Raw genomic sequence first — 288,358 nt, 5'->3', positions numbered from 1 at the left:
TAAATTAACAGCATGACATCAAATCAACAGCTCTAAAGCTTCTCATGAATTATGGCCAAACGCCCTGTAAAAGGTTGACCTTCTTTGCTTTCTTCATCACTATGGATTTAATAATTTCTCTGCCTGCAACACAGGGTTTAATCTTGCAAGACCTTAAAATTAAATGAAAACATTTAGGTCCTTACATTTAGTTTGTATTTTGGCAGGTTCATTTCACAGAAACTGCTTTTTCTGCACATACCTAAAACTCATCCCCTGCTTCCCCTTATCTCAGTCTGACTAGGAACAGCCTTTTTCCTGTCCTTGATGAATGCAGCCTTGCCATGCTCACTGTCTGCTTGGCATGATATTTCAAAGGCCATTTTCCATCCTGCCATGGGGTTATTTTTTGCATGCAGTCGGCTACCGCACAATCCTTCTTCAGATACTTCCTTTGTCCTCATGCACTTCACAAACACAGCATGGTTTATAACAAAAGGCATAGGGCTTACTGACACACAGATCCTAAAATTAAGACTTGGAGTCTTACAGGAAGCTGGACTCTAATATAAATATGGTGCAAAATTCTGCCATCTGCCTTTTGGGAAGGGCTGAGTTAAATAGGTATGGTGAACCGTTTCTCACAGATCAGAGGGTTGCACATCTTCCCAACTTTCTTCCTTCCTAAGCCACAGAAAACACAAGAGTAACCCACTTTGTCCTCATGGCAGTCTTTACCCTAAGAAATCTATGTCACATGGGTTATAGTCACACTTCAAGCTTGGTCACACTACCTTGGAAGCCTTTCCTTCCAAGGAAAATTTCTATTTTGCAGGACATGGGAAAACATCTGAATTTCTTGGTAAATAGGAGACAGGTAGAGTAAGAATTCTCTTTTAGACATCTGGAAAACAAAAGAGGGAAACTAAAGAGAAAAAAAATAATTTTAAAAATATCTTGAATTATGTTCAAAGCAAAAAAAGTGCAGTAATATAACACACCATTTTCTTTTAGTACCAAGTATAACCAAAGCCTGCCATTTCCAGGCATGTTGGTTTAGTCTAAACTTTAGTAAGCATGCATCAGGAGATCAGGTTTCCACATTACTGGAAAAAGCTACGAAGGTCTATTGTTTCTGGTGAGGTAACAAGTCCTAGATACAGAGTCCTAATGCTCCACTGTCTCCTTTAAAATAATTTTGAGCATTGATTGCTGGAGAGTGGAAATAAGTAGTGTTTTTTTTTTAATATAAAAAACACAGTTACTGTTGTAATAAAGTCTTTCCATATCCAATGGAGGAGAGCAGGACAAATGAATGGATGTTCTCCCCATGGAATTTTCCAGGATAGCAAAGCTTGTGTTGATCTGCAGTCAACACTTCCTACCATTTTACTCAAACATTGAATCAAACAAGGATGGAATTAAATCATACATTTTCACTTCTTCACCCACTGAATATACTTTCACATACAGAATCCTTCCAAGTATATCACTGTGAGCCAGACACCATCTACACCACACTGAGTCTATGTAATCAAGTCTCCATTGAAAACACAAATATAGAGCTGGCTGAGTGACTGATAGGCAAATTACTTCCTGCCAGATAGGTTTAGCAAAGTAAGAGAGTATGTGATGTCTTCTAGAAAACCAAAGAAAAGAAAAATACAGAAAAAGAAAAAATACAGAAAGCTTTCAGTTCAGGAATTACAGCTTCATTCTTCTTCAGTAAATACAGATGTTAGAAATAGAAGGTTGCGTTGCTGTGTTTGCCAGAGAAGGCGAGAAGACATATTCAGTTTTTTGAAATAGAAAAATTACAGCTTTTTTGCACAGAGACTCTTCATTGTGCTTTCACAGCGCTAAGGCATGTTCCAAACTATTTGGCTTCCTGAAGGTGTACTGCTGTTAGAAATGTCCAAGAACCAGATCTCCAAGAAAGTCAGACCCATAGTTATAACCTAACCTTCAGATATGCACAGGTGTCATCAGCTCTGATTGAATTCATCCTCAGTACCTTTGTCTCACTGCAAAGCCTGAAAAAAATATTTCAGAGCCTGTTCCTGAAAGTGTATTGAATATAGAGCTGTGGTTCATACATCACCAGTTTGAAAGCCATAAAGAATCAAGCAACACCTCCACCAGATACTTTTTACAAACAGCTATGTCACTGTTAACGATTCAATGAAGTAAAGTAGGAAGGAAGGAAAGTAACACAAATTTACTATTTGATTGGACACCTGGGTGGCACAGTTGATGTATTGGTTTATTCAATTCAGTAGACACTTGAATGATTCAGTAGCTTCCCGTAGATTTGAAGTATCACCAATCTTAACCACTTAATTATCAAAGTACTTTCTTCCTTTGGATATAATTGAGAGGAGGAGACAAATTTGCTCATGGTGTATCCAGCTCCTGGATCCAGATTGTTGATAAATGTATTTAACAGGACTGGCCCTAGAACTGAACTCAGAGAAACACCTCTGGTAACTGGTTACCAGTCAGATTCACTACAACACTTTGAGCTCTGCCCTTCAGCCAGTTCTTCACCCAGTGCACCCTGTACCCACTCATCCCACAGCTGGACCACTTGACCAGAAAATGCTGTGAGTGACAGTATGAAAAGCCTTCCTAAAACCCAAAAACTCTGCATCCACCACCTTCCCCTCATCCCCTCGGAAAATGACTCTAACATAGAAGGAAATCAGTTTTGGAGATGCTGATTTTGTTTCAGTCTGTTTGATTACTTGATTCTTTCCTTGATGACTCACTGAGATAATAATCTCTTCCACTGGAATCAAGTTCTTCAGCCAAAAGAGCCATGGAGCTGATCAGATCTCAGCAATACCTCCTTCTCACTCATAATATTTGTAGTTTATTTTTTGTTTTGTTTTGTTTTTTTTTTAATGTTCTCTATGTGTCAGAATAGCTAGTGCATTCCCAGTTAAATGTATGTGGGAAGTTAGCACAGACCTACAACTTTGTTAGGGGCCCCCTGGTTGTCTAGTGGTTAGGATGCAGCACTCTCACCGTCGTGGCCTGGGTTCGATTCCCGGTCAGGGAAACTCCCCTGGGCAGATGGAGCTCGTCAGCCCTGTAAGACCATCCATCTAAGAGAAGGTCACTCTAAACAAACCTACATCCTGAGGACCTCACTGCCACTGTCCAAGCTCACTCGACCCCGGCAGATGAACCTTAGGATTAAAGGGTGGGCTCAGTTCAGTGCACACTGTGTCTCACCTAAAAAATTCATTACACAGGCTCAAAGGGTAAAGACCTTTCCCAAATCTTCGCTCACGAAGACTGGCCATACAAGTTTGCTAAGGAACTGTCAAATTATTAAAACTTGACAGAAAGGTACAATTCCATCTGATCCCACAAAAAGTAATCTACTACTGCCACAGTTACATACCAGTGAAGAAAGTTTATCCCATCTTCCTTGGTATCTTTGGCCATGTAAGACATTAAAGGGGAAGCAAAAAGACAAAGTTTCACCAATCCTTGTTCTCTTGGCATGGATCAGAGTGGTGCTAGAGCCTCTTCTGTGCTCTCTCTGAAATGGAAAAGATTTGTTACTTCATACTCTTTGTTATTTTCAAAAACAACTCAATGGGGAGAGCTAAGTGAATGTCTCCCTTCTCTGTCTGGCCACCAACTGTCCCTCAGTTCCAAGAAACAAGGCAGGGGGAAACACAGCATCAGCAGACATTTCGTAATATGTCACTTCCTACCCTTTCAGTACACAGTTCCTGGAAGTTGCCAAGGTGTCGATTTTAAACACCTATAGCTCTAAAGATTTCTTTTTCCATGAAAAACCCTCCTGGGTTGCAACAATTCGAAGTTTTAATAGACTTCATTTAGGAAAAGTTGCTTGACTTTGTCTGTGCCAAGAGTTGTGGGTTTGTGTTTTTTGTTTGTTGTTTTCTGAGGGGAGTTTGTCTGAGGATTTGTTTGGGGGTTTTTTGTTGGTTTTTTTTTTTGCTTTTTTGCCTTTTTTTTTTTTTTTTTTTAATTTGTGGGATGGCATTGAATTAGGACTGGGCACAGCATTGGGCACAGCATTGGGCACAGTAAAAAAAGAAAGAATAATTTTGAGCCCACAAAGTCTGCATGATGTCAAAGTGAGACAAGTTTATCAAAAAGAAATGCACTGAAGAGACATAGTAAAGTATTGCATAGACTTCAGGAAGACTCTGAAGGTGAGAATAGTAGAAGGTTGGGTGAGATACCTCAGGGAAAAACACCATGAGGACAATCAGCCCTGTTTACTCCCCCTTGGATATCCACTTCAAACCCAGGGCCAGCAAGACCTTTAGTTTTGTATTTTGGGATATGAGTGTCTAGTGAACGTTGATACTTCAACATGTGGAATGAAAAAACAGGGCTGCTGGATGTCATCTGGCACCTACTGGAAAACAGTTGGTTCTGAATGAACCATTCACAAAAGAGGGTCGAACACTGAAGGTGGATCTGAACTTTCTCGTGAATCAACTGGTAGCACAAGAAGGCCTTTGGGAATAAAGGGACACTGCCCTTTTTGCTCTGTGTCAGTCTTCACAGATTTGATCCTCTGGGACTTACAGTATTATTGCCAACGAGGAGGTACCACTTTTGCTCTGTCAAAGGTGAGCAGGTTGCACAGTGCATTGTGTGCCAGAGACACACTCCAGCAAGGCAAGGTTCCCCCTGTGGAACAACAGTCTCTGTAATAGTTCCAAAAGAAAACTTCATGTGCTCAGGAAAAACAAGTCCTGGTATGTTCCACCAACTGCCGACATTTCACTTCACAAACTGTCAAGCAAAGATCCTTTATAAGATGAGCTTCCTATCAGAGCAGAATTAAAGCCAGGCTATGGATAACTAGAATTATAAAATAAAGAAAGTCAGACTAGATATACACTGTGTTTTCTGCATTAGAAAAAGGTAATTAAGTTGGAGTAACTGATCATTGCAGATCTCTTCCAACTGGAACTATTCTGTTTTATCCCTGATGACAATGAGGACTGAAGATGACAGCTCAAAAACAGGTGTAACAGAATGCAATCTATGATAACATGATGGCTAGAGATCGGGAGAGTTTGTCTTAACTCAGTCTATGTAGAACTGCAGCACTTTCTATCAGGGTGGCTTTTCCTACAAAAGTAACTGGAAAATTTAAATATACAAATGTGTAGGGGAGAGGGACATGGAATGCTTCACAGGGACATGGAGTTGGAGCAGGTTGATGAAAAGCCAGTTTAGAAAGAAAGAGCCGTGAAAGTAATTTCATTTGGATTTGATTTTGGCGACCATCTACTGAGCAGGAAAAACTATGTAAATGCAAATTAACATCAAACCCATACTTAGAGGAATTAAACCCTAGGCTTCAACAAGTACTTGAACGAACCTTACTGAAAGATGCTAAAACTTACTTTGTAAAATGAACGACAAAGAGGAATTCAGTGTCCAGGGAATCTTTTAAGTTATCCATTAACTATGTGGCTGTGTCAGACCTAGGAACTAATTCTGCAGTGTCTGGAAGCAGAAGAAAAGTAGAGAAGGAAAATCAGAGCAGCTGGAGAAAGACAAATTAATTGCAAGAACACAGACAGTGGTAGCCTAAAAATATGACAGAGGATAAAAAAAAAAAAAAGTAAATAATTTGAACAATTATTCCAGAAGGAAAATGGTTGTCAGATTGACCACATCAAAATCCAAAAGGAAACCTAAGTATCCATGGTTATTAACCTCAGGTCTCTTACATTCAGACATTACAGAAAGGTCTCACTGCTGTGAATGAAAAATGGGACCCAGAAAAAGGTAAATGACTTTCAGGAGTCAGAACAGACTCTGATACACAGGAGATCTAAGATGATGGGAAGGAGGGTTCCTTTTTCATGGAATATAGAGTGATAGTCCAGGCAGCCTGGTCCTAAACAGTCAAGTCCAGTCTGAAAGCAAGTAGGCACAATGATATACTGATCTCCTTCAGTGTTACCAGCAGGGCAGTAACACAATATTTGTGCGGGAGAGGCAGCTGAATTGCTTAAAAGTAGCACAGTTCCCTATTTCCTGCATCCCTCATTGTCCTTCAAACACTTCACTGGTGGAGCTTTCACTGCCAGTTCCTTCACAGGAGACCAAAAACTAGGCAGCCATGAGGTAAAGTGGGAGCAATGGGGATGTGAAAAGCAAGAGCAGGAAGGCAGGACACCACAGTTCTCTACCATTCTCATCACACCAGGAACATTAAACACAAAATGAGACCAGTGTTGTAAGTGTTATTACAATTCACAGAAAGGCATGGACCTCTTTTCCCAGGGGGGTGGGTGATGCCCTAAAGACATTCCTAAGAGTCCTTGCTTAGCCATAAAATAGCCTCAACTTTATGTTGAGTCCATTGTCCCATTCCACTTCATCTATCCACTTGTACCCTCACAGCTCTGCAGGAAACTCTTTGGCATGAGTATATGTTTAGTCATTTTTTAACAGGATTTCTGTGCCTGGAGGGTTGTCTCTCTTGGTAAGTCTATTAAGAGACACTACCTCTACTTCACCTTACAGACCTTGCTTTACATAAATGCTTAGGCCCACAGAATGTAACAGTAATACTAATTCATTCCTCTCTCTTTATATAAAATATTTTTCAACCTTAGAGAGGAGTTTCCATAGCAGAACCATAATATAAATTAATAACCTCATTATAAAGGTCATTCTCAGAATCACAGAATCATTTAGGTTGGAAAAGACCTTTAAGATCATTGGGTCCCAGTGTTAACCCAGAACCACCAAGACCACCATTAAACCATGTCCCTAATGTCTTTTTAGACGAACACAGCTCATTCCTAGCTATGAAGTAGGACTATCATTCTCTGTTCTGGCACTAGAAATTTCTGGGTTTTGTAAATGTTGCTTCATATTTGGCTTCTGGATGGGAAGCAAAACCATCCTCCATGGAATCAGGCCCCTGAAGTTGAGTTTGAACAAGCCCTTGACAGTGGTTTTAGCTCCGAGTACTTTTAATATGAACACTTCAATATAATCTCTTTCTGTTGTTACCTGGCTGAGCTTCAAGAGTGGGGCAGCCACTTAGCAAATGAGATATTTCTAAAGAGAAAGAGAGAGGGAACAAGAAATCATTTATCAGAGACAGCTCTGCATTGCCTTGGCAATTAAAAAACTAATGACCCCATAGCTGGAGCCAAAATACTTTATTGTCTTCTCCTATTATAAATCAGCCAAGCCGAATTCAGTCTAACTAATTATTATGCCAACAACCTACAGCAGAGAGTGCCTTATGAAATTACTGGCCATGGAAAGTCACTCTTTGGAGCCTCACACTGGAGCTCAGAAATGGACTTTGCAAAGCTTCCTTTCAACCATGTCAGATTTTGAACCCGTAGATCTAGTCTTGGTCAAAGTCTGGTGTCATCATGGAAGGGTTATGAAGTAGGAGGAGGTTCAACAGGGAATGTGAGCTGCAAAATTATGTTAAGGATGCAGACAGTAACAAGCAGAGGAGTCAGAGGAATCTTTGCTGATACTGTCCCTACAGACTCACCTAAGCCTTCATCCTGAACTGTTCGCTCTTTACCAACATTTCTAACTACTGGTATTACTTGACCAATTTATTCTCAGCCACCTATTTAGCCATTCTGCAGTGCTGCTGTCATTTTCCATTCAGTGATACGTGCCAGCTGAAACTACCCTCCACAATCTTGCATCAGTGTAAGGTAAAGCATACACAGGTATTCTTCCCAAGAATGCCAAGGCAGTAGAAGGATTAAAAAGAGGTTTACTTCAGAGGAAAGGACCACTTCTTAATGATGCTGCATTCCCCAGACCCCCAGGGGAAAAAGGGCAATGCCCTTTTTGTATCTTCTCTCCCTCCTCCCCCATCCTCTCTGGCCAGAGGAGGCCTTGTACATGTCTGCAGACATGTTGTCTCTCTGCATACCAGGGAAAGAGAGAGCTTGCTCACAACTTCTCCCTGCAACTTTCTCTGAAATGCAGAAGGAAGGGGGAAAAAAATTCTAACCCATTTGAGAAGGTATTTTACAGTCTTCCAAATTGAAATCGAGTTCTAGTTTTCCATCTCAAATTCTCTCAAAATTGTACCTATCCCTACAATCAGCCAAAAAGATGTTTGAAAGGTTCACCCCCTTTTGAGAAAGCCCAGCTACTTCTGTGTCAGCCTTTCTGACAGCCCTTCTGACAGAGATTCTTTGCCATAGATATCAGACACTGACCCTGTAGGAACGGCATTCAAATAAAAATGCTTATTCCAGTCTCACTTTACACTCCAACCCTTCCTATAGAATGAACTTTTCCATTAAAATCTTTTGCAATCCCATTCGACAGACATATGTCTATCTGTCAAAATAAGAATCTTCATATCTTTCTAAAAATTTACTTCCTAATCCCACAAAATTTGCCAAACCAGATCTTAGCATTTTCCCCCAGGATCCTAACTTTTCGGTATTTTTTTTAAAATCACATTTATAGAAGCCAATTGTGGCAGCTTTGTCAAAATGTCTGCAAGAGGCAAAGGGGATATATATAGTAAAAAAGGAGACCTTTCCTTCTCACACCACCCCTTCAATCCATTCCTGTGAGATCTCTTTGCTATCAGAGAGCACTCTTTTGGGGAACACCTCTTGAGGAAATGGACTTCAGTGGGTTCAGAAAAGGGAAGATGAGTGGAAAACAAATATTGTAGTGACCTACACAGCCATGCAAATGTACCAGTCAGGAGCTTAACAAGCTACTGTAAAAGTCCCTCAATGACTGTTCTGGTCACAGTGTCCAGAGCTCCAATTTCAGGAAAAAAACCAACCATGTCTCACTCCTACCCTTGAGCTCAACTTCAGTCGAGGGATGGTGGTGAGAGGTAGCAATTGCTGCTTCCTCCAGCCCACAACCTCCAGGACTGACCCTACTGTCTCCTCTTACTCCACTTGAATTTGTAGGCAAGTCCCCATACACACTCTTGCCCTCCATTTGAGGTTTCAGAGTGACCCAGAGAGAGAAATAAGCTGCACATTAATTAAATCCACATCAGCTACAGCAAATATTGCTGCTGCTAGCACTGCAAAGAGATGACATAAAAGGACCCCAAGCCATTACAGAGACATTCACTTGATTTCCTTCCAGTGCTGCTGACTCAGAGCTGTCTCCCCTGCCCTTGATCTCTCTATGTCTTTGGCCTGTCCCCTTGACCCCATCACTCCAGGGTTTCTGACTGGTTCATTTTTAGCCTAATTCTCTCCTCTCTGTTCAATGCCTGTCATATTCATGCCTGTCTCCCAAGTAGAGCAGGAACATAGCCTTCATCCCCCATCTTTGAATGTATGAGCCCTTCTTTCTGCATTCAAACTTTGATGGCACATTCTGTTTTGCATATTTAATGGCCTCAACACCCTGTATCATTGAGTGAGATGCATTAGTACAAACAAACAGGGTCATGACAAACATTAACTGCAATTGTTCCTGGCTTTTAACTGTTAGCACAAACTTGCTCTGGTGTGTTTAGAATGTCAATTGTAGCCCTTCAGGCAGGTTCAGGGAAAGCACTTGCCTGGGACCATTCCCTGAAGGCAGTGTGAGTTGAGGGAAAGGGAGGAGGAGTTGTGTGGATACAAGCAATCCCTTGCCATTTAAACTCTGGGTTGGGGATCAATGCCTATCCTGTTTTATTTAGCAATGGAGCAGCACCCTGGCAGTCTAATTTCTTCTGTTGCCATCGAAAACCACCTTGATGTGTCCATTTGCTGGTGGATGGGTCTTATTTGTCTGTCATGACAAAGTGTCCTCTTTTCCTTCAGTGATTTCACTGAGCCCTCATTATGTTGTTTTGTGTCGTAACTGCTGTGTCTTCTTGAACACATGTCATATCCCTCCAGGAGCTGTCCTCATTTCACCCCTTTGACATGTCTGGGCTTTTATTTGATGACAAGCAATCACTCAGTGTTCATTTCTGTCTCCCAAACCTGGTAGTGCCCAAAAGCTGAACTGACCTCTGACCAGTTTTCCTGTCACATCTCCATGTGGCCATCCAGAAGCCGAATCTAACAAGAGGTGCCCTTTTCATTTATGTCTGGCATATTCATTTACAACAATGTGTGGCAAGATCAGAGAAATCAAATACAACTGTCAGTAGGATTTTCCAACAAGGTTGCGTAAAAAATAAATAAAAAACATCACCACTGTTTTCTCCAACCTTCTTTCATCATCGGTTGACATCTCCATCTAAGGTGTGTCTGCAGCTCAGACAGGAACTGGGTACAACAGTTGTTGATTAGGATCAAGGGCAGTTCTATGCATGAAATATACATTGGGACATGAATGGCCTTTTCCTGACTTAAAAATATCTGTTAATTGATTATCCTTTTTCTTCCTCTGTGCATTCAAAGTATCTAAGGCATATCTAAATTCTCTGATTTCTTCTTTTCCAGCACTAGCAACAGGGACCATCCACCTCAAGCATTTGGCCACCAGTTCTCCATCAATACAGCTACGGTAGTCTTTGCTTTCTTCTGAGGTCTTCATTCTCAGCTCATTAGGTTTGGAATAATCATTTAGGTAAGAAACATCTCTCCTGCCCAAACCTTAATATTTGTCATCCAAACTCTTTAATTAATTTTAATGTCTTCCTTTTGCCTGCATCACCTTTTTATCTTCTTCCACAAACTTTTGCTCCCACAGAATTGAGCCTGCCTTTCTTTCTTCACTGTTCTTTCCTGAATCATTCTAACCATATCACTCTGTTTTCCCACAGGGAACTTTCTGGCAGTGTATACCCATCTATCTTCCTCATCAAAAACACAAGACATTTCAGGAAAACACATTTGATAAACATTGTTATATTGTAAACTGAACCTGATTCAATTGAAAATCAAATCCAGACACACAGCAGACTTGACGACTTTGTGTCAAAGGAAGCCCATGTTTTATTTTAAAATAAATACATGTTTATGTTTCTAAATAAACAACCTGAAACTCACAGTATTTCGACCTTCAGAGGGGTGTCTCTTCTGCATTAGCAAAAAACTTACATAGAAGCATTTCCTAGGCTCCTAAAAATGAAAACACAGGTTTTTATTTTTCCTATATCGCTACTTATATCTCTCAAACTGCACACCCTAACTTTTGATGTTTTGTGCCTATTGGTTTTCGTTACATGTTATACTGGCAATTCATATGACACTACACGGATTGTTTGTGAAGATATGGAGTGATTGAGATAAAGCTACTTTATTATTTGCATTGAACTATTTAACGATGCTCAATGTATTAAGGGACAGAAAGAAAAACCACCTTCTGGTGCTGTTGTTTTGGAGAAGGAGGTATGTGAGGCATTATTCAGATTAATACACTCACATCATCTCAGAGGGCTCATGTATTTTTTATTCTTCCTAACGTTGGTCTTGTTCTTCATGGAAATGAAAGTTTCTTCAATGATAAAATCACCACTAGGTTTACACTGTGCTGTTGCTTAATTATATTCAAACATTAATTAAAGAAGAGGTTAGTTATATTGGCACTGGTAACTGCTGAAGGTGTGTTAGTCTTAATATTGCAGTAATTTCAGTTTCCTGAGTACACCTCACACAAAGGGATTCTTCAATCCTAATACATATGTATAAGTCTCATTTTTAGAAAAGGTAAGGAATTATTCTATCGAAATTCAACTGTTCAATCTTTGCAAAGCCTCTGCTCTTCTGTTCACATTTACTTCACCATAGAAATCCTACCTTTGAAGCAATATCCACAATAATAGCAGAAAAATATGCCTTCTTTACCTGTTTAAGCAGCAATCAGCATCCTTACTACAATCATTCTTGGTATGTACTCTAAAAAATGCTATGGTGCCATGCAGCAACACTGCTTTAGGGAGCTCAGCTAAAACGAGCATGGATCTATGCATCAAGGTTAGTTTCATTCCTGGGAACTGCAGGAACTGCTCGTACCAAAACTAAATGTTTAAATAGCTCGTAGGACACTGGAGGATAGAGCATGCATTAGAGTACACAATGGTCTGCAACTGGAGGTATGTCTACACGGACCTCTGCAAAATTTCAACAGAGGAATCACCCTTTGAAAGCGCCAGCAAATTTGGATGCCTGAAGCCCATGATACCACATGACCAGAGTGGTCTTCTCCTAGCCTTTAAGACATTCTAGCCATCTCTTAAAAATTCTCCAGGTTTTCTACCTATTTTCAGTCTTCGTGGATGACAGTGGTGCAGTAACATCTTCAGCAGGGACAACCTGTCAGGCACACACCCACAACCATTCTAATTTGGGTGTCATGAAGAGTTGCATCAAATGCTGTGCCTATTTTAGGGATGCACAGTCCCCTCCACCGCTCTACCCCTCCTAGATGCATCCATTCGCCATGCCCAATTTCCTGCTGTGATCCAGACTTTTAATAGCTATACAGCACAAGTCAGTGATGTCTGTCTGACACCGTGCTGCTTCTCTCCTCCGAATCACTGCTGCTCAATAAGTACATCGTCCTGATTTAAAGGTTGCTTATAAAACTTTAAATAAATAGATACATAAATATAAATCATCAGGTGTCCCTGCTCTCCAGTGAGTGAGCCCTCTCCTCAGACAATGACCCATGGGCAAGCACAGCCAGCCTGCAATGCTGCAGACAGGCTAACAGTAATGCAGTTGGATGTTCCCTCTGAACAAAACGTGGCTTCTGGCGTGCATTCTGTTTTTGAGACAGTACCAAGGGGACAGCTCTGACAAATGCCTTGAAATTCAGTGCCCATGGCCCTGCCCTTGCCATGCTGCAGCACTGTAGCAGAGAGTGGTGACAGTTCAAATGGCTGGCTGGCAGATACATTCACAATACATGAACATTTTGTTAGAATACTGCCAAGTGTGTCTCTGGTCTCAGTGGGAACCAACCAACTGCTTCAGCTACATTTGGATGGGACAGCTGTTTCATCAAAATATCCCATCTGTGAATGCTTTTGCAGGGTGCACTACATAGTAATAGCCTTTTTCACCCCTTTCAAAATGTATCTTTCACGTTAGAAAAGTCTAGCTTAGTCTGCATTTGTCCAGTCTTTAAGCATCTTGTGTCCAGTCCAGAGGAAACAAAAAATTCTCAATTTACCAAAATCCAACACAGAGATCATAAACTGTTCATGAGTCTTAGGGCAGTTCCACCAGGCCCTGGCTCATGCCTTCATTCTGCCTCTAGGAGTATGTAGGGACTTCATTAATGGCAGGTCAAATTACCTTGACATATCTAAAGGTACTAGTCCAGCTACCTCTATGCACTCTAGCAGGACTTGCAGGCAGCCCCTGAATCACCCAGAAGTTGAATTATCTCACCTTGATTAGTATCACAGAAGGTCTCTCTCTGCAGAGAAGCTCTTGCTTGCTTTCAGGGAGTTCCTGACACGACCTCAGACGTGTGTGATGTCAAACCAGGGCACAAACAGGAAAGTCAGCAAGAGCTCCAATGATAAAGTGCATCTTCCTCACTCCCTCGGTAAAACAGTGCAATATGGATGTATTTTAAATCATCAGCTCCCTACTCTGTTATGTAGAAACTCTGCTTCCCATTTCACAGTTCTGGGTCCTCCACTCCTGTTAAGACCTTGTTGACTCAGGGCAGCAATGAAAAAGATTTGAGTTTTAGCCCAACTTGGTAGTTCTAAACCCCTTGCCAATTGACCAGATTCATGCAAAGCCACAAAATTTGGTTTTCAACTCTGACATGCAGAGATAGGATTACAGATATTGAAACATCTGTTTCCCACTGTGCAAATAGTGTTCTTTGTCTGGTTTTGGAGTTGATACAAGCTGCTCTCTGGAAGCCAAGGGTCCCACTGTTATACTACTATAGCAACTCTAGTTCCATGACATGGGTAGTGGAAGGTGTCCCTGCCCAAGACAAGGGGGTTGGAATCACAACCTTTGAAGTCCCTTCCAGTCCAAACTGTTATATGACACTATTTTTCTGATGACCCTGTTCTCCCTCAAACTTACACTTTCTGGGCATAGCTTTCTAGACTAAAATAGCCATAGGAACGACAGAATCAGGCAGTAAATTGCTGTTTATGTTAGGACTCAGGGGTCAGAAGTGAAGGTAAATGAAGAAAAAAGAAGATCGGGGTGAAATTGGACCTGTTGTTTTGCCAGGTATTACATTTGCATGGTTGCTTAACACATTACAGTGTGAGCCCATTCCTACTCAACGCAAAACATTGAACTGAAAACACAGACAGGAAGAGGAGAGAGGCACAGAATCAGAGATCAGCCTTTGGTTGGAGACAAGTTCTGTTTGGTTTTGCACAGTATAATTTCAGAGAACCCATGAAGTGTCATCTCAGACAATCCATACAGTAATTCCTAGTATAAATCCAAGTCAGCAAAGCAGCAGTGATTTATGCACACAGCCATCAGATCCATACTATTTGCTCCAAGTGTAACACAAAGAACATTTTAGCTTTCTGTCCAGAAGACAGACAGTGTAGGAGAAAGGAGCAAGTTGAACATTACCTTTCCCACTGGAAACCAATCTTCAGCCCTGTCCAATTTCAAAGAGCACTGGAAGAACAGAAGTAGCTCAAAATGGATCACAGAGTATTACAGATACAACCATGAAGGGAGTCTATTAGCAAATTGATCATGGCAAGAATGGACCATAAAGCAGTTTACACACACGAAAGGTTAAAATAAATTTGACTTCACTGACCAGACATTGTCTTCTCCATCTCCAGTAGTAGCAGGTTATAAATTTGTCCATAAAAAATTACTGTAAAATAAAATCATAGAATCATAGAATAATAGAATAGCTTGGGTTGGAAATGACCTTAAAGAGTATCCAGTTCCAACTCTCCTGCCAAGGGCAGGAACTCCTTCCACTAGACCAGGTTTCTCAGAGCCCCATCCAGCCTGGTCTTGAACACTTCCAGGGATGGGGCAGCCACAGCTTCTCTGGGCAACCTGTTTGAGTGCCTCACCACCCTTACAGTAATATCTACTCTAAATCTCATCTCTTTCAATTATCCAAAATCTGCTACAGCCTGGAGGGCTAGCAGAAGATTTTGTAGACACTTACCCATTATAGTTTATAAGTGCCCAGTTTTTCCTTATTTTCCTATTACCCTTGGTTGAAGGACTCAGCTGTTTGTGAACCAAGACCCAGTTTGGTGCAGAACAGCTGTGTAATCCTGGTTCTGTTTTTTCTAAATAAGCTGTTGTTGGGAGGTGGTGGTGAGTATGTCCATCCTCATGGTAAGAATACCCAAGAGTTAAAACCGTGCAAGACCAGAAAGGTGAAAACAAAGACAGAAAGGTAATAGCAGAGCCGTATTAGTGAGCATTCAAGAGAGAAAATGTATTGAACACAAAAAAGTATTAGACCATAATTAAAAAAACAGGCACTCAGAAGATAGCAGCATCAGGGCTAAGGCTGTTCCAGGGAGCAATGGAAATGAGCTCTTCCCCATCTGATTGATGAGAACAACAGAAGCACTGTGGTGAGCATATAAATGCTTATCCTGTTGGCTCATTAAACTTAGGTAACAACTGTGTATATGAGCCAACAAAAAATTGCTGTGCACTCTTTAAGTTGCCTACAGCCTGCTTGGAGAATCTCTGTGTGCATACTAAACTTGTCAGAATCAAATGTGCTGAAAAGAGAGAGTTGCAGTCCACCCAGAAAATCATCCACACAACCAAGTCTTTGCAGTAGGTCAAGAATCCTCCTGTCTGTCTTCTCCCACTTGCAATCACCCTTTTCTGTGCTCTGACCAAGAGGTCAGATAAGTAAAATTCTGTCTCTGAAGTAAACCAATGGAGGAGGAATGGTCAAGGCAGAAATGATTTCTGGATCACTGCTGCTGTATTTCCTCCTCCCATCACAGCTCTCATACTGCTGCTCAGGTAAAGTTTAAAAGGGGCAGATGTTCCTTTGGCCCAAAGGATCACTGAGCAGTAAATATTATTCCTCAGTTATGACACAACTGGACACCCTCAAGCACCTTGCAGAAGAATTTAATATTTTCTATTGGGATCAGATCTAGTCATTTGCTGCTGTACCTCTCAAAAATCTGAAGAAAAAGAAAAAAAAACACAAGCCAGGTAGTTTCAGGAAACCAATCATTGTGATGAAAATTGAAAGCATATATAGCAACATCCAGAAATTTCAAAGTCAGAAAAAAAAAATCTAAAAAGATACTATGACTAAATAAGAGGCATTGAGGTGTAAGATGGTTAAAACACTATTGTGACATTAGTAGCATTGAAACTTGGCTGTCAAAAATTATAAAACTGTGGTGGAGAAAAAAAGTTTTCCCCCTGGGGTTATAAAATGGTAACCCCCAAGGGGGTGGTGACCCTTGGGGTTGAACCAATGAGCGCTCCTGCAAAATATAAACATATCACTACCAGACCGGTAGTAGTTGCTGTTGAAGAAGAGAGTAGCCATGTTGTAAAGCCACGAGGAGAGGGGCTAGGAGCCCCGTTGGGGACTATGCACCCCCGCCCCGGCTGGGGGGCTGCAGGAACTTGGAACAGTGTTAGACTGGGCCAAGTATCTGTAGCTGAGAAGCTGGGAGTTTTTCTCCACCATGAGTGGGCAGAAGGAGCAGCGGCAGAAACAGCACTGAATGGAGAGACTGTGGCAGAAAGATAAGAGAATAAGAAAACAAGCAGCAAAGACAAGCATGCAGCAACACAGAGAGAACTCCTGCAAGGAGAGAGAGAGAGCCAGTAGTAGAGAGAGAGAACTAAACTCTACAGAGACAGAGTTTGGGGTAAGAACTGAAACAAATTCCCCAAATCCCTCTGAGACCTCCTAGAGAGGAGGAGGAGATGGACTCCTACTTGAGAGGAGTCGTGGAGTGCTACAGCACCGGAGAGAGAGGAGCTGAGAACCTCAAGTGTCCCGAAGCTGGACTGGGACAACCAGATGGAATGCAGAGGGGGTGACCTTGGCCCCCCTTGCTGCTGCTGCCAAGCAACAGCCTGAGACAGAGCACAGGAGCTCTGATAGAACTCTTGAGGCAAAGGCCTTCAACTGAAAGCTGCCCGAGGCATTCTGATTCAGGGGTGAATCCCCTGAGAAAGGGACCTTCATGGGATGTCTTACACCCCATGATATGACGTGGTGAAGCAAGTTTTGTCCCTGCTACTCAGCCCACGGAAGAGAGGGGGAAGAGGAGACCCCCTTGTGTGTATTGGAGAGAGATCCAGCTACAACCATCCAGCTACAGCTGCTGCATGGAAGAAGAGAGACTGCTGCCCTTGAGAGGCTGCTACCCTGAGAGTGGAAAGAATCTTTCCTTTTCCCTTCTGGACTTTTATTTGGAGGGAGAAGAGATTGATCCATTGTAAATATGATTTATCATAGGAGAGATAGTTAAGATTATGTATATGATGTATTGTAATATTTATTTGTACAATGCTTGTAATATAATTCCCTTTCCCCCCACATTGAGTCTCATGTGGTGTCTGGAAAACCCATCTTACACTGGGTTGAGATGTGGGAGGGGGTCTTCGACTTGAGAATTGGATTTTAGGGGTCTCAAACCACCACATTATACACATTAGAAATCCAAAATCCAATTACCAGGCTTCCCCCACCCCTTCCCACAATTTATCTCAACACTGAAGAGAAAACTTTCAGGCAAGAGGCTTCTATAGGGGAAGGCGGAAGTATTTACATTTACTTACACAAAGAAATATACTCTACAAACTAAAAGCAACTATATATATATTATTATTAAACTTCTATCAGTCACTTTGAAGCTTCTCCTTTTAACTTTAGTCCAGGAAAAGCCTTTCAAGGCTGATAGGTAACCGGAGACCCGAACGCTCCCCCCTCACCAAGCTCCAGCTGTTTGTGGAAGTCCTTCCTTCCTCACGAAGTCCAAGAAGGTAGCTCTGAGTCCTTTCTACTTGGTCCTGTGTAATTTCTGCTGTGTGATCTCTCTCTCTCGGTCTCATACCTCGGTTCTGTAGGCTGCTGTAGTGTAGCTTATCAACGTACACGTCCTCCAAGTCAGTTTTCAGCTGCCCCCAGTCAAACCTCGGCAGGGCAACTCCCGAACCTCTCTCTCTGGCCCGTCTCCAATTTTGCCTGGGATTCTTTGCCCTAGCACTGAGCTGCTTCGTTATCAGACCATCCACTTGGCTCTGCTTCAATGCTGAGCCTCTCCTCCACTTTACAGCGGAGGGAAAGAAAAGGCCCCCCTCCACAGCTTAACTGCAAAAGGGTGAGGGGGGGAAAGGCTTGGCTGCAAGGCCTGCTTTCTCTCTCCCGCTTACCAGTTGTTTGTGAGTTGCGTCCCTCACAAATATACACTCACTCCAATGCTGTCTCTAACTCTGGCCTAGGCAGAGTTGGGGGGCCGCAGGGCTCCCCCTCCCCCCCGAAGGGGAGAGAAGGAGCCCAGCCACCCCCTGGCCTTCTACACCTACACTCAGCAGACACCAACAGAAAACTGCTAACAGCTTCTGGTGGCTGTGTATATATGATTTTTCAGCAGAAGCAAACAAAACGAGTGGTGATTGACTCTCCAGGGAACACTGCCCTGGCACCCAATCACCTCTGAGCCCCCGACTCTCGGGGGGGGACCAATCTTAACCCATGACAAAAACCCACCCCCCATATTTCTTTTTATTTTTGTACTGAAATAAAACTTGTTTAAGCCTTATACAAAGCAAATAATCTTTTTAAATCAAGATCTATTGATTTCCACCTGGCTTTGAATTTATCTCCTTTCTCTAATTAACAGGCTGTGTCACTGGAAGGAAAGAACATTAATGGCACAAGACAACAGTGTCATCTCCTACTAAAGAGTAAATCTTGAAGGAAAAAAATCAAAGCAGTTGTTTAAAATAAATCACCAGCCTTGGCCGAGTTGGCTGTCTGCATGGCAGGTATTTATTACCTCTCACAATATCTGGCACCAACTGGATAAAATAAATTAAGAAAGGTACTTCCAGTAAAAAAAAACAAATAATGTTGTTCAGAATTTTCTTTCTGGTTAATGTAGAAATAGCCTCTTGAGCAGAGGGAGCACAGCACATATATGTGTTTAAATCACAGCCCTCAGCCCTGAATTCCACCCTCAGTCAATTCGAGTGTCCATTTAACAATATGTATTGCTATTTTGTTTTTATTTCATGTCATATTTCATTTTATTCAGGAAACACACTGTATAATTTAAAAGGGTCAGTCATCCTGGAATCCTCCTTTTCCAGACACAGAGTGCCCAGCTTTGTCTGGGCATCAGTTAGAGGCACTTCAATATAATTCCACAGTCACCATGACCACTGCAAAACATATGGCAGGGAAGCTTTTCTGCCATGAGGATCAAAACCATGGAGCCAAGCAGCACTCTGGGATATTTCCTAGCTCCTGCTCTTCCCAGAGGAGGCACTGTGCTCCCAGGAAGCTCAGATGTTTTCCAGTTTAGGCAGAAGTGTCTCCTGTTGCAGGTACCATCTCCAACGTCATCAGTGGGCACACAACCTGACAGACAGTCCAAAGTCAAACACCACCCAAACATTCACACCTACTTTTAAAGTTTAGTGTCCTTGGATTATCAAAGACTTCATTTTTAACCTTTACATCAGTAAACACAGAGATCCTGCAATCTGTTCTGCTAAAAATATATTTTCCATTGACACAGACTTAGTTTTTTGATGGGAATTGAGTTCAATACTAACAAATATGACAGTGTAGCTACTCTCAGGCTAAATCTAAGAGAGGATTGTAAAGTTTAGCAAAGGTCACAGATCTCCTGCTGTAGGCATTTGTGGTTTCCAAGATAAGACCATAGGGAACAATGAAGTCATCTATTCTTAGCTACTCCATGACCTTAGACCCTTTCACTCGCTGCAGCAGGGAAACCCCTTTTCCTTTAGTGTGTTCCTATCTTTGAATTCTTTAAACTGTCATTGAACTAGGTCAAATATTTTCTAAGTGATATTGTACTGACCCTGTTTAGGGTTGCATCTGGGACAGCTGAGTCTGGTTTTTCATATAAAGAGCTTTCTAAAATAAATGTTCATGATCCTTTCTTCTCAGTTTGTGTGACAGTTTTCAGGAACAATAAAGATCAGCACCTTAAGGAAATGGTACAAAAATTCAGCTTTGTTGTCACAAGATCTTGCCCTGTCTTTGACCAAAATGCCCTCTGCTATCTTAAAGAAGAATGAGGCTTCTTATTTTTCAAATCTCAGTGCCAAGCGTCTCTCACAACACTCAGAACAATTCCTGATGCCTGTGGTGACTCTTTCAATGCACACTGTACAGAGTCTGGAAGACTGAAACAAAGGATTACAGTCTCAGAAATCAGATTTCATGTAAGAGGAAAATGTACTTTCGGGGTCCTTTTGCTTTATTTTTGCTTTCCTAAGAGCTTTTCAGATAAGCTTTACACACACACACACACACACGCACACAACATACAGGGGTGTTTAAGGCAGTTGCATCTCACAGTGTCCTGGTTAACCATGGATACACAGAATTGTTATTTGCTGAATAAAGAAACCTGTGTCACAAGTCTGCTGTTGAAATCTTATTCCGTGGTTGAAGGTAGTTAAGCCAGTGGCTTCAGCAAGAGGGCCCAAGTGACAAGCCAGAGGTCATGACAGAAACCCATGACACAGAAATGAGTCAGACTCCTGTTTTTCCACCCAGCACTGGACTGTCTTTCCTGTGAAACTCTCCAGAAGATAGAAAAACAGCAGTGGACATGAGAACAGAGAAGGTTTAATTTGCTCATGAACCTGGCATGCAGTATTACAACTGAAATGTCTGCATTTTTATTTTTCTTCTGGCTTTGTATGTCTTTTGTTCACCTGTTTTTTCATGTGCATTATTGCAGAGGAACTGCTGACAGTCACTACTTCAGATGTGGGACTTTATCACAGCAGGATTAACTAAAGCACAAAGGCAACGCCCATACAGCATCAACCCCCTTCCTTTTCACATCCCAGAAGCAGATGGCAATAAGAAATGAATTTTCTCATATTATTAAAGCTTATGGTTTTTCACCTGCAAGAAGGATTTTTGCTTTGGTTCAAGGAGGGAACCGACTTTGCAATCACAATAGAAAATATTAATAGGCTCTACAACAAGGTGACTAATATGTTCTGTAAGTTTGTGAAAGGCAGGGATTGAAAGGTAGGGTGTTTTTTCTTTTTTTTTTTTTTCTTTTTTTTTAAAAAAAGAAAAAGAGTTGGCTTTGCTTTGTGTATAGCCTTGTGCTAAGATACTTGTAGATTACAGTATGAATTCTTGCAACACAAACGTATAATGATACAATTCCATGATGGATCTGCTCTTTATCCCACACACAGACTGGGAACTCCCATGATATTGGGATATGTTAGGCTGGTGCATGACAGATTTATGAATTTCAGGCTATCACAGGATTATCGCCTGTGGCAAGGCACTGAACATGATACAATCAGCACTAGGTTTCTCAAGATCTTTGAGATACAGGAGAAAAAGAACCCCTGCCAGAATAATGCAATGAAAGAATTGTGCAAAAAGATTTCTCCCTGCAAAAATCCTTCTTTAGAGCGAAAGATATATAACATGCAAACTATTAGTCTGAGGATGAGGTTAAACCCACTGCTTCACTAAGGATACATCCTACAGCTGAATGATTTCAAATAGTCTCAAAAAATATAGAAAATCCATTTTTAGTTCTGATGAATATAGAAACAAATGAGGCTTTTTACTATCTTCAGATAAAATGCAATGAATCAGAATGGGGCTTTGACCAGCCTGGTCTAGTAGAATGTTTCCCTGCCCACGACAGGAGGGTTGGAATTAGATGATCTTTCAGGTTCCTTCCAACTCAAACCATTTGATGATTCTATGAATAGACATGGAAAACCATGTTCTGCAATCGTAAAAGCAAACTGCTCCCTGACAACCTACTTTTGTCCACAGTCAGATCTTGGGCTGTACAGGCAAGGTGAAACCCAGCATGGACAGCCAGTACATCACTCCCAACCTCCTCCACTGATACTCATCCTGCTCCAAGTGATCTTTTGAGGCTGCTCCAAGTTCAGTCCCAAACAGACACATGTTGACTAACACAAAAACACTGTTTTGAAGAAATTCCATGGGCAAAAGACATTCCAGACAACTTCCTGAGACAGATAAGCTCTAAAAAAGCTATTTAGTCAGCATTTTCCTTAGTCTTTGAGCTTTGCATAATAATATTGCTAAGGGGAATGTTGTGGGTGTACTAATGACTTCTTCCCTACAAACTATTTAGCAGTGATCAAGATTTTGGGGCTCTATGTCCTAGAACTGAATCACAATCGAAACCCTTCTTCCTAAAAAATATAAGACAATAACACTTTTTCCTCACTCAAAATTGAGAATTGGTTTGAATTATGAATGACTGACTATAGACTACTAAGTCTCCCAAGTTATATACAAGTCTTCCAGCTCTCTATATTCAAGGGATTCTTCCAGCTCTCTATATTCAAGGGATTCTTTCTTTTTTTCCTATCGATTTTTCCCTAGAACTCTGAAGGACACTCCACGTGATACATTGGAATTTGATCACACAAAATAAATGGCCAAGTGCAATCTCCATCTTTCTAGCTGATTTTTTCCATTAACATATTCATTAATAAATGGCTTTCTTTTACTGCACATCATATTGGTTATATATTAGATATTCATAGCAGTAATGGGAATGTGGAAATCATCTTCCATTATTGAGACATTTAATATAAAAGGATATCTGGAACAGATTAGATAGCCATGTCAAACTAGTATGAAGGTGTAGCTATTAAAAGAAGCACTATTGTTTAAGTTGCCTTTTTTTTTTTAATTCTTAATTTCTTAAATTCTCTACTGATGCCTTTATAACAAGGACAAATTTCATGTAGAAGACTGTCTACCTCGTCACATACTTGTTCACATAGCCATATGTAGAACCAAGCTCTAAGCTTTTGACTTGCTTTTCTGCCATGATAAATTGGTGGTAATTATTGCTATTTAAATGCAGGTTGAGCTCACCACAGGCACAACGTGTGTTGGTCATTACTACAAAACAGCTGGTCCTGAAGGCACGTGGCTCATAGTCCTTTTGAGAGCTATTCCTCTACATCACTAACAGTCAGCATTGATGAAACATATACTTTAGCTTTATTTAGCAATTGTTTTCTTGAAATTCAAACAAACATTGCAGTGCTACTATTCTTTTTGGACCTGACAATATTTACTGTTTTTCTTAAAATACCCCCCCGCAGAAACAGAAATCCCAAGTGAAAATTCAGTTTTCACTTAGCATATTTAATGCTTATTGTTAGAGAAAAATCTTTCAAATACAATCCCTAAAAAATTAGAGTTAAAATAGAAAAAGAACGCAGGGTAATTTATCTCTGTGAATTTTTAACACTTCAGATTGACAACTCTGAAATTAGAGCGTTTGATTGTAGCTGCTTCTAAAATAAAATCTCCCCAGACAAACATAGGTATATCTGATTTCTGTCCCTTTTCAATGTATCTATCTTCATCTTTACTAATTGATCTGTTACTAATGAACTCTCAAGTTATTCTTAAAATGGTTTGAGTTCAGTTGCAAATTCAGGATTCACAGCACACCATGGAAAGCATTTTTATAAAATCCATCTCTTTACAAAACATTTTTCAGTTAGTGTATTAGCAGGCTGAATTGAACACAAAGACAAACAGGAAAGAGATTTAGAAATAAATATTTGAAGTAAAGGACTCAAAGAGCTTAAAAATTTGGTTTACTTCACCTGTCAAAAAAAGATTGCTTTCTACAAATACTCAGACCAGAAGAAAAATAACTCTACTCAGGCATTTCTCACAAAAAGATTCATCTATGGTGCACACCACTGTAATATGTCTGTGTTTCCAGATGGGAAAAAGAAACTCCCAGTCAAGTGGTTCCTGGTTTGTTTTGTTTTAGAGCAAACCTTCCTGACAGTGCATTATTCCCATCAGTCTGAGGTCCATCCATCCCAGTTCCTCCCATCATCTCTGTCTCTGCAGGTTCATCTCCTGATCTACATCCTCTCCCCAGAGCACCAATTCTCCTCACACTTTGCTCTCTTCTCACCTCCAAAATGTGTAGGTGAGACTGGAAATCAGTGCAGATCAGGGGAGAAGAACAGAAAGCACAGAACTGCAGGTACCACCAACTCACCTGATTGACTGGGCGATGAGTAACTTCAGATCAATTTGGGCTGACTCCTACTGTGGACTGAGTAATTGGCTAAGTAGAAGTGGGAGGCTGTGTGAGGACACATGGCATAGCTAACATTTCAAGATTATTTCCAGTCCCACCTCCTTCCTGGAGAAATGAAGGCAACAGGGGTGGTACAACAGGAAGCAGGAAGCAAGCAGAGCTATTGAGCCACCCCACCCTACGTCTTACCTGCAGGATTTCTTGCTTTAATGGTTTGGTACTCTGCATTAGACCACACACATTAGTGAAGAGAGAGGAAAATTAAGACCAGGGTAGAAGAACAAATCACCACAATTCAAAATGTTTCCAGAAGCACAGATGCTTTTAACACCTATTTGCATGAATTATAAACATCTTCTCGGAGTAAAAGCAAGAGCAACGCTGTAAGTGTTATTTAAGATACTTGGACTGCACTGAAAATATTTACAGCTTCTGCATTAGTGCATATATTAACTGCTCTGGTAACTTTACTGTCCTATAAAAGTATTCAGTACTGAATAGAGCAGATTGTTTTGAAGTTCTAATAAAACATAAACAGAATTAATTTAATAAGCTCAATTTTCAGTAAACATCAGGAAGCTTCCTCATTTAAATTAAATCTCCTTCAAGAAGGTTATGCTGGACAAACAGGAGCTACAACATCACTGATAACAGATCTTAATGCTCATCTGCCTCTACCAGCTAGGTCAAGTCTACTTCTCTCTACAAACCCCACCATTTAGCCATTACCTCTTCCCACTACTGCTTTAACAACTCCAGTCTTCCAACATCACTTTTACCTTCTCCACTGCCATCTGCTAGTTCTGCAATAACTTCCCAAAAATGTACACCATATAGCTTCTTGTGGACAGGAAAAAAGGGAGCATTTTCCCAGTAAAATATTTCACACACTAGTGTTTCATTTAATGCCTTCTGAGCTACGTGAACCTGCTGGCTTCTATACCTGAGAGTTATTAAGATCAAAGCAAGCTTTACTGTCCCAGCGTGAGAACATGAGATATGCCTCAAATGATCCTCACTTTATCTGTCCCAGTGTCCCATCGTGATGTTTGTAATCTGTTCTGAGACAGCACTGTGACAAATAGTGCCTCATGCAGTGCTAATTCCAGATTGGTGCTAATAAAGACAGGAGTGGTAATAATATCTAGAGTTTTCCCACTGGTTGCAGTTGTGCTGGAGTACAAATGATGCCTGGAGACTGTGCAAAAGGAGATGGGAATTTTATTTTCTCTTATGATTCACACTATCTTCTTTTGCCTTTAGGACTGCTCCCCTCTGGTGATAGCAGAGACAAGCGTAGCTGATTTTCTTTATGGCTACCACTTAGTGACACATAAGTGCTAGTTGCTTTACCCAGAGAAGGATATCAAATGCAAAACAAGTCACAGCATGGAAAGTGAATGAACAAGCAGGATCCTTGGGTTTCATCCTTAGCAAGCTGAGTAGTTTGCTGATATGATATATCAACACCCTCTGAGCAGCATACTGATGTCCATCTCATGTTCTGAGTGACAGGTTCTGTGAAAGTCATTTTCAGACTCAGTGGCTGAGATAAGGATAGCTTCATGGTCTCAGCATGAGGCAGATTTCACCTTTGTTCGAGATATTTTGACATACTGAAGCACTTCAGATATACTGCAGAATGATAGACCCATCATGATTATATACATTCTACAAAAATCCTTCCACAGAATGTTGGCTGACTGGATCCACATTTAAAAGTTATCTAAATAGTTCTAGATATATACAATATAGATATACAAATACAATTAAAAGCCCAAATTTTTCTAGTTACAATCTATGTGAAAACTCATATTTCTCTGAAAAAAGAGCCAAAACCATCCAGAGGGATTGTGGCAGATCTTGAGCACAAGGTAAGAATTCAAAACAAAACAAGAAAGAAACACAAACAAACAAACAAACAAAATTAAGATTATTCCCAGTTTCAGGCTCTGTATCTAACACTCATCATTTATTTGCTTTGTGTGAGACAGCATCTTGCGTCAGAGGGACCTGCCTTTGAGGAGAATCTCTCAGAGTTCATGACTTACACTGTGCTTGCATAATACAACAGAAAGGGACTGTAATAGACACTTTATTAATTTTTTTTAACATAGACACCCACTCTCCCAGATCGTGATAGACTTTTATTTGTAACAATATTTTGCCCTCTGCAGCACCATGCATCTCAGTGTGACAGAATACACTGCAAGCATTTAATTAACCCCTATGACGTCCCACTGAGGTTGGCAGGGAGGTGTTTCATAATGGCATCATGAATTTAGAATGACTTACCCCCACAGGCACACGAAAACTGATCATTACATTAGGGGTATCAGTGGGACCGCAGAAATGTCACTGCCACCTCTTCAGCGTGGCTGCCTGAGCACTGTCTGACTTTGAAGTGTCTTGTGTGCTATGTCAGGCAGCAGTAAAGCTGACAGGTAGAAGGGAAGTTGAAGCAGAGTGTGTTATGGCAATCTTCCCAGGATTTCAGGTGACAGAAGTCAGTGTGTCTAGCCTTTGGCTCCGTTCACTGAAGGACAGAAGGGTATGAGATTATTCTCCATCTCGGAAGAGGCTGTGGACAACCGCAGTGCCCAAGTGAAATGTGTTCTGTTCTGGAATCCAGAATGGCATCCCAAAACAGCAGGTCAAACCCTCGCCCACACAAGCTGACAGAGCTGGCTGTGGAGCTATAAACTGGTATATTACACGCAATTCAAAGACATTCCCATGACTGTCATAATCTCTGGCAGCACAGCATCTGTCTCACTAAATTACAGAGACATGGGCCTCCTCAGACAACAGAAAGAAGGAAAGAAAAGGAAGGAAGTCAACACTGAGATCTTACATATACTCTGTAGTGAAGTCTCAGCCCACTGGCTAATAAAATCAAAACTCATCTGGGGTTTTATCCACACGTTCCACTCGTCATAGTCTTTGTGTCTAAAGCTGACTCTTAAAATCCTGCCTGAATCTGTCCCTTTTCTTTTGCTCCAGATTTCTGGTAACTCACTGGTTTGCAGAGGTGGTTTAAGAAAGCCACAGGACTGTTGTCTGCTCACAGTGGGTATCCAAGCATCTTTGGCTGATATCTTTAGTTTTGTTTGTCATATTCCAGTGACATGAAGTCAGAGTTGGCAATCTGGTAGGTGGCAGTTTCCTGTTCACTGCTCAAGAGGCAGCTCTGAATCCCAGCCCAGGCGAGACTTTTTCACTCATATGAACCAAGCCACTTCTTTGTCACATTCTATGGCACCCAATCTTTAACAAAAGGCAACAGAAATTCCCTGCCTTGTAAACTTGCTCTGAAGTAGAGTATACATCAAATTAATGAGGTTTTGCATAAGTACTGATGAACTAAATGTTACCTAAATTCTGCATTTAGATAAACAAAGAACTCTGAGTGTGAGGAAATACTTTAATTGCTGTGGTCTTAACTCCTCTGCCTCAGCTTTCCTATCTAACAAGGCCTGCAGTAGCTTCTGAAGGAGAGGTCAGATGTTCAGGGATCCTTGTGTACCTTCCACACTGCTGTGCTGGTACAGACTGCTTAAGCATCTTACTCATTTCTTTTATTTATTCCTTTTTTCCATAAGCCTTGATTGAGTAACAGCACAGGGAACAACAAGTCCAAAGGACAGAGAGGAAAGGAACACCTGCCAGATAAATATAACTGGTACATATACACCCATCTGAGCCAAGCAGGGTGGGTAATTAGCAAAAGCATTTAATCCATCCCTCCCAAGCTCTTTGCAGGCAAAAGCAATTGGGACATTCTAGTTAATCACTGCATACAAGAGATTTGATGATCTCTTGAAGAAATAGATTACTGCAGGATTTCATACATTTTAAGGGGATTTTATCTCTGATGGTAGAGGAATGTTGAAATATCTCTGCCCATTCCACAAGCACACTTTGCATCAGTAGGATAATTTGGCTAATGTGCTACATTTGAAGACCAACCAGGGCCAGGTAGAGAGCCACAAGAGATATCTTTTCTGCCACTTTTTAAAAGCTGCAGTCTCCTTCATCGTGTCCATATTTTACAAATGTGTATGCTGGCATTTCTAAGTAAGATTTATGGTGGCTGGCTACATGCAGAAGATTGCTTTAAATAACCATCAAGCACTTAGTCTAGCCTAGCTTTCCTGAGATCTAGAAGCATCTTAGTGGGACTAAGCACCCGCAACACATTTTAAATTCGAAGCATTTAAAATAAGGATACCTTTTTCTACTGTATTATGTCAAAAGGTTTTAAATAACCTGTCTAAGATCTTACACTGAGACCATAACCAGTCCTCTTTTGTTGCTGCATACCTGGTTCTTTGGGTTTGGGAAAACCACTGCCTTAGACATGTCACAGCAAAGCAGCAACTGAAACACTTTCTGCTGAAAAAGCATAAAAGTTTTTGCATCATACTACTGAAAGAACACATAGTACTTTGGTTACTCCTTGATTACTCTTGAGAAGGAATGCAGGGATCCGTCCTCTGTACGAGCTCTCACTACTGCAGAGCACAACATGCAGGTCAGGACAGATATCAAATATTTCCCTTCCTACCTCATTGTATTTCTTGAAGTCAAATACCGATTAAAGGATGCATGGGATGGGGCTGTTCAACATTCTCTGGGAATTATTCCCAGGTAGTGTAAGTTAGCAGGTGTCCACTGACCTAAACTGGGAGAAGCCAAGATGATCTACAAAAACAATCAGCATGAGAGTTTAGACCTGACTCTCCTTCCCATGGATATAAGCTTCTCTAGGAATTTGGTGCCATTTCAGACTTGTGGGAAACTTTGTGTGGGAACACCAGCACCAGATCCCAGAAGACTTAATATCAATTTGTTAATTCCTGGGAGATTTTCAAGTCAAGATTCAAGAATGACAGGGTCTTCCTAGACCCTTATGTCAAGAATGATGTTTCTCTCAGAATTTCCAGCACCATGATGAAGCTAAGAAGGAATCACAGGGAGACTAATGAAATTTATCATCCCTTTAGCAGGAAAATTTGGCCTTATTTCCAACAGCAGTTCTAGCTAGTGAAGATTTGGGTGTTGCTCCAACCACAGCAATCACAAACAACACCCATACCCAGCCTCCCTCTGCATTATGGTGTGTCTGGGGCACTGGGGCGACCAAAAGGAGGACTGAAACCTGGGGGGGAGATGTTGAAAGAGAAGACTAGAAAGCAAAAAAGGAAGGGAGGAGCCTGTGACAGTTGAGGAATCTTTTGCGTCCCTACAATCAGTTGGGGTTTTATTGTTTACCCCTCAATCTTTTAACGTGGAAGAAAGCATCATTCAGAAGGAGAAAGTAAAGTTCTTTTTCACCAAGTAGACAAAATCCAAAGTGTAACCTCCTTGCTCCCTGAAACACGGGGTGTGGAGGGTGTCTTATCTCAGAGTCCTGAGATGAATTGACTTGGAAAGAGACAATGAGGAGGATAAGCACTGACAATCTACAACAACCCAGAAACATTTTGATTTCCCTCTAGGTGAGGAGGACAGAAAAAAAAAAAAGAAAAAAGAAGCACTCATAAGGACAAACAGTCCTCTCAGGACATCAGCCTGAAATAGGTTTCACGTAATCTTCATGCCCTGTAAAGGTGAAATAAGTCTGAGGGACAGCAGACAGGACACAGCAACTCAGACAACCAGAGGGCCATTTTCTTCCCACGTTGTCTGTCTGAAATAGCCTTGTGAGGGCTTCATGCCATTTGTCACCTTCACCTACACATACCTCCTGGGGAGGGGTTACGGATAGAGATTGGCTTCCCTGAAAATTCTTCATAACTGTCTAATACCAGCAGCGTCTGATAACCTCCATGGTTTCAGCCAGAAGGGAGATGACAGGCAAAACAAAGAGAGAGAAGAGCATCATGGAGGTCTGAGGGCATATGAGGCTGGAGCAGGGAAAGCAACGGATTGAGAAAGGATTTATGAATTCCCAAAAGTAAAGGTTACAGTGGATGTCCGGACAACCTTGAGCTGAGGGAGGTTGGAAAGTGGAAAGGCAAGAGAGAGAAAAGTCATGTTTGGAAGCTGCTTGCAACAGTTAGATGTTAATTATCTCTTAAACCCTTTTAGGTGGGCAGCTGCCTGAGACCAACCCTGTAGACATCAGGAGTAATCCCCATTTTGCCATGTAACTGCAGGGCAAATCCCATTTGAAGAAGAGGTATAAGCAGAGAGCAGAGAAAGCCCAGTGCACACAAACCATTTTGCAACAAAATGCATTCAAATTCGTCATTTCCAATGTCAGCTGGGGATCCTTTGGACACAGTTCTGAATGTGGAATCCTCACAGACAGAAACAATGGCACTATTCAGGTTTTATTTTAGACATCACATATACAGTGTCTAGATGTTTTTTCCCCAGGCTCTGGGCAGTCAGTGCCACACGACAGACCAAACAGTCAACCAGGTTTCTGGTGATGGCAGCTCAGATTTCTTCCTTTCTCAAACTGAAGCCTCTCTTCAGGCTTTTCTCAGCTTGGCCATAAATCTCTCTTCACACTAATTTATTGCTCTGTGCTCTGTGGATTCACATGAAGACAGCTTCATAAAAGAACATGCAACCACTCTTATGCCTGCAATGGCATAAACAAGATTTAGTGTAAACAAGGATGAGACTGAAGGGAGAGCACCAGTGGGAAGTCTGGTCTCGTGACTAAATTAGTACAATGACAGCCGCTCTGAAATTTGTCTTTTCTAGCAAAATGATGAGGTAACCCAAAAGTCTCCATGACAACACAGCCCAGCCTTGTGTTACAAGATGGTTATACAAGAAAGCATCTAAAGGTACAGTGCCTGGGAAAAGCCTTCCAACAAACAAACCTCACAGGGGTTCAGCTGCTTCCCCTTCACCTACCTTATTACTATTATTTCCATATGTGTTTTAATTTTCTGAAAGTTCAGATAAAAAAGGAATTTTACATAGTCTCTTGACTATATGGCTGCTTGCTATTTTAAATTACAGAGGCATGCACAGCAATTTCGACTAACATAGAATCATGGAATCATCATAGAATGGTTTGATTGGAGAGGACCTTAAATATCTAGTTCCATGCCCCTGCCATGGGCAGGGATGCCACTCGCTAGATCAGGTTGCTCAGGGCCCCGTCCAACTTGGCCTTGAACACTTTCAGGGATGGGGTATCCACAACTTCTCTGGGCAACCTATTCCAGTGCCTCGCCACTCTCACAGCAAAGAACTTCCTAATACCTAATTTAAATCTCTCCTCTTTTAGTTTAAAACTATTGCCCCTTGCCCTCCTATGTAAAAAGTTGCTCTCCTTCCTTTTTATAAGCCCCCTTTAAGTACTGGAACATAGCATATTTTACTTGGGTCAAAGTACTGAACCCTCATGGCTTAATACATTTTTATGTTTCCAGAAGAGCTGTGTTGGTTGTTAATCACCGTAGCAGTGCCAAACCTCAGAAGCACTGTTCTCCACAGTGTGTGCTATCTTAAATATAAACGGTCAAATTTAATTAGAATATGCTGTAATATAAGATTCTTCTATAGCAAAAGAGGAGACTTTTACATCAGTCAGGTTCTCGCCCATGGCAGAATACAGCTGCCTGCATGAAGAAGTCTGATGCTACTGGAGATGCCCCAGGTTTCCTTCTGGCCTCCAGCTGTTACTCCAGAGGAGACCAGGGCTCCTACAGGTCTGGTGTCACATCCAGCTCTGTGTGAATAACTCAGACACCAGAAAAATTAACACCCAAGTTAGGGACCTGAGAGCTAGCGGTATCTGCCACTACCAGAGTCAATAAATAGTCTTTAGAAGTCAGGAATTCATCCCATAAATCTAATCTAGTGTATATCCACAGTAAAAATAAGTAATAAATAGAGTAATCAAGTGCTTAAGCTTAGATCCCATCTCTAGAAAGCACTCAGATCTTTGCAATTTTGGGGTCCATTCCACTGATTTCAGTTTTATTAGGAAACTGCAGAAGGTCTAAAAAAAAAATGCAAAAACTGGGGGCTTGAGGCAGTCCCTTTGCCTACATGTTGGCCGAGTTTTCCAGCAAAGTTTTCCACTAGGATCACAGAAACACAGGTGGAGCGGAATATTAAAAGAGGTCTTATTAAATTAACATGACTGGAGAATTAGTCTGCAAACAAATAAGCCAGGCAGGGATTATGTAGGCTTTAATACAATCTTTTATCAGAGCTGAGAAGTCCCTAATTAAACTAACTACGGAAAATAGTACTTAATGAATCTGTAAATAAATACCAGTAGGAGAGATGGCAGGGCTAAAGAATACCTTATCAGGGAAGGTCTGATCTCCAGAGGAGAGTTAAAAGGAGCAAGGCAAGATTAGAACTCCTAGAGCATCCCAGCTCACTAATGGACATCCCAAATGCCCACGAGGACACCCACAATCTTCTACCTTTCCCTCACTAGCTCTTACCATGCACCTTCATCTCTGGTAATTTCTGTGAAGTGTGACATCACTAAACATTCAAAACATTCATCTGTTCAAACGTCCTTTGAAGTCTCTCCTTTTTCTCATTACATTTCACTGTGTTTAAACCACCACAGACTCTCCAGCAAGCTCTACCTGACACTGTTTGATTAGTGGCTGTGTGCCAAGTCCGAGAAGTAACAACTACTGAAGGGTCTGTGGAAAAGGTTACCTGAGTTCACAATAACAAGGAGGTCACTCAGAGTGAGTGAACCAGTAAACTCCAGCCAAGTCAGCTGAAGGGCATGGAGAAGCTCCACAGGGGTCAAGATTTCAGGTGAGTCAAACAGGATGTATAATTTAGTCATTCTGCTCCAGGGGAAAGTAAGTAGATGCTTTCCGTGGGAACAGGGTTGATCGTCTTTCTCTTGTGGGACACTCCTCCACAATCAAAACACTCTAATGGTCTGTTATGGATACCACCCATCCCTCTGCTCTGTTACTTTACAAGCACTGTTGCCACAACCAGGCTGTACAACTGTCCAAGTAGCTTCCCACAACTTCCATTCCTTCTGAAAATGATTCTGCTATCATTGTCCCAACATCATTCCAGGAAATTCAAATGATACAGAAAAAACCCCCAACAAAACAAACCCAATCACCAAAACAAACAACCCACATTTCCACAGACACCCATGACTGTATCTTTTTTCCTCTCTTAGCTCTTCAGTAGTTCTCCTCGTTCTCCTTGTTTAAAGCAAATACCGTGCTTGGAAGATTTCCTTTCCTTCAGCCATCCTCAGTCATGTCCAACAAACAGATTGTTGGTTAACAGCAAATTTAAATTCATCTTACATACTCTGCAATGCTGTTTCCACAAATATCTGCAGTTGGACCATGCATTGGAGTTGCACCTTGCAGGAAAGGTACAATGTCCCATATTGCTCACAGCTTTTCAAATAGACTTCTCCTTCCCTGACCATCCCTTCCCAAAGGGTTGGAGCTCAACAGTAAGTTTATCATGGATCTTTTATCTGAGCTTACTCTCAATTCTTGTTTTTTTCTCATTTTTAAAAGAAAATGACAATTTTTGGATTTTCTCATCCCTGACAGTCAAGCCCATCTGAGCAGCTGAATCTATTAACTGACCCAAACCAATCAATCCTAAGTGCAGAAAACTGTATTGTATCTTATGAGCAGTGTCACTACAACAATCTACCGCTACAGCAATCCTTTCCCAGCTACTGTCTGGAATAATTCCTGCTACTTCAGAAGCAGCAGACACATGAAGATTTTACCCAGGAAGAGAAAAAAAAAAAAACAAAACAAAACAAAGAAAACCAACAAAACAAGTCAGAATAGTCTCATATTAAAAAGTCTAATTCCATTTCTGTGATTAGCATAATACAACTGTGTACAAGCCCATAACTTACAGGACAACTTTACACAAGCCACTGAGCTGGAAAGTCAAGCAGGGGATCAGCAAATAAACAAATAGATTATTCTTTTCATTCCATTTGAATAATTTGTTTCAACAAGGTTTTATTGCATCACGCCTCATTATGGATACTAATATGCCAAGATCCTGAAGGAAAGCTTAGAGACTAGCATCCCAATTTCCACATGCAGCACAAGAGAAATAGTATTTTGGAAGCTCCATACAACATACAACATACATGGATTTCTCTTATTTATCAGTAAATATCTTTAAATGTTACTTTTGTCTCAACCAGATAACTAAAAATATACCATGGTAAGAACAGAATGCCATCATCATGGAGAAGACCATACATTAATGAAGTAACAGATTATCTGGTATTTCACCTCCTTTTTGTCAGTTTTTGACAGCTGATCTTGCCACCTCATTCAAACAGGAGTTCTTCAAAGCATTTCAATTATAGGAAGACAATAACTAAAATTTTGCACAATAATGAGCTAATGTCAAAACTGACAGCTAGGAGATTTGAGATGTCTCCTTGCACAGAGAACAATATTGATCTGCAACATCTATTTCCAACTCTTACTTCATCCCTTTATCCTATTCTAATGCAAAATAACTTTCTTTCTTTCTAAATCTGTTTCTCTCTATCTTCATCCTTTCTTAGTTCAAATGACTTACCAGTTTCAGCGAGCTTGCTCTTCTGGGTGGCGTCTTTTAAAAAAAAGGATACGTGCCTTAGGAGGCAGAGTGTTTATAGGAGAAGCTCACCACAATCTAGATTATGTTAAGTGGTGGGAAGGACTAAGATCCCAAACATGTGCATACATATTCATCTACACCCACAGAATCACTGACAGCCTTAGGTGAGCTCCTCTTGCTGCAGCTGCTGGCTCACGTCAAAGCATTTTGTTTATATGTATAATATTGAAGCTTGGGTGTGTTTTGTTTCTTCTTCTGAAAGCAGAGTGATGGGGATAGCAGCTGAATAAAATTTTATTTGAGATAACTACATTTTGCAATAATGAGATTCTGGTAGAACATACAACTGACCATGGTGACTGTCAGCTTGAGTTAGACCTGGAAAAATGGCATTCAAATGGGCTTTTTTTTCTTCTTTCTTTTATATTTCAGTCCTGATGTTTGAAAAATCGAGAGTCTAACATCTGAAGTTGGAGTTATAAGTAAAGTAAAAAAAAACCCACACCAAAACCCTACAAACAAACAATACAGTGGTCTTTTGCTGTGTTTTACAATATTTTGTGCATCTTCACCACTGTGAAGCTGTTTTGGGGAATCAAACAAGCATAAGGGCTGGTTGTTGCACCTGCATCTGGAGAGCTGCTGTGAGCCTTTCCTGAAATCAAAGGGATGTGCTACTTTTTGCCAGCTGATGTCCTTTCTAATTCAGAAATCTTCTGTTTATGCATAAAAATAGCACTGTGGTGACAGGGCTGTGCCCAGCCCTTCTCTCCAGCCCTGAAACAAGACAGCACCTGGCAAGAACCCGCTGGTGTTAATGAGGTGATGTGCAAACACCGATGGTATCAGCTGCTCTGCTCCTGTGCAATGTGACTTTTCCTCTTGCCCTCTCTGCACAGAACCACATAAGTGCCACATGTAAGGACTTGCCATTTGTTGTGTTTCTCCTGCATTTTCCAATCTCAGCTGCTGAGCTTTTCCTTTCTGCTCTCTGCTGTGAGGGCAGGTCATATTTCCAAAGAAACGAATTTAAAACTTTTTTTTTTTATTTATTTTAACCTTTAGTTCTTTCTGTTTTTACTCCTGAAATGGTTTGCAAATGTTCCTGTCCCCTCCTCATTATCCCTCTCCTAGCTTTCCAAGTTTCAGTCACATAGAAGCAGATTGGGTTTGGTTTATTTTTTTTCACAAGCAGAAGGACAGAGAACATGAGTCCATCAATTTTTATCTGCCTACAGGGTTTAATTTCTTCCTTACTATCATTTCATTTTCTGGGTCATTTCAGAGGGAGTTACCTGTGTGGACTTTCACTGTTTAAACACCCCCCCCCCCAAAAATCATTCTAACCTTTAACATTTATTTACTGATGTCTGTTACTACTTAGCTTAAATACCTCTGTTCCCTTTGTTTCCTTTGTGGTGTTACCTTTTTTCCCAAGTGTATTTGGAGGTAATTATCTCTACCCTAATTTCAATAAGCAAGGTCTCAGAGTCCCAGTTGTCTTAGCCTATCCCCGCATCCTGTTCTTCATAGCTGCATAATTGAGGGCTGAAGCATCGCTCTTCATCTAAAATGAGACCTGGGAAGACTGTGGAAGAGCTCTCCCTTTTTAAGAGAGAGCAGCAATGAACGTCTCCCTCTCCCATTTTTGATCCCTAAGCAGGTACAGCTCAGATGTACAATATCTGCTTTCAAAGGAAAGCACATCACTGATGCTCTGTATCCCATAGTTGCAGGACCACAGTAATTCCCCCAACAGTCCCAAAGTAGCTGGTGACAGTTCACCGCTCCTGCACAGAGCAGCATCTTTTTATTGGGAATACACCTACAGAGTTTCAAACCTTCCCCTACATTAAAGAACTTGAGTCATAGAATCATAGAATGATTTGTATTTGAAGGGACCTTAAAGGTCATCAAGTTCCAACCCTCCTGTTGTGGGCAGGGACACCTTCCACTAGACTAGTTTGCTCAAAGCCCCATCCAGCCTGGCCTTGAACACTTCCAAGTGTATGTGTGTGAATGAAGTGATGGATCTTACACTTGCTTTAAAAGTAATTCCTGGCTTTAATTAAGGTTTTATCAGTCATATGGGAGCAGAGTTATGAAGGAGGGAAGCAGTTAAATCATTGATCTATTTAATATTTGTTTTTTTCCAGTTGGTTTTGGTGAGGCACTGGTATGGAATGGAGGTCTGTGTCAGAGAAGATCACTACATGTATAAACAAATAACTAAGACATTCACATTTCTGCTCTTGGAGAAGCCTGAGGTAAAAAAAAATCACAGTGAGCAGATTAAGCAGAATGAACCAGGCAATGAGAGCCGACATCTAAATCAGAGAGAATCTTAGCCCTAGTGATGCTTCAAGTCAGCATCCCTATATCCCTTCCAATTAAATGATCCAGATGAGTGAGAAACATGAAGATTAAAGTAAAGTAGCATTCAAGTACATGTAGTAGCTGAATGTAGCATAACAGGAGTTGCTGCTCATGGCAAAAAGATTCCGAGTCTGAGTGATCCATTTTTTTCAAAGGACATTGCAGAGTACTCTAAATTCTAACCTCAGAAAGGCTGCAATTATGTATTTAAGAAAGCAGATGGCTAGAACGGGATGTGGTAAAAGAATATAGGATAATGAATGCTCTGGAGAAGGTTCTTCCTTTCTCATAAGTCCAGACAGTTGTTCAAAGAAATTAAGAGGTGAGGAATGAAAGGCAGATCAAAGGAATGTCATTTTTAACTCACCATGTGATTAAACTGTAATTAATTGCTATAGGATGAGGATGAGGCCAAAAAATAGAAGAATTCTAAATGGGACAGAACATCTACATAGATATCAGGAGCATCCACAGTTATTTTTATTGATGATTAAAATTTTTAATTAAAATAATTCACCCTGTCAAAATATTAAGAAAGGATGCTAAATCTCATGCTGTAGGGCTTAAGAGAATCTCCAAATATTAAGGGCTCTGGATGAGTCCCAGCTCGCAGAGCCGATTATTCACATCTTTCCATCGTTAATTCTGACATTTCAATCCTACCCCAATGGTTTCAAATGAATGGAGTTGGGCCTCTGCTTCTCTTGGGCTAATTGGAATTTCTGAGCCCTAAACCATACTGTCCTTGTGCCTGGAGTATCTGAGAAATGCAGCTGTAGAAGGACACTTTGCTACGCATTACTTCAAAATATATCTCCATGAGCAATTGTATATGACTATTTGTCAACCCAAAGCCCAGAGTAGAAGATAAATTATATCCAATTATCTCCTGTTGGCCTCTCTGATATAAGAATTTCTAACTTCTCTTTAAAATAACTTCTCTTTAAAACTTCTCACCTTCCTGGTTTCCCATTAGTTTGCTACTGACTCGGTAAAAAAAAAAAAAAAAAAAAAAAATTCAGAGCAGTTTACCATGGAGACATGACTGTATATAGAAATAGTGTGACGTGTGGGAACCAAGGACTCAATGCAGAGATATTATCTTTTTTTGGATCAACTCCTGGGAACTCCAGAAATGGTTTCCATCTCACATGCGTCTTTGACCTAGTGGTGTTAACTTCCATGTACTTCATACGCTCAGTTAAATGCTGAGGCTAATGACTTTAGCATTCAGATCAATAATCCCTTGAAACAGATTGGAATGAATTTAGGGCGGGGCAACTGTAATATACTGAAGCCCTGTGGACCCACACTGTAGCTCTTCCAAACAGGTACAGCACAGGCATCATAGAACCTGCCTAGATCATACCACTCTGCCAGCATGGTCTGGTCTAATTGTGGGGAAACTGCTTCCAGGCATGACAGAATAAACCTCCTCCCTCTTTAATTTGCCTCCTTAGGGTGCCAATTAGCACAGGTTGATAGGAACTCCAGTATGGTGAGAAATCAATTGTATGCCCAAAGGTAGAGCTAAAAACTCATTTCCTGTCAGGACAAAAAAATTCATGCAACTGTGTTATTGCAAAAATTAGAAACCCCAGCGAAATGCACTAACTTGGACGCAGTTAACTTTAGTTCTTGAACTTTAAGTAGATTAATTTTCTAGCTGCTATTAAATTACACTTTATAAAGATAAAACTTTATTTTAAAGTTGCATGTTTTGTTACTAGGTCTGGTTAGTAAGTTCTGTCAGATTTTCTCCTGCAGATCTGGTGATTTTTGAACCTGCAGAAGAAGGAAGTAAAAGTTAAAAGCATATTGATCACTGACACACTGCTGAAGGGTAGTGCAGGAGGTTACACTGCAGCAGTAGAGATTACCCCAGAATTACTTTTGGACCACAGATGGTTTCCTTTTGTTTACATTTTCCTTTTTTTTCTCTTTAAAATTGTCCCCTGCAGTTGATTCACCCATCATTAGTTAGATAGGATCCATCTTAGCATCTGCTTTGCAGGGTGGGACATCAGAAATCTTTTGACTTTGTTCTCAGAAGAAAGAAATACCTCACATCTCAAGCAGGCCAGTGTACCTCCAGGTGTCCTGCAGTTGTGGTCTGTAGCTCTCAGAGAAGAGCAGACCCTTCATTCACATCTATTGACTGCTTTGTGGATCTGAGCTAGAGACCTCATGGCTGTAGATCAGAGATGCTGATCTGTGATGATCTCTTTGATGGCTCAGGTTTGCCTAACCAGACCCATAATTAACGAAAAGCTGTTGTTAGGCTCACCCACTTGTATTTTTCAATAGCTAATTCCTTCCTCCGGCAGGAACTCAAGATACCAAAACCATCTCTGATTCCTTCTTTTGCACACAAAGTCTTCAGGCACTGGTACCTTTGTATTGCAAATACAGCCACATTTACACACACAGGTATCAGAGCAACTACATCTGTGCAGCAAACCTTCTGCAGACTCATCTAAAGGCAATGTTGATTTGATCTTTCCTGCTATTCACAGAGTGCTGGGTTGAACCGAATGGGCTGTTTCCTTCCAACTGCCTACACATTCCTGTACTTTGCTGGACATAAGATACATATAACTCCCAGCAGTATGCTCTGTGCATGCATATGCTCTACTGTGAGTCAACAGGATTTCAGGATGAGAGCCCTCAAAAGCTGGAGCTGCAAAATCCTTCTTTCATTCCTGTTTTATCCATGATGCCTCAGAAAAAACAGTAGTTACTCCAGGCACTTAATTCGAAGCTGTGTACAGATTTTTAGTTTGAAGGGTCAGAGCACCTGAGGGTCTAGATCATATCTTACCCAGGAAGGACCCAAAGGTCAGCAATTCCTCTTTCGGTGTTACCAAAGAGGTTTTCACAGGGAAAGCATAAGGAAATATGAGCACTCCATAACTGTATTTTCTGTATCCTGGTTCCTCACAAAGCACAGCTACAGCAGCCACAGTGATGTCTTTTATTCAAAAAGTCAGTGAATAAACTATTCACAGTCATATGGTAGACTCTCAAGATCAGTTCCCTTACTCTCCTTGTGTTGATCTTAAACCACATGTCCTCAACTTCGTTCTGCCCAAAGGGTTTTGTTCCGTGAAATGGAAAGAGCAGTTTTGGAACTAGTGTGGACCTCACATTGAAGTTACACTATTTGGGGTTTGAGAGTCTAAAAAATGTTATGTGAACCCAGTGACTGTGCAGAACTCCTCACTACCTGCCTCCAACATTTCATTAATTTGTGTTTCTCCCCTTAGGTGCTCAGTGAAACAAAGGTTAGAAAGATTTCCCCTTATACATCCCAAGGGCAGATTTACCATTAAGTGAAATCACACTCTCTCTCTTAAGCTAATGAATTTGTCACTATTTAAATCGATGTGAAACTGCCTCAATAAATTAGAGGAAGGGAACTACTCTAGAGTACTTTCGAGAACATCCTCATACCAAAATCCTAAGCTCTTTACCTCAGATTTGGAGTTCTGGTTGGTTCTATATTTCCTTTAGGCAGAAGAAGGAGTTGAATCTCCCAAACCTCCATGAGTGCTTTAACTACTGATCTGTTGGATGAAATTTTGTCATAACATCTTTCCGTATACTGCTCCAGGCCAGATTTGTGAGTCTTTCTACCAAACTGAGAGACACAGCTAGATAATCACTGTGAGAGACTGTTTATTTGGTTAAACATATGAGTAAATCAGGATTTACAAAGCTAAGGCTCTTCTAAACACATTCAAGAGAAGAGTAGTGACTACCTGAGGAATTTACCTCCCGAAACTCAATGTCTGCAATCTTAGTACTTCCAGAGTTAGGCAGCTGAGCAGAGATTTACTGAGCAGCCCCACCAAAGCAAGCAGTTAGCAAGGTTTACTTACTGAAGTCCTTCTGTTCACTTGTTCTATTCATCACTGGTTTTCCAGAGCTGGTCCCTCCACCTTTGTGATTTATTTCAAGCAGCCATATGCTGTTAACAGAAATAGGTCTCTGTACTGGTTGACTAATATCTGAGGAGGGTAAAAATATTATTCTATCATGAAGAGCAACTTGTGCTACTCTCCATTTGATGTGGTGTTTACTGGCTAGTTTTTACATGTGACTGTCTTGTGAAAGTGGGAATGAAAGCAGCTTCTCAACTGTGCACCAGAAAAGCTGGATATGGTGTTAAGAAGCATGCTTTACAGAGGTTTTATCCCACAAGGCTGATTATCATTCATTTTTCAGAATGATCCCAGCTAAACTTATGATCTTATGTTGATCAGATCATTCTTTCCATCCTGCCTCTGACGCAGAACTGTACTCAGCTGGTTGCTACTTAGGGTTGTTGCCTTTTAATTTTAGCCAGGATAGAAATTTCTTCTTCTATATATGTTCTCTTTTTAACAAAATCCTCTCAAATGATATTTCCATGACTTTGACTGTGAACACAGGTAAAATCCTCCCTCTCTTCATCTCATTCTCTTCATTCTTTGGCTACCACAGGTTTCCTTTTCCACATTCACTTGGCTACAGTTAAGCTGGGCACATTGCTCCCTTTGATCATTTAATCTTCCTCTACACACCAGAAACAAGTTCCTTTAAGCAGACTTATAATTTATGCTCCATCCCATTCAACTGCCTCATTAGTATCTTAAAACAAAACCAATTTCTGCTGCCCTTCCACCAGACTTAACACTAAGGGATTAAGTGAAACACAGTATTGCTCCCAGCTTTCCTTCAAGTGATGACATCCACCTCTTGCTCTGACATGATAATCAGGAAGTTGCCACAGCAGGGATCCAGCTCTACAGTGTGCCTACTGGGAACACACTGGGGCCCTGCTGCTCCTCACTGGTGCTATGCCCAGGTGCCATCACATTCCCCCACAATGTTCCATTCAAACATTAGTCCTTGACCCACAGACATCTGCAGAGTTGTAATAACACAGGGGTTTTTAATCACTACTTCTCTAACTCACCTGTTATTACAAAGCTAAATGTTTTATTTGAAAAATTGCCAATCTCATTATCAAAATTACTTTTTTTCTTCCTTTATAAATTGCATTAGAAAATGTGTGACAATATACATGTGTACTATTTGAGTAACTTTTATGTCAAGGCTTGAAATGAACAAACAACCTTCTTTATCAGATTGATGTTTTCAGTTCACAGACAGTGTTCTTATATCTAGGATTACTATGTGAACTCTTAAAAACCATCATCCAGAGTAATACTGAGGATCAGACTCTATCCAACAAGTAGAAAAACATATATCCATCCTCTCTCTAAGGAGCCTGTGCAACCAGTGAGTTGAGCCAGGGTCCTACAGACAGGGACTCAGACCTCAGGGTGGGTTAAATTACTCTGGATACGGTTCTGTCTTTCTATAGTAAAAACATTTACCAAACAGACATGTTCAGTGGTTTCAGGTAAGTATCTGAAATCTAGCAGTATGAATCTAGACTTTTAAGCAAGTAAAAAATTTTCACAGTTGAATGTTAAGGATATAAACTTCTGCAAATTCAAGAACAATAATAAAATTCTATTTTTGTGGATATAACCATTTCTAATGGTCTCCTTTTCTCCACAACAGTAAGTTTTTACACTAGAATGCCTTCATAACCTTTTTTCTTCCACTTTTTCTTCCTTTATGTATTTCTGTTTCAAGTATCACAAGCAAACTTTGAATTAATTATTCTTTCCATCCTTTTACTTTAAAATCCATTTGCTATGCAGTGCACATCCTTTAAAAGGCACTTCAGGGATATCTTCTTGCTTTGCTGTTATGCCTTTACAATGTTGTATAAATCAATAAGAATTTCCTTTGTTGTTTTTATGTTAAACTTCCTGCGTGATTACACCTAAAAGGGAAAGAAATGCTTCCAGAGGAAGCAATGTACTGTGGCCCCACAAGACTCAGATTTACAGCTGGGGTTTCTTTCTGGGTCTAATAATTTTTGTTTGTAGGCTGATAGTTTTAATGGAAAAAGATGATAGCAGATATAAACAAGTGATGTGAAGAAAAAGCACATGGATAATTTTCTTCATTCCAGTGCATCCTGTTGAGGTAAAAGTTACTGAATAAGTGAGGTAATGGTTTAAATATTGTTCAGATTAGTCACGAAGTAAATCTGTTCCTAATAAAAACTTCCCAGTGACCTGTGTACAAGATAACAATGTTCACCCAGACCTCCTAAATAGACTTAATTATCACCTTTCTTGGTTTTGTTTTTGGGGCTTTTTTTAAATGCAAGGTAGTAAGAGGGACTTCTGCTCCTCAGCATAAATTCCCTCAGTTGTGACAGCTGACATGCTACAATTGCCCTATAGCAGAGAAGCATCACATCTAAGGCTTGTCATCGCCTCTCAGGAACATGAAATCACTACAAAATTAATGCAAAAGACCACAAAATGTAGGTGTCATCTTTGACTAAACCTGAAATAACACCATCTTTCCACTGTAGGTACTCCTGAAATGTTTTGGTCAGAGTTGCCATCCTGGAAAAAGCAAAAATCATTACTTCATTGGATTGTTGTTTTCCTTTTTATCCTTTTTCCTCCTTGTTAACCTCCTCGATCTGTGTGTAGTTTTGAGAGGAGAGTTGGAGCTGAGGAGAGAATAAATGGACTCCTGTTTTCTCAGATCAACTCTCTTTGTTTGATACAGCCTTATTCCCTGGCCTGGGCAACGTTCTCTACTGCATCCTGCATACTTCAGCATTCTGGTTTTCCACGTTACAGAAAGATTCAAAGCAGGAGAAGTGAAGGCAGTGCAGCTGATTTGGTTAGGAGAAGGTGTGTCCTACAACAGCCAAGCCCAGGGGAGGGTGAGGAGAGAGAAGATGACAGGATTAGGAAAGAGCTCCTGGCACCAAACAAGGGCAACAGAGCCGGAGGAGGGTCTGGAGCACAAGTCTGATGAAGATCAGCTGAGGGAGCTGGGGGTCTCAGCCTGGAGAAAAGGAGGCTCAGGGAGGACTTTCTTGCTTTCTACAACTACCTGAAAGGAGGTTGTAGTTGGTGGGGATCAGTCTCTTCTCCCAGGTAAGAGTCAATATGACAACAGGAAGTGGCCTCAGGTTGCAGCAGGGGAGGTTTAGATTGGATATTAGGGAAAATATCTTCACCAAAAAGGTTGTCAAGCACTGGAACAAGCTGCCTGAGGAAATGGTGGAATCACCAACCCTTGAGATATTTAGAGGATGTGTGGGTGTGGGGCTTAGGGACACGGTTTAGTGTTGGACTTGGCAGTGCTGGGTCAACAGTTGGACTCAATGATCATAAAAGTCCTTTCTGACCTAAATGATTCAGTGATTCTCTGTACATTAAATTCAATGGAGCTACTCCAGATCAACCCAGAGATTTTAATTGGGTTGCCACCCTGTGTCCTATTGAGCACAGTTTCCCATTTATAGCCAGATGTACACCTCAGCTGTCCCACTGATGCTGAGAGCTGATGTTTGAGCATGGTCCATCTTCATCTTAATTCTGCTCACGGCTGTCATTAACACATCTCCACAGCAGACTTGTAGTCCCAGGCTCTTCCTGTGAAACTGATGACATGCTAATCAATAATGTTCTGTGCATGTTGTTCAGAATGCCTGGCAGGGACCTGTATTTGAAAAAGGAACATGTTGGAGAAAGAAACCATCTTATATAACTTCCTGTTATGATGCTCAAGTAGTACCTGTTGTGAAGAATACGGGGTGCTGGATATCTCTGTCTGCAAGACCCCCTTATGAAAGAATAGTTTTGGTATAATCTTGCTAATGATATCTGTCATGCTCAGACTCATAGAAATTGAAGTAGTGATGTTTTAAAATAGCTTGAAACAAAGCGGCATCCATAGCACAGGTGGTAAAAGGCTTTCAAGGGATGAAATGTGGAAGAAGCATAAAGAAACTTAGCTCACCCACTTTAAATGAAAGGAAGGAGAGGTAAAGGCAAAATGAAAACCTGTGACTATTTTTCAAGTGAAAATTAGATAAGGGCAAGAGCAATCTGTTCCAGGTCACCCTGAAATATATTCTAAAAAACTTTTGCCTTACATTTGAGATGAGGAAAACTTGGATAAAAAGGATGATTTTCCACTGAAAACCATTTAATCATCAAAAGGTACCCAACAACATTCCCAAGCTACCCTTGGTCCTGAGTGAGCTGCTCTTACTGTTGAGCATTCAAAGGGTTTTAGCAAATGTGATCAACAGAATTGCATAGGATCAAAAATACCTTCAAGAAGGCAAGTCTTTATGGTACAAATGAAAAACACAAGGTGATTTTCACCCTCTTAGCCAATACCAGGAATATCCTTGGCTTTCCACAGCTGGAGGTATGGAAACCTTATCAACTTGAAGATGAAGGTTTTGGACAAGTAACAAATCCATGTCGTCCATTATGAAGACCAAAGCAATACATAAGAAATACAGGATGTCATCTGCAGACATGATGACCCATGTGAGAAGGAGATCAGGGTGAAACACCTTCAGAGGAGAAAAATGAAGTTTTAGGAGCCTGTACTTGATGAGATGGAAGAGGTCCTCCAGTTTTGGCTGCTAACACTGTTGATGGGATATCCTTTGGAAAATCTTACATATATTTACAGGAAACAGTAAACTCAAATGACTTAATGAGGCCTAAAGCTGGCACAGGTGCTGCCTCTTGCTATTGAGACAGATCAAAGGGAAAGGCTTAGCACCTGGCAGTGGAAGTGGCTGAGAGATGCCAATCTCCTGTTCCCAGATTTCTTATGTTTGTATTTTCCCCAAACTGCTCTGCACAGCAGAGGCCTTAAACAATTAGTCAGAAATAGGAAAGAAATAACAACGTGAAGCCCAGCCCCTGCACTGATGGTTGTAGCTCAGCTGTAGCACGGGGAGGAGAGACCTCCATGTTCTCAAGGAGAAAACAGTATATGCTTCCTCTGTAAACTGTTCTAATTATACTCTAATTACTGTACCTAGAGGAAATCCTTCAGATGCTCTGTACCAAAGTCTCACCTTTAAATGTTGATGAACAGCTGCAAATTGCTGTCAGAGTCATTAAGCTACTGTGAGAAGGTCACCAGCCAGCTCAGTATCAAAGCTTTAACACTCCCTCAGTCTCCTTCATTCACTTCTTTGTTCTGCAGCTCACATACAACCCCGACACAGGATTATATCACCATCTCCCTCTGACAGGAGAGGCTGAGGTAAACTAAGGTGCTTCATATAGGACTCTTCAAAACAGGTGAGAGTGGTGAAGCACTGGAACAGGTTGTCCAGGGAAGCTGTGGCTGCCCCATCCCTGGAAGTGTTCAAGGCCAGGCTGGATGGGGCTTGGAGCAACCTGGGATAGTGGAAGTTGTCCCTGCCCCTGGCAGAGGGGTTGGAACCAGATGATCTTTAACATCCCTTCCAACCCAAACCATTCTATGATTCTGTGATGAAATACTGTGATGAAATGCTGAGCTCAATTTAGTGGGCTCAGCAAGGACATTGGCTGCTCTGTCACTTTTTCCACAGAGGTGGTCATTGGGTTAAGATGAAGAGGAGACGAGTACAAACTGCAAAGCTCTGGTGTTTATCATGAACCCTGAGTCCTCTGATTCTCTGCCGTATGAATTTTGTTGTTTAGTTTTCACTCCCATTAACAAGACTACAAGATTCTACATATGTAAAACACATATCAGTTCTAGGCAGGACATTCTCTTGAGAATTCTTAATGTTTGATGAAAATGCTGAATCAGGTAGTTCCTCACCCATTTTGTTGCCCTGTGTATGAAAGATATGAAATCACAACAGGGTCTATTGCATCAGTGCAGTATATATAAACTACTTTAATCTAGGAAAAAAAAGGGGTTAGAATGAAGACATATCCTGAGGTCATGCTGTAGTGCTGATGGTAATTAGAACCAGTTCTAAAACAAGACTCCAGTCCTTGATCTAACCACTGGATAATATCTGATAAAATCATTTGGCTGTGAAAAAATAATAATAAGTTTTAAGAAGTGTCAAATGTCAGTTCTCATGCTTCTGTGAGATCTGTGTATGGCATGAGCCCTCAGTTTTCTATTTGCATGGCAAAGAGACATAGCACATGTGTGGGTGGAATATTCATGCGTGTTCTGGTTTTTCAGGAAAATGTTTTTGCTTCTGGAAGACCTGGCACAGCTCATGTTAAATCAGAAGGATTCGTCAATACTAAAATACTCCATTTGGCAGTAGCCAGGAAGTTCTCATGGTGGAAAGCTGAAGGAGTAGCCTTCCTGGTCTTCTCAGCTAAATGTACCTACAAACTTGACTGGACCTATTTACTGGAGGCCTAAGAATATCAGATCTGTGTAGCACTGATAAATGCATTAATACTCTCTAGTTCAGCCACAGGTTATGTAGCTGAATACTTACAGAATAGATGCCTTGAAGATAGAAAATTAAGATAATAGTGGAACACTGGATCTTATTTTGTATAAACTGGTTATGCACAATCCAGTGCAAAAACGTTCATCCATCTAGTAAAAGCAAAGCACAATCTGGCATCATTGCAGTTCTTTCATTTGTGAAAGGAACAGGGCCCCAGTACCATTCAGTGGAAGTTAGCATACAAAACAGGTAACTTTTCAGGATTCAGAACACTTCTGTCAGCTTTGTTTTTGTTCAGCTGTTAAAATCTTTAAACCATTTAAAGGTGTTACCTGGAAGATTTTTCTGCCCAGTGTTGATCTACAGTGACTGGATCGTGAGGATGAGGGTGAGGCTGTCCAGTGCTCTGCACATACCATGGCAGACTGTGTTGCCCTCACCAGTCTCTCACTAGGAAACACCCCTTTTTCCCCCTTTTCTGCTCCGCAGGTGGAAAGAAGACCTAAAGCATTCACAGAAATCAACCTCTTTTTAAGCCTCCACACACCCATTCAGCAGCACCACAGTGGAATTGACCCTGGCAACACCCAGAGAGGCAGGAGCATCCAAATGAGGATAATCTGAGTTTATAGGTCTCCTTGAGAGACATTGTTTAAAGTATTGGGTTGTCCTCCTCATGCATAGACACCCCTCTAAAATACTGGGTGGTTCAGCCTCCAAAACCAGAGAAGCAACCTACCGTCACAATCAGGTTTTGAAAGAGGAAGGGAGGCACAAAGTCATATATACGGCATCTTCCAAATGTCTCCTGTGCACCAGAACCTCCGTCTGGTCTGTCTGCACAACAGTGACAGTGCTGAGCATCCCCAGGCCTCTCTTTTACACCGAGACAACATAACTTTTCAGCATCCATATAAAATCACGTGCAAAACCAGAAAGATCTGGGAAGTCAGGGGAGAGCACGAAGCAGAAAGACGGAGAACAGTAATAATTGGTTTAATCCACTCAAGGACTGGGCTGCCAGTTGGCACTGCTGGCATTTAGAGTATTAACTGTCAGCGCCTGACGGATTAAGCAGCAGAGCTCAGTGATATGTTTCTGCTGTAGGAGGCAATTTTACACTGGTGAAGGGCATTTAATTTGAAGGAAAAAAACTTGCTCTGTACCCCGTGTTTTCGTTGAAATAACAACAAAGTGGCTTTAGATACACACCAGGGTAGCTGACAACAGAATTTGACCTGACTTCAACAAAGCTACATCCTATTAGAGGGGAAGGGATGCTATCCACAAGGATGGAGAGTTCATTGTGCCTGTATTTGTACAGCTGCTACGGCAAGAGGGTTCCTGATCCATGACCAGGGCTCCTAGGCATTACGAAATACTAATTATAAAATCCATCTATGTGACAACACAAGGCTAAAAACACAAGCTGAAGCACTTCTCAGTAACTTTCTTACATTTAGAATGAAACACAGACAATCTGAAATGTAAGGATTCTGCAAAGCTATCTGCAGTCAAATTTTGGATAAGCACAACAAAGCTTGCAGAAATATTAGATGAGATTTGCTGTAATTCAGCAAAATAATTGCTTAAACCTCGTTGTGTTGGAACAGCTAGGCAAGGAAATTAATTGACTTCTTTTCAAAAGATTTGAAAGGAAATGTAGGTGGGTCAAAAGCCATATCAGACCCCTGCACAAGATTATTTCCAGCTGGGAGAACCATGTGTTGGGTGGCTATGGAGACTGTGCAAGAGGTCTCTCTTTTTTTTTTTTTTATGAAAACCACAACAATTCTAAAAGTTATTGTCTTCCCATCCATCCCTCATTTTCTAAATAAATGAGGTTATGACATAGATATTCTCGAGCCTTGGAATTTGACTCTGCTACGTGTTACACAAGGGCATGCTTTGAGCCTTATTTTGCATTCCTTGTGGAAAAAAGCTGCTCACGTCCTTCTAACAAAGAAATAGTTTCCTGCAACCAAAAAAAGAAATCCTCTCTCACTGGCCCTGTTTTAATCTGATTTGTCCCCTGTCTGCTTCAGCTGACTTTCATTTCCACCCTTCTTTCCCTAGGTCATTCTGGACTTCTTGGACTTTGCTCTCAGGTTTGTTGGCTTGCAACCCCCCACTGTCAGATTTAGCCAGAATCTCTTCTCCTTCATCATGGTGCCTACACAAAAAATGACAATGAACAGAGATGATGGGATTTCTGTCATTAGCAATCCTTCTTTCTCAACACCCTCTGCTGTAAACACCCTTTACCTCCAGTTGTCCAGAGGTGGGAGGGATGGGATACAATTTCAAATCCAAGTAGCTCCATATAGATGTCTACATGTAGGTTTCCAACTTTTCCTTAAGTCAACAGAGCTTTGGCCAATCAGTCAATAAAGCCTAGAGAACAGTTCATCTCTCCTTGCTGTTGGACAGCCTCTCTATCCCCTAGGTCTGTCTGGAGGCTACTGTGCACCTTCACAGAACCCGTGTGGCCACTGACACTTGGAAAGACCTCAGGTCCTGTGATAACCCTGTGATAGAGTCAATGAAGAGAAGGTCCTGCTCAATGTATGGGAGCTGCAGGTGCTACCACTGTTTATGGGGATGCTGTGAGATGCTGGGACATCTGTAAGAGTGCCTGTGTCTTGAGAGCTATTTGCTTCTACCATGTTTTCCAAGATGTACAAACCTGGATATTCCTTGCCAGCCAGGCAAAAGACACATCTCTATCATTAATATTATCAACAACTGGACTTTCAACTACCCTCTTTGTGTATTAGAGCCTCTTGAGGAAAAAAAAAAGTCTGATATCTTTTCTTTCACAGGGAAAAATTTCTTCTTTTGGTTCTCAGTTTTCAGAATGACTGAAATAGTAAAACACACAGACACACACATGCACCCTTCAGTTTTAGGCACACACCCAGCAAGAAAAAATTCAGCCAGGATAATTAAAGTTTGGCAAAGTTACAAGTAACAGAAATGAGGGCAAGTCTTGTATAATCTTAACCCTATCTGGCTCTACTAGCTCAGTTAGGATAATAAAAGCTTTCCTTCACTTGACAACACACAGGTCTTTTTCCTCCTCTATTTTCACTGACTTCTCAAGGAGAGAAAGTCCTATTCTCTGTTGTTATGCTTTACTGGTAGAAGCAAAAAATTGCTTCTCTTACCTAAATAAATGAAAAATCAGTCTTCTCTCAGCTCTGCCAGTGTAATTCCACTCATTCCATCTGACCTCCTCTCAGGTTACCCTTGTGTGACCCAATGGTTGCTTCTCAAATCCTTACCTCTTTCAGAGATTTCCATGTGATCTGTGTTGGTTTCTTTTCTACCTTGTGCTTCCCCGTCACCTGTACATACTTAGTTACCTAGATTTTTTTCTTGCTGTACATTGACAGTAACTTTAGGTCAGAGACCATTGTTCTGTTCTGTTTCTGTGGCTTTCCCATACACAAGACTCTTCCTGTAAATACCAGTACACAGACACAAATGAAAGACATGAGAGACATGTACAGATAATGGTTACAAGCAGATCTTAGCAAAAGTTTCAGCTAAGACATTCCAGTCATCAAAAATGTGTTATTTTCCTTATTAATCCCTGGGTCAAAACACAGTTTTCTAACCTTTGCAATTAAAATTCAGCAAGACCTGATAATGAATCACTGAGTCTCTCTCCAGAAATTAATCACCTTTCACAGTGCATCTCTTCTTATTGACATTCCCCTTGGCTCAGGAGTGACTCACCAGCTGCTGAGCTATGAACTTTGAAATGTTTACTTTCACACCACACAATTTGGCCTCTGTTGCTAATGAAGAGTGAGGACAAGACAGGGAGTCCAACCTCTCTGTGCCAGAGAGGTCTTACCCTCAAACATCACAACAACCTGGCAGTTAAAAAAATTCTTAACTTTTTACACTGTATGTTGAAAACCATTATTAATTAATCATTTTCAAGAGTCCTATACATGGAAATAAGAGATGTTACTCTGCTCTGCCTACAGGACCTTATAGTCAAAATCAGCAAAGATTTCTGCTTTTGCCTCTGTTTTCTGCCCTCCAACTGTGTGTGGGACAGGACCTATTCTGGGCTCAACCGTCTAGCAACAAGTGAGAGAGTTATGGTCAGGGACCTGAGGTCTGTAGGTGAAAACACAGAGCATTGGGCAAAACAGTAACTGTCATAATTTGTGTCTCCAACAATTAAGATGAGAACAAGGGAGAAAAATATTCTGGAGTTAAGAAGAGTAAGGGCTGTTTGCTTTTTAAGGATCTCCAAGGGACTTATGAAAATTTCAAATTTAAGCAGTTTTTGAGATGAGAGATAGAAGTGTACGCTCTTCTCAGGCACATGGTGTGACTCCTGGGAATGGTCCTGTGCAGGGCTAAGGGTTGGATTCAATGATCCTTGTGGATCCCTTCCAACTCAGAGTATTCTGTGATCCTGTGATTATTAAGCCATAGACAGAAATTTTATAAATGGGAACATCAAACTCCAGTGATGCTTTCTGGAGACAGCAGGTTAAGACTACTTAACTATCCTAAGTGACCACACTTCTCATCTAGTGATTCATACTTTTTTTTCATATTATGAACCTGTTGTAGGCAAAAAATAAAACCTTAAATTGTAAAAGCTGGATGGCAGATAGTTGGGTGCATGTATGCTTGCCCCATATCTGTGTTCAAGGCCAGGTTGGATGGGGCTCTGGGCAAGCTGGTCTAGTGGAAGGTGTCCCTGGCCCCCTGGCAGAGGGGTTGGAACTAGATGAACTTTAAGGTTAGTTCCAATCCAAACCATTCCATGATTCTATGTTTGTGGGAGAAGTCTGAAATCAAACTGAACTCTGAAAGCAGAAGCCTGTTACTTGCTAACTGCAATGGTAGAGGCTGGCTGTAAGTTTTTATCAGTTCTAGTGTAAACAGAAATGGCACATCCTGAATCTTTCTATAAGTAAAGGGATATGAAAAGGGACCACCAGAGAGGAGGCTGAGCACTTACTGTGGTTCTCTACCTAGACCATTCAAACTGAGAAAACTGAGAGCTCTTAGCCTGGGAAGAAGAGAAGAATCATACTTGAAAAGAGTATGTGATTTTGAGAATAAATTGGGGGCTTGGAAAGAAGAAGGTGAAGATCCTGACTGGAGAAAAGTCCCTGAAAATGGAGGGAAGTCTTGGAGGTGGGACAGATGCACAAGGACAAGTCCAGGGGGACAGCCAGGGACCTCACCAGTAACACCCAAGGGTTGTACATGTGAGCACCAACACAGAGAAGACTGATGTGATTTCTTCCCAAATATCCCAGACCAACAGCAACCTCCCTAAGGGAAGGGAAATGATTCCTGATGAATGCAAACACTGTGTGACAAAACATGTGCATGAGTCTGAGAGAATCAGTAGGGTAAAAATGTACATCTCCTCGGTTCTTAAATAAACCCCACATCGAGATACACTACAGGTTGTGGTACACTCTGTCTTGCCTTTGACAAACCCCTATGGGCTTTACACATCTGTCCTTAAAAAAAGTTTCCTCCAATTATTACTATGCCTCTAAAATTTGGGTTTATTTCAACTCGAATAAATAGCCCCCTGTTTCCCAAAAAAGTGGGCACATTAGAGAGAGTGCAAGGCATGTGGAAGATAGGCATTTCAAATACTGGCATGATTTTCCTTATTTTCCCTTATTCTCTACTCTGAAAAGATCTTGTCATCCATCTCAGACAGATCTAGACTCCCATAGGACGTCAATGACACTCTGGGTGGTTGATTGTTCAACTTCCCTCCTGTGTGTGCTATGCCTTGGGGTATGAGGCATAAGTCTGACAGTTCCCATGTAGTAAATGATGGACTGATCTAAATGACAGAAGATGTTGACACAGCATAACCTGTTTGGGAAAAGATATTCACTGCACTACTAAGGATAGAGTGCAAACCCCTGCAATTCTGAATGAGACACATTGAAAGCTCACATTAATCTTGTCCCAGCTTTGAAAAAGATCTCTTCCACGTTGCCTAAGTTTTAGGGCACTTTGTGGTTTTTTCCCCTAGAAGTCTGACTGTTACACAAGTGTAGTACAGCTTTGCATCCAAGGATGAACACAACGTTATAGTGTCAATTGTGCTCCAGATCTGTTCAACAGTATATTGGTACTCTGGATAATGTACCCCATGAGACAGAGCACAAAGATCTTAATCAAATATTAAAATCAGCAAGGGCCCACAGTTTTAGATGCAGATTGTTGACTTTCTGCATGGGATCTGTTTCCTCATTGTTATAGTAGAATATATCGAAGCAAAGGAATACGCAGCTTTCCGATACCTTACTTCTATAGTTTTTATTATTCATTGACACACCAAATCATTAAGCTTGAATTTTTAAGGCATTACACAATTTTTTGTTCATTATTGGACTTTGTAGTCAGCATCTCTGAATTTTTAAAATGAATATAAGTGCTGCACCCTGTATTGCTTCTCCCAGCAAAAAAAGCCTCACGTACAACCCACTGCATGGCTATAACTGGCTTAAGCTTAAGTCATGATACCAGAGCCTACAGTGTGCTCATAAACCTGAACCACAGAAATATTTGCCAACTATAAATAGAAGACTGTCAGCCAGATAAAAGCAATCTTTTCTGAAAACACTTTCTGTTGCTCCCGGACAAAACTCCACAGTCATTACATAAAAAATGGATAGAAACTATTGCTGCTAACCTGAAGGATTTAAGCTTATGACTTGCACGCAATTTTATTGACTTTGCTCTTTTTTGTTGTTTTTCTAGAGATGTTGATAAAAACAGTCAGCAGCCAGAAAAATCTATATGGAATGAGATGCTACTGAGGGCCAGCATAGAGAACCTCATCTAGCCTGAGACATCTTTGATAGGTGAGTGAGCAGCAACTAAATCAAGCAATCAGGCAGCCTGTTAATATCATTGCCTTGCCTTCCTCTGTATCTAATTCAGCACGTCACTCCACTCCCTTAGTAAAGACAAGCATCTTGTGACCCTTGCTGTGCTGGTCTTGTTCTTCACCACGTTACCTGATGACTTTTCAAGCCTTGGTCCAGTAAGCAGAGACTTAACAGCAATTCCATCTCTGCAATCTGCTGTCTTCTCTCCTCTTACTGTTTTATCAAATCCCTTGGCATTAGCCCAGGCAGACAAGTGTGAATGTGAATGCTCATTCACCACGGTCTTGTACTAAGTTGATTTTAATTTCTGGAGGCCAGGGTGTGTTTATCTCTTCAGTTATTGAAACATTGATCCAGAATACTTACTGTTGTGATAATTCACCATAAAGGCAGGAAAAAGTACTTCTGTATGCAATTTATTTTTCTCATGTGAATGACTGAACGAAATCTGGACCAAAGGAGTTTATCAGTCACTCTACTCCATGTCTTCCTTCTGTTCTGTTAACATGGCATGAAGAAAGCGTGTGACTGATGTAATTACATTTACTGAGACCTTTGACAGCTCTGAAAGCTGAGGAGGCTGCAATGTATTCATGCCTTGCATTTTCATGGCACTTCTTCATTTATAGAATTTCTCCACACAAAAATGCCGTAGCTCTTGATCCCTGCTGCTAACTCAAGCATTGTTATCTGTGGTGAGTTTATGCATCAAGAATATAATATGTGCTGAACACTGCATAAAATTCACTTGCATCAGGAGCAGAAAAAAAGGCAGTAATACAGAAGCACAAGGACACCTGATGTTGTGAAATCTCATTTTCATTTTGGACACCATTTTGGAAAGGTATTTGTGTACAAAAGTTAGCACCTTTCAATAGGTGCAACAGAATCCAGTCTGAAACTCCACTGCCTGGGTTAGAACTGGTTTCCCTTTGCCTCATGGGCTCCCTTAGTAGGAAAGTAGGCAAGGAATGGAAAAACAAGACCCAAAATAATAATGAAAAAAAGAAGTGCTCTTGTGCTTTATTCAGTAAATATCACTCAACAGGAAGTGAGTGGAAGGGTTAGAAAGAAAGCCTGTGTTCTTCATTAATATTGAGAGATGTTATTCTGTGGGAAAGATCAGTATAGACCATACAAAGTGGCCAGTACCATAAAGTGGGTTCTGGAATTACACACTTAACTGCATGAATGCAACTCAACTTGCTACGCTCAAAAGGTTCCTTCCCAAAAAAACATTCCTATCCCCTCAGTGTTCATCATCATACCCTAGTTCTGAGCCATTGCCTAAAACATTGTGTGTGCAGGTTTGCAGCACTCTCCTAGTTCAGGAGCTTCATCCAATGGTTTATGGATAGATATTGTGTAGATATTTTATAGTGCTCTGCTATAGTGATGGTCCTGCAAAGCTCAGGGCTTAAAGCTTGGTGATACAATTCCCATTCTGTCTTTAAAAAGACAGAAATCATGCTGGAAGGTTCTATGCAGATATCTAGATGTGCATATTGAAATTCTAGAGTAAAATGAGCATGGTAAGAATAAAAGCAATGTCCTTCTCATCCATTATTGAAAGAAGTCTGGGTGCCAGAATAACCAGTGGAAATTACTCTGTGATGACTTCATATATAGCCAGCACTGCTTACAAGTGAACAGGGCAGAAAAGGTCCAATTCTTTGCTGCAGACACTGTGGCTGGTTTATGATGGGACTCCTGAGATGTAATTTCATGTGAAATTTAGAGCTGATTCCCAAGTCGTACAAACCAGAGAGGAAACAAAGCCTAAAGAATGCTAACCCCCAGGGTGGGCAGATTTCCACCTATTTTAATAAGCTTCATAGATTTTTCACTAAAAAATAAATTTGTGCTGACTCTCAGAATACTTCTTAAATGTCTTTTAGAAAGAATTTTAAAACAGGAATCTGTGGGCTTGTGATGGCAAGATTCAGTGTGTTCAGAGGCAGGTTCCCACTTCCTAAGAGACTGTTGAGCAAGAAATCAAGGTCTCTGAATTCTGACCATGTATTAAGGAAATTATTCAGGGAACAATCTGGAAAAGGCAGCAGTATTACTTATCTGTCTCCTAGGTTTCCTGAAAATAGAATAGAATATCAAACATTTCCTTTCTAAATCTCATGGTAAAGGTCAAGTGCAGTAAATTGCTGCAGTTGTACAGAATCAAGTGGGACTAAAGTAGACTTCACTATAGATCAAGCTTGCACTTTCATAGTCGATGACTCTGCATCTTTCCTCTTTAGCATTACTGAAGCATCCTGTATCCTACAGAGACTTGTAATTCAGCCCCAAACATGTTTAGTTTTAATTAACATATTAGCTCAAAAATTATTTGACTTTAATTGAAAAATAAATGGTATTTTAGAGCAAAGAAAAACTGCTGGAGTGGGAGGTCTGTAAAAAAAAGAAAGCATTTGGGATTTCTCACTGAGACAAAAATCAGCATGACCAATCATATGTGCTTCACATGTTGTTCACGTGTTTTCCTTTCGAAGGCTGTAGTGAGGAGTAAGAAGGCAGCCCATTTGATTTTCTTTTGCTGTGGATGCAAAAGGAAGATGCAGGTAAAAGCATCAAGAAGCTTGAAGAAGCTTGAGCCTTCCTTAGAATAACTAAAGATGACTGGAAGAGAAAAGCTTTCAAGATGAGGTGTGGAATGGGCAGAGAAGAAACATGGGCAGGAGCAGGAGGGTGACTGCAGCATGGACAGGAGATAGAAGGTGCCCATATAGAATCATAGAATTGCAAAATGGTTTGTGTTGGAAGGAACCTTAAAAATCATCTAGTTCCAAATCCTCTGCCATAGGCAGGACACCTTTCATAAGACCAGGTTGCTCAAAGCCTCATCCAGCCTAGCCTTGAACACTTCCAGGCATGGGCCAGCCACAGCTTCTCTGGGCAGCCTGTTCCAGTGCCTCATCACTCTCTGAGTAAAGAATTTTTTCCTAACATCTGATCTAAACCTGTTCTCTGTCAGCTTAAAACCATTTCCCCTGCCCATGTAGAAAGTCCTTCTCCCTCCTTTTTATAAGCCCCCTTAACATCTCGCAAGCAGCAAAAGGAGGGAGTAGATAGGACTGACTGTCCAGAGTACCATTATGTGAGGGCACTGGAGACCTCAGATGGGGATGATTCTTTATGGAATAGGCTGTAGACCTAGCAAACTCCTTGCCAGAGGTGGTGTGGATGCAAGAAGTTTCTGTGGCCTCAAAGCACACTGGACTGATACTTGGAAGACAGATCCTGGGACTATCTGTTAAGCAGTCAAGCTCCATAAGCTTAAGGTCTCTCCTGAACTGTAAATACTCAAGAATTGGAAAAGCATTAGAGGACAGTATTGAATGTTTTAACCTGTTCTTATTTTTCATAAGGTTACTTTTTACAACCCTAATTAGGGACTGAATACTGCACAGATTTTCCAAGGTAACCCTTGGTCTCAACCAACACGGCTTTTCTTCCAGAGACAAGAAGCCAGGGCCATTAAGGGATGAAAAGAAACTCCTCCAGAGGGTACCATGTATGGTATGTTGTGATCCCAGAAGCTACTGAAAGGTTACTGGAGAGACAACAAATCTCACGTAAAGGACTGGATTACCAGTATGGAACCATGTTTATAAACCAGTTTGAATTTGTTCTCCTCCACTCTGAGATTTCTTGTGTTTAAAATTATTATTGCCTTAGTTCCTCTTGTAATACAGCCCAGATTTTGAGGTTTTAAGCTCTGTTTGGAATCTTGAGGGTAGGAGAGTCTCTTTTTCCAGAAAACGTGTAGGCAAATCCATCTGTAAACTCTGACCTTCATACTCAGGGTGTATCCCACAGATTAGTGCTACAGGAATGGTGCTTCCAAGTACCGCTTCCATCAGGTTAAACCCTCCAAGGTTTTTTTCCCAGGTGTATAGCCAGGAGAAACCAACTAGTTCAGCCATATTCACCAAACAGAGGATCACAGGCATGGACCATCATATACAGAAATTGCAAAAGTGAGCAATGCAGAGTGCAGTTAATACAGCCATAACACCTCCAGAACTTTAGCCTCGAAGTTTGAAAATTATTTTAGACCTGCAGATTGAAGTGAAGGGCAGGAATACATAGCTGAGAAGTCAATGTTGTTGTGGTAGATAGAAAATATGATGAAATTTAAATACAGCTTACTGCAGTCCATCCCCGTAACAGTTGCCCAGTTGTACCTTAGAGCACCCTCTTCAAGGAAACACCCATCAGCTCTAAATCAGTGGACCTGCTGGGAATCCTTCTGGAGACGAGCTTTGTTCTAGAGTCCCTCTGCTCCTTGTTTCTTCTCCAAGAAGCACCAACAAGGCTGGTAATGTGCAGCACTACTGTCACATGGAGGGGTCCTCAGTGGGAATGGTTTGAGATCATTTGCCTAAGGAGATCTTTGCAACCAGTGCTAGAGAACAATGTCTGCAATCAGTCCTGGAGATAAGTCTTTGCAGATTCCTGAATGAAGTTGCAGCACAAAAGCTCCAGCTCTGAAAACATCCACATAAATTTATGTCTGTAGCCACCCTCTTTTTATTCAGGGGACTAGATAATAAAAAATCTGCATCTTTTTCTGCAACAACAATCTCTAAATTTTACCAACATACGAAACATGCAGTGTTCACAGCAAAAAAAGATGCAGATTTGTTGCTACTGTTTACAATAAGAAAAGTTACAGGCAAACTTTTGATAATTATGAAATAAAGCACTATTCTTATTTAAATTTATTTGGGATGGGGCAATGGAAGACTTTTACAACAAAAAAGAACATTTGATTTTGAAAATTAATTGTAGAATATCCTGTTTCCTGTTCTCTGGACACAAGGATCATTTTAACTTAGGCTCTTTCTGAAATGCAAGACATTTCCAGTGACAATCTACCTAATTCAAATAAAGCAATCTTAAGTTTTCCTGTATAGTGTCAGACCATTATTATCTTTTCTCTCTGAAGAAACATCTGAAGGTCTGGCTCGGACACAATGACACCCACAAGAGTCTGCAAAGTGCTCTGAATATTAAAACAGGGCAAGGAACTGGGATCTGTACAGGGCATCTGCCTAGTGGCTCTGCTGCATGAGGATGCAGAATCCATATGCACACATACCCATGGAATTGTATAACTTCTTTTATTTTCTTTTCTAGTTTCATTCAGTCAAATCATCAAAAGTTTTTTAGGAAACAAACAAAAAAATTCCAGTATGTATGACAGTGCAGAATGTGTCAGAACTGTGCAGAACTGGTGTCAGACTCTACAATACAAACAACAGAACAAAAAGCTAAAGAAAAATAACATTTCAAACAGAAATGTTCTTTATATACAGAGCATCAGTTTAGCTTGTTCCCAATGAGCAACGCAGTCTAATAAGCAAAGAGACAACTAAGAGCACAGAACTGGAAGGAACAAGCAGGGTCATCAAGTCTAATTCCTTGGAAGGGCAGGCAGCCTTTGATAGACATCAGCTCAAAAAGAGTCTACAGAGAAGCTCTGCCTCTCAGTCCCATATACTTTTTCTAGTTGTGCAAACCCTGACACTGTCAAACACTAGAAGAGGAATTAAGGGCATGACCAAAGTGCTTGAACTTTACAGTTGAAAAAAAAAAAAGGAATAAGGGATAAGTTTAGTTTCATTGGTGCTCTAGGAACAAATCACAGTGATTCAGTCTGGGTAAGGCCTGCTTTACACCTGAAAAGGAAACTTTGCAAAAAGTAACCAGACACAAAACCATGGCGTTATCAATATGTGGATGTTTAGAAACAGCTGAAGTGCAACAGTATTTTATGTGTGAAAATGATGCAAGAGCAATCAGCCTGGCAGATATTTAGCCCCTGTGAGCTGACTGGTTTTTTCCCTATTCTTTCTGTGAGCACACAGACCCAATGCAAAGGGACATCCTCCTAACAGGCAGCACTAGCATTGAGAACAAAAAGGAATCCTCCTTTCATCTAGATCAAAAGAAGATGTCTGAACTGATCTGATCCACCCTTCTTACAAGTGGAAGGGTGCAAATATTCTCCAGATGACACAGCTGCCCAGGGAACACACACACACTCATGCTGTGAGCTACTGAAGCTCGTTATTGCAGGATCAAAACTCTCAGTCTCCTGCTGCCTTCTTAGAAATTTCATGCTGCTCAGGCCATTCTGAGTCTGAAAAATAGGATTAAGGACATCCATTTGAAAACAGAATGCAGAAACAAAAGTCAAGGAGAGCTCCCAGCTGGCAGGACAAGACCAAAATAGGTTAGGTAACTTGAGACTTGTGTTTTTTCCCCCTTCCAGTGTCTGCCTTCTCCCTGAGACATGACCAGACTGAAGTCCTTGGCACAGCAACAAAGTAGGGAAATGGAAGTTAATGTTATCCCACATTTCTGAGCTACATTTCCTAAACTGCAAGAGGAGCTGTAGCCCTCCACTCTCATCATGGGGCCCCCCAGAGCACATCAGGGCTGGCCATGACATGGAACTGGCCCTACCAAATCCTTCCAGCCCGGCTATACTTGTGTTCTACAGAGCTCTGTTGGAGTCCTTGTTACTGCCAAGGCTGAAGCAGCAAGTGGCTGTTGCAGTAAAGATAGTTTCTTGCTGGGAGAGAGAGATGGGAAATGATCCTCACCTGCCTTTGAGCCTTGCACAGATTCTGGAACAAATGCACATTTCATGAGCACTTGGAACATAATAAGTCACAGCTTGAAACATGAAGCAGCTGCTTCATGTAGCAGCAAGGACAAGTAGCCTGTGTGGATTTGTCAAGAATAAATTGTGTTGAACTGATCTAATCTCCACTTTTAGCAATGTAACAGGCTTTAAGAATAAAGGAGAAGTAGTTGTCACAAATCTTACCCTCACTAAGGTTTTCAAAAGGGTTGCATGTGACATTCTCATAAGTGAGCCCCAGCAGCCTGGTCTAGATGAGACTGTGATTGATTGGGTGCAAAACTGGTTTGATAACATCTCAGAAAGTTTATTGGTGGTGCTTTGTCAGGGTGGAAGGATGTAGAAATGGAGTTCAGCCAGTCGTCTTCTGGATCCAATCCTGGTGTATGTTTTTGTTAATGAATTAGATAATAGAAAAGAGAGTACAATGATTACATTTTGAGATGGCATAAAGCTCATTGTAAGCACAGGAGGACAGGATTTGAATTCAGAACAATTTGGAGAATACTATAACCTGTTTGGGGTGGGAAAGAGGAAGCTGAAATTCACCAGGGACAAGTGCAAAGCCACAAACTTCAGCTTCTACAATACACCAATACCAAAATTTGCCAATAGCAGCTCTGTAGTATAGTGTGGTATCACAGTAGACGACAAGGTGAATTCCATGTAAAAAAGAGTAACCACCACCATACAGGAGTGAACAAACAGGGGTATAATTTTCAAATGTACAATAGCCCTTCCTTTGTCACTAGAAAGACTTCAGATGCCATGTTGTATTCAGTTTTGAATGTGACTGCTCAGGAAAGGTGTGCAGCAACCGTCTAGAGGAGAATAGGACTCCCTGAGATGTGGAAAACATGGCCAGAGCAGAAAGACCTGCAGGTTCAGTGTTTATTTAACTTTAGCAAGTCTCAGGAGAAACTCTTCAACAAGCTTCATGTATGTAAAAGACTTGTTGCAAACAGGAATACAATAATCTGTTTTCTAAGTCTCAGGGGAATGAGAAACAAAACCAATCAAACCAAAAAAGCAGATTTCATTACAAGAAGAAGCTTCAATTTGAAATTTCAACAGTGAGACTTGCAAAGCACTTGGAAGATTTCTTTTTAGACATAACTCGGTGCTAATAACCTGACCTCAGCTGTACCAATACCTCTGATGTGAGAGTCACTGTATCCTGATAAATGCAAGTCCTCATAAATTTCACATACCAAATGACTGGATGTGGGATTGCTTTGGGAATCTTGACAGTGGTGAGCTCCAGACTGGCTGTCTGAAGTCTGGCAAAACTCAGTGAGTTCCAGTACAAAGTGTGGGTTATTCTATCTGGGCTTTGCTTGTGGCATCAGTCTTTCCCCCTCTTGCTATTCTCTTGCTGCCTGAACTGTTCAAAGAAAGTTGTTTGTTAGGCAGTGAGAATGGTGACACATTTTGTAGTTTCCCTAGGGTGGCAGAAAAATAGAAAGCTTCTCGATGACTGCTGAGATCTTTATCAAAAAAAGGAAATCCATGGCTTGGATGCAGTATTTATTTAAGCACCATTTAAACACCTATCTCTTGGTTCCTGGACAGAACACTCTGGGGAGCTAAAAACCTTTCTTCATATGGCTGAAAGTGATGTTAATTAGATATGCTGCTTAGGCTTTCATTGCAATTTATTATGCTGAATGATAAGGCACTTGCCCATGATAGATCACTTTGTTCCTCCTGTGGTACTGCTGCCCAAGTGTGGGGAATCATGTTCCATTGAATTGGGTACCTCTGATAGTCACCGAACATGTACAGTCAATGCTTATTAAACCTATTGATTCCATGGATTCACAGAGTCACAGAACCACAGAATATGCTGAGCTGGAAGGGAGCCACAAGGATCATTGAGTCCAACTCCTGGCCCTGCACAGGACCATCCCCAAGAGTCACACCATGTGCCTGAGAGTATCATCCAAATATTTCTTGAGCTCTGTCAGGCTTGGTGCTGTCACCACTGCCCTGGGGAGCCTGTTCCAGTGCCCAACCACCCTCTGTGTGAGGAACTTTTTCCTAATTTCCAACCTAAACCTCCCCTGACATAACTTCAGGTCATTCCCTCAGGTCCTATCACTAGTCACCACAGAGAGGAGATCAGTGCCTGCCCCTCTTCTTCCCCTCAGGAGGAGGTTGTAACTGCAATGAGGTCTCCCCTCAATCTCCTCTTCTCCAGGCTGAACAAACCAAGTGCCCTCAGCCACTCCTCACACAGCTTCCCATCAAGGCCCTTCCCCCTCCTCTGTAATGTCTTAATGTCTTTCTTATATTGTGGTGACCAAAACTGTCACGATATTCAATATTCATGTCAGACCTCAGCTTTTTGTGCTGACTCAGTGTTGGATCACCTGAAAATTGTCATTACTGAAGTTGGACTGTCAAGTTCTGAGGTGAGGCTTCAGAGCCCAGAGGAAGACAGAAAGGTAGGTGGCATTGTGGTCCATCCAGCTGGCAGGAATAGTGGCCTCACTCGATAGCAATGGCCTTTTCCCCAACAGTGGCACATTCACAAGTGGACACTCTCCTTTCAGATATCAAATATGTTTGTAGTTTATGTAGGACGACACCTGCAGTGCCTTTTGTTTCCTGGCGGTCTGCAAAGTTGTGTTTTCTTTGATGTCCTCTAATATGCAATATGTTTGACCGATTAACCACAAGACTTTTCAAATACTTGTAAAACTGGTTGGTGCTTAAGTCCACTTAAACTAAATTCACAATCAGTCTTTCCTTTGTGAGCCTAGAAATTTTCTGTTGACTCCAGCAGGCATGAGGAGAACAGCATCTGCCTCTACATTTTTGTTTTTCCAACTCCATCACTGGCCACAAGAGACCTCTGATTTGTGAAACTTGGGGACCTGCAATTTTTTAAGCATTGCTCGTGACAACTGAAAACCAAAAAGCTGAATTTCATGTAAAGATAAATCAAGGCAGAAGTAAATAAAAAGGTGGCATCTAATCTTTTATTTTTACAGTAGCCGTAGATTGTAGATATATACTTTAAAGACAAGTTTGACTTTGCATAAAACAAGGTGAAGTGTTACAGTCATACCTTCAGTACAGTGAGACCATGGGTTTTACAGACTTTAGGTGATAGAGAATCTGCCATATCCTCAGGTGAACTCTCCAGCATTAAAAATATGCAGCTTATCTGTAGTCAGAACTTGTCCAGCTCGAGCTACCAGCCTGTGAAGTGTTATGCATTTGTATGTTAAATTAAGGAGCCCTCTGCCCTTATATATATTATTTCCCAGAATTTCTATTTGCAGCTTTTTTCACTCCCTGCTTTTACATTTCATTACTGCTCTGCTGCAAGAGTTCAAAGTTTCCAAATGAAAGTCCTGTGTGATTCCAGGGCACGATGCTCTCCTAGTCCAGGCTGTTTGCAGTATGGGACAGGGAAAGGCAAATGCAAGCAAAACTGCCATCAATACTGGATGGCAGCTTTAACAATTCCCTCCTCCCCCTCACCTCCAAGTATGGTTTATATCCATGTCTTTTCACCAGGGCCCTATATCCAAGCAGTTTGCCATTCTCTGATATTAACACTTGAAGTTTTAATGAGCACAGGCAAAGGAGGATGCTTAGCAACAATGCAGACAGTACAACAAATACAGGATAAGCAGTCTGAGATTAGGTTTTAATGCCATCTTAATGACAACACCAGGATCTACTTATTGCTCTGTGTAACTATGCCACTAACACAGATGCTGCAGTGAATATGCACTATTGGGGGTTTCCACCTTGGGAAGTGGGATTTTGGAAGCAATTAGGACAAAGGGAAAGGAAGAGATGACAGATTACATGGTGTCAGGACCTAATTTCTTCTGAGCAACATGTTCAGTCTGCTCAAGCAGTTTGAAGGTAAGGTCAAAGCACCCTCACTTGCATTAATTTTACAGAATTTCTCTTGTTGCCAACAGACTGGAGAATTACAGCAGAGGTACTGGCACTGTTCATTGAAGATTACATTTTTGTGCATTCTTTAACCCCCTTTTTAGCTTCATTCACTCTCAGGAATTACAGGTATATTATTAAAAGATATGACTAGGTTTCAGAAATGGTGTTTCTGGTTTTTCAAGAGAGGATTAGTTAAGCAAAGCATGTGAAACCTGATCAACCAAAACCAAAAGTGAAAGCTTTGAGATGCCATAAACTCCCCAAACAAGCTAAAGTCAGCTTGCCTTTCAGGAATCACTGGTCAAGAAGCAGAAGAGAAACGTATCCAAAATTGGAAATGGAACCTCAAGCCCAAACCCTGTGCAACGCAGAAGAAAACCAGCAAGATGGGATCTGAAGAGTCTGACATGGGACACGAGAAATTGTCCTTCTTACCACTTGTCTAAGGTGATGCCCTGGAAGGATTCAGTGTATTAGACAAAAGCCACTAAAAAGACCATAGTTACTAGAATTTAATTCCCACATGTGTCCAAAACCAGGGTGATAACCCTGTCTTTGCTTGTGCTGTTGGCACTGCCTTTAACCTCATGTCCATTACTAGGCAAGTTTTAGAAAAGCAGAATGACTGTACATATTGAAAGGGATGAGAGAAATGGAGAAACAACAGAAATAATGGGGAAATAAGACCTGTTGGAGTCCAGAGAATCAACAAGAATAATGTTGCCACCTTGATACAGCTTTTGCCTCATGCACAGTCCTAAATCTCCTCTGAAAAAAGCCAAACTGCAAAGGACTTGTGGTTCATTGTCCTGCTCCTTTATCTCCAATCCTTCATGCTGCCATAGAAAGAGCCAAGAGAGCAAGGCACCAGGGTCCCTTTACTCCTTTCTTTCCTATGTCACACATCTTAGAAATAATCAGCTGCAGGAAAACTGAACAAACTGGTGTGATGTAAGTGTGTGACCATTATTGCATGCACTGATTTATCTCTGTGTGATATCCTAATGATATACTGAATCTGGTTACTATGACACCAAAAAGTCACAGCTGGTTTGACAAATTCACAGAGGTCAGGGGCAGACACAGGGGCAGAGCAATCTGAAAATCACTTTGTTGTAAGCATATCTGGTGTTGTGCTTCTGTTATCCAGAAAAATTTCAGCATTGATTCAGATCCTGTGCTGATCTTTGCTATAAGGAGAAGCAAATAGACTGAACAAGAGAATTAATGGTCATGTATCAATGTCTCAAACCTTTTCTCTCTTCCTTTTTCTGCAAAGCCTATAAGAACACATTCAGCTCCCACCACGCCTGACTCAATCCTTCTTCTTTCCAGGAAACATAAAAGTGCAGCTTTCTGTATATTGGCCAAAAGAGAACTAGGAAATGAAGGAGACAGAGGGCAAAGGGAATGAGAAGGTTTTGATGAGAAAATAATGAAACCCAAATGTCAGAGGGAGTAGCGACAGAGAAAACACCCACGAAGAGGAGAGGAGTTGAGGAGAGGTGGGAGGAAAATGTTGATGATAAGAGGAAGAGAGAGCAAAATGAAACAGAAAGGAGTCTCAGCAAATTTCCATAATGTAACACTGATGAAGCCTTTTATGATTATAGACAGGGATTCTCAGAATGTTCCCTTGCAGGAAGTTTGCATACTTATATTTTAATAACTCTGAACACTTTCTCAGACTCAGTAAAAGTGGAAACTTTTCCTGTTAGTGCTGCATGCTCTAAATCTGGGCTACCCCTGTGCATCACCAAGCTCCAAGGAGCTGTATCACTGAGGTCTGCTCTGGGTGGACTGGCACATCAACTCCAGGTCCCTGCTGCCTCCAGAGAGTGTGACAGTCCTGTGCTGACACTGTTCTTCAGGAGAAACAGGCTAAGAAATGCACTGTGTCCTGCCAAAGAAATGGAGACACCGCTTTCATGATACCTTGTGGGACCTGGACACAGGTTGTTTTTTATCCAGCACCAGGTGGAAGCCTGAGATGATTCAACATGTGTGTGATGTAAAACTCCTGGGAAAATTGTGAGATTCTGGGCTATCTGAAGCAAAGCCAAATCTACAAGTCAGTATGACCTTAAACACTTCCAGAAATCTCAGCTTGCACTTACTTTGAGTCCAGACTCAAGCACCAAGCCAGTGTGCAAACAGAGTAGGGATTATTGCTATTTGCATACCACCAGTTGTTTACCTGACTCTGTCCTCTCAGACTTTCTCGTTTTCTCAGACTGGATGTTTGGCTGCAACATTTCCTGAGATAAGTCTACCATAAATAACAAAAAAGATTACAGTTGTCCCTGGATGAGTTTTTGAAAGGTGTACACCACCGTGCAATACCAGTGTCAAAAAAAAAAAAAAAAAAGACTACCAGAGAAATCACCTCAGAGCAGAAGGGAAACTTTTGAGCTCCACAGAGTGATTTCACCAGAGCTTTCTGTCTGAAATACATTTTGCTTGTGCAGAATAAATCCATCTCAGCGACGTCAAGAGAACTGACACCAATGGTTTAGTCTCTCCGAATCCTATGAAGTGACAAGAAGTAGTCTCTGATCCCTTCAGGGCCTCTGCTGCAGACTTCAGGGGGAGGACTCTCCAGTGGATTCCCCTCAAAATTACATGAACAGTGGTTGTATCCCCAGTCCAGGTTCACCAGCTCCCCAAAGGCTGCTGGAAGGGACTGTAGCTGGTTGTTTCCCAACCAAAGTGTGCGCAGATTCCTTAAAACACAGACATCCTCAGGAAGGCTCTCCAGTGAGTTGAAAAGCAATAGCAATGTTTCCAGTTTCTCCAGATACCGAATGCTCGAGGGGATTGTAACTATTTTGTTGTCACTCACATCCAGAAAGGTGAGGCTCCTCAGCTGGCAGAGGGGTGCAGGCAGCTCAGTCAGGCTGTTGTTGACCAGGTGGAGGCTGTGCAGCCTTTGAAGTGCCCCTATTTCTGCAGGCAGGGAGCTCAGGTGGTTGTTGCTCAGAGTGAGCCTCTCCAAGCAACTCAAAGTGCCAATTTCAGCAGGGATTTTCTTCAAGTTGTTGGAGTCCACGTAGAGGCAGGTGAGGTTCCTCAGGCGGCTGATCTCCTGGGGGAGCAGCTCCATCCGGTACCTCAGGCAGCTCTCTCGTTCTGGGCTCATCTCCAGGACCTGCAGTTGGTCCAAGCCAAAGACCTGTGGGGGGACTGACACCAGCTCTCTGCCCGAGATCTTGAGCTTCTTCTTCCCTTTTTTACTTCGGATCATGCTCTGCGAGGTACCTCCAGAGTGGATCAGGACCTGGACAGGCACACTAGAGTGAGGTGACTGCATCCATGTCCCATCAGAACAGTGGCTGGTTGAACGGAGACAGTCAGTGACGATCCCTTGCATGTTCCACAGGAAACCTCTGAGGTTCTTGGGGATTCAAGATCCTCTGTCAGCTTTCCGCTCTGCTGAGCACGTTACCAACACACATGCAGAGTGTTTGGGTTGCCCAGGTACATCCCACTGAGTAAACACTTGGTGCTCTCACATGATCAGGTGTTTCCCTCCCAGCTCTGCAGTGTACACAAAACCCAGCTCCTGGGCTGTGATGTGGCCTCTCACGGCCGCAGCCAGTGAGCTGGTGGCACGTGTCTGTCAGTGTTCAGAAAATGAAACAGCAGTGCTCTGCCTCTGCTTTTCAGAAGGTGGGTTCAAATCTCTGCTTGTGTGTAGCTCTCCCCTTCTGGAAGCATCAAAGGTGCCACTGCTGAAGGTTTCACATTGGCTGGTCCCAAGGGATTGCAATGGAAACAGCAAGGCAGGATGGATAAGGCACTCCATAAATGGGACAAGAACATGGTAAACAGAACAAGAGCAAGACAGTCATAGCTGGTGGCCTAGGAACTGGGAACCATGAGAATATCCTGTCCTCAGGTCAGTTTGTGTCTTTAACATTCAGCAAACACAGTAAAGGATCAGTTTTGAAATCTGAAAGTCCTTCTCCCTCCTGTTTAATGCATGAACTCCTGCACCATGGAGATATTGTCTTTTTTGTGCTGCACTTGCTCTGGCATATTTAAAAACAATTTTTTATTCCTTGCTGTCATAGCTTTTATAGGAGATGTGTAAAATGCCAGGTTTATCTCAAGCCACTCAGCACAGTATGTGATGTAGAGAGCAGGGCATTTTCTGGAAGGAGAAAATTGTGGGTTTGAAGCCTCAGGCTGAGAAAGCCAATGTCTTTTACTTCATCCTCAAATCCTTAAGGCTTTCAGCTAAAAAATGTTTAGGATACCCATTTCAAACACTTCTCAAGGAGAGACATATCCACAGCATCCCTCAGGCTATCAGAGATAGAAGACAATGTGTTAGAGGTATGGTCTAAGCAGGTTTACCAAGTCAGGCCTTGTGAAGGTGGGAGCACAGCAGCTTTTCTCTCCCAGCCTGCTCAGTTCTATCTCCTCAGCCCAGGATAGTCCTGAGTTTGCTAGAACTTGTGTCACAGGAGAGCGTGTGGCTGCACAGATGGGTGTTGAGCGCCAGTAGCTCTCTATTCAGACAATGCTGGCAAGAAGATTTGTAGATTATTGCTCAACTGTATGAACTTGCATTCTGGATTGTAGTGTTTTTTTTTTAATTGAGTTTCACCCTGAAACACAGATTTTTGGGTCTGGTACATAGCAGCTGTAACCCTTGACTTGGATTCAGAGTGCAAATACCAAAACCATACTGAAATCAAACCTGGAATTTCTTCCTGATAAATTTTCAGTATTTGTAAGAGAAAGCTGTCTCACATGCCTAGTATCCAGCAGTGTGTGAGGCTGTTTGGGCCTCCTGGGACAGAATCATGGAGTCACAGAATATGTTGGGTTGAAGGGACCTTAATTATCATCTACTTCCAACCCTTTTGCCATGGGCAGGGATGCCACCCACTAGATCAGGTTGCTCAGGGCCCCATCCAACTTGGCCTTGAACACTTACAGGGTAGATTTTACTCAAAAAAGATTCAGCAGAATTCATGAAAGTCTAATAATTTTTCAAAACCAAAAATGGGTACAATAACTTGGAAATATCCATACATCAGAGTTGAATACAGCAGCCAAGAGAAAGTGAGATTTTCACTTGCAGGGGAAGGTTGCTTCCTAACAGACCTCACAAATAACCATAAAAATAAGACTTAGTGTTATACTCAACTCTCATCAAGAAAGTGCTGAAGAAGTTATTGCACTGACAGTAATTTCAGACTTGGATGAAAACCATCCCCCACATTGCTAGGGGGAAAAATGTGTTTCTAAGAACACATTGTCAAATACATCTGTCCTGTGAAATAAACCAAATTGCTGTGTGTGCTGCCTTCTGCTTAAACACACTTTTCTCTTCAAATCCAAACCTGAGTCTTTCAGACAGCATGTCATGCAGAGCCAAAGCTGTGGTCAAAATGAAGTTTTTGTGATGTTTGGCACTGCTCTCTTGTTACACTTTTTTACACCTGGAGTTTGACCCAAGGTGACAGGTTCTTCTCTGCTCCATCTCGCAGGACATCCTTCTTCCTGATGCTGATAGCTGGCTCATCAGGAATGTCAGAATATGATTAATGTCCCTCTGTCAAATTGTTCCCTTGTGCTTTCTACATAAAGTTCATGATATAAAATGTAAAGTAGAAAGAAAGAGCCCATATTTTCAACACATAATTTCCTGCAGACCCAGTAGGATATTCTAATTCTTAGTTCAGACAAACTCCAGAGCTTTGCCAGCATCAATATTGTTGAGTCAAGCCACACAAGGTGTTCAGATGTTAGCCCTTACAGCAAAAATCTGTTTTGTAAAACAACTACAAAACCCAGTCTCCTGTTCATTATGTCTTTATGCTTTTCTCATCAGTTGTTCCAATTTCACAAGTCAGAAGACAAAAATCCATGTTTGTGACATTCAGGTTTAAATGAAATCAATGAAGTTAAGCAGGCTTTTTCTTAATTCAACTTCACCATTTACAAATATATTCTATAGTTCTTTGTACTGTGACTCTGAACCTTACTGTGAGAGACTGAGTATGGGATTCAAAAAAAAACCATCATTTGACATGATACATAATATCCCCTGGGGTCACCCACTTAAGCTCTGGAAAGGCGTCCCTTGGTCCTACACCCCTGCCAGTCCCTGTCAGTGTCTCTGGCTCAAAGGCATTGTGGATGGTGATAGCCTGCTATGCACAGGAATCAGATCCTGCTCCAGAAGGATTTCATGCCAAAATGAAATCTTTATCAGAGGGTTTGGCCAGTTTCCACATTAAAAGAGTGAGCCATTGGTAAACTCTATTTTACTTTTTTTTTGTTTTGTGTTTGTTTGTTTTGTTTTGTTTTTTTAATATATTTTATTATATATTAGTATAATAAATATATATATAATTTATATATATATATTTAATATCTTTTTAATTGCCCAGAATGTAAAATCTGTGCTTGTCTCCCCACTAGTTTTGTGGTCAGAGCACCGAGTTTGGGCTTAGCTGCTACAGTATTTTTATTGTCTCTCTGGAAAAACAAAAACAAACAAAAACAAAAACAAAACCAAAAACAAACAAAAACAAAACAACAAAAAAAACCCAAACAAACAAACAAAAAACAAACAAAAAAACAACACAACAAAACACAGGCATTTGATATAGCTTCCAAGAAGCAGCTAATTCAAAACTGTTTAGAAAACAAGTAGAAATTCTTAAATAATTTAACAAAAAAAGAGGTATTTTCCCCAAATAATCTGATTGCTTTGTTCTGTCTTTGTAATTTATTTATTTGACAGGCAACAAATTGAATGACATAATAGTCTGGTTTTTATAATTGTAATAATTTACACATAATATATATATAAAAAAACTGCCAGCAACTGACAGTAGTGCCATAAATCCCATGTGTACCTTTTAAAAATGTAAATAATATATCGTCTGGCTCTCTAATGGAATTTTAACAGTATATCCTCTCTTACCACAGGACCAAACCAAAATCCAACAAAAAAAAATTAACCTATTCCTGGGTTTAAACTCAGTGAACAGACCTTATGGTGATTTGCCAACCACTTGGTTGCAGAGACGGGAACACTGACTTACCAAAGCCACAGCCATCCCTTATTCAAGAGCAGTCAGGAGAGAGAGCCATCAGCACCATCTCTGCCCTACCTGCCACCCCCTGCCTGTATGGTCACCTTACACAGTGCTGGACAGACAATACACACACCATCACCTGCTCAGGCACAGACCCATCTGCACCTTCTGGAGGGCAGCTTCTGACCATGCCCAGGGCTGTACTTGCTGCCCAGATGGCAGACCTAATTTGGAAAATGATCTCAGGCCACCTCTCCAAAGACTGCAAACATGCACAAAATGACTGAGGCAAAAACTGTGGCAGTTTTCGAAATCCTACAAATACACCCCCCTCTCTTACCTGTTGTTGCAGGTGACTTTTTAGGCACATTCACATAGGGCTTGCTTCTGTAAGAGGTGGCAGCTCTAGAAACCTCCCTCTGATGACTATGCCCTGAAAACTGTGTGGCTACAAACATGAATCTTGATCTGGGTCTGCAGCTCGTGTCTCGTACTCTGCTCATTAGTGACAGATTCTGCTTAGTAAATGTCATTTAACTGGCTGGAGAGAAAACAAGGAAAAGAAAAAAAAACAAGAAAAAGCAGGGAAATGGCACCCACTGAATTCAGGACACAGAGACAATCTGGGGTGTCTCCAGGAACAGACTGAACAGATAGCCATATGCTAGGGAATATGCTGGAGCAAAGGGAATTAGGTTGTGCCCCCTTTACTGGGTGGAGAATTTGCAGAGATGTAGTCTGTGCCTAACCCAAGCAGACATGTGTCCCTTGTGCTCCTAATACAGGATCTTGGAAATGGCTCCATCAGACATTCAAATGAAAAGGGCTTTCAAAACAACCCCTTAGATCTCCTTCAGCTGGGTGACCTTGCACCGTCTCACCTGCTGGGGATTGCACTAAATGACCCCTAAAGGTCCTTTCCAACACAAATTATTCTATGATCTCACAAGACTTAAAGACCCTGAAATTTCTTTAACAGAACATCATTATGTATCTTCCCTTCACATGATGCACCAAAATGTATTGAAATCTATCTCATGCAGACACACATGATGAGAGAAAATCTTTAGTGGCTAAGGAGTCACCATCATGATAGGATTTACATGCCACATTAGCATGACCCAGTTAAGATGTGTGGCCTCCATAATACCTGCTCACTGCCATCACATTTACCCAAAATGATGTCTCATCCCATGTTGGGAGGTGTCTCTTGAGTAGGGACCTGTTTTTGAGTAGGGAAATCTCACTCAGCCTGGACTAGGAAAAATGTTTCTCTTCAATATGTGATCAACATATTTGCTTAATACTAAAATATTGCAAGTTGACCCAAGATGCAGTATAGTAAAAGATATACCATTGAGAGTTACTTAAAAGTGGCAAGCTTTTCACTTCATGATGTTTTCCCTTTCTTTGGTCTTTCCATAACAAGAAACACAGTAAAATCAAATCAAGGACTTTATTTGAATAGGAAATAGCAAAAATAGCACCACTGAGAGCTACACAGTAAAGACTTTGTTTAACCCTGGCATTTGAACATGTTATTTAATTTCATTTTTCAGTAATGCAGAGAAAAATTTTATCTGCTGCTGGTGAGAAAAAGGCTCCAAGGCTGGCAAATTCTTATCTCTGGGCTTTAGCCTCAGGGCCTGCTTCTGGGCTGGTTATCAACAGCTGTGACTTCTGCTTGGGTTAGCCAGTTTGGAAGCACCATGCCATATGGTGGATGTGTCAGCAGGGCAGGGTGCCTCTTTTCTGTCTCCAAAAGAGCAGATGAGATTCCCAAACACATTCAGCACTTAGTGCCTGTGTCAGGTCCATTACTCCGATCTCTCACTACAAACTGCTTTGTGCAGAAGGGGTTTGAGAATGCAGCTGCTTTGCTGGCTGGAACAGATATTCAAGGCCTGATCACCTCTCAAATCCACACTTTGTGGTGGGCAAACCTTCTTGGTTTATGTCACAAATGACCTCTTGTGAAGATCTTTTCAGACTCTATGCCCTCTTTACTCTGTCTTTGCATTCTCAGGTTGATTTTGGCAGTCAGCTGACAGGGGAAAAGGGCCAGTGTTTGATTTGTTGTTTCACCCTCAAACATGATTTTCTCCATGTTTCTGAATACCTCTTTACTCTGATCCTTTCGTCAGAGATCAACATCCTCCTAGACCAGCCTGCAGCTACTCACCCACCCTCTAACTAACACAGCTTGCCAAGTTATTGTCATAGTGGATCATGCAAAACAGTTGGGTCACAGTTGACTTCCTGAGGTTTTTAATACAAGAGGACTTCCTGTGCTACTCTGGCTGATTTTTGGGTGAAGCAGTGGTAGGGGGCTGTGCATGCACCGACAATACACATGGGATTTGACATCTCTGAGCTGACAAAGGACGGTGTCGAAGATTTTTGCAGAGGCATTTCCCTGACAGAGGAAAGTAAGCTCCATCTGTTAGAATCAAACTTTCTGAGTACAGAAGTTCTTGCACAGAGGGTAGCGAAGAGGTTGGGTCATGTCTGTGGTCTCTTCAGGCCTTTACTATGAGATCCCACATGATTCCATAAAAAGTAGCTCCTTCACTTATCAGCAGAAGAATGTTAAATTTAACAGGGATCTTCTGGAAAACACACACTGGCTGTTCAAAACTGCCTTTCCATTGTGAGTTGCAGGTACTGGAGACCTGTTTTCCAGTTTTGGCATGGCTCTAGCTTCCTCCCCTCTGTGGGGATGGCAGATAGCACCAACAATCCTGTGATCAGCCTGCATCTCACAGTTAATGCCCCAGGCTGTAGGATTTAATTTCAGTTTAAAGGGTGTAGGATAAAGCTTTGGAAAGAATTAATCAAATAACAGACAAAAAATTTGGCATTGGAATGGTTTTGCATAAACAGCTACGCAATGCATTGATATTATATGCTCTTGAAAAGAGGAAAAAAACCGCTTATTTGTAATGTTTTAATATGCCCTGATGTTGGAGAAAACAAAAATAAGTTCACATATCACATCAAAGATAATAATAATAATAATTATAATCCATAAAAATAATCTGACCGACCGGCAGCATTTGTTGGCTTTAGAAGGCCTCCCACAAAAGAAACACAGTTGAAGACATCTGAGAGCTCTTGGCAGGTGTGATGAATTCAAGTTTTAGAAACAAGTCTGCAGGTGCTCCCTGTGTGCTAGGGCCCTTTGACATTGCTGGGTCGGGCAGCCAGGCTTGCATAGTAAGCACACTGAGAGGGGTCACACTGTCCAATGGCTCCCGGAGGCCCCTGTGCTCCCGCGGGACCGGGTACACCAGCTTCCCCTTGAGGGCCAGGTGGTCCTGGCATCCCATCTTTGGCATAACCAGGCTCCCCTGGGAGGCCTAAAACAGAAACAAAATGCTCTTGGTGAGTGACACCCCCGGGATGCAGTACTCAGCAGTGCAATGTCACAGGGCATGGCTTTGCTGCCAAACTGGGATGCAGACATCAGCTCCCACAGATTTGGGTTTCACTAGGAGGTATCTCAAGGACGTGACCAGTGTGTCTCTGAAGGAAAGATTTCCACTCCCCATGGCATCCTTTGGGTGCAGAGCTCTGCTGTGGCTACTCTGCCTTTATCACCACACTGAAGATGTGAAGCTGCAGGAGACAACTAATGATGTATAATCCTCACAGAGAGGAGGTGAGGATGGGAAAGCTGGAGGCAAGAGGTGGCTTGGGGAGATAACTCATTTGAAGCACAGTGGATCTATTGTTATTTGAAGGAAATGCAGGGCCAGTATGCCAAATGCAAACCATGGGGTTACAAAGGCTTCCCATAATTTCTTCCTCAAGAAAGCGAGTGAAGGCAAAACTGATCAATGACTCCTAATTTCAGATTGCAAACAAACTATATTTGCTGATGCTTTGTCAGTAACAGAAAAGCAGGAGCTGTATGTCCAAGGCACAGGTGCTCAATATGACCTTTTGTAACATCTGAAGCTGCCTGAATCTCTGGATTCAGCTTGGTCACAACAACACTCTGCCAAGGACAGAGAAGGTGCTTCACAGGGTATCTAATAATTAAAGCTTTACTTTGGATTTGACCCAAAGGTCCGTTAACTTAGCTGTAACTGAGACGGATCATTATACCTGTCCATCAGTTTGAGTAAATAAAAGGTGGCCAGATATGATGCTAGTGATGTAGTTCTTCCCTTTGAGCCACTTTCTACAGAAACCACGTATGCTGTATTTGTGTTATCCTGATTGTCTATCTAATATGGCAGAGACCCACGTCCTTGAAATGGTTCTGAGTGATGTGTGTTGAGGGGTGCTCTGAATAACACACCTGGAATTCCTGGAGGACCTATTTCCCCTCGTTGGCCAATGCCAGTGTCTCCTTTATCCCCCTTTGCTCCTCTTTCTCCTGTAGAGAGGGAAAGAAAAATAATGAACTGATGAGAGTGGTCTACAGAACTATAGAATAGTACTATAGGTCTTTCATCCACAGTGAAGCCAGTACATTTGGCAAAAAAAGTTCCTAATTGTGGTCAATCCTCCAAGATTGGACATTAAGTGGGAATTAAGACTTGCCCCACTCCAGCTCTGGCCAGAGGTGGAGCATACCGGTGACTGCTGGTCATATTCAACACCTCTGGTTCAACAGACTGAGGTCACTTTAACACCTACATTTTGAGGGCTTACTTATATGTTACTAAAAGGAGAGTGGGATGACAAAGGGGAGTGGACACACTTTTATTGCACTGCCCCAACACACTAAGTTTCACTCACCTTTGGGACCAATTGGTCCAGGTGGCCCTTCAGACCCAGTCTGTCCAGGCCGGCCAGGCTCTCCGGGAGGGCCAGTTCTTCCTGGGAGTCCTTCCTTCCCAGGGGGACCAGGAGGTCCTGGTCTGCCATGGGATGCTTTTACCTGTGCAGGCTGTATCTGAGCCAGGAGATAGGTTAACTTTGCTGTAAAGAAAGGGAAATGGGTTTGTTAGACTAAAAGAACTATGCTCCAAGAGATGGAGAGCCAGAACCAGGGGCCCAGAAAAGTCCAAGTATTGCCACAATTTTCAAGGGCCACTTATTTGTTTTCCCCACACAGTCGTTTCCCATAATCCATGATTGTGCCCCCCCCTGGTCCTCTCTAAGTTACTGAAATCTCATTTCTCAATAGCTTTAAATTTCTCCTAAATTTCATACTTTGTCCTAAATTTTTCTGTCATCCTCTACTTCTTGTCCTCCATCTTTCTTTATCTATGAAAATGTGATCATTGCAGCTTTAAAAATAAGAGCCTTTTTCCACTGCTTCTGTTACACGGAGTGAGATGCTACATAGCTGGTGTGTAGGGAGAAAGCTGACTTTTCTTGTTTTGGGCTGTTGCATATGTGGAGTTAAAGCTGATGTACCCATCTCTGGCTGTGAACTCAGAAGCTGTAACTAAGCTTCCTGTGACAGTGTATTCTGCAATTTCCAAGCAGGCACATTGCTTACCACTTCAGTGCTAAGACCCTGAATGACTGTGCTGGTTTTGGCTGGGGTAGAGTTAATTTTCTTTAGTTACTGGTATGGGAGTAGGTTTTGGATTTGTGCTGAACACAGGGTTGATAATATAGAGGGGTTTTTTGTTATAGCTGAGCAGTGCTTACACAAAGCCAAGGCCTTTCCTGCTTTCTTTACTGCCACACTGGCAAGGAAGTTGGGGGTGGGTGAGAGGCTGGGAGGAGACACAGCTGGGATAGGTGATCCAGACTAACTAAAGGGATATTCCAGACCATATGGCATCATGCTCAGTATATAAAACGGGAGGAGGAAAGAGGAAGACGGGAGACGTTTGGAGTGATGGCATTTGTTTTCCCAAGTCACCGTTACTCACAATGGGGCCCTGCTCTTCTGTAGATGGCTGAACACCTGCCTGCCCATGGAAAGTGGTGAATGAATTCCTTGTTTTGTTTTACCTGTGTGTGCAACTTTTGCTTTGCTTATTAAACTGTCTTTATCTTAACCCAGATGTTTTCCAGCTTTTACCCTTCCAACTCTCTCCCTGATCCTGCTGGTGGGGGAGTGAGTGGGTAGCTGTGTGGGGCCTGGTTGCTGGCTGGGATTATAACATGAAAACAACCTAGAGAGCTCTTAAGATATATTCAGCATCACATAAACATCCAACAGAATGGAGTTTTCTATCTTCTCTTCATTGGTCCTAAGTCTCAAATGCTTTTAGATTGGCATGGATATTGAAGTCTGAGAGTGTGTAAATAAAATCCATGAAATAGATTACTACATTGAATCATGATCTTTAGCATGGAGGAGAATGCCTGCAGCTGCGTGTCAGCTGCTTCAAGAGCTGTGTGAGAAGCACTACAGCTCTGCATCTCAGTGTTGATGGGGTCAGTAGCGGTTTGACACACTTTGAGAGAAACAGCAACCCACATCCACTCCAGCCTCTCCTCATACCAATGAGTATCAAATGTCAGGCAGAAATCAGGAACATTTCTTCTCCAGCTGGGACCTCAAAAGCAGGTTTACATCCTACTTTAATTACTTTCTGTGCTATTGTGGGGAACATCAAAGCTTGGGGACCAGTAAAGCACATTTCATTTTACACACTTCTCCTTCCAGGCAAGCCTCTTACAATATTACCTTCCATAAGCAGGAGATATTCAGGTGCCAGTACAGGTATGGAAAGCATATTTTGTACTCTCAGATACACCTCCTGGCTTCTCAGAAGTGATTACTTACCATCTAGCTGCTTGGATAACTCCTCTTGGATGAGCCTTCTCAAAGTCTCTAGAGATGGGGGTTCCCCCTAAAGAGTCAGAATTGCAGCAATGGGACATGATAATCACACCAAGGGGATCAGATAGTGATAGGATAAGGGAGAATGGTTTAAAAGAGGAATGATTTAGATAAAAGATAGATAATAGTAAAAGAAGAATGATTTAGATATGATGTAGGAATAAAATAAAATAGTAAAAGAGGAATGATTTAGATATGATGTTAGGAATAAATTCTTTACTATGAGGGTGGTGAGGCACTGGCACAGGTTGCCCAGAGAACCTGTGGATGCCTCATTCCTGGAGGTGTTCAAGGACAGGTTGGGTGGGGTTTGGAGCAACCTGATCTAGTGAGTGGCATCCCTGCCCATGTAGAGGCTGTTGGAACCAGATGATCTTTAAGGTCCCTTCCAACCCAAAACATTCTGTGGTTCTATGATGTGCAAACTAAACCCTCCACAGAGGGTTTAGCATGTGGCATTTCATCACCCACAGCATACACAGGGCTGCAGGGTCTGTCTGAATGAATATATATATATGAATATATATGAATATAAAGGGACTCAGAATGACAGAATCAAGTAGGCTGGAAAAGACCTCTGAGATCATTGAGTCCAACCTTTGACTGAATATCACCATGTCAACTAGACCATGGCACTAAGTGCCATGTCTAGCCTTTCCTTAAACACCATCGCTTCTCTGAGCAGCCCATTCCAATATCTAATCAACCCTCTCTGTGAAAAAAATTCTTCCTACTGTCCAACCTAAACCTTGCCTGGCACAGCTTAAAACTATGTCCTCTTGTCCTGTCACTGGTTTCCTAGGAGGAGAGGCTGAACCTCACCTCCCCACCTGGCTACAACCTGTTTTCAAGCAGTTGCAGAGAGTGATAAGGTCCCCCCTGAGCCTCCTCTTCTGCAGTCTAAACTCCAGCTCTCTCAGCCACTCCTCGCAGGATATGTGCTCCAGACCCTTCACCAGCTTAACTGTCTTCCTCTGGACCAGCTCAAGTATCTCACTGTCCTTCCTGAATTGAGGGGTCCAGAACTGGACACTGTACTTGAGGTGTGGCCTCATCAGTGCCAAGTACAGGGGAAGAGTCACTTCCCTGGTCCTGCTGGACACACTATTCCTGATACAGCCCACCTGGGCACTCGCTGGTTCATGTTCAGCCACTGTCCACCAGCACCCTCAGGTCCTTTTCCACTGGATCACTTTCAGCCACTCTGCTCCCAGCCTGTAGCACTGCAGAGTGTTGTTGTGGTCAAAGTGTAGGACTCAGCACTTGGTCTTGTTGAAGCTCCTGCCACTGGTTATGGCCCAGCCATCCAGCCAGTTCTTAACCCAGCAGAGAGTGCCCCTGTCCAAGCCATGGGCTACCAGCTTTTCCAGGAGTATACCATGGGAGATGGTGTCAAAGGCACCCACAATTTCCAACCTGCTGGCAAACTATGGGATCAACAGTGTAAGCAGGGATCCTGGTCTGAGGGGATAGTTGGAACAGTTTTCCCATCTCCTTCCTAGAGAAAATCTCCTTCTTCCTTCCTATACACTCATAGGGCAAGTAGTAGAAATCAAATCAGGAGACATCCTCAGCCCTGCCAGATCACAGTGGAGATCCCACCCTCTTTTCCATCATGGCATGTTTCCTTGCAGAGAGATGCACATGTGCCCTAAGGATAGTAACAGTGGGTATCTGGACTTGTTAAAAACACTCCTACTGGATACATCACCTGCCAACAGGCCTTATCTCAGGGAGCAGAAGCCAGTTTATGCATATGATACCTTTTCTTCCAAACCAGTACGAGGTTCTGCCTGATTCCAGCCTCTTAAAAAGAGAGAGGGAATGCGGCTTCCTGGCCTTGGCCCCCTACCCAGCCCCTAAGGCACAGCATCTTTCATCTCTTCTCTCAGCTTTTTTGTGTGACACTGCTGTTGTACAGCTGTAATAACTGTCAAAACTCAAAATGATATGAACAAAAGTCTGGATGATACAACTGAAAAAATGATGAAAGGATTTTTTGTAGGAGGAAGGAGAATTTTTTAGGTTGTGGCTTTCCAAGTAAATTAAAAAGAAAAAAAAGAAGAGAGGTTCTGGGGTAACCAGTCTCTTGTCCTTGCATAAACTCAAAAAAAAAATATAGCTATATTTAGAAATAAACCATTTTCAAGCCACAAGATCAAATGTTTCCTTTGTAAATCAGAAAGTGAGACGTTTCACTTGAAATACACTTTTAATTTTTTTGGCTAAAATTATTCTTGGAATTTCTGTTAGTTTGGAAATACTTCTGGTCAACCTAGAGACAGCGTTCTTTTGTCTATGAGCTACTTGCGTTAAAGTGTTGCTTTTCCCACACACTTATCCTTTTAACATACAAGGATGCAGTTTGTGTCCTTTATGCTTATGAAAACCTAGTGAGCTCTTCTGAACCAGAAGTTACTCTTCATTTAAAAAAAAATTGAGATTTTATTAAATAGCTAAGTAATATTTCAGTTTAATCAATAAAAAGTTACTGCTGATAAGCACAGAGTTTTCTATTTGCTGCCTCCTTCCCAAGATTTTTCATGAGAAAAAGAGGTGTTCTTTGATGACAAAAGAAACAATTTTTACATTAAGTACTAACCATTTGTGATGGCTCTTACTGAATACCCCAGTAAGTAAACACAATTGTGGAGCATACTTTGAAGGTTTACAAATTATATTTTCAAGTTGTAACCCTATTAGTTGCATTGTCTCCATAATCATTACTTAATCTCATCAAATCTCTGAGATGTTGAGATACACAAAGAAATGCTTTGTCTAAAATTTACTCAGCTTTTACATCAGAGATTACTTCTCTGTTTATTCTATTCTGATGTGACCTCAAATTCATCCTGAGGATGGGCATAGCGGTTTCATTGATATTGGTAGTTTTTCTCATATATGTTACATGCAGCACCCTCAGCATTCTCAGCAGTGAGATTGTTTCCCGTTAGGGGAAAAAAAAAAAAAAGAAAAAAAAAAGAGACAGAATATTAAACAAAAATAGTATTTCATGAATTCTGATGAGCTGGCTCCAGGATTTCCAGGAATAGAGTAGTGACCTTTCCACGGCTCAGCATTTTGTCTCTCCTAACAACCAGCAGCAGAGGAAGGCATTAGTTCTCCATATGAAATGCTGCACATTATTGCCCTTATAGAAAGAATTTTTTCAGACTCCAGTGCCATGACCACAGTCACAGATCTGATTTAGGCATTTAGGGGTAAGAGGCATCAGTGACTGGCTGCCCTGGTTGTGGTTCTGGACTGCTCAGCTCCCCTGAGCACAATTCAACACCCCCACAACACTTCCCCATGGGGTCCTGAGCAACCTGGGTTAGTGGAAGCTGTCCCTGCCCATGGTAGGGGATTGGAATGAGATGGTCTTTCAACCCAAACCATTCTGTGATTCCCTGAGATGTGCTATAGCTCTCCTTAATGTGCATCAAGAGATAAAAGCTCTGCCTCCCCACTGCAACACACTCTTGCTCTAGTTTCTGTCAGCCCCAGTGTAATCTGAGCTGCATTTCTGATCACACACTGTGGCAGTGAAATTACTGTACAAAGCCGTTCTCTGGAAATCTTACCCTCGGTCCTGGAAATCCTGGCTGTCCTGGAGGACCGGGAGGTCCAACTTGCCCAGTGTCTCCTGGGGGTCCATGGGGACCCATCAGTCCTGGATGGCCCTTGTGACCAGGTATCCCAGGATCACCCGGAGGGCCCTTTTCTCCTTGAGGGCCTTTTTCACCTTTGATTCCAGGCTCACCCTAAGTGAAAAGAGAGGCATTACCACCACAAAATAAGAGGCAAAATTCTCATTTCCAAACACAGAGAAACACTAAGAGCTGAGCTGGCAAAGTTACTGAATACAACATCTGGTGCACTACAAATGATCCACAATTTATTAGTGATGGAAAATGATTAAAGAGAGAGCTGGGAGAGTGGGAAGCACGGACCATGTTTCACTCTTGAATGACCCCTACCCCCTTGCCCCTAACTAAAAACAGCTCTTTTTATTTCAACATTATGAAATAACTAATAATATTCTCCAACCTACCCTCTGTCCTTTGGAGCCAATTTCACCATGTTTCCCTGGTGTACCCTGCAACAAAATAAAGGTAAACATAAAAGATCTCTCCATAATAACAGTAAATAATACAACACATACCTTTACAATGATTCTTGTGAGCTGATGAAAATTTATTTCCCTGATGGTCCCACAGTTTCCTGAGAGCTCCCCACTGGCTCTCAATTATCAACAATTCAAAAAAAAAAAGGCATGACAAGTAGGTCAAGGGAGGTGATTCTCCCCCTGTACTCCTCTCTGGTGAGACCCCACCTGGGGTAGTGTGTCCAGCTCTGGTGTCATCAACATGAGAATGACATGAACCTGTTGGAGCAAGTCCAGAGGAGGCCACGAAGATGCCCAGAGGGCTGGTGCACCTCTGCCACGGAGACAGGCTGGGAGAGCTGGGATTTTTCATCCTGGAGAAGAGAAGGCTCCGGGGGGTTATAAGAAAGATGGGGACAAACCTTTTTCCAGGGACTGTAGTGACAGAATGACGAGTAATGGCTTCACAATGAAAGACTGCAGGATATTAGGAAGAAATTCTTCACTGTGAGGGTGGTGAGGCCCTGGCACGGGTTGCCCAGAGAAGCTGTGGATGCCTCATCCCTCGAAGTGTTCAAGGTCAGGTGGGACAGGGTTCTGAGCAACCTGGTCTAGTGGAAGGTGTCCCTGCCCATGGCAGGGGGTTGGTACTAGATGATCTTTAAGATCCCTTCCAACCCGAAGCATTGTATAACAAAAATCAGTTTATTGAGACCCAGGTGACATCCTTGATGTTTTTTCCCAGGACACCAATCTTATTTTGAAACAACTGGAAATTTAACTTACCTCTTTTCCAGGAGGACCTTTCTCTCCTGGTTCTCCCTAAGACACACAGAAAGTTCATTTAGCAGTGCACTGGAAGGAGTTGGAAGAAAGACTCTACCTAATAACCTTAAACCTTTTTTCTGTTAAAAACACAAGTATTCTGCACAGCAGCAGGTTTGGATTGATTTATCCTTAACATGCTGCTATTGGTCATGCCTGGGAAGACACATCCTATTTAGAAAGCATTTTTTAGTAATGTTGCATCCCATGTAAATGTGAATAACAGGAAATAATTTCTAACGAACCAGTTGAGAGCAGGACAGATGTTTCACCAAAAGTATGTTTCTGCTTTCAAAAAATTTTGTTCCTTTTTCTTGCAAACACTTCACAAAACTTCATGCACTTCATAAGCTCTGGTTTAACCTAAGTATCCAGTAACCAGTATCATACTCAGAACATTCTAAAGATGTAAGTCAAGTAAATTTTGTAGGTAGAATTACCATCTTGTACTCTACCAGCTGAAACAACACATATAGAGCCAGTGATAAAGGAAGTTCAAGTCTGATATCTTGCTTTTCTTTCAGAACTATATTAAATAATCTAAATTTGAATAAGCACCCTATTAGAATTTTTTCTCTATATTTCTCAAATTATTTTCCCTGTATTTATAGTGTGATAATTAGACAGTACATTTTGCACTTTACCATTTAAATGAAAAAATGTCACTGCAGTCCTAAAGTGCAGATAAACCAAAGCAAACTTTAATCTAGTTATTGCTGAAATTCTGCTCACTTTCTCATATCATGAATGGAAAGATTCATCTTTGAAGCCCATTTGCAACCAACAGACATAATCATATCTATAACATGTGTATGCAGGTGGTATTTTCCCCATAACCTGGAAACATAACATCTAGAGCTATACACATATCCATGAGTAATGGAACTAATCACAGATACCTGATCCCATCAGCTCCTAATCAGGCAGCATCACACACTCTCGGGCATTCCTTAGGGCCACCAGTTTTAAATGACCACCATGTTTGCTGCTTTAAATTAACTTTCCAGCAAAATATTTCTTTCTCCTCTTTTCATCACAAATTTCCCTTTCAAATTATAAAATAAAATAAAATATAAAAAAAAACCTACAGAAGGAAAAAGAATCATCCTCTGGAATATTCAGCTCTGCTAGAGTCACATCTTTTATATCCCATTTTTAACCCAACAAATAGAGAAACAGATATATTTGCCTAACATTCACCTTTTCCATCCTTCCAATGGAATTTAACGTTTTACTTGTCTTGGGAGGGCTAAAGATAGTGGATTTTGAGGCTGTGATCTTTTCATGTGCATAGGTATTATTTTAGATCACTTTGGGAGATATATGAGTGCTTTAATTACAATATACCTCTGTTGCTGGCAACAAAGGAATTTTCCTTGGAACAGCAAATATCAGAAACACCTGAATTATTATCACTCACAATTTCCCTATTTAGTCCACGTGGGGTTCCTGCAGAGATATAGTCTGAGAATTTAAATACCTCATACCCATATTAGGAAGACTATTGAACCAGTTTGATTAATGCACACATTATCTGACTGAAAAGTACCAGCTCCATAAATGAGATTTTGGATATTCATCCATATGAAAAATGGTATTTTTACAGTCCAGTTTCCTTTGGAAGTGAAATTATATGGCTTCTGGATTTTTCATATCTCCTGCTTATGTTTTTTTTACCTAATTGAAGGTGACTGTGTCCCATCTTTATCAGTCTAATCTTTAAAAGCAGGTAATAAGAGGGTCTAATCCATTCCTACACATACTTACAGGTGGTCCTCGGGGTCCTATGAAGCCAGGGAGTCCTGGGCTGCCTGTTTCTCCTTTATTTCCTTTGGGACCCTTAGGACACAAATGAGACAGACACTAGCAGCCCTTTCTGCAACATCTCTTTTCTAGAGCATGCATTTACAGATACACTGGAACTGGGAAATTTCACTGTAGCAGCAGGACTGCTAAAACTGACAAGGAAAGGAAGAACAAAGTAATTTAGAAAAGCAGGTTTCAAATACTGTGGTTGCATTATTAATAATCTATGCAGGGTCCCTGGGAGAAGATGAAAAGGAAGGGACAATTATGGCAGGGACAGGAGGTGTGTTCCGTGTTTGTTCTGATGTCGTATGGTTTATAAGGGGTGTTGAGACCCGAAATGCTGTGATGGGTGATGACAGGGAAACAGTGCAGGTGGTCATACTGCTCAAATCCGAGAATACAACAGATACAGAGCCGCTCTTTTGCCATTATTTCCAGGTTAAATTTATAAAATATTTGCCTTTCACTTATCTCTTGTGATATTCTGTCAAACTATCCTTTTTCCTTAATGATCAGGACAGTTTAAATGGCAGTTCATGATACAGAACCATTTCACGCAACCTTCTTATATGGTTTTAACTCTTATTTTAACCTTTTCTTTTACAACTTTGTCCTCCGTCTCCTAATTCAGAACATAGCCATTTTTCTTCTTATAGTAAAACTTGTGTAGAGTGAGTACCAACTAGCCTGGTAGGCACAAAGCACATGGATTTTGTGTATGCAACTAGCCCTGGAGACTTGAGGGGCTGGACTGTGTTGCTGTGTGCAGGCTTAAGCACAAGCACTGTGAATTGGGATGGGTACTGTCAAATAGCAGCTGCAAAAGGAGAAGGCTCCTGGCAAGTTTTACCTTTTGATTACAAGTCAGCAGTGGTGAAGGTGGAAACCTCCCCCCACCTTATTGCCATAATAACCTTTCTCAATCTCCTTTTCCTCAAAATAGAAGTATAAAATATTGGCTTGTCACACCATATTGTGAAAGAAATTAGTGCTTTTCAAAATAAATGGATTCATGTACAGCACAAGGAAATACTTCCCATAATAACCTTTATGAAAGGGAGAGGATTCACTTTAATGACAGAGAAGGATACTGATGAGATGACTGTCTGTTCTGCTGACCAACACTGTCTCATTGTTTCCCCTTTCTCATCCATCTGACTTTATCCTTTTTCAATCTCCTATGTTATTTTTGGACTCTAAATCCTCTGGAGCAGAGGCTGCTGTGGTGCTGTATTTGTGCAGGAAGCTGCCTGGTGAGTCCCTGGGTCACTTGCTGATGGTCTAGGTAATGTGATAACACTATGATGATTAAAAAATAATCCCCATTTGGCATTCACAAGGCATCCCAAAGCCACAGTGATCTGGTGAAGACCCAGAAAGTAAAGACGGCAGTGACAGGAATTGGGAACAGGGCTGAGTGAAATGAAGAGAAGAAAAGAAGTTTGAAAAAGCAACAGTGAGGAACCACAGGGTAAGAAGCAAGGGCAGCAGTTCCAGGAAGGTAAGAAGAACTTATGTCAAGGAGGAAAAAGCTGCAGCACTTATTTTTTGATCCAGAAAGGCTGTGAGACTGCACCATACCTGTGCCACCTGTAACCTGGGAGTTACCCCCTCCCCACACAGGAAAGTGACGTTTGCTTTTCTAAGACATCCCTGCAGCAAAGCAATGACTGATCAGGGCACAAGTCTGTGGAGAGGCTGAGGTGGCTTTATGACACTGCAAGGCCCACAGAGAGTGAAACCCTGCTGCAATTTTTCAGATTCCTCCTGCTCTGGCCTTTTTTTCCCTCTGAATCCAGCAGTCCACTGGATTCAAAGTACTGTCATGTACTTTGCTCATGTACTGTCTCCATGAGCAAAGAGAGGGAAGAGCCCTGCATTGCAATATATTCTACTGGGCACAAAGGTATATTTGCATGGATTTGATGAATTCTGGACAGTTTTCAGCAACAGAACAGAGTAAAAAAAAAAAAAGAAAACAAAACAAACAAAACAAACCACCAGCTCCTCACTGTCCTCCTTACAGCCCTTCATTACCAAGCTGTTCTTCCCCACAGGATGGCCTCAGGGGAGTTTCATTCTGCTTCATGATCTTGGTTTACTGCCCGCTGTCTGCTCGTTCCCCAAGTGCCTGGGGAGGATTTTTCTGCTGCTGCTGTTCCTCGATGGCAGCCTGCCAGCTCCCTGAGGCCCTTTCCTTCCTTTTGACAACTCTCTGCAGGCTGCACGCTCTCTGCTTGGCAAAATTAAATCTACTGGTGAAGATGGGGCATGCCAATCTCCTTTCCATACCAGGTAATCAATCATTTCCTTTTTGCTGTGAACACTTAACTTTCACTGGAAAAAATGATGACCCAGTTAGAATCTCAGTTCCAGGAACGTAGCCAAACTCTCTCCAAAGTCATGGCCAGCAAAGTGGTTTTTGGATCAGTGATCTTAAAACATGGAAACTTCAGGAATGATAACCAACTACACATAATCCACTCCACCTATGCTTCCTCAGTCACCTTTCCTTGCTGCATGAGCTTCCTTTTGTGGTACTTACTGGGATACCTGCCGGGCCAGGTTCTCCTGCAGATCCAGGCAATCCATTCTTGCCCTGTGCCAAAAGGAAAAAGGTTAGTGACATAATGTATTAAAAATATCCACCTAGACCAGCAGGGGTTTCTTTAGCACTGTTCAATCTCCTCTCCTGACAGACTGTGGAGTATCTTATTTGCAACTGACCCCACAACTTCTGCATCCTTGATTTCATATGTCTGATCCCATCTCAGGAAAAAAATTGAAACTTGGATCAAATTCTCTTGTCTGAGGAGGATTAAACCAGCACGTCTCCTCCTCTTTTCCTCCACCCTTGTCCCTATCATATGTAAATAACATCCTCCAGGATGGATGAGGCCACCTACCATGGCTGCTCCAAATCACCAGTGTTCAGAAAAGGCTTTTTTATTGTCTCAGGCTTCCCCTTTTTTGGGAAATGAAGAGAAACATTTATTCTAAGGCCTTGAAGTGTTTGATACTTACCTGACACCAGACAATTCAGAATGAGCCTTTAAAAGGACCTGTTTCTCACTGTTCCTTAACAAAGGAGCTGAGCTGATCATCTACACAGACAAAAGTTTGATGAGATGTTCTACATTACTTATCGTGCAGAGGTGGTTTTCCCCTGTATTGGAGTTGACCATAAAGACCAGCCCTTGTACTGGTAATATTGAAAATCATGACTCACAGTCCTTGTTAGAGAAGAAACAAAGCAGAGGGAGAATAAGAGAAACTGATACTTTGCCTTCCAACATACATACCCTCAAGTATCTCTTCTCCAAAGAGTTATGATAAATTTTATCTCTTCAAATATTTTTACTCATGGCCAGTGTTGTGCAGGGTCATGACATGTTAGTGAATGATGCCAGCAGTACAGGAATAATGAGATGAATTACAAGGTAAACACAGGAGCCTTCCATATGTTCCTGTAGTCTAATCTAAGCCCCGACCCTCCCAGGTTGGAGGGACCTGCCACTTCAGCTCCTGGCATTGCTGGCTGAATCAGCATTTTGCCCTGATTATAGAACATGTTGCAGGATCTGTTTATCTATCAGGTCTCACAAAAAGGAAAAGAACTTATTGCATCACATTAAAGATGTGCCGAGGTTCAGCAACAGAGACCTCCATTCAAATTTGAGACGGGTTCATTTTAAAAGCCAAATTTTAAACACCATTAAATTAATAAAAGTAATTTCTGAGCTATCCCAAATGGCACTTTTTGAAATGTCAACTGAATTGCCATTTCTCCGCTGAAGTCATAATAAAACTGTGCGGGTGAAAAGCATCACAGCTGGACCCCATATACCTCAACCTGGGCACCCACAGTTAGTGTCTGTCTTCTGAAAACTGAGATCATGTGAGGAGTGAGTGAGATTCTAGAGGCAGGACTGGAAAATGAGCATTTCTGACACTGAAATCCTGACAGAATCCATTAAACTCTTCTTCCCACTGAGTCAGCAGCCATCTGACATTACAACATTCTGTCTTTATCAGTTTCTAGCAATATCATTCTTATTTGTCTTTCTCAAAGTAAGAAAGGGGTTTAATTAAACATCATCTGAGTCTTCCTGAAAACTATTCCTTCAAATCAGAGTTCTGGAATGCAGAACAACCCCTCTACACACAATGTATGGACACCCTGCTCTGGAAGTGTTCAAACCCAGGCTTGATGGGGCTCTGAGCAACCTGGTCTAGAAGATGTCCCTGCCCAGAGCAGCATATTGGAACTAGATTATCTTTAAGGTCCCTTCCAACCCAAACCATTCCATGAACTATAATGTACCCCCAGAAATGACTTGTCAGAAATAAAAACTTACCGGCTGCCCTCGGAGTCCTCGAGGGCCCTGTGGTCCTATGGGACCAGGATCACCCTGAGAGGAAGGAAAGTATTCCGGTCAGTGAGAAAGATCTGACATGGAGGCAGGTGAACATTTTAAAATATTCCTTATAAATTACACTGTTCACATATCAGGGAAAACCATTAAGGGAGTCTCACTGTCCCCTTTCAGTTATTTATGAGGAAGACCAACCTTTTGAATTTTAAACATCTGTCACTAAATACAGCCTCATTTCAGGCAGAAACCATTTTTATCAAATTATCTTAAAGCTGTATTTCTCAGGGACAGAGATTCTCTAATAGTTCTCAAGAATTGACCACTCTGTTTTCTCTCCAGGGAGGCTTCAGAGCCGCTTCTATCTTCTCCAGTAGGTTCCTTTAGGTCTGTCTTACATTTTGCTTTGTAGGATACCATTTACAGCACAACAGTTTCCAGTGATACAAGGGGGTGTAAATGAGAAGCTACTTCTCCAGGTCCCCTGGGAGTGGCACATCAGCTGCTTGGTACATTGCTCAGCAGCCGCTGAAGGATCCCATGTCAGCAGTGCTCTCCCAGGGCTTTGTTATGTGGCTGCACTTCACACTATTAGTGCCAGAGGATCTGTTTGTACCATCTCTCTTTCTTCTGAGCAGCAGCATCTTATTCCATAGGTATTTCATAGATTTCAGTGGAGCAGCACACTCAGTCAGGTACAGCTGTGGCAGAGGAAGCGTGACAGAACTCAGCCCAGTGGGACCTGCAGGATGAAGCAGTGCTTGGAGAAGGATGGCAGAAGGCAGGTCCATGACTACCCAGCATAACCTGGGTTTCACACAATGTTGCTCTCTCTGCTTTTTCAAATATATAGTTGACATTTTAGTGTCAGCAGCTGAGCAATGACAAAGGCCCTCTAATTCTTTGTTTCCCCTAATGATCATTGCACAAATCATTCCCTGCAATAATTCATCCTTTATTGCAGTTTCTGCAGCTGTTTCAGGTCAGGGTCACTGTGAATTAAAAATTTCATTTTTCAGGGAGAAGGAGATTCATTTCTGCTCAAAATGGTAAACTTACATCCTTCCCTGGTGGCCCCTCACGACCAGCAGGACCCATCACACCTGGCTCCCCCTGCAATTCAGCAAAAAGGAAAGAGGGATCAGCTCAAGGTCAAATTCAGACCAATATCACCACTGTAACTGGTATTGGGTTTCTGCAATATTGGACTGAGCTCACTGAAAACTTTTTTAAGCCAGCAAGAGCCTCGTTCATCTTATATGACATGAAGCTTATAAAAATAACTCAGAAGTATCTCCTGTAAGTGATGCACAAGGCAGTGCATAATCTGCTTTCCATCAGATTATTTACTACTGCTAGTGCAGCCACTGAAAACCACCAACATATTCATGATACTGAAGCTATCATAATGAGAAAGAGATGAGGAACTCCAGCACTGTATTTTTCAGCTAAGCCTCTGCAAGCAGAGAATTTTATTTCCCTGTAAAAAGGCAGAATTAGGTGGAAGAATATTCAGTTTTGTATTCCACCTTTTACACCAAGAAGCTCAAAACAGAGTGGAGAACAACTTTTCGTGCAGGACTTGAGGTTTGGGGTTTATGATCCCCAGGCAACTAAGTCAAAGGGACATTTCTATTCACATTTGTGTAAGTTTTGTACTTAAACTTATTTTGCACTTCTTCAGCATTTTTGGAGGAGAGCTAGTACTTGTCCAACAAGTGCAGAAGGGTTCCTCAGCTTGTAAGTCAGCATTTGTACCAAATGAATGTGTTATGGAGGCATCTTGAGGCTCCCTCACAAAGGGCTATGTCAAAGGGAGCGTCAGAGAACTCAGCTCTACCAGCTGCCTCTCCTAACCCAGAATCAGAAGTTCAGCAGATGGAATGAAGACAGCTGCTGTCATTTTGTGCCATAGATGTGGCCCATGGAATCATAGTTGAAAACAGCCATGTAAAACACTGTCATAATTTTTGCTTTATCATGTATTGCCTCAGAAAGCACAATTCCAATTTGCACCATCTTTCTGGTGCGTGAGGTACATATTACTTACCCGGGGACCTGGGGGACCCATATCTCCTCTTTGTCCTTTGAAACCCTATGAAAGACAATGAAATCAATAATTATCCATCACCCTGATACATGAAACACTAAGAAAACTTTATCTTGAATGTTTACTCAGAAACTTTCATAATTTTTTTTCCTAAAGTTACTGTGGACCACTCAGTATAGAGCAGTCATGTCACAGGGAGTAATTAGGAAGGGCCACATCACAGGGAAAGCTTTCCATACCTCCTTAGGCGGCAAAACAAAAACTCTAGTCTATGTAACCCTGGTTTGACCAGCCAATAGATTATTTAACCCTCTTTCAGAGGAGACGTAATAGAACACAATGGCTACACCTGTGACTGTGCCTTCTGGCAGAGGGATTGTCATGAAGTTATATGCTTTAACTCCTATATCAGGGATTTATTCTAAGCTTCAAGGATTTGGAAATGTCTGTGTTCTATTTTTTTGCTTATTTATGCATTTATTTAGTCACAATGCCACGCATACGTTTGCATCAGTAAAGGACCTCATCTGCCCAACAAATGCTTCCTGACTACAGTTCAGAGGAGTGAGGGGATTGAGCCCTTCAGAGCAGCACCTACCGGTAACCCTCTGGCACCCTCCTGGCCTGGGAGCCCTGGTTCTCCAGGCTTTCCCTGTAGGAAACAATCATATTCATGTTAATGAGAGTTTCAGGTCCATCTCTCTGGTGTTGAAAACTTCCCACCCTCCTCCCTTAGACATAACATCACTGAGAACTGTGGTTGCTCGGGGTTTATCCAGCAATGTCTGAACACATGAGGAGGTGAGCAATGACAGACATTCCCATGCACACTCCAGCCTGCACTGGCATCTGCACTTTGAGGTTTGGAGGCAGTTTACACCTCTGCACTGGTGCACCCTTGCAGTGTTTTAATGTCAGAGCAGCACCAATACCTAATCAGCACATGCAAAATCAGCATCTGCACAGAGAAACTGAGTGTTTTGGTGGAAACACAAACTGTCTGCAGCTGCTGTGACAAGCACTTCTCTACAGACCAGTTGTCCTCATGACTGGGTACTTGACTCTTCCCAGAATCACTAAGTCTCGTTTCATGAGTCACAGAAAGGGGCTGGCAATACCTGATACTAGAAGCACATTCTTCATGTAACACACACAGTTGCCAGAAATAACATTCACTGCCAAAATAATTAAGATTTCCTTTTAGCTGACAACTTTATGGCTCAGGTTTTTTGCCTCAGCAAATGAAAGTATAGACTAAGTAGAGAAAGTCAAATATAAACCCTCTAATTCTAACCTCTAAAACAGAATTGTCTCAGAGCAATCTAGAAGAAGCTTCTTTAAAGACACCTCCTCTAAACTTTTTATACCCCATAAACTTCTACCTAAAAGATGGATTACTGGATTTAATGTTACAAGACAACCTTCTTTCTCCTCAGTGTTTACAGTAGTTGTAAAAGTGGAGTCACTAAGTTTTAGTGTATTTATGGTAGTTGTAAAAGTAAAAGTACTCAGTTTGTCAAGATTGCTCGTGTGTGATGCTTATAAATTGCTCAAGACAATATGGTCCTTCTGGTGTTAAAAGCAGACATGCAAACAGGCTCCTTGATCCCTCTAAGGAGTCTATAGACAGGCAGCTTCACAAACAACAACTGGATGGCTCTGATTGCCTGAGCAAAATGGTTTTAAATTACGTTACCGGTTCCCCAAGAGATCCTGGTTTGCCATCTTTGCCATCATTCCCAGCAATGCCCTGTAAATGGAATGCAAAACAGGGTATAAAGAATAGATAGGGAAGATTGGTGGGTTTTTTTGTTAGCATAACTCTGCTCATCATGGTATGCTTATGTTTGCCTAAACACCCTGCTTCTATAGCTCAACCATAAACCTCACCCTGCCACACTACTGTAACAGCATAAATTATTTCCTTTTCTAATATGGCAAGTCTAAGGGATTCCTCCTCTCCTGCAAGGTGAGCACTCTAACAATCTTAGACCAGCATTCTAAAAGCAACTGTTATAAATCATTATAATGCCATTATTTTCATTGAGGTGGGCTCCTTTACACTAGAAATAGCTCTGGCTCTATCTCTATGTCAGATTAAAAAACTCCCAAAATGTTGTATTATTACATTTGCCAGAAGAGAGGAGTCTATGCCCAAGATGCACTTGAACTTGAGTCAGTGTAAAGGAATAATTTTTACTGTGAACTCAGATAAAGTCAGTATTTCAGTCTCTGAATTCTTGTGTCCTTACACTGGAGTTATTAGTTGATTTTTTTTTTACTCTGTATAAGAGTATTTCCTCCAATGAGGAGATAGATAAGGAACAGACTTGATTCATGTTGGTAACTGACACTTTATTTTAAAGTGATCAAATACAGCATTCTCACTATCCTGGACCAAGGACATTGTATTGCACGACAGAGACCATCACATGCATAGCATTCAAAGCACCTCAAAAGTATCACCTCTTTGTTTTACACATCTATGCCTGTATGAAGAGTTTAATGTATTGAATAAGAAGGAGCTTAATTGTACTCACTGGAAGTCCAGGCAGCCCTGGTGGGCCCTGTGGACCTGGTGGACCATCTTTGCCCTGGAAGGAAAGAATAAACACTGTAGGTCAGAGAAGCTTCTCAGATCTTCCGTCAGATGATTTATCACATATAGTTTGACCAGGGACAATTGTGAGAAGCTGGTCTTGTAGCCCATGTCACAGAGTCTATGAGGTTTTCTTGAATTACTTCTAGTTTAAACTGGAGGGCGCTCTTTTCACCTAAAAAATTCTGTATTAACTATGAGTTCTTACAGATTGGGAAACCACTGAAATCACTGGTAATTTTTTTCTGAAGTTAATTATATTTAATGTTTTGTCCTTTAACTTCCTGCATTAGGTGTCCAACCAGGAAGTAGATCTGTATTTTATAACTATCTAATGAGTAGTTACAGGAAGTGCCTTGCATACAATCCCAAGAAATTCCCAGGACTGGACAATAGCATCTCAGGTCTTTCACAGTGTCATAATCGTGATCATCCATTTGAAATGGATTTTCAGCCAGCCTGTCCTTCTAGACTCTGACCTCTCTGCTGAGAGTGTTCACTGATTTCATAACACCCATCAGGAGGACCATCATTGCTCACTTAAAATGAAGTTTAAATTGTGCAATGGATCTGAAAAAAGCAACTTGCTCCATAGGAAACCCTGATCTAGAAATTAATCACAGAATTACACAGTATTGAACTATTCCAGCTCAACAGCTTGTATTCCTCAGGGAACGTTAATTTTTAACTTTTCAATCTGAAGTTAGCATCAATCAGATTACCTGTCTCTCCCAGGGTTTTCTGATGCATTACCATAAAGTAGCATCTAAAAACCCTTCAAATGAAACAGAAGTAGCAAAAAGTTATCATGGGCTTCTCAGAGGTTTCACTTGTACTGGTATTTTCAGTGGTGCCAGGGAATGATGTCAGGCCTTGGCATCTGAGCAGTCTGTGCTGTGACATCCTTCAACATGTTGCAGGTTATATTCTGATAATCCCCACACAGAGTTTAGGTATTAGCCTAGGTTATAAAGCATCCTAACAGATTTAGTAATCCTGTTCTAGAGGCTAAGAGATGTTAATAGCAAGGACAGACACACGAGAGGTACGAAAACCTCCATACATATCCCATGGGCTGGATTATGCTCTGGTTAATTTGGAGATCCATTTGGTGAGTAAAAAAAAATTCAAGATCAGAGTAATCTGTTATTTGTGGAGCTCCTACTTGTAGGGGTAGAGTTGATAGAGACTGAATAATAATAGGTGAAGCCAGTGGTGAAGCACAGAGCTTAGAGCTTACTATGTCTCCTGGGTTTCCCACTGGTCCTATTGGTCCTGGTGCCCCATCTGATCCCTAAACAAAATAAAGTAGAAACAATGTGAATGATTCATGGATTCTGTACTTTTGTCAACATACTTCCTACCACAGCTGGCAACCCTGAAGTTTTCTTCAGTCACTCAGTTCAGCATTCATTCAACTTCTTCATTCATCACCAAAAAGCAGTGCTAACCTCTGCACTCAATCAACCTCCAAAGCCAGAAAAAGTCAGATACTTGAGTCTAGTCCTTCCTTCCAAAAATAGGGAAAAATAGGAAAAAGCCAATCTTGTGACAAAAATAACTCTGAAGAACAGAAATCACAGGAGAAGAGAAATTATGAAGCATACTCTGTGGTAGGCAAATTTTTGGAGCCACGAGTCAATGAAGGCAGAAGCAAAAGTCAGCAAAAGATGAAGAGTAAATTTATTGAAGGGACATCATATTCTGCTCTGCTTTGACAGGCTCAGTTTCACATTTTGATTTCACAGCACATTTTCTTTGGCTGTAAGTCTGTTCAGAGGGTCTCATAGGACAAGTATGAGGTTAATATAGACACAGTAAATGTGTCTCTTATTAACTCCTCCTAAAATAATGCTCACAGGAGCACAAATGACCCACAATGCAAGTCCACATGTTGTCCCATGGCAAAGCATCCAGAATCCTTAAGGCACTGCTACCATCTGAATACAGAATTTTAATCTAATCCTATTTTTCTGGCATGTCCTCTCATTTAGTTGGTGCAATGTAAATTGGGACTGTGCAGATCCCCAGTACAGAGGAAGATGGCACTTCCTCAGCATGGCAGAGCCAAACTGCACTGTAAGCAGCAATATCAGCAGTGATGACTGTGGGCAAAGAAAGACAGTTTGGAGAGAAAAGTCCTTCACTCAGGAAAAGCCCAAACACTTGAGGGGCATAAAGTGGAGATATCACCAGCAAGAGAGCCAAGTTCTTTCAGCTCTGATTCTGCGCTGTCACCTCTTTTTAAATACAAAGAAGAATGAATGTATTACAGAGTGAGTAGAGCTAAGAATGAGGAGCACTGTGATGGAGAGGAACATATGTAAGAGGTCTTTTAATTCAAAAGTAAACCACATGATATGAAAATTGGAAAAAATCAAGTCTCATACCACTGTGTAAAATTGAGAACTAAAACACTCTTAGATGTGCTGGTTCTAGATTAACACCTTATTCCACATAGAGTAAAACACCTATATACATATTAAATAGTCTCTGTGGAAGAGTTTTCATCATCATTGTGTTGTATAAAGAGAGCAACTGAAGCTTAGCATCAATTTACAGAGTGAGCTGAAGCAATCAGTGAAAAGTGGCCAATATATTAAATAGCAATTACCATGAGTGGGGAACTCTATGACACTTAGGGGACCATTAGGAACCCAGTGGAAAATGCAAATTCAATGAACAGACAGATGGGAACAGTCCTTTCTTCCACACGGAGCTTGCAACAGCCTTTATTAGTAAGAAAAGTACTGGATCATCTTTGCAACAAAGGAACTTACAGGTGGACCAGGGTTTCCAGGAGCCCCTGAGAAGCCAGGCATTCCAGGGTGGCCCTGCAGAATAAAAAAAGAGACTTTCTTTAGGCACTGTTCACACCTCTAGTTGTATAAAAATTAACTGGTAACTGAATATTGTGAGGTAACATCAAAGCTAGACAATATGCAGACAGAGGTGGTTATAAGGAAATAAAGAACCATGGCTTTTTTAAAGCACAACCTTGTTTTTCAAGGTGAACACTTCAGAAATATCATAGTTATAATTTCAGGTACTTTTTCCAATGAATACCTCAGACTATGCTAATGGAAGATGAAAACAGATATTGTGGAATTGTACATACATAAGTTTAGGCAGGAAACCAAACCTGTTTAAAATATCCTACAAATCCCATTGAACAGGTGCTGATTTGCACATTAAACAGTTTGCTGTAATTTAGACCAGTCTCCTCTTTCCTGTGACAACTCAGTCCCTCCTAAAAGGAGTCATCCTTACATTCATCTTCCAAGAAAAATAGAAACACTGGATTTTTCAACCCAAAGACACCTGACCTTCTGGATACCATCAAGGGAATGTCTGAGGAAATTACTAAGGGTTAGGTAATGTAGAGAATTGAATGCATTTAGTCCAGAACTGAGGTAACAGATGATACAGGAAGGTTTTTACTGGACGATGAGGATGGAAACCTGTGGAGGATTGCTATAGTTTCACTCTTCAGAATAGCCCATTTGTGGTTTATGAGTGATGAAGAACTCCCATCTTCTTGGTTTTCCTCTGAGAAGGGAATTATTCCACAGACATCACAGGAATTACTGATGAAGGGGGAAGTACAGAGGCAGCACTGTTGGAAAGCACACTGGTTTTACCTGTTCACCTTTTTCTCCTACATCCCCAGTCATACCACGATCTCCTTTAGCACCCTGATAATAAAAAAAAAGAGGCGTTGAAAGTCACTTCAGTATTGTGACAACTTTTTGACCTATTTCATAAAGCACTTGGACATTTGAGCATAAAACTCATGAATTAAGACTGAGACCTCCTAGACTTTTACTACCAATGCTGGAGCTAGGATATATGTGAAGGATGGCCTTTGAGTAGATCCAGCATAGCTGGTTTTTAATGTTGTAGTCTCATAGACATAAAGAGGAATTATACATCCTTAAAAAGCAGGTAGGTTGTTAGGAACTTCACTAAAATCATATCTTGATAAGGAATCATCTGGCCCAACAAAGACTTCCACAGCATGAGTTAGTAATCTCCTCTCCCTTCAGGGACAACAGCAATAAAAATGGCCTTTCCAAGGTGCAGCCTGAAAATTCATGCCCAAAAAGTGCTCCCCTCTTCCTCTCTCTGTCTTTCTGTCCTAATGACACAGAACAGACAGTTAACTGTCAGAGGCTGAAATGTTTAATGATTTATGCATTCTAGGAGACTTTTGCAGGCTTTTGACTTGCATTTCGGATGGACAGTTGGGCCCATCCCTCCCTCCAGTAAAGAACCAAGTTTGCAGGCTCTTGACTGTTGCATTGTACCTCTGATGGACAATTGAAGGTGTCAAGCCCTGAAAAGGCAGGACCTCTGATGGCCCATAACACCCCATCCCCCCTCTGCCAACCTAAAAAAAAAGGTGGGAACCAGGCCAGACACAGAAACTCTGTGCAGGGCCCAGGGAGAGGTTGGAGGCTTGAGGCATGGCCGTGACACTGACCATGGATATAATAACTCATAACTTCTTGCAGTGTGGGGGCTTCCCTCCTTCACTCCCAGCAGATCAAAGCCACCACTTCAACTGACAGACATGGAAGCTGCAACTACCAAGTTTCATCGCTGGACCCCATGGGTGGTGACTATAGACATCTATTCACTCTCAGCTTTTCTTTCCCTTACTCTCCCTTAGCCTTATCCTGTCTTTCCTTTCTCTTCCTTAGCCTTATCCTGTCTTTCCCTTCTCTCCCTTATGCATTTTACCCCTCAGAGGTTATCCCTATGACATATAATATAGATGACAACACCCAAAATGCTCACATACCTGTTAAAACAAAATTGTTAAAATAAACCCTACCTATAAATGTTTTCAGACACCGATTATTCAGTGTCATTTCACCCTAATCCACCCCAAGGGAATTATTGATAAGAACCTGGGTTACTCCTCTCCCCTTTTTCTGGGGTGGGTCGTAACACTAACTCAAATGTAGATGTCTGCATCATCAGTGCTTAAAATAAGGCAAGAGGAGTCTCACCCAGTGAAAAATACTGAGGTGATGGTGAACAGGTTATGAATAATGCACAGAACAATAATGAACTGCTGGCCAAGGAAATAATACTCTGCTTTACTACATGAGAGCTAGAGGACAAGGGGGAGAGGAAGGGTTTCTATCTATTAATTCAAAGAGCTCTAATTCATATGGACAGAAGGCATAAAGCTGCTCACGAGCAAAGATCTGAAGTTCTACTGCTCTGTTCCAGAATGAGACCTCATAGTTTAGATGGTGTTGGTAAGGACAATATACCACATAGTCATAAATAGAGGGTAATTTGGGTCTCTTGCTACAAGATTCCTCCTAATGTATTCAGTAAGGACTCACAAAGACTGTCTCTGTGTTTGCGCCTTCCCATGGGTCTTACAATATTTGCTTTTAGCATTTGCAAACTCTTTTCACTGAATTCAAGTTAGGCTATTTATCAATTGCTTGATTTTATTTTATGCACATGTACAGTTTGAAATTTGTCCTTGTATTTCACCTAAACATCCAATTTTACTGCCTAAATCTCTGCTTTCTCATAACACAGAAGAAAGTAGCAGATGTGGTATGTCTCAGACTGCTTGGCATTTCTGCCTGTTATTGGTCTTATGTGTTACTAATTCTCTTGCAAATTTTATCCTGGAACATTCTTTCATTTTGATCAACTCTGTGTTTACTTTTGAGACTGTACTGCTCTCTCCATCACACTATTAATTGCAAGATATAAAATTAATTCATGAATCTCTATTAGCTTGTCCTACACTCTAATAAGTGCAAATACAAAGATGTTAAAATAGCAGGAGTTAATTTTAGACAGTAAGCCAGTAATACAGGGATATGTGGAGGAAACTGTGGTCCATCATGAAATCACCTTCTCTTTCCCTCCACTGATGTTTTTTAATTCACATTAGGCAGTCGTAAAGGTTTCAGCTGTGACCAGGCACTGGCATTGTGAGCTGACCGATGACAGACATCTTCATGGAAATGCTTGAAATGTGGAATACCTCAGACAATGGAAGTTTTGTGTTGGCCTATGTCCCTAGACCATAAGGCAGAAGCACATAGCTGAAACAAGGAGTTCTTCCTATAACTTGTTTCAGGAAATATTCAGAGTTTGTGGATAAAACCACCATGGCAGACGGTGTTCATGGAGCCCAGCAGCTCAGTGCAGCAGCCTTAATTTAAGTGGTTCCAGAACATAACATTCAAAGAGGAGAGGAACAGGCACAGTGGCTACTGCTGAGGCTTTGATTTCTTCCTCACCTGGTTTGGGTTGAAACTTACTCTCGTGTCCTTATCTTACTCTCGTGTCCTTATCTGTCTTCAGAACAGCAACGTAAAGAAACTCAACATCAAGAATCAAGCCCTTCACATGTGTGTATGTGTGTGAAAGGGATGGTAGAAGACACTATTGAAGTGAAACAGCATCCATGCAGGGAGCTGTGCAGTTCTGCCCACCCAACAGGGCACTGCTACCTCCTCACACAGAGATGGATCCCACCAAGGATCCATTATACTCACAGTGTCATAGAACGGTCTGACTCGGAAAGGACCTTAAAGAACATCTAATTCCAACCCTCCTGCCATGGGCAGGGACACCTTCCACTAAAACAGGTTGCTCAAAGCCCCATCCAGCCTGATTTTGAACACTTTCAGGGATGAGGCATTCACAGCTTCTCTGGGCACCCTGTTCCCAGACTAATTAGTGTGATTATTAGTCACAAAAAAGTTTTCATGGGACAATTGAAAAACAACCAACCAACCTTTGGGCCATCAAGCCCAGGTGGGCCTGCAGGACCTCTGGGACCAGCAACCCCCTACAATGCAGAAAAGGTAGAGGTAAACACTAGTTTAGTCCACAAGTATCTAAAAAAGATTCAGTAGGTTGTTAATCAAAAAAAAAAAATAAGAAACCATCAGCCATATTATAAGAAAAACAAGGTTACACCAGATCCAAGGCATGGTCACTTCCCCAACTCTCTTACCATTTTCCCATCCTGGCCATCTCTGCCTGGTGGTCCTCGGAGACCTTTATCACCTTTGAAACCTGGGATGCCTGGCAGTCCTGGTGGGCCAGGAGGGCATTCACTGCACACATCCTTGGAAAGAACATGGAGACACACATCAGCAATAGACTTCAGGCACTCAGCAGACCCTACAGACACCCAATATGAACACAGCACAGTGGTGCTGGTATAATATGCAAAGCTTTGCAGTTTTACCTCACTGGATAGGACTGGGGTGAATTTGCCTCACAGAACTGCACTGGGGGCAGTGTGGAGCAGAGTGAGGGGCAGCAGCTGAGCTCACACATGCTCCCATGGGGAGTTTCCTATTAGTTCTAGATCCTAACAGATCGTCCAGGATCAAGAAACAATGGAAAAACCCCTTCCTGACATGGAGGTCAGAGAGTCGCAAAGCAAGGCTAACAAGAACAACATCATTTTGAAGCTTCAAAACTACTAGAAAACTGTGTCTGCACCACTCTGAAAGAGCTGAGTTACTGCTCAGAGGGCAGATTTTTAGGGAAAAACAGGTGCAGCACAATGTCAGAAAGGGTGTTTTGCAGGGGAAACTGTATTCAGCAGCTGGCATTGCCAAGGAGAACTCATCCGATGGAGTTTGTGAAGACTAAGTGAATGTCACAGTGTCCTGGTCAAATTTTATCGTGGAGAATCATTACCTCCAAACCTTCCAAAACTTTGAAGCATCATCTCAGTAGTCTTTAAACTTCAGCTATCCTCAGGAAATTAAATACAGTGCTATGACATTTCCATTTCAAAGGCAGACTCCCTTCAGCAAAAGGGGAGGGAATCCTGCCCATAGGAGACAACACAGTACAACAGACAGATCATCAGGTTGAGAGTCTGGAGACCTTGCTACAACACCCACCTCTGTCAATGATCTGTTGTAAAATTGTGGGGTAAACTGCCTTTCTGAGTCTCAGTCCCTACACACCTTTATCTACTTACAATGTCAGTGCTTGAGAAACACCTAGAACAGCAGAGCCCTTATTTCACCTGGAATTGCTTTAGACAGATCTGTACCAATCATGGAGTGAAAAAATACTAAGCAGAAAGAACGCAGAAGTGTGTTTAACCATAGCATAAGTAAAGGAAATAATTGACAGAATACCAAAATTTTGTCCTGTGCCCAAGAATGAGTGTCTTGTTCTTGTCCAGATTAGAAATCCTAAACAACACCTTACAGTGAAACCTCTAGAATCATACTGGGCTCCACAAAACAGAGACAGCTCTTCAAAGTCATTTCACAGTAGCAATCTTAAAAGGGCCCTTTTGTTAATGTTGTCAGTAAAAGAAGGCAATTGTTTAGTTTGTTTTAATCAATAAGAAAGGATTTCTTGCCATATTTCAAGACAGCTTAAAAGACTCCCAACTTAGCCCATGGAAATCTGTAAAGGATTTTGCAGTCAATGCCTACCAAAGACTGACTTGTTTCCCAGAAAACTCTCTACATGGAGAGCAAAATCAGACAGAACATCACTTTTGAAACATGGGTGCTTTTGGGGTTAACTACCTTCATCCTTTCAGATGCACAGTGCTAACTGACTTTGCACACACAGTTCAAAATTACTCCAGTCACTGTTGAAGATATATGTGAAAAAATCAGATATTTTATTAATTTGGTTTCCATTTTCTGGTTTGGATAATACTACTGATAATGTTTATTTCTCCTTGGGAATGCATGCCTCTGAAATAACTGAAAAAGCCTCAAAATTTTTATAGGGATCTTTGTAGGTAATTTCACTGCTGGAGATGGCATTTTGATCTCCAGTGTGAGCACTAATGTCCCAATACCGGTGCAAGTAGGAGACATACAAGTTTCGAGCTTTGACAGAGTGTTTAAAGACACCTTTTGGACTTATAGTCAGACACTTTCCCATCACAGAATGATAGTCAGGTCTGAATCAAACACAAAGATAAACTCTCACCCTCATCAAAGGCTGATTACCTTTACTAGGAGATTTATGTCCTCTGGAGAGAGTAGGGGTGGGGAACCCTGTGGAATGAGAAATTCATTATCTCAGACAATTTTAAAAAGCAACAAGACATTAGATCTTTTTCCTGAATGTGGACAGTGGTTTCCCTTTCCTTGCATAGGACTCACTGGGACAAACATGCACTTCATCACATCTGAGACGAGTTCTTGCTGAGGGCACTGCACAGTGGGGCTAAAAGGGTGCCTTTAAAATTTTGGCTTTTTACATGCAGAATATCTGGTTATTTTCGTACTATTTCAAAGTTGTCACAGATATTTTTATCATAACCCCTTAGTGGGTCTTAGTGTTTTTCCCTTTACTCTGATGGGAAAAGCAGTAGTGGAAAAGCACCGGAGCGCTCTTCTGAGTTGAGGTGTATAGGTGCAAACTGAGTTAAAAGAAATATGTAACACAAAAATGAAGTTACATACAGGTTTTCCAGGAGGTCCTCTTTCCCCTGGACTTCCAGGTAGACCCTACAGATCAAAAGAAAGAAAAGAAATGTGAAATTATCATACAATAACCCCCAGGTTGCTCTTACACTCACTGACTGCTCTGGGTTAGCACACATTTTACTGTCTGCTGCTCAGCAGCACTGCTCCTTGCATGTGACAAACAGTAAACTCAATACCTGCAACTTTAACATCCTCTGAACTCCTCCTAAACCTCATTTACCTACCGTGTGACCTTGCTAGATTCATTTCAGTCACACAGAGATTGAAATTGCTTTAGTTTGTCTTCTGGTCACAGGAAACACTATGAACTGCAATAGTGTGAAGGATGAAGCTTTAAATCTCTGATGGCATCTGTAACATGCAAAATTGAGACCTTGCAAACAGGTTTGTTTGTTTGGGGAGCTGTAGTGGTTTCGGTTTTCATGAGATGAAGGCATAGAAATTACCAGCATCCTTAGAATTTTAAGCCTAGAAAGTCATGGTTTGGAAAAGAGACAACCCCCACCCCTCAATGGGTTTCTCTTACCTGTCATTAGCAATTCATTAGTTTGTTAAAAACAAAACAAAACAAAAACCACATCTAGACATTATTGTAATATCTTTGCATAAACTAATGCTCACATGGGAAACCAAATCTTTTGAACAGGACAGTTGGTCACTGTCCAGATGGTGACAGAAATCTTCATCGAGAGTATCCTTGCAGTGGTGTTTTAAGATAGACTTGGTGAGATTCCCCCAAACCACTTCCTGCTAAATTCCTGTATCCACCTGGTCCATCACCCTGTGTCATCACTCAAACATATGCATGTTCTATCCATAATGAGAACCTTAAAGAGCATACTAAATATCTTCCATCTATCTTAACCACATACAAAAGCTGTCCTACCTGACTATATTTGCTTCTAATGGAACAGTTTCTACTGACCATCTGAAAGCACCTTTCTGTGTTCAGTTTTATTGATTCTGCAGCACGTCCCATCTGGAGTGCTCTCTGGGGTGGTTCCAGATTTGTCACCCAGGGTGTTCACAGAATAGATTTGGTTGGAAGGGACCTTAAAGAATATTTTGTTTCAACCCCCTGCCATGGGCAGGGCCACCTTCCACTAGACCAGATTGCTCAAAGCCCCATCCAGCCTGGCCTTGGACACTTCCAGAAATGTGTCATCTGCAACTTCTCTGGGTAACCTGTTCCAGTGCCTCACCAACCTCACAGTAAAGGACTTCTTCCTAATATCTGATTTAAACCTACTCTCAGTTTGAAATCATTCCCCCTTGTCCTGTCACTACAGGCCCTTGTAAATAGTCTCTTTCCATCTTTCCTGTGGGCTCCCTTCAAGTACCGGAAGACTGCAATTAGGTCACCCCAAAGCCTTCTCTTCTCCAGGCTGAACAATCCCAATTCTCTCAGCCTTTCCTCATAGGAGAGGTTGTCTATCCCTCTGATCATCTTGGTGGCCTCCTCTGGACTTGCTCCAAGAGGTTGCTGTTCATCTTGTGGTGGGGACCCCTGGGCTGGATGCAGCACTGCAGGTGGGGCCTCACCAGAGAGGAGCAGGGAGGGGACAATCACCTGCCTCAACGCGCTGCCCACAGTGCTCTGGATACAGCCCAGGACTCAACTGGCTTTCTGGGCTGCGTCAAAATCTGGATGATGATCAATACAATGAACATACAAGTAGTGGCTCAGCAGGGGCTAGCTAGTTAAATCTAAGGCAATCAAAATTTTTCACCTGGAAACCTCCATTAAAAATTGATTAAATCCTTTGCTGGGATGAAGACTGGATGTTCTGTCAGTCACCTTGTCTCAGGTTAGTTTGTTGTCTCCAATCAGTTTGTTGTATTATTTATGAAGACAACCAGATGGTTAGTACTTGGTCACCTGGGGATTTATGACTGAAGCACACTGCGTGTGCTACACCACAACTAGAGCTATAGGGAAAACTTGAATTTCGTCCTTGTGTCTCCCATAGTACTTAAATCCTTTATGTCTTGCTAGAGGAGAGCAAAAAAAGGGGAAAATATACTGATCATCTTCTTCTGTTCCAAATTAAATGTGTCTGTGTGAGCAACAATCCTTCAGCTACCTTGACTTCCTAAGAGATGAATATTAAACACAAACTGAAGTGGATCTAAAGTGGACCTGAAACAGTACTGAAGCCCATGGATGAATGCTTGTTTCCCAAGGAACTTAACCTGCAGGGGAGGATAAAGAGAAGATAAGGTCCAAAGGAGAAGGTTAACTTATAATTCCCCACAACTGGGGAATTGAGTAAAAATAAGGAAACGTTATAGCTGTTTATAGTTTTGCCTCCACCACAGAGCATCAAAGTGAACCTAGAGGACTGTGGGATGTTTGCAAAGTCCCCTGTCTTTCACAGGTGCTAATTGTCAGGTCATGCTTTTAGCATCCTCTTCACTGTGGTTCTCAGCCACTTCTGCAAGTGGGAAAAGGGCTGACTAAATAGCAATTACACAGGTCTTATATTCTCAGATCTACTGTGTTCAGGAAGACTCACACAGCACTTTCTTTAGAAAGTGTGATGCAAAGCAGACTTGAACCATGAGAATAATCCTGTATCAAAAAGCAACACAGAAAAGACAGTTCAGAAATGTCTTTCATGCTGAGTAGTAGCACAGCTATAAATAAACTATTTCTGCCATAGGGCTCACTGACAGCCTTTTACTTTGGGATCTGAAACATGAACAAGGCACTAGCAGTGTAATTTGAGTATTTAAAGAAGATTTTTTTAAAAGAGTATAGGAAAAGACTTCTTAGTTATGTGAAAAGACACACAAGAAGATAGTGAATAAAACTGAAATCCTTGGGAAGATTTAAGCACAGCTATGATAACCACATGGTATCAGATTGCCTTGAAACAAAAAGGGATGGACCTACTTTCTTGCACACTGTATGATGTGAAGCTGTGATGTCTTTAACAGGGCGTAAATGAGACAGAAAAAGAGATTAAGTTCTGTGCCATGGCTGACAAACCTGAAAAACACTGAATTCCCAGGAGAAGTCACACAACTGAAAGGTACAAAACTGCAAACAGAGAATGCCCTTTGAAGAATGCTTCTCTGAACCAAAAAGAAAAAAAAACAGATGTAGGATGATGGCACTTCAGCACAGTGCATTATCAGAGGACAGGCAAATGGAAGCATAATCCAAAGTAAAGGAAAGATTGTTGTTCTATAGAGGCCTGGAGTTAGAAAAGGCTGACAAAAAGGGTCAAGCTGCAAGCACAGAATCATAGAATCAGAATATCCTGAGTTGGAAGGGACTGACAGAGTCCAACTCCTGGCCCTGCACAGGACAATCCCAAGATCACATCATGTGCCTGAGAGCATTTTCTAAACATGTCTTGAACTCTGTCAGGCTTGGTGACCACTTCCCTGAGAAGCCACTTCCAGTATCTGGCCACCATCTGGGCAAAGAACCTTTTCCTAATATCCAACCTAAACCTTCCCCGGCACGTTTTCAAATTGCCCAGAGCAGAATCAAAATGCTAGAATGATAACAGGGAGGATATAAATGCATCTGACAAGCTAATAGGAGAGGAAACTGGAAAAGAGAAATCCAGAAAAATAAAATTAAAAAAAAAGAAAAAAAAAAGAAGAAATTAGTCTGACAAAAACCTATATGGCACTGAAAAGAAATGCTGCTAACATGATGTGGGAAAACATGCAGATCCAAATAACAAGCAGTGTTGAAAAGCTTGTAAAGTTTGAACACTTCCAGGAACTTGCAGCCAACAGTGGCTGGCACAAAGTGGAATTTCCAATGGGTGGTACAGCACACCAATATAGGGAAAAAATGTCAGCAATGAGGAGCTGTGATGCACAGGATCCAGAGCATCAGTCTGCAAAATCTGACACATAGGAATGATTGTTAACTGGGAACTGAGGGAAACTGTGATGATGTTATGCTGAAAAATGATGCTCAGGTAAGTGGTGTATGGGAAAATACATGACTTAAAGAAAATCTATAATGAAACACATAAGTATATAACGAAAGTGTGTAAGTCACACAGACTTATGGTGGGATAGTTCTATTACACAACTGAAAATTAAACTTGAAATGCAATAATTTAAATAGATTATAAGTTACAGCAATAAAGAGACAAGAGGAGGTTTAATAAGTGTATTCTGGTTTGGGGTGTAACTACCCTAAAAATACTGAGAAAAGCTCCTTGTAACTGTCCCTCTAAGTGCAGAGAAAAATTAACCTCAGGAAAGAAAACCCTGTTTTTCAAATCCAATGACAGTAATATATGCATCCACAAAGGTTTTGTAATTATGAAAGTAAACTCAGGGGAAGATTAACTTCCCAGTAATGCTGAAACTTAGTTACCATGAATAATTAAACTAATTAAATATTGATTAATTAAATGTTTATATTAATTAAAATTATCATAATCAAAGTACAGAAAGGGCCTATTAAACAGGTGCCCTCACTGCTAATAGTAGGATAAGAGAATGTCTCATTCAGATTATTTCCTAATTTAAGAGCACTAAGTAGTTATGTTGAACAGAAACATTTTATCTCTCAGCAGACAGTCAGAGGATGATTCCCAAAACATGCAGTGTAAGGATATTTGGCCAGAGAGTGTCTGCTCCTTTGGGAGTATCTGGTCAAAGACCTTTTTTCAATGCAACAAGGGAAAATAAGGAAAAAGACATAAATTAGAACATCAAGGACACAAACCTGACCAACAAATAAGGATGGTAGTGATGGGAACCAAATCTGGAAATTCACACTAATTGATGAATGCATGTGGAAGTGTGAGGAGGCTTATTCCAGCAAGATTATCTGATCCAGGACCTTGTCAATTGGGAAATTAAGGGAAAAGGAGGAAATCAGAAACTAAATATGCCAAGACACAGACAAAGCAAGAAACAAATCTTGTCACACACCAATTGATGGGCTATCAGGAAACCACAGGCTGCACTTCCAGGGAGACCAGTCTGGACTTTGCAAGTGATAAGACTGTAAACCAGGGTGACCCTGAACTGGGAGGGGTGCAGGAATTAGTAGAGCTGGGGAGATGCATGAGGGGCTGTGCAGGGGAATCGACAGCACAGAGTAACAGACAGGGGTAGACAGAAAAGGGTGTAACAGAGGACTGGTCACACATAAAAGAGTGCTGGTGGATGCATTTGATTGTCTGAGCTCTGCACCTCATCACCATGGTTTGTCCTATGGTCTTATATCTTCCTATAAACTTTTCATAGAATCATAGAATGGTTGGGCTTAAAGATAATCCAACTCTCCTCCCATGGCCAGGGATACCTTCTATTAGCCCACGTTGCTCAAAGCCCCACCCAACCAGGTCTTGAACAATTTCAGGGATGGGGCATCCACGGCTTCTCTGGGCATCCTGTGCCAGTGCCTCACTATATGCACAGTAAGGAATTCCTTCCTAATATCTAATTTAAATCTACTTATCAGTCAGGAGGGACCTGATCTGCAGCAGCTGAAGTAGACAGCTGTAGAAATATTTTTTTATATGTAGAAATATTTTTTTATAATTCTCAGACTAGGAGTTTGGCCAGTTTCTCTGACAGAAGGTACTTAAGGCTATACTATTTTAATACTGCAGATTAAAATCTGATTTGGATTATATTTTTCCAAAAGCAAGTAATTTTTTTAAGTGACTGAGGGCATTAAAGCAGGCACAAGATAGACTGGTTCTGTTACAGAACAAATTAGTTGTATCATCAGGAATAACAAAGACCTAAAAAACTTCACTTTTCAGGCTTTAATAATCAGAGTTTTAGTTAATCAGAAAAAAGAAAAAGGGTAATTAAAGATAAGAAAATAATCTATATGGGAGAAGACAATATCTCCCAGCTTTGTTCCAGAATAAGAGAATTTGTAGGGCTTTATGGACATAATGAACTTCACAGGACAAATAAATACCAAGCCTTTTGCAGAGGAACAGAACAAGGCCAAACCAGCACAACTGTACTGCACACCTAGACAAACATTTTCAAAACCTAAATTTTAATAAAACAAGACACTGTCCTGAGAACTCTTGATATTTGATTGAATTGCCAACAGATATTTCAAAAGGTGACCCTGAGCAGTGCAATCAGAAAAAAAAAAAAAGCGCGTGCTTTTAGGGCACTAGAAAAAAAGTTAGAAGGTAGTCACATAAAAAAAAAATGAATTTATTCACCTATGGGAGATAATTCTAGCCAAACTATTGCAAAAGAAGGATTGACTCTTTCACCTTCCCAAATACAATTGTAAATCTGTTTTGCAGTGTCAGAGAGTACAACAGCTTATGGCAGACACTTCCACAAGCATCTGATGAGCTTGCAACTGGAAAAAACAATGAAAAGAATAATTTAATGTATGTAAATGTGATTTAAAAGATTTTTTTCTGCCTCAGAAAAAAACATGGAACACATTTGCAAAGGCCACAGCAAAATACAAGACTGAGGCAAGTCATTAGGGCAATTGACACTGAATGGCTTGGGAGTTGCATGGCAAATTCATATTAGCAATTCAAATTGGAGCTTTCCTAACTGATGCCCTACTGTTTGAACACAGCAGAGTACAAAAATGGGCAAGCTTCAGAGAATGCAGGAACACTTCACTGATATCCAAGAGGGCATAAACAGAACAAAAAATGCTCTGTACTAGTTAAATGAAAATGGAGATCAAGAAACTGTGAATGCATGATCTTGTCAAAATAGGTTATCCCTGCTGTAACACCAGAAATGCTGGAATGTGCAGTAAGTGTGGAGAATGTGTTTTACAACGAGGAATGGTTCTGTTTGACTTAATCTTCTGCAGGGGAAAAAAAAGTTGTAAAGACTGCAGTGCTGCCTCTCCAAGAGCTGACCAATTAATACTGGTCTGAGAAGAGTCAGAGACACTGAAAAGCTGCCTCTGGCACTTGCCTCACACAACACAGCTGTAATAAACCCATCTATCATATCTCATGTTTAAAACCTCTTGATTAAAAATCTCAGCCATCTGAAGCAAGGTGAGGAGATCTACGGACAGTCAGCAGGACACAATCAATCCCACATCTGAAGCTGCTCAGGGGCACAGGGTGATGGAGGCAAAGGACCATTTCTACTGTCGTGGGCTGTGGAAGAATATCCTGACATTATCATTCATCTGGTGACCAAGTACAGAATAACAGAATTATGGAATCATAGAATGCTTTGGGTTGAAAGGGACCTTAAAGATCATCTCATTCCAGTTCCCCGCCATGGGCAGGGACATCTTCCACTAGACCAGGTTGCTCAGAGCCCCAGGGCCTTGAAAACTTCCGGGAATGGGGGCATCCACAACCTCTCTGGCCAACAAGTAGGTGGGAAGAAAACTTTTAGGCCGTCTGATGTATGTCAGTAAAGCCACACTAGAGCTGAAAATTGCTTGTTGTGGAGTTAGTGGAAACTGTTACCCATTTCAGACATAAAACATCAGCATCATGAAACAGTGCTGAGAAGGAGAGTTACAGAAGGTCACTGCCCCATCCCCACAGTGTTCCCTCAACAGGCACAAATCCAAAGATCAAGGCTTTCAAAATCTCCAGAGCCTCTGTCAGAGGACTGGTTTCCACATCACAGAGAAAAAAATGCTCCTCTTTCTGATTCAGCACTGCAAGAGAATCAGGCAGTGAGAGGGGACAGTTTTCCAGCTGGGACTCTGCCACTTTTCTCTCTATTCCTCAGTTCCGTGACTCACCCACTGAGACAGCAGGAGAGAGGACAATGTACCAAGAGGTTAAAATGTCATCCAGCATGAACAATAGCAGCAGCGAAATGAACTCATAAAGAACTTTTTTCAGCAGCTGTGGCCCTGTTTTCATAGAAATACTACAGGGGTACTTATCTCAGAGACTTCTAAGAAGTTCCTAGACAGCTTAACAACCATCTTTTTCCAGTGTAGAATCATTCCCCAGTGTATGCTGCCATTCCCCAGTGTCATTTTAAAATGGTTCAGTGGTGAAGTCCATCACTTTCCTTGAGGTAATCCTTATCCCAACTATTTTCCCATCTGACATCCTAACTTGTAAGAGCTCCACTTCTGTCAATCATCTCCCTTAGACCATCCTAGTAACACTCAGTGACTGCAGTTGACTGTAAGCACAAATTTTCAGGAATATTAGATTCAAGCATTGACAAATTTATTGAGCACTTAGACTTTTTTTTTACTTACATCCTGCCCAGGAGGCCCTTGTGGTCCAGGGATACCAGGAACACCACGGGGACCCTGGAAGGGAGAGAACAGACAAACCCAATAACATGAACAGCATTTATGAAGTGCCTCTTAGCTGAAGAAAAGAAATCCTCAACCTAATAGTTATTGAGGTAAAATTAACTAGTAGTTAAACAACTATGAGAGAGTTTAAGAAAAAATATGATTAAATCTCACAATGCACTATTCCAAATCCATCATTTCTGTGCCTCAAGGGACTTCATGAGCATCTCTGAAGTCAAATTTCACATACATCAACTGGAAAGATAATAATGACTCTTTATAGGAGGCAAGTTTTTGAACAGGGAGAAAATATGAGTGAGCACAGGAAGGCAGAGGAGAAAAGAAGGTCCAGCTCTTCAGTACCAAGCTATCGCACTGGCTAGGACTGGCTGTTGTGCTGGAAATTCATGCCAGTGTCTGTGAGAACATGGTACAGTTATCTGTTTCACAACAATGGATTGTGTCCTTGTAAAACTGAATGTTGAGAAACTAATTGTGTTTGGTGAATACCAAAATCTGTAAGATTTCAGTAAGAAAAATGCTTAAAAACTGTTTATTTAAAACCTTTGAGGTTGTGGCTATAAGGCATAGAAGTGTGTCCTGAATTATGTGCCTTGGTATAATTTTTTAAATGAAGGGTGAAAAAGTAACAATCTTTCTCCTGCAGGATTATTGACACATAAGGAAAAGTTGTCCCCGTGCAAGACTCTCAATCAACTCTTTCTCACAACTCAATATAGGAGACAAGGACCTGGTAATGCACAAGTCCCCTTTGGAGGGTCAGCCACTCTGTGACCAACTCTCAGGCAAAACCAAATTAATTACATATGCCTTCATGAAATCACTGGTAGAAACACATTTACTATGGTTATCTCCCTCCCCATAAAATTTGGGTATAGCTAGAAAGACATACTGTACCAGTGACCCTTTGTCTCCTGGAGGTCCTGCAGGGCCCTGCAAACAGAAAAGACACAGCAATAAAACCACCTAAAATTAACATCCCCCTTTGTCTGATCAGGGAGGGTCCTGAAGCATTAAGGGATTATTTTCTGCATTGGTCTACGTGGCTGTGCACAGGAGTGTGTGTGTGCACTGAATATGCCCTTTGACAGTCCATGCTCAGCCTCGCCCCTGGCCGGCTCTGGGGACACAGAATCACACAGAAACAACATCTGTTGGGCTGGGACATCCCATAGGACCTTTGATCTCTTCAGTTTAGGTCAAAGCAAGAAGTCTAGTGGTCTTGTATATTCTATCTGTTTGGGGATGCAACTTAAAAAGGAGCAGCTGAGTAGAGTGAGGTACTAGAAAGTACTCACTTCTGAAGGAACACCACAGAAGTGGTGCAGTACCTGTATCCAGCACAGATGAATCAATCTGGTATCCCAAACACACACAAAACAAGGCTTATCCTCACGTCCTTGGGGCTGTGTTTGAATTAACTGGTGTAACGGCATGGTCCTTGTGTAACAAGGAATAATGATGCTCCTCGTAGGTGGTGTGGACAAAGAGGCTTTATTTCAAAATTCGCGCTCCTTTTATCTCTACATACCATGTGACTTTCTTAACCAACCAGTTTACTAACTCTGGGGCATGCTTTCTTGGGCTCTGTTACGTCGGCACATCCTTTGTGCCTTTAGACACGCCTCCCATAAACTGGCTCACACTATAACTCCTCTCCTTTTTCTTCCTGTTTCAGGCACAGTAACTCACTAATCCTCATACAGTCCTCCGTGCCCGACACCTTAATGCTGCGCTCAAGCAACAGCTGAATGCATAATTCTGAATCCATGGTAATATCAACAGGGCAAAGCAGGGCAAGATGGAAACCTTTCTACTTATTCAGCACACAGACCCATTGGGCAACTTCAGCATAAACATGTGAATTCACCCCAGTTCTCCGAGCAGTCCCCTCTTCTGTTGGGAAGAACACACTCTGCTAATGCTTGAGTTTATGGCTCAGTGTTATGTCAATCGTAACTCAATACTTTAACAGATAAGGTAAAAAAAAAATCCTCATCTATATATACTTTTTGTGCAGGGAACAAAGCCTGAGAGAGGTAAAGGGCACAGTAGGAAATAGGGAGAGTTTTTCAATTAAAAGGAGTGGCTGGCTTGCGGCTCTGAAGCTGAAGTATTATAAACACAATTTTGTTACACTGCTAAAAGAGTAGAGACTGACACTTTTAATTCAGTGTTTAATATGTTCTGAAGCAGCTCCACTGATTTTATTCTGGTTTTTTGTTAGATTTTTTTTTCTGTGGGATTCAGCCTGATAGATTCGGGGTTATGCAGTGGTTTTTATAAATTCCAGAGTCTGTGCACTGGACCTAAGGTTGTGATGGAAAAAACAGTGAAAAAAAACTATTATAGTTGTCATTTGTTTTTGTGGATTTTTTTTTAAGTATTTAATGAGGCAGATTAAATAAATAAAACTTATATGAGAGTGTGGTGTGGAGGTGGCTATACATCCTGACAGTGGGCAAATAACAATGACACAAAAAAAAGCAATCTACTGGTGTGAGACAAGTGATCTCTGCACTTGTAGTCAAGTTCTTAGTCATTTGTTTTCCAGGATACGAGGATGCTAAAGCCCCAATGAAGAATAACTTTGTCATCTTGTGTACATCAGGATGCAGAAGTGAACTCATTTAACCCTGTACTGAATCTAAAAATCTGTGATTAAGAACCACCCACAAGCTAGTGACTTTCCAACAAGCCAGATACTCATTTGTTAACTTAATTTTAGTTTTAATATTAATGACTGAACACTAAGAAATGCAGGAACACCACTACTGTTTAGATAAATCTTAACAAATGACACCCAGCTAATCTTCAGTCATTGGTAACCCCATGACTACCATGAAGGCCATGACACAGTCACAGTGTGAAACATGACTGACCCAATCTGCTTTAACTAAGATAGAATTCAACATGGTGAAAGCAAATATTAAGTGTCAGTTTACCAAGTAATACAACTTGTCATTTCAAGGCAATTCCCTGTACTGACTGGGAAAATTATATCTGGATAAACAGAGCACTGATAGCCAAACATTTACTGATTGGTACAGGATCATGGCATGTACAAGGTATTGTAAAAGAATAAAAGAATGCAAGGTTTCAGATGTCTTCTAGTAATTATAGCTAGAAAAAGAGTTTGCTTTCTCCAGAACATATTTCAGTAGCAAATTCAGTGCAAATCTGGAGGTCTCTGGGCAGGGCTACAGCCACAACACTCCCAAATCTCCCTCATCTCAAGAGGAGTTGTGCATAAGAAGTACTGGAGTGATCAAACCCCAGAAATGGGAAAATTCGAATTTTCCAGAGCAGACTCTCAGATACACCTTGTGACCTACTAATATGCAGGAGATGAGGGTGGAGCCAGATGGGGTCCAACTAACTAAATGTTTGTGGGAAATTATGGGGATGATGACCCTTTTGGAACATAGCAATTTAAGCAATCTGATTTTGTATTTTGCTATCAGAGTGTCATTACGTCACTGATGTGGGTATGTGTGTCACAGTCATCCCTCCAAACAGGGTAACAGCAAGGTTACATCTGTCCAGTACACCAGAGCTGCTGGCTCAGCACAGATCTCCACTCACATCCACAACCAGCGTGTCAGGATGATGCAGAAAATTCAGGAGTGACAGCCAGTGATACTAATAATTCCAATAGCAGTTTTTCTACCTCTTGGTTTCAACTAAAACGGAATACATTAGGCGCTCTCAACAACAGTTGTGTGATATCTGAGCCACGAATGGCAGTCTCTGGACTAGTCTGAAATTTGCACCTTTAGAAGGTAAGATGTCCCACAGGCACAGTTGAGCACAGGTAACACATTCCTTAGGTGGCAATGGGTAATTTTTCACCTTGTTACAGGTTGCAGAAGAATCTGCTACTTACAGGAGGTCCAGCCAAGCCGATTCCTGGCACACCTCTGTCTCCTGGCTGTCCAGGTAGGCCAGGAGCTCCCCTTTCACCCTGAAAAAAAGGAAGAATTTAAAGCTTTGTGCACTGCTGAGAAAATATACTGAAATGTAATCAGGTTGTAGAACGTCGCACTGATACATCCTGACCCGATTCTGCCCACAGAGGAACAATATCAGGCTGTGGCAGGAAGGGTGACCTGGCACAGTTAATGTCACATCATGCCAAGAAAACTGTCCTCTTCTATCACAGGAGCCCCAGCCCATCTCTGAGAGCACTCACACAACATCAGAGTGTGCCATGTCATATGTGAGTGGGAACACAACCTCTGTAACTATTTTTCATTTATTTTAGTGCACAGCATCCAATTGCCAGCATTTCACAGAATCATCAAGGTTGGAAGAGACCTTCAAGACCATCTAGTCCAACCATGAACCCAAGACCACCTTAATCACCTCTAAACTATATTCCCAAGAGCCACATCCAGATGCCTCCTGAATACTTCCAGTGACAGTGACTTCATCGGGGTATCAGGAACTCTCCTTGGCTTGGGGAAGCACTAAGCACTATAATACACTTTTGGCTCTCTCTGTTTCTATGGTAGATGGCTAAGTCACAAAAATTGCCAAATACAGATTGCTTATCTGGGGAAGACAGAATTAAGGGTGTTTTATTACATCTTAATGTACTCCTTTCCTTTACCAGCATAGACCTACTCACAGTAGCGTATGAAATTCTTCTAGTGAAAAATAATTCCACACTTCTACCACTCTCTCTTGAGCACTGTACTACAAAAGGAGAGCCCTCCACTCTAGAAAACAGGATTTTCGAAGTAAAACCTGATTAGCACAGAAAACAACTTGACTCTGTTCAATGGACACTGTAGACAGAGGGCTAAGAAAGAATTCAGTTACAATACTTTAACATCTGTTTTCTAGTTATAAGGAGAAATCAATAAGACTTTTATGGATTGCATTGCAGGTGTAAGATGTGATCTCACATTTTTAGTAAATTTATAAAAATGAATCTCATTTATGCCATTTATTATTACATTATTTCTAGCTGTATAGAAAGAATCATGATACAAAAATTGTTACCTGTGGATTCCACCCACCCAAATTTGCATCTACAATAGCTCCTATTTTTTCCCTTTCTTTCTTCTTAAACTAATCTTATTCCATCAAGAAACAATACTGCTAGGACAGTGAGAAAAATTATATTCTGATTAGTTCAAACACTCCAGCAGATCCCTTCTCTGCTATTTTATTCAAGAAGATAACTTCAATACAAAAAGTTCAATAGTATTTTCTGTGCACAATTAAGATTCTTACCTTCTTCTGTGGATATTGAATAGAATATTTCATGAGATTGCTTTTAGTGTTTTTTTCTGACTTTTATGTTAATTCTCTGTCTATTTGTGTGTGTCTTTGTGGGTGTAGTGTGTGGTCTGAACTGTCAAAGATATATACAACAGGCTACAATGCATTTATACAAAATGCAGGAAAATAGAAAGAAATATTCATAGCAGTTTGGTTATTTCAAAAGTGTGGAACCTAGTTGGATTGAGTCTCATAATGCTATAATCTTCCTTATAACATTTAGAGAATCTCTTTGAACATCCTATTCTTCATCCAATCCAGATCAGGACATGGTCAATTCAAAGAGGGGAATTTCTGATGTGTTTTATTGAAGATTCAAGCACAATCCAGATGCTTCCAGAAGCAAAGGTTTTTGCTGGTTTTTTCCTTTCTCTATTTGCTGTATACTTGTAAGGGAATACGCAATACTTTTAGCAGAAGAAATTACTGTCATTAACCTCATCAACTAGTTAGTTTTTGCCTTAACTATGATATATGAGGGCAAACCAAGACTGCCTGGTCCCACTGGAAAATAATTCACACCTCCCTGGAGAGGTGAAGGGAAGGAGTGCTATGGAAGAATGCTTTTTGAGGGGCTGACAAGTAGTCTCAAGAGTAGATCATCCTTGAGCCATGCAATGTCTCTCTAGCAGTATGGATTAAAGGGTCCAATTACAGTTTCCCAGAAAAAATGTGCATTTAGCCCTTAGTATCTACATCAACAGACATACTGCAATAATAGAGAAAGGGAGTTCCTAAAAGTCTAGAACTGCGTTTTTGAGTGAAAGCTTCACAAACTCAGTTTTCCAGGGGAAAAAAGACCATATTTTCACCATAATTTTTTTCCAGTTCAAATGATTGAGAGTAGCACTGCACAAAGGATTCCATGATCACCTTATGTCCAAAGGGTCCTGGCAAGCCTGGTGGTCCTCTTTCCCCCTAAAGTGGTGGAGGTAAAACAAGAAAACAGTCACCATCCAGCCAAACAGGAGCCTGGACTTTGATATAGTCCCTGCAGCAAGTACCACCACCAGCCCCCACCCCAACCAAAACACCATCCTGGCAGTACCTTACTGACAACATGTAAGGAAATTAAATCATCTGCTAACTTGGATAGAATTAAATGCTTTTAGGGACCTTCCACCAAGCTAATAATTTTTTTACTGGTCACAAGGCCAATGGTTACTCCTCGTGGAGGTCTCCATTTTCAGGGGCCACCACAGCACATCAAAAGGGGTTCAATGCAGTGCTATGATCTGGGGCATTTTGCACAGCCAGGCCTTTCATGGATTCTGGTAAATCCACTGTTCTCCAGCAGAAGTCTTGCCTGTCTGTCTCATGTTGAACTACTCAAGCACAAAGTTTGCCAGCTGGACTTACCGGTGCTCCATCTTTACCCTTCCCAGGCAAACCTGGCTCTCCAGCAGGCCCTGGCACACCAGGTGGCCCAGGAAAGCCCACTTTTCCTTCTTTTCCAGGATCACCCTGTAGAAGACAATCCATCAGAACTCTTAGTAGGCTAATAAAGACCATTCCTGTCTCAGGTCTTTCACTGGGGATGAAAGATATGTCTTTTTTCTAGCTTTCTCTTATGGTTTCCTTTTGGTATCATAGGAAACACTCTTTTATAGAAAGTGTTTCCCTTCAGTAATCTCAAGGCACTTGTAATTTCCCTTAAGGAAAGAAAAAGGAGACTTCAAACTTCAAACAGATCTCAAATTGCCACGTTAGCACATCAGACACTCAGTAAGTGAATTGGGAATAAGCATGTTGAAACTTTGAAACCTTAGATAAATGATATAAAGAATTGGCTGCACACATATAATCCTTTACACAAAAAGTTGACCAAGTTTATGACTAAGTCTGGATCCAGCCACACCTAAATTCCCCTCTGAGGACTTTAGAACAGAAGGGGATCCTTCCTGAACCTCATGACTCAATGGAAGGGTCTCCCTTACAGTTCTGTCTGACTCTGTCCTTTATGCAGTAAATAATCAAGAGTACTTGCATTGAATCTTGTTAAACCAATGTGGCATTTACCATCGAACTTTGTTAACTCAGTGTCTTATGTCAATAAAATATATTGTTGCTTCTTTTCACTCTATCCACAATGCTGTATGAGAGCACCCTTGGTCCCTGCCTGACCCTGAGGTGGAAGAAGATTTGACAGAAGGGGCTGGGATTCATTCCCTTTTAAGCCCCAAATATATGCATATATGGGGCCATGTTTCCAATTAATCATTCCTACTCCAGCATTCTGGACAGGGTGCAGTGCATGACCAAATCACCAACTCTTGACCTCAGAAAGCCCATGAGATGGGACATAAGACTGAGGCAAAGCAGGTAAAGTGTAAGCAAGACTGCACTGGAAAGCTGAACTAATGGTGCAGTTATAACAGCTTATGAGGTAAGCAGAAATCTGTTTTCTAATCATGAAAGACACTTTTCCTTCCAGCTTTGGATTCACAGTGATGAATAGGAGTTTCTTAAAACACCAAATGCCAGCTCTTGTCAGGCAATGAGGACAGCAGAACGTCATCATTTCAAAATGTGTAGTGGTGGCTTCACTCTATCCAGTCGTATCTTGGTGATTTATCAGGTAAATTATAAAGCTGCAACAGGGTGAAAACCTTATAGCACATGTAATAGAGAAGTTCAGACAAGATGATCTAATGAACCCATGTGTCTTAACCATACATGAACCTATGAAATAATTTCCCAGTTCAGACTACTTCTGTCCCAGTTACTTAAAATGCCCAAGAAAAAGAAAATCAAATCCATCAAAGAACAAACTCACCCTTTCCCCTTTTTCTCCTGCCTTCCCTGGCAGTCCAGGGCCTCCAGGCACACCCTGGAGAGAAAAGAACTTTAAAGCTTAAAAGTTTCTTTGTAGGCAGTATTTGATCCTAAAATAAAGGGGCAGACCTGCTTGTTCAGTACAATCTATCTCAAGGATTAGTATCAGCTCTACATTTCCCAGTACAGACAACCTGTAATCCAGAGAACACCACAGAAGAGCTGTGTGCCAGGTCCTTAAAGGAGGATTTCTTTTCAATACAAAGGGGAGCTGAACAGCAAAAGTAGAAATAGACCTAATCCTAGATTTGTGCATTCTACTTCTACTACTAACTTTATATTTCATTTTGTGAAACCCTCAGCAGTTTCTGATCCATCACAAACAACCCCCCAGTCATAAGAGAAGCCAAAATCCTCCCAGTATTAATTTTTTTATGGCTACTGCTCTCCAAAGCCAGATATTGGGAAACATAGCTATGTTCATTTTATCCTCTATTTCAGTTTTCGATCCTTTTCACATCTTGGCAGTTCTCAAAGGATTCCACATCAAAATATAGATGATTTAGAGCTCTAAATTAGATACTGTAACTTCCTAACTCACCAAAACACATTTTGGAGTGGTACTCCATTTTAAGATGTGAAATCATGTCTTGGCACCATTAAGATTGGATTGACCTCAGAATGGATGTGATAATTATTTTCCTTTCTGCACCACTAAAAATAGTTTCCTACTATATTAGCTTTTATAGGTAATATATTGGTATTATTGGTATAGAAGTTTGCTCAACAGAATATGAAATTGAAAAAGGTCTTAATTTTCAACATGGCTTTTCAATTTGAAATTAAATCATTAGATTGATACAATTAAATCAAATGTATCTTAACAATTAGTAGAAAGGCAATTTAGGTTGTCTTGGATTGTTCAGGTAATAAACTCTGGCTCAAAGAGTCCTCTGTGCTAAACCACATTGTATCGAGCACATATATTCATCATCGTGGCCAGGCTTCGCAAAGGAAGATTTGGGAAGGGCTCTACCCATGTTTGTCACAAGCGCGCTGGTGGCTAAAAAGGCCAATACGAGACAGGCATGTCCAGTTGCAAAAGGCACAGCAGAAAGACTCCTTAGGTGGTAAATTCTGCAGGGCACAATTTTTTCTGCGTTGTCTTTTCTCCTCTAGGGTGATCCTGCGTGCTTTCTCAAAGGCATCAGCAGCGTTATAGATGGTGTGTCTCCAGACCTCCCGATTGGAGGCCAGAGTAGACCAGTTATGGTGATCAATATGGCCAGGGCTGAGATGTTGTTTCAAAGAGTCCTTGTATCTTCTCTTCAGGGCTCCTCTCTTGCGGCAGCCGGTGTCAAGTTCACCATAAAGCAAGATCTTAGGGAGGTGGTGGTCCTTCATCCTTGAGATGTGCCCTGCCCAACACAGCTGTGTTCTCAGCAACATGGCCTCAATACTTGTGACTGCTGCTTGTTCTAGAACAGATGTATTGGTCACATAATCTGACCAGTGGATGTTTAGGATTGAACGGAGGCAGCGTTGATGGAAGCGTTCTAGGAGTCGCAGGTGGTGGCGGTAGATGACCCATGATTCGGAACCATATAAGAGAGTAGACAGCACTATGGCTCTGTAAACACTGATCTTTGTACTTTTCTTCAAGTGTTTATTTCGCCAAACTCTTTTATGAAGCTTTCTGAAGGCACTATATGCCTTTGCTAACCTGTTGTCTATCTCTCTGTCAATCTTACCATCTGAGGAGATAAGACTACCTATGTAATTAAACTGCTGGACTGATTTGAGCTCTGATTGGCCAATGGTGATATGGGGATGATGGAAGACTTCTTGGGGTGGAGGTTGATAGAGAACTTATCAAGCACATATATTATATATATATATAAAATATATATATATTATGAGGTCTAAATGGTGTTTTTCATCTACTCCAGGCTAAATCCAGAGAACTTCAGGAACTAGAAAGAAAATTGCACTAGTCGAGTTGGGATTAGAGTTAGTCCAAAGATTTTGCCTACATGAAAAGTTTTATCATGCACGACTTCATAACAGTGATGAACATCTACTGAGGTAAGGGGGACACCACGTTGATTTCAAGGCTCTGATTGTAGGATCAAATGCCTTCATGCTTTCATAACAAAAAGGGGAGTTTACCACGCTATTTTTGTATCAAGAAGTCATGTTTACAATAGGAAAGGACAAATGAAAACAAGGCAAAGAGAACAAATCCAGAGAGACAATAACCACTGAAATTTTTCTCTTGAAGAGCTGGCAGCAAAAATCACTTTTGACATTTTGGTGAGGAATGAAGCAGCTCCATGCCTCCCTCTTACTAAAAATGAAATGAGATGTTTCATGGATACACCATGAACATTCAACAATAAGAAACTAGTGTAATGAAACACAGTCTTTTAACCTGATAGTAATCCCCGTGGAAGGGAAAACTAAACACATTAAATAAAGAAATCAGGACACAGATGGGAAAACAAATACACTGGTGCATACATACCACATTTCCTGGCAAGCCTCTTGGGCCTGGGGGCCCTGCTGGTCCACTCACACCCTGTTTTGAGAAAATGAAGTATGTGTGTACATATGTAAGTCACAACTTGTATCACCATAGGAACAAGATGTTCCAAGAGAGACTGGATTTCATGTCAGACAAGGTGTTGTACAAGCAGAAAGCAAAAAATAGCATCTTTGTGAGAAACTTTTTAGTGTAAAGAAGAAAGAAACAATACAAAATGGATGAAGGCTGTCTTTGGGAGCTTAAAGCTACCTTCCACCAAAATAAATCCTAAATCTAGGTGAGATGCAGGAAGAAAAGTCTGGGCCAGAAACATCAAAAGAACAGAGGAAACTATGTTGATTTATCATTAAAAAAATCCAGGTCAACAAAATATTCTTTGCTGACAATTCCACCTTGCTCTGGGCAACAAAACCTGAAAACACTCATTTGCACTAAACAGATGAACATCTCAAATCATTGAGAATGTATAGTTCTGAATTATAGGTCTTTTCCATTTACAGGTGAAAGCTTCGTAGGGTCAGAAAACCCATGTGTGTCCCTAAAAATTCATAGGGAACATTAGAGAACATATGTTTGGTGATTTATGTCTCCACAGAGATGATGTTTGGGATTATATCATATATTCAGATATTTCATAAAATTAGAGATTTGGGTTATAAGGGACCTTAAACATTATCTTGTTCCAGCCCCCTGCCAGGGGCAGGACACCTTCCACTAGACCAGATTGATCAAAGTCTCACACAGCCTGGTCTTCAGCACTTCCAGGAATGGGGCATCCACAACTTCCCTGAGCAACCTGTGCCAGGGCCTCACTACTCTCATAGTGAAGAATCTCTTCCTAGTATCTAATCTAAACCTACTCTCATCTTAAAGTCATTCCCCCTTGTCCTATCACTTCATGCTCTTGTTACAAGTCCCTCTCCAGACTCTTGCAGTTCCTCTTTAGGTGATAGAAGGGGTTCTAATGTCTCCCCAGAGCCTTCTCCTCCCCAGACTGAACAATCCCAATTCTCTCAGCCTTTCCTTGTAGCAGAGGTTTAAAGGTTTCCTCATTTCTGTGTTATTTACAGGTGCTGGTCTGTGAGTCAGTAGAAATACTTGGAGCAGGGGTAGTCTGTGAAAGGATGGCAAAAAAAGAAGATGCCTGTATATACCTGCATTTCCATATCATTAACATCCTCCTTGTCAGGAGGGTATACAAAGAAGTAAAATCAATGGGTAGGTTTGGTGGAAGGGGTATGTTTTTTGCCCTTTTTTGTTTTATATTCCTCCCCAAAAGTAGTAAGTGGTTCTTCAACCAAGAGTGAAAGAGAGCTGGAAATAGGCAGTTCAGGGTTTAGGGTTAAAGCACTGCTCAGGGACAATATCACAGAATGCTCTGTGTTGGAAGAGACCCACAACAATCATCAATCCCAACTCCTAAGTGAATGGCCCATACAGGGATCAAACCTATGACCTTGGTGTTATTCACACCATGCTCTAACATCTAAGCACCAGCCCAGGAAGGAAAACCATGAACACAAAGGTGGAGGAAGAAATTTCAGTGCTCTAAGATGCATAATTTCAAAGTCCTATTCCCTCCTCTCAATCACTAGGTAAGGATGCTCACTCAAGCATCCTCTATCTCAATCATTATTTCAACAAGTTCTTCAGGTTTTCTTCCTTCTCTGCTTGCAAAGTTTGTGGCCTCTTTTTCAGCCACAAAGGTCTTATGTGCTCTCACAATAATAAAAAGGGACTGAAATCCTTTACTGTTCCTTAGCACACAGCCAGGCAACAGCAGCACTCCCTACAACACGTGTCAAAAAGGGCTGTGGGATGAGTCCTCTGGATGAGCTGGTATTAAAAAAATCAGAATTGACGAGGAAGCCTGAAAGCAACTGTGATCAAAAAGCAATTCAGGCTGCTGATGAGCATCTCCCTGCTCCAGCTGCCTGCCTGGGCTGGGCTGATATCTCAGTGCAGTCACCAGCTCCACCAGCACCTCACCCAGAAAAGGGAGTTCTGTTAGACAGGGGGAGATTTCACCAGTAAGAGATGCACAATTTCGAGCTGGGCTGACTGAGGCATTGATTTGTTTGGTGCAGATGGGCCTGTTTGCCCACAAGCAGGGACTCTTCCAACTCTGGATTAGGATGTGCCTTGTGTCCAAGCAGCCTGGGACTCCAAAGCTGGAAGGCATTGACTTCAGTGTCCCTTCAGGAGTGTTTCTGCCAGGGAAAAATGCTGCAAGGGAAGCAATTACTCACAGTCTCTCCAGGGGCTCCAGCTTCTCCTCGGGCTCCTTTTTCCCCCTTTGCACCCTGTGCAAAAATAAGAGAGAGATACCAGCTGATTAGACATGGGAGGGGACTACCTGCCAGACAAAAAGACTTCATGATACCCAAATATGCGCTAGGCAATGTTTTTTGTTAACCAACTCACAGAGAAGTTAACTGCTGAGGAAATAGCTCCCGGATTTCTATGCAGCAAGAAAAGAAAATATAAAAATAAAACCCTGAGACTTAAGAAGAATTACTAATGGTTGATCAACTCAGAGGCTGATTCTCAGCACAGGATGCTGAAACTTGGAGGTATTTATCCAGGTGAAATTCCTTCCTATCCACAGGGCTACCAGATATTTCATTTACAGCTGAACTCTAATCATCTCCCTTCACAGAGGAAGATTTGCCTGCAGTTCTCAAAAATAAACATCAGCAATTTAGAAATGGTCAAAATAGATCCCTGTGCAGAGGTTTGTCCTAGTCCTACCTATCACAGGGCCCTTTCTGAAGAATTTTGGCAGGACAAATTCTACTCACTGAAATGTCCTCCCATTCAGCAGCTGTTAGTTAAAAGTTACCTGGTATTATAGTTTTGTTTGTTTAGTTTTTTTCGTCAGAATGCTAAGACTGCTGTTAACCTGTTTAAGCTGTTGATGCCCAAATATTGTTGATGATATGGCTGGGGCACAGCACATATGAAGGCAGAGTGAACACCTCCCCATGTTAACATGAAAACACCTCAGTGATGCCTGGAAATAACATGTGTGAGCCAAGAAAGATTTAGAAGATGATTAAGACTATACAACCATTTCACATGAGCCATAGTTCACTCAAGGTCAAATGGACTGGGCTTGAATCTAATTGCTCTGCAATGTTTTGATGATGTACTGCAGTGACTTATCTGTGAGACCTGTGGCATCAGTACCAGGTGCCCTCTTGAAGGATCATGAAGTTGGAAGGAGTCTCTCAGACAATACCGATCATGCTACAGAAGTACCATATTCCTGAGCTGATTTTCCTCCTGATGCCTGGCCTGAGTAAATACCTCTAAAAAAGTCCCTGAACTTTTAAAAATTACGAAGAAGAAATGGGCTGCAAGTGCATAGGGGAAGAATTGTTTACAGTGATATAGACCTTGAGGGCACTCCTCTCTGGTCATGTCAAGCCTTTCTTCAAGGCTGGGCTCTCTTACCTGGACTCCTGCAGGTCCTGGGGCACCTTGTTTTCCTGGGACCCCAGGTAATCCCTGCAAAAACAGAGGGAGAGGTGAAGGAGCTGAAAGAAACTGCTTGTTTCTTCTCATGAGCAGAAAGAGATGATTCTCCCTCCTCCCACTGAGAGAGGAAAGAGTGCTTTTTACAGAAGTGACTGTGCAGAACTCTGTCTCTTCTGGGGACTCCAGAACGAGAGCAGTCCAGAACAAAAATGCAGTAGCCAAATGCACAATTTAGCTGGGCCATACCACAGTACAAAGACAAGAACCACTGGGGCTATTTCTTATGAGAGAGGTATCTCAATATAGAATAAGAATGTCCCCCCCTCTCCCTCCAGAAGAGGCATCTCTCATGTGCTCTCACTGCTAAAGTTCAAAACCAACTGAAGAAACCCTTGGTGTACTTACAGGTTCTCCACTGGTTCCTCGATCTCCTTTCTCCCCTTTTGGTCCAGGTTCACCCTGATACAAAACAACAAGAAAAAGAGAGAAAGAAAGGCTGTTTTCATGCCTGGAAATCACACTAGTCCTGTTTGGTAAGAGGCCTCTTTCAATCAGTTATCCATTTATAGAGTGGGATATCAGTTTTGATTCATCAGACCTAAAAGTCCTTTGCAGAAGCTACTCTAAGACTTGGAGATTCCTGTCCAGACTTCTTGTTCTGTTATGATAATAACTGAAAAAATGTTTAGTTTAAAAGCAGAAAATTTTTCCCTCATAGAAAACATATCCTACAGCTGGGGGAATGATCTCACACACAGATCCCTATCCCAGTTATAAGAGAGGGGTGTTCAGGGTCTCATCTTAAGCACTTCCAGAGGTGTGCACTACGCAGCTATTCCTGATCTCTGGTTCTATTAACATCTCCATACATTCATGCAGCTTCCACTCCCTCCTGCAATGTCAGTACGTTATTTCATGCACCACCATCACTGGCTAATAGGATTAATTTATTCCTGTTCTTCCTTCTTACAGCAAACTGAAGATGCTTTCAGAGAGAGGTTCCTAAGCTTTGTGCTCAGCTCTAGTACAATAATCAATAAATCCATATTTCTGCTTTTTGTAAATTGAAACAGAAAGCACACAATTCTGGAACTAGCTGGAATAAACCAGGCACTACACAAATACTCATATTTATATATTGATATGAACATATGTATTCAGGCAACAGCAATCATTACTTATTCATTATTTATCATAAAAAGTATTTCAATTATGCAATCAAGGAAGACTAGGAACATCAGTGATTTTAGCTACATACACATGCAAGGAATAGTGATCAGTCAAATGCAGAGCCAGACAAATCAGCTTGAATTTTATTCACATCAGCTATTTGCCAATCATTTCTACAACACCTGGGAATTGAAAGTCCATTTTCAAATGATTCTCTAACAGACAAAATAAATGTATCTGCATAAATATTACTTATGCTTGTATTTATTATGCCTTATGAATAAATATTATCATCTGTGATAAATAATGGGAGGAATTTTACTCTACAAGTAGCATCCTGTTAGAAGAACTTTCAACCAGGCAGTCCCTGATGCCATCTAGTGTCCTTCAGAAAGATAACAGGTCCACCTAAAGTGGCTCAAGCAAAGGGTCCAAAGCTGAAAATCTGTATGGTTGTGCCTGGAAGCTGCTTTGTATAATGACCTTTCAAGTCCCAAAACTCTTTTGAAACAGTAGAACAACAAAGCACAGTCAGTACAACTGTAGGCAGGGATGGTGTTACTGAGTTGGAATAAGGCACGTATTACCAGGAAAACAAGACTGCAAAGGGAATAAGTAATTCAACAGGTAAAGTGAAGTTTTTTTAATATTCTTCTTTCTTCCACTTTGTCCTTGATATGTGACCTGCACAGTAATGCAAAATCTAACAGCCACAGACGTGTAGAGGAATCATCACTTTGTAAAATCATAGAATGGTTTGGATAGGAAGGGACTTTAAAGATCATGTGCTGCAAGTAGGAAATTAAACTTCATTTTAAGCTTGGTTTAAGAGGCTGGGATAGCATACAGCTGTGTTCCAGGCACTGCTGGTTTAAATGCTGCTCTTACCAGAACAGCTTTGGACTTCTCATCATGGCTGGTTACAATGGTGAAGATGCCCAGAACCAGACACAAGCTCAGTTCTTTACTGAAAACATTTAAATAACTCAGAAAACACTAAGGTGCTGTGTGTCTATCAAATACAAGAGGTAATAACCAAAGGCCACGTTTATTAGAGATGTTACTTACAGGAATCCTGGGGTGTGGGGTGAAGAAGGCTGTCTGGAACAGAAACCAGTGTTAAGGATTGCCTATTTTTCTTGAAATGCAATAGCTTGTATTCTCCTTGTCATTACAGATTACACATTCCATACATCCACCAGTAGGCTTATAAATTAGCAACTCATTGTAACATCTGGCTGTTTGGAAACAAGCCCACAAATATCAGACATTTTCTAGAGTATTTGAAATATGAGCATAAATTCAGAAACATCCTGTAGGTCCCACTGCTATGAAACAAAAGAAAACTTTAACCTTTTTATCAAGTTTACTATTAGTAATCTCCAGCTCACTTTTCCACTTGGACCCATCTTCTATATTATTAAATTTCCTGACACCAAGGTTGACCTTGGTATGTTCTCTCTCTGCTTTGTACCATATACATAACATCTCAACATCATTTTCTTAGGGAATACATAGTCATTCTGAAGGACTAGCAACAAAATAATGATAAAGTTTTATACAAAGAGTATCTTTTTAAAAAGTTGATAAGATTAGGAAGAAAAAATAGTCTTTGAAGAACTGAACATATGTGAAAATCATCATATGCTTTTAACAGCTGAAATAAAAATTATTTCTCTGTACAAACAGGAACTTGAGCAGTCAGGCATGTCTTCTCTGTGTCTAGCCATGCTGTACCATGTTTGTGAGTTGCCTTCTCCACCTTTACTAAGACAGACTTATCCTTGATGTTGTGATTGAGTCATTCTTGTGTGACACACATGGAGTTTTCTTACATGAAGCATACTTTGGCACAGACAGAAGAGGCCCAACCAATGTCAGGGAATAAATTCTAACACCTCCTCCATTGCTGCTTGAAGGTCTCAAGGCACTTGATTTTCACCAACAGACCTTGATTCAAACTTTCTCCATAATCTCTGGCAGCTGTATCCAGCTGTGGTGAGCAGAGATGATGAGCAGATATCTGCCATTTTTTGGTGGATGTGTGACTGGGATCAGTCCTCTGGTTGCAAGTAGTGCAACTTGCTTATTACAAGGTGTTTACTCCGATTTTGCTGGAGGGAACTGTGAGGTTTGTGCATTTACATTCAGTGGTGGATGGTTCAATCACCAGTGAACATCACTGTAATTATACTCAGGCTCCCAAAAGTAATTTTTCAGGCTCATATTTAAAACAATAAATTTATGTCTTCACGGTCTGGTTTTTGGTTGGGTTGGTTTTTTTGTTGTTTTTTTTTTATTAGCAGAAAGTGTATGGGCAGCCAGGTCAGACTGGTTGCTGTGTTGGATCCAGTGTTGAACCTGGAATAATCTGGGCTGAAAGAATCTTTCTGGAATTACAGCACAGCATGGCATCATATGCCAGGGAAGCTCTGAGTGGCTGCATCATCTCTGGAGCTCAATGGTCCACCCCAAAAGTTTATGTCAGTGAGAAGAGAAACCCTTTGCTCTTCCTGGAAAATGATGAATTATTCCCCAGGAAGACAAGCTGTTGTTCACTGGTTCATTGAGTGAACCAGTCTTATCCTGAGATCCAAGTGGGAAAAAATCTAGCTCACCCTGGAAAATCTGCAGGAATGTACTCCCTGTTTTCAGCTGTGATTTTCTTCAGACAGCTCCCACAGCTCCTAAACAAATCAATTTAAGTGCTATCACAAAGCAAGGTTATAAAAAATTTGCTATCTGCAAAGAGGTAAAAGAAGGCACAACCTTCCCCAAAAACAAGAAGACCAAATGCATCCTGATATTGCAAAGGGAGACAATCTCAGAGCAAACAGGTCCTAAAGTTCCTGCAGAGAAGTAAGGAACTTGAACATATTTGTTTCTGAGGAATTTGTGCGGAGGAAATGTGATGATGCCTTGAATATTGTTACAGTACTGAACACAATCTCACTTACTGTTCCAGGTAAGCCTGGTGGTCCAGGGGAGCCCGTGTCACCCTGGAGAGAGGAGAAAAACATAACTAATGATATAAAAAGGTGCCCGAATAAAACTCAACATTACTTGTTAGAAGACGCAGCACTGCCAGATGAGATGTGACCCAACCCACCAGCTCAGTGACACTGAAAATCCCAATGCACTTCTCTGATGGGTGGAATGTACCCCAGTGTTCTGTCAGAAATTCTGCTGTCCTTGTTTTGCTGCACGCAGGGTTCTCACTTTGTTGACTTTATCACTTTATGATTTTATCATTGACCTGACTTCACAGTTCATTCCTAAACTTACCCCACCCAGTGTAGGATATGGAGCTTAATTTTCTTTTTAAATTAAATTTGATCAAAAATCTTGATTGAAAACCACCTTTTAGCTGAACTTCTTTCATTGATGGAAAATAAAAATCCTATTTTTCATCAAATATTTAAGTTTCTAAACCCAGTTGTTCCCCTAATTTTTTGAGTCAAAACTATGCTGTTGCCAGAGTATCTCACAAGCATTATAGGCTGGGTTTGGCAGTTGGCATTGACCTTTCTGTGGGCTGTGCTCCACAAACATCAGTCCCCTGACACTTCAAAGCTGAGAACTACAAACAATACTAGTCAACCTCCCAGATACAGGAGATTCAGGGGCTTCACTGTTGTCAACTGACCACCCATGAAAGAATTGCCACCACCACAGATGGTGAAAGTCACTGACAAACTGAGGACTGATGTATCCTAGGAAGAAGAAGGAAGTGGTACCCACATCTTAAATGCTATTGCTGCTATGATGAGGGCAATTTTTTTGCCATACATCCACAAGCATCTGCAAGGTCAGTGCTTCCTCTTCACTTTCATGTTCACAGGGTTTGAATGTAAATTTTGGTGGACATAACTTTTGTCTAGTTCTCTCATTTTCACTAAAATTAATGTACTTTTGATGGCAGAAGCCCAGACTGTTCCTTAAATTATTGTTCTATCGCACTTCAGGCAGGCACAGAAAACTTCTTTAGACTTTGTTTCCAGGCTCATGTATATGATCCAAGTATAAAATAAAGTTTCCTTGGATTAAAGAATTTGTCCTTAATTTCATCAGCTTGCATTGCTCAATAAATGATTGTCTCCATCCCATACAGAGCTATTTTTTCTGCTTCCCTGTAAAGCTCAGTTAAAAGTCTTCTGATCCTACTCAGATACTCTCCTCTATTGCTTGTCTCTACCCTCTCGTCTCTTTTCCTTCTTATCTAAGGAATATCATGGTCATTTAATGACTTACCTTTTCTCCCCTTTCACCTTTCATTCCTGGGAAACCATCTCTTCCTTTTTCTCCCTAAAAGTAGGGAAATGAAAGCAGGAAATATGCATATTTTGATTTGATTGCATCAGCCCCACCAAGATATCTTACACTTTCAATTATCTTACCTGTCTTTCAAGAGGTAGAGCAAGCAATTAAAAATGTGAAATTTTGAAGGTGGCTTCATAAAACCACATTATTTTCAAAACCAATGAATATCAACTGAGTTCATGGAAAGGAAAGCATCAAGCCTAAAATAACTTACTTGTAGAAGATCCTACTGCTTAATGCAGTTTAAAAAAAAAAGATTTTTTTCCAGTTGGACAAGAAAGGAAGCAGAATAGGAATTAAGATCCAAAATACTATTTTATTTATTCACATTACTATTTTGCCAATGTAACCTGGCCTTGTGAACGTGAGCTGCTTAACAAGGATGATGTGATACTCCTCAAAGTGCATACCCAAAGAGCATTTATCCTGCATTCAAATTGGAGCTATCTGACCTACATTTCTATAGTATTGTATGTAGAATGAATCATAGAATGGTTTGGTTTGGAAGGGACCTCAAAGATCACGTAATTTCAACCCCTGCCATGGGCACCTTCCACTAGACCAGGTTGCTCTGAACACCATCCAATCTGGCCTTGAACACTTCCAAAGGAATACACTCTATATCCTATGCTCTACAATGCATATAATGGAGCAAACTAAATGAAAAGATCCCAGCTGATTTTTGATCCTTCTTGATCACGTTCAAGCGTGTGGTCAGCTCTCAGGAGTGCAGACCTCATTTACATAGTTAAATTTACTGTCAGGCCCCTGATACAAATATTTCTTGGTATGCAGATGACTCCAGAGGTCTGGAACTAGCCAGGGGAATCAGTAGACACCAAGATGTTGGTGGAAGTTAGACCATCAGAAAATAATCAAGCCATCTGCAGCTTTCTCCAAGGCTCAGTGACAAAGGGAATTGTGAGTTTTTGTTGTTATCAAAAATCGTTACTGTTCTTAAATAGGGCAGATATTTCTGGAAGGGAGTCCTAAAGAACAATGTACCTCTTCTACTGCCTAATAGTCAGCATGGTATCAGGCATAACCTTCTACATTTAGGACAAACATTGTTCATTATCACCTCTGCTGCAAGTAGGAACAGTCACTAGGCTGGAAATACCTTTTTGGAAGGGGTGCTTGTTGACCTTGCTGGATGCCAATCAGCTGCGCACCACAGCAATCTCACCAAGAGAGAATATCATCTAGGGACACTCAAGTCATCCTGCTGCTAAACGACCCAAAAAAAGCTATTCCTCAAAGTCACTCACCTGGTCTCCTTTTTCTCCTCTCAGTCCAGGTAAACCCTGACGACCTGGAAAACCTGCTTCACCCTGGAAATAACAAAGAAGTTTATGAAATCTAGAATACTGTGGTACAGACCTTGCCCCCATTTTCTCAAGGGTTTGATTGTAGATGTAGTTTTCTGAGAGATAATGGGATTAGTCTGATTATCAAATAATTTCCTTTTTTTTTGAAAACCATTACATAAAACAGACAAGCCTTCTCCATTTTGCCTGTTAACTGATGCCATGGAATTTGGGACATTATTTCTTTGTGCTGGTCTGTAGCAGGACCAGGGAAGCAAATAAAAGCAGCTAAAGAAATTAAATCTAACTTTTATTTTCATCTTTAATGATCTGGTGTAGTCTGGAAATGCAAAAACTGCACTGTATTAATCTGAACAGTACAGATGTCACCTGAAGAACAGATCTAGAATTTTCTGGATGCACTTTTGCACATTTGGATATATTTCTATTTGAATCTTGCCTTTGATTTTCTGATATAATACTTGCTGTTGGAGTAATTACGATCTCTGTGTCATGTGGTTTCTCCTAAATATATCCACTGTTCTCAAATTTAGCTCCCAGTTGACCCAGTTTGTCATCTGAAAACAACCATGTGGTTTCCTATTTATAATTATTCTGCTCTCCCTGCATTTGTAGTGTGATATCACAAAGGATCTCAGTCATGGCCAAGACCCAAATTCACTAAATCTTGTACAAAAACTGAACTAAGAAAAAATGATCCCTGCTTTAAAACAATTATCTCAGGTATGGGAAGGTCCAAAAGATTATCATGATGTAGGTGAAATAAGTCTGCAGACAAAATCATGTGAGAAACAAGGTGCCATGGTGACTGAGGATGACCAGGAACATCAGGGTGATGTTGGGACAATTTTAAGGAAAGTGACATTTGGTGACAGAGGGAGTGGTGCTTTCTCAGAGTCACTGCAGAATCCCAGTTGATCATGGAATCACAGAATGGTTTTGGTTGGAAGGGATAATCAAGACCATCTAGTTCCAACCCCTCTGCCTTGGGCTGGGATACCTTCCACTAGACCAGGTTGCTCAAAACCCCATCCAACCTGGCCTTGAGCTCTTCCAGGGATGTGAATGATGTTGAGTTGCCAGAAATCAGGACAACAGTCAGAGGGCCTAACATTAAAGAAGGAAAAAAAGGAGAATTTGGAGAGAAAATAAAAACACGTGGTGTAAATTTGGCCTCTGGAAAGGTCCTGAAGCAAAACATCAGTGAGTTTGTCTGAGTTCAAGGACAGATAATACAAAACAGTCAACATGGATTTTTTAGAAACTAACCATACCAAACCCATCCAGTTCCCTCCCTTGACAAGATAACCAAGTAGATAAGAAGGAAGAATTTGTATAATGTATCTTGACTTTAGTAAGACATCTGACACAGGCCAACATGATGTTCTCATTAGTAAACCACAGAAATGTAGTGTAGAAGGGTCTCTGGAGGATGATGTACAACTGATTGAAGAAACAACATTCACACACCTTCTATGAGCTGTTTCCTGTCAAAATTCAGAGGATATACAAAGTGAAGTCCTCTAAGGGTCTGCACTATTCAGTATCTAATTCATGACTGAGGTGACAGAAAAGAGAACATGTATGAAATGTGTGGAGAACACCATGCTGTCGAGAGAGGAGCAAGTGTTTTGGAAGGCGGTGTTAGAATTCAAAACAGCCTTTTGTGGAGAAATGATTCTGACCAAGGGGCAGTGCTTTGGTTGGGGTCTGACCCTTTGCTGCACTGGAACCAAGCCTGCCTGGAAACTGCAAGCCTGGCATGTCCCTGGGACCTGATGTGCTCCTGAGGAATGATTTGCCCATGCCCTGTTGATCTCCCCTTACTTGGGATGGCAGGCGAGGATACTTTTCTTTGAAATGAGTGTTTCCTATTAGGTAGATTATAAGGAATTTTGGAATAGAAGCAGAACAGTCCCCACTCACAGAGTGGTGTAATTGTTACCCACTTAATAAGTGCCTTATCCCAATAAACCTCAATTTGTACCTCAGAATTGGAGCCTTATTCCTTCAATCATTGAATCATAGAATCATTAAGGTTGGAAAAGACCTCTAAGATGAAGTCCAACCATCAACTCAGCACCACCACTATGTTCACCACTAAACTATGTCCTGGGGTGCCATATCCACACATTTTTTGAATACTTCCAGAGACAGTGATTCCACCAATTCCCTGGGCAGTCTGTTCCAGTGCTTGACAATGCTTCTTGTGAAGAAATTTTTCCTAATATCCAACTGAAATCTCCCCTGAAGCAACTTGAGGCCACTTCTTCTTGCTCTGTCACTTGTTGCCTGGTAGAAGAGACTGACCCCCACCACTGCTTCTTCCCATATTCCCTCCAAGTCCATTTGGTGGTATATGTTCTACTTTATTGCATAAGCCAACATGGGAGCAGAGGCCATGACCATCCTCCTATTTGGTCTTTACGGCAGAAGATTAGACTAAAACTGGTAGGAGTAAGAAGAATTTGGCTCTAAGGCTTTTTCATTGCTGGTATATACCCTGCACCCCAAAAATTTTAGTATACAAGACTCTATTATACAGACTTCTCTTTCAACAGAATTTCATAATATAGTTGGAAAGTTGACATGTAGATGACAATGTCAACATCTATGGTTAGTTAACTAAGATAACTATGTAACAGTCAGCAAGCATTTACAACTTAGAAGTGACAGCATCACCTCTTGCATCAAACATCATCTTCCAGAACCACCACTATGCATTAACTTGAGGTGTGAAGGAAACTAAGCACTGAAGCCACTCTACCCTCCTATTCTTCCCTATCCACCAGGAATAAGATGATTTCATTTTTCCAGGGTATAATGAAAAGTTGGATTTTACACATCTTTGTTCTGAAATTTTTGCTTTACTCATTTCAACCACGAGTCTCATCCCCCCCATCTGTTGCATCTTCAACTGCAGATGCAAATGACATGCACAGATCTTGTCACCGGCAAATGGTTTTGTTATCGCATGTGGTCACTTCATATTGCTCTGACAGGTAGACTTTTCTCTGAGGACTATTTTTCCTGCTCACCTGCTCGCCAGGCTGGCCACGGCTCCCTGGTTCACCCTGGAAAAAAAAAAGCAAGGCTTTACCACCGTAAGGACCTGACCCTTTGGTATATTTTCTCATTAGTAAAATATATCCCCTACTATCCTGGCCCATGTTGGTCTACCAACATGTCATAAGGCACTGAAATTGCCTTTTTGATGGCTTGGGAATGCAGAACACAGGGAGCCAACACAAAGTCCAGGTCAGGTCTCCCTGCGCACTTAGGCCTGAGGGAGCAGCATAAAATAGGGTTTGGTATTTCAGAACACCACGAACTCTGACAGGCAATGATCCTCATCTGCTCATTCACTTATGTCTCCAACTAAAGGAGAGTAAGATTTCTCTGACTTCAGTATAAGACCTTCCAAAATCACACCATGATTGACTCTGTGGCTACATCAGACTGTGAAATAAAATCCCTTACCTTAGGGCCAGCTTTTCCAGGAAAGCCTTCCTCACCCTTTTCCCCCTGTTCTCCCTGCAGGGAACACAAGAAGTCAATACTCCAACTCCTCTGATAGTGTAGCGTGTTTGCAGACAATGGTAAGGAATATTTTAACTCAACTCCTCAGTATCAGCCTGAGGGTGTAAATTGAGCTGTGTGAGAATATGGTTCCTGGAATGTATTTCCTTTCCAGTAGAATCATACCTCCAGCACCTGTCACCCTACTGGAAAACTTCTGGAATGACACAAAGTGAACCACTTTTATATTAAAGATGCCCATAATGAATTATTTGAAAAACAACACCTCCATTCAGTTTCTTCAAACTATATGTGCTTAGAAAGTTAGAAAGCGTTTTGACAAAAAAAAAACAAACATAATTTTGGGACTGGGACCTTGGTCACTGGATCCATTATGTAAACACTTTGAAACTTATCTTCCAATGCCAGTGGTATCAGCACGGACAGCAGAGGTTGCAGTGGTTGAAATGTGCTGCATAGGTGGGAAGTGCAGTAAGTATTACAAAGGGCTGTGGATAAAATCCAAAGTTTATTTAACATCAGAAGTATGTTGTTGGCTCCAAATTTCTCATCTTTACTCATCAATAAATGGGAGCTGGGGACTCTACTAAACCTGGGCTCAAGTATCAGAAGGAAGAACGCTGTTGCCAATGCAGTCCAAGGCAACAGATGGTTAAGAGCTGTTGCCCTTAATCCAATACGGTATCATCATCCCCAAAGCCTACTTTGGCCTTTTTAGTCATAATATGGTACATTTCTTTGTCACTTATTTTCATAGGGAGGGCAGGTCAACCAGAGTGTATCCTATCTCTAAATCTACTATCTCCAAATCTGCTATCTCCCTTCTCCAACTGCAGAGACAACAGAGGAGACAACTCATCACAATCTGTCATTTAGAGAAGCTTTCAAGTGGGGCATAAGAAGTAGAACATAATAAAGAATCATCCTTCTGCTACAAAGACCTAGAGATGGTTTAGGGGGATGGCATCTCTTCTTTCCAGCTGTTCAGGGAGGAAAGAAATTAACATTTTTGGAGCCTGCTACATTTCTTTGTTCTTCTTCTTTGTGCCTTGGATATATATCTTGACTTGCCAGAGTCACTGGATTTCCTGAATGACAATAGAAGCTTCTCTGCTTCCAGTGCTGAGCTGTGTTTGCCAAATAGGATATAGTAGTTGAAGACTGGAAGAGGATCTCTCTTCCCTGCTGTATTTACAACCAGCTCCATCTTCATCACGACTCAGGGTAGTGCAATCACACCGGCTGACTTGGCCCTGGAGCTTTGCTGATGGCTCAGCAGTGTGGGATGGGTGGGGGGGTGTTTGACTCTGGAGATGCGCCAACCTTCCCACCTACCCTTGGTAGCTCACCCCAGTGATCTGCCCAGGTGAGCAGCTTAATCCCAGGTACATGATGTCACTTGCCTTTTGGCCTGGAAGCCCAGGAAGCCCATTGAGTCCATCTTTGCCAGGCAACCCCTAAATAAGAGGAAATCATAACCTGTAAGTGCTGGTTCTTCAAATTATTATCATCAAACTCAGGATAATATTTCTCAGTTCATGCCTCCCGTCACTCACCTAAGTTTAAGAAAAGAAGAACAACCTCATGGATTTTGTTTTACCTTTTTTTCCTACTGTGACTCAAAACACACAAAAATTCTCACATTGCACATATTTGGTTGGCCCTTTTTCCAGTACCCCAGTTTTAGTGAATGACCACTGGATGTCAGTGTTGTTACAGAGAAACATCAGTAAAGCACTTTTATGCACTGTGGATTGTTAAATAAAGTTTCACTTATCTTACTTACATTTAAACTTATTCTTTATAAGTCTCTATCATTCATAACCATAAAGAATTTTTTACATCTATTTCTCCTTTTAAATTTTAGTAATTTCTTACACAGTATATAGACTCCTAAAATTAAATTACACAACACGCAGTGACTGAATGGTTCAACAGGATAAGAAATAAAATTACTTCCTGTAATGTATTTAAAATAGTGAGAAAAACCTTTTTTCCCTTTCTGAGTGTCAGTATATCCCCAAACATTGTAGGCTGTAGGTGGCAGTTCTACACTAAGTATTGAATAATTTACCTTTCTTGACTTAAGACCCAACAGAAATTTCTATGTTCTGCTAAATCTGAGATTTTAATTGCAAGTTATTTGGCCTGATTCAGGAAATTCCAGGTTTGGAAAACAATATTGTGTCAAATGCACAAAGACTTTTGAAAAGTATCATATAAAGTAAATATCATGGTCCCGTTGTGTAGGAATAGTGGGACTGTACCTGGTAAAATTCTTATTCATAAAAGGCACTGGAGACTAATGTCTGCATTAAAGGTGAAGTTGTTGGAGCCCATGTTAAAACCTTGTGTTCAGATAAGGTACAGAAAATGAAGTAGACATGAGGTTTAAACAATTTGAAGTAATGGAGAGCTTGGAGGTGAGCTAAACAGTTCCTCAACACTTACAGGTGGTCCCGGTGGCCCCATTTTACCAGAAACACCAATCTCTCCTGGCAGTCCCTGAAAAATGAAATCAGAAGAAAAAAAAATAATCAGTAAATCTGTCCTTTGCAGGAGCCTCAGTGGAGATGGCTGCTTTCAATCAAAGTGCAGTTTCCCCTTCCATGGCAGTCAGGTTTCTGCTGTGGGGAGTCCTGTAGACATAACCCTTATCCCGAGGGAGCACCGTCATGTCTCCAAGGCTCAGCACAGAGAAACTGTCCTCTAGGACCAGCTGTGGCTTTGCAGTGAGAAAATATAAGAGAAAACACACATTACCAGAGGCCCTAACTCTGTTCCCTCTGAAAACCATGACCTAAAATTATCCCCAGCTGTTTTTTCTTCTCCTTGATGTGAAACAAAAAAACCCCAAGCTTTTTTACCGGTGCTCCAGGTGGTCCAGGGGGTCCAGCGCTGCCTGGGGGCCCAGGAGGTCCCTGCAAGAGAGGAAGCAAAGCCAATTTATCAAACTCTCCAATAGTGACTGAAAGCCTCAGGTCCTTCCCTGTGTGGTTGGGGCCCTGTAGAAAACGGGCAAAAGCACTGAGCTTTATTTCATTAACTTCTACCCAAAAAATACAAGATACCAAAATGAACTCCAAGGGATCCATGATCACAAACAGAATAAGATCTTCTGCTTAAGCCACTGTGCTACAAGGTGAGCTCCACCCTCCACTCCAGTAGAAGAGAGGGAGGAACTGAAGGCCATGAATGGTACCTACAACACAAAGCCTGACCAGCGGGATCCCTTGGAGCATCCAATCTAATTTAACCTTCATTCATGTTACTTCAAAGTGAATGATTTACCTCTGCAAAAACCTTGCTGAAAGTAACTAATGAATGGAACAGACCTGTGGTTTGAGCTTGTTTCTTTTTAGGGGGTGGGGGTAAAAATATGAATCCAAGTGTCCAGAGACACACTGCAGTGATTCAAGTGTTTTCAAACAAATGCACCACCATTTTGCTGCTCTACATCAACCTGGTTGGTAGTAAAAGGTCCTCAAGAACTCATACTTCAATGGACACATTCAGTTGAAAATATCTTAACACTCTTACTCATCTTCCTTCAACAGCAGTTTCTCTCAGGAAAAATACTCTTTCAGTAGCCATCTGATGTACAGAAGGATTTATTTTTGTATTGAGCAAATTGTTAAATTCGGCTTCCTAGCTGAGAAATTTGTTTCCAGACTTGACAGGCCCTAATATGTTGCCTGAGATGCAGAGGTGTTTGTTACTGCCAGCTTCCCCTGTAGACAAGACAGGATTTCTCCTGTGCTCAGAACAAAGCATGTGTTCATGTATTTTTTGGATCAGGACCTGAGCAAACAGCATGGGGATGGATGTGAGAAATGGATATATGACTGAGTTGAGATTTTACCCTGGCTAACTCACTCCATCTTCTAACATGACGATTTCATTACTTTTCAGTTTTCAACATAGGGAAGTTCTGGTGTGATTGTATTTAAAACCGAACAAACAACTCCCCTATCCTACCCAAACCTTCTGTAAGGATTTGAAACTGAGCAATTGATACAAGATAGAAAATGGCCAGACTGTATTTTCCCTGTCACCATTCAATATTAAGGTATTACAATCAATATTAGCATTTACATTTAAGGAGAAATGTAGCTGAAAAGAGGAAGAAAACAGTGTAAAAAAGGAGCTATTTGTGGTATGGTTTGACTGAGATTGTGGCAATAAGTGATCTTTATAGAATACACTGGCAAAATTCAGCCAGAACCTAAGGCAGCCTCTCACCAATAGATGGGGCAAAGTGATCAAAAAAGAGTCCTGTAGATGCACTTGCCTCCCATGATCTGCATTCATTGCAACTCAGAACAGGCAGGGGGTTATCCTGTTAAAATTATTTGTAGAGTGCCTCAGATATGAACACAGCTATAACATCCCCAGAAAGAAGTGCCTTTGGATGCTCTGATGCTGATGATATAATTCTTAGTGAATCCTGCTGGTGGGTCCTACTCTTAAAGATTCTAGACACATCAGGAGACACTTGGTCAAGACTATCCATCACTTAAAAAAGACCTCACCATTCAAAATAAAACTCAACAGTCCAAATTAACCCAGCAGAAGATAGAAGACCACACTCAGACACAACTGTTTGTAGGCACAACTGGATGGATTGACCTCAGACACCAGGGACAAGGAAATTCTACTTGGCCCTACTCCACCTCTACATAGTCTTGCTGAGAGAGGCCCTACAGAAGGTATGGGCTCCAGGAAGGGGTTTCCATGAAGAGTGGGTGGAATAGAAGGCAGCAAAGATTTAGAAAAACAACAAAATGATTCAGCTTGGACTTTGTAAGTGCAGGAAAGAAATTGTGACATCTATCTTTGCAGGCTTTCCTTGACAATTCCTTGACAGTTCCTTCCTAACAATTTAATTTTGTTCTTGTTCTCTCTGCCAAAAAGTGAACCATCACCCACCATGAAATACAAGTCCTCCATGGCCCTACAACAGGGAACTTCTACCAAGAGGTGAAAAACCCCAGGCAGGGCCCAGCCTCGACCCAAGGAACTTCAAGTACGATTTGAGTTACCTCACATAGTGACAGATTGAGAGGTGTCAATCTGACCTAAAAGCAAAGTCTTACTCAAGCATCTGTCAGCAACCAGTGTAATCCCTAAAATGTTAGGCTCTACATTCTCCTCATCCCAACTATTTCTCGGTAACCCTTGGTATTCTCAGTGTCCAAGACAATTTCTAATTATTCTCTTAGACTCTCCATATTCTAGACCATAATAACCTTATGCAACCATTAAGTCTTGAAATGGAAGCCCACTGATCTTTTTCCTAAATTGACACTAATAATTCCATTTCATTGGTCTCCAAGAGATAATTACCCAGGATATCATTCCAAACTGGTTTACAGCTTCACCACATGTTGCACCAACAACTGGTACATTCACTAATGGGAAGCTCTTCTGATAAAATCTTCTCTGAGATGGGCATAGAAAGAACAGTTTTGTGCAATGACCATCAGTATCCCTTGGAGATGCCCAGGGTGCTGACAGCCTGCTCCAGCTGACTGATGTGCAGTCCAACTGGGTGTCTTGCTTTCTGCAACCTGAGCTATAGCAAGTGATGGTACAAGGAGACATAAATGGTACAAAGAGACATAAAATGGTAGAAATACATCATAAATGTCCTTTATAGAGCCCTCTCTTTTGCTACTGTGCAGAGCAATTCTGTCTCACTTCTATATAATATCTGTTATTGTAGTCCTTCTCCTGACTTCTGGGTATAATTCAGAGCAAGGAATATTCTTTTTAAGTATTAGAATGGGCGAAACTGACAGCATTTATTTGTGTTTAAAAAACTTCAGCACCATGAAACTACAGCAGCAGGACTCTGTGCAATATGCACCTCATAAATCTCACACCATCAGTATTCTTTGCTTCCATTTTTAAGTGAATCCAGATTAAAGTACCTGATTTATACAATCACCTTTTACATTTGATGAATTATACAGATGAAAGCCTCTGTCCCACATCCAGACTCCAATGTTACCCCATTAAAACTCTGATCAAGAAGGAAATAATCACAGAGTGCATTTTTTCTGGATGGTAACTCTGATGTGTGCTTTGTACATGTTGAAACAAAAACTGGTACATGAAAACTTGATTCTAAAACAGGACTACACAAATTCAGTTTGGAAAACAAATGTAAAACATGGATTTTTTATCAAAATGTTTAAACCAAAATATTTTAAAAGTGTTGCTTTGAAACAAAAAATATTTCAAATGTTCATTACAATCTAAAATCCAAATAGTGCTTAGAAATGTGTGTGTCAGGGGTTGGGACATCTTCAAAAACAATGTAGGGGGTGGATTTCTTCAAGTTTGTGTTTCATCCAGCTCCATTCCTTAGATGATATAATGCAAGGACAGTGCTCAGGAAAGAAATCTGACACTATTCATATTGGAGGAACAGCCGTGCCTGTGCTCCAGGATCTACTGCTCTTCTAGTGCATACCTTGCTGAAAGACAGGCTGGGAAAGGCAGAGCTATTAAGATTTAGGTTCTACACTCCCTAAGGAATCTCTGAGAAGAAACAGAAACTTTGGTCTGTGACTCCATCAGTAGGTTTAAATCTCTTTTCCATGAAAGAAGGGATGACTAAGTCTTATAGGGAGGTGAACAAATGCCATTCCACGATGAAAAGTGAAGTCTGATGGCTTTCCCAGATATGTGTCTCTGGAGGCAAAGCCTGCACAGACATATTTTCTGTATATTGTTCCATGCTGATGACTGGATTCTCTTACACCACGAGAAAGGCTTAGATAAGCCCTTAGATGATATTAAAACAGATTGTGGTCTGAGCTTTTTAAGCAGTGTACCAGTGTTAGAAGAAGAGACATGCGGAAGCATCCTGTCTGCTGCCACAGTTAGAGCAAAATGAGTAACTAAGGAGCTGACAGCCTTTTCCCCTCCACTGTCTGTGCTCGTCTTCACTTCAAAATCAATTGCTCCCTGTGATTTCACCTCTCAGAAAGACCATACAGACCCTTCACGTCGTTTTTGTGCTGTCTTTCCTTTATTTCCCCTCCTTTCCCATGAGAAATGAGGCTGTTGTAGATAGTTGTGTGGGGCAGCCCAAGTGTCTCACTATTTCTCTTGCTACTCCAGCTCTCCGTTTCTCCTCTGCTGTGTCTGAGTGTATTCTGGGATCAGCTCCTCAAATATGCTTTTCATTTCTCATCCCAGGTACTACAGTATCCACCAGCAGAACTACTGTGAATCAGAATTATAGAATCAGAGAAATGTTTAGGTTGGAAAAGACCACTGAGTCCAACCAGTAACCCAGCACTGCCAGGGCCAGCATTAAACCATGTCTCTAAGCACCACATCTACACATCTTTAAAAAAGCCCCAGGGACAGATATTCTACCACTTCCCTGGGCAGCCTGTTCCAGTGCTTGACCACCCTTTCAGTGAAGAAATTTTTCCTAATATTCAATTTGAAATTAAAGTTATCACTGAATTCTTTTCAGTAATGCTGCATTAGAGCACCAAGTTGCTCTTTGTTGCATCTTGCCTTACGAATCAATGCAAAGGTAAGAGGATTCAGAAAAAAGCTGTTGCTAATGTCACTGAAAACCAAAAGCCTAAAGAGCTGAAGACCTGAGTATTTACTCACAATATGTGTCCTATAGTCACTGTCAGTGTCTTAATTCATAAGTGGATGTGCTCTCCGATCCTTGAACAGATGGAGTACCAACAGGAATTGGAGTACCAACATTAAATTTAAAATAAAAGTTTTATTCTCCAAAATTCTCCAAACTGGTTTTGCAGCTCTATAAGAGTACTGATTACATAGCATTCTGTCCAGGAGAGTCTTCTGCTTCCAGTGAAAGGCAGTATTTGTTTAATTTCATCACTTAGTGTAAGGTGTGGACATGATCTCTTTCGTCTATAGAGGAAGATTTATTTCGGTATGTGTTTGCTTGGAGTTGGTTTACTGAGTCAGAGCAGCAAATAAGAAAAACAACAAAAAACTCCTCCTTTAAGGTCTTTTGTTTCAGCATTGTTACTAATCTGCACAGGTGAACATTTTTTTTTTTAAAGGTATAACTCTTATTAAGGATAGCTCTGAGCAATATCTTCCAATTTCAAGCAGCACTGGCAAAGTTTGAATTCAATCTGAGTTTGCAGCTGCGGCCCGTATCCTTTTCTTACATTTTGTAGTATTAACTGGCATTATAAAAAGGACATTAAGGACACCATGCATTTCAGAGGAGATCATTTATTTCCTGAATTACTTAAGAAAAGCCGGGGTTGAGCTCACACCCTACAGACAAGTCTATACTAATTAAATCATTGCCAGCCATGACCATAATAGGTACAGCTTGTACTGGTCTTCCTCTCAAGTCTTATTTATACCACCAGGTTATCTAACATAAAACAAAACTCAATAACAGCCCAGAGTTATTCTGAGGGTGAGGAATGACATTTTTGTTTAAATCTCAAATAGTTTTGGCCTGTTTTGCTGTCTCACAGGGGGCCAGAATGTACCTGCTCAGCTCAGGGAATTGAGAGTGGCTCAGTGGACAACTTGTAGGTGCCTCTTTTAGGAGAGTTTCAGGCTCCACTGATGTTGTTAGTTGGATCTTCATCAACAGGAGCAGACACCTGCATTGCCATCCTTAACCCAACAAGGGCTTGCATTTGAAGCTGAACTCCAGCTCTGGGAATTCTGTGATACAGCTCAGAGTGCCTGAGCCCTTGGTTTGCACTGGAGAGTCATCTGCTGTCCCTGCTGAGCCTGCACGCACAGCTCTCATGGTTCACTCAGTGTGCACTGCCTGCCTGCAGGTCTCCCTCCTCCTCAGGATACCCCCTCATGCCTAGAAAAGCATTTGCAAAAGTACCTCATCAACCACCTCCAGCCCTTCCCTGAGCACTTCCCATCACCAGATGATGGGAGAGACAAGGTGTGTTGAGATCTCAGGTGACCATGCAGAAATGCACAGCCTGTTTTCCCCTGCCTGGTACTCATCCATCTATTTCAGCTGAGAGCTCTTTACAGAAATGCTCATTTTTCAGTCTGCATTTGAACAGCCACAGCCTACTGCAATAGAAGTTTGACCCATGATTAAGGTTCCTGGACACTAAAATAGTACAAATAAATAATAACAACAAAAACACTATATGAGTTCAGATGTCTATGTCCTTGCTGCCAGGAAATCATTCACATCCAGAAGGGAAAAAATCCTCAAGGTGTCTATTCCATGGCTTAATTGTGTTGCAAGATACACTATTTCTAAAGGTCTCTAGAAAACAAATGCATATTTTTGGGGGTGCTGACTAGACAATATGGAGCAAATTGGCGAAGGGACAAGTTCACCACCACAGCTGATTTGGAACGAAAATTAAATATATTAAAATATTTTTTGCTTAAAATTTGAGTTGGTGTGTGCAAGGAGAGAGACAAAGCTACGGCTGCTCTATTGTCGCAAAACAACCCCCAACATCAAGCTAGTTGAGAAGTTGCCTCCCAGCTGCTGCTTCAGGGTTTGACACTTAAATTAGCTCTCAAATGGTTCTTGAGAGTTGGACTGACTCATCTCAACTCCAGTTCATCACTGGATCACAGAATCATAGAATAACATGAGCTGGAAGGGACTCACAGGAGTAGCCCTCAGGTCAGTTCTCTTGCACAGCTCCCTGATCTTCTGGGGCTTCTCAGCTGGACTGAACATGACTGCAGCTATTGATAACTTCAGATCATCTTTTCTATGTCCTTCAGCAAGAAGGTACCTTCTAAAGCTCCTACACCCACTCTTTCCTTTTGCCCAGACAGATATCACTGAAGGTAATCAGGTCAGAAAACAAAAGTATATTTACATTCAAAACAGTAGAGGAAAGGAGGACTATTTTCATGTCCTAAGCTAATTTATGTACAGTCAACTCAAATCATTTGTCCCTCAATGCCATGGAGACAGCACAGGAACAGCTGACATAGGCTTCCATACATAACTTGAAAAAATAGCCATGTAACCACAGTATAAGGAAAACCATTTTTCTTCCTGGGTATTTTTGGGGTATAGCCTAATTAAGAAAAAAAAAGAAAAATGCTGATAGAATGCTGTAAAAATCTAATGTCACGAAAAGTGCCATTAAGCTGAAAAGTAGTTTTGTAACAAACTAAATGTAAGCATTTTCCCTACAGAAAAATATGGAAATCTGCAGTAATATGTCCACAACAGAGTGCCACTGCAGGAACATGAACAACATTTTTCCTTTTTTGCAGTTAGCTTGGAGGAAGAGTCAATTTAGTTATCCCTCAATGGGTTTAGCATTCTATGCAGTTTTAATTAACCTAAAATTTGCTAACTTTATTTAAGTTGTACAGAAAAGAAAATTACCTAATGCTGTGTCAGTAATTTTCTCAGATACTTTTATAAAATAGCTAACTCATGCATATATATATTTAATTGCAGGAAACCTGAACTGAGAAAGTGTGACATTACTTGGATGAATACTGTCAGGTATCTTAGAAATAATATATGGAGAATAATCATCATCCAAAATGAAGGAAAAGGCCTTTTCAATATGTCAGAAGGTTTGGGGGGACCTTTCAATGTTATCCAATGGGAAAAAAAAAAAAAGAGCAAAAAAACCAACCAACTAACCAAAGAAAACAAAACCAAACTGAACAAAAGCAGGGAATTGGACTCAATAATCCGAGAGTTCAAGATGCCTGACTGTCAGAGACTGAAATGTTTGATGATTTATGCATTCTAGGAGACTTTTGCAGGCTTTTGACTTGCATTATACCTCTGATGAACAATCCGGCCCCTCCCTCCCTCCAGTGCTGAAGGTGTGAAGCCCTGAAAAGGCAAGAGCCGAGCTTGCAGGCTTTTGACTGTTGCATTGTACCTCTGATGGACCATAGGAGCCCACCCCCCCCCTCTACCAGTCAGGAAAAAGGGCAGGAACCAGGCCAGACAAAGTAGCACTTGCGCAGGGCCCAGGGAGAGGTTGGAGGCTCGAGGCATGGCCCGTGACACTGACCATGGATATAATAACTCATAACTTCTTGCAGTGTGGGGGCTTCCCTCCTTCACCCCAGGCGGATCAAGGCCACCACTTCAACTGACAGACATGGAAGCTGCAACTACCAAGTTTCATCGCTGGACCCCGTGGGCGGTGCCTATATACATCCATCCATTCTCAGCTTTTGTTTCCCTTACTCTTATCCTGCCTTTCTGTCCCCTATGCATTTTCTCCCCCCCCCAAAAGGTTATCTCTGTGTCACATTGTTATATGACAGCACCTAAAATTCTAGCATTAGCATGCCTGTTGATACAGAATTGTTAAAATAAACCTTACCAGTATATGTTTTCAGTGTCGTTTCACTCTAATCCACCCCAAGGGAATTATTGATAAAAATCCGGGTTACCCCCCTCCGTTTTTCTGGGGCGGGTCGTAACACTGACAGAGTTCATGAAGAATTTGGACAATGCTCTCAGGCACATGGTGTGATTCTTGGGGATGTCCTGTGCAGGGCTAAGAGTTGGACTCAATGATCCTTATGGGTTCCTTCCAAGTCAGAATATTCTGTGATTCTAAAATCTTTTAAATCCATTAGAAATACCATCTTTATTCCTCTTGAAGGCTGCTGCTGAAATACTTGCAGACTAGATAACGTACCAAAGGAAAAAAAATCCTTAAGTATGCAAACCAGTATCAAGTGGTGTTTTGCAGGGCAAGGTTCCCAGCCAGACACAAGAGACTTCACCTGCACAAGGACACAAGCCTTTGGATTGCCTCTCTGACATCCTCCACAGACATTTGAAAACAGCTCATTACAAAACGTCTGCCACACAAACCATTTCGAGATTGTTTCTCCTGGTTACAAGGGCACAGCTTGCCAGAGGAAATAAATGAACAATCAGTATCTGCTGTCCGGCGCTGTGCTGCTTGTTGCAATATATCACCAACAGCTGTAGCAGTGGAGGTTTGTCATTCTTGCCCCAAACTTTGCCAATTATTGAAACAGAGTGTTAAAGTCAAAGTCCAGTTTGTTAATTTGTCATTGAAAAGAGAATGAATGAAATGCTAAGTCTTATCCTCAGTGCTCAGGAAAATGTGAGGTTCTGACTTTCTTCTTGAGGACATTCACACAGATATTTTTCTTGTTGCAGGGATGGCCCTACAAAGTGACTTTAGTCAGCTGAATTTGTCTACAAAGTTAGTAAGAAACCAAGCCAGAGGTAAGTGTCAGTGTTATTCTAACACAGGGCAGATCTAAGGTGGAGCCAAATCCTCTCTGATGGTTCTTAACACACACAGTACTATTTTCCCCTTATGATGTTATGATGTTGCACAGATGGTGTAATTTACAGCACTAACCTGTCAAAAGCTTTAAAACAAAGGAGCTAAGGGGTCATTAACTGAAGACATCCCCTTCCTCACACAGAGAATAAACGTTTGCTTTTAGGCCCCTGTCTTTAGCTTCCTCAACAAACCAACACTTATTCCTCTATAACAAGTAGAAACGTGAATGTCAAAAGCCACAAAACCAGTCCTGTGCTCAAAGTGTTCTTTCTGAATAGTAAATAAATTTAAACTGTTTCTTCCCTCAAGACTGCAGCACAGGAGCTCTGTCTGCAATTACCAATTCACACAGCCAACAATTAACTGAGACACTGTCCTAAATATTACAAAACACAAATCAATGCTTTCCTTCTGGAATGATGCTACTCTAAGTAAAAGCAATGGGGAAATCACATACAGAACATCTCCTTAGGTCCCTGTTCAAAGATGATGAAAAATTGTGGAAGGTAAAAGTAAATGCTGCCAGAGAGACATTCTCTCAATCACAACAGGATAAATTGTTTCAACAAAATCTGTTTTTCCACATATTATATGGAAATGAAGAAATCATTGCTTACCTGAGGGCCGATCAGACCATTGATTCCTGGGAATCCTGGTTCTCCCTTTTTACCCTGCATGTTCAACAGAGGAGCAAATATTAAAAAACAGACCGAAGACGGCTATTGAATTTCCAAAGTCTTTCACCCCCAGACTGGCAAATCACCATAATGTGGGTACACAAATCGCAAAAGCTAGAAATGAAGGCAACAGACACCACTTGGAAGTGAAACTCCTGTTGTATTTGACAGTTCTGTATCTCCCAGATTGTGGCAATAGTCCTGAAGTTGAGAGTTGTTCTCATGCACATCATGGTATCTCCTACTCTCTTCAATCCCACCTGGGTGCTCCCTACAGAGGATCAGGGAATAAGATGCAGCCAAGGGAGGTGCCAATTGTAGACACTCTGCTTGCTATAGTCAAGCCCTTCGCCCATCCCCAACAAAGCCAAGAAGTCTCACTTCTGTCCCTTGCACTGCTTCATGCATTAAGAAAGAAAATAATTAAGAACTCTGGTGCATGGATGAATATAAAAGATTCACGATCTCTAAGCCGGGAAACAGGAGTCCCTGAGGTATTTCTAACTAGGGTTGGCATTAGCACCAAGGGAGGCAGAGCTCACTGACTCCTCTGCATACAAAAAAGAACCCTCCAGTGGAACCAGAGACCTTTGCTGGTGCAAAGGAAGAATAAACCAGAATCTAGGGTATACCCTTGAGATGAGTTCAGCCATACAGATGCAGCAGCATTTGTGTTCCCATGGGTTTGACCTCAAATAGTTCAAAGGGAAAAAAATCCTACATGAGTAAAACAAGAAAGAAAGGATGGAGTAGCACTGAAGTTAAGGCAGAGGTTGGGTTTGTTTCTCAACCCAACAGTGGACTTGTTGTGATACTTCAGGCAAGTCACATATTTTATAAAAATTGTCTATTCTTTCCTCGTATGTAATAGGCACTAAATAATTAATGCTTCTGAAGTTGTTAGCAATATTCTAGGAGGGTACAAGAGGAGTCAAGTAAATGTCTCAGAGACAGAGAAAAGGGACTCTCCCTCATTTCTACTTCTCATCCAGACTAATTTTCTTCTTGGAGGAAAATACAGTTAAGCAAGTTTCATGTCACTGATGATAGAAATGGCAATACACATGCTTAAAAGTCATATATGTAATTTTTCCTTTACTTTTTCTTTATTGAAACGTGTCCAGAAGCAACACCTGTGAACAACTACTCCCCCCAGAGTAGCTCAGCTGGTTACAGCACGGTGTTAATAACACCAATGTTGTCAGTTCATTCCCTCTATGGGCCATTCTCTTAAGAGTTGGAATCAGTGATCCTTATGGGTCCCTTCCAACTCAGAATAATCTGTGAAATCCTACGAAACAGATTCCTACTGACTTAAATGAATGAAAAAGCTAAAATATCACAAGCAAAACTTGTTTTTGTCATATTTTCCTTGGTATTGACTGAGATTCATTAGCTGGTGTGTCAGAATCTGATCATCTAACTATTTTTATCATTAAAAAAAACCAAAAACCTGAAAAATCAGAAGTCACATACAGAAGAATATAAGAAGAAAACTAAAGGAATGATTATAGGGTCCTTGGGTATCAGAAGGATTTTGTAATCATTTCCAAAACTCTAATACCAATAAAAACTTGCATTATATACTCAAGTGCACGCATTATTCATGAATGTTCCATCTACTTTTCCCAACATCCATAATTTCTTTTCTTGTCAAAGCCAAAAAGAGACCATTTTTAACCCAGAGGACTCACGCCACCTCATGGTTCAATGTCAGTTTTCAAGTTAAAGATGCTCATTTTACCAACTGCCAAGGTGACCATGCAAAGGACACTGTTAAAAAACTCATTTAAATAAATAAATAAGCTTTTGAATAGATCATACAGGATGTAGTGGGTGGAGCCAGACATGGAAGATGAGCATCCCTGCACGCCACTCGATGTGGGAGCTACAGGTCAAGGTGGCTGGTTCCACAGTTACAACACTGAGGCCAGCATACAACACAGTGTAACCAATTCCTTCATGTCCCACCAACACACTGTTCTGTTTCCATGCTATTTCCTGGGCACACTAATCTGTGGCAGCAACGAGAGATGCAAGAGGAGCCTTTTATCCTTTCCTTGGGTATAATGCTGAGAAACTTTGGTGCTTTCCAAACACTAAGAAATCCCTTAAAGCAACATACAATTATACTGCCGGAGAGACTGAGGGTGGTTTCCCATTGTGAAGGGGACATCTGGGCCACTCAGAGGTTGGCCAAAATCAAACTATAACAGTCTATAGTCTGTCTATGAAGGACAGAAATACTCGCTGGAAGAAATTATGGGAGCAAAGCTCAGTGAAATGTCACATTTCTTAATAATATGACAGAGAAACCCAGCAATTATGCTTTGTTACCTATAGTTAAAAAGTTAGAATCTTACACTGCGAAGTGTGTAAGAATGTGTATCCTTCAACTGCATGATATATGCTATGTGCCTTCATCAGTAATTTGAAAAACAGCACAGTTAAAAATGTGTTTCATTGGAAATGGATGTCTTTACCTCACTGACAATAATAGCTTCACTCCGGATTTAATCTACACCATTAATCCCTTTTTCCTTCATTTTAACTAATTTGCTTACATTTTGATTTCTGCACGGCTGAACTTTGTCAGGGCAGGTAATGTCATCTGAACATTTTAAGCACCTACAAATAAATATAAACACAACCACTAATCAGAAAGGTATCTACTATACAGAAGACAGGAAACCAAGGAAAATATTGTCTCCACTCTGCTACAGGGGAAAGTTTGAAAGGTATCATAGCCCAAGATTGTTTCCCAACTTGCTGTCCCAATAGCCAGAATGGTCATATATTTTCTTATCATGTTTTTCTCTGATGTTTGGCCCCAGGAACAGAGGTACCAAGTACATAGGAAATGTCCTTAGTTGTGAACAAATATGACTGTGAACAAAAATGTCAACTGTTTCCTCTGTAATCAAGCGGGATGCTGAGATTATCCATTTCACCCCTGTCTTTTTGCCTCTACACTATTAGAGAAGCCAGAAGATGTCCAGCAATGTTAGTCAATGTTTGAGGTCCCTGAAGGCACCAGCCTTTTGTAGTCTCTGTATGCATTAGATAACAATAGTAAATTTTGAAGTGAGAGCATCTCCATAGCTTGAGGACGAAAATACTGTCAGGGTTGGCCAGATTATAGGTGATTATTAGGGCTGTTGTGGCAAAGTAAAGGCTTATAAGGACTTCTGGATATCAAGAAAGACCACATCTTGGGACTGGCTCCTTCCAAATAGTTTACCTAATTTGCTGGGCGAACTTATTCTCCTCTCTCTCCTGGATTATTCTCCCCTTAGAGTTACCAATGAACTATCTCCTTCCCTTGGACCCTGCAAGTCTAAGGTGGTTCAAATCAAGTGAAATTCATGCACAGAGAAATAAGAGTGGAAAGTGTTGACTGCCAAATTCAAGTTGTGACTGGTCTGAACAGGAACATCATATGCAACAACCCACTTAGGAGAGAGATGGGTCAAGAATGGAAACTCAAATACGTGTATTTCTGTCCCACCATCGAACATATGAAGAGCTCAGCAGCCCTTCAGAGGTCTGTTAACTTTATCTGTCCCATGACAGCTAGCAGGGATAAACTTTTCCTGTATTGACAAGTGTTCGTAACAATTCTTCTCTGGGTGGAGGGTGTGCCCTGAACCCAGTAGTCCCCAGTTTTGAGAGAATCCTGTAGGCTCTACTCTAAAACAAATATATGGCACTTACTGGGACTCAAAGCCTTGTAATCTACTTGTAAAGAGACAAGAAAAGCCTGTTAATCTTTTTTGTAGTGTTCTGACTTCAGGAATAAACATTCAGGGCATGTGGACACATGTACATGAAAACCTGCTGAAACGTGACAGCTGAATTAAAGATGCAGAGGCCTCTGCTTTGTAACTTGCTCCTGGAGCTGTGTTCATTCTTCTTGTCTCCAAACTGACAGACTGTGACACCAAACTTTGCAATTAGCTCACAAAAAGAGTCTTGCAATATCATTTTTAGAGTAACTTATAATTTTACACCCAACTCTCATTTTGTGCTTTGCACAAATTATTTTGAGCATGAAGTAACTTGAAAAAAGGGGAATAATTATTATTACTTATCTGCCTGACTCATGCACATTGGAGTCTTAAATATGAAGAAGGACATTCATTAAAGGTTACTGTTTTATAAAGATATTTTCCATTAATTTTCTTTTCATAAGGCTATTCTTACTATCCTATGAGACTCCTGTATTTTTTTTGTTTTGTTTTGTTTTGTTTTGTAGTGATTGTACTTTGAGCTTGGAAAATTTTTGACAATGCAAAAACTAAGATGCAGTCCAGCACATCAAACTCAAAATGACCTAGCTCCTACCTCGTGCCTGTGTGGGAATTACTGCTACAGGATAAATGTTTTCCTTCTGAAATATCAATCACTTGAATGAAATTGTATCATTTAAAAGAGAGGCAAATTCTTGAAATCCAAGTCATTAAGTACACTTCAGAAGAATCTTGTGTTTAAGCTGGATTGTCCAAAGATCTGCATGCTTTCCAGGAGCATGTCATACATCTGCACCTTTTGTGTCCATCAAGAAGGGAAGTTGGTTTATTTCCAACAAATATTTCAGTAGAACAGGTGTCAAATACTTTAGAGAAGAATCAGAGTACTTCAATTCTCTTCAATTTCACAGAAGAAAGAGAAAGAAAGGAACAGAGGAAAAAAAAAACAAAACCACAAAAACACTCTAAAATTAAACCAGTCTCTCAGAGTTTTACTTCTTTTTCAATCAGATTTAATAAAATCAAGACAGTACTGTCTGTCACTCATAGGTCTTACAGGACATGTGAGAACAGCAAAGAACCTTTCTTCCCCCAGTGTGCTCTTGAGGATGTTGTCAAAATGCAGACATCAAGTGCCAGGCACTTGGAAGAAGCTGACTAATAAAATGAACAGAGCCCATTTGCTTGGTTCAGTTTGAGAGTGTTATCTGCTCCCCAAAAAGTTCTGTGTAGATCCACCAAACCCAGGACTTTGATTCATCTCATGTTTTAAGTCACTGAATAATGGTCTTTAATTTAAAAAAATATATCCATTAACCTAAGATGCCTGGTGACTAATAAAGACCCTTAGGAGAAGTCTAACTAGCTAGACACAACAGAGTCTAGGGAAGAAATCAAAGACAGTATGGATCAAATGACATCTCTAATCAAATGATCATTAGCAGCAGCATTTTCTGTTCTGTTGAAGGTCCTGACAGATCACTGTCCTTTACTCAGCTAATATGCTCTATTAATCTTATTCAAGAAACAGTAGGCTTTAAAAACAGAACAATTCTGAATTTACCAACTCATGAGTAAAGCACTGCACAGTTATTTGCTATAGTGATGTTTTCTAAGGACTGGGAAAGTAAAGGAAAGCAAGTAAATGAATACCCTTTTCCACTGAGGCGTTGACACAAGACTGCATGTAGCGTTTCCCAAGGAGAAGATTCCTAAAAGTCATGCTTACAGTTCCATTCAATAGCATGCAATCCACTGAAAAGTCTGTAGAAAACCACTTACCAAGGTGTTTATTCCTTCCCTGTACTGTCCTTTGCCCATCTCCTTCCCATGCTCATAGACAGTGCTCTCACACTCAGTCTGTTGACAGCACTGGTGCTGACTCAAGTGCAAAGCACTGAAGGCAACCCCCATGACCTCCTCTAAGGAATGAGCTATGATTAAGTCTCTGTGACTACTTAAAAAAGTGACCCCTCAAATAGCAGTACTGAGACCCAAGTGACTGACTCCACGAAGGCTAAGCAGGTGTCTCACTTCCACTCTTATCTGTTGCGAGATGTTCTTCATGTGAACAAGCTGAAGCGAGGAAAGGCAGTTTCAGAGCATGAATTAACATGTATTAACATCAGGCCCACCATGAAATTTACACTTTAGCAGTACTTAAATATTTGAAGACATAATTCTGTGTCAGCAAAAAATCCAGTATTCTTTCATGCACAGGAAAACTAAGCTCCTGATGGAGAATGGTTCACCAGCTGCCATTTTGTGGGACCTTCTCTTTGAGTACAGACCAAACAAAATGGAAAACATTAAGTATTGGAAGTGTATTTACATTTATTTGACTTCCAGGACAACAAAAAGTTCTCTGAACTTTCAACCTGACCACATTACTACTGGCCCTACACACTCAGAGCCGTATCAAGAATCCTCTTGGCAGTATGGGACAGATGTAAATCACATGGAAGCACACGGAAGGAAAGAAATCACACTGCATACAACCTGTGGACTCCAAGAGATACTGAAAGATGCTGAACCATAAAGAAGGAAGTTAGGAAAGGATCTGAGCCTCCAGGATCCTTAAATAAGTAGAAAAGCATATGTGAAGTGGGTGAAAGCAGCAAACTTCATTGAACAAAGGCATCCCAAGCCTCCTGAGAATCAAAATAAATAAAAAAAGAAACTCACCCTTTGACCTGGTAAACCAGGAACTCCAGGTTTGCCTTCTAGACCAGGTTTTCCCTTTAAAAGTGAAAAGTTTTAGAAAGTTAACAGAATAAGAGAAACTAATTAACTGTATAACAATTTCCTAGCTGATTTGTGCTACCATTACTGTGTGGCTACTTAGGCAACTCTTACCTGATATTTATGCTGTCCTTTGAGCAGAAGAGAATGAGAAAACAAGATAGAGAAAAGTGACAATGCCCTGATTAAATACAGAGCAGAGAACTATATTTAAATTACATAATTCAAACCAGATTTATGTAAGTAACAGATCTTCACAATGTCATCAATTTTACAAAAGCCAATCGACAGTGAAACACAGTGAACAATTCAAAAGAAAGGAAACAGTGTTTGCAAATGAGGCAGCAGTGACAATCTGAAATGAGATATATTTTATAACCCAGCTCTGCAGGATAACTCAAATAAACTGCAATTTAAGTTGAAATTAAGAATGCTGGCATGTGTTAATAGTTGCAAAAATTTTGTGGAAACGTGAACACACATACCCAATTCTTAGGTTTCATCCACAAAATATTTTAACCAAGATCTTGTGGCATAACACCAATGCCTTTGACAGCAACTGTTCCCTGACCTTCATGATGTGACAGCTCACAAGTTATCAGTGAGTGCCTCTCTGAGGTGTGCTGATTGCCTATACAGCTCTACAGGACATTAGAAATAGAAAAACAGTGAGGTTCTGCATGACAACAGCCTTGAGGCAAAGTCTGCCCATGTCCTGGGTGCCACCTCCCTGTGTTAAGAGTGACCATCCACAGCAGAATACCTTCTCTCAGCAATGAATTAAAATGGAGGCTGTGGGCACTGTTTAAATATCTTAGTGCCTGAATAACATATGAAGTTTTGGAGTCTGAGTTTCAGCTTCTGGAATGGCAAACAGTGAGACAAACAACTTACTGGAGGTCCAGGAAGTCCAGGTTGGCCTTGTGGTCCTCGTGGCCCAGGCTTTCCCTACAGAAATGTTTTTTTAAAAAGAAAGTTAAAATATCGTTATGAAAAAGTGCATGGGTACATGAGTCATGTTGTCTGTCTTTACAGGACCTATACCACCCCTTTCCCCATAGGTCCCAAAAAAAACAGTGCAGAGACCAGCTGGTTTTCTCCTTAAACCTCTGACTACTTGAATTATCAGCACTCATTAGACTGTCCACAGACTGATCCACCCACACTCAGCAGGCATTTATCCATAACTGGTTCTTTGCTTTTTAAAGATAGTAACTCTACCAAAGACACTGGGATATCATGAGTATTCCAATAAAACACTGTGGGTTGGGGGTTTGATAGTGGAGAAGAGCAATTCTTGCATGAATAGCTTCAAAAGGCCTTTCCCCCAGGCCAGCACAGCTCTGAACGGCTTTAAAGTATCGACTATATGATGCAAATTATTATATTATGTAGCAGGTAAATGCAAATTAGGCACCTACCAACACAAAATCAAGTTTAAATATATTTTTTTAATACATAGGGCTAACAGACTGAAGCAAGGGATATGCTTCCCAGTTTGAGTGTCCAAGTTCAGAGACAAAAGAGGCATAAAACTCAAATACAGTTTAACTTTAATGTTAACCCTTCCCTGTTCTTAAATAATTGCATAGCTGACAGTACAATTCGTACTTCTCGTTTGCGTTAGGTTCACTGCACCTGAAAAGAACATTGCCCTTTTTCCTTTCTTGTTTATTTTCTCCACCATAAATAGGAAAACTTATTTCTTGATTTCCTGATAATGCTTCCATCCACCTTCTTTTTACAGTATTATTTTAAAGAAAAACCTAACCGAACATAAAACAAAATTACATTAAAATATTCTTGCAATGAAAGAATAGATATTGAATCTCTCTTACTTCCTCTCCTTTTAGGCCTTCAATATGCACCTGCAATAGAATCGCAGAGTCATAAAGAATGAAAAAAGTAAAGACAAGATGCAAGGGTATGATGGTCCCCCTCAGGGTATTTTTCTCCCCTTGCTATTCCTTCGAGTTGCTCAGTAACTCCTACAACTCTTCAAATCCTGTTGAAGGCTGGGGGATGTTTTCTATTTAAACAGCTCAGGCTGACACAAGTTACCTAATGACACAGTTACCTATGAAATGATTTGTGTGGCTGTATAAACAGCAAGAACTTAATTCATTATCTCGTCATATAAACAAGTCAGTCAATTCCCCAGATCTTCTTTTACTCAAAGTTACAAAGATCAGTTGAACACAGAAGGCATCACATAACCAGTAGACCAGCTTGAGATATGCCCTGCCTGTTTTGCACCCACCTGCTGTAGCTTTAGGCTCATTTCCAGCTTTTATACGCATCTTTCAAAATTTCTTGGTAACTCCTGTCACGTCATTACTACCACATTTGAGCAGGACAGTAAAAGGTTCTTACCCAAACATGAGTTTTTTTTCATAGCATTCTTTTTCTCATTCCTTTACTTTCTACCACATTCTGCGTAAGGTAAATGCCTGCTGTCTTTCCCATGATTACCAGGGAGTTTCTCATTCTTGTCTTTAGCAGCCATAGTCAAAGAGTGCTGTTTCCTAATACTAATCCTATCTTTTTGGCTAGTAAAAGGTATACTGCCTAACTGCTTTATTACCAGCCCATGCAGAACTCAGTTCTAGACCTCTCCTCTGCATACTTCGTGGTAAATCTTCTTCCATTCACTTGGAGATGATCTCTTCATACAGACAATATTAGTCTCAGGACATTCTTACATCCCTGCCAGTGATGTCCCTGGCATCAGTGAAGGCATTGCTGAAGGCAGAGGGGGGGATGCACTAAGGATGATAAATCTAGTGCCACAGGAAAGGTAAGCCCCATTCTCCTGTTTTCTCAGTTTTCTTTTTTCATCCATACTTCCAGCACATCAGGTCCTGGTTGTCTTATATTCCACCAGGACTTTTTCAGACATAAGCCAAGGAAAAATCATTCGCCCACATCAGAAATTGCCTTTTTCTTCTCTCTCCCCAACTCTCACACTGAGTCTATGTCAAAGGCACTCAATTCTGGAATTTCATTTTCTTTTATGACTTTTACAGGCTCTATGTACCAAAGACCACTTGGAATCAACTCAATGACTGTCAGAAACCACACAGTCCTGTCATAGTATTGCTCTGTCTGATGCACCTAAGGAGTGCTTTCATTGCCTCTTCAAGTCCTGAAGAGGCACTCACAATATCCCAAAATTGTGGCAGTGCTTCTCTTTGTCGGAACCTATCACTTCCCTTCTTCAAAAATCTTCACTGCCTATAGTCTCTCTTTTTTGAAAAAAAAAAAAAAAACCACACCAGAAATATTTAAGAACATCTTTCAGTAAGATCCCCACACCCCTCACTTCCACCTTCTCATGCAATAATGCCTACAAAGTATGAGAAAGCTGAAAAAACAATAATTCTTACTGAAGTGCCAGGCAATCCTGGAGGTCCTGGTTCACCCTGCAGGATAACACAAAAGGAATTAAAAAACATAACACAGACCACAACAATACACGGTACAATACATAACATAATGCAAAATGAAAACAAACCTCTGAGCATATTTTTCAGCTGCTGTTGTACATTATTATTTTCAATACCAATCTGCTCTGCTCTGCAGAGGAATAAGTCCAAGAACTAGTTGGAGTCTGTATTACTGTGATGTTTACATTGATTTAATGACATTTAGTGACTTAAAATGAATGATGCACTAGATGCACCATAGCAGTAGATTTGTGCTTCAAAAATCTTATATTTGGTGTTCACATACCACACAAATTAACCTGCTTGACGCTTAGACCCCCAACAGACCCGCAAGAGGATGGATATTTGGGGGGTCAAAATGTTTTTGTTTGTTAATGACCAAAATAACTTTTCAAAAAAAGTAAGAACTTTCCCCAAGTGATTTTATAGAGCAAATCATACTATATACTATATAGGACACTGAGATGCTACACCCTTTTACCATGATTTATTGTCATATAGGTTATCAATTTGTTCCAGTCCATTTTTCTCCAGCAATGTCCACCATGTATTATGCTTTAAGACTATGAATCCAGAAGGTATATCCTTTACTTTAGGTACAGACTGGTGCTAAATTGATCACGTAGCTTCCTTCTACACTCTGTTCATTACTCACGTAGGTCTCTGAATGACCCAACATATTTTTTGTATTCTTTTCTCTGAAGACAAGCTCAACTAGTATTTGTTATTTATTCATAGAGTCATAGAATGGTTTGGATTGAAAGAGGCCTTAAAGATAGAGTTACTGAATCATTAAGGTTGGAAAAGACCTCCAAGGGCACTGAGCTCAACCTTTGACTGAACACCAGCATGTCAACTAAACCACAATCACTAAGTGTAACATCCAGTCATTTCTGAACACCTCCAGGAATGCTGAATTCACCACCTGCCTGAGCAGCCCATTCCAATGCTTATCCACGCTTTCAGTGAATAAATTCTTCCTGATGTCCAATTTGAACCTCTCCTGGTTTAGCTTGAGGCCATTTCTTCTTGTCCTGTTGCTACTTGCCTGGGAGAAGAGACTGAGCCCCACCTGCCTACAACCTCTTGCCAGGTGGTTGTATACAGTGATAAGGTCCCTCCTGACCCTCCTTTTCTCCAGGCTAAACAACCCCTGCTTCTTCAGTTGCTCCTCATATGACTTACTGTCTAGACCCTTCCCCAGCTCAGTTGCCCTTCTCTGGACATGCTCCAGCACCTCAATGTCATTCTTGTCACAAGAGGCCCAGAACTGAACAAGGATTTGAGGTGTGGCCTCACCAGTGCCCAACTCAGAGGGACAATCCTTGCTCTGGTCCTGCTGGCCACACTATTGCTACAGCTCAGGATGCCCTTTCCCCTCTTGCCCACCTGAGCACACTCTGGCTCATGTTCAGCCACTGTCGACCAGGACTCCCAGGTCCTTCCCCACCAGGCAGCTTTCCAGCCACTCTGCACCCATCCTGTGGTACTGCAGGGGTTGTTGTGACCCAAGTGTAGGACCTGTCACTTTGCCTTATTGAATCTCAATCCAGCCTGTCCAGAATATCCGGTTCCAGCTGTCTTGCCTTGGACAGGGATGCCACCCACTAGATCAAGTTGCCCAGGGCCCCATCCAAACTGGTCTATTCTGAAGAAATACTGAAGAGACACACAGCAGCTGCTCTGAAAGTATTGGACCAAGGAGCAAAACATCTTCTGAAAGCACCAGATGCGGCTGCTTCAGAGACATGGATGAAGTGTTATGAACTCAAGACTGATCACTACTGCAGAGAGAGAACAGAGAGTATTGCTTCCAATCTCTGCATTCTTGGATAAGCTCACTGCCTTATCTGGAGGAGAAAGAGAGAAAGAAATCCAGAACTGACTGTGCCTTTCCACTCATGCCAAAGACCTGTGTCGGAAATATCAAAACTACAACATCATCTCTAACAGAGAGGGAAATATAAGGCTGCCCTGAAAACTTTAACAACTGCAAAAATAACAAGGTCAAAATTGCTGCTGAGTGCAGTGAATAATTATTTTGCAGGGAAGAGGCTCAGAGTCATTTTATTGACACTTTTTGAGTCAATTATACATCTCCTGGGTCAGAAAATCAGCTTCTACACAAACATATTGACATTTCTTAGGTGAGGAAGATTTTCTGACCCAAACTGCATTCTATTTCCTTCTACTCCCACTATGGGGGCTTAACAAAGAGCAGTGGAGCTATAACCAGGCACACTTTAATACCCGCTTTTACCCATTTCAGAAGCAATGCCAGGAAAGTTAAACATTTAAGTGGATATACACTTCAGTAATACACAACAAGATAAATAGTAGACCAACAGCTCTGATATTTTCAGCACTGGGGGCCAAAGAAGAATTAACAAATGTGTTTCCAAACCCCTCCTGGGCATCCCATCCAACCTTACCTTTTCTCCTTTGGTCCCACTAGCACCTGGAGGGCCGGGGCTGCCAGCAGGGCCCTATAAACAGGTAAAATGGAGAGAAAACTCTTTGTTTTTGAAGTACAGGAAAAACATAAGGCTGCAGATATTGGCAGCACAAAGGGTGATGTCTCATTGCACTAGGATAGGAGCTAATAGAACACACAAGGCTGCTTTGGCTCTGCTGCATAGAGAGGAAAGAGAACAATGATGGAGATGCCACAGGAGCCACAATAACACCAACCCAACTTCAGCTGGTTCAAAAGAATTGTAGTTCAGTGGGTATATCAGTGTCAAACATAAAATTCAGTATCAAATTCAGGCGTGAAGATCTGCCCACTCCTAGGTGTCTAGACATGAAAAGGGAAAAAAAGCTTCCGAACTTCTGTTCCAAATTCTGTAACAGGGCTTCACTTGGAGAAATTGTTCCTTTGGAACAATAGACAATCAAGATCCATCTTCATGTCCTTGTGCAATTTCCCACTTCATCTACATTTGCTGCAAGTAGAAACCAGTTCTGTAAGCAGTATAATGGGCACAGTAAACACAACTCCCTGAGATTCCAGTGCTGCCTGTAGCACCAGAAAACATTTCCATCTTATGAGGATAGTGATAAACACTAACTAGACACACACTTTTCCATACAGGGTAAACCGTGACTGAGAAACAGAGCAGGATGCAGATGCAGCAGCCTGGAGGCTTCAGGCTCGAGGGTGGCAATGATTAGCTGCATGGCTTTTGGAAATCACTTCTAGCCTCTGCTTCTTACTTTGTCCTTTGCTATTTAGACCAGAAGATCCTTGAGAGGAAAGGATGCCTCTCATTAAGTATCATATCCTGAGTAATGAAAACAGTCTTGTGGGATCTACAGATAGCGGTTTTAGACAAAGCATTATGTGTCTGATCAGCAGAAATGTACTGATCTTTTAGACAATTTTCTGGTTTGTTCTTGTCTTAAAAATGTAAATAGTTCCAAGTCTTTTTGATTGAAAACAAACCAAATATATTAAATCCAGTTCTCTTCCTTTCATGTTGTGGGAAGGGAAAAAAAAGTTCATAAAAATCAGGCTTAAACAACTGAATTTTTATGTGTGATTTCTTATATGTTTAACAAAAAGTAAGACAAACATTTAATCTATCAATCTGAAAGGACTGGCATTTCCTTTAAATGTATATTGCATTATAGTTTAATTCTAAAACCAACTAAACAAAAAAAACCCCAACTGTACCCACAAAAACCCTTAGAGCAGGCATGTGGGGGGAGTCCTGCCATGATTCAGCAGTTGCCCAGGATAAGTCTCAGTTTTAAGAGTCAACTTTCACTCTTTTCAAAAAAATGCTTCCAGTCATTATTTGCAACGTACCTGTCTCCCCTCCACACCCGGCTTTCCAGGGAACCCATCCAGGCCTCTCTCTCCCTTGAAAAAGAAGACAAAAAAACACTATATCTCAAATCCGTGGTGTTTAGGTCACTACTCTGCAGGTGATGTCCATGGTATTTGCTCCAACAGTAAGGAATAAGGAGAGAAATTCCAGACAGCCCAATAGAGAAAATGTCTAAAGTTCCCACATCTTGTACCACGAAAAGTTGCTGTGACCAAAAGCAGCTGTGTAGTAGTTTTCTATGTTGGCATCCTTCCTCTACCTACTGGGGTGGGTTCACAAAAACTGGGTAGCATACACCAGGAGAACCATCAGCCTGGAATAACTCTTATGAAAATAATGAATCCACAATCCAGCAATAGCTCAGTTTTCCCCAGTAAAGAAAAAGTGTTTTGGTTTTCAACTATCCTTTCTGTAACTTAGGGGAAAAATTTATCTGTTCCTTTATGTCTTCAGAACTGGACAGTACACAAAGTCCACAGCAATCAATTTCACTACTTTATTTTTATTACCTGAAGATATGGGATTTTTTCGCCTGCACCTAAACCTGATTTTTTCTCGCTACAGTTCCAGACTAGTGTTTCTTTTCCTAACCTCCTGCAGAGAACAGACTGTTTCCTTCGTCTTTACAATGTTTTATGTATTTGAAGACCTACAAAACTCTCCTTTCAAACTTCTCTAGACTTAACAACCACAATACTTCTAACTTTTCTTCATGCGCATGTTTTTCAGACTTCTGACCATTTTTGTTTCTCCCCTTTGTGCAGTTTCCAATTTTTGCATGTTTTCACCGTATCTAAGTGCGTGAACCTGGACACAGCTGAGGCTTTGAGCAGAAATATTATTTCATGTTTCATAAACTATTCTTCTGTTTAAATGCCAGGACAACATCTACTTTGCCCCAAAACCCCTTTCACAGGACAGCTCCTCGATCACTTGTTCCCAGTCTTTAGCGCTGTGAAATTTGTTGTCCTACACCTATGAATCATCCTGCAGTTTCCCCTTCTCAATCTCGTCTTCTGTTTGGGAGATTATGTTTTCAAGATAATTTTGAATTCTGACCCTGACCTCTACTGTATTTCCACGTTCAAGCCTAAGATATTCCATATTTTATAATCCAGGTTCTTGATAGAGAAAAAGACTGGATCAAAAACATACTTGTGCTGAACTTCAGTCTTACAGATTGTGGACCTTGGCCATTTCAGCTTCTTTAGTTAAAAACTCTTTGAAACAGGCACTTTCTTTTTCTCTGTAAATTCCTTAAACCTCTCTAAAATGGAACACAGATTTTACTTGGATGTTGCACACACAGCTGAATATAAACTATCAAAAGCACACACAGGGCCAATGCAAACGTGAATGTGCATGTAAAACCAAATTGTACAAGTACAAGCACAAGCAGTGACAACAAACTGTTAGTTTTATTCTGCTTTTTTAATGGTTTAGATATTTTAATCCCTTTAGAACTGTTATTACCTACAAACCCACACTTAACGCCAATGGATTTAACTAGCTCCTTTTGTAAACTACATTGATTTAGCAAGTCAGAAATGGATTTGCAAATCACTTTGTTTATTTTTCCTCCTTAGAAAGTCAATCAGTCTTCTAACATAAATATTATTTTAAATTATGTATTCAAGGAATGAAATTAGAGAGACACATATCCTACAGAAAACCAGTGTCAGACCCCAGATACACTTGATTTTAGGGTGATGGTTTCCATATTAATGGTTTCCTTTGCACTGACTGAACTATGCATATCCTGATTTCAAGACTTTCAGTAAGCAACATCCTGGTAGATTGCTGACAAAATGTGCAGTGTATTCCCAGGAGAATTTTTAACATCAATATACTGCAGCAACGAGTACTTCACACATGCTGGTTTAGCTGCCAAAACAGAAAAGTGTCAATGTTCTTACTGCTAGTAACGGGGGCTGGGAAAGGCAAATGTATTATTTATACAAATACATAAAATAAAGCTCTTTGAAAATGCTCCAAATGATTGTGTTTTCTGTTGTTTCTACAGAAAAATCTGTCATTATAAATATTTGTTATCATTTTTTCCATTCTTTAAAGACAGCTACTCGGTGAAAGGTATTTTTTTCCAACAGAAAGAACAAACACATTAAAGTTTTATTCTCACATTTTCACTTTAAGACTCCATTTCTTTCTCCTATGCTCTACTGGTCTTCCTGCTTTTAAGCACTGGAAGAAAATGGTGAAGAGTCATAAGGAACTGGGGAAAATCCCAATTTCACCAGAACTTCAGTGCTACTCTATGACCTCTACCAGTTAGAAAAGGTAATGATTTGTTGAAAAATGATTCCTCACGAGTCTGGAAAAGGGTGAAGGAGAAAAAAACCCACTGCAGAGGAATCTGGCAGCAGCAGACCAGCCCTGCTGCCTCCTTACACAAGCTCTTCTCAATAAAACAGACAAGAATTCAGGATGGACATGTGCTTTTGCAGCAAAAGCAATGCCCCATGTCACACTGGGACTGATGCACATGCCTAAATTAACATGCCAAGTATCCCTGACATACCAGGCTTATGTTGGTGGAGAAATGCATCTTGCTTGTCTCCTGCAGAGTCTGTGCTGGAGTCTACAATGAGCCCACTGAGTTCAAAAAACATGGGAGATCCCTCCTGTGGTGCAGTAGTTTTCCTAAAGTTCAAGTGTAACCAGTACTATTGGATTTGGGAACATCAATGTAAAACCTCAATATTTACATCGGGGGTCCCAAAATATAGGGATAAAGCAGCAAGATGTATTATGGGATATGTATGCTTTTTTGATGCTCAGGGTGCAGATGTGATAGAACAATACTCAGTGCACAGACTGGTGCTTTCATCTGATATTATAAACTCTTTTCTCCTCAGGCACAAAGAAACACAGGTTGTGTAGGTGTCAGTATTCAAGTTACAGACTGAAGAGCAGACAAGGAAATATTTGGCCAGTCGAATTTACGCCCACTGCTTTCACAGTTGTACTTACTGGTAGAAGTTAAAGTAATGGCAGTGGGTGCTCTGAGACCATCATTAAAACGTGGAAAAAAATCAAAGTACAATTGTTGTAGCAGAGATTTGGCTGCTTCAGGAAAAAAAAATAAAAAAAAACCCAACCCAAAAAACGGACCTTAACTGTGCATATCCTTCTAATGAAATGAAACCTAATTCATTTCTTCCCCATTTTAATCTTCCTCTAGCTTAGTCAGCTTAGTCAGCTGCTTGCCCACACATAGCTCCAACTTCCTCTCCCATCAAGGTGATTTCAGAAAGATGGATTTTCTTCCGGGAGCCAAATATTCCAGCAGATTAGATAATCTTGCCTCTGGAAAAGCAGCAGAGGCACTGGGTGGACTCAGCACACTGAACCAGTTCTGCAAAGGGATGAGGGAAAAGCATGAGGAAGATAAAGTATGATCCAGCCTTTTGCTCTGGCTGCATCAACAAGGATAGGTAATATAAAATATAATTCTGGTTATTTTATCATAAACAGCAGAAAGGACACTGGTAAAGAGAAACACAACATCTCACACTAGGGGTCTATTGATAATTTTTACTGGTAGGAAAAAGTTTGGTGTAAATTGCCAGGTTTCCCCTCCAGAAAATGGAAATGAGAGGGAAATGGGAACAAGACTGTGCTAGTAAACCAATGACTCCCTCTTTACAGAGGTATCACTAAAGAGAGTTTAAACACAGGCAAAGCTGCCAGATCATCATTGAGATGTCTCAGGACCAACTTGAGTCATAAGCAAGACAAGGCACTTCTGGGGAGCCTTGAGCACTGTCAGGCAGGTCCACAGCAGAAGTAGGTGCATATCTGATGTGTCTGATCACAGACATCAAACTGCTATAATTAAGACTTTACACCTGCCCATATCTCTTTTTAAAGGTTTATTCCAGGTATAATAGGCACTTGGTCTCTTCCTTAAGCCATAACATAGTTTGAATTGCAGAGTGTCCCGTACTGTGTAAAACAGCTATTCCAAGCCAGGAAAGAACATAGAACTGGGAAGCAGCTCCATTTGGATGAAACCTTTAATGTAGAAACTACCTGGTACTTAATGTTCCTGATTTAATAGTGATGGGAGAAGACAGAAACATAGGAAGTTGGATAATCTGAGTAAATGAAGCAAGATGGATGCAGATATTGTCAGCAGCAGTCAGTGGTCATTCACAGCCCTCAGGTGGTACACACAATGTAGGCACCCCTCTAGATCTCCCCACTGGCATGCCTTCACTCCAGTCCTCTCTCTCCTCCATCCCTGGCTACATACAGACAAGAAGTCCCCAAATGTGTGCTTAGTAGACAGCAGAGATCCATAAAGCTTTCCTGAATGCCCAGGGCACATGGGAGAGCACTGGGAAGTGCAGCATAGTGAGGAAACTCCATTATCCATCCACTTCCAGAGCTGCTGGTCTTGCAGCCCACCTCACCTAATGGTCAGAGGAAAAGAACAGCCTGGCTTTTCCTGGCATGCAGCAGGAATACCTTGTCTCCTCGTGTTCCCTTTTCTCCTCTTTCTCCTTGTAGACCCTAAAAATAAAAAGAAACAGAGATTATAAAGTTCAATCCAAGTAGAGGCATAGTTACCTCCTCTAATTAGTCACCAAGTCACTGTGCACATCTGCACAATCTATTCAACTGAACCTCAAGGACATTTTCAGTTGCCAGTCCTCAAAGCTGGCCGCAGGCATGGTCCAAGCAGACTCACTGAGCAGGGACTACTTGTGGGCCCAAGAACATCTGTAACATTATATTGCCTGCAGACATGCAGCCCTCCTGCCAACAGCAGTGTAGAGGGACAGGGAACACACCACAGCTGCAGATGGTCTGGAAAACAACCAATGCTCTGCACTTTTCATGTTCCTTGTAAACAGTGAGGACTCTGGTAGAGGACGATACTGATGGGAAAACCTATCGCATAAAAAAGCAAGAATTCCCATTCCTAGTGGGACTGGACGCAGTAGCTAGGCAGACAGTAGGTAGCTCTGAGAGCTGGCAAGTGTTAGATGTACTCTGACCCGGAGGCCCAGCACATTTTTGTGCTGTGAATCCAATGCCAGTGTTCCTCTGGACTGCATAATTCACCTCCTCCCAGCTACACCAGAAACATTGCTGGAGCTCAGTTTGATGTGGCACTAACACAGGCCATCAATTCAATGGGCAAGAACCATATTTCACCTTCCCTTGACATAGCAAGTACCTTGTATTTTAACTTTATTGTGGAAACTGAGCAACCAGCTAACAGCTATAGAGAGACAGATATGCTTCAGTCAATAGTGACTTGTCTGAAACTGCCAAAGCTTAAAATGCTGCTTACTATGACAGCATATTTGTATTTAAACTTCAGTTTACTTTACACTGCAGTGGAGGCTTACCTCCCAGCTAATGAGAGCTGCATATCTGGGTATATTTGGAGGACTTAAGAGGGTTTACATAATCAACCGAATGAGCAGGGATATTTTCAACTATGGGATATGTTCAGCAGGGATATGTTGCTCAGCACCCAGTCCAAGCTGGCTTTGAATATCTTCATGGATGGGCCATCTACCACTTATCTGGGCAACCTGTTCCAGAGTCTCACCATCCTCATTGTAAAAACATTCTGCTTTTTTTTTTCTAATCTAAATCTACCCCCTTTTAGTTTAAAACCATTATCCCTTGTCCTACCACAACAGGTCCTGCTAAAAAGTTTGTCCCCACTTTTCTTATAGGCCTTCTTTAAATATTGAAAGTTCACAATAAGGCCTCCTCAGAGCCTTCTCTTCTCCAGACCAAACCACCTCAACTCTCTCAGCCTTTCCTCACAGGAGAGGTGCTCCAGCCTTCTGACCATTTCCATGACCCTCCTCTGGACCTACTTTAAGAGGTCTGTGAATTTTTCTTGTGCTGAGGACCCCAGGGACAGAGATGCTTACTGGATAGAATCTAATTTATTTTGGTCTGGCTGTCTGTTCACTGGAGGCAGGTTTGTCCACTGAGCCCAAAGACTATTCCCTGAGAGTTTTGAAAATATGATTGGAAACTTGCTGAGAGGTGGTAATTTTTCTTGGTGTTCTATGAAGTTTTCAAGCACCATATAAATGGTGCATCATCACAGACCAAAGTAATTACATTATGGTGAGAGAATCACAAAATCACCAACTGTTATCTCAATAATAAAGTCAATTCTGTTGACATCTCTCTGCTGGCTACAGGTCTGTTCTCTTTTAAAAAAGTCTGAAGAAACTCAGTGAAGTCAAGAAAGTGTCACCATTTGGACATAGTGCTGGTAAGGGGCCAGACATACCATATACTGCTTAATAATAACAATTAAAAAAATATAGCTGGGTAGAATCACTGAAAAAGTAAAGAAAGTGTCAGGACCATAAAAATTTAAAAAGACACATGACTTACCGGTGCACCTACATAGCCTTTAATTCCAGGAGGACCCTGTTTTCCCTCGGATCCCTGGCAAGGAATTGAGATACAGTAAACCATCAGAAACTCTTTCACATAAGAGAACAAGAATAAAACTAGTTATTCAGAAATGTAAGTTGTTCTTTCAGGCTGTTGAGGCTTCTTGATTCTCTCGGTGCTGATACAGGAACATCATCTATCTGACTTTCCAAATACCTACCCAAAGTGACACCCCAGTATTTTCCTCTGTCTCTGGCACTTAGACATTAGCAAGTTTTATCCTTCTGCTTCTAGTTTTGCCCTACAAAGGCAAACCACCACATGCAAATTCCTTCTATAGGTTATTTAAGAAGGTTTGGCAATGTCAGTTGCGTACAACAACTCTTTTGTCTCCTGAACAGTGTTGGTGGAACAACACACGGATATACATTGCTGCAAAAGCTGCAGTTAAGGCCATATCTCAGAATAAATGAACTACTGACTTCAAAATGTTATATGTTTTGAGGAATAAATGAAAAGAAACAGATCAAACCTACATTCTCTAATGTATATTTTTTGCCTAAGTGGGAGAAATGCAAGAGGATCAGGTACATTTCAGCAGTCCTTCAGCTCATTGCACAGTGACTCTCCCTGGAGAGTGTACACTGAAATGGAGAGAACTCACTTTTATGTGTCTTACAGTGTCTGAAAATGATCTGGATCCTCAGCTCCAAGGCTTAACCCTTGGAGCCTGACCTAGAGAACTGATTTGGCATCTTATATGACCTGTTTGACTGATTATTTTCTTACTTATATCACTTCCCCTTCCCCGCCACTACTGTCTAACTCCTGTATTGTGTGGCTGTAATGGGCATAAGGCTTCAAAACAGAGATTTTATTTTTAAATAATTTTAAAATAATTTCTATATTTCACATTAATAGATGTTTCATATTAAAAAATAAAATTAAATTCAAGGTGTGTTTGCAATTAATTAGTAGAATTGAGACTTTTTTTTTCCCCAGTGTAAATGCCCAGATTAATGACAGTGGGGTACAAGCACAGGCAAAGGTGGCTCGGGGATCTCTACGACATCAGGCACATGAGAACCTCTGCCAGGTCAGGAAGTATTCTAAGTCCTCTGATAGCAGAGGGAGAGCAACAGGAATGCACCTAAACATCTCCCTCCAGCCTGCAGAAAAATACACTACTAAAGTCTAGGCAAAACCCCAAGAGAAACAGAGGCCTGTTCCAAGTTGTCCAAATTGTTAAAGTCCGACTAAGTACCGCTACATAAAACATGGTTATAATACTCATCAGAAGTTATAGACAGAGAAACTGGGTTTGTCTGATTGAGAAGATGTGCTGCACCCACTCAAGGCCTGTGCTGAGATCATGTCTGGTAAATCAGAGAAGCGTGAGACCTTCAACAGCTGAAGTAAGGAAGAAGGAAATTTGTCAAAATGAAACTCTTACCTAGTACTTTATATTTCAAAAACTTGATTCTTTTTCCCCTCTTTGTCTCTGCTTTTTCTATCAAGTACAGATAACTGTCAGTTCAGATAGGAATGCTATAGCTGTGTCCATGCCATAGCAATGATAACCACAAAAAAACCTCTTTATCCTTTTATTAAAAAAATACAGAAAAAAGAAAAGCACGAAAAGATTGAATATTTACTGAAAGATATTACAGGCTAAAGGGCCTGATCTCAAAAATCCAAGTTTTGTTTCACTGCTATAACATCATACCTGAGGGACCTGAACTGTTGCCTTTTTTGCCATTTACTGCATATAAATTAACCTGCCACATATTTACCTCAGAGTTTTCCAACCAGTGGGTATTTCTTGCCATCTCAGACCACCATGACATCTGTAACCAGAAGCTCCAACACTTCAGCACAAGGCTGACTTTGAGAGCACTTCTTTGCATCCACCAGTTTGTAGCCAGCAAGATCACACTTGATGATCAGTCAAGTTTACCCTCCAAGTTTGATGAACAAGAAAAAAAAACACGCCAAAACCCAGAATTTTATGTTGAAGACACCAAGTTGGGAACAATCTTCCCTGGAGGCATCACTGAGCAGCAAAAGCAGTAAAAGTAGAGATGACACGCCGAGGCCATTTCATTCCTGTGAGTTATACGTGTGCCCTAATGGGCTCAGATACATTTTGGTACCTCTGTGGACTGAAATCCTATTACCAGAAGTCTGCAGGACCCTTACCTGTGCTACTGGAAGCTTCACACAATTAATGAGGTCTGTAAAAACTGGAAGACAACTTCTTAAAAGAAAGTGCTGGCAATTCCCACTGAAGCAAAAGACTCCTCAGCCAAGGACATAAACAAGGAGTTGAATTTCCCGTGGTGCAGGTATCGTTGCTGAGCTCACACTGCACTGGCCTGGCTCAATGCAAATGAAGATGGATTGAGCTGGGAAGGACCACAACCCAACCGAACAGAGAAACTGCAAGGTAGCTCTCCATGGAGCCTGGGGTAGAGCCCAGAGCTGCTGTATTGACGCTGATGATAAAAATAAGTGATCTGGCAAAAAAAACAATCATTACATCACTAATGGGAGACGTGACCTCTCTGATTGCAAACTCCACTAATCCTTATACACCTTGTTCCACACCAATGAGATGCTCAAACTTTACACCAAGGAGTAAAGGAGTGTGGGTTCCTGTTTTAGATTTTAAAGCCCTGTCAGCAAAGTCATGGTTGTTTCTTAAAATAACTCAGGCCAGAATCCAGCTGAAGGACATTGCATACAGCCACTGCATCCATTGAGGTAAATGAAAGTCACCATGAAAGCACAGTCATTTTATATTTAGCCACTGTGAGAGGCTGGGGTTAGCCAAGCTCACCTCTTCCCTGGGAGCACTTGGCACTGGCCAGTCAGATGTCTTTAGGTCCAGCCCCACCAGCACCTGTCCTACCCAGCCCATAGATCTGAATTTCTTCTATTCAGCATTACCTCTTTGCTTGGCTGAACTACATGTACCTGATGATCCTACTGGAAAATGTGGAGCAGGATCAAGTCCATCCTGAGGCAGATGTAGATGCCTCAGTTTAGCTTTGTTTGCAAAAGCTTTGCAAAGCAGGTGTGAGGAACTTCATACCACAAAGAGCATCATGTAATCTGCTGGTTTGTAATTCCACTACATGAAACATGCAGGACAGAGAGAAAGTGTGTGTTTGTTTATGTGATAGCAGAGATGCAGCTGAAAGGCATTTGTGAGTGATGAATTCAGTTCATTTCATCCAGTCCCGGATCCCACTGAAAGACAAAATACTGTGTGCCTCCACTCAGCTCAGCTTTGCAGCTGTCACTTATCCCCTGCTGAAGCAAATATGGTTCCGGGAGAGAACTGTGGGATGGCTGCCAAGTATTCCTGCTAATCCAAAAACACACCATTAGTTCCAATACTCTCCTGATGGGACTTCAGGAAGGGATGAACATTTCCCTCTATGCAAAGACAGAGGCATTTTGGAGAAGGGGTCTCTCCATAGCTGAGGAACCCAGAGGATCTATGTATGAACTGCTTCATCAAGTCCTCTCAGATAGAGCTGAGTGACAATCAAAACTGCATCCAGAAAAGTGTTCAGGTACTTAACTCCTATTTGAGGACAAAGGCAAAAGTGGGAGGTTGAGGTGACTAGATATGTCTCTTCCAGGAAGATGTGATACTCTTTCAGGCAATCAAACTGTTGTTCTTGTAGCACCTTTCACAGGATGAGCTGAACTTGCTCCCTTAAAAACACATTCATCACAGTGCACTGTCTTTTTTTTTATGTTATAACATCAAGACTGAAACCACCTGAGAGGTATCTACCTCCTCAGTAACCAGGGAACAAGGCAAGGAGAGATCAGATTTTGAAAAGAGGTTAAAAAATTGCTCGTGAGAAGAGCTTCAAAATTAAGGTACATTTCTCATGCTCACAAGTCTCATCAGATCTCTATTCAAAAACACCTTGCTTGAAGCAAACCCAGTGACATGAGAATTGGCTCAAGTTCTGTATCACTTAGCCACTGTTTACCGGTGCAAAACTGAATATCCTAAAATGTGCAGAAACATCCAAGCTAGGATCTCTACATGATTTTTTTTTTCAGTTGTAAAGTAGGGATAATAATTCTCATCCGCATCTTTGTGAAAGTTGGGAAGGCTACTGAAGACATGAAACAAGGCTTATGTGCCCCAAAACAAGTTCTCTTCACGTTCTCCAGCTATGTTGTTTATTAAACAAAAGGTAAGTCTGTTTTACATACTTTGCTTAATTGCCAGTACCGTAGCAGATCCCTGGTGAAAATGACCATTTTGAGTTTCTTCATTCACCAATGACAATACCAAAAGTCAAACAAGAAGGAGTTCTAAAAAAGTCAGTGAAAAAAACATGCCTGCCCATGTAAAGAAGAAATGGAAAGCTTACCTTTGGACCTGCTGGCCCAGGCAGTCCAAATGCTCCTGGCCTTCCTGGTTCACCCTGCAAGTAACAGTAATATCACTGGTAAATACTAATATTTTATATATAAAGCCTAGGATGGCTCAAAACAGTCATTACATGGAGTTAGAAACAGGAGCTCTATCCAATATCTACAGTCCTGAGTAGCATTCTCCAGAGATCTGAAACTTTATGGTGTACTTTCTTCACAAAAATAGAAGTAGAAAGAGACAAATTCAAAAACTGAAGCATCTCTTCATCTGCTCTCTAAATACAACCAAGTAGTAAGAAATTAGTTCCCTAAGTTGTGAACAGTTTGCACTGACTACAGTCTACAAACATGGATTCCTTGGAGACAACATAATGTGTTTGTTCTTGAATAGTGACCTTGCAGTGTATAAACACATCCCATAAGCAATTCTGCAAGTACAAGTATGTCACTGTCCAATCCCAGACCATGCCAGGCATGATGTCATGAAGTTGTATCAGTTCTGGAAGCAATATTGGAAAATTACCAGTTTTTCCAAAGTAGAGCAAGTGTGGCACTAAAAAGAAACGGATTGCATGGAACAGAAAAGAGCTTTTCTGCTGTATGGACCTTTGTGTATGCCTGACCAAAAAGTCCTTCCCCGAGTTCCTTTTGTTGCCACCAAGTGACTGCCAGAAAGGGACAGTGAATGAGATGATGAAGGTCCATCATCAGAATGAAGATAGTTCTAAGGGATGGTGATCCAGCAGGGGAAAGGACATAAAGCTCTAAAACGAACTTTTCTAAGATACTGGAAAATGTGTTTGTGGTTTTATGTTTCAACTGTAGTCCTCTTACAGGTGATATTTGGCATGCTGCATCCATCCTTGAGCTAACCCGGCACCCTTCCCCCCCTCTTAGTTTTTAGAGATGCAAAAGAGGACTCCAGGTCCTTGATTCTGTCACCAAGACACTAATTTGTCTAAGCCTTGTCTACAGTGGGAGCATAAGATTGTCCCCTGCACCCGTGTCATCTCCACTAGCTGAGGACTCCTTGCCAGCCTTAAACCTAAGGGCCAGGCTCTGCAGCTGCAGCTATTAACCAACAGGTCCCAAACCACAGGCTGCCTAGACAGCTCCCTTTCCTTCCTTAATGAATGGTAACAGAGCTGCCCCTGGAGCCTCTCAGGATGGTTAATCCATGTGACACCTGCCTTGGCCGCAAACGTGAGGGAGAGTGCTGGGGCTATTAACCTCCTGACATTTGCTTCTGCTGCTCCTAAAACGGCCACACAAATCCCCCAGACACGTTCCACTCAATAGGGATTGATTTCCACTGCCTACCTTGCACTGAAAGGCAAGATTACATGAGAGCAACAAAAAAGGCTTACGGCTTCTCCTTTTGCTCCATCCCTCCCAGGGGGGCCAGGTGAGCCCAGGGAGCCCTGTAACAGCAACAGAGTTATCATCAGCACAGCATTAACACCCATTGCAAGTGCAGTGACACGAGCAGTGCATCAAGGCAAGAATAAGGAATAAGGAGAATAATTTCAACACAAACATTTATTATTTACAGTTTCTGGAGGAGCTGCTGCTGACAGTAACACACTAGGGACGATTGATGAGTTGCTAATGAGGAAATTTTTTAAGATGATGACACAGTAGGCAGCTAAAGGTGACCACAGTCCAAAAGCTATTTACATTCAATGCAAGAAAAGACACGATAATCTTTGGCCTTCTATGCCTCACACTGAAGAAACACTTGTGTTTCTCTATGTAGAGGTATTAGCACTGTGTTCCTATTCTGCTTCACTCTTATATTTTGGATTTTTACAAAGTTTAGTCAAAGCTGATGCCCTGGGGTTCTCCACATGTTTGTCAAATGTGTCTAGGCATCATCAATAGGTTTAAAGACTTAAGCTGCACTTTGATGAAAAATCATACAACAGCCTATTCTCCTTTTCTTAGCGCCTTGATAACACAAAACAAGAGACACAACACAGGCACAAAACAAAAAACTTAGGGGAGGGTCAGTTTTCGTTACACTTCCACAATAGCTTTATAAACTCTTAAGCTTTTCAGAGTGTAATTGATAAAAATTGGACTTACTTTTTCTCCTTTATCCCCCTTCAGCCCAGGAAAGCCAGGGAGCCCTTCGTCACCCTACAACGTCAATGGAAAAAATAGCTCCTATGAAATGCCATATCATTTTGTGGTATATTTGTGTATTTTAGACAGCATAGTTGTCATCTCTTGAGAACTGAGTCCAACTTCTCATCCTCGCTGTGACAATGTTGTGCTCAGTCACCTGTAACTTGCCCATTTTTGAACAGGTTCACTTTTGTTTTTCCATTCCTGTGCATTCCTCCGACTGATCCCTCCCACCCCTCCTTTTTGTTATTACCATCTAGAAACAGTAGTTTTTCAAGAACAAGATTAGAGATCTATCCTGGTTAAATAGAAGTATTTGAAGCATAGTAACATTTCCTGGGGAAAATTTCCTGTTACCACATTTCAAAGTACAAAAACTTGAGGTGTAGAAATTTTTGAAAAAGTCAAATGTAGGATTTTTTTTCCTTGAATTTATCTACTTTGACTGGGACAAAAGAATAAGAGCTTTTTCCCCATTTGCTTTTGTAAAAATTCGATAGCTCAGAGAAATACTTTTGAAAGAGCATGAAAGTGGCTAAGAAGTTGATGCATATATTTCTAATTTTCCTGTATAAACAAAAAACAAAACCAAGCATAAGGACTACATACATATCAAAATAAATTCAGGCCAAATTCTACCACATGTAGTATTATTTGTAACTTTTTTCTCTGTATGACTAGCCCAGCAGACTTAGAGGGACATATTCCTAGGGTAAGGTTCCAGTCAACAATAGACAGTGAAAAAATCGAGGCTTATTTATTTATTTATAGGTGTATTTGAAACTTAAATGTTAATAAAAGATAGTATCTGAAAAGTATCTGTACTATATATGCAAATAAAAGTAATTGGATACGTTTTTAATCACATTTCTTCCTAACTGAACCTTCATGAAGCACTCTGTCTAATTTGCAGTGCAGTAGTGACAAAAATCGGATCTGCTGTATTTGAATGGCTCCCTAATGAGACAGAAAACCCGTCAAATAGAAAACGTGATTTTTAAGGAAATCATTTGCTCTAACAGGTCAATATAACTTGGAGGAACTGCTGTTCCATGGCAGAGTATGTTGCACAGGTAGGAGAATTACTTGTGTCTTTTCTATGCAAAGCAAAGGAATGTAGTTAATTAGCTTCTTCTTTTGCCTTTTATTTATTTTTTCCTTCATGAAGTAGCAACTCCTTGGCACAGTTGAACAAATTAATCCCAGCATCAGTCAATAAGTTTGAGGCACAGTGCTCAACAGAAATATTCATGTTGGGCAGGTGAGTATCCACCAGCTTTTGCAGTTCCTCCCCAAGGAGAAATTGCACGGAAGCAACCTAGACTCTAGAGACAGGATTAATGTCCCCTGGGGCACCACCACTGAAAAGGCTACAGGGGCTCCCACTGCTGCCCCTTCCACTGATTCCCCATTGAATCATCAAGGTTGTAAAAGATCTCTAAGACCATCGAGTTCAACCATTAACCCAGCAGTGCCAAGTCCACTGCTAAACCACTGCCCTAAGCTCCACATCTGCATGGTGTTTTGAACACTTCCAAGGACAGTGATTCCATAACTTCTCTGGGAAGTCTGCTCCAACCTGTGACCACCCTTTCAGTGAAGACACTTTTCCTAATATCCAGTCTATACCTCCCCTGGTACAGCTTGAGGCCATTTCCTCTCATCCCATTGCTTGTTACCTGGGAGAAGAGAAGGACCCTCACCTGGCTACAACCTCCTTTCCAGAAGTTGTAGAGAGTGAGAAGGCCTCCCTCAGCCTCCTTTTCTCCAGCTAAATAACCCCAGTTCCCTGGCTAGCTGCTTGGTATCCCTCAGTCAGTAGGAAAACCTCTCAGGATAAGGGCAGGTAGATTCTGCAGATGCTTGAACCTTAATGAAAGCACAAGAAGAGATCATGTAGCCTATGCCAAAAAGCTCATGTTAACTACAGAAGTGAGTAGTGATAGAGAGCAGGAAGCAGAGAGGCATCAGTGCTACTGTGCTGCTCAGTGCCAAAGGAGCTGTGACAGGCAGGGATGGGAAAGCGACCAACAGCTCACACTCTTAATTCCCAGCCAGCTGCCAAAGCCCTGCTGAGGATGCAGCTAACTGAAATGGAGTCATGTTGTCACAGCAATTCATTTCATTAAGCAACTCTTCTATTTGTTTGTTTGTTTTTTTTTTAAACTGACCAACTTCATGAACTGCATTGCAGAACAACCACCTTTTCACTTGCCCACTACATTTTCTAAATCAGGTAAAATCCCAATTATTCTGCTCAGCACGCTGCTAAGGCCTAGGGAAGTGCTGGTGTACCCAAAAGGGATCTGTTCCCCACCTTTAACCCCTCCAATTAGGTCAGCTGATTCAGAAAAACAGCTCACCTCTCTCCCCAGCACTTAGGACTGGGAAATTCTGTCAGTACATCTATCCTGGAAATTACTTTCCAGGGAAAGTTGCAGTTAGAGAATGCAGAATTGTCCAAGGAAGAAATCATAGGGGCCTGAAACATTGCTCAAGAGGAGTTCTTGCTAGGGAAGTTACAGCTTCAGCAATCAGTTTCAAGAGCAAGGAAGCACATTTTTCCCAAGAATTTTCTCCATCCCGGCTCATGAGCCTGCTGTCCCTGGAAAGCCACTGGGAAGCCAGCCACTTGTGTGAGTTTCACCCTCTGAGCTCTACAGCCAGTGGCCTTTAATCAAACAGTTTCACCAAAGTAAGCAGGGGAATCATCACATTCATTAGCTCACAGCTGACAAAATATTTGTCAGAAGAGCCTGGATTTGGCAACTCCCATCAGATCCAAAGCAACCAGAGGACTTTTCTTGCACTGTGGCTATGAAGTGCAGTCACTCAGATGGAAGCAGAGCAGGCAGCACTGAAGTCATGTACTGATATGGACTGTGAGCATATAGAGGTTATGTAGCACACAAGTAGCTACATATTTCTACAAATGCCAATTTTTGTTTTTCATTAGTAATTCTATGTTTATTTGTTTGAATTACAGCAACACCTCATTTGTTCCCTGCTTGGGTCACTCTGTTGGACATGGTATGAATAAATATTAAAGAACAAGCATTATGCTTCAAAGCTCAATTTAAAAATGCAAGCAATGTATAAATATAAGAAAGAAATAGCAGAGGGTACAGGGCAGTGAAATAGCTGCCAAGCAGACACAGTCAGCAAGTGGTCTGGGATGAAGGATCTAGGCACAACACTGGGAAAGCAGGTAGTCTCTGGCAGCTGGCATTGAGCCTGGGTAACAAAAGTTCATTGCATTCCTTGTGCCAAGGACAAACCCAGTTGTGCCACTGAGGGGGATTAAAATAATCCTGTATTCCCACAGAGTGGCTGCGTTCCCAGCTTCAACACAATGGGAATCTGGTGGTGACATGTAAACCACACTTAGCTGTTTATGCCACGCAATCCTACTGTCACTCATCTATTTTATGATAATCTGAAATTCAAAGGCTGTCATTTGATGGAGAAACATCAGGATCAGAATAGGAAGGTAACAAAGGCTGGGGAAATAAAAAGAAACAACAAAAGCAGAAGAGGCTACTGATAAATAGGGGAACAGACTACAGCTTCTAAAGCATCTTCCTTACAGTTTAGCCTACGTTTTCTGGAATAGTTTTACACTTCGGATGGGGTGACCTTTTCCTTTCTCAGTCAATAGTTTAGTGGAGAAAACTTGAATGTGTAGGTAGTGACACTTGTGAGATATTTTGCATTAGCAAATATGGCAGCCTCTCTTAGGAAGTTCTTAAAAATGGAGCATTGCAAGCCCTGAGAATGGAGCACTAAACAAGCCACTCAGAAAACTCCATCTTTCATTCCTCAAAGAACAGATAACAATTCTGCAAGAAAATTAGGAAGGTTTTCAAAGACTTACTAAAACAAGTTTAAGCAGAATTCAGTAAAAACTATAGAATATTGAATTTCCTTGTATTTACTTTTAAATGGAAGCATTCAGAGCCACACAATGGATAAAAAGCAAGGGGTAAACACTACTCCTGCTCTTCCAGGGGGCTCTCAGAGCAGGGCTCATGTAGGCACACGGTTTCTCCAGACCCAATGGACAAAAGGATATACCACATCATGAGGAATTTCAGAGCACAGGCAACTCTCAACTGCTGCAGAGAGAATACTGGGGTGTAAAGAATAACGATACTCGCCTTGGCTTCAGCCATTAAAAATAAATATGTGATCTGGGTAAGGATAGACATACCCAGAGAGGTTCCTTTATTAGTTTGTATATCAGAAGAGTTATTCTATTTCTATATTTGAGTAAGGATGTCTTCCGGACACACCAGCATCACACGGATTTACCATATCATGCCAGCTCCAGGTTAGTGATCCCTCCTTACTCACCATACACACATGTAGCCTAATTTGTTGTGTATTGTGAAAAGATTCACCTCACTTGGGTTACAGTGACCCCTACTACCCTATAAATTTTCCTGAACACTGTGTATGTGGTCTGTGACCAAATTATATCTACATGTGTCACGGTTTAACTCCCTCCATCAACCAAGTCCCACACAGCTGCTCATTCACTCCCCCACAAGCAGGATTGGGAGGGAATCAGAAGGGTAAAAGCTGGAAAATTTGTGGGTTGAGATACAGACAGTTTAATCAGGAAAGCGTAAACTGTATATGCAAACAAAGAAAAACAAGGAATTTATGCACTACTTCCCATGGGCAGGCAGGTGTTCAGTCATCTCCAGGAGAGCAAGACCTCATCACATCTAACTGTTACTTGGGAAGACAAACACTATCACTCTAAATGTCCCTCCTCTTCCTCATTCTCCCCCCCCCCCCCCCCCCGTTATATTCTAAGCATGATGCCATATGGTCTGGAATATCCCTGTTTGAGTCACCTGTCCGGGCTGTGCCTCCTCCCAACCTCCCATGCACTCCCAACTTCCTTGCCAGCGTGGCAGCACGAAAAGTAGAAAAGGCCCTGGCTCTGTGTGAGCCCTGCTCAGCAATAACAAAAACATCTCTATAGTATCATCCCTGTGTTCAGCACAAATCCAAAACATATCCCTATATCAGCCACTGTGAAGAAAATTAACTCTACTCCAGCTCAAACCTGCACAACATCCCAGGAAGATCTTGATATGTCTGTGTGGAGATAACTTTGAAATTACAAAGAAAATAACCTTAAACGCTAGATAATGCACTTCCTCAGAAGGGGAATAACCAATAGAGGGATTCTGCCGTATCCAACCTCATGACAGAATTTTTCTGAAGAGATCTTAAATGGAGAAGGAAGGAAGCTGCAGGTATATGGAAAGATATAGAGATAGGACAATTCAGTATCACCTAGTCCTAGAGAGACATCAGAAGCACACAAAGGAAAAATTATTCAATTATACTTTTAACCAATTTACTCAAGTTTAACTGCTTTTCTTTCCTCCACTTGCAACTCCTCAAGCAGCTGCCAAGTTTACAAATATTTCTCCCAGCTTGAGAACAGCTGTGGCCTATAATCACATATTTTATTTGGAATTCTGGGTTGTGGCCTATCGTAATAGAAATGAGAGTAAACTAAACAAGAAAATAATGGGGAAAAATCAGTCCAAAACATGTGTTTAGATCCTGGTTTGTCAAATGCAAGTAAATCACTGGACTTTTCCTTCATTGTACAGAGCAGACAACAGGAGATAGATCATTCTAAGGTCAACTCCATACATTTTATTTTTTTTATTTTCCAAACAGGCCTACATCTCCCACAACAGTTCCACTTTTCTAATCCTAGTATGAAATTAAAATTTCTAACCCTGTCACAAAATGTCAATAAAGGTGTCATTGGGAGACCTGCAAAAAAATCTGCCAGGCACAACCCCATGAATCACACAGTCAGCACATTGACAGCTGCACAGACTGGGGGATCTATATCCAAGGTAGGAGACAAAATAGCAAGAGCTGAAGAGAAACAGAACAATTGGGCATGATGAAATGGAAACAGAATCAAAATTGAACTGTACAGTGGTGCCACTGCACGCCCCTCTCTCTATTGTTAATTAACTTCACAGCATCCCTGTGAAATGAGAGGGAAGGTATAGCAACTGTAATATTGTCGTCACCACATGAGGGTGATGAGTCAGAGGTACAACTGAGCAGAAGACATTCAGAAGGTCCCAGAGTCTGAGACACAGACAGAAACTCATTCCAGATTCCCTGTTCCCTAGGTCAGCACCTTAACCATAAGTTTATTCTTTCTCCTGGCTCTTTGCCCTGCCTTTAACTTGGCAGTTTGATGTTCATGAAGAACAAAAGAGAAGACAATGGGTAACTGTCCTATTGCTGATCCGTGGTTACTCACTAAACTGCTATCAGTGTTTGATGAGTAAAGTGAAGTGGGAGAACAGAAGAGGTGTCACAAGTTGAGTGTGGTCTTCAGGTTCAAATGCCTCAGAAAACTTTCAAGAGATCTTGTGGTCTGGAAGGATGTAATATCCTTCTTTTCTAAGTTTCTACACTTAGGAGCTACCAACTTGAGGGGGGTGAAGTGAAAGATTTCACAATTTTGCCTCCAGCAGCCAGACAAAATAAATATTTTACTGAAAAATATTACAAATTTTGAGTTTAAGGTTTCATTAAAAGCCAGGGATGATCTGCAGATCAACTGAGAGGCAGAGCTGCAGTTGATATATGTCACCCAGCTCCCTTTCCAAAAGCTGCTGACCAGACAGGCAGCACAAATGACTACCACTCTCCAGTGCACAGATGTAGGATTCTATTAGCTTAATGAAGCTAAAACCCTATTAATATCTTGGCAAATTTGACACCAGAACTGCCGTAATCTTCTGCTTCCAGAAGAAATAAGACATTCATCTCAGCTTGGACTTCTGTTCATACTAAGAAATGAAGAAAATCTTCTCTTCTAGGTCTCTGTGTTATATTCTGATTTAATAAATAGGAAGGTTGCATGGACATGATACACAGAGGTCGGTAGAAGTCACAGCTTGGGTAAGTCTATCAGGAAACCCAGCCCAGTATGAAGACAGCTGGTTAAATGAGTTATTTGCATTTTTTGTACTGCAAACATATGAAAGATTTTATTTAACTCACGGTATAAAAGTCAGTTGTCCCCAAAAGGTAGATAGATAACATTATACTAACCTATAAAGTTGGTTCTGTAGGAGAAAAGGTGCATCAGAAGTAACTGATGTGGCGAACAGCTACTCCCTAATCAAGGCCGCTATAGAGTCCAGAACAATCTGGAAACATCCTAAAGGCTTCAAAGCTGTCATTGGGGCCCAAGATCCTTTCCATTAGCTTCATATTGGCTGTCTCCCTGCCACAACACTCCTTTACTCCCTACATAAGTAATTGCTGAAAGACTGGGGTGGTCAAACACTTTTGGTGACTCCTGAACTGCTTGTTCATCTATAACCCAGACTGACCCAAGTGGAGAACGTTGCTGAAGAAACCATCTCCCTCTGCAGCAGAGAGCATAGGACAGTACTAGGGGGAGTTGTTGTGTTTGAAGTACTTCTGTTCAACATCTAGAGTTGCTCAATCAATCAATGAAATGTTCGCATTAAGAAACAATCAAAGAGTTTGCAGACCTATTTAAGATTGAACATAGTGAATAGGAGGTATAAGATAACTGGAAACAGTTGGTACCATAATCCCCCTACACAGAAGAATAATTTGAGACATAAACTGGACTACAATGAGTTGGATTTACAGAAGCAGGACTAGTAGCTCCTGAAACTCCATTTTTTTATTTTTTTTGCATGGTAGGGGTAAGACATTCTTCAATTAGAGATACATCTGTCAGGAACTTTGAAATGTGAAAAATATAACTCTACTCTGAAAACTTCCTTGTCCTGAAGCAAAAGCTGATGCTCCTTGCCAGCATCTGACACTGCTCAGGACCAGACAAACAGCTTGCCAAGTGCCAGAGGGGAAGTGTTCATTGAAACAAAAAAATAACCCAGCCATATATCATGGCATTGATGAATTTAAATCCTTATATCTATAAATTGCACACAGAAAATTGTTCTGGTCTTGTGGATGATTTAACACATTCGAGTTGGTATTTTTTCTTGCAAGAATAATCTATAAATTCCATTTGCTTTGTTTCTGGGAAGTTTCTTACACTTCAGATCTCCACATGCCCCTCAAAAATGTCAGTAGCTCTGAGAAGAGCACATTAGGGCAGGGGAGTTCTGTGTGAGAGCGCTTCAAACTCCAGTGTCAATCTGCTCTTAACCATCTGCTGCTACTGATATTCCACATTCACCCCTCAGCGTTTCTTCTGGCACCTCACTGAAACACATACAAAGTTTTTGCTCAAGATTAACTGCATCATCTAGTCTGTGATTCGTCCCCTCCTTGCAGAGCCCCTCCCATTAGATCTCTCCCTGCTGAGTAAATTTTCGAAATCACTGCTCGTTCTTCTCATTGCTGTTTTCAATGAGCAACATCTCTCCACACCTCTCCTTAAATGTCATACCCAAACTGAAGAGAACACCCTGCCTTATCACCACCTACTTATAACTTGCAGTGATACACTCCTGTTCACTGCCAAACACACCTGAGGCTGCTCAGTCATGTCTTTGCCAAAGTTATAAATCTCTTTGATCCAGCCAGACATATGGGTTGGAACTATATGATTTTTAGGGCCCCTTCCAACCCAAACCATTCTATGATGCTTTGATGTTTGTTCATAAAGTGGTGCTGCTCCCTAGATCTTTTTCATCTCAGAGGTCATGATCCTTCTTCCCATTTTGCTTGGACACTGAGGTACAAGAAAGGGAAAAGCTATGGCCAAGAAATCCTTTAGAGCCAGTGACAGAGGAACAGAAATAAAAACTGTCTCCAGAGACTCAAACCTCCTCACACCATCAAATGCATCAGATATTCTTGAAATAACAACTGCTGAGGGTCCACACATATTTCATCAGAGAAACAAACATTTGCCATGGAAAAAAACTCACATTTTCCTCATCTGTCACTTAATACTACATGTGCATTCATTACTCAGCAGGGTCTGAGACCCAAATCATCATCTTTCTGTCAATGACAGAGATAAAAGGCCTTGTGGACTTTGGGAGAAACATAATCTTTAGGTAGTGCTTAAGGAAAATGATGAGAGACCCAAAAGGGGAAATCAAACATGCCCAGAGTTGTACTTGGGCAAGTTAAGAATAGCATAAATCTCAGTGCTGCAATGTCTCACCTGCCCTCACCTGCACCTTCAGAGAGCCCACGAACGAGGCACCTGCACCTTCTCAGCCATCACCAAGCCAAGAACAGCCTGGCAACACCTTCGATCAGTGAAAGGGGAAAATCTGTCTGCCTAACTGGATAGATTAACAAGCGGGGAGAGGGGCAGGGAATGTTCAAGATGCCTTTGACAGACCAGTGAGAGCAACTTACTTTGTGCAATGCTTCAGCTCTCTGTGATTCATCAGGCTACGAGGTCCACTTCAGAGAGTGTGCTCCAGACTGCTGGGAAAGCTGTTTTATTTTCCACCTAACAGGCAGACAATCCATACTTATCCCCTTCAATATCGCTCTCAAGAGCATCCCGCATTCCAACAAGATCTATCAGTGACAGAATCAAGACAAACTGTTTTGCCCCCCCAAATCTGTTATCAGAAGAAACAAAAAGTTGGCAAATTTGTCTTGTATGCTTCCTTTCCCCTGTGCCAGTGGATCTTGACAGAGAAACCCTCTAAAGAAACAAGTACTGTAGACTACAAAATTCTGGCTGCCAGTAGATGTCATTGCATACCAGCAATGTACCTGGTAGCCAGGGGCCAATGCTAAAAAGAAATACGTTTGCTAAGTTTATGTAAGGAAAAAAAGTTACTAGTATTCTTACACTGCTGAGAATTAAGCTGTCATGATGCACAATTAGTATGTGAGCTGACTTCGAGCTGTTTATTACAATCTGTAGCTGTTATTTTGGGTCACAGAAAACCACAGAATTTATCTAAAACCCTCTAATTATTGTTAAGAAAAAGAACTCCATCAAACCATAGTTATTTAGCTGTGCAGAATGTGCTTTAACTACAGTTGAGGGGACACAAAAATACACAGCATGCAGACCAAATCTGCCTGTATACACAAGAGGATTCAGAACACACTCAGAGTAGTAAGGCAGATAGTAACATTACTACACTTCACCGTTTAATAAAAAGATTACAAAAAGAAATCACAGATATGAATGACTCCAGTGAACTGCATGACAGCCCTGTGAAGTGCATGAGGTGTTATTATACAGACATTTAAGTGCTGGACTGAGAGGTTAAGTGCTGAGCGACCTTAACCAGATGAAGTGAGTATGTAAGAATTGTTCCTGAGAGAGATGATTCCCAGTACAATAAAAATAGAAAAAGAAAAAAAATCCCACCCCCCCCCCCCCCCCCCCCAATACTGCACTTTTGCTTTTCCTTGTCAGGTCAGTTTTAGCTATGCTCACATAATTTTTTATTCTGCAATAAAATAAAAAGAACTCAGCACTAAGAACCTAACTCTGAGGAGGCAATGTTTCCATAACCACTATCTCCAAGGAACACCACTTATGGGGTATTTGGGGATTTTTTTTGTCTTTAAATTTCAACCCAATAATATCTCTAAGCTTGGAGATGTTTTCCCATTTTGTTATCGTCAAGATGTGCTCACTGAAGGAGCCCTGCCCACTAACACAAACGCTGATGTGCCAAGGCTCCTGCTTCCTGCTTCTGCCTTGGACTCTCAAAATCACCATTCAGCTCACTAGTCCTGGGCAAACTGGGTGGCGTTTGAGTCTGGGCTCTGGGAATTTGGTGACCATAACTGAACACCATGGCAGCCCAAACAAGGTGTGTAACCTCACTTGACCGCCTTCCCTGCATTGAGCTCATGGTTTCAGCAGTGTAAAGGACACTCACATCATCTCTTTGAGCGATAATTAGTTTTATTCAGAAGTTGCAGGAATAAGGGCTATTTCTTGGTTTGTGCAGGCTCAGGCTCCACATCATTTAAGTACTCAGAGAAAACATCCTACTGTGAGTTCAGCTGTTTGTTTCCCCTCCTTTGTACTGAAGCTATTTTTAAGCTCTCACCCTTGGCCCTTGCTTGGACTATACTGCAGCAGCCTGGTAATGCCCCCTGGCAATGCTAATCCTGACTCTGGCTTGCAGAACCATTTTTCTGGTTTGGGCTTAGGCTTGCTACATCAGCTGTGGATAAGGATGGTGATCTGGACTCTCAGCTGAACCTGGCTGCCATGGTTGACCTGTCCTGCTCCTGTGCTGAGATGTAATGGGATAAGCCCTGGCTGGTGAGGTCCCAGTTTTACCAGGGATGGTGTTGTTCCCAGCTCTATCTCCTTTAGGGCACAGCTGGTCCTTGGCTCTAAAGTATCACTGCCAGCCTGAGCCTTACTTGCAATCAGATCACACACACAGCTCTTCTGGTCCCAAAATTCACCCCTTAAAAACACCCAAAAAAAAGCTCTCCACCATCAGACCAGCATGCAGCATCAGACTCCAGCTATGCCTGCAGCTATGCCTTTTTTTTCAGGCAGAACTGCACTCATTTTCTTGTATCCCAAGTTACTGGATGCTGGCCAGCCCCAGTCCAAAGGCACAGTGCTCATGCTAATTTGGTAAGCCCTGCTGACAGCACAGCACTGGGGTGAAAAAGCAACATGGCTTTCGGGTCAGGCCTTCCTAAAAGGCTGCCTTGGGGCAAAGACAGAGAGCACAGGGATCTGCGTGGACAGACTGTATCTAGCAGGGTACATTTCCACAGCTTTTCCAGAAGCCCTAAAAATGACAATAACTCCAATTTGGAAGAGAAGAGAATAAAAGAGAAGGGGAAGCAAAGCCTTTGTTTTAAGGATCTAGCAGGCAAGATATACAAGCCTGGGGGAAAGAGGTTCATTTTAGAGGAACAAAGACTAGCTGCTTTGCCCGAGGTCAGCAAATCCATTAGAACCAAGCTTCAAGTCTGGATGTTCTACAGCCTAGCCCAGAGCATTAACTATCTGCCCTCTTTTCTTTCCTATGCTTGGTCTTGCAGTCACTGCATCGCTAATAAGCCCAGCCACTTCAGAGGTTTTATTCTCCTTAGAAATACTATAATAATCCTTCTGCAGATCTCTCTGCAGAGAGAGTCATTACCATGAAAAAAAGTTGCTAGAATACAGACTTAATCTACTGAAGTTGTTTCTCATATTCATTGCTGCCTGTGTGATTATTAGCATGAAGGGAAACAGCTAATGCACAAAGCCTGGATACTTTTGGAAACACATTAGCAAGGAAAGTCCCAGTGCAAACCATAATAAAACCTTCATCCACCACCTCTGCAGAAGGTGGGTGCTCCTGGTTAGAGTTTTTTCCTCTGACAGATTGGTTTCCTGTGGAAAAATCACAGTAGTGATTACTCGATCCAATTGTTTCATGACAACTTTCTTGTGTTTCTTACTCCTCTTCAACAGCTATGGATACTGTGGGCCCAAGCCCTGAGTAGACTATGGAAACTTCTGTCCCTTTTGGGCAAGGAGAGCGTCAGGAATATTCAAGAGGCATACTAAAGTCTAAGAATAGATACCAGCAGTAAAGACAAAAGGTCTGTCCAGCTCCTGCCTCATCTGCTTCAGTGGCCTTATGGGAGACTTCTCAAACCTACTGTCCTGCTGCCACCAATCACAGTTTGCAGAGACTCACTGACATCCTGAAGAAGAGATTATGTCTTTGTACTGACTAGAGGTTTAGAGGTGTCCCTCTTTAATTAACTCATATGCACTGTTTTAAACACATGAAATTTTAACCTCCAGAGCAGACTGCAAAGAGGAGTTCTAATACTGTTGGATGAAAAGCAACTTCATTTTGTTCATATTAAACTTGCCATCAGCTAGTTTGACTTGCTGCCCCTTAGGTTTTACAACAGAAGAAACAGTGAAAAATAATTTCCCACTGATATCTCCATACCACTCAAAGTTTGACAGATTTTCATCATATCCTCCCCAAAGTCACCACTTTTCCAAGCACCTTCCTGCCCGCAGAGCCTTCTCCCTGCCATTGGGCTTTAGCATGCTAGAAGGGTGGCTCAGCACCATTGCATAACACTTTGTACTTTGCAAGAAAAGTTTTTTTAAAGCCTCGAAGTTAAACTCTGCATGGAGGCATTAGAAGGGCAGGCTGGCTTGTGATGTGGATGGTTGTGCCCCAGGAATGCAGACCTCATGCTCTACAGAACCGCCCTTGTCAGACACGATCTCCCTGGCTTTGATCGAGTCACTGAAACCCTGTCTTGCTTGAGTCATCCCCAGAAATGCTCTACAGCTGCTGCTTCTGCCCTCACTCCTCTCCTGCCCCTATTCCTCTTGGGTCAATACAGGTTTGAGGAATCGAGTTATAACCCTTGCAGGAGCAGGCCATCTGGTTTAGCAAATATCCATTTGAATAACCTCCGGAATAAAGCTAAAACATTGTTTTTCATGGTGATAATGTTACAGAATTGGATATTTGCCCATGTATAATAATCAGCTCAACAAGAGAAGCATTTGCAAAACAATGAACGAACACACAGTAAAAGGACAGAGATTTACAGAGCAAAAATATAAGAGAATATGTCTAATGCCAAAGGGATTAAACACTACAAGGGCTCAAAGATGACAGTTAACAGTGGAAATTTAAGACACAATACAAAAGGTGATGGCTGAATCTCACCTATCCAGGAAATCCACTTGAGAACAGTTTACAAACGCACCCGTAGATGCATCGTGGTATTTTCTTTTTTTATAAATCCCTGAACAATAACTTGGCTGCATATGCATGTTTCTATACACAAAAAGCATCCTCCATGAGCCTGAGTTATTCAGGCATGGCAGAAAATGCCAGGCTGCTGCTTGAACTATTACAGTGAATTTCCTAGTTTTAAAAGTCACACAAGTCCTCACGTCGACATGAATTAGGTTTTTAGCCGCAGTTGCTATTCTCTTGGTTTACCACTAATGATGTGCTCAACATGTTATATATTCTAATACAAGCATCATTTTGGCTTTAACTTAGTGATACAACCAAGGTAATGTCCTGAAGAAACAAGGCCAGTGCCTCTACTCTCCTCCTGGGAAACACAGGATTTTCCCTCTAACAAATGCCTCAGACTTCATATAAATGCCCTACACAGAGTACTTGGCTACAACATGGTCTGACAGGTGTTTGGCACTGGCACAGCTGGAGAGCAAGACTATAATAAGGAGATGATTTTAGTCTTGTCATCTCAGTCTTTTCCAAGGTGAAATAACTTTGTTCTACCAACATTTAGGATGTGAGCCTTGTCCTTTTAAAGGAGCCCACAGTACATGCACAGCAATGATCACACAGACAGCAATTATTAGAAGCCCAGCATCTCTGATCCAGCTTCCTAGCACTGGCTAATACCCTTCAAAATCAAGGAAACATGAAGGTTGTAACAGCCAGAGTGAAAAACAAGAATTCATGTTCATGTAGCCACTGCAGAACATTAGGCAAATGAAACAGGGTTTCATTTCAGAGGTTCTTCTACTGTTTTCCAGGAGCATAGATGGTAGCTGGCATTGCATCTCTGCTCCCTGTGATTATAGCCACTTCCCTCCCACAGTCATTTCTGACACCAAGACAGAGACATGGCTCTATGTCCCTGCATGCAGCAGTGATCCCTCATATGCACACCAGAGCTGACAAACACCAGTGCCCTGGTGCAGCAGCAAGGTCTTGGAAGTCTGGAGGTGCCTCAGTTGACTGGAAACTGGCAAATGCTATCCCAGTTTTCAAGAATAGTGAGAAGGAAGCTCCTGGTAATTACAAAGCTGTCAGACTCACTTCAGTGCCTGGTAAAATTATGGACAACTGTATTCTGGGAGTTACTGAAGAACACTTGGGAGGTAATGCAGTCACTGGTCACAGCCAGCATGGGTCCACAGGGGCAAGTCCTCCTTAACTTGCTTAATTTCCTTTCATGGCAAGGTCAAGCTCTTGATGAAGAGAAGACAGTAGATGTGGTTGGTTTGGCATTTTAACAAAGCTTTTGACACTGTCTCTCACAGAATCCTCCTGGACAAGATGTTCAGCAAGTAGCTGGATAAATAAATCATGTGATGGGTGAGTAATTCCCTAATGAATTGGGATCAAAGGGTTATAGGAAACGCGGTTACGTCAGGCTGGTGACCAGTCACCAGTGATGTTCCCTAGGGCTCAATTCTAGGGCCAGAGCTCTTCAATGTTTTTTAAATTATATGGATATAGGAATCAAACATGCATTAATTAAGTCTACTGATGACACTAAACAAGAAGATGTGGCCTCCCTCAAAGACAGTCTGTCCCTGCAGAGGATCTGGACAGACTAGAAAGCTGAGCAATCACCAATTGTGTAAAATGCAGCAAAAGCAAGTGCTGCATTCTCTACCTGGGATGGAATAATTCTGGTTACATGTACAAATTGGGGGATGAATGGCTGGAGACCAGCTTCACAGAAAGAGATCCATGGTTTTGGATTAATGGCAACTTGAAAAGAAGTCAACAGTGTGTCCTGGCAGCCAAAAGGGCCAACTGTGTTCCTGCCTGATGCACTGTCCAGGGAGGTGATTGTTCTACTCTACTCCACGCTGTGTGGCCTCACCTTGAGTGGTGTGTGCAGTTTTGGGAACCACCACATGAGAAGGATATAAAGCTCTTGGAGTGTGTCCAGAGGAGGGTGACAGAGATGGTGAAAGGCCTCAAGGCCAAGGCTTAGGAGGAGTGGCTCAGGTCACTTGGTTTATTCAGCCAGGAGAAGAGAAGGCTGAGAGGAGACCTCATCACACTCTGCACCGTCCTCAAGGAAGAGATGCTGATCTCCTGTCTCTGGTGACCAGTGACAGGCCACAAGGGAATGAGATGAAGCCCATCCCCACAACAGCAGAAGTTCACATGGGACATTAGGAAAAGGTTCTTCATGGAGAAGGTGGTTGGGCACTGGAGTAGGTTCTGCAGGAAAGTGGTCACAGCACCAAGCCTGTCAGAGCTCAAGAAGCATCTGAATTGTGCTCTTGGTCATATGGATTGGTATTAGGTACTCCTGCAAGGAGCAGGGAGTTGAACTAGATGATCTGTATTGGTTCCTTCCAACTTGAGATGTTCTATGATTTTGTGATTCTATATCCCCAGACTCCCTTTTTAATCAAACCAGCAAAATACAGCTGATGTATCTTTGCTCTCTACCAGCAACAGCACTGACACTCAGCTACTGGGCACACTGGGTACAAACACACTGGGTACCAAGTAACTTCCTCTACAGGCGAGAACAAGCTGCCTGGGCTGGCAGGACTTCCAAATAAACACAACAAGCTGGCCATAAAGTCAGGATCCTCCAAGCCTACACATTTGTTTGGGCAGCCAGTGCTGTTTGGTTGCTCCAGCCAAAGAAGTTCTGCACATACTGTGAGGTTCCTCTATTTTCCCTCTCCAGTCCAGACTCGCAGAACTATTTTCCTATGCATGGCAATACCACAAATGGAATTAAATTTTCCAACACTTTTCTGCAGAGTTCAAATCATAAGAAAACAAAAACTTACTTCAACTACAGCCCAACTCATGTAGTAAACATCATGTTTCCCATTAGACTGCTGACTCTTACCACCTGCCAAACACGAGCTACTTTCCAAAGGCTGAATCCTGAGTCTCAGAGGCTAAACAGTGGCTGCCAGGGGGAGGACTGCAGGAAGATGAATGCAGAAATGTGTTCTTTATAGCCCCCATGCCTCTATCCTGGCTCAGTAATATTTCCTGCCACGAACAACCCTCATTTCGATTGTAATTTCACGTGATGCATTAGCACAGTATACAATCAATACATCATAATCACAGGAAGAACAAATGAGAAGATGTAATGGTCATAAACATCATGTTCTCACTGGTGCAACATTCTTCCTTTCAGATCACAAGCCTATATCATTTTAAATTCCCTGAGCAATCGAGTAGCCACAGATTTGATGGAAAACAGCTCAACAGATTCTTAACCCCACTTTCAATACAAACCATGACTTCCTCCTTAATAAATCCATCTGTCTCCTAGACCCTCCTGTCAATCTTTCTCCAACGCTCCCTGTGACTTGAAATTTCATTTTGATGCTAAAGAAAATATCCTCAATCAGATGTGATATAGAGCTACAGGCAGAAAGAACTAATTCTCCTCTGCAGTCTAGGCATGTAGACCAATTTTTTGTGGGAAGTTTGTAGCCAGAATTGCCTGGAAACCACCATCTTTTTTTTTCTGTAAATGAAATTAATCCAGTCACGCTACGTGTTTCCCATTGTTGATCACCACTGAAAGAGTTTTCCAAGACAGAGAGCCCAGCAAGTTTCAGTGGTTATTCCATATCCTCAGTTTTAACTTTTGCTTCAAGTCTTATCGCCATGTCCTGTCTAATATTTACTCTTCAGTTTATTAATGAAAAAATCCGATTGAAAGAAAGGCTATGACAGACTCCTCATGACCCAAATTTAATCCTGCTGAAAATTCAATAAACTCAAAATTATGCTTTCCCTTTGTTTTTCCTCCTTCCAGACAATTGATTTAGTGCATTATCCTCCATGAACTCATTGCTGCTTACACAAAGCAAACATTATGATTTCAATTTGATAACATTTTCCATGGCCAATGCACAAAGGAAACTCAAAGAACACAAAGGGGAAAAAGCAGTGAACACTCAAGAGCTTGTCTGCAGAAGAAGGCATAACACAGCATAAAAGTTCCCCACGAAGATCCAACTATATCATATCTTTTGCATCCTATGCACTCCAAAACAACCTCTGAACTATGAAAGGCAACAGCAAAAAACTCATTTGAACCAATGAAAGATTAGATCTTACCTTTTCTCCTTTTTCTCCTATGCCATAGGCTTTGCCCTGGAAATGAAAGAAGAGGGGGAAAGGTACATTTGAAAACAAGGATATCAAACAACACTATAAATATATGTTTCATGTTTTCCTGGTTATGCATCCAAAACCTATCTCTCTATAGGTATATATAGGCACACAATCCCATGACAGCTACTACAGGGAAAGTAATTTTCTTTGGGTGTAATTCCTTGATAATAATTCAGTGACAAATTAAACTAGAAAACCTATCCCCAATTCTCCTACTGCAGCCAGGAAAACACCTTATTTTTTATTTATGGAAAAGTCTGATATTACATTTCCAGAATCAAAGATGCCAACAACCCTTATTGGAATGAAATCTACACAGGGTTAAAGATTTTCTTGCCTAAAAACTCAGTCTGGCATTTGCATTAATTGCAGCTGGGGAAAGCTGTATCTTGGTCATCTTAATGTAAAAGAGTCGAGTGAGATTTGCATCTTCTTGTGTTCAGTTGCTTCACACTGTCCCCATCAGACGTGCATCTGTGCTATAATCAAGTACACCCAAGTTACACGTTTAATTAGAAGGTCAATCCTAAGTCAGTTATCAGATGTATTCAGGGATGAACCCTTCCATTTCCCCCCTCCAAGAGATGACAGTGCGTGCCAGAAAGATCAGCTTCCCCTTGGGATTCAGGTCCAACAGGGGAAACATATTTGATCAGGTCACATGACATTGTGAGCAAGTTCTCAACACAAAGGAGCAACCAAATACTTGTATTTTCATCTTCTTAAGTAAAACCATTGGATATTTCTTACTTACCGACTCTCCTTTTTCTCCTCTGAGTCCAGGAAACCCCGGACTGCCTCTTTCTCCCTTGAAAAAGAAAGTGTGTTACTGTCACAGAGTTAATTAATTCATTTTTTTAACATAGAAGGAAAGTGATGCAACAAGGGTTTGCCTGAGATTATGGAAACTTTTGGTCCCCCAGTCTCTATAGCCAAGATTTCAGCTCCTGCCCTGAGGACTGGGTGTATCTCATTGCATTTATGGTAACTTCAGTGTACAAGTTTTTAGATGGACTTTCTATTCTATTTTTCATGTGAAAATACTGGTAGAAGCCTTCAGAGTGCACTGGCAAAGCAGAGATCTTTCTCTTCAAAAGTGCTTATTTTCTATTAAGCCAGGAAGAACTTGGAAAGGTGGTTTGCATAAGACCTAGAGGGTACACACCTAAAATATGGAGAAGATAAGCCTGCAAATATTGTTGGCATTTTATCTGGGGTTTTTTCTTTTTAAATTCAAACCCCTTGTTTTCAGTCATGCTAAATTTTCAGTATCAGATAACTCCTCTCTTCCATCACACAAGTGTGCAGCACACACAGAGTTGCTCTCCCTGCTTTTTCCAATGGAAGAGAGGGAAGAGGACGCAGAAAAGAGATGTTTGAAAATATACAAATTGTGATGGGTGGAAAAATTATAACTGGGGAAGGAAATACATGGCGAGGAAAAAGGGAAAAATGGTCAATCAAACATGAAGCAAAACTTTTTCTCCATTTGTCTCCTCAGAAGGATAGGGCTGAAAAGGATAAAGAATCAAAAAGGATATATGATTTCATAAGTGTTCTTCAGATACAGAATTAAAAGTGGTGCCAAAACCAGCAAGTGCAGAGAAATACCTGCAAATCATTTTCATGTACTGCTCTGCAATCTCAAAACTAGACATGAGACATTGAAAACATTTGTCAGGATCATGGTTTCTTTTTCCCAGGTGAAGAAAACAGAGGAAAGTTTCTTAAAAGCTTTTGAAAGCACAGTAAGTTTCTTTCTTTAACCTTTCTGTTCTGTTTTTTACCAAAAGAAAGAAAACTCAGAGCAAGTGGCATATATACAATAGCAATGGCATGGTCAACTAGGAAGGCTGTGGTAAAATTCATAAAAGTTTTTATGAAACCATCTCTTCTAAGTCACTGAAAGTACCAAACCTTTCCAATCTGGAGAAAAATTACATCCTGTCAGAGGATGTCTAATACACTGGACTTCACAAACTTTTCAAGGGCAGGTAAGTATTGTCATTTTCTATGTGGACAAAAACACATCTCACAGAGAACAGATTTTTTTCTAAACTCGGATCAATAGCAGCTCTGGAAGAGAGAAGAAGCCTGTTGACCATCAGCCCAGTGCTCCGACCAGCCATCCTGTCTGCCTGCAAACAACACAGCATGCAGAGGGAGCGTGGAAGGAAAATAAATTAGACTGGGCTGTCATTAGCCTCTAAAATTTACCAATAGGACCCAGCTTCAGGCACGTTGGCCAATGCCTAACTCTTTCCCAATACCATCCTTTATCTTACCTCCTTCCAAGACATATCACTGTGTCTCCTCTCAGTTTGGCAGCATGGGTGATTGAGACAGAGGTGCTCATCTCCCAGGGACTTTTCTCACTTTTTTTAATAACTGTGAGCTCTCCCATTTTGCCCTGCCTTTGAAGACTCAGAGAGTATTGGAAACTCATTATCTTCCCACACTGGTTATAAACTTTGAATATTTCCTCTGGACAGATGACATTGTAAGAAAAGCCTGCCCAAACCTCTTCCTCTAAAAGAAGGAATATGCTATAGAAGCTCAGGATAGCAGAACCTGAACACAAGTCTCTCCATTTTTAACTCAAATAGATGGCAGCCACACTCATTTTACTTAAAAGACTGTCAAAATGACCTTTTTTTAAAGAAAACATAGAGAAACACATAACCATTATTTCTTTTTTTTTTTGAATACACAGTAAAAACCACACCAGCTACTGCTGGTCTAGGAAAACCAAACCAAACCAAACCCCAAAACTCTCACAGCTTAGAGAAGGAGCCTCACAATCCTCTTGACTTTACAAGCCTCTCCAAAGATCACTGTACTGGGCTAAAAGGGGGTTTTTAGCACTGATCTCTCTCCCTGTTGGTATCTCCTGGGACTAATTTCTCAGGTGACTACCACAAGCTGTGGGCCTTTTTCCTGACACAGCTGAACCAGCTGCTTTGCTGGGTTACTTATATGGCCATATATGGTCTCTCACAGGACATTTCTTAATATCAGCCTGTAAAATGTTTTTGGATAGTGCTGAAGTACTTAGAACCTACCTAAATATCCCTTGGGCCTCAGTTATTTAGAGGTAGATTTCAGCATTGTAACTCATCCCAAACAAGAGATGCTCAGTAGTGATGATGTTTATAGAGAAAATCAGGAATTTTGGCTCAGAGGTCTGATGTTCTGTCTCCATTATTTCCCTGATAATTTCTTTTCTTATTTATTTGTTTACTCCAATCTCTCTGTTTAATCAATGTTCAGTCTTCTCTTATGTTATGCTCACTGCCTATTTAATCAAGCCTAAGAATATAGTAGAGATCTTCTTATTTTAATTTTTTTTAGTGTTTCTTGAAGCCCCTGTTCTTGAATTCAAATAAAAATGGAAATCTTTTTTATTTGTTACCTTAAGAAAGCTTTACACCCTTTTCATTACCCAAAAACAAAGCTTTAAAACACACCCCTTGCACCATAGAAATGAGGAGCCAAGTTTAATGATCCTAAAACATATTATGGACATGTACAACTCTGTAATACAGAAGCCACTCATATTTTTGTGGACCCTTAGTCTTTCTTTGATAAATACCAGGTGGTAATGTTGGGGAGTTGCAAATAGCATTGAATTTCCTCCCCATGGCCAGCATTTTAGCCTGGGTAGCTCAGTAATGCTGCAGAGAGAGGTGAGGAGAGCAAAATTCATTCTTGAACACAGAGCAAGGACTGTGACAAGCTGGTCCTTGGAAAAAGTGATGTAAGAACTCCTGTCAAGGGAAGTATATGTTATTTAATCACAATGTCTTTGCAAGTCAGGTGTAAAATCTATTAATTGCCTTATTTAGCAGATACAGAAGCCAAGTTATTTGTCTGAAATATCACATTTGTACTAAATTGTTGTCAGATCCTGGATTTAAATGGCATCATCCCCAGGCCCTTGAGACTTTGACACAGTCCTGTCTTGTCTATGTACAAGTCTCAAATCACTACCGCCAGAGAAAAGTCACACACATCTCTAGATCTCTCCAGCCACACACATACAGGAGTGGGCCAGCACTTTTGGGGTCTGTAACAGAAAATCTGCTGATGCTGTGCTTATATAAACACCCTTTTGTATTCCACTAGTGCCTCCTGCACCCCAGCAGCGTGCCATGTTATACAGGGCAGACACCCTGACCGGTGTATAGACCTTGTCAAAGTGGTGAAAGACAAGGAGATGTTGCTGCAGGGCCCTTTTATTATTATCATTATTGTCCTTCTGCAACCTCCTCACGACAGTCATGGCTCTGCTATTCTTCAAAACAGCCCATCATTATTTAAGCTGTCACAGATTAAAATAGAAAGCTGCTATTTATATATGTGGAAGCACAAGGAGCTGTTTTCTGCACATTCAGTCAGGCACATCTGAGTACTAATGAGTCCATGTTCTTTCATTGCAGCAGAAAACATACTCCAAAACGCATCTCCTTACTCCAGACCTTGTCCCTGCAGACAGCAAGCCAAGTTTTGCCAAAACACAACACATTTTTGAGGATGTCTGACCTTCCAAGACCCAGAGATTTCCCCTTTCCCCTCTCACAGTGTTTCATAATAACTGAGTGACTTTGGTGAGCTGCAATTCAATTATTCACACAGTAAATATAAACTCAGTGACTGAATTTGTAGAAGTGACTCAGATGCAAACAGTTCTGAATACAACTTGTTCCCAAAAATCTTTTCCATCACACAGATGGAAAGTTGGGAACCACCACCACCAGCTTTCACCTCTTCATCAGTGTATGAATCTCTGTTTTCTTCCAGTACCTGTACTCCCTTAAAGTCTATTGCCTCACAGCTCTATTTGTAACCAAGTACAGAAGGAAAATGTGTTTGTGCTGAATGCACACGTGTATATCAAAGAAACTTGCAGAACAGGCAGGGTAATATAAAGGCTGCACTGTGAAAATTGAAGCAGACATCACAACCACTCTCCTACCCTGCTATCTAGGAAGGAGTGCTGAGGGAAATGGCCTATATTTAACATCATGACTCAGATAATCTTCATAAGGATAACAGATTGTGACTAATCTTTTGCTGTTAGTTTCAGGAAATTTTGTGGAGTGTGACTGGAAGGCTGCTACCCAACTTATGGATATATGGTACTGCTGAGCAAGGCACAGCAGAGAAGAAGCTCGTCATTTTCCAGGTGACTTGCCATGGAAGCTGTGCATGACCTAGTAGAGAATAACAGTAACTTGCAAAAAACCAGTTTAAAAGCTACAGGGAAGCATTGTGCAAGATATTTACTTTAAGAATGACATAAAGCAGCAGCAGAAACGTCTAAATGCAAGCGTAGAACAAAGACACAAGATAGTCAGAGCCTCCTGCTCTGCCTCAGGTTCATCCAAAACTGTCTGAACTTAGTCATATGCTAAATTGACTCTCAATTCACAAAATCTTTAACTCTTCAGCTTACTCTGAAACTGTTTCATTGTTGTTGATTTTATTAAACAAATGGACTAACACATATTACTGACCTTTTGACCTTTAGGACCTTCAGGGCCAATTAGACCCCTCTCCCCCTAAGACAAAAAGAAACATGATTAATCAGACAGATCTTCTCATTATATAACCAAGCAAGGGGCATGATCCTGCAACTGCTGAGGACAACAGAAATGTTTTTAGGTTTAAGCAGAGAAGAGAACAAAGCTGACATGCCCTCAGGAGCAGTGACAATGGAACTGGTTTCTCAGAGGTCTTAGTCACAGCCAGCATAAGCAAGCATACCACCTTCAAAAGCTATGAGATTTTTTTCAATGTGGCTACATTTACCTCTAGAATCTGGTTTGGCTTATTTTTTTTTTGAAGAAGGATGCACCTAACTGGTCTGGATAAAAATAACTACTTTTATTTCAATGTTGCTACCATGACTAGCAGCAGGGTCAAAATCACCGAATTAGGTAAGGAGAAAATTGCTTCTATGGACGTCCCCAAATGAAACATTCTTGTCTCAACACTCACCTTCTGTCCAGCAAGACAGGAGCAGTTGAATGTCTTGAGGTGGCCAACTTGCTCACTGCCAACAGTGGGTCTCACTTCCAGGGGAGGTGCTTCCGTCAGGACCGTGACCTGGCACTGCACCCAAACACCCAAGGTCATGACAAAGCCTTTGATGCTGGAAAGTTTCCCCTTCCATGCTCTTTAGAGAAACCCCACAGGCACTACTGTATAACACACAGCCAAATGAGTCCCCAGGAGGAATGAAATCCCACAAAAACCATTCATCCAAGCAATAGGGAAAAATGTGGTAAAATGAACAATGAATCTCTTTAACCAAGATTGAGGGGAGAAGAGTTGAAAGGAGGGTGGAAGTTTCTGCTAAGAGTTGGGCACAGGAAAATAGGCAGCAACTGGTGCTGGTTTTATCTGTTCCCAAATAAAACCAGTGGGAAACACGCTGAATATTTCACGCTGCATTTCTGTTGTTCCATCATCACTTCAGGGTTTTGTTTCCCCTGACAGTTTGACAAGGAAAGAGGAACTTGGAAACTTCAAATTTCTCATACTCATCCGTCTGCAGTGGTCCTCCTCTGGCTCTACTACATTACCAATTACACAGTTAGGTTTCATTCACCCTCATTAAAAAAATTATAATCCCATACTGCCATACATTTCCTGATTTATGTTAAGAGATTTCAGTGAAGAGTGTTCATGTGAAAATGAATAAATGACAAAAAGGAGCTTACCGGTCCAGAGGGAATGTCGCAGCACGTCTCCAGCTCAGCATGCCGGGAATCACAGTAAATAACCATCCGCTGAAGATCAAACTGGAAAACAAAGCGAGGCAACAGTCTCAGACACACTGAATTATTAAAGACCGCATGTCCTTTTGCTTGGATAAAAACAGAGCAGGCAAATACAAACAAAATCCAGATGGTGCTAACTTCAGAGTGATTTCATGGATCCTGTAGTCAGTCTCTAGCTGTACCTGTCAATAATGGACCAATATCTCAGCATGGTCCGAGAGAGCTGAACTAATGAGACCCTGAATATAGCTATTAAAATTCTGGTGGAGGTATTCATGCTAATTCCCATGTTCTAGCCAAATTTCTGTCTGAGAAGACATATCCTGGACACCACTGTCCCTCCTAGAATTTTGTCTAGACAGAAGGTTTGTTTTTCTCTGGCTGTGCCTGGCATCTTCTGACCTTTTACCCCTACATGAGAAATGATGTTTAATATGCATATTTAATATGCACGTGCCATCCATTTTGCACAGATAGAAAGATTACACAAGTCTCAAACACCAAATGATCACACATAAATTATACCAGGTTAACACTGCTGCTGGACAATCAGGTCCAACCTGCAGGTCTCCACTTCAATTGTACAGAGTCATTTAATATCCAAGGAACTTAGAATGTACCATGACTCTCCTGAGTTAACAAGCTTCCTTTCCCCTCCCATCTCTTCCTATCATGGGTGGAAACATTTGTAATGCCAAGATCAGACAATAAGAGGCCTTTACATGGAGTTCAGTACCCAGTTTGATGATATTTGTGTGTGATTTTTTCTCTGCTTTTAACTGTAGCACGTTCTGTATGATCAGGAAATTCCTTGAGAGTTCTGGAAATTCTTCAGTACTGCACCCAAGCTATTTCACTTGCAGAAGAAAGATGAAATTTCTCATTTCTAATCCCTATTATGGAGGCACTGTCAGTCTCACATAAAAAGACAGCAAGTCCTGCGCATGATAAGGTACCAACCTGTCTTAGCTGTGTAACACTGGTAACATTTCAGTGATGCTGCCTCAGGAAAAGGGTAAATTACAACATAATCCCCAAAACCCCATTCATGTGCTGCAAACCCAATCCTGAACATTACCCTAGCTCTAATCTGGAAGAACCGTACTCACATCAATGGGAACACTGTCATACAAGCGTTTGCCAATCACAGTCTTTCCTTGAATGTCAATGTTTTCCCTGTCTTCAATAGGCAGCACCTGCACCAGTTTGCAGTCTATGTAAAGCGAGACAGCCTTTGACTGGATGCTGAGGGCAATTTTGTGCCAGTTGCGGTCGAACAGGTCACTGACTCGTGTGTTTCTGAAGACCACCCTGACGGCGTCCTTGGTGAGCCCCACGGCGTTGTACTCCAGAGCTTTGTTCTCTCCATCCAGGCGGATCGAGACCTGCATGGAAACAGAATGGATTTTTCTAAGAAAGTACAAAGTCTTCTCCTTCCTCCTGACTGCTTTCCATCACCACCGACACCACAAATCCAGGGATGGTACAGCCTGTGGTGAGAAGCCCAAACAAAGAGCTTGGACAGAGTTTTGTGAGAGATATGGACAGGGAGCCCACACCTGTGCTAGTAAATAAAATGTGGCTGCACAGGCTTTGGTGCAGACCCATGACCATCTAAAGCCAGGCAATGCTTGGGCATGGTTGGGTGGTAGCACATCAGGGGCATCTCCCCAAAGGCAGAGAGACAAAGTTGAACCTGGTTTGGATCCCTCTATCTTGTGCACTCCTCCACTACTTCCTAGCAGTCTCTGTGCTTTTTACTCCCATCACATGTCCTCAGCTGTCCCATGGGACACAGACAAATGCTTCATCACCTGGTATGAAACCAATCTGATGAGCTGTAGCACTGCCCACATGTTATTTCAGATGCTTTGAACAGAAAACTACAGTTACACCCCATCCCCTGTCTTAAGAGCTACAGGGCAGGCAAAAATTGGCTTTTGAACACATGAACTTTTAGTTCATTTACAAATTGGTTTCTTCTTTTACCAAAGTCAGGCAGTTACCAGCAAGCAGCAGGCAATGGAGCAGGCAGAGCCAGGGGAGCAAATGGTGAGTCTGCAAGCTGCAGAGCTGGAAGGAGTTTGGACCACATTGGCACCAAGCTGTGTGTGATGTAAGCAGCCCAGATCTGACCCCAGATCTGACCCAACTTCTCCGTGCAGCTGAGATCTGTGCTGGCTGGGAATGCCAGCTCGGATCAGCATTGGCTCAGAAGTGTCTACATCTGTGAACTGTGCAGGTGTGCAATGGACTGGCCAAAGCAGGACTGACTTTACATGAAACGGGGCTCATGAGGCTCTAACACACTTCTGGCACCACATTTTAAGGTACTTTGACATTATTACTAGAAATATTGAGTGCTTTTTTCTCTTCACACCTAAACAGTTCAAGTTTTCAACTTCTTCCAAGAAATACTGCGTGATACATGCATTCTCATTCTGCAGCAAATAACAATGCAGGTAACACAGTAAAACACATTTCATTTAATAAATGAATAATAATTGTCATCTAAGCTTTTTACCATTGTCTCAAACCCAGTTAGCTAACGCTTCCAACTGCACCTATCTTTCACTGAGTTCCCTATCTTTGAGTTCCCCAAATCGTTTTGAATACCAGTCCCAAAGCAACAACACTGAATTACACAGCTATGTAAGCCCATGCTGACACTCCAGTTTAGAGTCACGAGTAATGCCATCAGCATCAGATTTGGTGCCGCACCATATTTGTTGCTGATCAGAAAAACGTACAGCTCCAAACCACTCCCTCCTCAAGCACACTCAAACACCTAAACTCTAGCAAGCTGTTAAGAACATGCTGTCTAAGGGCAGACAGCCCTTTAGTACACTCTTATGGCATTTTTCTTCTGAGAACATAAAAGTACTTCAAGAAAAAATATTATATCATATCATGCAGCAGTCAGGACTTAGGGTTATGGAGTTATAATAAGTGTTACATCCACACCAAAAGCAGGAACTCATAAAACTTTGCATGACACCTAGAAGAACTCTGTGCAAAAACCTGACATAACTCACTGCTCTGTGTGACAATAGTTTTCCAAACAGGCAAAATAATTTCCCTAAACAGAACTATCTGAACAAAACAACTAAAAACTCAACAGTAGTTTCAAGAGTAAGGATGCTATTTTTTGTCCCTCTTTCAAACTAACACATTTATTTTCATACTAATAAAAACCAAGGTCTATGCAAACCTTCCTCCAGGGTTGAATTAAAGGTAAAGAATTTTCAGCAGAATGCAGTGAAAAACAGGTAAAGGGATTTTTATCAGTCTGCAAGGAAAAAGTAGTGGGAGGCTAAGGAAAGAAAACTGGTTCATGGCAACAAAAATAGAGAAAGAAGGCTGTTCCTGCTGGCTGCAAAAGGGCCTCTTACCTGTGGTATGCCGTACTTGTCGATAATCTGCCAAATATACCAGTCTTCTTTCCTGGAAGCCTTCCGGAATTTGAAGGTAGTTACAAAGGCATATTCATCAGGCAGACCTTGTGGAAATACATCCCTGGCATGGGGAGGGGAAAGAGAACATTGTATCAGGCTCAGCAGTGAAGAGTAGAACTTCTAAAACTCGCTCCATATCCCAGTAATAGTTCCCTAAAGTATCATTATAGTTCCGACAAAATCTGCTTTATTTGGAGGCCTGCAGAGAGATAAACATGAGCTTGTGCCCTCCAGGCAATTCTGTCCTTGTGAAGCCCTTTTTAATTCCAATGGAGAAGCTCTCAAATTGGATAAGAAATAGTGAAAATCTGCAGTCGAGTATCCATCACGTTAAAAAGGTTGTTTTTTACTTGATGCTTCTGTTCATACAATCTGTAAATAATTCTGTTCTTCTTCAGGTGTGCTGAAGACCAGTGACTTCTGGGAAGGGGCAGGAACATCTGAAATCCTCTATAAAAGTACAGAGTTATAGCAACAAACATTGTAATATTTGCCCCAAAACAGGCACTACAACTGATGTCTTTCCAAGAAGATGTTCCTTGGCTGATGGCCTGTGAGAACAGGAGAATCTTCTCAAATCAAACATTGCAAACACATTAGCCAGAAATTTACTTGGTATGACATCACATCCAGATCAAACACTGTTTGACTCTACTCCAACATAAAAATGTACCATAACATGGGGATGCAGGGGTGGACAGAAGGGATCACTAATACAGCATCATCTTTTTTTTTTTTTTTTTTTTGTCACTAACCATTACTGGATGCCTAAGAACAAGAATGAATAGAACACATATATCTCTCTCCTACCCCCAGTTTTAGGGATCTGGGAGTCAAATTCAGAGACAAAAACAATTTCTATATTAATAAATTTCTGTGGATTTATGTTATACGGACTTCTTCATCTTCCCCTTGAACTCAAGTAAACTTATGACATTCTCAACATCCTTTGGCAAGGAATCACACTCTGCTACCCATTGTATAAGGAGCCTCCTCCTGTTTGTTCAGGACCTAACTCAGATCTTATCAGGGACAACACAATGAACCTCTTCTTGTTTTATTTTTTATAGCATTCATGATTTTTCAGACTTTGTTTATAATGCCTCTAAGCCATCTCTTTTCTCACCTGAAGAGTCCCAGTTAACATGGTTCTTCATGCCCAAGCCAGCCTGCTTCTCTGATCATTCCTAAATAAACCCTTCCTAAATATCATGTCTTTGCTTTGGCATATCTGAGCAGTCAGGCACAAGCATTCATCAGGAAACAAAACACAACAGCAGCAATTAATGAAGAGCAAACTATGAAGACAGATTCTTTTAACAAATAGGTGACATAATCCATCACTATGCAGAAACTGGCACAGTCAAAGGCACATAAAACTAGAGGCCTTTAATTATGTTAAAAGCAAAAAGTCCTCAAAATTTCCAGAATAGTCTGGTTTGCAATTACAGCAAAGGTTGAGAGCTGATCTTTCCTAATGCCAAAATACTAGATTATATTTTAATCTGTGCTTTGAATTCCCTATCTTTTTAGTCAAGTTATAAATTCAGAACACTGTGGCTTCATCCATTGCTGTGTTTTTTGCTGTATAAGTTGGTTTTTCCTCCTGGGGAAAAAGGCACTCTCTGAATTCTTCCAACTTCTTCCCAAAGAAAACTGAACCAGAGTCCCAATAGCTCCTTTACAAAATCCTTCCCTTAGGAAAGCAGACAAGGCTGTCTTATTTTTTGGTACTGGTTATTTTACCAAGGAGGTCTGAGTTGACGGGAGGTTAACAAATGTGATACCCATCTACAGGAAGGGCCAGAAGCAGCATCTGGAGGTGAACAGAAGTAGGACCTGGAAAGAGGATCACCTTAGACCAGATATTAAGAAAAAATTATTTACCAAAAAGGTGGTCAGGCGTTGGAACGGGCTGCCCAGGGAAGTGGTAGATTCACCATCCCTGAAAATGCTCAAAAAAAAGTGTGGATATGGCACTTGGGGACATGGTTTAGCAGTGAAAATGGCAGTGTAGGATAACAGTTGTATTCAATGATCTTACAGGTATTTTCCAACCTTAATGATTTTATGATTCTGGACATCTCTGAGCTGGGAACAGGAATACCATTATGCAAGCTTAATTTCAGAAAGGGTTTTCAGGTGCTTAATGCTTAGTGCCCACAGAAATAACTGGGAGTTAGGTACCTAAATATCCCTGTGAGTCTGGCCACACCTCATCACACAGGGCTGACAAACAGCCCATCAGGTAGATTTAAACCGACAGAAAGCTATAATGACCTATTACCTGCCACCCTCAACTGATTTTTAAAGCGACCAAGGAACTGGCTGCAAGTTCCAAACAGAAAAAGGTTTCATGCCAAAAGCAAATCTGAAGACACCCTCATTGCTCTGAAGATGTAATAAAAGCTTTTTCTGAAGCTGTTGGTCCCTACTTCTTTCACAGAGATGCACTGCTACATATATAATAAAAACTTTGTTTAGGAGTTTTCACTTATTTCCTCACTAAAAAGTGATCTCCATCTAGAAGTTCAGCTTTACTTAGAGATCCAAGGGCAAGAATTGCTGTCCCCAGAAATATTTTATTTTCTTCTTTCACGTAAGGCTGACTTGGACTGATGATCCATACTACGGAGGTTTGCTGGATGCTTGGTACCTACAGGGAGCACTTTGCCAGCTCCTTGGTCTATAATTCTGACAACAGGATAGATTGCAGAAGAGGGCCTCATAAAACTCCAAGACAAAAAATCCCCCAATGCTGCAGGTTAGTCTAAGAGTCAATTAACTCAACTACAAGGTCAGTCGAATCACAACTTCTACAAAGAAAAAATTTTAATAACGAGAAGGATTTTCACAACACAATCAACCTCACCCATACATCCTTGGCAGACATCTTTCTGGCTTCTACCTCAGAAACCTCAGTGAAGGAATAGATACAACCTCTCTAGGTAATTTCTTCCTGTCTTTCACTGTCCTACATGCTGAAAAAAAACAAAAACAAAAAAACCAAAACACCAAATAACCCCAAACCTATCCTAAATCTCACTTGCTATAGTTTAATTTTCCCAAAACAACTTTTTTTTCCACAGGAGCCATGTGAACAATTTGTTCTCCTCCCTTTGCTGCAATCTGTTCTATGTTTCTCAGCTCTCCCTTCAGTCCTTTACTCTCTAAAAGACCAAAAAAGCCTTCAGTCATTCCATCTCAGTCATGCCTAATCTCCTTTACCTTGTTATAAATAAGAGATAATGAGGGACCTCTTGAGATCATCTAAGCTAAAGAAGGTTTTTCTTCTGTCTAGAATTCATGGATTTAATTTATTCCCATTCCTTCTCTGTCTGTCAATGAATACGACTAAGGAGATCCTGGCTCCATCTTCTTTGCTTCTCCTCTATCAGGTATCTAAACACATGGATAAGATTCTCCCTCCCTGAGCTTTCTGTCCTCTAGGCTGAACAATCTGAGTTGTCTCTGCTGTTCCTTGTATGAAATATATGTTTGGGAAGAAATAAGGAACAAGAATGCTTTCAGCAGGTTTTTTGTTCAGTGTAGGAGGCTGCTGTAGCTTTTTGGACAATTTCTTCTCTGGGAAGGAGACAGATGATGAGACCAGGGCAAAGGCAGGTGACTGAAGTCAAAGCTGATGTCAGGAAACAGAAACTCCAGAAAAACACACCAAGGTATACGCCCAAGACTCAGAAACCAGGGAAGACAACAATGCACCAATATAAAGAGTAAACAGATCATGACTAGAAGCTTGACCAAGAATCAGGTAGTTCTGTGAAGTGGTAGCCAAGATAGCCGAGATCATGATCAAGTCAGGCTGGAACCAGAGCAGGCAAGAGAAAACTGAGGGATGGACATGGCCAGGAGGAAGGCCCTGGAGTCAGGACTCAGACACACAGAACAAGACAGTGAGACAAAATCTTGGCATTAAACACAACAGTAATGAGAAACAAGCCTGAGCACTCAAAACCATACATCTGAGGCACAATTTTGGCCAGAAGATCCTCTGAGGAGCTGTAAACAAACAGTAGGACAGTCCCAGCTACACGAGGAGTGGGGAGAAGCACCAGCCAGATTTCGGGACCAGCCCTCAGCCAGCTACAGAGACCTGTCTCTCAGTGATCAGGTCATTGACTGCATCCAAGCTTCTGTCTGTTGCATTTGCCTGCTCACAGATGATGCCTCACCAAAAAGAGGAAGAAGTTCATAGTTTTAGGTTACAGATTGGAAGATGAGTAGGCACATTTCCCAGACAGCTAAGCTGGCACTTTGTAAAAGTACTGTTGCTAATACAGAAGGATACAAATCCTTTAAGCAGATAATAAAGTGAATTACATATATTACTCAGTTAATGATTTTGTATCTAATTATGAGATGTTGCTATTGGTTGCTAAACATTGCTTGGGGTTATCTGCGAGATAGGACAGATGTTTTTGTTTGGTTTATTATTCCAGTTATGGGTTTTGTGCAGCTTTACAAGATTTTATTTTCTGTGAGCAATGACTCTATATGCAGTGTCTCAGAGTCCTGGCATACAAAGGCTAAAAGGAACTAAATATGCAAACACCTTCCATGGTGTTATATCCATTTGGGTTTGTTCCCAAACCAGAGGAGTGTGGAAGTTACAATACAAAAGGCCGAAAACATAAAAGTCTTTCTTTAATTCCATGTTTCAGAATCATTCAGAAGGAAGCTTAGTCATTTCAATCTACTAATTAAGGATGTTTTACTTCTTATTGTCCTGGACAATAAAATATTCTACTTGTTTTAAAGACAACAGCAACAACAAATAAATGGGTGTAATCTGAGCAGACGGAAAGCTGTCATAGCTGGTTGGTCTGGCTTCACTCCCTCAGTCTTTCTGGGAAAACAACAATAGAAACAACAACGAAGTGCTTCAACCCTTAATTTGAAAAAGAAATTCAAACGGACGACTCTCTGTAATCTGTGATAACTTTTTTAAGTGGTTAATTACATTCATAATGAAAAGTAGGTCTTTCTTCCCTGCTGCTTTTTGATGCCATTAACAAGTAACCACGGACTTTCAGTCTACCACTCTCCTTAGCCAAAAACCCTTTACTAAACTTTGATTTCCCAGAGGTTCTTACAGAGAACAATCACTTCAGTTGTTAACCGCTTCTTAATTTTACTTGTCTGTACTGCACTTCTTGAATTTCTCACTGTTAGACTTGCTTCACAGCTCTTCAAATTTTCATTCACCCCATTTCTGTCTGCTGAATTATGGAAACTAGGATTAGACATCACATCACAGCGGTGGTGACTGAGTTGCCTGATATGAAGATTATCAACTCATACTTAATAGTTCCTGCTTATACTCCAGCGATTGCACTGGTCCTACTTGTCATAGTATCACGCAGAACCAAGAGATTGCTGTGAGACAAGTGAAATAGGTTTATTTCTACCTACACACAGACCAGTTATGTATATATTAAGACCAAGATGCCTTTAGTTAGCTGGGTAGAATCAGATCACAGATCATGAGTTTACTTACCCTTAGACTTGATATCATTTATGGACTTTGGAGTAAACAGTTTTCCTTTCAGTATATCATATTATTACTTTTTTTTTTTTTAACTGTGTGTTTATATGGAGAAAGAGGAGAGGAAAAGAGCAAATCAATCCAGGCTGACTCCAGGACGAAAAAAATATTATGAAATCAAGAAAATGTAAGTCCCAGGCCTTTTATTGAAATATACAGTGAGATGAGTAAAAAAAGCTAAAAACAGAATAAAAAATAACTGCCCTTCTCCATAAGAAGGCAAAGAATTACTATTGATTTTTTAAGCTAAAGTTCAAACCAGCCCAGAGAAATTTACTGCAAAAGTGTTAATGATGACAATACTATCTATGGCTCATGGTTACTCAGTGAAATTATGCACTCACTCTTTTCAAGACTGATGTTAGCAGGGCTCAAGTTACAACCTGAAGGGAAACTGTTGTGATAGACTATGACACAACTGGCAGCCTTAGGTCATAAGGAGCTCTGAGGACTGAATCCACATTGACACAGGATTAAAAATTGCTCATTCTTTTACAAGGCCAAAACCCCTATTAGCTAACTGGTAACAACAAGAGGAACTGGCCTCTTGTATTTAGCAAATTTCTATCCCAATGGGAGCACCACGAAAAATTCCTTTTAGAAGCTATTAAGCACTAAGTTCTTTAGTGAATTTCTTGATATTGCTCCTCAGAATCATTGAGATACACCAAACCTAACTCATACTCTACCAGGATTGAGCCTATAGTTGGTGCAGAGGCTCCAAAGCAGCAATATATGTGTAGGCATCAGATAACTCCTACAAGGGTAAGCTAGAGGAACCAAATAGTGCAAAGCAGAGGTTAAAATGAAGATCAAGTGAAAAAAACAGGCTACTCACTCAGTTTTCTGAACAACAGGAAAGCTTCCAAGTCGTACATAAGCACTCTGAATTCCGTTTTCTTTCATTCCAAAAATCTGCTTCACACTGAACGAATCCATCAGGTCAAATCCTGTCCGTAACAGACGTATGAATACAAGACATTGATCAGGTAGTGGAACATGCCTTCAACTGTATTTAGGTTGTTATCTTAGACCACAAACAGCACTTCAGAAACCAGGTTTGTTCTTGTTGGGAAAAACCATAACAAAATTCTGACATAGTCTAATCTGCTTAGTCCAAAACTCAAAACCAAGCATAAACTCAAGCTGTAACAGGCCCGGGGCAGAGTTCTCCAGAAATCAGTAGTTAATGTTTGCATTGCCACAACATTCTGAAAATACTGTATAATTCACTAACCCTCATGTAGAAAAACACACAGGTGCAGAATGAAACACTTAATTGTACAATCATAGAAGCACAAAATGTTTTGGGTGGGAAGGAGCCTTCGAAGATCATCTAATGCCAATATCCCTGCCATGAACAGGACACCTTCCACTAGACCACGTTGCTTAAAGCCCCATCCAACCTGTCCTTGGACACTCCAAAGGATGGGGCATGCACAGCTTCTCTGGGCAATATGTACCAGTGCTTCTGCACCTTCATTGTAAAATTTAATTCTTTCTCTCCAATCTAAATCTACCTTCTTTCAGTTTAAAACTGTAGTCTCTTGTTGTGTCAATACAGACCTTGATAAAAGGTATCTCTCTCTTTCTTACAAGACCCTTTCATACAGGGAAAAGCCATGAGAAGGTCCTCCACAAGCCTTCACTTCTCCAGGCTAAGAATCCCCAACTCAGAATTTCTTCATGGCAGAGGTGTTCCAGCATTCTCATCATTTCTATGGATCTCTTCTGGATCCATTCTAATAGGTCTGTGTCTTTATCGAAAACCACTTGCCCAAGAAACTTGACTACATACGTTTTTCATATCATTTTAACATAACTTAGTCCAATCAACCTCTCATTATTATGAGCTATTAATTTTGACAGAAGATATTTGTCTGAAGCTTCTGACTTTGTTCTAACAAGATATTATTAGCTCAATCATAAACCACACTAGTGAGTCTACTCAGCTCCAGCATCAATATGATCCCAGCCACAACTAACCCATGGTTTTCGGACATGAAGTCCCAGCTGCTACACCCTGCTGGGGACAGTGGGAATGCAATGGTGCCATGGTCAGGAATGCATCCAGTTCCTGGAGGTGCAGTACTGTGCGGATGCAAACTTCCTACTTTTAGCTCCAAATTGGCTCCACAGGGTTCAAATCCAAATGAACAGCCACTCCCAGAACCAAAAACACTGTGGAGTTACAGGCAAAGGCACTGTAAAAGGCAGGCTGTGAGAAACCAAACAGAGAATACATGACTTTCTTTTATTTGGGCTATTCCAAACTCGTCTTCCCCTCACACATGAATGATAACACACATTAACTCCTGTCTTTGTAATTCCAGTACATAAACCTGGTGACATAAGAGTAACTTATTTTGATAAATTGGTTTTAAACTATGGCAGTTCTTTTAACTTTGTTCAGTTGGTGAGCTCTTGAAACTTTTCTAGGGTAGATAAATATTTTTGTGTGATGAACTTAGGCCTGATGAGTCTTGGATTTCTTAGTTGCCCTCATAAGCCTTTCAGGCTAAAAGGCACTGCAGAAGCTGAAAACAGCTGGAACACAAAAAGGCACCCACCTAATTATATAATTCTTCACATTAATATAAATAAATAGGTGCAAAACCCTGCACAGGTTAGTCTCTAGGCTAATCAAGATAGCAGACAGCAAATAAAATATAAAGCTTTCTTCATTTTCTGGACTTTTTTCTCAAGAAATAGTTTTCTCTGTGGAAATATAATCTTAATTGTTTGCAAAGAGAGAAATGGTTGCCTGGTGCCAAGTTGAGGCCTTTAGTATTACAGTAACTTTCCTGGCTGTCAACAGCTTTTCCCTCCTGTCCACTCTATTTTCAGCTATTACTGGACATTCTGGAAGGCAAATAAAGTAGTTAGGATGCTCCAGGGCCTCATGGCTCCACCTCATAATCACCTCTGCAGCAACTCCAGTGATACACCTTTCTGACAAACTGCAACCAGCCACAACTGCAGCTATAAATCATGCTAAATGGACCCTACTAGAACTTGAAAGCTCCCTCCTGGCTATCACAAAACACAGTATGACCTGTCCCTATAAGCCATCCCACAGTTTATTCTGCCATGCAGTACATATCCCTCATCTGCCCCAACCCCAGGAATGTGAGGAAGGCAATTGAGTGTTGCTGCCACAAAGAGACCACACTGACTGGGAAGGGAAATTGTTAACCATTCACAGGAGATGAGCTGTGGATGGTGAAGCCTGAAATACTGCCCAAGTGACATCATTATGTCAGGTCACCAGAAGCCTCAAGCTGTGAAGTATTGCTCATCTCACTGAGCTTGAGAATCCCTATTGCTAAAAATACACAAGAGCAAGATACAGTGAGACAAGAACATCTTGCTGAGTCTTCCCATCATTAGCTCAGACCCAAAGTTGCTCCCATTTTCTCTGGCAACTCAAGCAAATGTTCACATCATGAGCAACTCCGAAGGCGTGCACATTAACATGTTTTTTCAATGGAAATGAGTTAAGAGTCAGATTCAATCCATCTCTTCTTTTTTTTTTATTCCCTGAGATTTCCTCTCAAAATACAGTTTCAAAAGCCTAAATAACACTATAAAGCATAAGCAAACTATTTTGCAAACAGAACTTGCTGTAATGAAAATAAGTCACGCTCACAACTTAATCTCATTTACATTCAAGATTGATAAAGCACACAATTAAATCATAATAGGATTTTCCTCATTCAGGCTATGGATAGGCAAATTGCAAATTCCTTTATGTATTTTTTCATTAAATTACATATGAGGGTTGTTCTTTGAAAAATATCATGTAGGTCCATTTGAATGATAAGACTTCAGATGTCTCAGAGTTCACACCCAAAACCAGTGAAAGGATCTGATTTAATCACACTAGCAATTTACTCGGAGTCAAATTTAGATAATGCCTCCACTATGCTCAGAGGAAGAATGGGGCTTTGGGCAACCTGATCTAGTGAAAGGTGTCCCTGCCCACAGCAGAGGGATTGGAACTAGATGATCTTTGGGGTCCCCTTCAACCCAAACCATGCTATGATTCTTTGGTTACAGAGCACTTCACATGGGGTTCATCTGACTACATGTCAGCTCTCTAGACAGGACGATAACAGAGTCTCTCATACAGTTTGGCACAGGTGCTTCTAGGGAAAGATTAATTTAATACTAAAACAGATGTCAAAAGCTTATTTTTCTCTTCCTTGACGTAAAGAAAGCTTGGGATACTCCAGTTGCACACTAAACCTCACCTAGTAAAGGTCTACAGCTGGTGAGATAACCTCCACTGCTGGATACTCCATTGCAAACCAAAGCCCCTGGAGGTAATGGACACTTTGGTTGTTGGAGGATTTCAGTAGCATTACAGAAAACTTGTCATCAGGCCATGCACTAAAAAATTGAGAACTCTGTCAAGGATGAGATGCATCTCAGTTTTAGTTGTCTGAAAAGGAGACATCTGGTGTATGCAAGTTTCTTCTGTTCCCTTTTGAGTCAGCAGAGAAATATAGGGGTCTTTAAGAAGACGACTCATCACAACTGTCTCTGATCTAAGGACAGCTGAACCCCTACTAGGCAGGGCCTAACTCCTTCTGTTCAGCAGAAAGGGAGCTCATACTGTCAGGAATTCTCAGAGTACTGAAGTTGTGTGAGACATATTCTGTTTGTAGGGAATGCTCTCCATTTTGTGCAATGAGTGAAGCAGAAGAGGACAAAAATGTTAACTAATCACACATAATTTATATTTATATTTTCTCATTTGCCATCAGGATTGAATAAAGTCACAGATTTTTAAATTCAGCTATCAGCTTGATTAATCAGCTATGATTTTCAAAATCTCTTCAAGAGAAGAAACAAACAAACCCAAAATATTGTTATTTGAGCTGAGAAAGTAGTCAAGCCAGATTGCCCAGGTGGAACTGGGAAAAAATACCTAGGAAAACCTCCAAAATGAATTTGTGACTTAAAGTAATCTCTAAGACTATTTCAGCTGAAGGACAAGAAAGTACATTGTTACTGTTACCACCACTAGTAGTATTACTACTGTTAGTACTACTATTACTACTAGCATTTTGTTTATTTCATGTGCTTGGAAGCAATTTGGATGGAGTATGTTCCCTTGACTTTAGGACTGGAACTGGGATTGTGAGGGAGACAGCACGAAGCTTTCAGAATTTAAACCTTGAACCACAATAATAATGTAAAAAATAAACAATGCTGTAATCATTTCTCCAGCACTTGAACAGGATGTTTCCCTGGCAGTGTTTTTCCACTAACAGTGCATTGAAAGTTGCTTACTGAGGACTTTCCCCAAACAGTTTAATGTGTCATATAGCATTTTCGTGCTGGACTTACAGTCAAAACAGGGGCTGTTCTTTTTTTTTCTACCACCAAGGAAGCACCACATTGTCAGTGACAAATGGAAAGAGATCCCATACATAACTTCCCAGTCCTGTCTACAAGTAAATGGGAAAGAACACACCTGCCTAAATTTTCATGGACAAAGGTTACTATTGCACCTTGCTCAAGCACAGGGTGAAAGGGTGGGACTTTCCTGTTCTCAGTTGCTTTGATTTAAAAGGTTTGTGTACCAGGACAGGTGTGGTTTCCCAACTGGCTTATAAACTGTTTAATCAGTAATGACATAAACATGGCATTTAATAAGACTGTCTTTGATCATAAGCATCTTACTTCATTAGAACTTCTGAAACAATATGGGGCCACTGAAACCCTCTAACATGATTACATCTCCTGAAAAGCAGCAGACCCTAGTCCATATTAAAACTAAAATAGTGAGCTGAAAGAGAAGCTCAGATTTGTAATAGCATACTTGACTAGAAAAGTAATTTCTTATGCACTGCTCTGCTGATCAAATCAGCCGAATGTCTCGTTACCCATAAGTTATAACCCCCTTACAGGAAGCAGCCTGTTTTCCAGAATAAGAAAACACACCCAGATCTTCCTGATACAGGGAGAAGATGGCAAAACTTGGCACTGGACAATTTATACATCATCAAACTGTAATATGCAGCCAGATTCTCTTTAGCAGGACAGATGTCCATGCTGCACGCAACACCCTAAAGCATGGCCAAAGGATGATCAAACAGCTCTGTACTCGTTCTGTGGTCCTATAACCTTTGTTGCAAGATAATTATCTGAAGACCAGACTAAAGGGGCCATGCTTGGCTGCCCCGAGTATGAGATGGTTTTCTGCCTGGCTCCATTAAGGATCTGATACAGGCAGAGTGGTGGCAGCTGTTGTGGATGTTGAGAATTTCCGGACTGTCCTGTGTTCAGGGGCAAAAACTCACAAAATTTAGACAGCACTCAAACCCAGAAAAACAAAGCAACAAAGGTAAGTTTTAATAGCCAGAAAACACAGCAGTGAGCACATTTGGAAAGACTTCTCAAAGTAGGACAGAGCCAGTGACTTCTTATTATGCCCAAAGAAGTTTTCTGATAAAAGGCTCCTGCTTTGCATCCCCAAGTATCCCAAGATAACACTCACAGGGGGAACCACTGGACTACTTCTAATTGTGAAAGGTTTTGGTGAGACAACAATCTGGAAAGGAGTGTGGAAAGCGGGTGAGAAAGGAATCAGAAAAGGCACTGGACATCACAGCCTCAAGTGTGGTGTCCAGAATATATTCATTATGGAAGACTACCAGACAAAAGCACTAATATCAAACAAAGTAGCTTTTTCAGGAAATGCTCCTTACTTTGGTCTTGCTCAGACTCTCAGCTGAATTATCAACCTTGTTAATGCATTGATGAGGGATCACAAACAGACAAGATCAGGGAGGTTGTGATAATCTACTGGTTCTCTGAGACTTCTGAAAACAGCAGTCTCTATAGACTGTGATAAAATAGCACGTTACTTTTACTAGAGGATAGCCAATGGTAATAAACTTTATTGTAGACCAGAGAAGTGTATAAATTCCTATGGAAACAATATCACTTGGGAGTCTTTCAGCAAATACATGATCTTGTCAATTTTCTTGCCTAATATTTCTACAGTCTTGAAAGTTAAGCTTCTATGGATTGCCTGTGTCCACAAAGAAGAGCCCATATGCTCACTAGATCCTCAATGTCCCTTTTAATTCCTCCAGTATGGTCTGCAAGGTTATCACCACTATAGAGAGCCCTAATTTTTCTTACCTATCTTAGTTACTTTTTGTGCTAAATTATACTCTAAAAATCAGAGAAAAAAATATTACATGCCATATTCTAAGCTTACATAGTGTATTTAATGAGATATGTCTGAAAATTAGTTATGTGAAATGAGAGTGTAGATGAGGGTTATTTTTCTTCTAAACATTTGTATCTAAACATTTGGTGTCCTTATCTTCCACAGTGCTCTAGGCTGAAAACAGCTATTTCTGGACAGGCAAGATGTGTCTCAATTCAGGGCTGGGATAGAAGTAAAAGTGTCCAAATCCTAAAGGAGAGACCTACTACTTTATTCATCATGTGTTGCTGTTATTGTTATGGTAGCCATCATCTGCTACAGTATTTTTGCAGTTCCTGACATTTCTTCCTCCACAGGAAAGGAAATCATGTCAAGAGCTGAGAGAGTATCAGATTTTAGGAATATTTTTGAGAGCTCACTGAAGTGTTCATTTCCAAGGCTCTTCTACCACAACAAAATTACCCACATCCATACCAGTAAATCATTGCCCCAACCATAGTTGCACTTGGCAACAGGAAGTAGTATTTTGGAGGGGGTGAGGTGCAAACATCCCCAGTCTCTCAACCTGTCTCCATAGGAGAGGTGCTTCAGCCCTCTGATCATCTTTGTGGTTTCCACTGGACTTTCTCCAAAAGCTCCATGTCCTTTTTATGTTGGGGAACCCAGAGTTGGATACAGCACTCCAGGTGTGGTCTCACAGGGGCAGAGAAGAGGAGCAGAATCACCTCCCTTGGCCTGCTGTCCACACTGCTTTGGATGCAGCCCAGGATGTGGTTGGCTTTCTGGCCTGCAAGTGCACATTGCCCAGACATGTTGAGCTTCTCATCCACCCGCAAACCCAAGTCCTTCTTCTCAGGGCTGTTCTCAATACATTCTCTACCCAGCCTGTATTTGATCTTGGAGTTGCTCTGACTCACATGCAGCACCTTGTACTTGGCCTTGTTGGCCTTTCTGATGTTCACAAAGGCCCACTTCTCAAGTCAAGGTCCTTCTGGGTGCCATCCCTTCCCTCCACCGTGTCAGCTGCACCCCATAGCTTGGTGTGGTCGGCAAAAGTGCTGAGGCTGCACTCAATCCCACTGTCTGAGTCACAAAAAAAATGTCAAACAGCATCTGTCCCAATACCAACCCCGGAGGGACATCACTCGCCACTGGTTTCCACTTGGACATCAAGCCATTGACCACAATGATTTGAGTGCAACCATCCAGCCAATTCCTTATCCAAATCCATCTGTTAAATCCATGTTGCTCCAATTTAGACACAAGTATATCATGCAGTGTAGTGTCAAATGCTTTGCACAAGTCCAGGTAGATGAGTCTTGCAGCTCAGGTACTGTTTAGACCTGTCTCATTGCAAATGTTTGTAAAAAAAGAATTTGAAAGAAAGTAGCTGGCTGGAATAAGTTTTTTCCAACTCTCTCTGGCTGTCAGAAGAAATAATTTCCAAAGACTTACAAAAGATAAGAGTTCTGTCTTCTTGGACTGTTTATTCCACTGTATTCCAACTCTCCAGCAAAGACAGAAAGAAGAAGGAGCAGCTTATTTTTGCATGGATAATTCACCCCATATTCAGCACTCCCAGCAGTTTGATTCATCACCATCAGCCATCAGTGGTTATCTGACTTATACCCAAAGCATTAAGAAATGAACCTCTGGAGGAACAAACCAGAGATTTATTGGCTGCCCACAAGCCCTGCATGAAGCAGTGAAGTGGGGGCTAAAGGGGTTGTACAAGTCATTAAAAAAAATTAGTTTCCTAAATTTTACAAGAAGCTTGCAAGGGAATTTTGGAACTAAAAAACTTTCCAAAGCCTATAGATTAAAGACCTCAAGAGTGTTTTAAAGAGATTCTTACCATTAATCAGTTACCCTTTGTGTCCACTGATGTTACAGCTGGGATTTAAGTAGCACTTCATGTTGACCTTTCTTCTCACCAGATCCCCAGATTTCAGTAAGGAGAGTAGCTAAGAGCTTAAGCTAATAATGAGGCCTTGCTAAAGCACATGGGACAGGTCTTACACCAACATGAAGGAGTATCTTCCAGCATTTGTTATTATCTTCTAGGTCTCATTCAATAAGGTGGCTTAGAGCATCTTATTTTAGACAGTCTCAATTTTATAAAAATTATAAATCAGATTTACCCCCAGTCCATGATACCATCATTTAGGCTGTTGGCCTAGTTTGCTTTCTCTGCTCACGACACTGGAAGACACAATTTAAACTTTTCCTTGGCCCCAGCAAAGAAGCAAACCACAAGAGTCCCACACAGACCACAAAAAGAGGTTGATCTCAGCTCAAGCACCAGTCAACATTTGGGATTATGAGGAGCAGAAACCTTATTTGAGATATATAATAGAGTTATACTTCAAAAAGGAGCAAGCTTCCAGAGGCAGTGAGGCAGGTGAGCAGGCAGCCACTGGAGTGAAGTATGGGGCCACTGTTTCAGAACCATCAGTCTAAAGCTTCAGCTGAAAACAGATGGGACAAATACAGCACTTGGTACCCTTGCACAGGAAAGGAAAGATGGCCTTTCAGGAAAGATAAAATGGACATAAACCAGTAAGATAATATGACCAAAGATACAGTATGAGAGAAAAGAAAAAAATGGAAGCAAGTAAGTAAATACACATTTCTAGCCGTCACACCTGGTATAAAGGCTGTTGTAATCTATCCCCCAGACTGCTGTAAAAACAGGAAGTAAATTCATGTGTCTGAGGTAGCACCTTTCAACACCTGATCTCATGTTAATAACACACCACTTTATGTGATGCATTGTTCTGTTTATCTGCATCAGTCCCCTTGTTCTCTTTTACTCTTTTGCCTCTCAGTTTTTGAGCAGTTGCAAGTGGCATATTGAACGACACTGAAAGCTGGTTTTGACACAGAACTCTTCCCCTCATTATTGAAAGTCTTTTTTTTGTGTGTGTTGAAGTCATCTCCATTTTCTCAGTGATGGACACTTGGCTTGGTGCCATGAGCCTTCTTTCAGCTCCTTTCCTGCTCCAGTGATTTACAAGATTAAACAGGAGTTCATTATTCCTTTGATATCCTTGCATGCCAGATAGGCTTGCACTAGCCAAATTTACCAGGACTGTTTTTATTAGGTTCTGGTTTTAACTAGTTCCTTTATTTTAAAGGCCTCTTTTGAGTTCCTCAGGTGTCAAAGTGCTCTGTGTTCCTCCAGAAAGCCACAAAAGGGCACATTGAAATAGCCTTGGGAAGGGTAGGACTCCACACCTCTTTGAATATAGGTTTTATTGGTAACACCCAAGAGGACAGTACACATATAGCTGAGACAAATGACAGCAGGTAAGTGTTTAGGAGCCCAGAGTGGAAGGACTGATGAAGTCAGTATAACTAGCAACAATTCTTACTTCTTGCTCAAACAAGGAACTAGTATTATTTTTAGTGTAAGAAAAGATATTTGAGGAAAAACTTCTTACTAAGACCTGCTAGATTCTCCTTGTCATGCTGTCTGGGCTATGGGAAAACTGCACCAATAAGCTATTCATGAAAATAAAAATATTCCCATTAAGTTTAGGTGTGATGAACAAGGCCTATTAGGAAAGCGTGTAGGGACTGCTCTTTATAAAACTTTAGTGGTTGCTTATGTCAGTCAATCAGTACAAAACAGATAAGACCTACCAGTATCCCAAAACCTGGCCACAGCTCTCATCAGAGCGCATTCATATCAGACAGACTAATTTAACTCTAAGCATTGGGAACAGTTTATTAAGATTCTATATATTCCTTCTTCTCATCATGTGTACCATCATCAAAAGCTTACACTGATGAAAAATCCATTGAATGGTTTCTAAAGTAGAATTAAGCTAAATTATTTGGACTAAGAAATACCTGAAAGTATCTCATGGATAGACAATCTATTAGTCTTTTTATAGCCAAAGGACTGGTTGACTCTTGTGCTATGAACAGTCAAAATTTAGATTATTTTCTTTTCATCAACTTTAAATACACTGGAATAAGAAAAAGACTTGGCTTGTGTAACTTCTTGGAGAAAGTAAATACTGTTTGTTAAAAAAAAAAAAGGCTTTTAGGGACAGATTTATTTTTATTTTGTTTAATGTGCAGGTAGATCTGAATAATTCATGTGCACATTCCTGTGCAGGGTTAACCCTTGTTAAACTTTTCGTGTGAATGCAGAAGTCAGAATTTGTCACTGCTGACACTCAGACCAGGGAAAGCCTTTCACAGGGACTGCTCAGCTGTTACCAGTTTACTTCCTTCAGTAGCACCTTTTTAAGTAATTTCAGCATTCATTCTCCATATTTCCTGATGCCTTTGAGCAGCTCAGCCAGATTGCCTGCTCCAGCACAGACCTGATGCCTAGGTCATTCACAGTGTCAGAAGTCCACTGAGATTCACGATCTCAGGTAATAGCTACCTCTCTGACCATGTTAAGAAAAGGATTCACTTAAAACATGGTTTTTTTAAATCAGAGAACAAACCGCAGCTCTATTGGTGACAGCATGGCTATGCACACTTTGCAGGATGCTCTAGTATTTCCAGGCTCCTAATCCAGATGTACACTTTGGTGACTCCCCACTCCCTCTTGGGTTGACTGTACAATTTCATTCCCCAGTTCTTTACTTGCTATAGAAAGAAAATTCCTTGGCACACAAGCCCAAAAGAAACCAGGGTCTCCATGCTGGATAACTGGGGAATCTGGACACTGGACATACCCCAGTGCACATCTAATGCACATGTTAGAGACAACCCACAGGACTACAGTGGCTATGCTTAGAAGTCACAGATGACTTATTGGTAATTATTTGCCTGTTTAAACTGTTTTTCTTGGTGTTACTGGGTATTAACATGTCCTTGAACACCAGTGAACCATTTGTCAAGCTCTGAAAAACTTCAAAGACCTTTTAAGTGGAGTGATCTAGGTTATAGTGTTGAGACTAACTATTGTACAGTAGAATCATAGAATCACAGAATACTTAAGGCTGGAAAAGATCTCTAAGATCATCAAGTCCAAACATTAATCCAACACTGCCAGGTTCATCACTAAACCCTGTTCCCCAGGTGCTACATCTACATGTCTTTAAAATCCTTCCAGGGATGGTGATTCCACCAGTTCCCTGGGCAGCCTGTTCCAATGCCTGGCCATCCTTTCAGTGGACACATTTTCCCTGATATCCAAACTAAACTTCCCCTTGCATAACTTGAGGCCCATTTCCTCTAGCCCTGTCACTTGTTATCTGGAATGAGAGACTGACACCCACCTCGCTACAACCTCCTCTCAGGTATTTGTAGAGAGCAATAAGGTCCCTCCTGAGCCTCCTTTTCTCCAGGCTAAACAACTCCAGCTCCCTCAGCTGCTTTTCATAAGACTTGTACATCAGATCCCAAAATACAAACCAAAAGGTACTTGATACGGTCACCTGCACTGCATCTTCCAGCCCAGAGGACAAATCCACCTCACAGCACAAGTCCAGCCATTTTCTCCAGCTCACAGGAGACTCAAATAACTGTTGTGACTAGAGGTAGAGGTCAGCTACTGCTTTCCCTATTTGCTTCTTACAAGATACAGCAGCTACACCCAGATGTATCTCAGGAACCCAGTTTCAAATTCATCTCAGCCCAGTTTCAAATTATCTGAGGGACTTCCTAAAGCAAGTGTGGGGGGAGGAGGAAATAAGAAGCCATGAGTCCTATCCCATTATAATTGCCTAGTGATGGGTCACTGAAAAACGCGAGAGCAAGTTACTGTGCCATGGCATAGCCAAACTTTATCCTTCAGCCTCACCTCCCATAAATGTCACAGCTGCTTCCAGTCCTGCCTGTGTGTGTCTAACTCCAAGGATGGAGAGGAGAGTGGCTGGTGTCTGCACGAATAACCAGCTCCACCATCACTGCACATGTGCAGCCTTTGCTGGTGACCACTGTGTCTGTGCATCCACTGTCCAAAGACAGGGATATGTTACAAATCTCTGCAGCTATTCATGGACTATCCACTGGCCTCTCTGGGGCTTCCCAAGGTGACTGCCAAGTGCAAAGACAGGGTAAAGTGCCTGTCATACAGGCACCACAAATGCACCTTTTTTTTCCCCAGGAGGACAGTGGTCTGATGTGCTCATTCTGCGGGTTCAGCAGCCTGAACACTCCAGTTTTCTATACTACCACGTGTTTTAGTGGGCAAATATAAATAGTCCCAGGGATGTTGTAATTAGCTAGTGAGTCTCCAGCATTTCTGGAATGTGAAGCCCGTGCTGCAAACCACAGGATACTGGAGACACACTGACAGTTAAACACAGCCACTGCAGTCTATAATTGGAGGGTACTAGTTTTACAGCCAGTGCCTTCATCATAAAATGCCCCAACACCCTTTACAGAGTTACAGAAAAACATAGAGTTCATAAACATTTTGGCATTTTGCTCATTTGCACATGGAGGTTTCAGAGATGGGGAAGAGAGTTGGAGGCTGAGGTCAATCTGTGGTACAACCCATAAAGCAATTTCTGCTGTTCTTCACACACAAAGCCTGTGTGACTACTTAGGAGTTAAAATCAGGGCTTTCATGTTCCTCCCTTACCCCATTAACACTATCCAGTGTGGGATGGATAATGCTATGTAGTGATTGGAATTGTCCCTCTCCAGGGTTTATTTTTCTAGAACTCTGTGGAAATCACTGCAGACTTTGTTTACTTCTGTGGCAGATTCCCCCTGAAAGCAACAGTCAGTATCTGTTGAGGAGTATTATCTCCTCTGGTAAGTAATGCTCAGGACTAGAGCTCAGGTCATTCTTAATTTTAGGGATCATCCAGATTTCTGCAACCAAATCCCATGTCCTGCAGGTCTAGTTTAAAATACAAATCATTCAAATGGGAAGTTCTAAAACCTCAAGAAGTATAATTCATTCTGAATAACTTTCATGTGTTGTTTTGATGCCATATTACTGTTCATAAAAATACACAGCGGGCACATCTTCAGGGTGCAAAAGGTTATCATTGTGTTTTCCTGCCTGGTCGCGATCCTCTGTTAAATGCTGATGGAATGAAAATGACAATTCCACATAATATGAGATATTAAGTATTATAAGTGGGGTTTTATATTGAATACTTTAGGGTAGATGAGTTAAATCCTCTTTTGTCTTCATTTCTCTTAAAAAAAAAAAACAAACAAAAAAAACACCCAATAAAAAACAAATGTAGCACCCACAAGAATGCTCTAAGAACTTTTCTTAAACCATCATTAAGCATTGCTTTAAAATATCAGATTTCATGGAAAAGAAATAGTGTTTATACTGATATTCTAACCAAGATTTCTTGCTTTCTTTCAAAATTCCCTGTGTGATAATTCATCTAGGAATATTACTTTCTGAATTCATGTTATGTACTGTTAAGCAGATGCTGTTTCACTTCACTGCCAAAATTTGTATCAGTAGTAAAGCTGCCTATATATTCTTGCCTCATGCAGTCTGATTTCACTGTAGCAGCCCTTCCAGAATGCCTCAGCTAGTGATTTTTTCTTTAAAAGCCTTGTCAGCTAGTGATTTTTTCTTTAAAAGCCTTGATACCAGAGAGTCATAGAGTACAAACCTTGGCTACGAGAGGACTCATGACTATCCACTGCTGTTTATTTGTCTCCATTAGTACAACTTCACCTCTAGTCCCAGTACTTCATATCTCTGACAGTTTGAAATCTTCTTCTAATGCCTTGAATGTGTCTCTTAAATAGCTGATAGCTATTTCTTATTATTGCCTTTGTCCTTTAGCTTGAGTGATTCCCCTATCTCCCTCCTGCTGTTCCCTGAGCTATTTACAGAAGCATTAGTATCTCCCCTTCCCACCTGCACACTGCAAGATTAGCCAAACCCAGATTTTTATTCACCTGTCTCTGTCTCCTGAACACACTAATAGCTCCTCAAGGCCAAATCCATCTTTCCTGAGCTAAGGAGGCATCGGAGGACCCTTTTCTAGATAAACTGTAACCAAAGGCCTGTCCAGTCTCATGAATTCTTCCCTACTTTGCCCAGCCAATAATGACCTTTGCCTTCTCCCCAACTGTACAGCACTGTGATGTACAAACATCTACTGAAACACCATCAGTTTCCACAGTATGATTTTATAGTCCTGTTATTGATCCATACCTACCATAAAAGGCCTTTTAGACTAATAGTCCCAAGTCAATTGGAAAAACTACCTGGTTTGGGGGCCAATCAGTTCCTCCTTCAAGGATATTTGATCCTGATCTGTAGAGTGGAAACTCACAGGAGAGATTAGACTTAAAACTAGACTCTGATGAAGTTCACCACTACCTGCCCTCTGACTTGTTACTCCCTTTCCTAGAAACTTCATAATTGTCTCCCTGGCAGCCAGTTTCTGTCTCACTTTACATTTGTTAATCTCTACCCTTTTTCACTTTAGCAGTGACTTTCAATACAGTACTCAACAAATGCTTGCTGGAGCTCAGATAGGTGAGATTTACCTAGTCCTGTTTGTCTAAAGAAAAATAATCATCTGTCATTTAAAAGGAAAATATCAGTTTAAAGTGTTGGCTCTCCTCCAGATCAGATGTGGTTTATTGTTGCAGTTATTTGATTATGGATGGAGCCACCCTCACTACCCTCACCTCCGCTCTCAGGCTCTGACCTAATGAACTACCATACATCTTCAACCTCAGTCACGCCACTGTTCCCCTCCATGTCACAAAGTTTCTCCTTTTATAGCTCATTTTATGTTTTAACTTCTATTTTTGCTTCTACTGTAAAAATAGGAGCCTGCTGGGCAAAGATCAATTCTGGTTCCAACTGGAGCACAAGGCACAGGTGTTACTTTCAAATCCTTGTGTATATGAGGACCTGGGTAGCAGAGGAAGAGCCTCCCCCTCAGTGCTGCATATTTTCCAGTTTAGCTAAAAGGAGGCAATGATTTTCTGTTGGAATTGGACCCAGGAACCCAGAGTCTTCAGAAAATGCTACAGAGTAATTAAGGAGCACATAAGGAGTGGAACAGCATTTTGGTCCTATAGTAACCATCTCCAGCAGTACCATAACCCTTAGCAGATCCAGAATATCCATTCTGTTTTTTTCCGGGGAAGAGGCAAATATTTTCCTAACCACCAGGAATAGGAACAGAAAAAATAATTTTCTCACCATGTAGAAGCAATAAGGAGCCTTCTATAAATACTCCGTACTGATGGAATAATCATTTTTAATCAAATAGTGTAACTGTCCTGTTGTTAAACCACTGTATGGTATGGTGAACATTTACACTTTACAGTGAACAGAGGTTCCTTAGGTCAAATAAATGACAGTCCTAAGCTATCAGCCTAACCAGATATGTTGCAATAAATGAAATTCTACTTAGGGAAATTCCTATTATAGGAAAAAAAATTAATCAGTGTGATATTGACAGAATTGGAGACGTTGTCCAGAGGACCTGTGGATTATCCCTCTTTGAAGATACACGAAACTCAACTATACAAGGTCCTGAACCACCTGATCTGACTTCAAAGTGGACCTATCTTCAGGGAAGACACTGCTTTGAGTAGGAAGTTGGACAAAATGATTTCCATGGGACCCTTCCAACCTGAACTAACATACAGATCTAAGACTGAAAAGTCATTTTTAAGTTAAAATGCTGAATATTGACTTGTTTTATAGGAGGTAAGTGGGATTTGAAGATAAAAGGAAAAATAACTCAAAAACATTATGAAAGAACCTAACTCTGTGTGTGTATGTATATATATACACACACAGAGATATATAAATATTACTGCATATAAGCATCTACACCTCACTCTACTCAAAACCTTTGTGACAGGTCTGAATTGGGATTCTTGTCCTTTATATTGCTCAACAGGAGATATATTTTTGAAGTCAGATGAAGTCTATTAATTAGCACTTGACTCAAAATTCAGATAAACACGAACTACATGCAGACAACCATTTCCAACTCCATTCTTCTGAAAAGAATCACATAGAAGATGATCATCTGAGAAGGGACACAATCCTTCTACTGATTTTGAGCAGCACTTCCACTGGAAATAGGTTCATTCAGAATCAGTAGGGTTATTGTTGAACAGCTCTGAAGTTTGCCCAGCCCAAGGACAGGAGGACTGTCAGGACAGGTTAATTCAAGACCTATCAATAGACAGCAGTTCAAAATAGGTGTTTCGGGATTATGAGCTTGGTCTTCATGACCAGAAAAGATGTTACCACCCAACATTATCACAGGCTTTGATGTAATCATGCTGCAGCCAAAATAAGTTGCCTACAGACAGCACAATTGGAGCTGATATTCTGTGCAGGCAGCAAAAATCCCCCAGTGAAAAAACTACGAGTAGCAAAGCTGTCAAACATTGACCATTTCTACTCCTAATCAAGTTGCAGAAGAGCCACTGCAGTGACTTAAGTTCTTGGGTCAGTCACAGATATTCCCAATACATCCTTGATGGGCATGTTTTCTCTGCCAACAACTCAGTCTTGGGGGGCTGGAAAAGAGGAACAGTCCATGCATATATCTGACAGATTGAGCCCTTCAACTGGCTGAAAAGATATATCAGAGCTCCCAAATAAAAAGCAGAGATGTCACCAGACTGGCTTTTCTCTTGATCTTTCAGCAGTGCTCATGAAAAAGATTCTTTTATACCTATATCTATATATCTATATAAATCTGTCTATCTATCTATCTACACATAAGCATTTCTTCAGAGGATCATCCGTTGTGCTCGGCTTTCCCACAACAATCACAGATAAAATAAATGGACATTAAAACTCACCAGAAACATACAGTTATACTATTTCAGTTCCCAGAGATACAGTAGAAGAGATTGTCTGTTTACCTGGAATCTCATCAGTCCCCCCACTGGTGTGTTTGAATCGATCTCCTTCCACGTGGACATTTGGACATAGGACATCTGAAAATCAAAAGGACCAGGAAAAAATTATCACAAGGAAAGGCATAATTTTGGAAACCACAGAACTAGCAAAAACAGATCCTCTGGGTTTTGTTCAACACTTGCACATGGTCCCTCGGCAATAATTCTGCCTCAGTCTCTGCACATCCTAAATATCCTTCCTCTCTCCTATTCCCTGCCTGCATGATGGACAAAAGACCCAATATACTGTGTCTGGGTTCGAGCCACTTTTTTCTGGCTGACTAGACAAGAAGACAAGCAGAATAGATGACCTGAGCCTTTCCCTTATCTAGGACAACTCTCTGTTTTTTTATCTTTCTCCTGCATGAAAGTCAGAAAAAGTTAAGAAAATATAAAACATCACTCTACTCCCAGTTTGGTTGGAAGGGAAGTTATGAAGGCCCAGTTGACATTGGGATGCTGCCCAAAATTTTCAGAAAGGACAGCTCCTACACAGAAACACCTCAAACCTGAAATGCTGTGAAGGAAAGGGAATCCAGAGCTCAGAACAATGAAGTGACTTTAATCACACAAAGGTCCCACCACAGGAGAGTGCCAGGGACAAAATGTGAGGCACACTGTCTTATATCTTACTGTGTTATGTGTGATTCTCATATTAACATTCCTCCAGGACCACATATCTGGTCCTTGAGGTTGTTAAAGAAGAAAGAATTAAATATGACTGAAATGTTGAAAAATATTCACCCAATACACATGTCTCAAAGTCATGAAAATACCCAGCTTTTGTCAGTCATTTCTCATGCTCCTGATTAGTGTCAACACAATCACGGTCAAATACTTTTCCACAGAGAACTGTCTATCCACCTCTTTCCTGCCATACCTTTGAAATCACTTTTATTTATGTTTTGTTTTCCCAGGTCAATAGGTAATTGTAAACAATGGGAACAGGTAGTTCAGGGAATCAGTTTAAAGAGAATATAAAATCTTTTCTATACCATAAGACCATATATATTGGAATAACAACAATAACAACAATGTATCAATATATATAAAAGTATACAAATATTATATTATTTATATATAAATATATATATTGGACTTATTAGAGTGGGTCCAGAGGAGGCCACAAAGATGATCCAAGGACAGGAACATCTTTCCTGTGAAGACAGGTTGAGAGCTGAGGTTCAGCCTGGAGAAGGGAAGGCTCCAGGGAGATCTTATAGCACTTTTCAGTACATAAGGGGGAGCTTACAAAAGGAGGGACAGGGACCTTTCACATGGGCAGACATTGATAGGAAAGGGGGGAATGATTTTGGACTAAAAGAGTAGAGATTTAGGTTAGATATTAGGAACAAATCTTTTACTGTGAGGATGGTGAGGCCCTGGCACAGGTTGCCCAGAGAAGCTGCAGTTGCCCCATCCCTGGAATTGTCCAAGGCCAGGTGGGATGGGGCTTTAAGCACACTGGTCTGATGGAAGATGTCCCTACCCATAGCAGGGAGTTGGAACAAGATGATCCTTAAGGTCCCTTCCTTCCAACCCAAACCATTCTATGATTCTATGATAAAATTGGACCCCTGACTTCTTACCCTTTAAACAAAAGGTTGTCCTTTGATTTAAAGGACAACCAGGTGAACACAGCCCCCCTCTTCATTTGCCCAGTCGCACCCACGGTAACACACACATCCTCTGCAGTTGCAATACTCCTCTTGATACAGATGGTATTTTCTATCCTTTCCACCTGGTGCTTAGTATGTTATTTCTTAGGTGTTATTAATTGTTGTGCTTGCAAGAGCCAACTGCTCCCTAAGGGATGGGGAACCAGGAGAGGAAGGTGACCCAAGTCCAGGCAACACCCTCATCATTGGGGCAGAGTCTAACAGGGCTCTCTGAAGATTTTCTACAGAAGGTCTGCCTTGAAATCTTTTGTAAAGATACATCTGAAATCCTGAGAAAAAAATAGACTTCTCTGAGGGCATTGACAGCAGGCACTATATCTCTCCCTCTGCTTTCTGTCTCCTTGTAAAAAAATCCAATATTCCACAAACTTTGATTAAGCCTAGCAATGAAATATTTTTTTCTGCTTTGTTGTTCTAATGAATTTTTGGTCCAGTTTATCAGTTGCAGATGAAGCACTCACATCTCAGCGGAGAGAAAGGGGGCCCTAAAAGCCATTGCCAGAAGCTCAAACAGCCAATGCAGCAGTAAAAGCAGTCAGGTACATCCAGCCACCCCTTTGCTGCATCAGTGGGGAGAGTAGGCACTGTTTACTCATGCAAGTGTGTATTATCCGTTGTTTCTATAGATAAAATTCAGAGTAGCCAATTTATTTTTTTTTTTCCTACCACACCAGGAACCAACACTGACTGATGCACAGGGTCATTTCACGTAAACTTCAGCCAGAAGTCTCTTTTGCCTCATGATGCCTGTTGGTTTGAAAGCCAGAATACTTCTCTCAAACCCACTTACGTCTTTATTTTAGGCATGTGAAACCATGTGGCAGTTTCCCCTCCATCAGAGGGGAAGTATCCATAACTTCCCAGCACAAAAGAGAAGATCTCCTCCACCAGATGAACTTTAAAAGTTGAGTTTTTTTTGAAACCATCAAGACTTGTGAGAGCCAAAGTTAGATTACCTCTATTCCTGTTCAAAACTAAGCTTTGATTAGAAGTGTCATATGCCCCAGGCAGATGTTATACTGATCCTTCAAAGTTTGGCTTTTCTAACAACTAATTCTGTTTTGGTTACAGGCACTGAGTCAGTGCAGTAAAAATCATTTCTGAGCCCCAGTCTTAGTCTGGAATAAATATGGCTATGGAATAAAATACGTAATATAAGAAATAAAAACTTCTTGAAAAAATCACCAAATAAAGAGTAAACAAATGGAAGACATGAATAAAATCACAAAAATGTCATTCACCTCTCTGGCCAGGACTCCTGAGAGATACCCATGGAAGAATAAAATATCTCTGGCACAGCAGTGTACATCTTTATGTTATAAGGAGGCAAAGTCTGAATTATAGATATATGAATTATTGTTCCAATCTTTAATAGCATAGAATCATAGAACATGTGGAGTTGGAAGGGGCCCACAAGGATCACTAAGGTTAGAAAAGACCTTCAAGACCATCAAGTCCATCAAGGCCAACTCCTTGCCCTGCACAGGACCACCCAAAGAATCCCACCATGTGCCTGAGAGTGTTGTCCAAATGCTTGTTGAACTCTGTGATGCTTGGTACCGTTGCCACTGCCCTAGGGAGCCTGTTCCAGGGCCCAAATACATCTTGGGTGAAGAACATTTTCCTAATATCCAAGATAAGCTTCCCCTGACACAACTTCAAGCCATTCCCCCGGGTATAAACATGTGGGCAGGCGTGCGCTGCGCAAACATACAGGCATATTACACACCCTCCACCAGCTCAAATCAGAAAGAACTGTGGCTTCCTAGCAGCATGAGCTAGCAAAATCTTCCTGGTTTTAGCTCACATTATGGAACCAGGACTATACTGCAAACTCATGAGCTTGGCCTTGGAGCAGAAGTCTCTTACCACAGAAAATAGAAAGGCTAAAGTTAACAATATTGTCCTTTTCTTCCAGCTCTGAAGAACTGTGGCCTCACGTTGGCTTTTATTTTACAAATGTCCTGTGTTTCTTTTGGCTCCTCCCTTCCTACCTGCATCTAAGGCACAAGCATAAATAGTCCACACGGGAAAGAAAATTGTTGCAATTATTCACTTTCCAGCTACAAAATAATTCAGGGAGGCACAAATGAAGTTGGTGCTTTACCACCCCATTTAACAGCACAGCTGTGTGTGTCCAGAGGAGCAGAGTGAAGGACTGAAAACATATCCATCATCCCCAACCAGCCACCAGGTCTCATTGCTACACCCAGGGATACATTCTTAGGGAAGAAAACACAGAATTTTCCTTCTCCTGCGGAGATTTTCTGTGAGATTCCTGATACAGGTGAACATTTGAATGTCAAACTCTGTTTATGCCTGTTCTTTCTGCTACTTTCAGGCCAAACTTTGAGCACATACTTGTGATGCTCAGAGGATTTGCAGCAATGAGCAAATGGCAGGGAGAGTAACAAAATCTACACTGCAATTTATAAACATTTATAAAAAAATTTATAAAAATTTTATGCACAAAATCTGCTAATTTATAAACATTTAGAGATTTGCAGAAGAGAAGATACAACTGACTGACCTGAGCTTTCAGCCTCTGCTCCTTGTTATGTCCCCTCTGGTCATGTCATTCAAAACTGTACAAACTTGAAGTTACTTTTAAATACATATTGTTTAAAACTTCTTCCTTGTCTGCAACTTTATATAAAATTCTATCAATCCTTTCCTTTATCCACAATTTTTATCAGCAAAGATTTTGCATTTATGCCCATGTCCATGTAGTTCATGGAAATTTTTAATAACACCAGAAGTGCTATGTATCCCTTTACAGTTTCACTGGGAATTATGACTTTCCACTGACACCTGCTACATGTGATCAGTCAGCTCTTAATCCATTGCAGAGTGTTACTTTTTAATGAAAATTCTATTCAATATGTAGTAACAATGCCTAAGAAAAAATGTACTTTATCAAAGAACAAATGTACTTTATTGAGGTAGTTACCATATCAACCAAACTGTAACTCCATGGAAGAAAATTAGTTTTGTTAGAGATGACCTCTTTGTCATAAAATTATAATCCTTGAATAGGGATGCATAATAATTCCCATTCTGTAATACTTTACTCACTGGTTTCCACATCAAATATTATTTTTTTGTGAGAGAGATCAAGAAAACTGCTCTCTGACTGTACATATGAACCATTTTTCATTTTTAATAGCCTTACACTATTATCACATCAAAGGCCCATAATTAGTGGGATTAGAAATCTCTGAGTATGCAAATTTGCAGATGACACCAAGCTGAGTGGTGCAGTTGACACACCTGAAGGATGGGATGCCATCCAGAGGGACCTGGACAAGCTGGAGCAGTGGGCCCATGGGAATCTCATGAGGTTTGATAAGACCAAGTGCTGGTGCTCCACCTGGGTTGGGGCAACCCCCGGTATCAATCCAGGCTGGGGATGAACAGATCAAGAGCAGCCCTGGGGAGAAGGACCTGAGGGTGCTGGTGTGTGAGAGGCTGGACATGACCCAACAATGTGTGTTTTCAGCCCAGAAAGCCAACCATGTCTCTGCTTTATATGAACTTCTTGTTCAAGGAAGCACAACATAGCTTTCTGAAAGTGATCTCACTGCGGACAACACCCTTTTCTATAAACAAATCATACTGAGATCTGTTTGATGATAATGAGGGACTTCAGCCTCACTTTTACATGTCATTCTTTACAATCTTCCCTACGAAAAAATCCCAAACCTGTAAAATATCTTTAAAATGAGAGGTAATATGTCTTAGAGAGTCCATGCACTGTGAGAGACATGTCAGAACAGTGTGTCAGCTCAGGAAGTTTCACTAGCACTAAAATAGCATTAATAACCTATTGTAGTCAAATAGTAATGGTAGGGCTGTGAGTTTGGAAAAGAACAACATGAATGATCTGATAGTATAACTCTCTTTGCCTCTAAGCCGTTTAAAAAGAAATTAAAGGAAACAGGATAGAAAAAAAATGGGGAAAACAAAAGAGAATGAGAAAAGAGTAGAGAGAGAGGCAGGTGTGTGGAGTTGGCAGAGGGAGGGAGAGAGGGAGGGAGGAAGGGAAGGAGGGAGAGAGCTGGGGGAAAAGAAGGGAAGGAGGGAAGGAGGGAGGAAAGGAAGGAAGAAAGGAAGGAAGGAGAAGGAGAAGAAGGAGAAGGAGAAGGAGAAGGAGAAGGAGAAGGAGAAGGAGAAGGAGAAGAAGGAGAAGGAGAAGGAGAAGGAGAAGGAGAAGGAGAAGGAGAAGGAGAAGGAGAAGGAGAAGGAGAAGGAGAAGGAGAAGGAGAAGGAGAAGGAGAAGGAGAAGGAGAAGGAGAAGGGAGAAGGAGAAGGAGAAGGAGAAGGAGAAGGAGAAGGAGAAGGAGAAGGAGAAGGAGAAGGAGAAGGAGAAGGAGAAGGAGAAGTTTGGTTGAAGTGACAGTATTGTGTCTGCTATTGCAATTCCTGGCCAGGAATGGTGTGATTCTGCTGTGCCTTAGGGATTTCTATTAAGGAACCTTCTTGTAAAGTGCTAAACACAAACCCCAGTCCCAGCACTCCATCCTTATATCCTTAAGACTCTGCTGAAACAGTTTCTTAATTTCCATTTTAATTCTTTCAAGAATAAGTAAGCCCTCAGCTGCCAAGATCTCCTCTGGGGACTTGTGTATAATGAATGCTGAACATGTGTATCTGTCAAGTTCCACAAGAATAAAGTAGGGAGGTGAGAAGAGAAACACAAGAAGGTTAAAACAAACACTATTTATTACCATGGTTCTTTTTCCCTCCAAACTGAGAATTTTAGGATTCCAGAATCTCAGCAGTACTGCCAGAGATTCAACTACTCTCCATATATCCATCATTATTCTATTTCCACAACAGAAAGTCCCCAATTTCTCTCGAAAGTTGAGATACTCACAACCTAAACATTTGAGTTGTCTCATCCCATTGCAATGACCTTTAACCCTTCATAATTCTATCCACAGATAAAGCAATAGTTGGGCAAATGCAGGCCTCCCTAAAAGCTATCTCCCAAAACCTCTGACCAGACAGCCTTGCAAGAAAGAGAGATTTGGAGGAACGGGTGGAGTGCCTGCATTTTTTCTGTAGAGAATATTGTACATTTTTTCTACATTGGAATAATTTTTCCCATTGACACTTACACTTAAAGGGGAAGGACCTGGTTAGAAAATTTTTCTTATAGTTAAGAATATGTCATGGAAGTAGTTTCTCAGAGGAGCTTTCTCAGAGCCCATTAGCTCTGTTCTTTAATTACTCAGGCGGTTCTCCGTGCAGCAGTTCATCCAGCACATTTAATTCCCTGCAGTCAGTTGATGACTCCTAAATATAGTACTGCCTCTATATGCTCTTCATTTTTTTTTCTTTTATAAAACATTGTACATGGATCATTATCAAGCCTCAACATTTAAGGTGCTTGAGGTTTTTTTCCCATTCTTTTAAAAATACTTCTTTTAAAAGAATACCTCCACGCTCTGTCCATGTTCACTGTAAATTTTTTGGCAAATGTTCACTGTCAGATATTCTCCCTCTGTAAATGAACCAATCCATAAAGTGCCACCCACTACAGGAAAAAATTTGTAAAGAAAAACCTGGCATTACTTTCAACTACAGCAGTGGCGCTCACAGTGTAATGATACTGCAATTGCATCTATACTAACATTATAATTTGTACCGAGGTGTTGGTACTACAGAGCATTGCAGCAATTATGTGATTCCACCTTGCAGTTTAATGCCTTGTATAACTCTTCCTTCCTTTCTGAAATCACACTGTATCTTTACAGCGTGAAGTTTGAAGTCCATCAGTGCCAGGAAAATCACCTGCTCATGGTTGTTGAAGCCGAGGTTGATTACACCTTTTTTCTTTCAAATAATGCCTGCATTGGTTCTACATGAGGTTTCCAGATTTACACACAAAGGCTCTCTGTCACTACAGTGATAAAATCACGGCATCATGGAATGATTTGAGTTCAAAGGGACCTGTCATGGACAAGGACACCTTTCACTAGACAGGGTTACTCAGAGCCCCATCCTACCTTCCTTGAACACTTCAAGGGATGGGGCATCCACAGCTTCTCTGGGCAACCTGGTCCAGTGACTCATAATGGTTTAAAACCATTACCTTTTTCCTATTACTACATGGGCTTGTCAAAAAGCCTCTCCAGTTCCCTTGTAGACCTCATAAATGCTCGTGGTGAAATGGGAAGTGAATAACAAACCATCCCCACAACATAGCTTATAGGCTGCCCATCCTACTCCTCATAATTTCCTAAGGCTGTCACATGTTTCAATGCACCAGCACCCACCTGAATTGCTCTCCAGGTTCCCTGGGCTACTGAGAAGGTACCAAGAGACTGGAACAGGAGTGTAGGTGTCTGTGTTCACTTGGCTCCCTCTCCCTTTACCAGCACAGCAGCCAGAAAATGTGGTTCTTTTTGTGACCACACATTCAGTGCTGGCACTGTCCAGTAGATGTTACGTTCCACGCAGAGGGCAAGCAAAACTACTACGAGGTATTATACCCCAGAGAGCATTCATGCAACATATATTTAGGTCCCAGGCAAGAGGACACATTCCTCTTGCTCCTGCTATAGGAATGGAGAAGCAGGATTCCTTCAAAGGGTAATTCAGAGCAGAAACTCAATTTAGGTGCCCTGATGTAGCCCTGAAAAAGCTGCTCTCTTCCCATTGTTTACAGGGGGAACCAAGGGACACATGGTTCCCAAACTAGACATCTATCACAGACACCACAGCTACATCCATCCAATTAAAATGCACATGGTTGGGTGCATTCCTGAGCACCGAGGCCAAGGCATGTTCAAGCCCATATCTATGATAGCAAACGGTCTTATCCTCCAAAACGAGGGAGCTGCTGACCATGAACACTCCCTGGCATGTTGTAAGTACCCAGCTGGGCCCTAGAAATGTTCCCATGAGTGGGAGCTTGCCTGGGTCAAAACGTGCCAGACAACAGTACAGATGAGTGTGTTACATTGCCCAGAGATGCTTCTGGCCACATTTATGGTTACTGGTTCAGTTACCGCCCATAAATAGCCTCCTTTGCTAAGAGTTCTCTAGTAAAGACCAAAAGCACCCTCTTGAGCATAAATGCTAAATACATTTTACGGTCACAGGTCATCAGTTTTTAAATGTATTCAGTTCAAATAGGAAAGTGGGAAAGGGGCTGAGTTCACAGCCAAGAAATTTTGTATCCTATTTAAGTAGGGACAGGGGAAATGCAGGGAGTTCTGGCCTTTGCAAAATACTTGAAGTCTTTTTGAAGGTGAAAAAGTAAAATATTAATTTAAAAAAAGTTAAATTATTCTTCTACATTTTTCTTCCTGTTCTGCCTCACTTAGACTAGAACTGATCACAGAAGTGTGAAAAATACTGTTTTCTCCATAATGTGGCAGGCTGGGCTGTGCATTCATACAATCTTCTCACTCTGGATCCAAGCTTCTCTCTCTCCTCCTTTCATCACCATCCACTGCCTTTTTTGTTTCTCATTTCTTTCTGTCTCATTGTCTAGATTTTCATTCCAAAAGGGACCAGACTGCTACAGGCAGTCACACCCCAACAGCACAGAAGAAGTGATAACTACACAACCACACCCACACAGGAAATGCTTTACAGCCCATCAGCCCTATCTCCAGGCTCATCCCATACTCTAGCCCTTGGCCCATCTTTAGATGTCCTTTAAAATTTCCTAGAGAAGTTCTTGAGTCTTGGTGGGGACTCATCTTTTCAAGAGAGACCTACACTGCAGGATGCACTGGATTGCGCCCACACAAACGCAAGAAGCTTGTTGGACGAGCTGGCAGCAGAAGTATATTGTCAAGAGGACGGGTGCAATTAGCACCATTTAAGTGAGCAGCATACAGAATTAATTTGCACATGCTCCCACAGGGAATAAGTGGCACTATGGGAACTGTGAATATAGCATCAGACCTCAGCACTTCCAAGCTAATTTGCTTGTGTCTGCCCCTAAACAAACACACAGACTGTGTGCCAAGGAGCTTGTCGGCAAACAGCACAAGGTTTTGAGGAAAGCAATTAGCAGCTGCAGTGCTTTCCATCCAGGCTAGGAGCTGATTGCTGCTCTGGGGCACTTCACCCCTTTCTCTCCGGTTCTCCCATTTTAAGAAAAAGGTGAAGTTTCACCATGCAAAGTGTCCTTGATCCTAGTGAACCACAGGGTTTATCTTGAGTGGTCAATCATTGCCTTAGCAGATGAATTGCAGTGAAAATGTCTCCATGCTGATGACCTATAAAATATTCAACAGGATGACAGTATGGAGTTGAGTTGGAGCACATCCTCTGGGAGGCAGCAGCCACAGCAACAATCCCTTCCCCAGTGGCTGCTGTATTGGCACAGATTGAACTCCTGACACAGCTACTGGGCTCCTTGGGATAATTTTATCTGTGTTCACTGCCTGTACTTCCTAGGCTGGAGAGAATAGGGTGCTGGAAGGCTGAAAAAGTTTCCTACTTGACCCTGTATTCTAGATGAAGAACAAGGATAAAAGGTACTACTCATCTGGTTGTGGGGAGACAAAGCTCCCCCACCTAAAGTGAGAATCCCAAGAGTTCAGAAAGAAGAGATTAGCACATTGTGACTCTCTAGGGAGGTAAATGGGAATGAACAGCCTGTGGATGGCAACAGAAAGTACTGCAGGTAGATTGTCTAACCTGCTGACCATCTCACAGCTGCAGAACTTGCCAAGGATTGACAAATTTCATCGTTCTCTCTCCCCTTCTCATTCATGAAGTTTTAAAAAATAAAGTTTTATCTCCCTGGATTTTGCACCACTGAATCATAGAATCACAGAATCAGCTGGGTTGGAAGGGACCTCCAAGATCATCAAGTCCAACCCTTGGTCCACTACCACCATGGTTACCAGACCATGGCACTAAGTGCCACATCCAGTTGCATCTTAAAAACCTCCAGGGACGGAGAATCCACCACTTCCCTGGGCAGCCCATTCCAATGTCTGATCACCCTCTCTGTAAAGAATTTCTTCTAATATCCGACCTAAACCTCCCCTGGCTGAGTTTAAGACCATGTCCTCCTGTCTTACTGATAGCTGCCCGGGAGAAGAGACCAACCCCCACCTGGCTACAACCTCCTGTCAGGTAGTTGTACAGAGTGATGAGGTCTCCCCTGAGCCTCCTCTTCTCCAGGCTAAACAACCCCAGCTCCCTCAGCCTTGGATACAGATCAGTTCAATATCCACCAATTCAATGAACAATGAGACTTCTACGGTCTGTAAGAGTCAAGCTGAAACATCTATACTTTATACTCCTTAAAAAACTTATTAGGATCAATACCACACATACAAGTGTTGATGAGAAACATTTCACTAACAGAAGCAGATCTCTCTTATCTTTTTTTCCTATGCTATTAAACAAGTAATATGGAAGCAAAATTCTGCCAGCAGCAAATTTCACAACAGGGAGATGGCAGCAACAGTAACAAAAAAAAATGCTAAATCTCTAACAGCAATGGCTGGTTTTAGGATGGACTCAAATGTTGTAAAATGCTTTCAACACAAGAGACATGTTTGTGTTTCATTTGTTTTCTGAAGTAGCAGTTCTGTGTTAGTCCTGTAATTGAAACAACTGAGATGATTAAAAATAAACTCTGTGCGGAGCTCCGGTAGGTTGGCTCTCACTGAACAGGAACATTACAGTATTTCTGCTATAGAACCCCATCAATCTCACTTGCACTCGGCATTCATGAAAGGCACGTTCCCCAGATGAGCCCAACGGAGCAGTGCAGCTACAGATCTGCTGAAGCCATCAGTTCCCACTGCTGGCTGGAGGTACAAGACAGTCTGTCCATTATCCTCCCATGTGCCACAACACAGAGACAGGAATGCCAAGTACGAGTTTATAATTGATTTTTTTAAAAAGCAAATCCTGGGAAGACTGAAAATGTTATTTTATTTGTTAAATTTCTGTAAAAGCAATTACTTGTCCAGAATAATAACAAAAAATCCAGTCATGGCATTCTGTTAGCTCACAGGAGTTCCAGAAGAGAATTAATTGGAAGCAACTTATTTCAAAGCTGATGGCTCTTCAGTTGATCAATAAATATACACTAGTTGTTCTCAAATAACTTCCAAGAGAGAAATAAACCTCAAGGACATGTCTAAGAGGGACTCTGACTGGCATTACTCTTCTGGTGTAATTATACAGCTGCAAATTGAGCAGTATTGTCTTCCACATGGGTATATTTGGGGGCAACTGGGACCTGGGACTCTGAACAACAGCAGTATAAATATATCATAAAAGTAAAGCAAAGCAATTTCTGTATGACTCCAGTTAAGAGATTGTTTTTGTTTTATAAAGATTTGTAACATCACCTTTACAAAATAAAGGAGTTTAAGAAAACTAAGTGACTTTAGTCTCCTCTCAGAAGAAACCAGGACAAAGTAGCATCCCAGCAGAAGGATGTTATTTTACGGATGCACCTCAGCAAACCCAGAAGTTTGTCTGGTTGCTGACCACATCCTGCCACTACCTGAATTTGGCCTTTCCTGGGCAAGACACTGAACTGGCCACAAAGAGACAGAAGGTAGAGGTGGACATATGCAAACCTCATCACTAACTAGAGGAAGCAATGGGACACTTCTGTGGTGGTACAGCCCTTCAGAAGAGATCCTTTAAGAGCAAACTATCCATCTGAGAATCTTCCTGGGGGTAAACCTTGGGGACAGCAATGGAAACAGCATAAGGACAAAGTGATTGATCATGTGAGAAAAAAGGCTTGCCCCAGATTGGGCGTCACTACAATCCATTGGCTCTCAGAGCTCTGTCTCTGCCTTCCAGTATGTTACAGAGTCCAGTTGGAAAAAGACATTATTCAAAATGACTGAAGGACGGCAGAAGCAAACCCAGTGTCTACTTCATTACCTGCAAAGGGTTTAAATGGGTCACTGATATCTGTAAAGGTCTTTACAGATTTAAACAACTTTTGGAGACTATCTGGATTTTACAGCTTGATAACTTCAATCCAATATTGATTTTATCCAGACAGCTTCATCCATGTCCCAACTCCATACATGCCACAGGCCCTTGCTTTCTAAGGAGGTTTGCATAAGATCTGGGCGTTTCCTTCCTATGGGAACTTCAGCAATCTCCCTTCTGAAGCCTAAAAGCAGCTGAAAGAAAAGCAACTAAGCAAGAAGTGCTTTTGAGGACATCTGCCCCCTTGACTCTGTGCTACACAAAGGATTTGACAACTGGAGCCTGGAAAGCAAGGGTTTGTGGGCAATAAACCAAAGCAGGCACAACCTGGGCTGTGTTACTCAAGCCAGGTGCACATAGTTCAAATGCCGTTTTCCTCTTCCTTTGCCCCTGAAAATGTTTTCCCTGCACAAAAATGTCAACCACATATTTTTACGGAGGTCTGAAAAGATGCTTCAGACAAGACAATTGTGCAAGAAGGGGAAAGGGAGAGAATCAAACTAGACCACAAAAAGGAAATGACTCGAGGCAGAAAGCATGTGGATACCAATCAGCAGCTACCACTCTCTCATTTCTCGGTACTGTGATTTTCATTCCCCACTAAAAGCTTGTCTGTACCAGAAAAGCCCCTATTGATCAAGCCCCCTGCATTAATACAGGGCTGACACATTGTGCAATCATCATGGCTGGGCTTTGCGAACGAAGATTTGGGAAGGGTCTCTACCCACGTTTGCTACAAGGGCGCTGGTGGTAAAAAGGCCAATACGAGACAGGCATGTCCGGTTGCAAAAGGCACAGCAGAAAGACTCTTTAGGTGGTAAATTCTGCAAGGCACGATTCTTTCTGTGTTGTCTTTTCTCCTCAAGGGTGATCCTGCATGCTTTCTCAAAGGCATCAGCAGCGTTATAGATGGTGTGTCTCCAGACCTCCCGATTGGAGGCCAGAGTAGACCAGTTTTGGTGATCAATATGGCCAAGGCTGAGATGCTGTTTCAAAGAGTCCTTGTATCTTTTCTTCGGGGCTCCTCTCTTGCGGCAGCCGGTGTCAAGTTCACCATAAAGCAAGATCTTAGGGAGGCGGTGGTCCTTCATCCTGGAGACGTGCCCTGCCCAGCGCAGCTGTGTTCTCAGTAGCATGGCCTCAATACTTGTGACTTCACCTGTGCTGTCTTATTCATGTATTTGGAATCAGACCACACTATTCTTCTGCTGGTCTGCCAGCAGCACAACCCAAGCCTCCCCATAGACATGCCAGGAAGAGTTAATGCTGTAAAACTTTCAGCTACACAGCCACCAAAGGCTGACCCTAGCATGAGAAAACCTGTGTTTCCAGAGGACCTGCAAAGTCAGCAGGGTGGTACCTGTCCCCATGCTCCCTCTCCAGGGAGCTGAGCACGCTGAATCTCTGAAGGTGAACATGGTTTGCATTGATTTTTTAAAACATATTAAGTAATTGATGTTTTGAACCAAAACCAGAACTTCTCCACTTCGCAAAAAAACAAGTTCAAAATAAGACATTTTAATACCTTCAAAGCTTTTTTCCCAATCCTTCTCCATGACCAAAAACTTATCTAAATTGGTTTTGCGCAGTAAGTTTCAATTTTGGTGAATTAGCATTTTCCCTTCGACAGGTATTTAATTAAGAGGTCCCAAACCAATTCGGAGAGGTTTCTTTTCCTACAAAATATAACGTCTGCAAGCCCATGCACCTAGGGGTGTATGGTGTGGGAGGTAGATAATTTTATCTGCTGCCAGTTAGGAATGAGAGATTTGGAATTGATGTTTAAATTAGAAATAAAATAAAACCTTGCAGGCAGCACAGTATTTCAGCTCGAGAGCTTTTGATGAGTCCTGAAGGACAGTGTTCAGCAATTGCTCATCCTGTACACTCCTCTCCAGCCTGAGAAGGAAAATGGTTTCAAAAAAGCTCTTGTAGACTCAGGAAGAGACAGATTTACTGTATCACATCAGATGCCTCAGCAGCAGCTCAGCAAGTGGTCTGCAGTGAAACTGACCCCCAGAAGGTGTCCTTGCAGAGTCACTGCACATTTCAAAGCACATCTGACAGATCTGGGGTTTTTTATTTTTTATTTACGCATGCTTAATTTTTTCCAAGGACCCCTGGGACCTGCACTTCAAATTTAGACTAAATAACAATTCATTTCTTTTCTTTTGGACCACTTTTTCCCCCTAAGTGATGCCTCTTGCAGAGCTTATACTGGGAACTGCTGTATCAGGTGGGGCTACGTAGCTGGGAAGTGGGATTTCACAGTCAGCTCTGCATCCTCAGTCTGTATCATCTGGCATGGGGATTCACTTCAACACATGGTGATCCTCTTCAGCACAGTCACTGTGTGGGTTTGCACCTTTATACAGTGCTAAAACAAAGTTGCTGTCTTTGCATCTCACATTGCATGAAGGTGTTCTCAGGAGCACTGAGAACTGGTCAGACTCTAATTCTTTCATTTATTTTTTTCCCCTATCCTATAGAAGCACTGAATCACAGTTGAATCATCAAGCTTGGAAAAGACCTCCAAGTCCAACCTTTGACCAAATACCACTATACCCACTAAACCATAACCCTAAATGCCATGTCCACCTGGTTTTTGAACACTTTCATAAATGATGACTCCACCACTTCCCTGGGAAACCTGTTCCAATGCTTAATCATTCTTTCAGTGAAGAAATTTTTTCCTAGTATCCAACCTAATAGCCAATCTATTATCTTAGATGATGATCGCCCTTTCTGCATTGGCATAGAGGCAGAGTAGAACTAGTATAGTTGATATCGCCAAAAGTGATTCTTGGAGCTCTTTAATGGTTATTTCCCACACTTTATAGAGAATGTGATGGGCACAAAACAAAATAAAAGCAGGAAAGAGCAGAGACAGATCTTCCTTGGGATGTTCATGTGTCTGAACACAAAGAAAGCACAGCCAGGAGGGCTCACAAACAGGACAGGGCCATCAGTTTTGGTTTTATCAGGGAGGACTACAGAAAATCAACCCTGCAGGGTCATTCCCAGTTGCCCATAAGATCCAGAAGCAATGGAGAAGGTGTGGGTGCATGTTACAGGCGATTTAGACATCTGTGCGACTGCTGAGCAGTGCAGAGCTGTTATTTCTCCTGGATCACAGCATCTATTCCTCATGGGATATGGGAAAATAACATCTCAGTTTTATTTCCTAGGGAAGTTGCCTATTCAGCAAGGTTTGGCTTGCAGTTATATGTTACCCATGCAAAGAGAGAACTGGAAGAGGAGCTAATGTTTGGAATCATTTGGAATCATATCACAGGAACTGCAATCCTAAGGAAGTTCCCAGCTGCCTTTTGCAGGTGGGATTCCTCCCTCTTAAAGAGAGACTTGAGCCTTAAGTGAGTGTGGTGAAGGCTTGTGCTAGATTATCTGACCTGGTTTGCAGAGATATAGCCTTGGGGAGTGGATATTTTAGGTGCTGACCTGAAGAAGAAATTGTTTCTGGATGAGGATCATGGGAGAATGAGTTTGTGCTTGCAGAAGTGTATCAGGGTACATAGTGGGCTGGGACTTTCTGTGTGAAGTAAGGAACAATGAAGTCTGCTACAAAAAAATGGCTAGACACGTTAAAGCTTTTTGTTAGCACTTTCTGATAAGATCATAAATATTCTGTATAATTGCCATTGGCTAGAGTGGCCAAAAACATGAAGTGGAAAAATATATAAATTCATTGTAAAAATTATGCAGAACACACAGGAGAGGGGGAAAGCAGAAGATGGAAAACAGAGCTAAGGAAGTTCATCCATTTCTTAAAAGAACTTTTTTAATAACTCTTAAACACACTGCACAAGTCCCAGTGTAGACCAGTTGGCCCTTTGCCACCTTCTCCTTCAGGGCAATGGAAATGGGATCCATCAGCTCAGCAAATACCGGCGGTGAACAAAGACCCCACTGCCAAGATCTGTTGGCACAAGCACCATTCCCACGCATCTCCCCACATCCCCTCCAGAGAGTAGAGCTGCCTTTGACATGCTCAGTCCCAGCATCCCTGCCTGGCACAAGGCACCCGAAGCTTTGTCCTTCTCCCCTCCCCATTTCCCCCTGGGTCTTTGGGATGCCTGGGCTGTCTAAACCATCCAGGGGGTTCCCTTGCACACTGAGCTGACCTCATTGTGCTCTGCCCCAGCTAGCAAAACTAATAACCACGGATTGCCTCCTTTAATTGAGGCTCTGAATAACCCAGAGCAAGGACCAACCCCTCCAACAAAGGCAGAGCTCCCCTTGCCACAGAGCGCAGCTGCCACTCACCCAGGTCTGCGTTGGTATTTCACAAAAGTTCATCTATTTGCATGGAAAGCAAAAATCACAAAAAACAGCTATGAGCAAATGGAGGCCAGTGTGAATTCCAGGCAAGTCCCCAAGACAGAGAGCGTGTCCAGCGTTCCATGCCCAGCACTTGATGAGCACCAGAAGCTTGGTGGAATTATTTTGCCCTGCAACAGGCTTTTCTAAGAGGTTGTGGAAGCCCAGGGGAATGACATGCACACTGGTGGTGAAAATTACCACAAACCAGAGCGTGTTTTCCAGCTCAGAATACAAAACAGATTGGCTTTTCTGCAGGCACTGGTAAGAAAAATACTAATTATTACAAAGTCTGGTGATAGGCCAACTCTCTTGTTTAGTTAATCATTCACTAAAGTGAAATTAATCTGGATTTAGATCAATGGAAATGAGTGAAGAATGTAGCTGGGTGTTTTGTTTTATGTACACCCATTTGCTGCTGTTGCTGATCACAGACAAGCAAAACTAAAAGCACAGTGCAGGACATCTCAAAGTGAGTTTAATCCCTAATAAGCAAGGCCTGCTATCAGATCTTCTTTACCATAAGGGTGATGAAGAACTGGCACAGGTTGCCCCGAAAAGCTGCGGATGCCCCAGCCCTGGAAGTGTTCAAGGCCAGGTGGAATGGGGCTTTGAGCAACCTGATCTAGTCAAAGATGTCTCTGCCCATGGCAGGGGGGGTTGGAGTTTGACTCTTCTGTGATTCTCTGACTCTACGATCAGATTCCCAGCTTTGACCATGAGGTTCCAGAACTTCCTTATTTCACTGAGCTTCTCATCCCAGCAACACCTCCAATTAAACTTCAAAGGTCACTGGATGAAAACTCAAATCCACATAGAAAAATACACCCTGAAGAATGTGATTTTCATAAGAACTATTTACAAACCTGGTAGCTATGCCACTACATGAAAAATGATGACAACATTTATGACTAGCTGAGGAAACCCCCACCTCTCCCCAAAATAGCGTAATATGGACCAATGCTTCCACATTCAAAGGTCCCTTCTGCTTTACAATGCTCAGCACTTCCTTATTTCTATAAAAAACAAGTTCATTCCTTGGCTAAGAGGGCAAGAAGGTAGAACCAAACTATTCTCCCTGCTCTCATCTACCCAAAACCAGGATGCTACATTCCCACTGCCCATTAGGGAAAGGTCCTGGCCTGGGACTGTGCTATTCCCTGAACCATGTCTGGTCATTGTTTAGAAAAGTTCATTAGCACAGAGTGAATCCATCACACTGAGTGTCCCATGGGCTATGGTGGGACAGTGCCAGGGCCCAGCACTTGTACTGGCAGTGGTGTTTCCAAGGGCCTGTGCTAACACAGCACATCCCTCTGGGTGGCATTTCTCCTTGCTGTACTGTGCACATGTAGAGTCAGGCTCTCCATCTCTGCTCCTCAGGCATCCACAGAGACAGCTGCCTTATTTAAAGGGGTTGCCTCAATCCCAGAGCTCATTTGGAAGTATCAAGAATCAGCAGGGGCGTGGCTGAGTTACTTGAGTAGTGATTACGGAAGTGTTGGAGCATGTCCAGAGAAGGGCAAAGAACCTGGGGAAGGGTCTGGAGCACAAGTCTGATGAGGAGCAGCTGAGGGAGATGGGGGGCTCAGCCTGGAGAAAAAAGAGGTTCGGGGGAGACCTTATTGCTCTCTACAACTACATAAAAGGAGATTGTAACCAGGTGGGGGTTGGCCTCTTTTCCCAAGTAGCAAGAAACAGCAGTAGAGGAAATGGCCTCAGGTTGCACCAGGGGAAGTTTAGACTGGATATTAGGAAAAAGGTCTTCATTGAAAGGGTGTTCAAGCATTGGAACAGGCTGCCCAGGGAAATGGTGGAATCATCACCCCTGGAAAGTGCTCAAAAAATGTGTAGATATGGCACTTAAGGATGTGGCTTACTGGTGGATTTGGTAGTGCAGGGTTAAGAGTTGGACTCCATGATTTTAGACGTCTTTCCCTCCTTAATGATTCTGTGATTCCATAACAAGAATGGAGCACAAAGGAGACAAGTACATGTTAAATATGTACCAGTGTTCGCTTGTAACACTGGCAGCTTAAGCTTCACAGGATGTTTCCTCATGCTACCAGTGGCAGCTGCCTTGGCAGACAAGAGAATACCTTTCAGATGAGAGGGACTCCATCTCATAGAGGCCCACACAGGAGCACTTCTTTGGGCAGGACATGCTTTTACATGGTGTTACAGAAAGAGGGGATTTTCATAAAAGAAGTAAGACAAGGCAGGACTGAGTCCTTTCAAAGTTAGGCTTGGTCCATCTTGGATCTGTTCTTTCCTAGCCATCCATGGGCCATCACACCATCAGTTTCACTGCAGTGAATTCCTGTTGAATTGTTCCACCACTGCCTCTCTGGGAAGCAGACAAGTTAGGGAGAACTTCTGATGGGAAAGTGAGAACCTGCTCTCTGCATTGATTACCACCATTAGTGTTTAACCTCTTTCCCTAGTGAGTGTTAGATATGTGGTGTTGTTTTCTGTGCCCAGAACTGACTGGGGATTAGTTACTGAGGAACATCTTGGCAGCCTTCCAGGACACCACACATGAAAAGCACTGATTGCCTTATGGACAAACAAAGTCTACAATTAGTCACTTCCATTAGAGCACAGTTTGCCTTCTAATCAAAGTCCATGTTTTCCACTTTGTCCTTCTTTCCATCTTCCACCCATGCCAGGGCCAAGATGCTGCAAAGATTCCTTTACATGTAGACTCAGATTAAAATGTCCCTTCCACCAAGGTCTGAAAGATGAGGGTCTAAGAGACAGATGTTCTGGTGGCTTTTCTGATGGGATAAATCATAAGTAAAATACATCAATGATCTCTCAACAAAGCTTTTTTTTCATCTCTTTGCCAGATTCACAGATTTTACAGCTACAGAAAACCGTGATCAGCAGGCCTCTTGCACAGGACATCAGACACCTCATACCCCACAGCAGTATCTGCTCATTTGGAAAATAATCTTCCCTTTCTCAGAAGAAAATGCTGTTAAAGCCAGAGGTGTGAGGCCGAGATGAACAAGACCACATCTCTTACAAAGACATCAGTCTGCATTTTAAAGAAGCCAGAGGAATACATTCTACCATCACCACAGGTGATCTACCAGTGATTAATTAACCTCAGACTTAGAAAAAAAATGAATCTTACTTGCACCTTGAGAAGCGACCTCTAGTTTCTACTTTTGTCATGCTGAAGAGAAACTGACCATGAGTACAACACATTTTTACATTGCTGACGTGCCCTCTGTTTCCATATTTCCATGCTTCTCTAAAGGCATAATGGGTGCTGATGGTCCTAGCTCCTAATATATTATTACACAAGTGGTTTGGGAATTTTGATCCTTAGCAATACCAGTGTTTAATGTGGCATGAATTTTCTTAGTGCAAGATTATGTACAACTCCAAATGAAAGGGTAATTTAAAGGTACAGTTCAGCACCATTAGTCTCTTGATAACTTGCACGAATACTGAGCAAGCCCAAGTTCCATCACACGGGATCTGCCCAGACAAACATAAGGCTGCACGTGTAGATTCAATCTATTATTTACATTAACTTTTTATACTTGTAGATAGGACATCAACCTGGTGGAACAAGTTCAGAGGAGGGCCACAAAGTTGATTAGAGGGATGGAGCACCTCTCCTATGAGGCAATGGGGACAGAATTGGGATTATTCAACATGGTAAAGAGAAGGCTTTGGGGTCACCTTATTCCAGCTTCCAGTACCTGAAGGGAACCTACAAGAAAGATGGAGAGGGATTATTTACAAGAGCATGTCATGATAGGACAAGGGGAAATGGCTTCAAACTGAAAGACAGTAGGTTTAGATTAGATATTAGAAAGAAAATTCTTTAATGTGGAAGTGTGAAGCACTTGGACGGGCTGCTCAGAGAAGTTTTGGATGTCCCATACCTGTCAGCGTTCAAGACTAGGCTGCATGGAGCTCTGAGCAACCTGATCTAGTGAAAGGTGTCCCTGCCCTAGACAGGGTTGGAACTAGATGATCTTTAATGTCCCTTCCAACCCAGGCCATTCTATGATTCTGTAACAAACTTCTAAATGTAATTGCTTTTGAGTTAATGCTACCGTGGTGTGCCTTACTAGAATCACTCCCTGAGCTGGCCCATTTTAACCAAGAGGGTAACCACCTCCCACTGAAGGATGTCATGACTTTATGCTTCACCTTCATTAAAAAGAGCTGCCATAGCAAAATGAGTGTATCCAGAAGGGAGGGTTAAATGCTGCTTGGCAGAATCATAGGGGAGTGTACTGTGTTATGTTTTTGCTTAGTGAAAGATAATATTAATCATTTGTTCATGCTATCACTCTAGCACAGTTCCTCCTCAGCTACAAACCCAGGAGTGCAGGGAGAATCGAACTTAGCATCCAGCCTGAAATTCCAGACAGAAATTGACGTGAATACTCAGCCCAAGAACAGGAAAACACATAGACACTGTTTTCTCTTTACTCACTTCATGAACTTTTTCCTACCAACCCTAGGAAAGTCATTAACAATGCGTCAAATAAAAAAACCCCAAACCCTCCAAAACCCAATAAAACTACAGAAATTACTATATAATTATAGATTCATTACAGATACATGTCTACACTCTCCACTTTCTCATTCAAAATTTTATAATTAAACATCTACTGATTTAATGAAAACTCAGTATACTATTCTGAAATTAGGGCACACATTTCCCCCTGTGGGAGCATAGGTCCACCCAGCATGAATAGCATGTTTATCCACCCCTGTGGTTTCCATTCCCTAGATTTGGTTTGTGTTTTCTGAAAGAAAATCGCTTGATTCACATCCAGTTATATATATATAAGCACATACATATACATCAAAAAAATAGTGGATGCTATAAAAAGAACTGAGTGCAGAAGAGAAGAAAATACAGGATGCCTGTGCTCCAAAAGAGGTTTATTTCAATGTTGGATTGTGGAGGATGCTCGACTCCATGGGAGTTGTGGAGTTCCTCATCAGTGACCACAGTTCACTAGAAAGGCCCCATATTCACAATCAGGTGAGTATCCAGCACCTTCTACTTAGTGACTTGAACAATACTTTATCTTCTGCTCAGTTTGGAAAAAAGTCACAGGCTCCCTGGGCAAAGCAGGTAAAAAGGAAACTGCCTGTGGTGCCCTCAGGCTCATTGTGTTCTGGTGAGAGCAGATTACTTGGAAGCTTATGCTAAGATGAGGTATGGTGGTGGAGGGAGAAAAAACAGGCAAACCAACCTCTGTCATGAACTCATTGACATCAATTTACCAACACTTCTTGGCATTTCTCCCTCCCATTCCACCATGGGCCAGAGTTACGGGCAGAAAACACTTTTCCTGAAAAGCTGTTTTTCTCCTGTACATTTTGTGGTGAAGGGGAGACAATTATTGAGAAGAAAAAAGAAAAGAACAGAAGATGAATGGGTTAGTCTCACACAATTACAGCCCCAAGTGCTCCTGCACCATTCCTAAACTCCCCCAACATAGCTGTGGTGCCTGTCAATGAGCAGGAGAAGAGATAGGAGCAGAAACACCACCCAGAAACCTACAGGGCCAGGCCTGGTCCATCGTGAGGGCTGGACTGTGCTGAGCATACTAAGAAGGTGTAGGGACAGCCACACTCCTGCCCCCATATGTAATACTTCCCTATATAGCCAGGAATGAGGAACGATTTCCTAAGAATTTCTGAATTTGTCTCACACACCTTCCCTGATGGTAGGACAAGAATTGTTTTAGGCTTGAAGAGCTTGGATATGACACCAGGATCTCTAAACCCCAACATGCATCTCCATTATACCTGGGTGCACCAAACTTCTTATGGAAAAGTTTCAGTGTCCCAGAAAGAAGGGATCTGCCCCAAGTGTAAGTCTGTTCAACCAAAGTTTATTTCTGAGGTCTTTTACTGCCCTGCTGTGTAAGCTTAAGAAAGCCATTGAATTCACTAGAAATAACACAGAATTTATGTTAATAGCTGTAGAAAGTTGTGAAAAATCAGTGTAATACTTTCTCACATTTAGTTAATTAAACAGTTATTATCTTGCTGCACCACTAGTTCACTGAAAATAATTAGAAGTGAGATATTACTTAGCATAAACTCAGATGAGTAAACCTACTCTATGCTCCAAAATAAAACTCAATGCTTTAGTTATAAGCCAAAGTAAAGAGTAAAAGGGAAAAAAAAAGGAAAAATATAAAAAAATTTAAAAAATAAAAAAAAAGAAAAAAAAAAAAAGAAAAAAAGAATTTTCCTGTCCCTGTGAGACCAAGAGATGTTTTTCAACATTTCAGTGGGGCTTAACACTCTGTGATCAAGGCAAGTGCCCACAAAAAGCAAAGCAAAAAGTTGAGAGACTTTTCTTTATTACAGGCCCCTACTCTAGAACAAATAAATATATCCACATCCAAAGCCAAATTACATGTGGTCAACTCAGAAATAATTTGCAGAGCTGAATGTGGTGGCAGGGTGTAGCAACTCATCCACTAATTCCATTTATTTAGAGATCCTATGCTCTTTTCTTGTGCTGTCAGCAGGCACACAGGACAGTATTTTTAACTAAATAATAGTATGTGAAAGGATTTACAATGAAAAAAAAATCCCATCTACTGGGATAAACTGCTAATTATAGATTATAAGAATTCTGATTCTGAACCAGTCATACATTAAGCAAATTCCTGTGAACCATCTTGAGTTGTGTGAAGCTGCAGTGCCTTACAGTATGCAAAGCTATGAGCATATACATACTCAGTTCTTGGTGATAAATACATTATAAATGTATTATTAGCCCAAGGAAGTTAATTCTTCAGGATATTATCAAAGTCACTACAAAGAACAGTTTAGCAGGCAGGTAAACAAGACAGGTATCAGCTTCTATGCTTGCTAATAGAAATCAGAACAGATAGTGGAAATAGCACGGAATTTTTGAAAGATTTTTAGTTCTGCAAATGTTACACTAGTCCTTAAACAAGTCTGTTAAAAATGAACATGCATGACTCACTATTCCAGTACAGAGTGCTGACAGCTTGTAGAAATAGTTAGCAGATACATCCCTGAATATACTGATTTGCAACTAACAATAAATTTTCTAGGACATTTTGCCTTTTTTCATGAGTATTATACACTCATAGTTCAACTAAGACTCATATCCTATTTATTACAGGTAGGATAATGATGACTTCCTTCTGGCTCTGTGCTCTGTTACCCTTTTCATTAGAGTTATGAACTAAAAGGGCCACAGGTGTAGAAGAGGAATTATTTCTCTGGAAGGGGAGTGGTGATTGCAGCTTGTCAATAAGCTGAATAGGGCAGGAACATTGTGCTCAAAACTGTTGAGGCTGAACAGGGCTAAAATATATAGGAAAATATAGTGTTAGGAATTGAAAAAAAAATGGATATCCAAGGTTCTTAGGCTACACACCTAAGTGATCTTTCCAAATGCCAGAGCTGTGCAGTGTGTTGCACAAGGGAGCATTGAGACTGGATTTCAGGAATCTGTGACTCCAAGGCTGGTCTGGATCACTTCAGTCCCCTGGGATTGTTACCCCTGAGCACATCCCCTTTCTATCATGATCCTAATTACATGTGTTATGCTTATATATGAGTCAAAATATTCAAACCAAGCCATGCTGTAATCCAGCAGAGAAGCACTGCTCAGCAATAACAAAAGCCACTTCTATATTGTCAACACTGTCACAAATCTAAAACATATCCCACCAGACACTGTAAAGAAAACTAATTCTGCCCCAGCCAAAACCAGCAAACTATTGCAGAGGTGCCATTCACAGAGACACTTCTTCAAATGGCATCCAGAATGTGGTCATTAAAAAATTTAATAAATCATTGAATCATAGAATCATAGAAAGATTTGGGTTAGAAGGGATCTTTGGAAGGATCATCCAGTTCCAACACCCCTGCCATGGGCAGGGACACCTTCAACTAGACCAGGATGCTCAAAGTCCCATCCAACCTGCTCTCAAATACTTCCAAGGATGGGCATCCACAACTTCTCTGGGCAACCTGTTCTAGTGCCTCACCAGCATTACAGTAAAGAATTTCTTCCTAATATCTAAGCTAAATTGAACCTCTTTTGGTTTAAATCTGTTTCCCCTTGTCCTATCAGATAATAATTAGAAAATAAAGATCGTTTAATTGCCTAAGCCTGTACTCAGGAACTCCACTGGCTCAAAGTCATTTGCCAGCTTTCTGATCCCATTCATAGCAGGATGAATTCACCACAGGATGCACCAGCAGTTCTTCCACTGGGTTTGTTCACCAGGTCCTTGAAGTGAATTCTTAGCTTGTCTCTATGGGAGTGCAACTGGTACACACCAGTAACGTGGGCTTGGTTAACATGAGAGCTGGTCTGAGCTGCCGTCCTTCCAATTTTGATTCCAGTAAAGTTCAGCTTGTTTTGGTGTCTGACCTTATGTAAGGTGAGAACTGGAAAGATCATTAAGCATGAGTGGATTCACGCTTCAATTAACAACAGTAAAAATGTTATTTGCAGCAAAAGTGTCTTTCAAAAACATTAATTAAAAAGCTGTCTCTGATACTCTTAATTTAATTGTATTGCAGCCATTAGTTGTTTTCTAAAGCATTATCTCCTTGCTATAATGAGTCAACAGACTGCAGGTTGTAATATCACAATGCACTTCACTTCAAGGGCCAATTTATCACAACATTCAGGAAGGAGCCTAAGATAAGGGAGAGGAAAGCATCCATCTCACAGGAGTGAGTCCCTTAGGGATTAAATAAATTTGGCAGCACAATGTTTGACCCAAAACACATGGCAATACTTGGTAATAGTTCTCTAAACTGACCTTGTCTCCTTCCACTGCACAAATCCCGCAACATCAGGAAGCTGGATGAGAAATGCAGCAGGTGCACCTGAGCTTTCAGCAACACTGGCCTGTATTTCCATCAGTAATATAAATCCCAATAGACTGATTTACTGACACAAGGAAGTAAAAATTATTGTTTTCCCAGAATGTGGTAGGGAAAGATTCAACTCTTTTGCTTTTAGCTGTCAAAGTGAAGAATCCAATGGGTAAGTTATATAAGTTCTCTCAAAAGCTAGTGGAAAGAGATAGGCACTTAGAAGTTGAATCATGTCATCTGTCTTGGACAGTCGTCCTCAAAAAGGATGGAACACTCTCTTGAGATGTCTATTCCTTTCCAGTGACTATCAGAAGAGCCCAGACAAACAACTTTCAGGCCACTGCAGTTAGATGATATGAATCCCACTGAAGAGACTTGAATATAAAGATAAAAAATTGTTTAATTCAATTTATGGATTCTCAGATCTGATCCAACATCTGCCTTGGACTCAGAAACACCCTTTTATCTGAGCTATTAGAGCCATTTGCCACAAAGTGTTAGCCCTAGTGACTAAAATTCTGCTGCAGCATCCCTCTTGTGTCACATTAGTATCGCAGTCTCTCACAGAGATATTACGTCTTCCCTGCCAAAACAGAGAGGCTTTTATAGTAGATAACTAATATATGCCATCCATCTTGCTATAAAACCCCGGAGGAACAAAGCACAGTGATTTCTATTGCAGTGTAGCTAAACCAAGTCTCACCCAGAGGTGGTGGACTGGGTTGATTGTGTGTCATTACTTTGCAGTAAAAATGTCCTGTATTTCATCCTTACCAGAGCTTTACCATGTTGTGGTTTTATCTACCTTACTGATGCTTCAGGTTGAAAGGAAGAAACTTTTTACAGATCAGAAAGAAACTTTTTACAGAGAGAGTGATCAGACATTGAAATGGGCTGCCCAGGGAGGTGGTGGATTCTCCATCCCTGGAGGTTTTCAAGATGAGACTGGATGTGGCATCAGTGCCATGGTCTGGTAACCACGACAGGGTTGGATCAAGGGTTGTACTTGGTGGTCTCAAAGGTCTTTTCCAACCCGGTTGATTCTATGACACAGTTTTATTTTCCAGAGTTTACATATATAGATATAAATAAATATCTTATACACACACACATATATATGTAATTTATATTTAAATTCCTTAGTTTCCTAGAATATAGATCAAGTTCTAGCCAAACTGACACTAGATGTTTACTGTTAATCTGCAAGAAAATGAATGAAGTTTGGAAACCTGACATCCCATGAGTCTGCTGTTCAACAGTTTAGGACAGCAAGGGACAAAAGCCACCTTACCCACCTTAGCCAATAGGTAGGAAAAGATACCCTCTCTATTCTGGTCTGGATTAACAGTAGTACTCACAGTTACCAGAATGTACAGCATGTCAAAGAGCATTTTATGTAGAATTTAGAACTATTCTCTATCATCTGTAACTACATTAATACAGCAGACCCTGTAACAATTTCTTAATTGCATTTTAAAGGACCTAATTAGTACTTTATCTAAAAGCAGTTCTCCTAGGTGTTCAGAGTGCTCCCATTGCTTTTGTTTCACATCATAAACAAGCTTACTGATTTGAAAAGGAATTAAGTATTTGGGTGTAACTTGTAGGGAATTTGGTGAGATTGAATCACTAACCCTGCAATTTGCTAACAGAAATAACCCACCAGCTAAACCACGCTCTGCCACTGGGGAAGGAATATTCTCAGCAGATTGGTACATTGCAATTCAATTTTGTTTGTTGTCTTGGTTCATTTGAAAAATAGGAAAAAAAAAAGAAAAAAGAGAAGCTGAAATTCAGAGGCATATAGGGCTGATAACCTTTACAAACTTTCACAGACGAAACGATGCATCATCTCGTATTACCAAAGTATGAGAAAGTACATAGTTGTGTCATTTGAGTTTGAACTCCAGTAATATGAATATCTCTTTTGCAGAGAAACCACACGAGGTTTACACATATCACAGATCTGTTCAACCAAAGAAGGTGGGGATGCCCCATCCCTGGAAGTGTTCAAAGCCAGGTTTCATGGAGTTCTGAACAACATGATCTAGTGGAAGGTGTCCCTGTTCATGGCAGGGGGATTGGAATGAGAGGATCTTTAAAGTCCCTTACAAGGCAAACCACTCTATGATTCTATAATCTATTTACATCTTAAAAATAAGCCCTTAAATCTTAAAAAAACAAACTTTACTTTGGACCTGAATAAATGGTGGCACTTCAGTTTGAGGTCATTTTTGCTAATGAAGGAGGAAGAAAGGTCTGACTGCACAAGATCTGCTGAAATTTAAAACTTTTTAGATTTGTGAAGGCTGCATGGCAAGGGTTTGCTCCTCATCTCTTTGTTTTTCTTGGACAGAAAAGCCTGTAATCAACAGAAGTAAATAACACAGCCTTCTAAAGACAGCTCAGCTGGACACAGACCTGGAAGCAATGGTTTCATCCCAGATCTTAAAAACAGGTGGTCCTGCCCATTTTGTTTCAGGTGCTAATAAGACAGCTTATCTAGGCCTAAACACATTTTGTTCTTATCGTTCATTTCCGCCTGTGAAATTGTTTCCAAAATCAGTTTAATTTTCAGGTGATGCAAAGAGCTTGATTCAATACTTTGTGAAAGCTCAAAAATTTTCCAGTGAATCTACTTGATGAGAAAGTAGTAGAGTTTTTGTGCTAAACTTTGTCCCAGGTGTCAGAGGCAGCCTGTGACCAGCAACATCTGTGTCCTTCCCTGAGAACCAGTACCCCAAATGGTACCTCCAAGCACCTCCATTAGGTTGATTCATAGGACCTCCACCTGTCATTGCAGTTACTCCTCACAAGACTTTGAGGCTGGCATGTATGGAGCCAGGAGCAAAAAAATCCACCAGCCCTGAGAGAGCAAGATCATCGTTGCTATAGTGGGCTTACAGAAACATTAAACTCATAAGAAGCTGCAGGTTTGAGGAAACCCACTGGGTTTCAGAAGTATAATATGCTGTGATGGGACTTTTAATGGATTACATTGGGTTTTGCACGCTCTGAAAAAGATCTATAGTTTCTATCATTTGCAATACATTTTGCCAGCTCTGTCAGGAGAACTGGGACTAAATCTCCATTGCACCCTTTCAGATTTAGTTTTCCCTATCCTAAATAGAAATACATACCCAAATCAAGGGAGAGCAGAGGAAATCTTTAATTTACAGATGCACCTAACCACGGGAGAAATGGTTTAACTTTATTTACAGACTCTGCTCAAAGTGACCATTAGATTTTTATGGGAATAATCACATAAAGTATAAAAATAAACCACAGCAAGACAAGCCTAAGACATTAACTAAGTTGTGTCCTTTCAGTTTGGGTCAGTTTAGAGACTGTTAATGGAGGAAGAAAGGCCTGACTGCAAAAGATCTGCTGAAATTTAATACACTTTAGATTTGTGAAGGGTTTTCTCCTCATCTCTTTGTTTTTCTTGGACAGAAAAGCCTGTAAGTAAACATAAAACCTCAGAGGTTTTTTATATGCCTTGCCCTAGTCTCTTGCTGAGCATCTGGCCAGCTTTAGCACTATTTATTCTTTCTATTGAGCTTTCTTCATCAGTCCATCAGAAAGCAAACACCAAGATAGACAGTGCTTCTCCAACGAAGAATCCTCTCTTTTACCCCATCATTTGGACTCCACTGGAGCAGACAGAAGGCCTCCTTCTAATTGCAGCTGGACTCCACAGCTGAATTTTGAAAGTGCTGAGCACCCACAGCTCCTGCAAAATCAGTGAGGGCTGCAGATAGTGTTGAAAAGCAAGCTACTAATAACTTCCAGTACATGAGAATATGTTTCAGCCTTTTGCCTGTTCCTATTTCTTTATTTCTGCTTCACTTCTACATTATTTAGAAATGGCTCCCATAGTCACCACATTCCCCCCCTCTTTTTTCTCTAAATGGCACATTACTTTTTCATAAGATGTAATTTCTCCTGCCACTGAGACCTATACTTTCCCTGATTGTCTCAATATTTCTTTCTAATGTCTGGGACTTTTATTTGTTATGAGTCTAATCTTCTCTTTGGTTTTACAATTAGTTTTACTGTACATCAAACATTATTTGCAGAGATTTCTCTCCTGAAATGCAAGGAAAACTTTTACAAGCTAGGGGAGATGTTATCATCCAGCCAGATCCTGTGATTTCAGACAAAACAATGTTGGCAGTCCAAAGATCCATTGCTTTGTGTAAAGTGATTGTCCGTGGTTTATGATGTTACTATTTGTCTGCAACTGCTAAAGAAAAAAGCTAGAGATAAGAAAGGCAAATGCAAAAGGTTTAATTGATCTCATTTTATTATATTTCTATCTTCAGAATCTCATATGAATGTTCCCAGTGTGAAGTTTCAGGTTTGGAACATACTCCTTTTCTCACAAACTATGTTAAAGGAAAGTAGAAGTAAAAACATTTTTTGTCACAGACTTATTTCTAAAACTCTGGGTGACTGTTGGATTCATATCTTTTCTCTCTTAGCAAAAGAAAACAATTGGGCCAGAGCTGCTGAAATATCCTCCTCACCTGGAGGCAATGTCTGAGACATCGCTTTTTCCAGCGTACAAGGGAAGGAAAATAAATCAATAACTCCCTTTCCAAAACTCTAACAGAGCTAACATCCCTTCTGGGGGAGAGAAGCTGCCTGAGTGCACAGAAATATCAAAGTGCTGCCTGGAGGCACTGACAACCTACCATCCCTCCTACCAACAACTCCCAGCAAGATGCTCCCAGCCAGACATGGAGTGTGTCTGAGGAGGGAGAGCTGTCATCTCTCCCTGAATGACCAGGAGCTAAGTCAGTAGTAAAGCAGCCACAATTACACATACTGGAAAGCCTATTTAAGGAAAATGAAACAGAATCCTGAAGAGATCCATCTGCAGTGGGATATTTTTGTTAAGCAGGCTGTTTATTCAAGGCAAGTGAGTTGTGCTGAAGCCTAGAAATGGAATTTGAATTGGAAAAACCTGCCTAGCAATCCACTTTATGTGCACTTAAACTAGAGGACAGCAGAGCACAGGCTCACATTTGCAGTGTGAGCATGTCGAGGATTTTCCTCAGTTTTCTGAAGTCCTTAGCTAATGTTCATCAAGCTGATATGATCTGCTACTGCACCAAAGGAGAAAATCCAGGTCTTCCACTCCCAGTTAGTTGTTCTCAGCTTGTGCCAGTTCCTCCCCTGGGACAACACATGTCCCTGTGGTTGCATGGTGAACTAAATCTGAGTAAAAACTAATCTGGGAAAGAAAACAAAAGTATCCATTGGCTGGAACCCTGCTCTGGTTCATGGTGGGGCCACGTAAATGCCTGTGCTGGCAGATGGGAGAAGTAAGCTAGGAAGAACAAGACTTTCTTTTTTTAGAAGTAGGGCTGGTCATAAAAAAGCACTGTTGCAAATCTCAGAATAAACCTATTCATTTCAGAGTGCCAAGCAAAACAGAAAGTTTTTTAGAATCATGGAATTGCTTAGGTTTAAAAAAATTTTTAAGAACATTGAGTCCAACCATTAACCCAGCACTACCAGGTCCACCACTAAACCATGTCCCCAAGTGTCACATTTAAACATCTTTTAAATACCTCCAGGGATGGTGACTCCACCACTGCCCTTGACAGAATGTTCCAGTGTTTAACGGTTCTTTCACTGAAGAAATTTTTCTAATATCCAATCTAAACCTTCCCTGGTGCAACTTGAGGCCATTTCCTCTCATTCTATCGTTTGTTACCTCAGAGAAGAGAACGACCCCCCATCAGGCTACAGCCAAAATCCGAGATACTAGACTGTCCTTTAACCTACTCAATGGCAGAAGATCACCACTTAACCCATGAAATATTTTATCTCCTCCCAACCATTAAGAGTGATTTATTTTCAAGCAAAAGATAAATCAGTTGGAAATTCTATCGCAGACCTTTTATGCCTTCACAGGAAACTGCAGTTAGCCAGCAAGTGTGGTGATGAAAGGATGAGCAATCCTGTCATCTGTAACATGAGTGATTGCTAGAAGTTGGAGATGTTACAGAGTTTCAGAAAGCCACCGCAGCAGCTGTGGGAGAAGAGCATCAAGAAGCAGCAGGACATATCAGAGGTGACATCAGCTGGGTCACTGCCCAGCTGCAGCTTTTAAAAAACCAGGAGTTGTCTGCTGAGCCTTTAACAGACTTCCCAAATCATCTGGAAGTGACTAGATTTTCAAGTGAGAATCAAAATGCTGCAAGTAGCCTGGACATATTCTTAAGCAACACAGTGAGGAATATTCCACTGAGAATGCTGCCTGTGGCAGGCGTGATGTAAAATGAGCTAGAATTACAAGAGTTAGATCATCTTCATGTAACTTATTGTGCTAATCAGACTTTAACCAGTCTGTCAGACATCAGTAGTTAGTCCAAGCCAACTCAAGCTTCTCTGTGTTCAACAGGGAGGTGGGTGCCACAGATTTTTTCCAAGTAAGTATATAGGTGCCCTTGTAGCATGTACAAAGTTCTGCCAAATTACAAGAAGTCAGGTTCACATTTGTAGGAACTCCGTACAAGCCATCACAGGGATGACAAAGGGCTCTTGCAGTAAGACCAAGCAAGACTTAGAACTACTGCTAAGCTGAACTTTTGAAGAATCCAAATAAAGTCATACTCCAACTACGAACGTAAAACCAGTTATGCAAATTCCCAAATCCACAAACTCAACAAACTCAAAGAATTAAAACTACTACCACAGGTGAGTTCATGAAAATACTTTAGCATTCCTCACCCCTGACAGCGTGTTGAGTTCCACCTCCTTTCCCATTCCTTTATGTCTAATGCAAAGCTATATAGAAATGAATGCTTTTACAGTGAAATCCCAAAGCTCATCAGGAAGTACAAAATGGAGGGTCAACAGCTGGGCAAATACCCTTAGGTGGTGATATGTTCCAATATTTTAGTATTTATGTGAGATGTGACTATATTGATTAGTCTTTTAGAAGCTGTCAGTGAAGACATGGCAATTCAGGTGCCTACCCTGTGTCATGGTCTCTGTGTATGAGACATTTTTAACACTAAAGGCCAAGAAGAAACAGCTTGCTGTTCTTCTGTGAATATATCATGAACCTGAGCAAAGCTGACCTTGGGAAAAAAAGACACCTCTGAAGGTCTCAGGCTATTCTTTTGAGTGGTGTTCAAGGTGTTGCCTTGAAGGCTGGAAACACTTTTTCATCAGTAACAGAACAGTGGTAGCATAAGTCTTATATTTTATGCACTTCATTCATAACCCAAAGTCAAAAAAGACACGTATAAATAGAAAAATAAATCTTGTGAATCATCTGGACATGTGACTGCTTTTGATGTCTTATAACAGGCCTCACTACATCAGCTGAAGTCAATGACAAACCATTGGTACCAACCCACTGTTGTAACAATTCAGCCTCGTCTTCTTCTGTTTGCAAAGCATTTGATATTCATGTGATGACAGTCCTTTGGTCTTCTACATACTTGCAGAAAAACTCATCAAGCTTACTGGCAACTAAAAACTGGTTGTAGAGAGTCACTACTGGACATAGACCAATGCTGAGCATAATAGTCCTATAGTCCTTCCTTAGAAAACATCTGCTTGTGTTTCTCCTGTTACTAGCTGTAGAAAAAAACCACACAAACCTTAGCCAAGACTGTACCTCTAAAGCCAAATTTATTTTCAAGTTGTGAAATCTGATTTTTACAGACAAGCAGAGGCTTAGTAATGGCACATACAGGCCATGTACTCCAGTGGTGCCAAGTCACAGCTTTCTGCTTCATGGAGGCAGTAAAGAGTGAGAATATTTCTGGAGAATGTTTTTTCTCAGCTTTGCAACCTGTATCTTATCACCTGCCCGGCTTAATGATCACAGAATAAACTCAGGTATTGAATCATCCAAAACACTGCAATCAGTGTTTTTGAGAAACAATTACCTTCGAGCAGGTAGGGCTGTTTTGGTCACCATTGCAACATCTCCACTGGTGGGGCTTAAATGGTGATAATATTAAACACCAGTGCTGCCAGTTTCAACAGAGGTTGAAAACTTTGTACGTGCATCAACTTATCAAATCCAACTTTAATTAAATATGAGTTGAAATCAAAGCAATTTGCTCTCTTTGATAAGCATAAACCTAGTATTTACCTACCAGCAGCAGATGCAAGTATATTTTTAAATATTCCATAGCTGCCCGTTGTTATCCCAACAACATATAAGCAGGAACTGTATTTAGGAAGCATGTAGCATCTCTGGAATTTTCAGTAGAATGTATCTCTCCTGTTTTCCTGTGAAAGCATCACCCATTTTTGCCTGCCAGATATAGTCCAGAATGTAATGGAGATGTTTGGCAAAAATATATCCACTGCCTTAGTGTCCTACTGAGCAGACATGTTATTTTTCGATTCTGCTATGCTTACTTCCACAAGATCAAATGAGAGCTGAAATGCTATTAATGCATTTAATGACATATTCTTAGCAATAAATTCAGTCAAATATAGCAAGATGGAATGACTGAGTCTTGGACAGATGTCCAGTGAGGCCTGAGACAAGCGATTCTGAACAGCTGCTAGCGTGAAATCCAGCATTTGCATCACTTCACAACCCTTCACATTTTGGTAGCACAGCAGTACAAGGACTGGAAGACTCATCACTGGTCAGTACAACAAAAAAACTTCCTGCCATTTCTGCCTTTTGATTCGTGTGTCTCCCTAGAGCTCACAAGGGATTATGTCTATTAAAACCTGAGCTTGGCTATGGCAATATATGCGTTGTCTCAGAATGTGCACAAAGTAAACAGCAGCTTGGTATGTGCCCTTGTCACGTTTTCGACCTACCCAGTGGTTTGTATGTTCCTGTTTTATGCAGTGCTATCATTAAAACCACTGAAAGTTAACTACAACAGGTATTAAAAGTTTTACCTTCTAAACACATAGAAGGCCCAGTCATTACAGTGAACTCCTTTCCTGTTCCTACTGTGTCAACAAGGAATTTAAAAGTCAGGTCCCTCTCACCCCTCAAAACAATTCCACCTCACACTTTCAGATAACAAAAAAATTAACTGATCTCTATGTTAATATTTCTGCACTTGGTGGTCTCACTATTTCATCCTCTATTTCAGTGGTTGGCTTCAATGACAGAAAGATTTTCATGTTTATTCAGACCTGATCTAAAAATAATGCCTATTAAAAACATTCCTTATGCAAAAGATTAAATTAAATAAGTATGATAAAACTGATTCTGCCCAAAAGCAGCTTCCCTGATTTAAATGCAGGAAGAAAAAGACTTAGGGAAGACTCTGGGATGACGTATTTAGGGGAAAAAGTTACTGCTCAGGAGCAATCATAGTCAGAGGTAAGGAGTGAGAATATGTGAGAGAAATTGCCCTGCAGACACCAAGGTCAGTGAAGGAGGGGAAGGAGGTGCTTCGGGCACCGGAGCAGAGATTCCTGTGAGACCATGGTGAGGCAGCTGTGCCCCTGCAGCCCATGAAGATCCACAGGGGTACAGAGATTCACCTGCAGCCCATGAAAGACCCAGTGCTGGTGCAGGTGGTTGTCTGAAGGAGGATGTGACCCTATGGAAACCCCCCACTGGGGCAGGATCCTGGTAGGACCTGTGGACATCTGGAGAGAGAAGCCACACTGAAGCAGAGAAAGAGTGCAAGGAGTCCTCCTCCTGAAGAGGAGGGAAAAACAGAGACGTGACAAACTCACCACAGCCTCCATTTCTCACTGAATCCCTAGTGAAGATAGAAGACCTTAGAGAGTGACTGCCATCGCACTGAGGATGAAGGATGTTCTCATTGTTCCTTTGGAATATAATGAGAATGGGTTTGCACGCATATGTGGATGTAGTATGGGCTCAGGAAGCCACAAACAGGTGGTATTATACTCTGACAGACAGATAAATGATTTTTTGAGAAGGCAACAAAAAATGACCCAGGCACAAAGTACAGAAAACACTTGCTTTAGAAAAGTAGTAGAATTCCAAAGGAAAATCATGTTTTTTGGAGTTCAGTAGCTGCAGTAGGAAGTTGTTTGAGCTAGGGCTTACCCTTCCCTATTACAGCCCAGTTGTGTGTATGATTAAATAGGATTTTCAGGGAAAAAAGACCAAGCTCACTCAGTCTGCATAGCTTACAGGCATTATCCACCATGACTTCCATTTGTATTCATTACACTATCCACACCCATTTTTGTCCAGGCTGAAAAAGCAGACACATCTTGATATTGCTGGGTAATGTCAAATAGTTTATGCCTACTTGTCCTAGTCACTCTTTAAGGACCCCACATAAGCCCAGAGCATTGTGTTAACACTTTTTTTTTTTTTTGCAAAATGGAGGTCACAGAGATCAATGAAGGATCTTTACAGCATCAGCTACAAGGTGTGGTTTTTTGAGGTAACTTGTTGTCATGAACAGTGACAACTTGCCAGCTCACAGACCTGATTATCCTAACACTGCAATGTGTCACAGCATCACAGTCAGCTCTTGTCTTCCAAGTTCAGATAGAGAACCAAGAGTGGGATCTCATGCTGTTGACCAAAAGAACTCACAGTAACCACAACACACACTGCAAAACCAGCAAAACCAGGTAGCTTTCATGGAGTCACTGAGAACGAGAGAGTAATTTGGCAGTGGTGGAAGGAGAAAGGGCTGTGTGATTGCTGTTCCCATTAAAGGGCTTGGAAATAGCAGCCACAATGCCATTCCTGTCCTCTTCAGCAAGGAGCTGGAAATTCAGAGTCATTTATTCCATGTAAATTCCACAGATTATTCTCCATTAAAAGTCATTCAAAACATCACCAAGGCTTAAGGTGTTGACAGTCAGAGAACTAGTGAACACCAGTTGTCAGTAGAGTTGGGATTCTGAAAAGCAGAAAAGCACAAACATCCCTTTGCTTCCTTAAGGATTATACCAGAGCATTCTTTTCACAGTAAAATGCTAGTAAGTAAAGGGGAAATAAACAGTTCCTATACGAAATCAACCAAAATCTGTGTATAAAAAAAATGTCACCCTTCATATTCAGTAGTCCAAAATATTATAAAGTAGTTGAACTATATCAGAACCAAAAGGAAATTCATGTTTTGCTCTGTGGTTATCCCCTAAAGCTGATGTATAAAATCATTGAATCATGACATTATACAATGGTTTGGGTTGGAAGAGACCTTAAAGATCACCTAGTTTTAAGCCCCTTGCCATGAACAGGTACACCTACCACTAGATCAGGTTGCTCAGAGCTCCATCCAACCTGGCCTTGAACAGTGATTTCTTACAGAATCAAACTGAGCGGAAGACACAAAAATAAAGAATTATCTGTGTAGAATTATAGGTATGAAAGAAAAAAAATCACAGCTTTTCATACCTACATGCTAACTGAACCTATTCCAGTTGTGCAGAGCTCCACTTACTTTCACAGAGGCGTCTTCTCAGCTTCCCCCGAATTTTATCAATGGCATTGTAATCAGAAACATGAAACACATGAGCAGACTTGGGTTCTGAAGCAATCTCATCAAGTTCTTCTTTTAAGGCTTCTCCAACACCCACAGCAAAAATCCTAATCCCAGCCTGATGTGCTGCAGTAGCTGGATCTAAGACAAAATCCTGGCTCCTTCCATCAGTCAAAAGGATAGCCACTTTTTTAACAGTTCGGTCACTGAGTCTCCCACCAGCTTCTTTGGAAAAACTGTAGGTGGTGATGTACCTGAGAGCATCTCCAGTGTTCGTGTTACCCCCATAATACTGAATTTTTCGTGCAGCCTCTTTGATTTCCTCACGGGTTTTGTACTTTCCCAGGTCAAACTCTGTGGCTGGATGATCGCTGTATTGCACCACACCCACACGGGTTTTGTCTGGGCCAATCTCAAAAGTTTCCACCAAATTAGACACCCACTGACGAACTTTCTCAAAATCTTCTTTTCCGACACTAGAGGAGGCATCCAAGAGGAAGACAAGGTCATAGTGAACACTCTTGCAACCTGCAAGAGAGGTAGAAAATATTGTTAAGGGAAGATAAAAGCAGAGTACCAGACATACCAAATATTCCCTAGGCATGGTTCCCTAGTGAGCAATTTGGAGGAGGTATCAAACTCTGTCCCTATCCTGTGGAGGAAGTGCAGATTCACAGCCTTTCTTCCTTGTGATTCACCTCATCTCTTTCAGGACATCTGCAAATCAGTACACACTTTGCTTTGAAATGCAAACCCTTTCTCTTCCCGTGCTGCTAAAGTGCCTCTGCTCAATCCTTCACCTACACCATCTGCATGCATATGAAGCTATTTTTCTCTGACTTCATTGTAGTGCCTTTCTCCAGGGCAATGCTTTGAAATGACCTTAGCAGATCAAGAGACCTGCCCTGACCTTGCCTATGCCAATCCTGACTGGGAGTAGTGAAGCTTTTATGCTCTCTCTTGCATTAACTTTATGATTTATTTATGCTTAGTTAGAAGTAGTTCTTTTGCTCAGCATGATGTGTTGGTGAAGCAAGTCTATAACAAGATTATTGCAATTTTGAGGCTCTCTGTCACTGACCATTGACTAAAGGATGACTCACTGAATTTTGGGATGTCTTCCTTGACAACAAAGGGCAGCCACCTTGTAAGGGAAAATGCCACTTATCCCCACAACCACCCCTTTGCCTGCAACCATGATATTTGTAATGTGAGGCTTGTGTAATCCAAAACACAAATGTATTTTAATTGCAGCTTGCTTGCCCTGTCAAGCCAGACCGGTCATATATTTGTCAGACACTTGCCAAAAAATTAGGAGATGTTTTTAGCTGTTTGTGAATATATGCAAGTCAGGAGGCAGTAGATCCATAAACATCCCACAGATGCCCAAGATTTATCAACATAATGCCCTAAAAGGACAAAATGTGTATATATATACACATGTTTCTTTAATTCATTGTTATAGACCACAATCCCTAATAAATTATGAATTTAAGACTGCAAGCTGCTCTACAAAGTCAATTTGATCACAACTACCAACGATTATTTCTCCAGTAGTTCTTGGCTCACATCATCTCACAAAGTACAACTGCTTGTTTAAACTAATGGTAAAATGCCATATTTTCTTACTGAATTCCAACATTTGAACCTTCAGGAAAGTCAGAAAGCATTCCCCCACACCAAAATTTTGACCAAAATTAACTCTAGTGCTTTCGCTCATCCTGGGGCTGTGACTCTGCCCTGAATGGAAGAATGCCAGAACTGCCCACTGCACTAGAAAGGAGAGAGTGGAAGCTCAGCCACATGAAGTGGATTTGCCTTTAGAGAAGAGTAAAAGCATCCCAAGTAGATCAGTGCTCATGGTATTACATGATGGCTGTGAGAGTGATTGAATTTACACCTGGTGTGTGGCAGATGCTGATAAAAAATTAGCATCATCTGCTGCTGTGTTGGCTTCTGTAGCAGAGTACATTCCAGGTGCTGCAGTGGCTGTGGGAACAACCTAGGCACATGGGATTGAGACCACATTGGGATCAACCCATTCACATGGGATCTCTTTGGAAATAATCTGTTGTCATGGTTTAACCTCAGCTGGAAACTAAGCACCACACAGCCATTCACTCACTCCCCCCCAGCAGGACTGGGGAAGGGAACTGGAAGGGTAAAGGTGGGAAAACTCAAGCGTTGAGACGATAAAGTTTAATAATTGAAATAGAATGCAATAAAATAAGAATAAGAAGAAAAAGAAATTGTAATAAAAATAACAAAGACAGAGAAATAAAACCCAAGAAAGACAAATGACACAAATGAAAACGCTCACCACTGACCAACTGATGCCTAGACAGACCCTGAGCAGCAGCCTCCAGCCAAATGTCCCCCCAGTTTTATTTCTGAGAACGACACCATATGGTCTGGAATACGCCTCTGGTCAGTTGAGGGCAGCTTTCCTGACTGCATCCCCATCTAATTTCTTTGTGCCACTCTCCTCACTGGTGCGGTGAGGAGTAGAAAAAGCCTTGACCCTGTGTAAGACCTGCTCAGCAGTAACAAAAACAACCCCATAGTACCAATACTGTTTCCAGCACAGATCTGAAGCACAGCCCCATACCAGCTACAGTGAATAAAATGAACTCTATCCCAGCCCAAACGATCCATGTGGGATTGTGTTCTGTGATGACATTTTGGGAGCGAGGGAATGCTTGTCTCTAACCACAGAGCAAGAAAAGTCTGTCTGGGAAAACTCTCCAAAGGTAATCTGAGAGTAGAGATGATGGTACATATCATTTTATAGAATGGGATGTAAGTTACATCACATCTGTGTATATGAGCTAGAATGTCGTGTGGTTCCACTTGATGTTTTGAGAATATAAAGGATAGAATGTATAACAGTAAAAGGTAAGCAAGGAATCTACACTTGTCCACCTCCCCTCTCCAAATTCATTACTATAATTATCTATTATGTCTGAAAGAATCTTAATTAGGTGAGACTAAGCAGAGAACAAAACCCACAAGGTACAGACCAGTCCTATTGCTTATTTTAACCACTCACAGCATGACTGCAATTTAAAAAAAAAAACAGAACAGACAGAATGAATCCTGTCTATGTTCAAGGGCAACAAGCCTTAAAACAAGGTGGAGTTAAGGTTTTAAAAGTGATATGTATTCAAGGCAATATCGCGAGGAAGAAAAATGTGGTCTTTCAGAATCATTTTCTTGGAGTTAGTGATTCTTTGCTTACAGACCTGATGGGAGGGAGATGAAATGCTGCAGAAAAGCTTTTGGTAAACATTAATCTGCATTTTTAGCACTGTAAGGGCCACTGCTGGACGAAATTTATTGTTTTCCAAGAACATTATAACAGTATTTTTTACTGGCAGAAACAAGTTCATGTTAAGGGAATATTGGAGATAATTCATAGCAAAGCAAAATTTCAGTTTTGTAATTGCAGAAATACTCTCTGAAAGCATAATTCAGGGAGTTGTATTGATCCATTCTGACACTGAACCAACTGTTTTGCAATATTCCCATTAAAAATAGTTCAAAAACAAGCCATAAGGCCAAAATTATTTAAAGTAAGCATAGAATGAACAAATAAATGGCGCCACTATATTCTACCTATGACTGATCCAGAAGCAGAGAAAAAAGGTGAGATTTCACTTTGTTTGGTTACTAAGTATTTATTCTTGTTAAATTTCATCCAAAAAGCCTTCCATAGATCACATAAGAAAACTGTAAAACAGCTAAACTGTAAAACTGAGAGAAGGCCTAAAAAAGCCTTTTCTTTCTTATAAATCACCCAAGCCTATAGAATAGCAGCTTTCCTAGAAAAAGAGGCAGAAAACCTCCATCTCAAAATGCCTTTGGGTTTTTATACCAAAAAATTGTGTGGGTCTACAACCATTTTCCATTTCAGGTGTGGCATCACTGGTGCCAGATAACTCTTCTTACTCCTGCACAAAACCCAACGTGTCCTTGTTCTGAGTGCCTGTAGCAGTAGTCCCTCAGCTGCACCATCCTCTAATGCATTCAGGGGTATTTGGGGCAGAGTGTTCATCAGCCCAGACCAAAAGCTATGCCAGGGGGCCACGCTGGCAACTAGACAGTATAGAAACCTAGAATCATAGAACCTTTCAGGTTGGAAAAGACCTTTAAGATCATCAAATTCAACCATTAACCCAGCACTGCTAAGTCCACCACTAAACCACGCTGCTTAAGCACCACATCAACATGTCTTTTAAATACCTTGAACCAAGAAAGGGTATGAACCGTGCCTTGGCCCTATTTAGCTCACAAGGAAAGTCACAGCCAGACAGAAGAGTCACCAGGTCTCCTCTGACACTCCTAGAAGGTGATGGAAGAAGCAAACACCATGCCAGTGTGGAGTAGATGGAGCATATCCAGAGTAAACTGTGGTAAACTGCTCGTCTTGCTGTGAGTAGCTGAGCTAAACTTTCTAAGCCTGTAACAGAACAAGAGACCCCAGCTAAACCATAACCTCAATCCCTGACCTATCTCCATCCCTAAGGTCTTTTTTATGTATTTTCAGCAGTAAACATCTCGGGGTTTTTACGGTTTTCCTCCTAGCAATGAAAACTTAGCCACGGGAAAGCCCCAGCAGCTCCTGAGCATGAGGCAGTAACCTGAATGGTGCATACCTGCTCTCTGTGCCTCGATTCTCTCCTTGCTGAACATGAACATGAGAAGAACCAAGAGATGGGACACACGGCATCTTCCCGTCATGGACATATCCATATCTCCCTTCTCACATCAGCTTGTCTCTTCTCCGTGGTGGAAAGCTTGCTAGAAATCCAATCTGTAGCCTAGAAAGGAAAATAAAGAGCAAGTGTTATCTCACAGAAACATAAATGACAGTAATGATGCAAGTCATGGGAGCAATGTTTTGGAGAGTCGTCTCTTCTGCCTGTCATTTTACTTGACTAGACACAAACTGCTCAGACAAAGAGGCAGGAGTTCACCTACTTTTCAAAAGCTATACTCGTTCACTGGCTCTATTCACTGTGAAGCAGCTGAATGGAAACAGGAGAGAGATTACCAGATTATTATACTTTAATTGAGCCCACTGCCAACTACACAATCAGCGCACTGAAGTGGAAACCATTCCTGACCTGGCCCTCCCACGCATTCATCATTAGGAGATACACAGCGCAGAGCCCAGATACAAACCAGTACAAATCACACACACAACCCACTGCCACTTCAGCCAGTGCTGCTTTTGGTTCTGGAGTCTCAGAAATGACGAATGCTAAAAATATGCTGATGTTTTCATATATCTATTTGTTGTCATCGGTCCTTCTCTGTAGGGGTAAACTCAGCAGCTTCAAAGCATGTCTTTCAACTACTTAACTTAAAGAAGTGCAAAAGCGCAGGTGGGTGATCTTCAACATAAGGTTTGAATAGACTTTGAAGCTACTGAATCAGATGATGTAACAAGCCAGGTAAAGTGGCTGGGCTGTCAAAAGTTTAGCTGTGTTTTATAACAGTAAATCAACTCCTTTATATAAAAAAAATAGATCTATTATTAACTTATTGCTCTTGTTTGTTTGTTTTGGGGTTTTTTTGTTATATCATGAAGTCATTGCAGTTTGATCTACTGTTTGCACATACAGAGGGGAGAAACCAGCTTCTACTCTTTCTTTTCCTCTTTAATGATTCCAATGATTTCTTTGTCCATTTTCTGGGGAAAGTTCTGCCTTCTCTGTCTTAATTTGCACGTCTGCTTCTCACTGTTGATAGCTGGGGAGAAGTCATGAAGAGGACACTGTGTGATGTAGATCATTGCTGCAGGGCCGATTATGCATTCTAGGATATTTCTTTTCAAAGCCATAGGGAATCATAGACAAAAAGAATGGTGGTGTCAGCATTTGTTCAAAACCAGTCTTGATCAGTCAAATGTTGGACCTATCTCTACCACATAAGTCAGGAATAAAGTGCACGTTGTGCTGGTTTAGGAAATTAAAAAGGGAAAAATATTATGAAGTTGTGGAGATGCAACTATAAATTCTTATTCCCACAGAAAACTGTAGGCTCTTTTGTCTTCAGAAGTTCATATCACATGCAGATGAAGAGAAAAGCAATACATATAATAAACCTTTCACTCTGCAAATAAGACTTGGAAGTATCTGCCAGCAGTGGAACACAAATTCAAGAAAGAATTAAAAAAAACCCCTTTTATTTATTCATGTACCAACCCCAAATCCAAAGGACATGAGCAGGTGCTGTAGTTTACACCTCAGCCAGATGATGTCCCTACCAGACAGCAAGGTGCTCAGGTTTGAGCCAGCTGGAAAAGGCTGCAGGGTAAAAAAGGCATGAAAATACCACTGTGCCCTACAGTAGTTAGAGTTTCCTTCTAAATAAGTGCATTATTGAAATACTGATCAGGCAGCCACTTGCAGAAGGATCAGGACAGGTTTATTTTACTTAAAATACCTATGGAAACCTTCAGCCCAAAGTTTTTGCTTCCCTGGATTTTTTAGGAAGCATTGTTTTCGGGCACTGGTGATGGGACAGCAGGTCAGTGGCAGCAGCAAGAGCTGGGAAACCAGATCTGCCGAGCGACGTCCTGCACTTCCAGCACCGAGAGCTCAAAATGTCCTTTCTCTGTGTCTGGGCTTGCACGGCTCTGAAGTTTTATAAATACATTCTTAAAAACAGTCTTGGCCAGCTGCTAACCCACATGAGACCAGGGTAAAAGGAGCAGAGCACCAGCTGGTGTCAGTCAGCAGAGCGGCGTTGGGATTGACCGACGCTGGCTCTGGAAGCAGCGGATGCAGCTTGGTGGATGTTGTTTGCTTGGTACATGTGTGACTGCCCACATAACCAGGTCTGAGATCTGTGTCTCTAAGGCGTCAGTCCTCCCCACTCCCTGCCAAAGCACTTCAAGGGCTCACTGTTGTATCATGAATGCTGAAAGGTGTCTCAGAACAGCCATTTATTCTAAAAATAGTGGCAAAAAAAGCACCACAAATCAAATCATATCTTCTGCTTAAAACTTATAATCATAACCTGTGGTGGCTTTAATACGCATCTATGGTTCAATATTATTCTTGCATTCAGGTCAAAATACATAATAATATGCTATAATCCAGTTTTATAACATTGAGAATTGAACCAAGTCTCTTAACTTGCAACAACTTTATGCACAGGTGGGCCAGTGAGAGAAAATTGCCCCATACACATCAACAGGACTCATATCATGGCAAGGAAGCTTTCAGGGGCATTAGAAGAAAGCCTGAAAATAAGATACTTTTGGTGGTGGGTTTTCCACACTGGTTTCTTTCCCATCTCAGTATGTCCCTGAGCCCAGTTTGATATTATAGCAGCTGTTCACCATTTATCTCCCTTTCCAGGAAAAATGGTCAAAAAGAAGCCAAAAGTGGGACAATTTAGGCATCAGAGTGGTCCAAGAATTTCTATTTAGTCGACCCTATTTCCAAATGGCCAACATGGATTTTTTTTATTACTATTATTTTTAAATCAGCCTATCACGTGGGAATAATTTTCCTAAAAGAAGAATAAGTCAATGTTCATAATTTAAAAATACATCCCATTTTCTTTTTATCTCACAAACATCACTTTGTGATTCCCTTGTGACACATTAGGATGTATTAAGTGACACTGCAAAAAGACCTGACAAATCTCATCATGTCTGAGTTTATTACCAAATTGTGGACTCTGTGTCTGAGGCTCTGTTTTTAATAGTTTAATGGGAAAAAAAGAGGTGAATAATTCTGGTTACATGCAAACATGATATGGGAATGGCATCCAGGATGAGAAGCATGCTGGTAAATGTTAAAGTGAGCTCTCTGCATTTAAAATACAAGTACAGCACTCAGCTATTCATACCATCTCACAGCTGAACAAACAATATGCAGAAGATAGACACAAGCTCTATATAACTTTCAGCTTTAGTATGACTTTTTGGGGGGTTAGTATAGACCTTTAGGTCAGTTAGAATGCATGGTAAGGTCTCTAGTTTTGAACAATAAGTAAACAATCTTTGGGGAATGTAGTGAAAAAAGCAGCATCAAAAAAAAAAGAGCCAAAGGACAGCTAGGTCTTCGCATCTCATCATCGCGACTCAGAGAACAAGGAGGAAAAACTTGTGTGGAATGGGAGAAGCAAAATTGTTTGTTTAGAAGTGGCATCATGAAAAAATAAAAGGAAAAGAAGGGCAGACACAAAGAATATGTCAGAGAAGAAAACTCCACAGCACTTCTAGGAGACAAAATTGAAGCGCAAACACTAGATATACCCCATCTCAGGCTCTCCACAGACTCTTCTGTCCTGGTTTGAGAGACACCACCAACAGCAAAACCCACGTGAGTTAAAGATGGAAAAAACCAGAACACTTTGTGTGATCTCTTTCATCCTTCAGATGAGTGATTCAGCCACAAATATTAATAAAACGAAACAAAATAAAACTGGAGTCATAGTAAGAGAAGCATTTCAGGAGCGTGATTGAATAAAACTGTTTCTGTCTCATGCGAGCAAAAGTTCAAAGACCCTACACTGACAGTACAAAGACCAGTGAATCAAAGTAGAATGTTAAAAGCATGCCCAGTTATGGACTTTAGTCCCCTCATTAAAATATGTGAGCTCTTACTTGCCTTTTACTAAATTATACCACTGAACTGTTCGTCTTACTGTTAAACTCAAGGGGGGCTGATTCTATTATTGTGCTTGATTTCATCCATTCGTCTGCTGCCACTGAGCATCACCATATGCGATATAAATGTTGTAACTATGCTGGCATTCATAATGTGATTTTAAATGTCTTTGGTATGCTCCTCTGAAGAAGAGGTTAGCCGGGGGTGAAAAAGACAGTGTCCAATTATACAGCTTTTCACACACACACAAAAAAGAAAAACAAATATAAAACCCGGCACACTAATACATCTGACATCTTAGTAGAGTCAGCTTGTTGATTGTGCCTCTTTCAACTACTGAACTAAGCAATTTAATTATCTAAATTATTGCTGATATGAGCAGGAAGCCAACCGTATAAAATAGAGATGGGACTTTCTTCCCTGCTGATCATCCCATGCGTTCATATATCTTTGTTCGACGATTTTTAAAGAAATCACCCGATGGCATTTCTGGAAGATGTGCATCTTCCCAGGCCTGACCCAAAGCCAACTGTAGTTAATGAAAAGAGGGACACTGATTTCAGTGGACATTGTTTAAAAATCCATGTGAATAATAGAGCAGAAAATTCTCTGCTAACACCAGAGTTGTTCCTGAGGTACTTTGTTCAACTAAAACTGATCTAAAGTCTGCTGAAATCAAGGAGGAGACTGTCATCAGTTCCACAGTATGTTGGATGGAGACATTCATGTACCCTGATGGTAAACAACTCTCCAACATCTGCTCTAAGTATTGGTGCAGAGGATGGAACATTTCTTCTCTTTTACAAAGATAGAATCTTAGAGTTTTTTGGGTTGGAAGAGACCTTCACAATCATCTTGTTCCAACACCCCTGTCATGGGCAGGGACACCTTCCACTAGACAGATTGCTCAGAGTCCCATCCAGCCTGGCCTTGAACACTTCCAGGAATAGTGCATCCACAGCTTCTCTGGGCTACATCACGTCTCAAGAGCAATTTCTATCCCAAACCCTAAAAAACTGATCAGATGCAGTGAGATGGTTGACATGAATGTGAGTCAGAGCAATCTGTTAGCTTTATGAGAGATGAAATAGGGTGGTGGGAAGGATCAGTAGACCATTCAAACCCATCAATTTGTTTCCCTTAGCTGAACTCTATTACTGCCCTGAGGTTCTCAGTGCTGGAACTACCTGGGCCCATGAATGATTAATATTGCTGCAATTGGAAATAAATTTAACTGTGCAAGAAATAAAGTCCATACTGACAAATTAGGAGGGGAAAAACAATAAATAGCTGTTCCCCGAGTGACAGATGCCTATCCAGGAGAGGGAACAAAATACGAATCAAATAGGAAAAAATAACATAAAAAAGAGTATAACCAAGCATCCTACAGGGCCATAAAGCATACTCCAAGGATTAACTCAACACAGGCATTTCCTAATTTGTGTATGTTCCACTTTGCAGCCAGAGAAATGTTCTTTTAACCTCTGTGGTGCTGCATGTGCATACACAAGGAATCCCAAGAGAAGGTCAGAATTAGAATTCAGCCACTCTTGACTCCTTAACCTATGCTTGGATCATGCATTCCACAAACTGATCCCTCATAGATGCATTTACCACAGACACTTTAAAGCACGCTCTTACTGGTTGCCTGCAAAATGACAGTTCTAAAATGCCCTCACTGCTAGAAGAGGGCTTTGCAATGTATTTTTGCCTGCTGCAGCCACATACTGTCTGCAGACTAAAACCTTGATGCAATACCCCCAAGTATAACTTTTCAGTGTTTTATCCCGAGGAAGTCACTCCAGATTTAAATTGTACTCTTGCAGCATGTCAAGTTTAGAAATCTTTCTACCGATTAGCTAAGAAACCCCAAAATTAACCTGCAATAAAAATCTGTATGATCTGTGCGATAGAATCTCTCTTTGACTTTGATGTCATTGATCAGTCTGTAAGAACTGCACCATATGAGCACATGTTCATAGACCAGCCAAGTGGTAACCCCTTCTCACTTCAGCTAATAAGGAGTTTGAATTTCAACAGAAGTTCTACACCTCAAACTTTTTTTCTGTATAAAACACTATTCTTCAAGCACTTGGTTAACCTGACTGAAATAGTTATCTAAGAAAAGACTCACAGGAAGTGTCTCAGAGTATATGTGAGGTCTAAGGGATTAGGAGAGCTGATAAGAGGAAGCTTTGCATGTCTGATTTGGAAAAACAATACCTGAAAGCAGGGTTTGCCCAAGAACCAGCACTTGTAATGCTTGTACTGACAGCTTCTCCCCCCATGTTTATCTACTCACTGGTAACAGCAGGAAGAATATCTTGAACTTGAAACTGAAGTAGTAGTTCAATACTTTTAGATGCATTTTTTTATAACAAAGTAGCCTCTCAGTGCTGCATTTTGTTTGAATCAAATTTTTCCCTTATTTTTTACTTACCTTCCTTTGCAAAGCACTAGCCTGAACCTGCTTAGCATGGACCAGGGAGTCAGGAATAGAACAGGATACACAGAGGTCAGTTAACTTGTCATAATCTTATTTGGACTATCTTCTACCTCCAAAAACTTCTCAAGCATATAATTTAAGTCATACAGATTGCAATTCTATTACAAAGCATGCTAGTACATATTATGCCTCTGCAATGGCTCAACCTTTTGGGTGCAAATATATTTGAATCTTGTGGATATTAAAACAATAATATTATTAGATACATAATAATTTTGGAATGCAGTAAAGGGAAACACACCCCAAACTAAATCACCAAGTAGCAAGTGCACAGCTCACCCGTCTAAATAATGACTGTATTGGATCTGGTCAAGTTGAAAACCTTGTGATATTTTTTTTCTACTTCTTTTACACTTAGCCCAATGCTGAAATGTCTCTCATGTTGTCACTGAAGCAGGGTTTGCAGCATACACATGTCCTAGAAATGGAAAACCCATCACAAGTGCTGGTAATACAAGGCACACTGGCTGTTTGGGGTAATAGATAACATTATTTGCAGACCTTCATAGGAAGAGGAGCCCAGTTCATTCTTAATTTAAATTAACTGCCACTTCTGGCTGCAGGGTGTCCAGGTTAATGAGGAGTGACTTAGGCAAGACAAAGACTGAAATGACGTCCACAGAGGAAGCCAATAGTTCAAATTATAGAAACCGTTTGCTGTGAAATGGAAAAACCTGAGATTTTTCCTTAGTAATACATGTTCAGAGTGTCCTTAGTGCCATATACGTGAAGCATGTGGATTTATTACATAGTCACAGAACATCAGTCCTTTGGCCTAAGCCCTATAACCTGTATGGGCAAAGTCCTACAAATCCCATTTCCTCTCAAGTAGAGGCAGAGCAGTTCCAACCTACATTAGCTATTAGGAAGAAGCTTTTAACATTGAGTCCCTGGAGGCTATTCAATATGAGAGTGCTCTACTCTTAGAGGGCCAATTTCCTGCTTTTTATATCCTTATGGAAGTTCTTCCAGCTCTTGGAATGAAATATAATATTTTCTTTTTCAGTACAGTAGAGGATTATGTCAGTAAAAAGACCCATATGTCATGGCTTTATATAGTTAGCTAGCAGAGCTGGAGCGAGGAGTTGGGATGGGGTAACAGTCTAAATTTGTTTGGAAAATAGGTGACATACTTTCTAACAAAGAGGAGCCTGGTGAACGCATTTCCCAGAACTCTTACTGGGGCAAGGAAGAATTGCTTTGGATTCCTTGCTCAAAAATGAGCTCATACCAATTGTCTGTCACTCTCAGGGTTATTAACAGGGCCATGCTAATTGAAAATGTACCACACGCTCACCTACCACTTGCCAACACTTCTGCTGAACTATCCAGATGACAGAAAATTTCCCAAATGCAGGAACAGCAATGCCTCCTACTTGCACCATGTGGGTGAATTTCTTCTCCACATGTTCTGAAAAGTTGATGGACATCTAATGTCACGAAAGTTTGTTCAAAAACAAGTGCATTTGTTTAAGAGATTTAATACTGCAAATTCTTTCCTTGGCCTAATTTCCATGGTCTTGATCTTTGTAAGGAAACCTAAAACTCTACCGTGGACAACACATCAGCAAAAGTGAAGGATAGCTGAATAAAGGCCATGAAAATAAGGGGTGTCTGCTGTCACTTGTGGAGGTAGAGAGAGCAGAGTTACACCTTCATCCTTGCCCTTTTCTGAACCTTTCCCTCTTTACCCAGCCCTTCCACTTTGTATCCTCTGCCTGAAATCCACAAAAGGTGAATACCTCCATGCTCTTGTCCACTGAGAACAAGAATGGTCATTTCTCTTTTAAAATACAAGAAAGAAAAAGGACATTCTTTACTATGAGGATGGTGAGGCATGGGAGCAGGTTACACAGAAAAGCTCTGGTGTTCTACCCTTTGGAAGTGTTGAAGGTCAGGTTGGACAAGGCTTTGAGCAACCTGGTCTAGTGGAAGGGTGTCCCTGCCCATGGCAGGGAGGTTGAAACTAAGTAATCACTTCCAACTCAAACCACTTTATGATTTTATGAAAACACAAGATGATGAAGAAGACACTGAAGAGAAGTAAAGCAAGTAAGGGTCTGAAAGCTTTAAATTAAACAGGAAAAAATGTAGCATGTAAACTACCCTATTTTCTAACATAAATGTCTCTCTTAACCACTGCCACTCACATAGAAAGAATAAGATACAAAAACTGGTGCTCTACAGCCCATCCACAGCTCTCACACCAGACAATTGACAGAGGCAAGAGGGTTGTCACTCAGGAGTTGATAAGAAATGTCACTACCAGATACCCCTGCACAATAGCTGGGTCAACCTCTCTGTGCTTTAGGCAAGGGCTGGGACAGTGTCAGGTCAGTAATCTTGATGTTGGTTGGAAGGGTTTTGAACCATTTCAATTCTCACCCCTTTCCACCCCCTCCATTCTGCTTCTTTCCTTTTACTTCTTCCCACAAGTGTCAGAAATAGCAGCAGGAAAAGAAAAAGCAGAAAGGGAGTGGGCCATGAAAAGAATAAAGGATGGATCACGTGAACGGAATATTGAACAGCATCACACTCAGGTCTTTTTAACATTCTTGTTTTTTCATATGTCAAATTTTCATAACTAACCATAGAAAGAAATGCCTCAAGCTGTCTCAAAAAAACACTGAAACTTAAAAATTTACTTAATTCCCTTTTCTGATGTCTTCATATGAATTTGTGCCTTAAAAGAAGAGATAGCTATTGGGTAGGTAATAGTAGATATCAAAGATTTTATTTGGTAGCTGAAGGGAGGATATTTTCAAATAGATAAGAACATAGACTAGTTACCAGGAAAATAATAATAGAAGCAAAATTGGAAACTTTGGTGGAGGAGAAAGGACATGGAAAAAATGTAGAAATAGAAAAGAAGTACCTCCTTAGACAGTAGGTCTAGAACTTAAAACAAATCATATCTGTTCCTTTCTGGACTTTCAAGCTTAATTTCAGATAGTCTAACACTAGTCTTAAGACATAGCAGAGCTATTTCATTTAACTTCAGGTTGTAGGTGTCTAACTAACGTTGTATGTGGGCTTATACTTGAGCTCCTTTCCAGTTCATAGAGGAAAAAAAAAAAAAGAAGGAAAAAATCCATACTCAGATTGATTTTATCTTTTTCTCATGAGGAAGAGTAAAACAAATGAACAACTCACACGAAGTGCTTATTTTCCCCAGACACAATAAAAGGAGTTTGGACAAAGAGCAAAGATTTAGTTATTGATACTTTGACAGATACCAATATTTCAATAGGTGTCTGACTGGTCAAGGTGATATAAGAAAGTCAGTCAAAAGCAGCAACAGCTAATAGTAGAGATAATTACAGCAAACTATCAAGTTCAGAGGTAGAGGGTGAAAAGACTTGAGTACAAAGTCTTAGTCTAAACGGGAACAGAAGAAGTGCATCTAGATTTCTAGACAGATCCCCCTTTTTTAGTGATGAAACTGTCTTAGAAAGGAAGGTTTTGGTAGAAGAACCAAACTGGAAATAGGAAAAGCAATGTCTTTTTGAACTTTTACTCTAGCTTCCACAAAGAGAGTTTAAGAACATCCTGTGCAGAGTTGAGTCCGGTTTCTGGGTGAATTATAATGGATATGACAACCAAAAGTATGGGGCATTCACAGAATCCTGGATTACCTAAAGGTTTAAACCTCACTCTGAGTTTTCTGTATCCATAAACTACATTGGATGAAGCCAACCCTGATGTTCAACTATCCCAAACACCAGTGAGTAACGCTTTGTTCTCACTGATTCTGCAGACAGGCTCAGAAACCTGGAGGCCTGAAGACAGCCCTCACCAGGAAAATAAAGGGTACAAAAAAGCACTGAGTACCTTGGCCTTTCTACATCTGTCTTGGCACTAGATCTCCTGCCCCACTCAGCAGTGAGATGCTTTGCTTTCTTTTCCTTTCCTTTTGGTGCCAAGGAAAATGCCTAAGTACTAGTACACCAACACGGGTAGAGATGCACATGAATTGAGATCAAATACAGATAAGCAAATATTTCAAACACAGTGGTTCTCCGAAGAATAACTGATGGAATCTATCTGTTGCCAAATTAAAAAAAAACGAACAAAAAAAAACCAACAAAAAAACCAACAAAAAACCCCAACATATTATGGGATTATGCTTGTTTTACTGTTAGTTATCTGTTAGCAAGACTGACAGCCTGATCTTTATGAGATTAAACAGGTGTTATAACTTGTTTTCCATGGATACATGTAAGACCTAATTTCATGTTTGAAAGGTTGATATATTCATGTTAGTGTATTCAGTGTTCAGAGAACGACATTTATTTATAGATTATTACAGTTGAAAGAGATGGCAACCAGCAGTCTGACCGCCTGGCCAAAATAATCCAAAATTTTTCTTAACAATCCCAGTATCTCATCTATATCTTGTTCAAAGTTGCAGTAGTTTTCTTGCTCTAGAGAACTATCAATCTTGATTTATGAGACAGAACATTCCTGCACTACAACTAAAAAGTTGTTTGAGCGCTCAGTTACCATTACCTGATGTACTTGATCTCTGGAATGAATGCATTCATCCTCTGTTTGCACTGTCATGTTTTAGTCTGAAGCCTTTCCCTGACTTCTAGGGCCCAGAACAAGTTGCTAGGATGGTGGTTGGTCATGGAAGAATTTGATTTTTTCCTTACTAAGGTAAACATGAAAGCCCACAACACAATTAGCTATTTCTTAGCCTAAAATAATCCCAAACAGACAAATAAAGAAGAAACTAAATAATACATTAGTTCAGCTACATCGACAATGTTTCACCTACACAATAAAGCAAAAAACAAAACAAAATTTTTCAAGAATCTTGCCTCTTTCTACTCTGTCCAGAAATGATAAACACAGCCTCTGCTTACCAGTGACTGCTTAAATGGAGAGAATCTGAATACAAGGTGACGTTGAACCCTCAAACCAAGGAAAACTCTGTATTTTTGTACAACTAAACAGCAAGTAGCTCAAGAAGTTCTCCAAAAATCACTGCTGGTAGCTATAGCGACTGCATTCACTGTATTTTGACTGGGAAACATTTTTAAATCTGCTTAAGAAAATAAATTTTTCAGCCATTATCTATGTATCCAACTTCCAAGTCTTTCGATGCAACTCTGCTTCCCATTCAGCTTCCATCCTCCAGATTCCACTTGGCATGCATGGCATGTGAGTTGCTGGGGCGACCCCCAAATTCAGGGAAGGAATTTTCTCTCCAAAATTCATCAGGCTTAAATCTAAGCTGCTGAACTGTGGTTTTCATTTCCAGTGAAATGCCATGTCGGCACAAACTCTTACATCTCTCAGGCAAATCAGACATCCGAGGAGAATTAGAGCAATAACTGATGTAAGTCCCAGAACACTATAAAGTGGATGGGAAAAGAAAGAACCTTTAAGAACCCTAATTCATGAGATCTGGAAAAATATATTTTTACAAAGGTATGCAGTGATAGGACAAGGGGAATGAAGGAGGGCCGATTTAGATTAGATATTAGGAACAAAGTATATACTGTAAGGGTTGTGGTGAGGCACTGGAACAGGTTGCCCAGAGCAGTTGTGGCTGCCCCATCCCTGGAAGTGTTCAAGGCCAGGCTGGATGGGGCTTGGAGCAACCTGGTCCAGTGGAAGGTGTCCCTGCCCATGGCAGGAGGGTTGGAACTGGATGATCTTTAAGGTCCTTTCCAACCCAAACCATTCTGTTATTCTATGATTTGCAGCATGAGAATTCTGCTCTTGCTACACATACTTACTAGCAAGCGTTTTAAAACTACGAAACTTCAACACTACATGGGGTATGAAAGCTTTGGAGACCAATTGTATTTAACTCATCTTACGTAAACTATGTCTTTCCATGGCACAGTCTTCTCTGTATGACTGGTATCATACAGTTCAATGACCATGTTTGACATTTATCTGTTGAAAGGGGTTTCCCCTGTCCTTGAAATGTCTCTGTGAGACAGATGACAGTACTGCTGGTTTCCTGTATTGGAATCAACCACCCCACCCGAGCAGAAGACTGGTGTGGGCTTAACTCTTCTCTCTGGTGCTCCCTTCTCCACGAATTATAGTTTTGACTCTCAAGTCTGAGAGAGAATAACACTATCTCTTCACATTTGGTCTCCCCTTTGAGAAGGCAGAATTTTATTTCCCTCAGAGATGTACAAAACAGAGAAAAGATTGAGAGCATAATGCACGTCTTCAATCTTGACACTGAACTTCCACTTCTGAAGTCTGTGGAAAAATGTTTGTTCGAGCAAATTGCAAACTATATCCTCTCTCACACCACCCCCCCCAGTCTCTTCTCGCTGGCAATAGGCCCTTCTTGCTTTTCCACACCACTACATTAGTTTGATGTATTGATTCATTTATTCTCATGAAGCAGCTTGTCTACTGTGCCTGTTACTTCACTATTTATGAAGAGTTCACCATGGAAAACAAAACAAAATGCACAAATAAATCCTTCATAGCACACTGCTAGATTTCTTATAAAAGATTTCCTTTGGGATGCTATTTAGAAAAGCCAGTCTATTACTTTTGTAAAGTGTTCAGTTCTATCCACATAAATACCACTGGATAGCCATGAGATCAGTGTTTTCCCTGATTTTGTGTCTTCATAAGTAAAATCCTTGTAAGGTTGAAAGCATTAAAAGATACAAAACAATATTAAAAGCTATAATACAAGTTTCAGTATTAAGACTTTTGATGTCCATCTTAAACTGGAACAAAGAGCTGTGATTCAGGGTAGCAGAAACACTCATTCTTCTGTCACACATTGCTGTGATGTTATCACTGATGTTATTCAACATTCCAGTATATTAAAGCATTATGATACCTGGAAAATATTCACAACTTGTCATCTTGTTCCTAATAACATCCTAGAGGCAAAAAAAGAGATTTCTTCCCCACATACCAACGCACAAGAGTGTCAGTTTTATGACTCCTGCCTATGAATTGCACCAGGAGGACTCAGGTTCACTGGCAAAAATTCAAAACCAGGAAAGTCAGGACAACGAAGTGACTTCAAAGGAACATGAGTTATTGAAAAGATCCTGCAAGTGCAGGCTAAGTATTTATCCTTACCACACTTCAGTTTCATCAGATTCCAAATTGCAGGAACCAATTACGTTTTGTCACAGCAAATCTCTCATATCTCAGAGCCTGGCTCCATCCTGATGTGCAGCTGCAACTCTATCTATTAGTGTAAATCAAAGAGAAACAATGAAAACAAAAGCAACACCAGCAAATCCACACTCCAGTGGGGACATTCATAAGTGAAAAGTATGAATAAAGCCATATGGACCCTGATGCTGAGGCTGACCCACCTTTCCGCAGAGGACAAGCTCTTAAAATAAATGTTACCAAAGCACTGAAATCTATTCAACAGTTACTCTAAGATGATTCTACTTAATGAGAGACTTCTCTTCAGCCACAAGTTATAAATAGGAGCATTGCCTTTGCATAGTGTGAATCTCACAGCAAAGGGAACATTTCTAGGGGAAATTTGGAGATTTCATGTAAGAGTGGATTATATTATCTCACTTCTCATTTTAAGAAAAGAATGAGAGGACAGAAAAGTATTTTTTCCCACCACATGGCTCTCAGCCACATTAAGACCTACCTTATTCCTGAGCTCTGTCCTGCAGCAGAGGAATGCCTTTAGGAATGCTTTTCCAGCGGGCTACAGCCCTGCAAGTAAACAGGCAGGGACGGGCAGGATGTGGGCAGAACTTGGGAACTACTCTACCCCTCCCAGGGACCAAAGTAGCCTCAGAGCCACCACAAATGCAGAAGAGAAGGATGGTAAAGAAGGGCTACCCCTGTTGTGGTGCCTCGCATGATTGCTGCCCTTGCCTCCAGCCTGGCCCAGGACAACAAACTGGCACTGCTTAACACTCCTTCATCTGCTGACAGACACACCAGTGCCTGTCCTGATCCAAGTGTCATCACTTGAGCACTGGGGGATGCACTGGGATTTGCAGACACCCATTTAGTTTGAATTGCTGCCTGGCACTCAAAGGTCAGTGGTTTCTAATCTGTGACTTCAAGTATTCCCTGATGAAATTACCTATCAAGGATGCTGCCAGAAATGTTCCAACTCACCTGCCTTGCTGCAGAGAGGAGGCTGAGGGCATTATTTTTTATATCATCATATAACATTTTTAAAGAAACATTTAAATCATAATTTTAAACATACACATCTTGACAACTATTGAGAGTATTAAAAAATTTATGCATTTTAAAAGTTATGCACTTTTAACAGTTCAAGTATCCCTTCTGAACTCAAAATGTCAGTGGAAGCCAACACAGCCAATTATTTTTTTAAATACCACACCCTGAGTTATGTGATTCAGTCTTTGATGGCTCTGCTGATTTAGTAACACAGCTCACGAAAGATCAATGTTCAGACAATCCCACTGGTCTCTCAGCATACCTCTGAGCACATTAAATTACTCCATAATATTTTATTGGAATGACAGAATCTTTCCCTAAATAAAGACAACATGGTAGAAGCATCAATAAATTGGGAGTCATTTTCCACTTAAGTCTGCATAACACCAAACACACTGCTGAAACCTTAAATCACAGATAACTATTGCTAGTGGCAGAGCCCTTCTTAGGCTTCATGGATTTATTCCTAAAAAGTATTAAGTCCATGAGAAGGATAGCTTTTATTTTTCTACCTCTAGTTCCCATTGTTCAGACATTGTTTAAAACACATCCAAAAGAATTGATTTTTATTGTCTGAGAAAGCATCAATGTGAACAAGGTCAGAGGCCTTTCTCCAAACTCAGGTGATACAATGAAGGACCCCGGAGAAAGAGATGTCTGTGCATAATATAGAGAGTTGAATATAAAGTAATCCCTGAGTAACCTCTGAATACTCATCCATCCAGAAAATCTACTGACTTTCACTAACAACTTTTCTCATTAAAATTCAAGATTTGGGATCCTGCAGCATAGGAGCAGGCACTGAAATAGACGTGCCTCCCATGTTTTTATACATGGTCACCAAAGGAAGCAGTATTTTCAGTATTTCATCTTCTAACTTTCCCTTCAGTGGCATCATTGATAGAAGATTAAAGTGTTTATTCTCTTTCAAGTGTCAATCGAATATTTTTTTTCATTTAATAAGAAATGGGCATTATATTTCTCCTTTCTCCTTGAAAATGATAGCACAAACTTGAAAATTTGCCCCTGGTATCTAATACTTTACAATCTCCTTTTGTAAATTGTAGTTTTTAATTCCCATCTTTTTCACTTTTTGTGATTTTGTACCCACAGGGATGAAATCCATAGGATGTTTTGTGGTTCAGTTTGACTTCTCCAAAAAGGCCACAAGCTAATCTTTTGTGATAAATCATAAGCTAAAAAGAACCATTTCCTACAAAATAGAATATTTCACAAGTACTAAGACCCAAGGACAGTGCTGCTTCAATGTGAATTAGGTGGTTTAGATGATTATTAGCCCAATTATCATTCAAATACATGGGAAGAAGACTGTTCTTGGGAGCAGCAACATACTAGAAACATCAGCAATTTCATGAACTGCTGATAACTGATGCTCTTTAAAACTCTGTAGGACAACAGGGACCTGGTACAAAACCTACAAGACCCTCCTGGTCACTTGTCCCCTGCTCAGGAGTCTGGATGCTGCTCTTGGCATTGTCTCAGCCCCTAAACAATGCGAGAAAACACATGATGGAGTTTCTCAGGAGGAAAGGAGAGTTAGGCAATTAATAAAATGTGCAGGAAGATGGTGATATAGATAGGGGTGGGTCAGAAAAATCCATTTCCCAAATCTTCTTTTAGGGTGTTTAAGTCCCCTGAAACACAACTTGTGGGTATCCTCACCTCAGAACTTGTTTCAGGGAGAGTCCCTGTTAGAGCATGTTGGGGAATTTCGGCAGCGGAACAATTCAAAGTCAGGTGGTTCCTCCAAGTTTCTCCATCCTGAGTGAGCCCTTAAAAGTCCTAAACCTAAATGTTTCTTCATTCAGTCTTTGAGACCCCACCATGACCCAAGTCTTCCATCTGGATATATCTCCCAGCAAGTCTCTGTTATGAACTGAATTAGAAACCTTGTCTTCAAAATGCCAGTTTTTCCAACAGGGATGTGGTCTTGGAATGACTTGGGATGAAGAATCTGTGGATACCCCATCCTTGGAAGTGTACAAGAACAGGTTGGATGGGGTTTTGAGAAACCTGTGTGTTTGGACCAGATGATCTTTAAGGTCACTCCGAGCTCAAACCATTCTTTGATTCTATGATTTGTTTAGCATAAGGTTACTGTGACAGAGCCAAAATTAGGCTCAGTTCAGGACTCCAAGTCTTGCACCAAAAGGAAAGCCCTCCTGTCCCACATTATCTCAGCTGGGACAGGAGCAAAGAGTGTCCTTTTTACCAGACATGATCCTCCTGTCAGAAGATTTTCCATCTAATAGACAGGATTTCACAAATCCCATGAGTACACAGCCACTAAAGATTCAAAGGGGCTAATAGTCTCCTCAATTTCCCGTTCTTACGGAGAGTATTGAAGAAGAAAAAGACTCCTATCAACTTTGCTACCATCCATTACAGCATCATGTCACAGAACAGAGAAGGGATTAGCACTTATCATCTGATCAGGCAAACAAGTTAGCTAAACAAGAAGAGCTGGTAATGAGGCAGAAAAGCTGTATGAACACTGGCACAGATCCTCCCACCTAGGCATGGTTCAGGAGTATTCATAATACTGCTATTTCACTGAGAGACTCCATAGATGAAGGCCAAGTTTTAATTGAGACATTCAGTATATAAAGACCAATCTTTGCAGACAGTGTGACACTGACAGTAGAAAAAATCCATGCTCTGTGGAGTTTCTTAATGACAAATCAGAGCTAATAAACTTTATCCTATTTATAACAGGAATTAGTGAAATGATCATTTACAAGGGTCTGTTTCACAGAAAATTGTGTCATGTTCCAGGACTTATTTTGGTTCCAATGCAGGAGCCTCACTGGCTTCATGTCAGGATTGTCTTAAAGTTGCACTAAATCAACCCAAAGGCTAGTATTCCCCAAAGCCAATGTAATCCCTCCTCCTACAAAGACCCAGGAGAAAAGAGAGAAGAGTTTTCTTAAGACAGTGTACAATCCAACAGCCTAATGCTTCCTATACCACCTTTACATGATCACACACTGAGCTACATGACATCACTGTCACATCACGTATCTCCTGAAAGATCCTAAATCTGATACCTGGGATAAAACAGTCACATCACCCCTCTACAGCTATTCCAGACCCTCCTGCTCACCTAAACTGCCTGTTTTAATCAATACAAAACTTTTCAGCAGCACTAATTTATTGACAGAGAGATGCCACTGATATTTGGTCAACAGCCGTGGTCACTCCAGCCTGGCTTGGGGAATCAGTCCTGTCTGTTAACTCTGCTGAGCCTTATTGAAATTGTGAGGTTTCATCTGACCAAATACAGAGATTTACAGTGTATTTGTCTATGTCTGAGTAAACCACCTGTCAGCCTTCTATAATCCATAGAGAGGAACAGATACTCCTAGAGAGTAATATATTTCAAACAGGTCAGATGAATTATCCTGAAAAACCTCTTTTTTTTTTTTTTTCATAATCTCTAAAGGTAAGGGGTGTCTGAGCAGGATATCCAACAGATATCCAAAATGAAGTGAGATGAGCCATCATGACAACTTATGCAGTTAAGACCCATCTCCAGACATACACACTCAGACTCTCTTCTTGAGGCAAACAGACCCAATGGAGGTTAAATGCCACACAAACACAGCCATTTCCCCTCTGTCATGTCCATCCATGCCATGGGCCATTGCAATTATTTAAGGGAACTGAGCATCTGCAAGTCATTAATGAAGAAAAGTACGAAG

General features: G+C 41.2%; 1 protein-coding gene across 1 annotated transcript; it reads right to left on the bottom strand.

The window, feature by feature from the left end:
* Positions 1-74,930: 74,930 nt before the first annotated feature.
* COL22A1 (collagen type XXII alpha 1 chain) lies at positions 74,931-270,080 on the bottom strand. Its single transcript, XM_018074383.2, has 63 exons — positions 269,990-270,080; positions 265,296-265,862; positions 228,038-228,112; positions 210,878-210,989; positions 204,411-204,534; positions 202,128-202,403; positions 200,959-201,039; positions 200,234-200,347; positions 199,750-199,794; positions 194,988-195,041; positions 194,177-194,212; positions 175,589-175,642; positions 174,218-174,271; positions 169,812-169,865; positions 167,904-167,948; positions 163,391-163,444; positions 162,012-162,065; positions 159,520-159,555; positions 157,972-158,001; positions 157,028-157,081; positions 156,077-156,130; positions 149,583-149,636; positions 139,549-139,602; positions 139,133-139,186; positions 138,085-138,138; positions 136,622-136,675; positions 136,180-136,215; positions 133,082-133,144; positions 131,745-131,798; positions 130,451-130,492; positions 128,562-128,594; positions 126,729-126,782; positions 126,300-126,353; positions 125,093-125,146; positions 122,823-122,876; positions 120,300-120,353; positions 118,883-118,987; positions 118,397-118,441; positions 116,121-116,198; positions 113,132-113,167; positions 112,172-112,225; positions 103,969-104,013; positions 103,510-103,557; positions 101,523-101,636; positions 101,301-101,354; positions 98,161-98,214; positions 97,300-97,353; positions 95,760-95,813; positions 94,461-94,514; positions 93,617-93,670; positions 92,519-92,572; positions 91,921-91,965; positions 90,930-90,983; positions 89,856-89,909; positions 88,043-88,096; positions 85,456-85,527; positions 83,650-83,685; positions 82,810-82,854; positions 82,340-82,519; positions 78,699-78,765; positions 76,745-76,927; positions 76,302-76,379; positions 74,931-75,354 (listed from the first exon to the last, which is right to left on the bottom strand). Exons 1-63 carry the CDS (start codon positions 270,078-270,080, stop codon positions 75,167-75,169), a joined length of 4,791 nt encoding a protein of 1,596 aa, XP_017929872.2. The 3' UTR covers positions 74,931-75,166.
* Positions 270,081-288,358: the final 18,278 nt, after the last annotated feature.

This window comes from Manacus vitellinus, unplaced genomic scaffold (genome assembly GCF_001715985.3).
Source record: "Manacus vitellinus isolate BGI_N305 unplaced genomic scaffold, ASM171598v3 scaffold_1_pilon, whole genome shotgun sequence".
In the NCBI taxonomy this organism is placed as follows: Eukaryota; Metazoa; Chordata; class Aves; order Passeriformes; family Pipridae; genus Manacus; species Manacus vitellinus.
This window is presented reverse-complemented; position numbering and strand designations above follow the sequence as displayed.

Bases quoted from the DNA above. Each gene is read 5' to 3' on its own strand.
- COL22A1 (XM_018074383.2), bottom strand. From the start codon at position 270,080: ATGTCCATGACGGGAAGATGCCGTGTGTCCCATCTCTTGGTTCTTCTC. The intron at 158,002-159,519 runs GTAAGAATTATT...ATTCTATTGCAG, and splicing joins CAGGATTGCCTGGCACTTCA to GTGCATATTGAAGGCCTAAA. The intron at 98,215-101,300 runs GTTGGTTGGTTG...TTTTATTATCAG, and splicing joins CTGGGCTTGATGGCCCAAAG to GGTGCTAAAGGAGATCGTGG.